The sequence below is a fragment of the Oncorhynchus nerka genome, linkage group LG11, assembly GCF_034236695.1.
Source record: "Oncorhynchus nerka isolate Pitt River linkage group LG11, Oner_Uvic_2.0, whole genome shotgun sequence".
Classification (NCBI taxonomy): Eukaryota; Metazoa; Chordata; class Actinopteri; order Salmoniformes; family Salmonidae; genus Oncorhynchus; species Oncorhynchus nerka.
Window position 1 is genome coordinate 28295265 of NC_088406.1, and position 288358 is coordinate 28583622.

The 288358-nt window shown below is 45.4% G+C and overlaps 4 protein-coding genes, 1 long non-coding RNA gene and 1 pseudogene across 6 annotated transcripts; 5 read left to right on the forward strand and 1 right to left on the reverse strand.

The window, feature by feature from the left end:
• Positions 1 to 6286: 6286 nt before the first annotated feature.
• Positions 6287 to 17066, reverse strand: LOC115116779 (uncharacterized). Its single transcript, XR_003861590.2, has 3 exons — positions 16595 to 17066; positions 16299 to 16493; positions 6287 to 6338 (listed from the first exon to the last, which is right to left on the reverse strand). It is a non-coding gene; the product is annotated as an uncharacterized LOC115116779 (long non-coding RNA).
• Positions 10513 to 172414, forward strand: LOC115137751 (seizure protein 6-like). Its single transcript, XM_065024381.1, has 16 exons — positions 10513 to 10796; positions 102877 to 103635; positions 105775 to 105908; positions 131408 to 131600; positions 149683 to 149868; positions 151524 to 151692; positions 158825 to 158991; positions 160714 to 160908; positions 160999 to 161137; positions 165618 to 165814; positions 166581 to 166775; positions 167767 to 167958; positions 170919 to 171113; positions 171244 to 171282; positions 171467 to 171575; positions 171950 to 172414. Exons 1-16 carry the CDS (start codon positions 10724 to 10726, stop codon positions 172128 to 172130), a joined length of 3123 nt encoding a protein of 1040 aa, XP_064880453.1. The 5' UTR covers positions 10513 to 10723; the 3' UTR covers positions 172131 to 172414.
• A 4042-nt stretch (positions 172415 to 176456) lies between these two features.
• On the forward strand, positions 176457 to 190285 carry LOC115136643 (PHD finger protein 12-like). 2 transcript variants are annotated; one of them, XM_029672232.2, is made up of 13 exons: positions 176457 to 177299; positions 177830 to 178011; positions 179944 to 180016; positions 180205 to 180815; positions 185505 to 185637; positions 186447 to 186608; positions 186866 to 187012; positions 187290 to 188151; positions 188423 to 188593; positions 188758 to 188853; positions 188947 to 189029; positions 189166 to 189304; positions 189510 to 190285. In XM_029672232.2, the coding sequence occupies exons 1-13, from the start codon at positions 177234 to 177236 to the stop codon at positions 189914 to 189916; spliced, it is 3132 nt and encodes a 1043-aa protein (XP_029528092.1). In that variant the 5' UTR covers positions 176457 to 177233; the 3' UTR covers positions 189917 to 190285. The 2 variants fall into 2 exon arrangements, with proteins under 2 accessions (XP_029528092.1, XP_029528093.1); XM_029672233.2 differs by lacking the exons at positions 189166 to 189304; positions 189510 to 190285 and having other exon boundaries at positions 188423 to 188666.
• A 573-nt stretch (positions 190286 to 190858) lies between these two features.
• Positions 190859 to 194091, forward strand: LOC115137752 (dehydrogenase/reductase SDR family member 13-like; annotated as a pseudogene).
• Positions 194092 to 196273: 2182 nt separating this feature from the next.
• On the forward strand, positions 196274 to 199407 carry LOC115136646 (dehydrogenase/reductase SDR family member 13-like). Its single transcript, XM_029672241.2, has 5 exons — positions 196274 to 196491; positions 197684 to 197802; positions 197954 to 198077; positions 198361 to 198687; positions 199065 to 199407. Exons 1-5 carry the CDS (start codon positions 196365 to 196367, stop codon positions 199322 to 199324), a joined length of 957 nt encoding a protein of 318 aa, XP_029528101.1. The 5' UTR covers positions 196274 to 196364; the 3' UTR covers positions 199325 to 199407.
• A 2151-nt stretch (positions 199408 to 201558) lies between these two features.
• On the forward strand, positions 201559 to 204977 carry dhrs13a.3 (dehydrogenase/reductase (SDR family) member 13a, duplicate 3). The gene is made up of 5 exons (XM_029672242.2): positions 201559 to 201822; positions 201941 to 202059; positions 202208 to 202331; positions 203879 to 204205; positions 204505 to 204977. Exons 1-5 carry the CDS (start codon positions 201696 to 201698, stop codon positions 204762 to 204764), a joined length of 957 nt encoding a protein of 318 aa, XP_029528102.1. The 5' UTR covers positions 201559 to 201695; the 3' UTR covers positions 204765 to 204977.
• Positions 204978 to 288358: the final 83381 nt, after the last annotated feature.

Consider the following 288358-nt stretch of genomic DNA (forward strand, 5'->3'; position numbering starts at 1 on the left):
GCAGTGTCTCTATGTGTAACGGTGGTTGGGGATGTGGGTGGAGGAGGGTGGAGGGCTGACCATAGCAGTGTCTCTGTGTGTAACGGGTGGTTGGGGATGTGGGTGGAGGAGGGTGGAGGGCTGACCATAGCAGTGTCTCTGTGTGTAACGGGTGGTTGGGGATGTGGGTGGAGGAGGGTGGAGGGCTGACCATAGCAGTGTCTCTGTGTGTAACGGGTGGTTGGGGATGTGGGTGGAGGAGGGTGGAGGGCTGACCATAGCAGTGTCTCTGTGTGTAACGGGTGGTTGGGGATGTGGGTGGAGGAGGGTGGAGGGCTGACCATAGCAGTGTCTCTGTGTGTAACGGGTGGTTGGGGATGTGGGTGGAGGAGGGTGGAGGGCTGACCATAGCAGTGTCTCTGTGTGTAACGGGTGGTTGGGGATGTGGGTGGAGGAGGGTGGAGGGTTGACCATAGCAGTGTCTCTGTGTGTAACGGGTGGTTGGGGATGTGGGTGGAGGAGGGTGGAGGATTGACCATAGCAGTGGCTCTGTGTGTAACGGGTGGTTGGGGATGTGGGTGGAGGAGGGTGGAGGATTGACCATAGCAGTGTCTCTGTGTGTAACGGGTGGTTGGGGATGTGGGTGGAGGAGGGTGGAGGGCTGACCATAGCAGTGTCTCTGTGTGTAACGGGTGGTTGGGGATGTGGGTGGAGGAGGGTGGAGGGTTGACCATAGCAGTGTCTCTGTGTGTAACAGGGTTATGGTCTGTGGCGTGGACAGCGGGCAGGACAGCAGGTTGAGCAGATGGGTCCTGTGGCACATCGGGCCTGCAGAGGGTCAGCTTGTCACATGCCCCACTGTTCTGCCCTGTCATGCACAGAGGAAATGTGAGCCTCCCAACAGATCTGGGCTGCCATATCACACTTCATTAACCTGGCAGAGAGCACATCCTTCCTCTTTAGGACTGTCACACCCACAGTGGATTGCTGCTAGACTGATAAAAATCGTTTATGTTTTCTGATGAGACTTGCTGACATTACAGTATATTTATACAGACTATATTAACCATCTGCATTTAACCCTATTTACACTATAATCATATTACCATATGGTCAATGTTCAAATGCTAGATTACCTGTGTCTCTGCTATTATTTACTGTTGAGGCCTGTGTATCCTGACCATGTGTACACCGCCTGCTCATCGTGGCATCGCTGATCGTCATGATTGTTCCCAGCCAGAGAGTAGCTAGACTGCTAAAGAGAAACAAACGAGACAGATTGTTGTTTACGACTGGAGAGCCTTGCTGGGACACTGAAATCACCATCTGCCCGGCAGTGAAAGTTTATTCCCTGTCGCTGAGACACCAGCGAAGCACAGCAGTCCTGCCTCTCCCCCTGCTGTAATATGATGAACAGCATATTACCACTTTACTTTGTAAAGTCTGCTCCTCTTGCTGCTCTGCCTGCAGCTAGCAGCATTTAAAATTGCAATGTCAGGACATTCTACTGATGTCTCAACATCAGGAACTGTTTGAATGGAGAAGGATGATGTTGGGAGCTACTCTATTACGTAAACTCTGTTCACATTTTCCATTTAGAACTTTCCAAAGAACATTTGCAGGTTGTCTTTTTGCGATCTTTACAATTTAGACAAAAAATATCAATGATTTCCAGACTTTTGGGGTTAGCTCTAAATGTTTAATGTATGGCTACTGTCATGCTTCTAGACTTCTCCCCATTTTTGCTATTTGGTCACCTGGATAGATTGTTGTCCAGAAAATGTTGGAAAACAAGATGTAGTACAGCTCCATATTGGAAAGGTCAAGCTTGAAAATAACATTCCGCACCAGTCAGAACCTCAAGTACCATTCTAGTGCTATTTACCTGGCATTTACTGCCAGCTATTTATTTCAAGTCATGTTTAAATATAAAGTACCTGGTGTATAAATTCATGATTGCCCAAGCCAACATTACAGGAGGAGGCTCAGGTCTGTCTAATGAATAACTGAAGAGCCATGAATAATAAGTAGCTTGTTCTTTACTCCCTCGCCTCACAGACTGAGTATCTTTCAGCTGGTAGCTGTGCCCGTAGAGGTAAGAGAATATAAGCACCAAACGGTGGTAGTTTGTTGTCTTATACCCTATGTGATGGTACACTATAATGTAGACAGAGCAATGTTTTAAAATGTCTCCCAGAATACATCTGTTCTGTTTGACCCAAATCATTCCCCCTTCCCCCTACTTTATGTCTCCATTGGGCTAATGATTCCACTGGAGTGCTCATCTCCTCTGCTCTGTACATGAATGGGTTGAGGATTAGATGGGGAAGGTTCCATCTCTCCATGGCCCTATTGCTGCCAATTGAATTTCTGCTCTTTGGTGCACAGATAGATTTGTGATCACTCAGGGAGAACGGGATTACCTTTGCTTCTGGAGTGTGCTCTTGGATAAGGGCTTTTGGCTGTAATATTTGTGTGTGTGTGTGTGTGTGTGTGTGTGTGTGTGTGTGTGTGTGTGTGTGTGTGTGTGTGTGTGTGTGTGTGTGTGTGTGTGTGTGTGTGTGTGTGTGTGTGTGTGTGTGTGTGTGTGTGTGTGTGTGTGTGTGTGTGTGTGTATAATATGTTGTTTGTCCGTTTGGAATATTTGTTAAGCCTGCATTCATGAAAAAAATTCTGGAATAATGTACACTCCATCATTAAATAGCATGTCTCTGGGTATCCTGGGTCTCAACGGGGGAGGTAGGGACAGATGTCGATATCTCTCCCTCTGGAGCTCCCAGACAAGCAGAGATTCACTAATGAAAAACACAAAGCCCAGAATCATCCTACAAAGGATAGTTTCATATTTAGTAACATACATAGGTCATTTCTATTGTTCAATGGAATTGTGTTGAAAATGTCAAGGCTATGTTCATGATACACATTGTGTTGAATTCCCTCTACTTTGAAACCCTTTATCACATAAAAAATAACCTAAAACACTTAATGGTTCATGTCTGTGATGCTGCTTCCTCATGCAGGCCTAAATCTCTAGTGATATAGTTGACTTGATTCGAGGTTCCAGGGGATCCACTTAAAAGGCTTCTTGAACATTGTTTTCTTCGAAACGAGTAAAAACTGTACTTCTGCTGTACCTTCTGCTTGCTGTGGTGGTTTTGCCCCCAGGCTGTGTCCAGGAAAGTACAGATGAACTTTGCCCTTTAGCTTTTATTTGGGGATGAGGAATGTCAGTGCAGATGAGATTTGCTGTAGGCTCTGCAGCACACTGTGAACATTAAACTGCTGATCTGAGAAAGCAGGAAGCTGTGAAGATGTAGGGCAATGAGTCTGTCAGGACTTTACCTGGTAGAATGCACTATGTCTTGACAAGATGCACAACAGTCTTTGAGATACTAAGGATACATCATATGAAGCCTGCATCATTTTAAGGAAGTAATATTAAATAATGTGTTACGCTATTTGAAACATCAGTCAGCTATACCTGAAATACAGGAGATTTTGTTCGATTTTTTTATCACATAATAATGATACTTTTTTGGCATCTGGGAAGCTTTCAGTTCAAGGAGATTACCGGCTCACCTGAAGAGACTGTCAAAACTGGTGTCCATACAAAATTAAACTCGAAAACGAAAGACAAAGTGTATTTATTTGAAACAAATTAGTTTTGAGCGCAGAAGTTGCAGGTTCAGTGGATTTCATCCTCTACCAACCAATTCACAATTTTCTTAAGTGTTTTGTTGTTGAACCAGTCAGCATACACAGAAGCACCATGTGAAACAATTATTCTTTGAGACAGGTGTCGCCATGGTGCAAGGCTCTCCATTCCCCCAAGCTAAATGGTTTCTGCTTCCCGTTGCATTTATCTGGGAGACCAAGCACACGGATGTCGGCAGAGAAAATATCTGGCCAGCGGAGATGTGTCCCGGGGAAGAAGGGTGGAGGTGGTGGAGATCAATGTGTCCCCAGGGAAGGAGGGTGGTTTAGTTTAGTTTATTAGGATCCCCATTAGCTACTGCACATGAAGTAGCATCTCTTCCTGGGGTTCACATAAAACGTACAAATACATGACAAAGTACAGAACAGTAATAAGACAAGAACAACATAACATATTACATTACATTCCAAAGAAAATAAATAAATAAGAGTTGGGGGTGGTGGAGATGAATGTGTCCCTGGGGAAGGAGGGTGGAGGTGTGGGTGGTGGAGATGAATGTGTCCCTGGGGAAGGAGGGTGGAGGTGTGGGTGGTGGAGATGAATGTGTCCCTGGGGAAGGAGGGTGGAGGTGTGGGTGGTGGAGATGAATGTGTCCCTGGGGAAGGAGGGTGGAGGTGTGGGTGGTGGAGATGAATGTGTCCCTGGGGAAGGAGGGTGGAGGTGTGGGTGGTGGAGATGAATGTGTCCCTGGGGAAGGAGGGTGGAGGTGTGGGTGGTGGAGATGAATGTGTCCCTGGGGAAGGAGGGTGGAGGTGTGGGTGGTGGAGATGAATGTGTCCCTGGGGAAGGAGGGTGGAGGTGTGGGTGGTGGAGATGAATGTGTCCCTGGGGAAGGAGGGTGGAGGTGTGGGTGGTGGAGATGAATGTGTCCCTGGGGAAGGAGGGTGGAGGTGTGGGTGGTGGAGATGAATGTGTCCCTGGGGAAGGAGGGTGGAGGTGTGGGTGGTGGAGATGAATGTGTCCCTGGGGAAGGAGGGTGGAGGTGTGGGTGGTGGAGATGAATGTGTCCCTGGGGAAGGAGGGTGGAGGTGTGGGTGGTGGAGATGAATGTGTCCCTGGGGAAGGAGGGTGGAGGTGTGGGTGGTGGAGATGAATGTGTCCCTGGGGAAGGAGGGTGGAGGTGTGGGTGGTGGAGATGAATGTGTCCCTGGGGAAGGAGGGTGGAGGTGTGGGTGGTGGAGATGAATGTGTCCCTGGGGAAGGAGGGTGGAGGTGTGGGTGGTGGAGATGAATGTGTCCCTGGGGAAGGAGGGTGGAGGTGTGGGTGGTGGAGATGAATGTGTCCCTGGGGAAGGAGGGTGGAGGTGGGGTGGTGGAGATGAATGTGTCCCTGGGGAAGGAGGGTGGAGGTGTGGGTGGTGGAGATGAATGTGTCCCTGGGGAAGGAGGGTGGAGGTGTGGGTGGTGGAGATGAATGTGTCCCTGGGGAAGGAGGGTGGAGGTGTGGGTGGTGGAGATGAATGTGTCCCTGGGGAAGGAGGGTGGAGGTATGGGTGGTGGAGATGAATGTGTCCCTGGGGAAGGAGGGTGGAGGTGTGGGTGGTGGAGATGAATGTGTCCCTGGGGAAGGAGGGTGGAGGTGTGGGTGGTGGAGATGAATGTGTCCCTGGGGAAGGAGGGTGGAGGTGTGGGTGGTGGAGATGAATGTGTCCCTGGGGAAGGAGGGTGGAGGTGGGGTGGTGGAGATGAATGTGTCCCTGGGGAAGGAGGGTGGAGGTGTGGGTGGTGGAGATGAATGTGTCCCTGGGGAAGGAGGGTGGAGGTGTGGGTGGTGGAGATGAATGTGTCCCTGGGGAAGGAGGGTGGAGGTGTGGGTGGTGGAGATGAATGTGTCCCTGGGGAAGGAGGGTGGAGGTATGGGTGGTGGAGATGAATGTGTCCCTGGGGAAGGAGGGTGGAGGTGTGGGTGGTGGAGATGAATGTGTCCCTGGGGAAGGAGGGTGGAGGTGTGGGTGGTGGAGATGAATGTGTCCCTGGGGAAAGAGGGTGGAGGTGTGGGTGGTGGAGATGAATGTGTCCTGGAGAAGGAGGGTGGAGGTGTGGGTGGTGGAGATGAATGTGTCCTGGAGAAGGAGGGTGGAGGTGTGGGTGGCGGAGATGAATGTGTCCTGGAGAAGGAGTGTGGAAGTGGGAGTGGTGGCAGGAAGAGAGCCAGATAATGAGGATCTGTGTCTGAGGCCTTGTGTCTTACCCTTCTCTTTCCACCTCTGAATCAGAGACAGGGGACTCCAGACAGTTCCTCTCTCTTGATTGATAGAAGTGTAACAACAGGGTTGGTGAGGGGAGTCTTGGTTATGCAGCTCACACCTAGTCAAGGTGCAGTCTGTCTGCCTCACACTGAGAGAGGGAAGAATTAGTAGAGCACTCTTCACTGAGCAGCGCGTAGTTGGAATGTTCAAACAACTACAATTTTTTGATGAATTGAAAACTAGTTGTGGATATAGCATACAAATTGTTAGAATACGTAACTTTAAAGTCTTTATTTTATAATCTATAGATGGATGAATGGATGAACAACATTAAAAAAAGAATTGGTACATGATATGCAGAAACATCAATATCTCAAAAACCCTACTGATTTTCACTGTCTCACCTTGATATGTTATGTACATACTTCGTATTCCACTTAGAAAGCCGGCCATGTCTGTATTAAGGCATAAAGAAAACTAGTTATTTATACCACATAGCATATCAAGCCGAATAAAACCTTGATTAGATAGTTTTTGTCTCTTTTTTCCTTATTCCCTTGTTGTGCCAGACAGACTGCACATCCAGAATACCTTCATCAGGAAGGAAGCGACTGGGATCTATCCTTGGGGCAGAATGAAAATGTATTCAGGGGATGGATGTCTAATAGAGCTGGCAAGGACACTTTTCCTTATTAAGACAAATAGGCCCCTGAAGGTGGAGAGATGCTTTAATGTAGGAGGAAGGGAAGAGGGGAGGGAAAGAGAAGTGGGGAGGGGAGGGGAGGAGTGGGTAGGGGTAGGGGAGGAGGAGGGGGAGGGAATGGAGGTGAGGAGTGGGTAGGGGTAGGGGAGAAGGAGGAGGGGGAGGGGGGAGGGGGAGGGGAGGAGTGGGTAGGGGTAGGGGAGGAGTAGGAGGGGGGAATGGAGGTGAGGAGTGGGTAGGGGTAGGGGAGAAGGAGGAGGGGGAGGAAGGGGGGTAATGGAGGGAGGGGAGGTATTTGGTGCCAGTATTACTCCCATTTTGCATTCAATAAAATAACATGAAGCCAATGGGGTGAGTTAATTAGTGTTACTTTCAGGATGAGTATAAGGATTTGATTTATTTATTGGACAAAATAACACAAGGCCTACTTTTGTAGTTGGTCACCCAGGTGTTAGTCAACCCTATGGTCTAAAAAGCAATTAAGTCCAAAACCTTGGATATTTACTGTGATAGTTTTCTGTCTCCTAGCATTCTGCAGCCTTTCACTAAAGCACACAATGAAGAGCTTTTGTATGTGATTTGATTTTCTGTTCCAATGGCCGCTGTCTACGCTGGGACAGTGAGTGACAGTGTGATTGGCAGACTTTGAGTGGAGAGCGTGGGATTTCAGCAGAACCAGAGCAGAGCAACATCAAAAGACAGCTAACTCCCTGAGCTCAGAGCTAAACCATGACTGGCACAATGCGATGTTGGGCTTATTAGATTCCTCAAGACATTACACAAATTGACAAAGAGAAAACTATTGTTGTGGAGGAATGAGCATACAGGAAAGGATTGTAGAAATGGCAGTATTTAAATGTATCAGATGGTATGAAATAAGATTTCACTCTTGCGCATCATTTGAATATAGTTTAAAAACATTTATTCATAGTGGCATCTTTTGATTATAATCCTATTGGTACTATTTGAGTATGTATGAGCATATTTGTTTATAGTGTGTGTGTGTTTGTGTGCGTGTGTGTGGCTACTTATAGCTGATTTTGTGGGCAAGGCCAGCATTGAGAATGTAAATCTAGTTTCTATGCCAGAGGCTAGTTTAAGACACGGCATAAATTTGTCTCAGTAAAAACACCATACCATACTCATTCTCATGGTGAGACAATCGATAGCTGAGGGTCGACACATAGAAACTAAGACAGTAGCTGCGTCTGAAATGGCCCTCATTTCCCTATAGCGCTATATAGTGAATAAGGTCCATTCAACTACAGCCAGTGAGATCAGTTACCCAGCTGCTCTGTGTCCGCACAGCATGACACTCTCGTTCAGAGCTACATTTAGCAGTACCTTCAGTTGAAATAAAGCAAGGCATACACATTTTACATGACATTTACGTGTTTTAGTAGACACTCTTATCCAAAACAACTAGGGTTAGCTGCCTTGTTGAAGGTCACAGCAACAGATGTGTTTCACCTAGTCAGCTTGTGGATTTGAACCAGTGACCTTTTAGTTACTGGCCCAATGCTCTTAACTGCTAGGCTACCTAACAGCATTGAGACCAAAGACTCTTTCGCAAAGGAGTCCTGCATACACACAATTTACAAAATACACTGAACAAAAATATAAACGCAACATGTAACAATTTCAAAGATGTTACTGAGTTACAGTTCATATAAGGATATCAGTCAATTGAAATACATTCAATAGGCCCTAATCTATGGATTTCAGATGAGTGGAAATAGAGATATGCATCTGTTAGTCACAGGTACCTTTAAAAAAATAGGTAGGGGTGTGGATCAGAAAAACAGTCAGTATCTGGTGTGACCAGCATTTGCCTCATGCAGTGCAACACATCTCCTTCACATAGAGTTGATCAGGCTGTTAATTGTGGCCTGTGGAATGTCTTTCCACTCCTCTTCATTGGCTGTGCGAAGTTGCTGAATATTAGGAGCAACTGGAACATACTGTCATGCACATCGATCCAGAGCATCGCACAAATGCTCAATGGGTGACATGTCTGGTGAGTCTGCAGGCCATGGAAGAACAAGGACATGTTCAGCTTCCAGGAATTGTGTACAGATATTTGCACCATGGGGTTGTGTATTATTATGCTGAAACATGAGGTGATGGCAGATGAATGGCACGACAATGGGTCTCAGAATCTCGGCACGGTATCTCTGTCCATTCAAATTGCCACCGATAAAATACAATTGTCCTCGTTGTCTGTAGCTTATGCCTGCCCATACCATAACCCCACCGCCACCATGGGATACTCTGTTCACAACGTTGACATCAGCAAACCACTCGCCCACACGACGCCATACAAGCTGTCTGCCATCTGCCCTGTATAGCTGACAACAGGATTCATCTGTGAAGAGCACACTTCTTCAGCGTACTAGTTGCCATTGAGCATTTGCCAAATGAAGTCAGTTATGATGCCGAATTGCAGTCAGGTCAAGACTCTGGTGTAGGACGACGATCACGCAAATGAGCTTCCCTGAGACGGTTTTCTTCGGTTGTGCAAACCCACCGTTTCATCAGCTATCCGGGTGGCTGGTCTCAGACGATCCCACAGGTGAAGAGGCCGGATCTGGCGGTCTTGGGCAGGCGTGGTTACACGTGGTCAGCGGTTGTGAGGCTGGTTGGACATATTGCCAAATTCCCTAAAACAACTATGCACTCCTTCAAAACTTGAGACATTTGTGGCATTGTGTTGTTTGACAAAACTGCACATTTCAGAGGCATTTTATTGGCCACAGCACAAGGTGCACCTGTGTAATGATCATGCGGTTCAATCAGCTTCTTGATATGGATTATCTTGATAAATGCTCACTAAAAGGGATTTAAATACATTTGTGCACAAAATTTGATGGACATAAAGCTTGTTGTGCATATGGAAAACTTCTGGTATCTTTTATTTCAGCTCATGAAACATGGGACCAACACTTTACGTATTGCGTTTTTGATCAGTATACAATACACACACGCACACACACACACACACACACACACACACACACACACACACACACACACACACACACACACACACACACACACACACACACACACACACACACACACACACACACACACACACACACACACAAAGCCTGGAAAAACAAATCCAACATGAGGCAAGATATACTTTTTTTAGCAAGAATCTACTACACACCATGAGCTTTAGAGATTGAGGTCTTCAAAAATGTCCTTCTATTTAGCCTAAATTGCTAGTTTCATTAACAGGCTTTGAATGATTATGAATCTGAGGCAGTGTACCCAGTGTGTGGTCCCACAGTAAACAGGTTTCAGGAGAAAGAAAGGACATTCCCCCTGAAATCGATACACTCCTAGATGAAACACACAGAAGAAAAGCAACCTGCATTACCATTCAATTAGTAATACCATTCCCAATACCTTAGCACTGGCAGCATCACTTAACAATTCTATATTATTTTCATAAACCCATCTCTCTCTCTCTCTCTCTCTCGCAGATGTATCTATTGCCAGAGTGCCACATACCAATGAGAAGATCATAACATAAACAACGTATTTACAGTTCTACAAATAGGAGCAACATGATGTTTTCATTGTAATGCTAGTGCTACATTGTGCCTGTTAACAAGACTGTTAGCGTTCACAGTAATTGTGAGTTTGTAATCGATTGAAAACGGGTGTAGTCGATGTGTCAATTGATACTGCAATCAAAGGTAATGAACTAAACACAGCCATTGTCGTATGGAGGTAATTGACTTGAGGGCAGTATTACATTATATGTATGGTAACGGTACAAACTTTCCATGGTTCTGAATTCAGTTGTTCCAGTTGCTGTCGCTAGGAGCTGTCCGCAGTGCTGAAACGACGGTGGTGCGCTGACTAGAAGAAAGAGAACGGCATACCCAACGATCTATCTATCTATCGATTTAGGGAACGTTGAAATTGAACAGTCTCTGTCTATCAGCTGATAACGACATGAGAACATAGCTCTCAGTGGAGCGCCAGTGCTGCGCAGTGTGCGATCCCGAGGTCACACAGCAAGTGGCTTTTGCTGTACGAGCAGTCTCTATTTCATTTTAAGAAAAAGTGTTGATCCCAAGGACATTCCTTTCTATTAGCAGAGGACCAATACTGAAAGCAAGCATGAGTGCGGCACGAGATTACATATTCGTTCTGATGGTTCTCTTTGCAATGATGACTGACATAGGCGCTAAAGGTAAGATTCTCAATAATATAACGGAAGGCTATTTGGTTGCTTATGCACATGTGTATTGCAATGTAATTCTGTTCCCGACCCGCCGGTGTTATGGTGCCACTGTATCCAATTATGTGTGAGCCTTTTTGTTGGTAGGTTATCTGGGAAACTACAGATGGAGATGTATTTGTGGTAGGTCAGTCGGCTATCAGTCGTGTTCTTCCTTTAATGAGGTTTAAATGGTCCCCTCCACCGTTATGGCAATTATTCTCAAATAATTAATGTGTAGGAGAGGATATAACGTATACATATCGTTCTTTTAAAGGCAGATGTTGTAGCCTATTTATTGCCTGCAATGAAGAATTCACAACAAGCCATACTAATTGCAATCGGCTATAAGGTTAGTTAAATACATTAATTTCCTTTAAAAAAGTTATACATTGACTAGTGATTGTAATTTAGCAGGTTCCAAATCCAAACTTTAAATAATTGTAAGTATTGTAATAACTGTTAAAGAAACGTAGACTAATAAAGTGTGGTAAACGTATCTTAATTAGTCTCAAATATCATCCTTTTGAAGTGTATTTTAGTCGGTATTTATTATAACCTACATGGATGGAAAATATCATTAATTCTTGCTTCACAGTGCGCCAATCATTTTGAATAATTAATGATTAATGTGTCAACTTCTATCTCATATTTATAAAAAAAATTCTGTTTAAAGGAGATCTAATCATGAAAGAATATGTATTAGTTCTAAGAACATTGGAATGACATGCACTGATTTGCATTGGTTTTACAGCTGGCTGCGCTATTCATGCTTTTGATTTGACGACATTCATTTATTAAAGTACTATCTTATCTTATTGAGAATCGTCGAGCTGCGCAGTGTACGGGTAGGGGGGTTGGGATAGTTTCAAGAGGAATAAATAAACCCATGAAGACTGCATCTGATCATTCTACCCACATAAATATTTATTAAAAGGTTTGGTCTAGACTTGCACCCATGATGTACTTCACACGAGTCTCTCATAAACATGCCTTTCACACAACGTCGATCATGACGGACCCATCAGACTTTTCTGTCCAATCTGTTGAATTTGTTTTATTCTGTTATTTTCCAATATTTTAGTGACCCTGTGCAGGGCTGGAAACTATTACATTTCCGTTCATGTCATATCAGAAATGATTGAAATTCAAATGAAAGAATGGTAAAATCCTCATTGAAAATAAATACTGTATAATATTTCAAAAATGGGTCATTCAATTGAATTGACTTTTGAGGAGATGTTTGATAGAATAGAACAGGAAATTAAGCAAAGGAAAAAAGGAGGTTATCTATGTTGTGGGATGAGATGTCAGACTTTGGAAGAATTATGCACATACAGTATTTACCTGATAAAGTAATACATCAACCTATTATAACACCAATTTACACAGTGTTTTACTAATAGGTATTCGATATTCCATAATACTAATAGCTATTACGGCTTCTTCATGCCTGCGGCTGGGAAAACCTGGCTCCAGAGAGAATGTTGCATCATATTCTGCATTGATCCCAAGTCATCAGCCTGACCTTATGATCTCAGAGGTCCGTGGGCCTCCCTGTCCTTATCAGTCACCTTCTACTGAACCTCTGAAGCTGCACTTTACTGCAGAGCAGAAGCACCTGTAAAAACACTCTAGCTAATGTGAGGCTCCATCAGTCCCGATTGAGCACTGAGCGAGAGGTTCAGTGAGCTAAAAGCAGGAGCCCATATTAAATTGATAGCATTGTGCTGTGTAAAAATGGGTGACAATTGATGAGGAATGGGTGAGTATAGGTTCACTTGGGTGAGTATAGGTAAACATAGGTTGACTTTAGGTTGGTCAATAATCCTCCATCTTTTTTGTTGTTGTGTCAATATCAATGAGTGTACAAAACACTAAGAACACCTGCACTTTCCATGACATAGACTGACCAGGTAAATCCAGGTGAAAGCTATCCCTTATTGATGTCACCAGGTAAATCCACTACAATCAGTATAGATGAAGGGGAGGAGACAGGTTAAATAAGTATTTGTAAGCCTTGAGACAATTGAGACATGGATTGTGTATGTGTGCCATTCAGAGGGTGAATGGGCAAGACAAAATATTTAAGTGCCTTTGAACGGGGGATGGTAGTAGGCGCCAGGCGCACTGGTTTGTGTTTGTCAAGAACTGCAACACTGTTGGGTTTTTCACGCTTAACAGTTTCCCGTGTGTATCAAGAAGGATCAAGAAGGGTCCACCACCCAAAGGACATCCAGCCAACATGGGCCAACATCAATGTGTAATGCTTACGACATGCTCCGACGAATTGAGGCTGTTCTGAGGGCAAAAGGGGGTGCAACTTAATATTAGGAAGGTGTTCCTAATGTTTTGTACACTGTGTGTGTATACAATCTGTCCATAGATATAATTGATCTCATAGGCTGCATTAATTGAGGGCGGGATGCATAAGCCTGCGTAGTTGTGTGTCATGGGCTCTAATGTCAACATGCTGTTTCAAAGTACATTGTGTTTTTCTACTGGTTTTATGTTGTGTTTGTGAGACTCATAAGGGAGGTGGACGTTTGTGTCTGCTCACAGCGAGAATGCATACCCCCTACTGCTCCTCTCTGATAATAATGAGAATAACAATACAATCTCAGAGCTATCATTGACACTGCAGAGTGCTGTGTCTGTATTGGCCGTTAGGGGGCGCATGAGGCCACTGATGCTGACGCTTTTGAGCATCCCCTCTTGGTAATGGTCCTCGGGGTGGACTGTAATAATAATGGGGACAGGAGAGAATCAGTTCCCTCTCCCAGGAACATCCTATTCCTCTCTGCCCCTTATAATGTCCGTGTGAGACGGCTTCCTGTGCTCGGACACCTCCCACAACTCTCTGGCACCACCATGACGTATGAGTGGGGGGACAGTGGACTGGAAAGGGGAGATTTGATCATGTCTGAGTTTTGGGGTCACGCTCTGTGTTTATTTTCTCCAGATTGATGCCCTGATTTAAAGAAAACTTGCCTGGCACTGAACTGGAGGGATGGAGGGCTGGGGGTCTGGAGGGCTGGGGGTTTGGAAGACTGGAAGGCTGGAGGGCTGGGGGTTTGGAAGACTGGAGGGCTGGAGGGCTGGGGGTTTGGAAGACTGGAGGGCTGGAGGGCTGGGGGTTTGGAAGACTGGAGGGCTGGAGGGCTGGGGGTTTGGAAGACTGGAGGGCTGGGGGTCTGGAGGGCTGGGGGTCTGGAGGACTGGATGTCTGGAGGGCTGGGGGTCTGGGGGTCTGCAGGACTGGGGGTCTGGAGGGCTGGGGGTCTGGACGGCTGGGGGTTTGGAGAACTGGAGGGCTGGGGGTCTGGAGGACTGGAGGGCTGGGGTCTGGAGGGCTGGGGGTCTGGAGGACTGGATGTCTGGAGTGCTGGGGGTCTGGAGGGTTGGAGGGCTGAAGGGCTAGGGTTCTAGAGGGCTGGAGGGCTGTGGGTCTGGAGGGCTGTGGGTCTGGATGGCTGGGGGTCTGGTGGTCTGAAGGGCTGGAGTGATGGGGGTCTGGGGGTCTGGTGGTCTGAAGGGCTGCAGGGCTGGGGGTCTGGAGGGCTGGGGGTCTGGAGGACTGGATGTCTGGAGGGCTGGGGGTCTGAGGGTCTGCAGGACTGGGGGTCTGGAGGGCTGGGGGTCTGGACGGCTGGGGGTTTGGAGAACTGGGGCTGGGGGTCTGGAGGACTGGAGGGCTGGGGGTCTGGAGGGCTGGGGGTCTGGAGGACTGGATGTCTGGAGTGCTGGGGGTCTGGAGGGTTGGAGGGCTGAAGGGCTAGGGTTCTAGAGGGCTGGAGGGCTGTGGGTCTGGAGGGCTGTGGGTCTGGATGGCTGGGGGTCTGGTGGTCTGAAGGGCTGGAGGGATGGGGGTCTGGGGGTCTGGTGGTCTGAAGGGCTGCAGGGCTGGGGGTCTGGAGGGTTGGAGGGCTGGAGGGCTAGGGTTCTAGGGGGCTGGAGAGCTGTGGGTCTGGAGGGCTGCGGGTCTGGAGGGCTGTGGGTCTGGAGGGCTGGGGGTCTGGTGGTCTGAAGGGCTGGAGGGATGGGGGTCTGGGGGACTGAAGGGCTGGGGTTCTTATGGCAACTCCCTGCATTGCCAAACGGCTGGTGCAGGAAAGACTGGCAACAGCTAGAACAACATCAAACACATGCACACACACATGGATGCACACCCTTGGAGTACACACACACACATGGAAACACACATGCATGTACATAGAAATTAATCCTCCTGTTTTAACTTATTGAATCGATTAGATCTGAACATAGGAAGTATCCATGTAATGTAGTGAATTGAACAAAAGCTCCCGCCTGTATTCCCTGTTCTGTGTGAGCTCAGAGCACAGCTTTTCATTTTGCAATGATAAATCACCCCAGCCACCCAGAAGTGGGATGAAGGGTAGGTTTGAGAACAAGCTTGTGTGTATGTGTGTGTAAAAGAAAGAAAATCAGTGTTAGAGATTATACATGTTTCAGATTTGAAGTCATTGTCAATCACTCTGTATTGGAATATCAGAACAAGCTACATCAATCTGTCTTTGATGTTTTAGTTTAGCTTTCCATGTCGGAACTCTGAGCTTGACCTGAATATGTCACAGTCAGTAATCTCTTCTAATCGTAGCGGTTGTTTTTCTCCCTATAACACGCAAACACTTTATCTGTCTGTGTGTGTGTATACACGCAAACACTTTATCTGTCTGTGTGTGTGTATGCACGCAAACACTTTATCTGTCGGTGTGTGTGTATACAGGCAAACACTTTATCTGTCTGTGTGTGTGTATGCACGCAAACACTTTATCTGTCTGTGTGTGTGTATACACGCAAACACTTTATCTGTCTGTGTGTGTGTATACACGCAAACACTTTATCTGTCTGTGTGTGTGTATGCACGCAAACACTTTATCTGTCTGTGTGTGTGTATACACGCAAACACTTTATCTGTCTGTGTGTGTGTATGCACGCAAACACTTTATCTGTCTGTGTGTGTGTATGCACGCTAACACTTTATCTGTCTGTGTGTGTGTATACACGCAAACACTTTATCTGTCTGTGTGTGTGTATGCATGCAAACACTTTATCTGTCTGTGTGTGTGTATACACGCAAACACTTTATCTGTCTGTGTGTGTGTGTGTATGCACGCAAACACTTTATCTGTCTGTGTGTGTGTATACACGCAAACACTTTATCTGTCTGTGTGTGTGTATGCACGCAAACACTTTATCTGTCTGTGTGTGTGTATACAGGCAAACACTTTATCTGTCTGTGTGTGTGTGTGTGTGTGTGTATGCACGCAAACACTTTATCTGTCACACACGCATGCAAAAATAAATCATAATCGAGTTCTACTCAGCTTTTTTAACTCCCCCCTAATTACTGGCTATTAAAAATCAGTGTGAACTGACAATGTGATCTCTGGCCGCAAGTGCTGCAGAAACCCCTTCTCAGCCATTCCACTGATATTCTCAGAATAAACTCACCATTATGGAGCCCCTGAGATAAGCGATAAACTTCCACCCAGCTTCCTTCCTCTCTCTCGCTCTCTCTCTGTCTCTCCCCTCCCTCTCCCTCCTCGTTCCTCTCTCCTTTTCCCTGCCTCAGATTAAAAGCTATTTGCTCTGGGTGTCAATGATCCGCCGGAATCAGCTTTGCTTCATGGTGTAGGAAAGAAAAAGCTGGAAAGAGGGAACATCTCTTTTAATTAAACACCATAGATGCTCTCGAGATCTGATGAAAATGATATAAATTGGGAGAATTGAAAATGTTCAACACATACTTTTCTATTACGGGCGAGTAACTTGTCCCAGCGAGCTCCTCCCTGTGCCATCAGAGGCTATTCAGACCGTGTATACCCTCCAAATTGTGGGGAGTTTCCCTTTTGACACACTCAATTGGAAATGAGTGTTATTGTAAAGCAGCCGTTGGTTCCCGTCTCCCGCGGAAGGAAGAGGACTTAGTCTGATCTTTTGACACGTCCCAGGCGGTGTGGTGAGGTAGTGAGAGGACGGTGGAACCACACACTCTTTCTCTTCTCCTCTGTCTTTTCCTCTCTGCATGATATATACCCCAGCTGCTGTCAGTCAAAGCAGGTTTTCTGAAGGCTGTGTTCACCTGGTTTACTATATCCCCATCTTTGAATGGAACATTATGTCCCGTTTGTGACAAAAGCCTTCGAGTTATACATCTGAGTAATTCTAAACTCTATCCATTTACGCTCCATTACCGTGAATGCAGCCCCCTGTCATCTTCAAACATCATTTCTGCTCTGGTGTATTTCGACATGGCTTGTACCATCACAAAAAAGTAGCAAAACTCTTCCTTTGTTGTCCTGCCTCTCTGTTACATAGTGCACAGTACCACCCTGTGTTTCTCCAGATCTTTCTTTTGTTCTACTTGAACAAAAGCTCTGCTTTCAGACCGTGGGTCTGGTCTGAAAGCAGAGCTATAGAACAGTAACACTATTCATGTGTGAATGACTGGTGATGTCACATAGCAGTCTTTGGTTTCTCTCCCGGCTAGCTGGCTGCTGAGAGGCTTGGGGACAGTTATTACAAATCAATGGCCAATCTAGTCTGCACTCTGGCCCATGTCCTCATGCATTACTCTCCAGGCTGTCTCCATAATGTAAATAAATCCTGCATCCCATTTGCATTACGTTGCTTGGGCAAATGACCTGACACACACAGTCAGTAAGAGACATAACATCATGGGACACACAGTCAGTAAGAGACATAACATCATGTGACACACAGTCAGTAAGAGACATAACATCATGTGACACACAGTCAGTAAGAGACATAACATCATATGACACACAGTCAGTAAGTCAGTAAGAGACATGTGACACACAGTCAGAGATAACATCATGTGACATAACATCATGTGACACACAGTCAGTAAGAGACATAACATCATGTGACACACAGTCAGTAAGAGACATAACATCATGTGACACACAGTCAGTAAGAGACATAACATCATGTGACACAGTCAGTAAGAGACATAACATCATGTGACACACAGTCAGTAAGAGACATAACATCATGTGACACACAGTCAGTAAGAGACATAACATCATGTGACACACAGTCAGTAAGAGACATAACATCATGTGACACACAGTCAGTAAGAGACATAACATCATGTGACACACAGTCAGTAAGAGACATAACATCATGTGACACCCAGTCAGTAAGAGACATAACATCATGTGACACACAGTCAGTAAGAGACATAACATCATGTGACACAGTCAGTAAGAGACATAACATCATGTGACACAGTCAGTAAGAAACATAACATCATGTGACACACAGTCAGTAAGAGACATAACATCATGTAACACAGTCAGTAAGAAACATAACATCATGTGACACACAGTCAGTAAGAGACATAACATCATGTGACACAGTCAGTAAGAAACATAACATCATGTGACACACAGTCAGTAAGAGACATAACATCATGTGACACACAGTCAGTAAGAGACATAACATCATGTGACACAGTCAGTCAGTGAAGTCAGAAGAGACATAACATCATGTGACACACAGTCATCATGTGAAGTCAGTAAGAGACATAACATCATGTGACACACAGTCAGTAAGAGACATAACATCATGTGACACAGTCAGTAAGAAACATAACATCATGTGACACACAGTCAGTAAGAGACATAACATCATGTGACACACAGTCAGTAAGAGACATAACATCATGTGACACAGTCAGTAAGAGACATAACATCATGTGACACACAGTCAGTAAGAAACATAACATCATGTGACACACAGTCAGTAAGAGACATAACATCATGTGACACACAGTCAGTAAGAGACATAACATCATGTGACACACAGTCAGTAAGAGACATAACATCATGTGACACAGTCAGTAAGAAACATAACATCATGTGACACAGTCAGTAAGAGACATAACATCATGCTTGAATTGAAATCCACTAGATACGTTTCTGGAGCTGGACTATTTTATTTTTTAAATGTTCTTATTAAGATGAAGTTTGTTGTTTATTTTTTTCACACACTCCTCAGCTGCTGTGCTATTCCCTCCTCCCTCGCTACCTCATCCTTCCTCACCATGAAACCCGGTCAGTTTCAGCCTCCCTATCTCAGACCCGTGGCTCTATCGATCTGACCACTGAGGAGGAGAGCAAACATTAGCGCAGGGAATCAGTACCAACCCATTCGCTCCCTCTCCTCTCCCTCTCCTCTCATGGATTGGCACACTGTGTACACCTGGCTAATTGGGGCTGGCGTGTGGTGAGCATGCAGAGCTGAGGACCTCTCTGGAACCATTAGGCCCTTGGACAGCTCTCTTCTTCTTCTCCACGTCTGGTTCACACTGCCAACTACTGTCTGGATGGCTCTTCATCAAGATGGGCAAACAAGGATCAGGCCAGACCAGACCTGGAGGATATCAGAGCTGGCTGTGTGCTCAGGCAGCAGGTCAACACTTACACAGGCAGCAGGTCAACACTTACACAGGCAGCAGGTCAACACTTACACAGGTAGCATTCAACACTTACACAGGCAGCAGGTCAACACTTACACAGGTAGCATTCAACACTTACACAGGCAGCAGGTCAACACTTCCACAGGCAGCAGGTCAACACTTACACAGGTAGCAGGTCAACACTTACACAGGCAGCAGGTCAACACTTACACAGGCAGCAGGTCAACACTTACACAGGCAGCAGGTCAACACTTACACAGGCAGCGGGTCAACACTTACACAGGTAGCAGGTCAACACTTACACAGGCAGCAGGTCAACACTTACACAGGCAGCGGGTCAACACTTACACAGGTAGCAGGTCAACATTTACACAGGTAGCAGGTCAACACTTACACAGGCAGCAGGTCAACACTTACACAGGCAGCAGGTCAACACTTACACAGGTAGCATTCAACACTTACACAGGCAGCGGGTCAACACTTACACAGGCAGCAGGTCAACACTTACACAGGCAGCGGGTCAACACTTACACAGGCAGCAGGTCAACACTTACACAGGCAGCGGGTCAACACTTACACAGGCAGCGGGTCAACACTTACACAGGTAGCAGGTCAACACTTACACAGGTAGCAGGTCAACGCTTCCACAGGCAGCAGGTCAACGCTTCCACAGGCAGCAGGTCAACGCTTCCACAGGTAGCATTCAACACTTGCCTAACACTTTGTTTCTTCTCATCAGACATGTTTTGGACCTTCATGTTTTATGCAGGAGGGGTCAAGTAGATAGGGGTGACAGTGCTGTTTGTTTCTTCTTAGTTGGTCAACTCCAGTCATTTTTTTATTTACTATGTTGACTGTCCCCAAACCTTTTGGTGGAATATGGGCCCTCTACCACTTCTACTGTAATTGTAATTTCCTACCATCACACCCACTTCAAACTTGTCTTTTACCATAAAGTCTCTCAGTCCCAATAAAGGTCTGATTGATGTGTTGCATTGCCTCCTCCGTTCAGTCGCTTTTGCTCGACTCCAAAGAGTCAGCGATGTTGATGATGGTCGGTCGGTAACCCCTACACCATAACCCTCGACATTTAAAACGGATGTGCAAGCAGAGGGCTTCAACTTTGGCCTATGACTCCTTTCCTGTCTGCAGATCCTGCTGGCTCTACCAGCACATCCTTCCTCTTCAGGACATGGAGACACTTCTTCAAAAGTTGTGGGTCCTTGGTCAGCCGATGGTAGTTTACCAAGGGATTTGTTTGGGAGAGAATTCATACAGCCTGGCGCTATACAGTTCATGTTTTAATTACTACTTGTTGTTGCCATTTTCATTGTCTGCACCTAACCTCACTCTCTTTGAGTCACTCTCCACGAGGAAACTCAATACCACAGACAATTTGCTGATACCTGCCAGTGACACACTGGCGTCAGTGATGACCATGGCAATTTAAAATGGCGCTGACCATAGCTTAAATAAACCTTGTCGGCGATCAAAACACTAAATATAGAGATGATTTTATGTTAAATGCACATGTTTAGAATTAGTAGATTGAATACATCTCTTTGCTTAGATTGACTTCCTAGTGTTTCCATTCCCCTTTAAGGCAGTCCTCAGTCCTACTCAGTACAACTCAGACATCCATGGCTTACGTGTAGGACATCACATTGTGACTAACAGTAGGCCGAAACGCTAAAAGATTGTTAGTTAAAGCTGCTACTAGATAACAAGAGACCTTCCTCCCTCTCCATTCTTTCTTCTCTGAATGAGCATTTTTAATGAGCGTTATTAGGCAGCTCTGTTCATGCCATAGTGGAGTTGCATACAGCTCTGACAGACTTCAAATATAGATGATGTGGAACAGTTTGTGTAAAGTTCCAGTAGTGTTCTGTTGAGGTTATTGTCAGTAGCCCTCTGTTCATTGTCACATATGTACGTACTTTGTAGTCATGCTGTTTCACAGCTTTTGCTTATTAACAGTTAGCCAAGCCATTATGCTCTCCTTGATGTTGGTATGAAAGCAGAGACTGTCAGGCAAGCTGCTGTGATGAGATGTTGCCATATAAATACGAATAGAGACTCTTTCTCTCCCCCTTTTCGGTTTGCAAATACTGTATGTACATCACAGTTATGAAACATGTTTTTATTGTACATGGTTGTAAATGGTTTAGTGAAAGAAATGGTGAGTTTAAATGCATGCTTTGCGCCTGTGAATTTGATCCTTCGCAACTGATTTAGGGAACATAACACTGAGGTTGTGAATGAATGTTGGCCCTGAACTTTTTAAAGGATATTATTTTAGGAGAAATCACTCTGGGCTTATCAAGATTGGCATTGGCAATGATATAAGTAGAAGAGGAGCATAAACGTCCATTCTCCCGTGCATGTAGAGCAGAACGGTCTGTCTGCCGTTAATGAACTGACCATGTGACGCGACCCTGTCAGGTATCCTTGGAGCCCTAGTCTGCGGTAATAAAGATGAATAATGTAAATCCTCGGAAACGGCGGCAGATCCCATCGGAATGTATCAGCATCATCGTTATTTACCTTGTTGTCAGGTTGGCTGCAGCGCAGCACAGAGAGGGAAACAGATGGAGATGCATAATTAAGAAAAATGCTGCAGCTCAGGGTTTAGGTGGTAATCTTACGGCATACACTCTCAGCTCAGGTTGTATACAGAATAGTGGGGGTTTATACAGAGGCATTCATAGAGACACCTGAGACTGGACTTTTAGCCTGTTCATTGTGCATAGCTTACTTCATTTAGGTAATGTGAGGTATATTTCAATGGGTAAAGGTTATTCCTTTTCAAAGTTTACACAGAAGCCGGCACTGCTAGTTAGGTTGGGAACACTGTGCTGTGATACATTCCACGTCAATAATAGTTGAATTTCAAACCAGTTGTTTTCATAGGCATTTCTGAAAGTCAATAAATAGGGATTATTTAGCCAGGGTGCAGGACAAATTAACTCTGCAGGGAAAATGCTATGTCTCGAGTGGCTAGAGGATGTGAGTAAGCCTCCCCCACCCCCACCCCCACACACACACAGAGAGAGAGAGAGAGAGAGAGAGAGAGAGAGAGAGAGAGAGAGAGAGAGAGAGAGAGAGAGAGAGAGACCTACTACAGGGACAGCCACCTGCATTGATCCACAGAGCACCGAGTTCTATTCCTATGTTGAAAAGCACAGGCTGTGTTCTCTCCGCATAGAGACTGAAGCAGCCTTTTCAATCAATCTTCCATTTTCTCTGCACCACCTAGACATAGATGGATGAGGAAGGCAAATGAAACACACTTAGTTCAACCCCAAAACACTTATTTATTTAGAAATGAGGGTATTTGGGGATATTTATATTGCTAAAGCAGCCAGGGAGGCCTGAGGGACTGTACATGGTTCTTGAGAAGATCTGCAGAGAAGAATGGGAGAAACTTCCCAAATACAGGTGTGCCAAGCTTGTAGCGTCATACCCAAGGAGACTCAAGGCTGTAATCGCTGCCAAAGGTGCTTCAAACAAAGTACTGAGTAAAGGGTCTGAATACTTATGTAATATTATGAAATATTATATAATATGTGATATTTCAGTTTGCAATTTGCAAAAATATATAAAAACCTGTTTTGGCTTTGTCATTATGGGATATTGTATGTAGATTGATGAGTTAAAAAAAATTAAATCCATTGAAGAATAAGGCTGTAACGTAACAAAATTTGGAAAGAGTCAAGGGGTCTGAATACTTTCGGAATGTACTGTACACATCCATCCCATAGGAGACAGCTACTGGCATACAATATGCGAGATAGATATTGATTATTTAGCACGGGACAAATTGCTGTGCCCCTGTTAACCTCAGATTTCTGGATGTCTCTGTGAAGCCTGTATTTCAGAAAACTGCTCACCCAAAAGAAGTGCTATATTTCCTCCAGCTCAGTCACCATCAATGTGAAAAAAACATTTCCTTTGATGTGACAAGCCATTTCAAAGCACACAAGTTGCTATTGGGGAATTCAGTGGCTTGCAAAAGTATTCACCCCCTTGGCATTTTTCCTATTTTGTTGCCTTACAACCTGGAATTCAAATATATATTTTTTTTGTGGGGTTTGTATCATTTGACTTACACAACATTACCACTTTGAAGATGCAAAATAATTTTTATTGTGAAACAAAAAAACGAAAACTTGAGCGTGCATAAATATTAACCCCACCCAAGTCAATACTTTGTTGTGCCACCTTTTGCAGAAATTACAGCTGCAAGTCTCTTGGGATATGTCTCTATAAGCCTGGCACATCTAGCGACTGGGATTTTTGCCCATTTTCAAGGAAAAACTGCTCCAATTCCTTCAAGTTGGATGGGTTCTGCTGGTGTACAGCAACCTTTAAGTCATACCACAGATTCTCAATTGGATTGAGGTCTGGGCTTTGACTAGGCCATTCCAAGACATTTCCGTGTTTCCCCTTAAATCACTCGAGTGTTGCTTTAGCAGTATGCTTAGGGTCATTGTCCTGCAGTCTCAAATCTCTGGAAGACTGAAACAGGTTTACCTCAAGAATTTCCCGGTATTTAGTGCCATCCATCATTCCTTCAATTCTGACCAGTTTCCCAGTCCCTGCTGATGGAAAAACATCTTTGGTGGGCGGCCCTCTCTTGGCAGATTTGTTGTGGTGCCATATTCTTTAAATTTTTTAATAATGGTTTTAATGGTGCTCTGTGGGATGTTCAAAGTTTCAGATTTTTTTTTATAACCCAACCCTGATCTGAACTTCTTCACAACTTTGTCCCTGATCTGTTTGGAGAGATCCTTGGTCTTCATGGTGCCGCTTGCTTGGTGGTTCCCCTTGCTTAGTGGTGTTGCAGACAATGGGGCCTTTCAGAACAGGTGTGTACATACTGAGATCATGTGACAGATCATGTGACACTTAGATTGCACACTTTATTTAACTAATTATGTGTCTTCTGAAGGTAAATGGTTGCACCAGATCTTTTTTAGGGGCTTTGAAAAAGATTTTTTTGACTATTTTGTGTATATCCATTGCATGAAATCCAAATAAAAATCAATTTAAATTAGGTTGTAATGCAACGAAATAGGAAAAACGCCAAGGGGGATGAATACTTTTTGCAAGGCACTGTATAATCATCAAAGCACACGACCATCCATTTGAGATAATATCTCTGAATAAAATACACAAATCAATCTGTGGTTAAAAGGCAAAGGCAGAAACTATCAGTGCTCTGGGTCTTTAGGACCAATGGAGCTTGCCACCCTTGATCAAAACATCTAACATGACTGTTAGATCTATTAGAATACACAGTTTGAAAATTAAATAAAAGCTAACAGAATCCTTCTTCCTCTTCTGATCCTGAACGTCTCTCATCTCCTCTCTGAGTGTAATCACGCCATTCAGTTGACCCAGGGATCTCCTCTGGAAACTCAGGGTCTGAACTGTACAGCTCCCAGGGAAATTGTCCAGCTGCTCACTGCAGCCCTGCAACCCTGCCCGCGGTGGAACCTCAATTAAACAACATGTCCATCCTCAACCCCCAGCATGCTCCATTGTGTCATGGCCACAATCTACTGCCACCGCAGCGAGTTGACCGTACTGCAACTGTCCCTAACCTCTGTCAGAAAAGATTGGAGGCGTGTACGAGGGCCTTCTGTACTCTGATTTAAAGGGTTCTTGAGTGGAAAAGGTGGAGAGCTTTGGATAGATCGGTCCTCTTGAGTCAAGGCCATGGTTATCGATCTTGACTAGGTCCACTGCATTCGTTGTGCAGAGTCATGGTTTAGCAAGTCACACAGTGAGTCAAGCATGCATGTGTGGCTGTCAGGAAACTCTCCTATCCAATCAGTCAACTTTTCTGTTAACTTTGATGCTGGTAATATCTTATTCAATGTTGGAATGCATTTCTTTTTACTCCCGTAGCTCATGGAAGTGGGTTGACCAGAACATTTAGATTTAGGTACTTGAAATTAGTGCTTGAAATGTTATTCTAGTGCACAGTCATTTCCCAATAGAATATGCAGCTTCATCTGTCAGTGTTTCATTTGTTTTGTGGTGATGGTGGCCCCCACCGTGCACCCTGTGATTAAAAGGCAATCTGATCCTCAAACTTACAACATCATCCAAACTTTATTGACAGGTTTAATTGCCAAATCTGATTGCTTGGACTTTAGTCCCCATGACAACACACCTGGGCACAATCGGGCACAGTTATCCTCCTTGGCAAATGAAGTTAAATCACTGTGGGTGGATACTATTGTTCAGAGGGATAGAAACACCTTCGAAATGACTGACAGGCACCCCAATGCCATGGAGAGAATGAAATAAGGGTGTTATTGCTCTAAGGACAAGTCCAATAAAATGATTTACATTTACATTTAAGTCATTTATTTATCCAGAGCACTTACAAATTGATTCATGACCTCCAGTGGAACAGTGTGCATCTAAATCTTTTCAGGGGAGGGGGTGAGAGGGATTAGGTATTCATTTTCAGGTGAAATTGACTTTCTTTGTTCCACCATAACCTTTTTGACCAACGTGGTAGGGAGGCGAGCAGGCCAGAGGTGGATAAACGCAGTGCCCTTGTTTGGGTGTAGGGCCTGATCAGAGCCTGATGATGATATTTGTCAATTGCACTGAATGCAACTGGTGTAGACATTAGTGAAATGCTTTCTACCTAACCTTTTCCAACGATGCAGTAAAATATATATATATATATATATATATATATATATATATATATACACACACAGTACTGTGCAAATGATTAGGCAGGTGTGAAAAAATGCTGTAAAGTAAGAATGCTTTCAAAAATAGAATGCGTTCAAAATGAATAGATTATATATATCAATTAACTAAATGAAGAGATTATATATATCAATTAACTAAATGAATAGATTATTTATATCAATTAACAAAATGAAAAGTGAGTGGACAGAAGAAAAATCTACATCAATTCAATATTTGGTATGACCACCCTTTGCCTTTGAAACAGCATCAATTCTTCTAGGTACATTTGCACACAGTTTTTGAAGGAACTCGGCAGGTAGGTTGGCCCAAACATCTTGGAGAACTAACCACAGTTCTTCTGTGGATTTAGGCAGCCTCAGGTGCTTCTCTCTCTTCATGTAATCCCAGACAGACTCGATATTGTTGAGATCAGGGCTCTGTGGGGGCCATACCATCACTTCCAGGACTCCTTGTTCTTCTTTACTCGTAAGATAGTACTTAAACACTTTCGCTGTATTTTTGGGGTTGTTGTGATGCTGCAGAATACATTTGGGGCCAATCAGATGCCTCCCTGATGGTATTGCATGAAGGATAAGTATCTGCCTGTACTTCTCAGCATTGAGGAGACCATTAATTCTGACCAAATCCCCAACTCCATTTGCAGACATGCAGCCCCATACTTGCAAGGAACCTCCACCATGCTTCATTGTTGAACCTCCACCATGCTTCACTGTTGAACCTCCACCATGCTTCACTGTTGAACCTCCACCATGCTTCACTGTTGAACATCCACCATGCATCTCTGTTGAACCTCCACCATGCTTCACTGTTGAACCTCCACCAAGCTTCACTGTTGAACCTCCACCATGCTTCACTGTTGAACATCCACCATGCATCTCTGTTGCCTGCAGACACTCATTCGTGTACCGCTCTCCAGCCCTTCGGTGAACAAACTGCCTTCTGCTACAGCCAAATATTTCAGATTTTGGCTCATCAGTCCAGAGCAACTGCTGCCATTTTTCTGCACCCCAGTTCCTGTGTTTTGGTGGTCCTGTTTGATCTTGTTTCCACGTCGGAGGTATGTTTTTTTGGCCTTAAGTCTTCCATGAAGGCCACTTCTGACCAGACTTCTCCGGACAGTAGATGACTGTACCAGGGTCCCACTGTTTTCTGCCAATTCTGAGCTGATGGCACTGCTGGACGTCTTCCGATTGCGAAGGGAAGTAAGCATGATGTGTCTCATCTGCTGCAGTAAGTTTCCTTGGCCGACCACTGCGTCTACGGTCCTCAACGTTGACCGTTTCTTTGTGTTTCTTCAAAAGAGCTTGGACATCTGGAAACCCCTGTCTGCCTTGACATGTCTGCCTGTTAGCTGAGTTTGGCTGTTTCTCACCCAGTTTTATTCCTTTATTATCTTTATGTTTGAAGCCTGAAATGTGGTAAAAGGTCGCAAAGTTCAAGGGGGCCGAATACTTTCGCAAGGCACTGTACATATTGAATTGATGATCATTAGCACCTGTTTGGTATAATTGTTTAACATACACCTGACTATATGTCTACAAATTCTTTTGACTTTGTGCAAGTGTACCTAGAAGAATTGATGCTGTTTTGAAGACAAAGGGGGGTCACACCAAATATGGATTTGATTTAGATGTTTCTTCTGTTCACTCACTTTGCATTTAATTCATTATTAATTCATAATCTATTAATGTCTATTTTTGAAAGTATTGTTTCTTTACAGCATTTTTTCACACCTGCCTAAAACATTTGCACAGTACTGTATATTTTTAATAGTAACTGACACGAGGAATAAAATAAAGAATGGAGCTATATACAGGCAGTAGCAGTACCAGATCAACTTTAGAACTGAAATGAAGATTAAACCTTTGTAGTTATCCACGTTTGCACTGGTCCGGCTGAATAGAGGACGTTTCAATGAAATGTGTTGTTGCCAAGTGACTCTGTGTCTCATCCGTCAGCCTTATTTAATTTAGTGTGGAATTAATAACAGTCTTGCTTTAAACCTGTGCATCAGCCCTTGGAAAAAGGCACATTTTCATTAATGAGCGAAGGGCTATAGCAATCTCCCTGTGAAGAATAAAGCAGGAGCCCTTTGTAAGGAAGGACAGGGGGAGAATCGAAAAGGAAAAAAAGAGAGTGGAATGTTTGAAGGAGAAGCGTTCCAGCCACTCTCCTCAGGAATTGCTACATTTCATCCATGTAATTGTCCTTGGTTCCGTTTGTTGTTGTGGGGATGGAGGACTGTGACACGCACGCACAGACAAGCGTTTAGATTTCAAAAACAGCCCTGCCTTTGACCTCCCTCCAACCCACTCTGGGAGCAGGCAGATTACATTGATAGTGTTGTATAGCTTTCCTTGATTTGCTTTAATTCACAATATGTCCCTCATCTGTGTTTTACTGGGCGCACTGAACGCTGTCTAGGGACTACAGTGGTGGACCAGGGTCCTCAGCAACAACACAGCCTGGCTTCAGCTCAATTACCCACAGTTAATTAACAGTCCTCCCACGCCAGTCAGAGCTGTCACTCTGCTGTTGGAACCACTGTGAACACAAATGACGAATACACTGTTTATGGTCTGTACTGGATGAATGTTTAGGACTTACTATGGATGTGGGATTTTTTAAAGCATAATATTTCTGGACTATTGAACATAATCGATTTGAGGCATTTGTGTGCATCAGTGTACATTAGGCTGTAAATTAAATTAGAAACTGTATGTCTGAGGCATACCTAGTTGGTGAGTTTAAGGTCTGTAGGTAATGTATTGATTTAAAAAGTAAGCATATAAAGCCATCCTTTTCCCCTTCATATTTTCCCTTCTTTCCTTTTCATGTGTGGTATCTGGCCCTCTCTCTCCTCTCATCTGCCTCTATTACATGACCTCCTCACCTCTCTCTCCTCTCATCTGCCTCTATTACATGACCTCCTCACCTCTCTCTCCTCTCATCTGCCTCTATTACATGACCTCCTCACCTCTCTCTCCTCTCATCTGCCTCTATTACATTACCTCCTCACCTCTCTCTTCTCCTCTCCTCTGCCTCCATTACATGACCTCCTCATCCCTCTCTCCTCTCATCTGCCTCCATTATATGACCTCATCACTTCTCTCTCCTCTCATCTGCCTCCATTACATGACCTCCTCACTTCTCTCTCCTCTCATCTGGCTCCATTACATGACCTCCTCATCCCTCTCGCCTCTTGTTTGGCTCCATTACATGACCTCCTCACCTCTCTCTCCTCTCCTCTGCCTCCATTACATGACCTCCTCACCTCTCTCTCCTCTCATCTGCCTCCATTACATGACCTCCTCACCACTCTCTCCTCTCCTCTTTTCTGTCTCCATTTCATGACCTCCTCATCCCTCTCTCCTCTTGTTTGGCTCCATTACATGACCTGCTCACCTCTCTCTCATCTGCCTCCATTACATGACCTTCTCACTTCTCTCTCCTCTGCCTCATTACATGATCTCCTCACCTCTCTCTCCTCTCCTCTGCCTCTATTACATAACCTCCTCACCTCTCTCACCTCTCCTCTGTCTTCATTACATGACCACCTCATCCCTCTCTCCTCTCCTCTGCCTCCATTACATAACCTCCTCACCACTCTCTCTTCTCCACTTCTCTGTCTCCATTACATGACCTCCTCATCCCTCTCTCCTCTTGTTTGGCTCCATTACATGACCTCCTCATCCCTCTCTCCTCTCATCTGCCTCCATTACATAACCTCTTCACCACTCTCTCTTCTCCTCTTCTCTGTCTCCATTACATGACCTCCTCATCCCTCTCTCTTCTCGTTTGGCTCCATTACATGACCTCCTCACCTCTCTCATCTGCCTCCATTACATGACCTCTCACCTCTCTCTCCAGCCTTGATAGAAGATAATCTAGAAGGAAAGGGAATTTGGAGCAGCATTAACTGTGGTTTGACCTCTGACCCTACTCCATGATGTTAAACATTCTACAGTAAAGTGCTGTTGCTGTCCAACACACACACACACACACACACACACACACACACACACACACACACACACACACACACACACACACACACACACACACACACACACACACACACACACACACACACACACACACACACACACACACACAAATAACCCTGGGAAGTTCTTCACCTGCAACTAACCCTGGGAAGTTCTTCACCTGCTGACCTCAAACAGAGACAGGGATTATCCCAGTCTGTGGGAGGAATGCCAGAGCAGAGAAACAAACTGCCCTTGCTGTAAAACTTTGTGATGGTGATGTGGAAATTCTCGGTATACATATACCGAAATAAATAAATAATCTCATTTCCAATAGATTTTTATAGAAAGTTATCTAAAATAGGTAAGATATTGCTACCATGGAAAGGTAAATACCTGTCTATTTGTGGAAAAATCCCCCTGATTATTAACTCTTTAGTCATATCAAAGTTGACCTATTTGCTTATGGTCTTGCCTACACCAAAATTAAACGGGCCTATTTATACAATGAATATGAATTCGGAGGGCAGAAATGATTAAATATTAAAGCATTAAACCTCTCACCTCTCACTTCAGTTATACAAAAGTTATATTTAAATCCGAACTGGTTCTCTAGCAAATTTGTCTCACTCTATGTTCAAGAAAGGCCTTTTCCCTTTATTCAGATTGCAACCGCTCACTTTCAGTTATTTGAAAGGGAAATCATCTCCCAAATATCGCTATTTTTAAAACAAGCCATAGAAAGTTGATTGTAATTTCAGTTTGATCCACCAGAAAAGACAGAAAAAATAATACAACAAATATTGTGGTTAAACTCAAACATAGTAAATTGATTAAAAAAAACATTATCCTTTTTAAAAATTATTATTAAAAAAGTCATCTTTGTAAATGATATCATAAATAGGACTGGTGGAGTTGTTACACATGCAGCTAACAAAAACATATGGAAGTGTCTGCTACCCAAAATTATAACCAACTAATTGCAGCATTACCGCAAAAATGGAAGAGGAAAGTGGAAGGGGGAAAAAGTAAAGAACTTTTCTGTCGGTCCTGCATTAAAGACATAATTGGTCAAAGAAAAGTATTAATTTAAGATTTTTGACGTACCGATTTCATTGCACATGACTTATGAACTCAAAACGACGCCGGATTCAGAATTTTTCAATATAAATGATTATACAACATTCTTGCAACCAATAGAATATTATTTATATGGGGGATACAACATTCACAGCTCTGCAGATTTAGTTGTGAAGAGACAGAATCATTAGATCATTTGTTTTGGTACTGTCCATGCGTAGCATGTTTTTGGTCGCAGGTTGAGGAATGGCTAAAGATTTGCATCATTTACCTGGAGTTAACTCTGCAGATAGCACTACTGGGCGATCTAAAAAGTCAGAGTCAATCGATCAAAAATATAATAATACATTTAGAAAAACATTTTATTTTCAATTTACAATCTGTAGAAACAATGAGAATAGAAAGGTTCAGAACTTTTGTGAAACATCACAGCAAAGTTGAAAAATATATGGCAAATAGAAATTCAATATGGATTTTGATTAGCGATTGATGGGAGGTGTTGAATGGAGCTGAATGTTGGGACTAAAAACAACTTAAAACAACAAGATAACCAATGTAAAACATACTGTGTCTGTAAAATGTATATAGGTTCGGAACTTTTGTGAAAGAGCACAGTGAAAGATATGGCTAATAGAAATCAAACCGGATGGACATCAGAAATAGAGGAAGGACATCAGAAATAGATGGGAGAGGTTGAGGGTAGAGGAAGGACATCAGAAAAAGATGAAGGTTGAGGGTAGGAATCAAACCAGATGGGAGAGGTTGAGGGTAGAGGAAGGACATCAGAAATAGATGGGAGAGGTTGAGGGTAGAGGAAGGACATCAGAAATAGATGGGAGAGGTTGAGGGTAGAGGAAGGACATCATAAATAGATGGGAGAGGTTGAGGGTAGAGGATGGACATCAGAAATAGATGAGAGAGGTTGAGGGTAGAGGAAGGACATCAGAAATAGATGGGAGAGGTTGAGGGTAGAGGATGGACATCAGAAATAGATGGGAGAGGTGGAGGTTAGAGGAAGGACATCAGAAATAGATGGGAGAGGTTGAGGGTAGAGGAAGGACATCAGAAATAGATGGCAGAGGTTGAGGGTAGAGGAAGGACATCAGAAAAAGATGGGAGAGGTTGAGGGTAGAGGAAGGACATCAGAAATAGATGGGAGAGGTTGAGGGTAGAGGAAGGACATCAGAAATAGATGGGAGAGGTTGAGGGTCGAGGAAGGACATCAGAAATAGATGGGAGAGGTTGAGGGTAGAGGAAGGACATCAGAAATAGATGGCAGAGGTTGAGGGTAGAGGAAGGACATCAGAAAAAGATGGGAGAGGTTGAGGGTAGAGGAAGGACATCAGAAATAGATGGGAGAGGTTGAGGGTAGAGGAAGGACATCAGAAATAGATGGGAGAGGTTGAGGGTATAGGAAGGACATCAGAAATAGATGGGAGAGGTTGAGGGTAGAGGAAGGACATCAGAAATAGATGGGAGAGGTTGAGGGTAGAGGAAGAACATCAGAAATAGATGGGAGAGGTTGAGGGTAGAGGAAGGACATCAGAAAGAGATGGGGGAGGTTGAGGGTAGAGGAAGGACATCAGAAATAGATGGGAGAGGTTGAGGGTAGAGGATGGACATCAGAAATAGATGGGAGAGGTTGAGGGTCGAGGAAGGACATCAGAAATAGATGGGAGAGGTTGAGGGTAGAGGATGGACATCAGAAATAGATGGGAGAGGTTGAGGGTAGAGGAAGGACATCAGAAATAGATGGGAGAGGTTGAGGGTAGAGGAAGGACATCAGAAATAGATGGGAGAGGTTGAGGGTAGAGGAAGGACATCAGAAATAGATGGGAGAGGTTGAGGGTAGAGGATGGACATCAGAAATAGATGGGAGAGGTTGAGGGTCGAGGAAGGACATCAGAAATAGATGGGAGAGGTTGAGGGTAGAGGAAGGACATCAGAAATAGATGGGAGAGGTTGAGGGTAGAGGAAGGACATCAGAAATAGATGGGAGAGGTTGAGGGTAGAGGATGGACATCAGAAATAGATGAGAGAGGTTGAGGATAGAGGAAGGACATCAGAAATAGATGGGAGAGGTTGAGGGTAGAGGATGGACATCAGAAATAGATGGGAGAGGTGGAGGTTAGAGGAAGGACATCAGAAATAGATGGGAGAGGTTGAGGGTAGAGGAAGGACATCAGAAATAGATGGGAGAGGTTGAGGGTAGAGGAAGGACATCAGAAAAAGATGGGAGAGGTTGAGGGTAGAGGAAGGACATCAGAAATAGATGGGAGAGGTTGAGGGTAGAGGAAGGACATCAGATATAGATGGGAGAGGTTGAGGGTAGAGGAAGGACATCAGAAATAGATGGGAGAGGTTGATGGTAGAGGAAGGACATCAGAAATAGATGGGAGAGGTTGAGGGTAGAGGAAGTACATCAGAAATAGATGGGAGAGGTTGAGGGTCGAGTAAGGACATCAGAAATAGATGGGAGAGGTTGAGGGTAGAGGAAGGACATCAGAAATAGATGGGAGAGGTTGAGGGTAGAGGAAGGATATCAGCAATAGATGGGAGAGGTTGAGGGTAGAGGAAGAACATCAGAAATAGATGGGAGAGGTTGAGGGTAGAGGAAGGACATCAGAAAGAGATGGGGGAGGTTGAGGGTAGAGGAAGGACATCAGAAATAGATGGGAGAGGTTGAGGGTAGAGGAAGGACATCAGAAATAGATGGGAGAGGTTGAGGGTAGAGGAAGGACATCAGAAATAGATGGGAGAGGTTGAGGGTAGAGGAAGGACATCAGAAATAGATGGGAGAGGTTGAGGGTAGAGGAAGGACATCAGAAATAGATGGGAGAGGTTGAGGGTCGAGGAAGGACATCAGAAATAGATGGGAGAGGTTGAGGGTAGAGGAAGGACATCAGAAATAGATGGGAGAGGTTGAGGGTAGAGGATGGACATTAGAAATAGATGGGAGAGGTTGAGGGTCGAGGAAGGACATCAGAAATAGATGGGAGAGGTTGAGGGTAGAGGATGGACATCAGAAATAGATGGGAGAGGTTGAGGGTAGAGGAAGAACATCAGAAATAGATGGGAGAGGTTGAGGGTCGAGGAAGGACATCAGAAATAGATGGGAGAGGTTGAGGGTAGAGGAAGAACATCAGAAATAGATGGGAGAGGTTGAGGGTAGAGGATGGACATCAGAAATAGATGGGAGAGGTTGAGGGTCGAGGAAGGACATCAGAAATAGATGGGAGAGGTTGAGGGTCGAGGAAGGACATCAGAAATAGATGGGAGAGGTTGAGGGTAGAGGAAGGACATCAGAAATAGATGGGAGAGGTTGAGGGTAGAGGAAGAACATCAGAAATAGATGGGAGAGGTTGAGGGTCGAGGAAGGACATCAGAAATAGATGGGAGAGGTTGAGGGTAGAGGATGGACATTAGAAATAGATGGGAGAGGTTGAGGGTCGAGGAAGGACATCAGAAATAGATGGGAGAGGTTGAGGGTAGAGGAAGGACATCAGAAATAGATGGGAGAGGTTGAGGGTAGAGGAAGAACATCAGAAATAGATGAGAGAGGTTGAGGATAGAGGAAGGACATCAGAAATAGATGGGAGAGGTTGAGGGTAGAGGATGGACATCAGAAATAGATGGGAGAGGTGGAGGTTAGAGGAAGGACATCAGAAATAGATGGGAGAGGTTGAGGGTAGAGGAAGGACATCAGAAATAGATGGGAGAGGTTGAGGGTAGAGGAAGGACATCAGAAAAAGATGGGAGAGGTTGAGGGTAGAGGAAGGACATCAGAAATAGATGGGAGAGGTTGAGGGTAGAGGAAGGACATCAGATATAGATGGGAGAGGTTGAGGGTAGAGGAAGGACATCAGAAATAGATGGGAGAGGTTGATGGTAGAGGAAGGACATCAGAAATAGATGGGAGAGGTTGAGGGTAGAGGAAGTACATCAGAAATAGATGGGAGAGGTTGAGTGTCGAGTAAGGACATCAGAAATAGATGGGAGAGGTTGAGGGTAGAGGATGGACATTAGAAATAGATGGGAGAGGTTGAGGGTCGAGGAAGGACATCAGAAATAGATGGGAGAGGTTGAGGGTAGAGGAAGGACATCAGAAATAGATGGGAGAGGTTGAGGGTAGAGGAAGGAACATCAGAAATAGATGGGAGAGAGGTTGAGGATAGAGGAAGGACATCAGAAATAGATGGGAGAGGTTGAGGGTAGAGGATGGACATCAGAAATAGATGGGAGAGATGTGGAGGTTGAGGGTAGAGGAAGGACATCAGAAATAGATGGGAGAGGTTGAGGGTAGAGGAAGGACATCAGAAATAGATGGGAGAGGTTGAGGGTAGAGGAAGGACATCAGAAATAGATGGGAGAGGTTGAGGGTAGAGGAAGGACATCAGAAATAGATGGGAGAGGTTGAGGGTAGAGGAAGGACATCAGAAATAGATGGGAGAGGTTGAGGGTAGAGGAAGGACATCAGAAATAGATGGGAGAGGTTGATGGTAGAGGAAGGACATCAGAAATAGATGGGAGAGGTTGAGGGTAGAGGAAGGACATCAGAAATAGATGGGAGAGGTTGAGGGTCAGAGATAAGGACATCAGAAATAGATGGGAGAGGTTGAGGGTAGAGGAAGGACATCAGAAATAGATGGGAGAGGTTGAGGGTAGAGGAAGGATATCAGCAATAGATGGGAGAGGTTGAGGGTAGAGGAAGAACATCAGAAATAGATGGGAGAGGTTGAGGGTAGAGGAAGGACATCAGAAAGAGATGGGGAGGTTGAGGGTAGGAGGAAGGACATCAGAAATAGATGGGAGAGGTTGAGGGTAGAGGAAGGACATCAGAAATAGATGGGAGAGGTTGAGGGTAGAGGAAGGACATCAGAAATAGATGGGAGAGGTTGAGGGTAGAGGAAGGACATCAGAAATAGATGGGAGAGGTTGAGGGTAGAGGAAGGACATCAGAAATAGATGGGAGGGTAGGTTGAGGGTTGAGAGGAAGGACATCAGAAATAGATGGGAGAGGTTGAGGGTAGAGGAAGGACATCAGAAATAGATGGGAGAGGTTGAGGGTAGAGGAAGGACATCAGAAATAGATGGGAGAGGTTGAGGGTCGAGGAAGGACATCAGAAATAGATGGGAGAGGTTGAGGGTAGAGGATGGACATCAGAAATAGATGGGAGAGGTTGAGGGTAGAGGAAGAACATCAGAAATAGATGGGAGAGGTTGAGGGTAGAGGATGGACATCAGAAATAGATGGGAGAGGTTGAGGGTCGAGGAAGGACATCAGAAATAGATGGGAGAGGTTGAGGGTCGAGGAAGGACATCAGAAATAGATGGGAGAGGTTGAGGGTAGAGGAAGGACATCAGAAATAGATGGGAGAGGTTGAGGGTAGAGGAAGAACATCAGAAATAGATGGGAGAGGTTGAGGGTCGAGGAAGGACATCAGAAATAGATGGGAGAGGTTGAGGGTAGAGGATGGACATTAGAAATAGATGGGAGAGGTTGAGGGTCGAGGAAGGACATCAGAAATAGATGGGAGAGGTTGAGGGTAGAGGAAGGACATCAGAAATAGATGGGAGAGGTTGAGGGTAGAGGAAGAACATCAGAAATAGATGGGAGAGGTTGAGGGTCGAGGAAGGACATCAGAAATAGATGGGAGAGGTTGAGGGTAGAGGAAGGACATCAGAAATAGATGGGAGAGGTTGAGGGTAGAGGATGGACATCAGAAATAGATGGGAGAGGTTGAGGGTCGAGGAAGGACATCAGAAATAGATGGGAGAGGTTGAGGGTAGAGGAAGGACATCAGAAATAGATGGGAGAGGTTGAGGGTAGAGGAAGAACATCAGAAATAGATGGGAGAGGTTGAGGGTCGAGGAAGGACATCAGAAATAGATGGGAGAGGTTGAGGGTAGAGGAAGGACATCAGAAATAGATGGGAGAGGTTGAGGGTAGAGGATGGACATCAGAAATAGATGAGAGAGGTTGAGGGTAGAGGAAGGACATCAGAAATAGATGGGAGAGGTTGAGGGTAGAGGATGGACATCAGAAATAGATGGGAGAGGTGGAGGTTAGAGGAAGGACATCAGAAATAGATGGGAGAGGTTGAGGGTAGAGGATGGACATCAGAAATAGATGGGAGAGGTTGAGGGGACATCAGAAATAGAGGAAGGACATCAGAAATAGATGGGAGAGGTTGAGGGTAGAGGAAGAACATCAGAAATAGATGGGAGAGGTTGAGGGAGGATGGACATAGAGGATGGACATCAGAAATAGATGGGAGAGGTTGAGGGTCGAGGAAGGACATCAGAAATAGATGGGAGAGGTTGAGGGTCGAGGAAGGACATCAGAAATAGATGGGAGAGGTTGAGGGTAGAGGAAGGACATCAGAAATAGATGGGAGAGGTTGAGGGTAGAGGAAGAACATCAGAAATAGATGGGAGAGGTTGAGGGTCGAGGAAGGACATCAGAAATAGATGGGAGAGGTTGAGGGTAGAGGATGGACATTAGAAATAGATGGGAGAGGTTGAGGGTCGAGGAAGGACATCAGAAATAGATGGGAGAGGTTGAGGGTAGAGGAAGGACATCAGAAATAGATGGGAGAGGTTGAGGGTAGAGGAAGAACATCAGAAATAGATGGGAGAGGTTGAGGGTCGAGGAAGGACATCAGAAATAGATGGGAGAGGTTGAGGGTAGAGGAAGGACATCAGAAATAGATGGGAGAGGTTGAGGGTAGAGGATGGACATCAGAAATAGATGGGAGAGGTTGAGGGTCGAGGAAGGACATCAGAAATAGATGGGAGAGGTTGAGGGTAGAGGAAGGACATCAGAAATAGATGGGAGAGGTTGAGGGTAGAGGAAGAACATCAGAAATAGATGGGAGAGGTTGAGGGTCGAGGAAGGACATCAGAAATAGATGGGAGAGGTTGAGGGTAGAGGAAGGACATCAGAAATAGATGGGAGAGGTTGAGGGTAGAGGATGGACATCAGAAATAGATGAGAGAGGTTGAGGGTAGAGGAAGGACATCAGAAATAGATGGGAGAGGTTGAGGGTAGAGGATGGACATCAGAAATAGATGGGAGAGGTGGAGGTTAGAGGAAGGACATCAGAAATAGATGGGAGAGGTTGAGGGTAGAGGATGGACATCAGAAATAGATGGGAGAGGTTGAGGGTAGAGGAAGGACATCAGAAATAGATGGCAGAGGTTGAGGGTAGAGGACGGACATCAGAAAAAGATGGGAGAGGTTGAGGGTAGAGGAAGGACATCAGAAATAGATTGGAGAGGTTGAGGGTAGAGGAAGGACATCAGAAATAGATGGGAGAGGTTGAGGGTAGAGGAAGGACATCAGAAATAGATGGCAGAGGTTGAGGGTAGAGGAAGGACATCAGAAAAAGATGGGAGAGGTTGAGGGTAGAGGAAGGACATCAGAAATAGATGGGAGAGGTTGAGGGTAGAGGATGGACATCAGAAATAGATGGGAGAGGTTGAGGGTCGAGGAAGGACATCAGAAATAGATGGGAGAGGTTGAGGGTAGAGGAAGGACATCAGAAATAGATGGGAGAGGTTGAGGGTAGAGGAAGAACATCAGAAATAGATGGGAGAGGTTGAGGGTCGAGGAAGGACATCAGAAATAGATGAGAGAGGTTGAGGGTAGAGGAAGGACATCAGAAATAGATGGGAGAGGTTGAGGGTAGAGGATGGACATCAGAAATAGATGGGAGAGGTTGAGGGTAGAGGAAGGACATCAGAAATAGATGGGAGAGGTTGAGGGTCGAGGAAGGACATCAGAAATAGATGGGAGAGGTTGAGGGTAGAGGAAGGACATCAGAAATAGATGGGAGAGGTGGAGGTTAGAGGAAGGACATCAGAAATAGATGGGAGAGGTTGAGGGTAGAGGAAGGACATCAGAAATAGATGGGAGAGGTTGAGGGTAGAGGAAGGACATCAGAAAAGCTGGGAGAGGTTGAGGGTAGAGGAAGGACATCAGAAATAGATGGGAGAGGTTGAGGGTAGAGGAAGGACATCAGAAATAGATGGGAGATGTTGAGGGTAGAGGAAGGACATCAGAAATAGATGGGAGAGGTTGATGGTAGAGGAAGGACATCAGAAATAGATGGGAGAGGTTGAGGGTAGAGGAAGGACATCAGAAATAGATGGGAGAGGTTGAGGGTCGAGTAAGGACATCAGAAATAGATGGGAGAGGTTGAGGGTAGAGGAAGGACATCAGAAATAGATGGGAGAGGTTGAGGGTAGAGGAAGGACATCAGCAATAGATGGGAGAGGTTGAGGGTAGAGGAAGAACATCAGAAATAGATGGAAGAACATCAGAAATAGATGGGAGAGGTTGAGGGTCGAGGAAGGACATCAGAAATAGATGGGAGAGCTTGAGGGTAGAGGAAGGACATCAGAAATAGATGGGAGAGGTTGAGGGTCGAGGAAGGACATCAGAAATAGATGGGAGAGGTTGAGGGAGGGTAGAGGAAGGACATCAGAAATAGATGGGAGAGGTTGAGGGTAGAGGAAGAACATCAGAAATAGATGGGAGAGGTTGAGGGTCGAGGAAGGACATCAGAAATAGATGGGAGAGGTTGAGGGTAGAGGATGGACATTAGAAATAGATGGGAGAGGTTGAGGGTCGAGGAAGGACATCAGAAATAGATGGGAGAGGTTGAGGGTAGAGGAAGGACATCAGAAATAGATGGGAGAGGTTGGAAGGAAATAGATGGGAGAGGAAGAACATCAGAAATAGATGGGAGAGGTTGAGGGTCGAGGAAGGACATCAGAAATAGATGGGAGAGGTTGAGGGTAGAGGAAGGACATCAGAAATAGATGGGAGAGGTTGAGGGTAGAGGAAGGACATCAGAAATAGATGGGAGAGGTTGAGGGTAGAGGATGGACATCAGAAATAGATGGGAGAGGTTGAGGGTAGAGGATGGACATCAGAAATAGATGAGAGAGGTTGAGGGTAGAGGAAGGACATCAGAAATAGATGGGAGAGGTTGAGGGTAGAGGATGGACATCAGAAATAGATGGGAGAGGTGGAGGTTAGAGGAAGGACATCAGAAATAGATGGGAGAGGTTGAGGGTAGAGGATGGACATCAGAAATAGATGGGAGAGGAGGAAGGACATTGAGGGTAGAGGGAAGGACATCAGAAATAGATGGCAGAGGTTGAGGGTTGAGGGTAGAGGAAGGACATCAGAAAAATGGGAGAGGTTGAGGGTAGAGATGGATGAGAGGTTGAGGGTAGAGGAAGGACATCAGAAATAGATTGGAGAGGTTGAGGGTAGAGGAAGGACATCAGAAATAGATGGGAGAGGTTGAGGGTAGAGGAAGGACATCAAATAAATATATGGCAGAGGTTGAGGGTAGAGGAAGGACATCAGAAAAGATGGGAGAGGTTGAGGGTAGGTAGAGAAGGACATCAGAAATAGATGGGAGAGGTTGAGGGTAGAGGATGGACATCAGAAATAGATGGGAGAGGTTGAGGGTAGAGGAAGGACATTGAGGGTCGAGGAAGGACATCAGAAATAGATGGGAGAGGTTGAGGGTAGAGGAAGGACATCAGAAATAGATGGGAGAGGTTGAGGGTAGAGGAAGAACATCAGAAATAGATGGGAGAGGTTGAGGGTCGAGGAAGGACATCAGAAATAGATGGGAGAGGTTGAGGGTAGAGGAAGGACATCAGAAATAGATGGGAGAGGTTGAGGGTAGAGGATGGACATCAGAAATAGATGAGAGAGGTTGAGGGTAGAGGAAGGACATCAGAAATAGATGGGAGAGGTTGAGGGTCGAGGAAGGACATCAGAAATAGATGGGAGAGCTTGAGGGTAGAGGAAGGACATCAGAAATAGATGGGAGAGGTTGAGGGTAGAGGATGGACATCAGAAATAGATGAGAGAGGTTGAGGGTAGAGGAAGGACATCAGAAATAGATGGGAGAGGTGGAGGTTAGAGGAAGGACATCAGAAATAGATGGGAGAGGTTGAGGGTAGAGGAAGGACATCAGAAATAGATGGGAGAGGTTGAGGGTAGAGGAAGGACATCAGAAAAAGATGGGAGAGGTTGAGGGTAGAGGAAGGACATCAGAAATAGATGGGAGAGGTTGAGGGTAGAGGAAGGACATCAGAAATAGATGGGAGAGGTTGAGGGTAGAGGATGGACATCAGAAATAGATGGGAGAGGTTGAGGGTAGAGGAAGGACATCAGAAATAGATGGCAGAGGTTGAGGGTAGAGGACGGACATCAGAAAAAGATGGGAGAGGTTGAGGGTAGAGGAAGGACATCAGAAATAGATTGGAGAGGTTGAGGGTAGAGGAAGGACATCAGAAATAGATGGGAGAGGTTGAGGGTAGAGGAAGGACATCAGAAATAGATGGCAGAGGTTGAGGGTAGAGGAAGGACATCAGAAGGACATCAGAAAAAGATGGGAGAGGTTGAGGGTAGAGGAAGGACATCAGAAATAGATGGGAGAGGTTGAGGGTAGAGGTGGACATCAGAAATAGATGGGAGAGGTTGAGGGTCGAGGAAGGACATCAGAAATAGATGGGAGAGGTTGAGGGTAGAGGAAGGACATCAGAAATAGATGGGAGAGGTTGAGGGTAGAGGAAGAACATCAGAAATAGATGGGAGAGGTTGAGGGTCGAGGGTCGAGGACATCAGAAATAGATGGGAGAGGTTGAGGGTAGAGGAAGGACATAGAGGAAGGACATCAGAAATAGATGGGAGAGGTTGAGGGTAGAGGATGGACATCAGAAATAGATGAGAGAGGTTGAGGGTAGAGGAAGGACATCAGAAATAGATGGGAGAGGTTGAGGGTCGAGGAAGGACAACAGAAATAGATGGGAGAGCTTGAGGGTAGAGGAAGGACATCAGAAATAGATGGGAGAGGTTGAGGGTAGAGGATGGACATCAGAAATAGATGAGAGAGGTTGAGGGTAGAGGAAGGACATCAGAAATAGATGGGAGAGGTGGAGGTTAGAGGAAGGACATCAGAAATAGATGGGAGAGGTTGAGGGTAGAGGAAGGACATCAGAAATAGATGGGAGAGGTTGAGGGTAGAGGAAGGACATCAGAAAAAGATGGGAGAGGTTGAGGGTAGAGGAAGGACATCAGAAATAGATGGGAGAGGTTGAGGGTAGAGGAAGGACATCAGAAATAGATGGGAGATGTTGAGGGTAGAGGAAGGACATCAGAAATAGATGGGAGAGGTTGATGGTAGAGGAAGGACATCAGAAATAGATGGGAGAGGTTGAGGGTAGAGGAAGGACATCAGAAATAGATGGGAGAGGTTGAGGGTCGAGTAAGGACATCAGAAATAGATGGGAGAGGTTGAGGGTAGAGGAAGGACATCAGCAATAGATGGGAGAGGTTGAGGGTAGAGGAAGAACATCAGAAATAGATGGGAGAGGTTGAGGGTAGAGGAAGGACATCAGAAAGAGATAGGGGAGGTTGAGGGTAGAGGAAGGACATCAGAAATAGATGGGAGAGGTTGAGGGTAGAGGAAGGACATCAGAAATAGATGGGAGAGGTTGAGGGTAGAGGAAGGACAGGAGTAAAAACAAACTAAATACAACTATTGTAAAATAGACTGTGTCCATAAAATGTATATAGTATGTATAAGCTGGAAGTAGAGGCCTAAGCGTTGTTGTTCACTAGTTTACTCAAATTAGGTGAGGGGTGGTAGGGTTAGAAAGTGTCACATGTGCTCCCTCTCCGGTCTCTAGGTCACCAGGCTACTCGTTATGGTGCACACCTGTCACCATAGTTACATGCACCTGCATGTCATCAGACTCACCTGGACTCCATCACCTCCCTGATTACCTTCCCTATATGGGTCACTCTCTTTGGTTCCTTCCAGGCATTCTTTTTTCTGTTTCTGTGCCATGTCTGTGTGTTGTTTTTGTTTCTTGTTTTGGATTATGTTGTGTTTATTTATTAAAACACTCACTTCCTGAACTTGCTTCTTGACTCTCAGCGCACATCGTTACAGAAAGTAATAAAGGAAAATATATATTTTAAAATATGTTTGTATATCTGTATGTATTTATATGTATACAGTACCAGTCAAACGTTTGGACACAACCCCTTGAATGAATAGGTTTCTTTATTTGGACTATTTTCCACATTGTAGAATAATAGTGAAGACATCACAACTATGAAATAACACATATGGAATCATGTAGTAACCACAAAAGTGTTAAACAAATCAAAATATATGTTATATATTTGCCTTGACAGCTTTGCACCCTCTTGGCATTCTCTCAATCGGCTTCACCTGGAATGCTTTTCCAACAGTCTTGCAGAAGTTCCCACATATGCCGAGCACTTGTTAGCTGCTTTTCCTTCACTCTGCAGTCCAACTCATCTCAAACCATCTCAATTGGGTTAAAGTCAGGTGATTGTGGAGGCTAAGTCATCTGATGCAAAACTCCATCACTTTCCTTCTTGGTCAAATAGCCCTTACACAGCCTGGAGGTGTGTCGGGACATTGTCCTCTTGAATAACAAATGATAGTCCCACTAAGTGCAATGCAGATGGGGTGAGGTATTGCTGCAGAATGCTATGGTAGCCTTGCTGTTTAAGTGTGCCTTGAATTCTAAATAAATCACCAACAGTGTTACCAGCAAAGCACCTCCACACAATCACACCTCCTCCATGCTTCACGGTGGGAACCACACATGCAGAGATCATCTGTTCACCTACTCTGCGTCTCACAAAGACATGGCGGTTGGAACCAAAAATCTCAAATTTGGACTCATCAGACCAAAGGAGAGATTTCCACTGGTCTAATGCCCATTGCTGGTGTTTCTTGGCCCAAGCAGAGGCAAGTGTTTTAACAGATGAAGTCCAAATGAAGTGCGCTGACAGGAACCTCAGTAATCTCTGGGTATTTCACTTTGTTATGAATTCCAACTGCTTTCACTGATGCTCAGCTATGTTTATTTTTCTTCCTCAGTTTCGATTTTGGCAACAAAATCTCAAGGATTCTGTAGTACTATTTCAAGGTTTGCTTCATTGCTGCTTTTCGCAACCAAATACAATCTTTGTCAGGGAATGCACTTAAGCCACTGAAAAGTGAGAAACGCTTATACCTCTAATTAAGTGCACTAGCCTCGGCCTCAAAATGTCTAGTTTATTATTAATGGCCTAGTGCTGAATTAAGGTAGAAATGTCAAGAAGAACCACCCATTGCTGGCTAGTTTGTGTGCAGGTCTGGAGCATGTTTTTTCCAGGGTGTTCTTTAGCTTGAAATAAAAGACTACCCGCTTGTTTCGGGCACCTGCTACCTATAAATAAACAAAGCTGTGCTTCTGAATGATTCACACCGTGCCGTGAGTCACAACATGGCGGTGCAAACACATACCGTCTATGATTACTCCTCATTAGTCTACACTTAGTGACTGACTTTCATTCATATCCTAACCTGCTCATCTTGTCCACTATCACTACGCCATAGTTTATCTCCTATCATAAGACATATAGCAGAGGCCCCAGTCAGCCCCGTGCTGAACAGAAGGCAATGTCCTGTTAAAATGACTCACACCCAAATCATATGAAGTAATGACTGTAATTAGCATGTTTCTCATGGCTCATTGACTCTGTGCTCACTCTGAGGTGGACTCCATTGAAATACGGACTGAGTCTACTGAGGCTTTTCTTCAACAGTCTCTATCAGTTCCCCATTAAAGTGTTATTAGGCCCAGGTCATGCTCACTGCACTGTCTCGGTCTCACCTGGTTCACTATGGCTGTTACCTTCTATACATCATAATGACAATGCCACAGAGACTACAGCCGTATGAGTAAACACTAGTCTTTGCCATGACATTTAATGACACTGCCAGTGCCAACACACTAGGGTTGTAGCCAACATCTGACTGACTTTTACACATCTTAGGCCTCCATATTTGACACTCAATCCCCTCTATTTGCCCGGAGTCCTGCGAAGCACATTATGTTGTTTCCTTGAAAAAGAGGTCTTTGACCTCAAGAGCACTACCTGGTATTGTAAGAAATCATATTTTTTTCCATGGAGATTTAGGGTGATGAAATGTAATGGAAAGCAATAGGGAGGTACAACATCAGACAGACTTCAATGGGAAATGAAGTTCTGACCCGTGATTTCAAAGTGATACTACTGATACAGGCTCAGGCTCTCTCTCTAGCTGTTGCATCTGGTGGTTTTCCAGCTAAATCATGCTCCTTGATCTCACTTTACAGAGAAGAGTAGAGGAGTGGGCTCCTAACAGGAGAGAGCCAGTTGGCTGGGAGATCAAAGGATGCTCCCCCTTAGACAGAGAGCTGAGGAGTCAGTGAGTAGGTAAGGCTGCTGTTTCTCTCTGGGGCTGGTCCAGCTGGTGGGCTGGGAGGGCAGGTGGGTTGGGGAGGTGGGGCTAGATAGGGAGGTGGGGCTAGCTAGGGAGGGTGGTATGTACATATTCATTACGGACACATCCAGTACTAAATGTTTTCTCACCAACTAGGAGCTGTTGGAATCACTATTGAGTCCAGGCCTACCAGCCTCCTTTCTATGAGGGAGACTCTGCCTTCTCTGCTCCTGCTAATTCAGTCCGCTTCAGTTGAATGGACCGTTCTCTCAGTACATAATCAGTTTCTCCAGCAGAACGAGGGAGGGATGAATGCTTTGCTAGGCTGATTTTACCATCCCCTTCTGGCATTACATGTTTTTACTGCTTTAATGGTGTGAATTAGATGTGCTCTGTTTCTGTGTATGTCAACCTTCTTAGGGGCTTTCACACCAAATTGTTTTGGACAGGTTTTTTCCAAAATCTGGTGTGTTTTCCCCCTCAGTGCGGTTCTATCTGCACTAAACAGCATACCGTGGTTCACTCAAAAAAGGTGGTGTTTTTGATTTGTTTTATTGTCACACACCGGATAGATGCAGTGTGTTATTTTACAGTGTCAGCCATAGTAGTATGGCACCTCTGGAGAAAATGTGGGTTTACGTGCCGATAAGGGCGGCAGATTTGACCCTTATCGGCTCAGGTATTCAAACCTTTCGGTATTGTACTCTAAACGCTAGGCTACCTGCTGCCCTACCAGAACTAGAGCCGTGCAGTATAAGGCCTATTGATTGTTTGACTGCCAGCATGTGATTAAATGCGTGCAGTACCATACCTTGATTTCTCTGAAACATTATGTGAGTAGCACGAGCAACACATTTATGAGTGCATCCGATGCAGATTAGGGGAGACAAGGGCTATACTGGGGAAATAGGCTACTGCCTATTGAATATATTATTGGAAGACCAACGTGAAAGGAATATGCCATTTGAGACACACAGGTTATGCTTCTTGACAATCAATCAATTAGCCTACCCTAGCCCCTGCATATGAAAGGGGGAGAGGAGATAAGTGAGAGGAAAGGAGTTGGGAAGGAAAGGAGTGAGGGGAGAGGGGAGGTAGGGGCGAGAGTATTCTGTAGAGGGGAGACAAGGTGCCTGCTGTGATAAAACAGGAAACATTCCTTCATTTGTCTAGACCATATCTATCTGAAATAGAAAACCCATGATGGAGGACAGAAAAGATCAAGCAGTTGTAATCCTCATCAACAGTTGGAACGCTACATAGTAGTCATTGAACACTGGTCACTTGAATAATATTTCATACTGTTTTACCCACTTCATGTATATACTATATTCTAGTCAAGGCTCATCCTATATAACTACTGCTGTACACATCTTTCTATTCATATACAGTCCATAATGTCTATACACACCGTTATTAATGTGTGGAAAATTCCAAATGGTTTGCATAGTCAATTTACACACAGCTCTGACACACACACACACTTACACCACCAGACATGCCACCAGGGGTCTTTTCACAGTCTCCATGCCAGAACAAATTCAAGAAAGCTTACAGTATTATATAGAGATATATTGCATGGAACTTCCATTTCATATTGCTCAAATGTACAGCAAACTTGGTGAAAGAAACTATTAAAACAACAACTCACGGCACAACACCCCTCCCCTGTTTGACCTAGATATTGTGTGTATGTATTGATATGTAGGCTACGTGTGCCTTTTTTAAATTGATGTAGTTCTGTCCTTTAGCTGTTCTTGTCTATTAATGTTCTGTATTATTTACATTTACATTTAAGTCATTTAGCAGACGCTCTTATCCAGAGCGACTTATGTCATATTTCACATTTTGTGGATCCCAGGAAGAGTAGCTGTTGCGAAAGCAACAGCTAAAGGGGATAGAATACCAAAACCAAATATACATATACAGTTGAAGTCAGACATTTACATACACTTAGGTTGGAGTCATTAAAATTTGTTTTTCAACAGCTCCACAAATTTCTTGTTAACAAACTATAGTTTTGGCAAGTCGGTTAGGACAAGTAATTATTTCAACGATTGTTTACTGACAGATTATTTTCACTTTTAATTCACTGTATCACAATTCCAGTGGGTCAGAAGTTTACATACACTAAGTTGACTGTGCCTTTAAACAGCTTGGAAAATACCAGAAAATAATGTCATGGCTTTAGAAGCTTCTGATAGGCTAAATGTGTCATGTTCTGACCTTAGTTCTGTTATTATATCTTTGTTTTAGTATGGTCAGGGCGTGAGTTGGTTGGGCAGTCTATGTTTGTTTTTGAGTTCGGCCTAGTATGGTTCTCAATCAGAGGCAGCTGTCAATTGTTGTCCCTGATTGAGAATCGTACTTAGGTAGCCTGGGTTTCACTTTTGGGTGGTGGGTGTTTGTCTTCCGTGTCAGTGTTTGTTCTCCACACGGGACTGTTTCGTTGATGCACGTTATTTTGTTTTGTTCCAGTGTTCTGTTGTTTTTATTAAACATTATGGAAACTTACCACGCTGCGTTTTGGTCCTCCGATCATTCTCGCTACTCCTCTTCAGAAGAGGAGGACGAGGTTTGTTACAAAATGACATCATTTGAGTCAATTGGAGGTGTACCTGTGGATGTATTTCAAGGCCTACCTTCAAACTCAGTGCCTCTGCTTGACATCATGGGAAAATCAAACAAAATCAGCTAAGACCTCAGAAAAAAAATTGTAGACCTCCACAAGTCTGGTTCATTCTTGGGAGCAATTTCCAAACGCCTGAAGGTACCACGCTCATCTGTACAAACAATAGTACGCAAGTATAAACACCATGGGACCACGCAGCCGTCATACCGCTCAGGAAGGAGATGCGTTCTCTCTCCTAGAGATTAACGTACTTTGGTGTGAAAAGTGCTAATCATTCCCAGAACAACAGCAAAGGACCTTGTGAAGATGCTGGAAGAAACAGGTACAAAAGTATCTATATCCACAGTAAAACGAGTCCTATATCGACATAAATTGAAAGGCCGCTCAGCAAGGAAGAAGCCACTGCTCCAAAACCGCCATAAAAAAACCAGACTATGGTTTGCAACTGCACATGAGGACAAAGATCGTAGTTTTTGGAGAAATGTCCTCTGGTCTGATGAAACAAAAATATAACTATTTGGCCATAATGACCATTGTTATGTTTGGAGGAAAAAGGGGGAGGCTTTAATCATGAAGATGATGAGAGCGAAAGATGAGTTTGCCCTCCAGTCTCTCTGTCTCTGTCAGGCTGGTATTAACATGAGAGCTTGTCTGTCCGTCTTGTCTGCTTGGTGTGGAATACATTGTTGATTACCTCCCTGACAGTGTCCAGATGCCCTTCATGTTAGATTAAGTCATTAGCACTGTTTTATTGAGGTTCTTTTGCATGTCTTGGAGGGAGCTTTGCTTATGGTACAAATAATGACACCAAAAAAAATAAAACATGTAAAACATGAGCTGGCGCACACCCAGAATAATAGTTTGTGTGGAGGTGCTGACTAACGACGAATAAACTATAAACTCAAAATAAAGGAAGTCACACAGTCCATGTTTAATCTCCCAGCAATTTAATGGGTATTTACCAATGTTTCGGCATCACTGACCCTGAGGAAGACACACTGACCCTGAGGAAGGCACAGTGACCCTGAGGAAGACACACTGATCCTGAGGAAGGCACAGTGACCCTGAGGAAGGCACACTGATCCTGAGGAAGGCACAGTGACCCTGAGGAAGACACACTGACCCTGAGGAAGGCACAGTGACCCTGAGGAAGGCACAGTGACCCTGAGGAAGACACACTGACCCTGAGGAAGGCACAGTGACCCTGAGGAAGGCACAGTGACCCTGAGGAAGGCACAGTGACCCTGAGGAAGACACACTGACCCTGAGGAAGGCACAGTGACCCTGAGGAAGGCACAGTAACCCTGAGGAAGACACACTGACCCCGAGGAAGGCACAGTGACCCTGAGGAAGACACACGGATCCTGAGGAAGACACACTGACCCTGAGGAAGACACACTGACCCTGAGGAAGGCACAGTGACCCTGAGGAAGACACACTGATTCTGAGGAAGACACACAGACCCTGAGGAAGACACAGTGACCCTGAGGAAGGCACAGTAACCCTGAGGAAGGCACACTGACCCTGAGGAAGACACACTGACCCTGAGGAAGGCACAGTGACCCCGAGGAAGGCATAGTGACCCTGAGGAAGGCACAGTGACCCTGAGGAAGACACACTGACCCTGAGGAAGACACACTGACCCTGAGGAAGGCACAGTGACCCTGAGGAAGGCACACTGACCCTGAGGAATACACACTGACCCTGAGGAAGGCACAGTGACCCTGAGGAAGGCATAGTGACCCTGAGGAAGGCACAGTGACCCTGAGGAAGACACACTGACCCTGAGGAAGACACACTGACCCTGAGGAAGGCACAGTGACCCTGAGGAAGACACAGTGACCCTGAGGAAGGCACAGTGACCCTGAGGATGGCACACTGACCCTGAGGAAGGCACAGTAACCCTGAGGAAGGCACACTGACCCTGAGGAATACACACTGACCCTGAGGAAGGCACAGTGACCCTGAGGAAGGCATAGTGACCCTGAGGAAGGCACAGTGACCCTGAGGAAGGCACAGTGACCCTGAGGAAGACACACTGACCCTGAGGAAGACACACTGACCCTGAGGAAGGCACAGTGACCCTGAGGAAGGCACAGTAACCCTGAGGAAGGCACACTGATCCTGAGGAAGGCACAGTGACCCCGAGGAAGACACACTGATCCTGAGGAAGGCACAGTGACCCTGAGGAAGGCACAGTGACCCTGAGGAAGACACACTGATTCTGAGGAAGGCACACTAACCCTGAGGAAGACACACTGACCCTGAGGAAGACACACTGACCCTGAGGAAGGCACAGTGACCCTGAGGAGGGCACACTGACCCTGAGGAAGGCACACTGACCCTGAGGAAGACACAGTGACCCCGAGGAAGGCACAGTGATGCCGAAACGTTGGTAAATACCCATTAAGAGTCTGGGAGATTATCCATGGAGTGTGTGACTTTCTTTATTTTGAAAACGAATAACGATACCAACACATCAGTATGCTGCTATGCCAGGACTGAAGCCACCTCAGTTCTCTACAATGAGCTCTGCTTTTGTCGGTCAGCCCACTCCCCTGCCACTACACTGTACTGTGAGTTGTTATAACAACTGTGCTCCATTTTAAGTTCCACCCAATCAGACTGGAGAAACACAATTAAAGCATCTGTCTTGTGTAGTTCAGAGCTTTCCACTAGAAGGTTGTTTAACATGCTGTCAGTGGTTTAGGCAGCACTGCTTTCACTCTGCACTTACGCTGAGGTATTTTTAGGGCATAGTAGACAACTTTTTTAGATTCGCTTCTATTGAAGAGTTGTTTGCATAGACATCTGGCGTTAGAGTAAGCATTCAGATCACAAAATATGTTTTTGTTCTGAACTTCTTGTGGTGTTTAGTTTATTTGTGTCTCAGATTGGGACAAGAGGGATGTAAGCCGTATGATCTCAAAGCTCCTGCTTCCCGCAGTAGCAGAATGTGGAGTTGGTGTACATGTCTACAGTTTCATGATCAGTTCCCTATGATGAGTCCTTGGTTGCGCTGTGGTGTTCTAAGCTCTATCTGTTTGACCAGTGAAGCAAATGTCGGGGAGGGAGGGTGATGCTTAGTGAGCCCTCTGCTAGGCAGCAGCCAATACAAAATGAACACTCACATCACAATATAAACACAAGAGGATCTATACCAAATTATTAAACACTATCACATTAACCCTAATAATCAGCTCTAATACAACTCTATTTTTTATATTTTTTTTATCAATGAAGTGTTGGTTGAATTTGGAATTCATATTCCCTTCAAAGAGCTAGATTAGAGAAAAGGCCTACAGTTTAGTCATCTCCAATCTGATTTAGACCACATTTTCTCCTACGTTTTGACTGGTGTCTAATGGCCTAAAGCAGATGACATAAATGGATTATTCCTGCAGATGTAAGGAGCTTCAGTATTAACACGAGGGAGGCAGGGAGGGAGACCTCTCTTTGCTCCAGGCAGTAGCACTCCCATCCACTCCCATTAATTGAACAGTCTCTCTTATAAGGTGCTCACATACTGTACAGTGCTATTGATTAGTCCAGTCAAGCACATTAGCAGTGACAGAGGATTGCTGTATCTTCGGTCTCTACCTGTCATTGGGAACCAACTCTGTGTCAGTCAGACAAACAGCCGAGGTGTCAGTCTGTAGGGACCAGACTTCTGTCAGACAGCAACTTTGACTCTAAGGACTAACATGGGCTCTTCTGTTAGTTAGGGAGCATTAAGTCCCTGAAGTAGGGAATCCTGCCCTGAAAACGAGCCAATGTGTAGGCCAAGTATACTGTGTGTGTGTGTGTGTGTGTGTGTGTGTGTGTGTGTGTGTGTGTGTGTGTGTGTGTGTGTGTGTGTGTGTGTGTGTGTGTGTGTGTGTGTGTGCCAAAGTTATTGACCATTTTCAAATGTCTTCCTGGTTTATGGGTACAGATGGGAGGCTCTTTGACGTTGAGCCATCGCTCACGCACCGTTCCTTGCAAAGCATTCCATGTAGTATGGTGGTGAAATCCCCTCTCTCCCCGGGCCTACACTCCCCTCCGCTGGCATGATAGTTCAATCTCCTCTCTCCCCGGGCCTACACTCCCCTCCGCTGGCATGATAGTTCAATCTCCTCTCTCCCCGGGCATACACTCCCCTCCGCTGGCATGATAGTTCAATCTCCTCTCTCCCCGGGCCTACACTCCCCTCCGCTGGCATGATAGTTAAATCTCCACTCTCCCCGGGCCTACACTCCCCTCCGCTGGCATGATAGTTCAATCTCCTCTCTCCCCGGGCCTACACTCCCCTCCGCTGGCATGATAGTTCAATCTCCTCTCTCCCCGGCCTACACTCCCCTCCGCTGGCATGATAGTTCAATCCCCTCTCTCCCCGGGCCTACACTCCCCTCCGCTGGCATGATAGTTCAATCTCCTCTCTCCCCGGGCCTACACTCCCTTCCGCTGGCATGATAGTTCAATCCCCTCTCTCCCCGGGCCTACACTCCCCTCCGCTGGCATGATAGTTCAATCCCCTCTCTCCCCGGGCCTACACTCCCCTCCGCTGGCATGATAGTTCAATCCCCTCTCTCCCCGAGCCTACACTCCCCTCCGCTGGCATGATAGTTAAATCTCCTCTCTCCCCGGGCCTACACTCCCCTCCGATGGCATGATAGTTCAATCTCCTCTCTCGCTCAAGGTTAGGCTGTTTCATTGGCCTCCCGAGAGCAGGCCTTGACAGCTGATCAGGAAGTGGATTGACACACAGGCACATAGGTTGGTTGAAAGAGAGAGCAGAGCAGAAGAGCAGGTGTCTATAGCTCCAGTACAGGCAGATCTGATCTGTAGTCTATTTCCTCCAGGGGTCATGTGCTTTATGGCTTTGACTACCTGTCCTCGTGTCTTCTTCTCCCACTCTTTCTAAATCACCTCGCTGGCTGCCTCTACATCTCTACATGTTGTGGCACTTCCTACTATATCTCCAACCCCAATTGGATTTCAGCATTACAAACAGAAGAGATGTTTCTCAGCATCTCCTGAGGATGCTCTCCACAGGACAATGCAGGAAGATCCTCCATTAAGACACTCAGATTCACCACTTCGCATGTGTCCTCATTGCATGTGCTAGACACAGAGATCTGTACGATGCTCTCACCCTCAAACACAGAGAGAGAAGAAATCTGTGAGAAAGGTTTGTACAAAGGTGATCTACAGGGGTAGAACTGAGGTCACAGGAGACTCTTTCTGCTGGACTATATATTTGAGGTTGAATATTTCCTTTGGGAATAGTGGCCTGGCTAAGCCCCACATGCCTTCAGGGAGCTGGTGGGATGGCTGGGCGGTATTAATGAGATTTAAAGGACTCCTTGGCTTTTGTCTCTGTCCCGGTGTGACTGGAACCCCCCTGGAGAGACCAATGCTACACGCTTGGGTCCACACACTCTTTCATTAAGGGAAATCATTGCACTGCAGACATATCTAGAGGGCTTTACTTAATGCCTTAAACACAGCTAGCCACTAGCTCTGCCGTATTTCACCTAAAGCTGTCTGTCTTTGGACGTGAAAAACCCTGTGTGCGTGTGTGCGTGTGTGCGTGTGTGCGTGTGTGTGTGTGTGTGTGTGTGTGTGTGTGTGTGCGCGCGCAGGTGGCTTAGGAAGAAAGAATGAAGAGTCTCTGGGAAACAGAAGAAAGAATGAAGAGTCTCTAGGAAACAGAAGAAAGACAGGTGCAAGAAAATAAAATGCATACTGGGTCTGTAAACTCCACCCCTCCACCCCTCCTGTCTGGGACATGATAAATAGTTGTGTGTGGAAAGGCCTTGGCGAGCGGCGTGGAGGCAGGGGGTGGAAAGGCCTTGGCAAATGGCGTGGAGACAGGGGGTGGAAAGGTCTTGGCGAGTGGCGTGGGCGTGGAAGCAGGGGGTGGAAAGGCCTTGTCGAGTGGCGAGAGGCGTGGAGGCAGGGGGTGGAAAGGCCTTGTCGAGTGGCGAGAAGCGTGGAGGCAGGGGGTGGAAAGGCCTTGTCGAGTGGCGAGAGGCGTGGAGGCAGGGGGTGGAAAGGCCTTGTCGAGAGGCGTGGAGGCAGGGAGGTGGAAAGGCCTTGTCGAGTGGCGAGAGGCGTGGAGGCAGGGAGGTGGAAAGACCTTGTCGAGTGGCGAGAGGCGTGGAGGCAGGGAGGTGGAAAGGCCTTGTCGAGTGGCGAGAGGCGTGGAGGCAGGGGGGTGGAAAGGCCTTGTCGAGTGGCGAGAGGCGTGGAGGCAGGGAGGTGGAAAGGCCTTGTCGAGTGGCGAGAGGCGTGGAGGCAGGGGGGTGAAAAGGCCTTGTCGAGTGGCGAGAGGCATGGAGGCAGGGGGTGGAAAGGCCTTGTCGAGTGGCGAGAGGCGTGGAGGCAGGGGGTGGAAAGGCCTTGGCGAATGACGCATGGCGTGGAGGCAGGGGGTGGAAAGGCCTTGTCGAGTGGCGAGAGGCGTGGAGGCAGGGGGTGGAAAGGCCTTGTCGAGTGGCAAGAGGCGTGGAGGCAGGGAGGTGGAAAGGCCTTGTCGAGTGGCGAGAGGCATGGAGGCAGGGGTGGAAAGGCCTTGTCGAGTGGCGAGAGGCGTGGAGGCAGGGGGTGGAAAGGCCTTGTCGAGTGGCGAGAGGCGTGGAGGCAGGGGGTGGAAAGGCCTTGGCGAATGACGCATGGCGTGGAGGCAGGGGGTGGAAAGACCTTGTCGAGTGGCGAGAGGCGTGGAGGCAGGGGGGTGGAAAGGCCTTGTCGAGTGGCGAGAGGCGTGGAGGCAGGGGGGTGGAAAGGCGTTGTCGAGTGGCGAGAGGCGTGGAGGCAGGGAGGTGGAAAGGCCTTGTCGAGTGGCGAGAGGCGTGGAGGCAGGGAGGTGGAAAGGCCTTGTCGAGTGGCGCAGGCGTGGAGGCAGGGGGTGGAAAGACCTTGGCGAGTGGCGCAGGCGTGGAGGCAGGGGGTGGAAAGACCTTGGCGAGTGGCGCAGGCGTGGAGGCAGGGGGTGGAAAGACCTTGGCGAGTGGCGCAGGCGTGGAGGGGGTGAAAACTGGAACAGCCTGTTGAAATGTCAGCAGTATAATGTGTTGGTGGCTGTGGAGCACAGATATCTCTTCAGGAGCAGTTTACTACCACTAATCTGACTGTGGTGAGGAAAGGTCAGCAACACAGGGAGGGATATCTGCTTCCTCCTCCTCCATCTCCCTGCTAACTCCTTCTGAGGAACACATCACTGGAATGATTACTGTAGGATTCACGCCATCTGAATACATATGAGTTCCAGTCCAAGGTTTGGTTTAAATTCATAAAATGCACCCCTATGAAAACATATGACTTCCAGGGTTTGGGTTGATGTGTATTCAGGCAGATCGGGGAAGATGCTTGGTGATTTCCAGGTATGTTAAGCAGACAGGTCCAGGGTGAGGAAGAGCGCTCTCAGAAGAGTATAATGAGATGATGATGCTCCACTGGAGAGGACACACTTAAACCAAGGAATGATTAGAATGGCCAAGCACAGCAGAGGCTCAATAACTTACTGCTCAGTGAAGCAAGCACAGGCTATTTCCAGGCTGGTCTTACTGCTGTGTACGGTACATAATGGACCAATTTACGAACTGTTTGCACCTGAACCATGTCTTCTGCTTTTTTCAGAGAGGACTGAAGAGAGAAAACAAAGAGAAAACATGACATTTCATTGACACTTTGTCCATAATTTTCTTTGCACCCTTTCCCTTTCATTTTCATCAGGCCCTCACTTTTTTGACTACCAGTCTCTCTTGGTCTTATAATAACGATTGGGGGCCTATACACAGTAGCATGATTCAGCTTTTCTTCTCTAGTTTGTATCATCCTGGTTTTTCGCTTGGACAGCTGCAGCTAGTGTCTTAAATGTAACTGGTCATTATCATTCAGGTCCTAACCATGGGGATGTGGAGGGGATTTGCAGTATCTCTCCCTGGAGGATAACGGTGAAATCCCATTATACCTCCTGTACTTCCTGAGGCAAAATACTCTCCTTCCTAAATGCTTTCCTTTCCCCCCGTTTGATATCAGCTTCCCAGAGCCTGCTGCTGCTGCTGCTGCTGCTGTGGAGAGATACTTTACTGTTGACATTCTACTCTATTTCCATGCTTTCTGGTCTTCAGTTTGAACAGTGTCATGGTAATGATCTGATGCAGCACAAACATCTGTCATCCAACGATGGATCTCAGGGACGGCATCTTCTGTCTGCAAAAAAGTCCCCAGAATCTTCTAAAAGAAGAGAAAATCCAACCCTGTTCTCTGATTTAAAGTTGTCTCTCCATAAATGTCACTTTAATGGGCAGTATTTGTCTCTTTCCTGCCTGACCACCACAGGGTTCATGCTGGCTAATGCTATAAATCCCATTATTGCTCAAGAGAGAGTAGATTGACTTTCTCCACTTTTAACCTCTCAGCTTGTTTTGTTTAGCAAACGTGTGGAGCACGTATAAATATTACAGATATATACACCAAATATTACAGATATATACACCATATACACCAAATATTACAGATATATACACCAAATATTACACATATATACACCAAATATTACAGATATATACACCAAATATTACAGATATATACACCAAATATTACAGATATGTACACCAAATATTACACATATATACACCAAATATTACAGATATATACACCATATACACCAAATATTACAGATATATACACCATATACACCAAATATTACACATATATACACCAAATATTACAGATATATACACCAAATATTACACATAAATACACCAAATATTACACATATATACACCAAATATTACACATATATACACCAAATATTACAGATATATACACCAAATATTACAGATATATACACCAAATATTACAGATATATACACGACTGCCACCCACCATCTTGAGTTAGTATTGAAATTCACTCCTCTTCTTAAGAGAAACACTTGCTCAGTTGTCAGCTGTTTTTCCCCAAGCTGTCCTCCAGTGTTTAATATGGTATTTGTATTTTATTAGGATCCCCATTAGCTGTTGTAAAAGCAGCAGCTACTCTTACTGGGGTCCACACAAAACATGAAACATGACATAATACAGGACATTAATAGACAATAATGAATATAATACGGCACAGTGTGGGAAGTGGGATTCTGATACGGTGAGTGCTACCCACAGCCACTTTTAAACAGCACAGATCACAGGCTTGAGGGAAGTTGTACAGTACATCAGCCTTCCCTCTAAGTTATAGCTCTGGCATATACTTTTGTCAGACAGCATCAGTTTTTCCGATAAATCCTTGCAATGTCCTGGATAAGCATCTGAAGAAAGGCAATGTAGTTCTAATTAGAATAGTGCAGTGAGCTTAAGGCTATTGGCAGACAGACATATTTCCTGCTCTCTTCTTCTGCGAGTTTCAAACCTAAAACAACAGCAGTTATCATGTCAGATACTGGCTGCAATACGCAGTTTGGTCTCCAACTAAAAGAGAGAAACGGCAAGTTATCTGAAAATGACACCTTCCTGTATCTGTGGTTCTACCATTAAGAATGTTTGTCAGAATTGTGAGAGCCACAACTCCAGATAGTGGATCTGCCAGTGTTTGGCTTCACATCTCTGTAGATAAAGCTAGTGTAGCTGTGGTACCCTCTCCCAATGATCTGATCCCACAGTAAATACAGCTACACACTACAGTGTACCAAATCTAACCTGATGTTAATCTGTCTGGCTCTGGAAGGCTCTGAGTTTTTTCTGCTCTGGAAAATAGTACTACCAGTAGTAGGCTACCTATGCCCAATTTTTGCCCTTCAAAAGTCATATTGCAAGGATGAAGTTGAAATCATATTTGATTAAGCTTTAAGTTGTTCTTCAAATCCATTCTTTGGAGCAGATATTCACGAGTATTAATGAATCATTTCCATAACTCCATGTCACTGTGGCTGTAGGCTGTAGACGGGGTTTCTGATAAACACACAGGCGTCTCTCTGTGCTTGTGGTAAACATTAGAGATTAGCTCTATCTTTTAAAGGTCAGTGTTTCTGTGAAGAGAGTAACAGGCTGCAGAGGCTGATTACAACCTGCCGGACAGTACTCTTAACTCTACAACACACACACTCCTCTTCCTTTCATCTCCTCCAGTCAGCACAGAAAGAACCCACTCACTCTACCCCACAGAAGAGCCGAGGCGAGAGGGAGAAAGTGGATGGATTGGGTGGCAAGAGGAGGGCCACGATAGATAGGCGAAAAGGAGCGAAGAAAGACATTTCATTGAAAAGGAATTGAAAGACAGGAATTGGACACTGTGAGCTTTGGAGGAGGGGCTGGGGTGGTGAATGCATCTGTGGCTAGTCTACAGTCTTGGCCAAGAGTTTTGAGAATGACACAAATATTAATTTTCACAAAGTCTGCTGCCTCAGTTTGTATGATGGCAATTTGCATATACTCCAGAATGTTATGAAGAGTGATCAGATGAATTGCAATTAATTGCAATAAGTCCCTCTTTGCCCTGCAAATGAACTGAATCCCCCAAAAACATGTCCACTTGTAAGGGTTTTCCTGTGGTGAAGGAGAAGCGGACCAAAATGCAGCGTGGTGGTTATTCATGTTCTTTAATAAAGGAACTAGACATGAAATAACTAACAAAACAATAAATGTGGAAAACCAAAAACAGTCCTATCTGGTGCAAACACAGAGACAGGAACAATCACCCACAAACACACTGAAACCCAGGCTACCTAAGTATGATTCTCAATCAGAGACAACTAATGACACCTGCCTCTGATTGAGAACCATACTAGGCCGAAACATAGAAATACCCCAAAACATAGAAAAACAAACATAGACTGCCCACCCAATTCACGCCCTGACCATACTAAATAATGACAAAACAAAGGAAATAAAGGTCAGAACGTGACACCACTGCATTTCAGCCCTGCCACAAAAGGACCAGCTGACATCATGTCAGTGATTCTCTCATTAACACAGGTGCGAGTGTTGACGATGACAAGGCTGGATATCACTCTGTCATGCTGATTGAGTTCCAATATCAGACTGGAAGCTTCAACAGGAGGGTGGTGCTTGGAATCATTGTTCTTTCTCTGTCAAACATTGTTACCTGCAAGGAAACACATGCCGTCATCATTGCTTTGCACAAAAAAGGGCTTCACAGGCAAGGACTGCCAGTAAGATTTCACCTAAATCAACCATTTATCGGATCATCAAGAACTTCAAGGAAATCGGTTCAATTGTTGTGAAGAAGGCAAGGTGAGCGCTACCATCAGTCCTGTGTCATGCCAACAGTAAAGCATTCTGAGTCCATTCATGTGTGGGGTTGCTACTCAGCCAAGGGAGTGGGCTCACTCACAATTTTGCCTAAGAACACAGCCATGAATAAAGAATGGTACCAACACATCCTCCGAGAGCAACTTCTCCCAACCATCCAGGAACAGATTGGTGACGAACAAGGCCTTTTCCAGCATGATGGAGCAGCTTGCCATAAGGCAAAAGTGATAACTAAGTGGCTCGGGGAACAAAACATCAATATTTTGGGTCCATGGCCAGGAAACTCCTCAGACCTTAATCCCATTGAGAACTTGTGGTCAATCCTCAAGAGGCAGGTGGACAAACAAAACCCCACAAATTCTGACAAACTCCAAGCATTGATTATGCAAGAATGGGCTGCCACCAGTCAGGATGTGGCCCAGAAGTTAATTGAAAGCAAGCCAGGGCGGATTGCAGAGGTCTTGAAAAAGAAGGATCAACATTGCAAATATTGACTCTTTGCATCAACTTCATGTAATTGTCAATAAAAGCCTTTGACACTTATGAAATGTCACGTTCTTTCAAAATCGAACCCAGAAGAGGACCAGGACAAGGAGAGTAGGAAGAAGGTGAGTATTTATTTACAAGTGAATGTGAATGGGTAGATATATCCAGGTGGCGTAGCGGGCAGCGGTGGTGAGTTGATGGGAGTAAATAGGTGGATCCAATGGGGTAGCGGAATCCTCCGACGACCAGGCGGGAATGGGGTAAATGATCCGGGTGAGTAATGTTCATGGCTAACGATCCGGCAGGGAATGGATGTCAGGTCCGGGCTTATGAAGAGGAGAGATGATGATCAGGACCAGGTGTGCAGATAGCTGATGGGATACAGGTGCGGGTAATCAGAACTCCCAACTGGCTATATTGCCCGGCAACCAGACAGGGTGCGTTCCAGGACGCCGGAAAAAACACTCCAGGACAGAACACGGGCAAAAAACAGACTCAGGAAACGGGATTCGTGACATGAAATGCTTGTAATTATACTCAGCTCTGAGAGGACCCTGTACGGACGTGAGGAGTACTCAGCTCTGAGAGGACCCTATACGGGCGAGAGGAGTACTCAGCTCTGAGAGGATCCTGTACGGACGTGAGGAGTACTAGCTCTGAGAGAACCCTGTGCGGATGTGAGGAGTACTCAGCTCTGAAAGGATCCTGTACGGACGTGAGGAGTACTCAGCTCTGAGAGGATCCTGTACGGACGTGAGGAGTACTCAGCTCTGAGAGGATCCTGTACGGACGTGAGGAGTACTCAGCTCTGAGAGAACCCTGGGACGTGAGGAGTACTCAGCTCTGAGAGGACCCTATCAGCTCAGCTCTGAGAGGATCCTGTACGGACGTGAGGAGTACTCAGCTCTGAGAGAACCCTGTACGGACGTGAGGAGTACTCAGCTGTGAGAGAACCCTTTATGGACGTGAGGAGTACTAGCTCTGAGAGGACCCTGTATGGGTGTTACGCACGCCTCTATGAAGAGGGAACGCAACACCCTGCTACAACTAAACTCTCCGTGAAGTGAAAAAGGTATGGACTGTAGGTGCGAGTAAGAATGACAACAGGCAGAATGTGGTACCGTTTACAAGGACTTTATTCCTTTACACGGTAATATGGGGAAAAGGGGCTGGACGGAACCAAAGCAAAGAAAGTAAATCTCAAAGCCCCCCCCTCTCCTATCTTACCTGCCTACCCACTACTTACTTAATTTAGCACCACCTGGTGCCCTAACCAAAATACAGGGGGTGGTCCGCCCAGGTCTTACCTAGTGTGCCTAGACAGCGAATATGCTACGGGTATATGTATGCCCGCGGGCTTCCTGCCTAAACACTCCCAAGGTGCCTTCCCCTTTCCCCCTGGGAACAAATGAAACAGAATATTAAACAATTTCACAAACAAACTAAGAAACAAAGGACATCAAATAAGCTCTATCTGAGCAACAAACTCACAAAACATACCAACTCTCAGCAATGAACTCCCAGCAAAATCAACCTCTATCAAAATATCTCTGCAATGACCTCCCAGAAAATCTCTCTAGCAAAATCTCTGCAATGACCTCCCAGCAAATCTCTCTACAAAAAGATCTCCCTGCTGAACAGAACACTGGCTTTTATATAGCGTCAGAAGGAATGGGTAATTGGAGACAGCTGAGTCTTGACGAGGGGGCGGGGTCAGCTCTCCAATTAGCCATGGAGTCGACCAATCAGCTGCTTGAGGGATTTCAGGAAGCCATTTCCTGAAATAAACACATGCAAATATACAAACTACAATACATAAACTGGGGAACGTAACACGCCCACCACAAAAATTGCAAACCTAGTTTTGCAATAACAAAAGCCAACGCATCCCCAGTTAGTAAACCCGTGATAGAGCGTCAGCAACCACATTCGCCGAGCCCTTCATATAAGCTATCTGTACATTATATCCTTGTACAATCAGAGCCCACCGCATAAGGCGGCGGTTCTGGTTGTACATTTGTTTCAAGAACACCAATGGATTATGGTCCAGAAAAACGTGCTGACAGATGAGCCAGGGATTGGCAACAAAACTAAAACTTGATCCCCTGGTGCAAATGAACGGCCAACAGCCTTTTTGTCATAATGCAACTTAATGCGTTTTTGAGACGAGGAGAGAGACTTTTGGGCTAACGCACATGCGGCGTGCAGTCTCTCCCGCATCTTACTGACATAATCCAACACATTTTTAGGGGCGCTACTGGGTGTAGGAGATAAGATATGCTCCTTCAAAACTTTCAGCGGACCCCGTGGGGTGTGTCCAAACACAAGGTCAGCAGGGCTGAACCCTAAGGACTCTTGTATCGTTTCCCTTATAGCAAATAGGACAAAGGGCACCCCCTCATCCCAATCAGTACTGGTATCCATACAATACTTGCGTAGCATTGCCTTCAGCGTCTGATGCCAGCGTTCGAGAGCCCCTTGACTCTCTGGATGATACGGACTGGAGACCTGATGGGAAATACACAATGTCTTTCACACATTTGAAAACAGTTTAGACATGAAGTTGGATCCCTGATCAGTTTGGATTACTTTAGGGAGTCCAAACGTAGAGAAGAACTTCACCAGTGCCTTCACCACAGTCTTAGCCGTTATAGTACGGAGAGGAATAGCCTCTGGGTATCGAGTAGCACTGCACATTATTGTTAGTAGGAACTGGTTACCTGACCTGGTTTTCGGCAATGGACCTACACAATCAATTATCACTCTTTCAAACGGTTCCCCTACCACAGGAATCGGGCAGAGTGGCGCTCGTGGAACTGTTTGATTCACTTTCCCAGTGAGTTGACATATGTGACATGTTTTACAAAATTGGACCACGTCAGACTTCAAACCTGGCCAGAAGAAATGACGAAGGACCCGGTTATAAGTCTTTGTGATCCCCAAGTGTCCAGACCACGCCTGGTCATGGGCGAGTGACAGCACCTGCTGTCGGAACGGTGTAGGAACAACCACTTGACATACTTCACTCCAGTCATTAATGGTGTCATGAGATGCCCATTTCCGCATCAAAACTCCTGCTTCCATAAAGTAGACGGTCTCTAGTTTTAGCTTCCTCAATGGAAATTACCGAAGCAAAACACTTGCGAAGACTGGTGTCTTCTTTTTGACATTCAATCACCTTCTCGGGGGTGACAGACAAAAGAATGTCATGTAATTGGGGCGCAATTTCATTTTCCCCTGCCTTAGTTTTTACGGGGGTAAAAACTGTCGGCATTGCAGAAGGCATACTCGGTGCATTGTCTTCTACTTCAACGTTCTCAAAAATGGAAGTAGCCAAATCCACCACATCTCCTAGCTTGCGAGATTGTGCCCTCGTTAACACACAAGCAGGAAAAACATGTGGAAATGCTTGAACCAATTTCTCATCTGTAGTTCTGATTTCTGGGTTGTCTACTACCTCTAACACAGGAGTGACATTACCACCAGCAATATCATTCCCTAGTAGCAATTTAACTCCTGATACTGGCAGTGTAGACACTACACCAACACGGAAACGTCCTGATACCAAGTCTGACACTAAGTGGACCCAGTGTAATGGTACAGGTACGGTTTTTGTCTCTATCCCCTGTAATATGACATGCGAGCCACAATACGTTTCAGGAGACCAGGGTAAAGCATCAGTAATGATTACTGACTGCGCCGCCCCGGTGTCTCGTAGGATTTGTATGGGCTTTTGATCAGCTTGTTCTCCTGTTAAGGAAACACAACCTGCAGAGATAAACGGAGCATAGACAGGATCCGGTTTCTCAAATGGTGAATCAATAACTCGATCCAATGGAAGAGCCAAAGACTTGACTAAACCCAAACTTTTCATTTTTGGGGACGGTGACAGGGACTGTTTCGGTTTATTTTTCAAAACTGGGCAGTCCGCAATCACGTGACCCTTTTGGTGACAGTAATAACATTCACGGATTTCATGAAAAGGCTTAGGGTTGTTAGAGAAAAAGCAACCTGAACGAGGAACTGATGACGTAATCGTCCGGCCTTCAAAACGTGGTGCATCAAAGACAGTCTTGTGTGTCAAAGCGTACTCATCTGACAACACTGCTGCTTGGGCCAATGTCACCACTTTCTGTTCATTTAAATGAACTACAATTCTATCTGGGAGGTTGCTTTTAAAGTCCTCCAACAGCATCAACTCCCGAATATCAGCAAAGGTGTTAGCTTTGCTGGCTGAACACCAGCGACTAAACAGAGACTCTTTGTCCCTAGCAAATTCAACAAATGTACGGTGAGAGGGTTTCTTGTGGTTCCTGAAGCGCTGTCTATAAGCTTCAGGCACCAACTCATAAGCCCGCAACACTGTAGTTTTAACCATATCGTAGTGTAAACTGTCTTCCAGGGAGAGAGCAGCTACTACTTCCTGGGCTTTCCCAGACAATTTACATTGTAACAGGAGCGGCCAAACCTCGAGTGGCCAATGCAGCGCAGCGGCCACACGCTCAAACGCAGAGAAATAAGAATCAACTTCCGACTCTCGGAATGGAGGGACTAAAGCTATGTTTTTACTCACGTCAAAGTGGGCTTGATGATGAGCAGCTTGTGGAGTCGCACTGGAGCCAGCATCTAGCTCCAGTTGTCGGATCCTCACCTCCTTGTCAGCTTCTATTTTCCTAATTTCAAGTTCAAAATTAATCTGTCTCTCTTTATCTTTTTGCTCCATTTCTAACCGAGCCAGCCTCACCTTCAGCCTAGCAGTCCCATCTGAACGACCCGAAGCAGAAGATAAAGGATCGAATCGGGGCAATGTAAAAGGGGTACGAGGAACCCTTTCCTCCGCCCTGTCCTCCGACTTGGCATCAGAAGGTTTACCCGTCTCCTCTCCTTGCAATGAGAAAATCCGTTCTCTCACTAAACCCTCCCTGACTAGCACCAAAAGCTCAGCCTTTAGGGCTTTCTCAGGGACAACAAATCCATAATGGTCAGCTATAGCTATAAGGTCTACTTTACGAAACCTACCCAAACAATCAATAGAGGGCGCTTCAAAAAACTTGGAGATCGCTAATGCAGCCATCTTATACAATGCAGTCACCTGAACACACTAACTAAACAAGTCATCCAAACTCACAACCTACCATCACACCTCAATCACTAACCACAGAGAGAGCTCAGAGCAGCAGGGTCCGGTGGGTTTAATGGAAAAATCCCGGATGAGCCCCCATTATGTTACGCACGCCTCTATGAAGAGGGAACGCAACACCCTGCTACAACTAAACTCTCCGTGAAGTGAAAAAGGTATGGACTGTAGGTGTGAGTAAGAATGACAACAGGCAGAATGTGGTACCGTTTACAAGGACTTTATTCCTTTACACGGTAATATGGGGAAAAGGGGCTGGATGGAACCAAAGCAAAGAAAGTAAATCTCAAAGCCCCCCCCTCTCCTATCTTACCTGCCTACCCACTACTTACCTAATTTAGCACCACCTGGTGCCCTAACCAAAATACAGGGGGTGGTCCGCCCAGGTCTTACCTAGTGTGCCTAGACAGCGAATATGCTACGGGTATATGTATGCCCGCGGGCCTCTTGCCTAAACACTCCCAAGGTGCCTTCCCCTTTCCCCGTGGGAACAAATGAAACAGAATATTAAACAATTTCACAAACAAACTAAGAAACAAAGGACATCAAATAAGCTCTATCTGAGCAACAAACTCACAAAACATACCAACTCTCAGCAATGAACTCCCAGCAAAATCAACCTCTATCAAAATATCTCTGCAATGACCTCCCAGAAAATCTCTCTAGCAAAATCTCTGCAATGACCTCCCAGCAAATCTCTCTACAAAAAGATCTCCCTCCTGAACAGAACACTGGCTTTTATATAGCGTCAGAAGGAATGGGTAATTGGAGACAGCTGAGTCTTGACGAGGGGGCGGGGTCAGCTCTCCAATTAGCCATGGAGTCGACCAATCAGCTGCTTGAGGGATTTCAGGAAGCCATTTCCTGAAATAAACACATGCAAATATACAAACTACAATACATAAACTGGGGAACGTAACAATGGGCGAGAGGAGTACTCCGCTCTGAGAGAAACCTGTATAGACGTGAGGAGTACTCAGCTGTGAGAGAACCCTTTACGGACGTGAGGAGTACTAGCTCTGAGAGGACCCTGTATGGGCGAGAGGAGTACTCAGCTCTGAGAGGATCCAGTACGGACGCGAGGAGTAGTCAGCTCTGAGAGGACCCTGTATGGGCGAGAGGAGTACTCAGCTCTGAGAGGACCCTGTACGGACGTGAGGAGTACTCAGCTCTGAGAGGACCCTGTACGGACGTGAGGAGTACTCAGCTCTGAGAGAACCCTGTACGGACGTGAGGAGTACTCAGCTCTGAGAGGATCCTGTACGGACGTGAGGAGTACTCAGCTCTGAGAGAACCCTGTACGGACGTGAGGAGTACTCAGCTCTGAGAGGATCCTGTACGGACGTGAGGAGCACTCAGCTCTGAGAGAAACCTGTACAGACATGAGGAGTACTCAGCTGTGAGAGAACCCTTTACGGACGTGATGAGTACTAGCTCTGAGAGGACCCTGTATGGGCGAGAGGAGTACTCAGCTCTGAGAGGATCCTGTACGGACGCGAGGAGTAGTCAGCTCTGAGAGAACCCTGTACGGACGTGATGAGTACTCAGCTCTGAGAGGATCCTGTACGGACGTGAGGAGTACTCAGCTCTGAGAGAACCCTGTACGGACGTGAGGAGTACTAGCTCTGAGAGGACCAGGTATGGGCGAGAGGAGTACTCAGCTCTGAGAGAACCCTGTACGGACGTGAGGAGTACTCAGCTCTGAGAGGATCCTGTATGGATGTGAGGAGTACTCAGCTCTGAGAGAACCCTGTACGGACGTGAGGAGTACTAGCTCTGAGAGGACCCTCTATGGGCGAGAGGAGTACTCAGCTCTGAGAGAAACCTGTATAGACGTGAGGAGTACTCAGCTGTGAGAGAACCCTTTACGGACGTGAGGAGTACTAGCTCTGAGAGGACCCTGTATGGGCGAGAGGAGTACTCAGCTCTGAGAGAACCCTGTACGGACGTGAGGAGTACTCAGCTCTGAGAGGATCCTGTATGGACGTGAGGAGTACTAGCTCTGAGAGGACCCTGTATGGGCGAGAGGAGTACTCAGCTCTGAGAGGACCCTGTATGGGCGAGAGGAGTCCTCAGCTCTGAGAGGATCCTGTACGGACGCGAGGAGTAGTCAGCTCTGAGAGAACCCTGTACGGACGTGAGGAGTACTCAGCTCTGAGAGAACCCTGTACGGACGTGAGGAGTACTCAGCTCTGAGAGGACACGGTACGGATGTGAGGAGTACTCAGCTCTGAGAGAACCCTGTACGGACGTGAGGAGTACTCAGCTCTGAGAGGACACGGTACGGATGTAAGGAGTACTCAGCTCTGAGAGCACCCTCTACGGACGTGAGGAGTACTCAGCTCTGAGAGCACCCTGTACGGACGTGAGGAGTACTTAGCTCTGAGAGGACCCTGTATGGATGTGAGGAGTACTCAGCTCTGAGAGGACCCTGTATGGATGTGAGGAGTACTCAGCTCTGAGAGGATCCTGTATGGATGTGAGGAGTACTCAGCTCTGAGAGAACCCTGTATGGATGTGAGGAGTACTCAGCTCTGAGAGGACCCTGTATGGATGTGAGGAGTACTCAGCTCTGAGAGGATCCTGTATGGATGTGAGGAGTACTCAGCTCTGAGAGGACCCTGTATGGATGTGAGGAGTACTCAGCTCTGAGAGGATCCTGTATGGATGTGAGGAGTACTCAGCTCTGAGAGGACCCTGTATGGATGTGAGGAGTACTCATCTCTGAGAGGATCCTGTATGGATGTGAGGAGTACTCAGCTCTGAGAGAACCCTGTATGGATGTGAGGAGTACTCAGCTCTGAGAGGACCCTGTACGGATGTGAGGAGTACTCAGCTCTGAGAGGACCCTGTACGGATGTAAGGAGTACTCAGCTCTGAAACTCTTGATCTGCCCTGTGTGTCTTTTTGTGTGTCTTTCATTGTTTTCTGTTTACTTAAAAGAGAGCACGTTACATAATAAGTTACATAAATGTTTTTTAAAAATTGTCATGAGAAGTCTTCCATTTTCTACATGTTGTTCAAGTTCACAGTTTGTAGTAAAGCACTGTATGTCTACTTTAACCAGCCTCTGTGTGATATTCTGTGGTTTACCAGGGTATGTTTGATCCTGTAGTGTTGGTGCTCTATTCCATCTGTATATCTGAAGCGTTACAGATTGCTCAATGGAAATGTAAAGGTAATTTTTGATTGAGCCGACATGCAGCGGTTGTCGTGAATGCAGTCTTCATTAATGCAGGCACATTGCCTTTAAATTTCAATCACAATGCAACTCTGAACTTCAGAGATACAGAATTAATAGAGCCCTGAATGCAGTGAGCTGTCCATAATGCGTTATATGTGGAGTTAGTCTCTGGCTGGACATCTGATCCTGTAATCCAGAGGACTGATTATCTGATACGTGGAGCACAGGGCAGCTAGCCTCTTTATATTGTTGTTCCGTTGGGCCACGTGGGGATGGAGAGACGTAAGGATGAGAGATGGTCCAGTTGTGCAGCAGGGCCTCCACAACCAGTTTGCCTGTTGGGGAGTGTCTACAACCCATGGATGTCGCTATTCTTAGCGATAGATAGGACACCAAGGGCCTCTATTTCAGACCCAGACTAAGCCTGAGCCAAGATTAAAATACATCTGATTTGAAAGTGCTTTTGAGTCCATTAGTAGGTTTCATCTGGGTCTGGGAAACCAGCCACCCAAAATGTTATTTTGTGTTGAAATTCAGTCAAGGTTTGAGCATGGTCAAATAAAGATGTTGGAGCTCACACTGGAAGTAATGGTAGTGATGATGGAGTGGATGGTGGGGCTCGTCACTCACAGGAACGCCTCCATTACCTCTTCAGGGGAGAGAACTACACAGAGAGAGAGAGAGAGAGAGAGAGAGACAGAGAGAGACAGAGAGAGAGAGAGGTAATGGTAGTGATGATGGAGTGGATGGTGGGGCCCATCACTCACAGGAATGCCTCCATTACCTTGTCAGGGGAGAGGACCAAGGCAGGGGGTGGCAGATGGAGAGGGGTGCTTCAAATAGACTGCTGATTTTGACTGACTTACCTTGGAGAGAATTACACTCAGAGAGAGACAGAAAGAAAGAAAGAAAGACAGAAAGAAGAAGAGAATAAAGAGAAAGAGAAAGAGAAAGAGAGAGAGAGCGAGAGAAAGACAGAGACAGAGAGAGAGAGACAATGGGAGAAACAGAGAGCACACAGACATCCCGTGTTGTGAAACAAATTAGCCTTGACAATTGCATTTAATGACATTCTTTCTGTGGGAACGGCTCCATTGGCAGGGACGCTGTAGTTCTGGAGCCTTACCAAATGTGAACAGTGCAGTGCATGGTTGGTCAGCAGAGCCATTTGGTTCACTGTAGCAGCCCTCTGCTCTGAGACTATAGGCCTACAGTAAACACCTGCCAGCAACATTTTAGTGTGTTTAGATCCCCAACAGATCAGTGTTGAAACCTTCCAATTGGTATTGAGGAGTTCTCTAGTCTACACACCCGCTGGGGAAGTCAACCTCAATATTTTGCCATGTCACAGCTTCAGTAGAAGCCACTGTTCTATTTCAGTCTCCCTCAGTCAGTCTGCCCTCATCAATGATGCCTGCTGTATCCACTGGCATAGCAATTCCAGCAGGGAAACTTTATTTTTTATAGTTGAAGAAATGTATTTTGTTGCATTCATTTAGTTTAAAATGAGCATTACGGGGAATATTGTAAGGAAAATATTTGCTTTTGTAATTTTCCAAATACTTTCAATATTATTCATTTCCATGTTGGATCTATGCCTGGAAATGCCCTTGTCCGAAGCAATGGATCCCAATGTCAAAACTCTCCAAAAAGGTGTTAACAAAAACATTTCACTGGTAATAATGGATATTAACTGAAAAATGATCTTATGTAGTTTCATGCAATGGCCCTCTGTGACTTGAAAGAATATCTATTTCAAAACTATGATTCCTAAAAGATGTGTCCGGATATTTGGTCAACTGTGAGATTGGTCTAAAATCCTAAATGAATCTGGAATGAACAGGGTCAGTTACACCATAAAGACCCCTTGTTCATGTCCTCATTACATGTAGTACCACAAGACCAGTTCTAAAGCTATTTCTAAAGTTCTCTCCTTTTTGTAGATTTAAACAAACAACATTGGAATCACCATGGTTACAAACATCAACTCCATCTGCCTGACAGATTACGATAGAATATAAACTTTGGTTCAAATATGTTACATTTAATTATGTTTTATAAAGCAACTGAGGAGAAACTACGTTGCTACTGTATATACCACTTGATTGAAGAAGTAAAAACATAAACTCAGTCAGAGTTGTGTCTAATGTCAACTCCTTCAGAGTGCTGAAAGATCTGATAGAATGGTTGTTTTTATTGGAATTTTCAAATTAAATATTTTCCATATGTTACAAATGTTGCTTTCGAACTTTTCTTTTTAGTGGCAAAAATATGTGTCAGGTCCTGACCATAGAAAGCATTTATTTTCTATGGTGGAGTAGATCAGGGCGTGACTGGGGGGGTGTTCTAGTTTATTATTTCTATGTGTAGTCTATGTTTTCTATTTCTTTGTTGGCCGGGTATGGTTCCCAATCAGAGGCAGCTGTCTATCGTTGTCTCTGATTGGGGATTATACTTAGGCAGCGTTTTCCACTTGTTGTTTGTGGGATCTCGTTTTTGTATTGTTGCTTTTGAGCCCTACAAGACTGTACGTTCGTTTGTTTGTAACGCTTTATTATTTTGTTGCTGGTTCACATTTAAAATAAATTATGATGAACCCAAACCATGCTGCGCTTCGGTCCACTCCTTATAACGATCGTGACAATATGTCTCTTTTGAGTATTTGTTGTCCACTCCGTCTTGTCAACTCTGTCACTGACTCTAATCCTCTTAAAATAGTTTTTGTCAATATTCATAGAAAATATTTTAATCACATTTCTGCAACATATGCTTATTAAATAACAAACTGCACTACACCACAGGCTATATCCTCGGTCTGCCCTCAAAAATGATGTCTGCCCTGTCTTCCCACTTGGGCTATAGGCAGCACTTATCAACATAATGGACCACTCCCTACTGTGGTGTCAGCTCTGCTCCCCGCAGACTTATTACCAACGCGTTCTCCCTGCAGACTTATTATCTGTGCGTTCTCTCCGCAGACTTATTACCTACGCGTTCTCCCTGCAGACTTATTACCTGCATGTTCTCCCTGCAGACTTATTACCTGCGTGTTCTCCCAGCAGACTTATTACCTGCGTGTTCTCCCCGCAGACTTATTACATGCGTGTTCTCCCAGCAGACTTATTACCTAGTATTACCTGCGCGTTCTCCCTGCAGACTTATTACCTACGCATTCTCCCTGCAGACTTATTACCTGTGCGTTCTCCCTGCAGACTTATTAGCTACGCATTCTCCCTGCAGACGTATTACCTGTGCGTTCTCCCTGCAGACTTATTACCTACGCGTTCTCCCTGCAGACTTATTACCTACGCGTTCTCCCTGCAGACTTATTACCTACGCGTTCTCCCTGCAGACTTATTACCTACGCGTTCTCCTTGCAGACTTATTACCTACGTGTTCTCCCTGCAGACTTATTACCTACGTGTTCTCCCTGCAGACTTATTACCTACGCGCTCTCCTTGCAGACTTATTACCTACGCGTTCTCCCTGCAGACTTATTACCTACGCGTTCTCCCTGCAGACTTATTACCTACGCGTTCTCCTTGCAGACTTATTACCTACGTGTTCTCCCTGCAGACTTATTACCTACGTGTTCTCCCTGCAGACTTATTACCTACGCGTTCTCCCTGCAGACGTATTACCTACGCGTTCTCCCTGCAGACTTATTACCTACGCGTTCTCCTTGCAGACTTATTACCTGTGCGTTCTCCCTGCAGACTTATTACCTACGCGTTCTCCCTGCAGACTTATTACCTACGTGTTCTCCCTGCAGACTTATTACCTACGCGTTCTCCTTGCAGACTTATTACCTACGTGTTCTCCCTGCAGACTTATTACCTGTGCGTTCTCCCTGCAGACTTATTACCTACGTGTTCTCCCTGCAGACGTATTACCTGTGCGTTCTCCCTGCAGACTTATTACCTACGCGTTCTCCCTGCAGACTTATTACCTACGCGTTCTCCCTGCAGACTTATTACCTGCACGTTCTCCCCGCAGACTTATTACCTGCACGTTCTCCCCGCAGACTTATTACCTACGCGTTCTCCCTGCAGACTTATTACCTACGTGTTATATTTTTTTTACCATAACTGCGGTCTTGTCACCAGGGTTATTATTCACTGTGCAGGCTTTTAAAAGTGCTGTCAAACTGTGAATTAGATTCAGTGCCGTAGTCAAAAGACCTCTCCTTAATATGAGTGTCAACCCTTTGTTTAAACCAGGCAGGTAGAGAGGCTTAAATGGCTGATGTGCAGTACTCAGATGTAGGCTGGATGGATATAGACAGGAGAAAAGAAAGGTGTTGGACTCTGTTTGACTTGAACTAATGTAAAAGCGTGACTCTGCTACAGAGACCTTGAACTGGATGTCAGTGACAGACTATAAAAGAGGAAATGGCGAGGATTCTACTTTTATATTCGCAAATATTGTCATCTTTTATTCTCATTCATTAGCGTATATGTTGGAGAGAATGTAGGAGCCCCTTTGGTGTACTACACAACCAGCCTGTCCTCATATCCAGCAGCAGAATGGGGTGTTCTTTCTCCATCTCCAGCTCAGAAAAATCCAATACATTTGTTATCAGTTTCACGTTACTCAAGGGCATCTCCCGGTCAGTCTATCTCACAAATCCATCAGTTTATCAGCCCACCTGCCTCCCATATCTCTTCTCCTTTAGGCTGGAGAAATGTGCAGGGATCTGCAGAGATATGCAGGGATCTGCAGAGATCTCTGCTCCACCTCAGAAATGATGTATGATCTTCATCACAAGTAGAGCTGCTCCCTATTTTTACACACGATTGATCTGCCCTTTATTTATACAGGTGATCCCATTGAAATTGCTTGTGTTCCAAATCAAATCAAATGCTATACATCACACGCTTTGTAAACAACAGGTGTATACTAACAGTGAAATACTTACTTACGGGCCCTTCCCAACAGTTCAGAGAGAAAGAAAATAGAGAAATAATAGAAAAGTAAGACAGGTAGTAATACAATTAATAATAAATACTCAATGAGTAATAATAACTTGGCTATATACACTGGGTACCAGTACCGAGTCGATTTGTGCAGGGGTACAAGATAATTGAGGTAGATATTTAGGAATAAAGTAACTAGGCAACATGATAGATAATAAACAGTAGCAACAGTGTTGTCACGTTCTGGCCTTAGTTCCTTTATTATGTCTTTGTGTTAGTTTGGTCAGGGCGTGAGTTGGGGTGGGTAGTTTATGTTCTTTTTTCTGTGTTGTGTTTATGTGTTTGGCCTGGTATGGTTCTCAATCAGAGGCAGGTGTTGTCTGTTGTCTCTGATTGAGAATCATACTTAGGTAGCCTGTTTTCCCCATTTTAGTTGTGGGTGATTATTTTACTGTTTAGTGATTTTTGTCACCTTACAGGACTGTTCGTTTGTCGTTTTTGTTCAGTGTTCAGTTGTTTTATTAAAAATATGAACACTTACGACGCTGCACTTTGGTCCTCCTCTCCTTCCACCAACAACAGCCGTTACAAGTGTACGTAAGTTTAAAACAAATGTATGCAAAAAAGGTCAATGCAGCTAATCTGTTTGGTTAACTATGTATCAGTCTTATGGCTTCGGGGTAGAATTTGTTCAGGGTCCTGTTGGTTCCAGACTTGGTGCATCGGTACTGCTCGCCGTGCAGTGGCAGAGAGAACAGTCCACAGTATGACTTGGGCTGCTGGAGTCTTTGATCATTTCTAGGGCCTTTCTCTGACACCGCCTGGTATAGAGGTCCTGAATGGCAGGGAGCTCAGCCCAAGTGATGTACTGGGCTGTGTGCATTACCCTCTGTAGCGCCTTACGGTTAGATGCCAAGCAGTTGCCATACCAAGCAGTGATGCAGCCAGTCAAGATGCTCTCAATGGTGCAGATGTTTTAACTTTTGAAGCATCTGAGGGCCCATGCCAAATATTTTCAGCCTCCTGAGGGGGAAGAGGTGTTGTCATGCTCTCTTTACTACTGTGTTGATGTGTGTGGACCATGATAGAGCCTTAGTGATGTTGACAGAGGAACAGGGTGTTAAAATGGGAGTATATCAGTTTAGGGGGTACAATATGTTGTGGTACTGTATGAAAAATAGGGAGCCTGATGGAACATCTGAGGATGTGCGCCACCTGCACCACATCTCTGAGGACATGCACCACCTGTACCTGCACAGCCATTGGCCAGATGCAAATCAACAGCTGCAAGCCACCGTCACCGCCATGCACAGATAGGCTTATTGAATTAAGGCTAAAAGCCGGATGGGCTGCAAGTTCCATAATTATAAGCCAAGAATAATCACAGGAGCATAATTGATGTAGTAATTGTATTTGCTTTCTTAGAGCCAGAAACTAAAGTCGGGTGGCTGAAGTGGTTGCTGTAGTCAAAACAAACCCACTGGGCAGAGACGTCAATTCAATGTCTAGTTTTATTTACTTTTGGTTGAGTTGTCAACTAACGTGAATTCAGGGTGAAATCAATAAAACATTTCATCATGTCATTGTATTTAGGATAAAAGTTGGCTGAAAAAAACAAGAAGTGCCCTTACGTTGATGACTTTTTGCAAATCCAATCAGTTTTCCACATTGATTCAACGTCATCAACATGCTAGTTCATTCAATAGCACAAGGCAACATTGGAGGAAAGTCCCCCCAGCATTTTCAGTTATGGTATACAGTCTATCCCCAACCCTTTAAGGTTGTGTGTCTGTCAGTGAAGGTGTGTGTGTGTGTTTTGGGAGATGAGGAGCTGGAGGGGGCAGGCAGGAGTGGTTGTGTGCCCATCTGTGATTGAATCAGTGTGTGTCTGTCTGGTCTCAGTTATCTAGATGTGTCAGACAGACAGCCAGGTGGTGCTGTGGCCTGTTTGTCTGGCAGGCTGCTCTGATAAGACTGCCATGTCTTTCTGCCACAGGATGCTATCACATCACATGCAGTTTGATCCCTTAGATACTGTATCAAATAAAATCAAATGTATTTATATAGCCCTTCGTACATCAGCTGATATCTCAAAGTGCTGTACAGAAACCCAGCCTAAAACTCCAAAAAGCAAGCAATGCAGGTGAAGAAGCACGGTGGCTAGGAAAAGCTGCCTAGAAAGGCCAAAACCTAGGAAGAAACCTAGAGAGGAACCAGGCTATGAGGGGTGGCCAGTCCTCTTCTGGCTGTGCCGGGTGGAGATTATAACAGAACATGGCCAAGATGTTCAAATGTTCATAAATGACCAGCATGGTCAAATAATAATAATCACAGTAGTTGTCGAGGGTGCAGCAAGTCAGCTACTCAGGAGTAAATGTCAGTTGGCTTTTCATAGCCGATCATTAAGAGTATCTCTACCACTCCTGCTATCTAGAGAGTTGAAAACAGCAGGTCTGGGACAGGTACCACGTCCGGTGAACAGGTCAGGATTCCATAGCCGCAGGCAGAACAGTTGAAACTGGAGCAGCAGCACGGCCAGGTGGACTGGGGACAGCAAGAAGTCATCATGCCAGGTAGTCCTGAGGCATGGTCCTAGGGCTCAGGTCCTCTGTGAGAGAGAAAGAAAGAGAGAAAGAGATACTTAGAGAGAGCATACTTAAATTCACACAGGACACCGGATAAGACAGGAGAAGTAATCCAGATATAACAGACTGACCCAAGCCCCCCGACACATAAACTGCTGCAGCATAAATACTGGAGGCTGAGACAGGAGGGGCCAGGAGACACTGTGGCCCCATCCGATGTTACCCTCGGACAGGGCCAAACAGGAAGGATATAACCCCACCCACTTTGCCGAAGCCCAGCCCCCACACCATTAGAGCGATATCTTCAACCACCAACTTACCATCCTGAGACAAGGCAGAGTATAGCCCACAAAGATCACCGCCACGGCACAACCCAAGGGGGGGCGCCAACCCAGATTTTGGGCGCCAATCCAGTAGCAGCCAAAATTTTGGAAACACGTACTCATTCAAGGCCTTTTCTTTATTTTGACTATTTTCTAAGTTGTAGAATAATAGTGAAGACATCAAAACTATGAAATAACACACATGGGATCATGTAGTAACCAAAACAGTGTGAAACAAATCCAAATATATTTTATATTTGAGATTCTTCAAAGTAGCGACCCTTTGCCTTGATGAGAGCTTTGCACACTCTTGGTATTCTCTCACCCAGCTTCATGAGGTAGTCACCTGGAAGACGTTTCAATTAACAGGTGTGCCTTGTTAAAAGTACATTTGTGGAATTTCTTTCCTTCTTAATGCATTTGAACCAATCAGTTGTGTTGTGACAAGGTAAGGGTGGTATACAGAAGATACTGTAGCCGTATTTGGTAAAAGACCAAGTCATATTATGGCAAAAACAGCTCAAATAAGCAAAGAGAAACGACAGTCCATCATTACTTTAAGACATGAAAGTCAGTCATTGCGTCAAATTAAAAGAACGCAAAAAAACATCAAGTGCTATGATGAAACTGTCTCTCATGAGGACCACCACAGGAAAGGGTGATACCTCTGCTGCAGAGGATAAGTACATTAGAGATACCAGCCTCAGAAATTGCAGCCCAAATAAATGCTTCACAGAGTTCAAGTAACAGACACATCTCAACATTAACTGTTCAGAGGAGATTGCGTGAATCAGGCCTTCATGGTGGAGTTGCTGAAAGAAACCACTACTAAAGGACACCAATAATAAGAAAATACTTGCTTGGGCCAAGAAACACCAGCAATGAACATTAGACCAGTGGAAATCTGTCCTTTGATCTGATGAGTCCAAATTTGAGATTTTTGGTTCCAACAGCCGTGTCTGTGAGACGCATAGTAGGTGAATGTATGATCTCTGCATGTGTATTTCCTACCGTGAAGCATGGAGGAGGTGTGATGGTGTGGGGGTGCTTTGCCAGTGACACTGTCTGTGATTGATTTAGAATTCAAGGCACACTTAACCAGCATGTCTACCACAGCATTCTGCAGTGATACACCATCTCATCTGGTTTACGTTTAGTGGCACTATAATTTGTTATTCAACAGGACAATGACCCAACACACCTCCAGGCTGTGTAAATGCTATTTGGATGACCTAGCCTCCACAGTCACCCGACCTCAACCCAATTTTGGACCGCAGAGTGAAGGAAAAGCAGCCAACAAGTACTCAGCATATGTGGGAACTCCTTCAAGACTGTTGGAAAAGCATTCCAGGTGAAGCTGGTTGAGATAATGCCAAAAGTGTGCTGTCATCAAGACAAAGGGTGGCTGCTTTAAAGAATCTCAAATATAAAATATATATATTTTGATTTGTTTAACACTTTGCTTACTACATCATTCCATATGTGTTATTTCATAGTTTGTATGTCTCCACTATTATTCTACGAGAGAGAGAGAGAGAGAGAGAGAGAGAGAGAGAGAGAGAGAGATATGATGGGGTGATAAATAAAAAAGAATACACATTAGACTAATCTGAATTATCTCTTTCAATATGACCCAGTGGTGAAATACAATTAAATTGAGTTGACCTGTGTCTTTAGTTGCAATATCTTATTTAACATAAGCCATGATTCATAATGTATATGATGACTTTCTGACCTTTGAACTTTCTGTTTGAACTGAATAAATATTGATATAAAACATATATAATGAAAACATGTTGTGGTATCTAGTATCGTACATAGCCCACGTTAATGCAAAACTGCTGAGTGCATTCAGGGTCAGCCTGAGAGTGTTCTGCTCTGCAGACCTGTCTGTAGCCCGGGGCTTTGTGAGTTCTGTGTCTACTGCCTTCCCTCCCTCTGTCCTTGTCCATTGAATCTCATTCGGCTCTTTATGCTAATATGCAGAGAACTTTGGTGGTGGAATTTTTAATCATTCTCAGTATGAAATATTTCCCTTTTTATTCAGCTCCAATTCAAACTTTTCTAATCGTGAAAACCCCCATAGGATATAGCGCACAGACAGACAGACTGCAATGTTTGTTTGTTTATCTAATGTTTTATCCCTTAAGTCAACTTTCCTCCCACACTGCTGTGATTACAACTTGCACTTGGGAAATCAAGAGAAAACCTGCACTCAGGCAAGTAAGACAAACCACAAGAAATAACACAAGAGACCTGATTGCCTATTTTCCTGTTGAGTGCTCTCACCGTGGACAGACACCATGTCTAGTTCATCGGTCACTCCTAGCCACAGTGTTTTGTCTAGGTCTGTCCCCTGTGCCAGACAGATCCTTGATGCTGATGTCTCCTCTATTCCACACCACTGAACACACACACACACACACACGTTTTCACACCTGCTCGCAGGGCCTGAACGTCTACCAGCACCACATCTCAGTAGGTCGCTCTGTGCTGTGTTTACTGGGCCATGGTCAAAGGTGAAATAGATTGTGACACGCTAGGCCCTCATTTTCTTAGCAATTTTACACACTGAGGGGTGGTTAACAGATTGGAAATATCACAGGAATCATTAATAATCATTAATTAGTTAATTTGATCACTCTGTTGTTCCAGGACAGGAAATGCAAACTTGTAGTGTATTCAAGGTTAAAAAAGGAAAATTAAGTTGTTAATTTCCACATTAAAATGTCAGACTTTATTTGCCCTGACAACAATTCTATCAACCCTTACAAAAATGTTCATTATAATCCATACTATAATTCACATTTCCTGTTGCTGCAGGATTATTTTCCTGCTCTGAGAAACTAGTCAAATTTAAGATCCTACACCTGTTATGTGTAAGGAGCATATCTTACAGACGACAGTAGAGCTAGTGTAGAGCGCCAGCTACAGGGTAAGTTAAGGCCATGTTAACTGTGTTTAAGGAGATTTAGCCTGCCAGATTGTAACTCATTAAAACCACATCTCTGTCTTTACTTCACTTCCCTTATTCTAATTTTCCCCTCTCACCATGCCTACTCTCGTCCACACTCTCTGCTCTCTCTCTTTCCCTTCTCTCCCTCACTCCTTTCTCCTCTCTGCTGTGATCTGAGACCTCTCTCAACCTATTGGAATAGAGAGGCCCATCTCTAGGCTTATCTTGCTGTGTCTGAAAGCAGGAAACTCTCAGTACACTGAAGACAGGCAGCCATGTGGAACACCCTTACACCAGTCACAGAGTAGAGAATCGAGAAGAGATTCGGCTCCAAGAGTTTTGAAGCAGCACGCTCCACACAGAGAACAACGTTATTACTGTTTACGCTATTCTGTCAAATTTATTTAGTGCTTATCCTGCGTGTTTTCTGTCTTGAAATGTGAGAAATTGATACGTACTCTACTGACGTGCAACCTGTTTAACCAATCTAGATGTTATTCTATGTTAATTTCCACATAGTTTATTTTTGTTGCAAGATGCTAAAACTAAATTCCACAATTATTATTTTGTATTATTTTTATTAATGTCACCACAAGCAGCATGGTGGTGACGTGTCTGGTTAGGGTGTGATCCTGTCTGTGGGTAGTGTGTAGAGTGGCTGTGGCGGTCTGGCAGGTGATCCATCAGGGGGCAGAGAGAGAGACAGAGCCAGCAGCAGCAGTGGTAAGCAGCAGCAGCAGGGTGGTGACGTGTCTGGTTAGGGTGTGATCCTGTCTGTGGGTAGTGTGTAGAGTGGCTGTGGCGGTCTGGCAGGTGATCCATCAGGGGGCAGAGAGAGAGACAGAGCCAGCAGCAGCAGTGGTAAGCAGCAGCAGCAGGGTGCTTGATCTTCCCTAACACAGCCAGCCACTGATGGGTCCCTGGTCCCACCGTGTCTCCATACACTGCTCTGCCCCCATACTTCACCATCTAATTACATTGCAGCCTGTCGGCAGCTCATTTGTATCTCAGACTCCCTCCGTCTCTCTCAGGCTCCTCTATGGCTCAGGGTTCCCTTTTTAATGGAAGCAGAACCTAGTGTAGTGAGCTATCTTTGAATTTCCATCCTATCTTTCGATCTCTATCCTTAAATATGCCCCTCTTTCTTTCCCTTTACATCATTATTTCTCTCCACCTCTCCCTCCTTCATTACCCTCTGCTTACTCTTGCTATCCTTTACTCTCCTCTTTCATTCTCCTCTGCTTCATGTTACTCACCCTCCTCCCTCCATCTCTCTGCCACTCTCCATCTCTGCCACTATCCATCTCTCTGCCACCCTCCATCTCTCTGCCACTCTCCATCTCTCTGCCACTCTCCATCTCTCTGCCACTCTCCATCATTCTCTGCCACCCTCCATCCCTCTGCCACTCTCCATCTCTCTGCCACTCTCCATCTCTCTGCCACCCTCCATCTCTCTGCCACCCTCCATCTCTCTGCCACTCTCCATCTCTCTGCCACCCTCCATCTCTCTGCCACTCTCCATCTCTCTGCCACTCTCCATCTCTCTGCCACCCTCCATCTCTCTGCCACTCTCCATCTCTCTGCCACTCTCCATCTAGCTGCCACCCTCCATCTCTCTGCCACCCTCCATCTCTCTGCCACTCTCCATCTCTCTGCCACTCTCCATCTCTCTGCCACTCTCCATCTCTCTGCCACTCTCCATCTCTCTGCCACTCTCCATCTCTCTGCCACCCTCCATCTCTCTGCCACTCTCCATCTCTCTGCCACTCTCCATCTCTCTGCCACTCTCCATCTCTCTGCCACCCTCCATCTCTCTGCCACTCTCCATCTCTCTGCCACCCTCCATCTCTCTGCCACTCTCCATCTCTCTGCCACTCTCCATCTCTCTGCCACTCTCCATCTCTCTGCCACTCTCCATCTCTCTGCCACCCTCCATCCCTCTGCCACTCTCCATCTCTCTGCCACTCTCCATCTCACTGTCCCCCTTCTATCCTCTTCTGCTTTCTTTCCACCCTTGCCACCCGCTTGATTTCAGAAAGTCTGTCATTGCTGAATGCCTCAGTATGTTATATGGGTTAAGATGGTGAAACCTGTGCTTGATGGGGACAGACAGAGAGACAGACAGATACAGGTGTAGAGACAGTACAGATACAGACAGACAGGTGCAGAAGCTTATATTACAATAAAGGGGTTAGGACAGGTGCATCTGCTACTGGCTCCAGATATCCCACTGCAGTGCACCTGATGGACAGGGCTTCAGAATGGTGAGACTGAATCTGATGGCAATATGAATAGTGAAGTTGGGTCACAGTCAGCCTCCGGGCTGGTGGCTCATGTAGTGATTTACTTAGGGGGTCAACTAGAGTATCTTGTGAAGGCTTACAGGTTCAATAAACTTGTCTGTCCAACTGTGTCTAAATAGGAACATAAGTATCTCAGTCTCTACAGCAGGGCTCTCCAACCCTGTTCCAGTACCACAGGGCTCTCCAACCCTGTTCCTGTAGGGCAGGGCTCTCCAACCCTGTTCCTGTAGGGCAGGGCTCTCCAACCCTGTTCCTGTACCACAGGGCTCTCCAACCCTGTTCCTGTAGCACAGGGCTCTCCAACCCTGTTCCTGTAGCACAGGGCTCTGCAACCCTGTTCCTGTACCACAGGGCTCTCTAACCCTGCTCCTGTAGGTTAGGGCTCTCCAACCCTGTTACTGTAGCACAGGGCTCTCCAACCCTGTTCCTGTAGCACAGGGCTCTCCAACCCTGTTCCTGTACCACAGGGCTCTCCAACCTGTTCCTGTAGCGCAGGGCTCTCCAACCCTGTTCCTGTAGCGCAGGGCTCTCCAACCCTGTTCCTGTAGCACAGGGCTCTCCAACCCTGTTCCTGTACCACAGGGCTCTCCAACCCTGTTCCTGTAGCACAGGGCTCTCCAAACCTGTTCCTGTAGCACAGGGCTCTCCAACCCTGTTCCTGTAGGGCAGGGCTCTTCAACCCTGTTCCTGTAGCGCAGGGCTCTCCAACCCTGTTCCTGTAGCGCAGGGCTCTCCAACTCTGTTCCTGTACCACAGGGCTCTTCAACCCTGTTCCTGTAGCGCAGGGCTTTCCAACCCTGTTCCTGTAGGGCAGGGCTCTCCAACCCTGTTCCTGTAGGGCAGGGCTCTCCAACCCTGTTCCTGTAGGGCAGGGCTCTCCAACCCTGTTCTTGTAGGGCAGGGATCTCCAACCCTGTTCCTGTAGCGCAGGGCTCTCCAACCCTGTTCCTGTAGGGCAGGGCTCTCCAACCCTGTTCCTGTAGCACAGGGCTCTCAAACCCTGTTCTTTTAGAGCTACCCTCCAGTAGGTTTACGCTCCAAACCTGTTCTTTTAGAGCTACCCACCAGTAGGTTTTCTCACCAATCCTGTTCCTGGAGTGCTACCCTCCTGTAGGTTTTCACTCCAACCCCAGTTGTAACAAACCTGATTCAGCTTATCAACCAGCTAATTATTAGAATCAGGTGCACTAGAATAGGGTGGGAGCGAAAACCTACAGGACGGTAGCTCTCCAGGAACAGAGTTGGAAAGTAAACCTACAGGACGGTAGCTCTCCAGGAACAGGGTTGAAGAGTAAACCTAAAGGATGGTAGCTCTCCAGGAACAGGGTTGAAGAGTAAACCTACAGGACTGTAGCTCTCCAGGAACAGGGTTGAAGAGTAAACCTAAAGGATGGTAGCTCTCCAGGAACAGGGTTGAAGAGTAAACCTAAAGGATGGTAGCTCTCCATGAACAGGGTTGAAGAGTAAACCTAAAGGATGGTAGCTCTCCAGGAACAGGGTTGAAGAGTAAACCTAAAGGATGGTAGCTCTCCAGGAACAGGGTTGAAGAGTAAACCTAAAGGATGGTAGCTCTCCAGGAACAGGGTTGAAGAGTAAACCTAAAGGATGGTAGCTCTCCAGGAACAGGGTTGAAGAGTAAACCTAAAGGATGGTAGCTCTCCAGGAACAGGGTTGAAGAGTAAACCTAAAGGATGGTAGCTCTCCAGGAACAGGGTTGAAGAGTAAACCTACAGGACTGTAGCTCTGGGTTGAAGAGTAAACCTAAAGGATGGTAGCTCTCCAGGAACAGGGTTGAAGAGTAAACCTAAAGGATGGTAGCTCTCCAGGAACAGGGTTGAAGAGTAAACCTAAAGGATGGTAGCTCTCCAGGAACAGGGTTGAAGAGTAAACCTAAAGGATGGTAGCTCTCCAGGAACAGAGTTGAAGAGTAAACCTAAAGGACTGTAGCTCTCCAGGAACAGGGTTGAAGAGTAAACCTAAAGGATGGTAGCTCTCCAGGAACAGGGTTGAAGAGTAAACCTAAAGGATGGTAGCTCTCCAGGAACAGGGTTGGAGAGTAAACCTAAAGGATGGTAGCTCTCCAGGAACAGGGTTGAAGAGTAAACCTAAAGGATGGTAGCTCTCCAGGAACAGGGTTGAAGAGTAAACCTACAGGACTGTAGCTCTCCAGGAACAGGGATGAAGAGTAAACCTAAAGGATGGTAGCTCTCCAGGAACAGGGTTGGAGAGTAAACCTAAAGGATGGTAGCTCTCCAGGAACAGGGTTGAAGAGTAAACCTACAGGACTGTAGCTCTCCAGGAACAGGGTTGAAGAGTAAACCTAAAGGATGGTAGCTCTCCAGGAACAGGGTTGGAGAGTAAACCTAAAGGATGGTAGCTCTCCAGGAACAGGGTTGAAGAGTAAACCTACAGGACTGTAGCTCTCCAGGAACAGGGTTGGAGAGTAAACCTAAAGGATGGTAGCTCTCCAGGAACAGGGTTGAAGAGTAAACCTAAAGGATAGTAGCTCTCCAGGAACAGGGTTGAAGAGTAAACCTAAAGGATGGTAGCTCTCCAGGAACAGGGTTGAAGAGTAAACCTAAAGGATGGTAGCTCTCCAGGAACAGAGTTGAAGAGTAAACCTAAAGGGCTGTAGCTCTCCAGGAACAGGGTTGAAGAGTAAACCTAAAGGATGGTAGCTCTCCAGGAACAGGGTTGAAGAGTAAACCTAAAGGATGGTAGCTCTCCAGGAACAGGGTTGGAGAGTAAACCTAAAGGATGGTAGCTCTCCAGGAACAGGGTTGAAGAGTAAACCTAAAGGATGGTAGCTCTCCAGGAACAGGGTTGGAGAGTAAACCTACAGGACTGTAGCTCTCCAGGAACAGGGTTGAAGAGTAAACCTAAAGCATGGTAGCTCTCCAGGAACAGGGTTGGAGAGTAAACCTACAGGACTGTAGCTCTCAAGGAACAGGGTTGGAGAGTAAACCTAAAGGATGGTAGCTCTCCAGGAACAGGGTTGGAGAGTAAACCTAAAGGATGGTAGCTCTCCAGGAACAGGGTTGAAGAGTAAACCTAAAGGATGGTAGCTCTCCAGGAACAGGGTTGAAGAGTAAACCTACAGGACTGTAGCTCTCCAGGAACAGGGTTGGAGAGTAAACCTAAAGGATGGTAGCTCTCCAGGAACAGGGTTGGAGAGTAAACCTACAGGACTGTAGCTCTCCAGGAACAGGGTTGAAGAGTAAACCTAAAGGATGGTAGCTCTCCAGGAACAGGGTTGGAGAGTAAACCTAAAGGATGGTAGCTCTCCAGGAACAGGGTTGAAGAGTAAACCTAAAGGATGGTAGCACTCCAGGAACAGGGTTGAAGAGTAAACCTACAGGACTGTAGCTCTCAAGGAACAGGGTTGGAGAGTAAACCTAAAGGATGGTAGCTCTCCAGGAACAGGGTTGAAGAGTAAACCTAAAGGATGGTAGCTCTCCAGGAACAGAGTTGGAGAGTAAACCTAAAGGATGGTAGCTCTCCAGGAACAGGGTTGAAGAGTAAACCTAAAGGATGGTAGCTCTCCAGGAACAGGGTTGGAGAGTAAACCTAAAGGATGGTAGCTCTCCAGGAACAGGGTTGAAGAGTAAACCTACAGGACTGTAGCTCTCCAGGAACAGGGTTGGAGAGTAAACCTAAAGGATGGTAGCTCTCCAGGAACAGGGTTGGAGAGTAAACCTAAAGGATGGTAGCTCTCCAGGAACAGGGTTGGAGAGTAAACCTAAAGGATGGTAGCTCTCCAGGAACAGGGTTGAAGAGTAAACCTACAGGACTGTAGCTCTCCAGGAACAGGGTTGGAGAGTAAACCTAAAGGATGGTAGCTCTCCAGGAACAGGGTTGAAGAGTAAACCTAAAGGATGGTAGCTCTCCAGGAACAGGGTTGGAGAGTAAACCTAAAGGATGGTAGCTCTCCAGGAACAGGGTTGGAGAGTAAACCTAAAGGATGGTAGCTCTCCAGGAACAGGGTTGGAGAGTAAACCTACAGGACTGTAGCTCTCCAGGAACAGGGTTGAAGAGTAAACCTAAAGGATGGTAGCTCTCCAGGAACAGGGTTGGAGAGTAAACCTAAAGGATGGTAGCTCTCCAGGAACAGGGTTGAAGAGTAAACCTAAAGGATGGTAGCTCTCCAGGAACAGGGTTGAAGAGTAAACCTACAGGACTGTAGCTCTCCAGGAACAGGGTTGGAGAGTAAACCTAAAGGATGGTAGCTCTCCAGGAACAGGGTTGGAGAGTAAACCTAAAGGATGGTAGCTCTCCCGGAACAGGGTTGGAGAGTAAACCTAAAGGATGGTAGCTCTCCAGGAACAGGGTTGAAGAGTAAACCTAAAGGATGGTAGCTCTCCAGGAACAGGGTTGAAGAGTAAACCTAAAGGATGGTAGCTCTCCAGGAACAGGGTTGAAGAGTAAACCTAAAGGATGGTAGCTCTCCAGGAACAGGGTTGAAGAGTAAACCTACAGGACTGTAGCTCTCCAGGAACAGGGTTGAAGAGTAAACCTAAAGGATGGTAGCTCTCCAGGAACAGGGTTGAAGAGTAAACCTAAAGGATGGTAGCTCTCCAGGAACAGGGTTGGAGAGTAAACCTAAAGGATGGTAGCTCTCCAGGAACAGGGTTGAAGAGTAAACCTAAAGGATGGTAGCTCTCCAGGAACAGGGTTGAAGAGTAAACCTACAGGACTGTAGCTCTCCAGGAACATGGTTGAAGAGTAAACCTAAAGGATGGTAGCTCTCCAGGAACAGGGTTGAATAGTAAACCTACAGGACTGTAGCTCTGCAGGAACAGGATTGAAGAGTAAACCTAAAGGATGGTAGCTCTCCAGGAACAGGGTTGAAGAGTAAACCTACAGGACTGTAGCTCTCCAGGAACAGGATTGAAGAGTAAACCTAAAGGATGGTAGCTCTCCAGGAACAGGGTTGAAGAGTAAACCTAAAGGATGGTAGCTCTCCAGGAACAGGGTTGAAGAGTAAACCTACAGGACTGTAGCTCTCCAGGAACAGGATTGAAGAGTAAACCTAAAGGATGGTAGCTCTCCAGGAACAGGGTTGAAGAGTAAACCTAAAGGATGGTAGCTCTCCAGGAACAGGGTTGAAGAGTAAACCTAAAGGATGGTAGCTCTCCAGGAACAGGGTTGAAGAGTAAACCTAAAGGATGGTAGCTCTCCAGGAACAGGGTTGAAGAGTAAACCTACAGGACTGTAGCTCTCCAGGAACAGGGTTGAAGAGTAAACCTAAAGGATGGTAGCTCTCCAGGAACAGGGTTGGAGAGTAAACCTAAAGGATGGTAGCTCTCCAGGAACAGGGTTGGAGAGTAAACCTAAAGGATGGTAGCTCTCCAGGAACAGGGTTGAAGAGTAAACCTAAAGGATGGTAGCTCTCCAGGAACAGGGTTGAAGAGTAAACCTACAGGACTGTAGCTCTCCAGGAACAGGGTTGAAGAGTAAACCTAAAGGATGGTAGCTCTCCAGGAACAGGGTTGAAGAGTAAACCTAAAGGATGGTAGCTCTCCAGGAACAGGGTTGGAGAGTAAACCTAAAGGATGGTAGCTCTCCAGGAACAGGGTTGGAGAGTAAACCTAAAGGATGGTAGCTCTCCAGGAACAGGGTTGAAGAGTAAACCTAAAGGATGGTAGCTCTCCAGGAACAGGGTTGAAGAGTAAACCTACAGGACTGTAGCTCTCCAGGAACAGGGTTGAAGAGTAAACCTAAAGGATGGTAGCTCTCCAGGAACAGGGTTGAAGAGTAAACCTACAGGACTGTAGCTCTCCAGGAACAGGGTTGAAGAGTAAACCTAAAGGATGGTAGCTCTCCAGGAACAGGGTTGAAGAGTAAACCTACAGGACTGTAGCTCTCCAGGAACAGGGTTGAAGAGTAAACCTAAAGGATGGTAGCTCTCCAGGAACAGGGTTGGAGAGCCCTGCTGCACAATATGTATTGTGCAGAACCAGACAACAACCATGACTGTGCTGATGAGATGTTGGATGTTAGTTCTTCCATTACTTGCCAGGCAATCAATGTCTCAAGCCAATGTTTAAAATAGACATGCAAGTGATGAAGCCAGAAGCGGCAGCTATTCCTAGTGGCGACAGCACCATTCAGACTCTCAACAGCTACAATAATCATCAGTACAATTTCCTTCTCAAATGCCAGACATTGGCTTTATAGTCATTGCTATCCGGGTTCCTTGGGACGTCCCTACCCAAGGTCCCTACCCTCCCTACCCCCCAAAGACACCTTTGGCACATCTGTCTTTATTACCAGTTCTGTAGTTGGCTGTGTTGTGTGTTTAGCGAGAGGGGCCTTTGTAGTGTGATGTGGGGGATACGTGGAGCTGTATTGACAGACAGCTGCATTATGGTGTTGTTACACTAAATCATTCTGTTCCTACACTGACACTCTCCATCTGTTGGCTGCTTGGCTTTCTTTCAGCTCCACACAAACAGGTTCATCAGCAGATGTGGCTACCAAGCTCATTTTTACCTGTGGTCCCTCATCTGGGTTTTGAGAGTAAAGCACCCTGTTTGTGCATGCCTGTGTGTGTGCATGTATGTGTGTGTGCATGCCTGTGTGTGTGCATGTATGTGTGTGTGCATGTCTGTGTGTGTGTGTGAGCGTGTGTTTGTATCTGCACTGAGACACTGCTGACATTGCCTTGCCATAACTCCACTCTGATCCCAGCCCTGGATGGATGAATCACTCTACTCCACAGCCCTGTTTCCTGAACCAGCCTGTCAGGCCATTGGCATCAGGATGACTGCAGTGACGGACTAAGTGGTTTTTATGAGCCACAAAATCCCATCTGAGCTAATTGCCTAATTGACCACATAATGGTTTGGACCACTTCTATGGTTTTCAACACCAGCTAATCAGCATTGACTTTGAATCAGACGTTAATTGATCGGGTGGCTATAATTGTTTAAATTACATATATAATTATATATATATGTGTATGTATGTGTATATATATGTATATATATATATATATACACACATAATATATATTATATATGTACAGCATATACACTACCGTTCAAAAGTGTGGGGTCACTTAGAAATTTCCTTGTTTTTGTACATTTTAAAATACATCAAATTGATCAGAAATAGAGTGTAGACATTGTTAATGTTGTAAATGACTATTGTAGCTGGAAACTGCAGATTTTTTTATAGAATATCTACATAGGCGTGCAGAGGCCCATTATCAGCAACCATCACTCCTGTGTTCCAATGGCACATTGAGTTAGCTAATCCAAGTTTATCATTTTAAAAGGCTAAATGATCATTAGAAAACCTTTTTCAATTATGTTAGCACAGCGGAACACTGAAAACTGCTGATTAAAGAAGCAATCCAACTGGTCTTCTTTATTAAATTATTTGAGTATCTTGAGCACCAGCATTTGTGGGTTCAATTACGGGCTCAAAATGGCCAGAAACAAAGAACCTTCTTCTGAAACTCACCCGTCTATTCTTGTTCTGAGAAATGAAGGCTATTCCATGTGAGAAATTGCCAAGAAACGGACGATCTCGTACAACGCTGTGTACTACTCCCTTCACAGAACAGCGCAAACTCGATCTAACCAGAATAGAAAGAGGAGTGGGAGGCCCTGGTGCACAACGGAGCAATAGGACAAGGACATTAGAGTGTCTAGTTTGAGAAACAGACGCCTCACAAGTCCTCAACTGGCAGCTTCATTAAATAGTATTCGCAAAACACCAGTCTAAACGTCAACAGTAAAGAGGCAACTCCGGGATGCTGGCCTTCTAGGCAGAGTTGCAAAGAAAAAGACATATTTCAGACTGGCCAATAAAAAGTAAAGATTAAGATGGGCAAAAGAACACGGACACTGGACAGAGGAACTCTGCCTAGAAGGCCAGCATCCCGGAGTCTTCTCTTCACTGCTGACGTTAAGACTGGTGTTTTGCGGGTATTATTTCATGAAGCTGCAAGCTTACAACATTAACATTGTCTACAATATTTTTTATATATTTATATATTTAAAAAAAAATTTTTTACCCCCTTTTCGTGGTATCCAATTGTTTGTAGTTACTATCTTGTCTCATCGTTACAACTCCTGTACGGGCTCGGGAGAGACGAAGGTCGAAAGCCATGCGTCCTCCCAACCAAGCCGCACTGCTTCTTAACACAGCGCGCATCCAACCCGGAAGCCAGCCGCATCAATGTGTCGGAGGAAACACAGTGTACCTGGCGACCTGGTTAGCGTGCACTGCGCCCGGCCCGCCACAGGTGTCACTAGTGAGAGATGAGACAAGGATATCCCTACCGGCCAAACCCTCCCTAACCCGGACGACGCTAGGCCAATTGTGCATCGCCTCACGGACCTCGCAGTCGCGGCCGGGTGAGACAGCGCCTGGGCGCTAACCCAGAGTCTCTGGTGGCACAGCTAGCGCTGCGATACAGTGCCCTAGACCACTGCGCCACCCGGGAGGCCCCCTGTGTACACTATTTCTGATCAACTTGGTGTTATTTTAATGGACACAAAAATGAGTTTTTCTTTCAAAAACAAGGACATTTCTAAGTGACCCCAAAATGTGAACGGTAGTATATATACAGAACCAGTCAAAAGTTTGGACACATCTACTCATTCAAGGGATTTTCTTCCTTTTGACTATTTTCTACATTGTAGAATAACAGTGATGACATCAAAACTATGAAATAACACGTGGTAATCATGTGGTAACTAAAAAAGTGTTAAAGAAATTAAAATATGAGATTCTTCAAAGTATCCACCCTTCGCCTTGATGACAGATTTGCATACTCTTGGCATTCTCTCCACCAGCTTCACGAGGTAGTCACCTGGAATACATTTCAATTAACAGGTGTGCCTTGTTAAAAGTTAATATGTGACATTTCCTTCCGTAATGCGTTTGAGCCAATCAGTTGGGTTGTGACAAGGTAGGGGTGCTATACAGAAGATAGCCCTATTTGGTAAAAGACCAAGTCCATATTATGGCAAGAACAGCTCAAATAAGCAAAGAGAAACGACAGTCCATCATTACTTTAAGATATGAAGGTCCTGTCAATCAGGAAAATGTTAAGTGCAGTCACAAAAACCATCAAGCGCTATGATGAAACTAGCTCTCGCGAGGACCTCAACAGGAGGTCAACCTCAACCAGCCTCAGAAATTGCAGCACAAATAAATGCTTCACAGAGTTCAAGTAACAGACACATCTCAACATCAACTGTTCAGAGGAGATTGCGTGAATCAGGCCTTCATTGTTGAATTGCTGCCAATAAACCACTAAAGGACACCAATAAGAAGAGACTTGCTTGGGCCAAGAAACACGAGCAATGGACATTAGACCGGTGGAAATCTATCCTTTGGTCTGATGAGTCCAAATCTGAGATTTTTGATTCCAACCGCCATGTCTTTGTGAGACGCAGAGTAGGTGAACGGATGATCTCTGCATGTGTGGTTCCCACAGTGAAGCATGGAGGTGTGATGGTGTGGGGATGCTTTGCTGGTAACACTGATTTATTTAGAATCCGATGCACCCTTAACCTGCATGGCTACCACAGCATTCGGCAGCAATATGCCATACCATCTTGTTTGCGCTTAGTGGCGCCTATCGCCTATCATTTGTTATTCAACAGGACAATGACCCAACACACCTCCAGGCTGTATAAGGGCTATTTGACCAAGAAGGAGAGTGATGAGTGCTGCATCGGATGACCTGGTCTCCATAATCATCTGACCTCAACCCAATTGAGATGGGTTGGACCGCAGAGTGTAGGAAAAGCAGCCAACAAGGGCTCAGCATATTTGGGAACTCCTTCAAGACTGTAGGAAAAGCATTCCAGGTGAAACTGGTTGAGAAAATGCCAAGAGAGTGCAAAGATGTCAAGGGTGGCTACTTTGAAGAATCTCATAAAATACATTTTTATTTGATGAACACTTTTTTTTAGTTACATGATTCCTTGTGATATTTCATAGATCTGATGTCTTCACTATTATTCTACAATGTAGAAAATAAAATAAAAACCCTTGAATCAGTAGGTGTGTCATGTTTAATGATAAGAGAGAGATTTTATTTCTGTACCCAAGAGTACGTTATAAATGTAATAAATGACGGGGAAGAATCCCCCCACACACACACTCTCGCACGCACACGCACACCACAGGGCTGTAACCCAAAGAAAGTGTGAGGTGTAAATCTCTAATAAACACGGGACAAGACCCGTAATAACACTACACGGGACGAGACCAGTAATAACAAGTGCACACTAACACGGTAACCGATACAGCAGAGCCCAGCTACTCACAAGACCAACGTACATGGAACAATAATCAACAAGGACAATGGGGAACAGAGGACACATAGTATATACACATACTAATCAGGGGGAATAGGAACCAGGTGTGCGTAATGAGACAAGACAGTCCGGGGTTGGTGGTAATGATCCAGTTCAGTGACGCCTAGAAGGCCGGTGACATAGATCTCCAGAGCTGGTGAATGGAATGAGCAGCAGTACCGGGGACAAACAAACCTCATTCAACTCATCGAGGGCTTGATGATTAATATGCAAGTTGAATCAGCTGTCCTGTACAAATGTGTACTGTGTGTGGGGGGTACTCAGGGTTGGGAAACACTGGGATAGACTGAGGAATCACCAATCGCCAAACTCCTGAGGGAAGTTTTGAGCTCCAGTGGCAGGCAGACAATTGACTGTGCATGTTCGTCTGCCTGGCTGGCTGTAGAAGTGACAGAGCAGAGTTTAGTCTCTGAATACTCCCAGATGATTGCTACACTTTGAGAGCTAGCCTAGCTGTCTCTCTCAGTGCTTTGGCACAGCCAGCCAGCGAGAGAAATGAAATAAAATTAAATGAAAGCGTGTCTGGATTAGAGCTTGTTAAGGGAGAGAAGAGCCTTTAATTGCCCTGGCTTTGTGCAGCTTCACATAGAACCAACATCGCTAATCTGCAGCTCAGGGGTGAATGTTTGCAGCAAACCAAACAAAGACGTACACTAGACAGGCCTATCTAGTAGAATAAAAATAACATTTCCTGGAAGACGATTTAGAAGGAATTGGCATAAAACTGCATGATTCCAATTAGAGAAGCAGCTGATAGCAGAAAAACATTTGAAGTATTGCAGGAGGGTGTTCGCATGATATTAAAGCACCTGTTTTTTGAGGAGTGGAAATGTGTTTGACATTTCTAGAACAGGTTGCTTTAATGTCTTCGTTTTTGGTTTTTGGACGTAACATATTTGTCTTTCTCTGCAGTATTTTCTTAGTGTACAGTATACTGGTAATCTGAATCTGAGAAGATTTTACACTGCATTATTACTTTAGTGCCATAGCGATCGCAGATGTTTCAGATAGCCTATTTGTTCAAGCCTCTCCAGTTGTGATGTGGTGGTCTGGTCATCCAGAACAGTAATCTGTCTTGTCATGCACCGGTGGTATCTCTGCTCTGTCTGCACGCCTGGAAAGAAAAGCAATTGCTCAACTTTCCAACTTCAAACCAAGCTGAGCAAATCAGTCTTACACATTTTAAGGAAAAAGGATAGGGTGGCAGAAACTGTAGAGAAAAGCACTTGTTGAAGAGGAAGCATTTGACCAATGTGTCCACTTTATAACATAGAGACCTGGCTGCCACAAGAGATCAATTTGATGCCTTCCTGATTTACATTACATTACTGTGCCGGTCTTCTCAGTCAATAGGATTATATTTTTTGGCACATTCTTCCTGATAGAGATGTTTCAGTATAGTTTACATCTATCCAATCTTGAAATATACGTATTCTTCTCGATATCTCCGGATTCCTACCGCAAGCTCTGAACCTATTATTAAAAAAACAAAAAATTTTATTATATTTTTTTACATATTTTTTTCCACCTGGAATTATAGCAGCTAACAACCCCTGAATGCACAGCCGCTAATCTGCGGGCTGCTAGCTATTTTAAGCACATTGGACTGCTGGTTTAAGAGGCCCTTCGGACATATTTCTTCGGCCACTATACATATTTTGCCAATTGGCCTGGTTTACCACACGGAGCCGTGCTGATCCGTCCGCTGATGTAACTGCACGAGGGACAGACTTTCCTCCGTCGCGTCATCCCTCTAAGGCCTTTCTGTTAGCCTGCTAGCCCCGTGCCGCTAGCTGCCTGAAGCCATGCACTGGACTTGTATGATCACCCGGCTACGCATGCCTTTCCCTAACGTCGCCATGACATGTAGATTGCTGTACTGGTTTGTAACTATTGTTTGATTTCACTGTAGAGCCTCTAGCACTGCTCAACACGCCTCGGCTAACAATTTAGTTCCACCCCCCACACACGCAGTGACATCACCTGGTTTAAATGCTATTTCTAGAGACAATATCTCTTTCATTATCACTATATGCACAGGTTTACCCCCACTGTATTCACATCCTACTATACCTTTGTCTGTACATTAAGCCTTGAATATATTCTACCGTGCCCAGAAATCTGCTCCTTTTACTCTCTGTTCTGAACGTACTAGCCGTCCAGTTCTGTTAGCCTTTAGCCGTACCCCTATCCTCCTCTGTTCCTCCGGTGATGTAGAGGTTAATCCAGGCCCTGCAGTGTCTACCTCCACTCCCATCCCCCAAGCTCTCTCATTTGTTGACTTCTGCAACCGTAAAAGCCTTGGTTTCATGCATGTTAACATTAGAAGCCTCCTCCCTAAGTTTGTTTTATTCACTGCCCTAGCACACTCCACCAATCCAGATGTCCTAGCCGTGTCTGAATCCTGGCTTAGGAAGACCACCAAAAACCTTGAAATTTCCATTCCTAACAATAACATTTTCCGACAAGATAGAACTGCCAAAGGGGGCGGTGTTGCAATTTACTGCAAAGATAACCTGCAGAGTTCTGTCTTACTATCCAGGTCTGTACCCAAACAATTTGAGCTTCTACTTTTAAAAATCAACCTTTCCAGAAACAAGTCTCTCACTGTTGCCGCTTGCTATAGACCACCCTCTGTCCCCAGCTGGGCCCTGGACACCATATGTGATTTGATTGCCCCCCATCTATCTTCTGAGCTCGTGTTGCTAGGTGACCTAAACTGGGACATGCTTAACACCCTGGCCATCCTACAATCTAAGCTTGATGCCCTCAATCTCACACAATTTATCAATGAACCTACCAGATATAACCCCAAATCCGTAAACACGGGCACCCTCATAGACATCATCCTAATCTAGAATTGGCTTACTATTTCGCAACAGAGCTTCCTTCACTCATGCTGCCAAACATACCCTCGTAAAACTGACCATCCTACTGATCCTTGACTTCAGCGATGTCATCTATCATATAGCCTCCAACACTCTACAAAGCAAACTGGATGTAGTCTATCACAGTGCCATCCGTTTTGTCACCAAAGCCCCATATACTACCCACCACTGCGACCTGTACGCTCTCGTTGGCTGGCCCTCGCTTCATACTCGTCGCCAAACCCACTGGTTACAGGTTATCTACAAGTCTCTGCTAGGTAAAGCCCCGCCTTATCTCAGCTCGCTGGTCACCATAGCAGCACCTACTCGTAGCACACGCTCCAGCAAGTATATCTCACTGGTCACCCCCAAAGCCAATTCCTCCTTTGGTCGCCTTTCCTTCCAGTTCTCTGCTGCGACTGACTGGAACGAACTGCAAAAATCACTGAAGCTGGAGATTCCCATCTCCCTCACTAGCTTTAAGAACCATGTGTCAGAGCAGCTCACAGATCACTGCATCTGTTCATAGCCCATCTGCATACAGCCCATCTATCTACCTCATTCCCATACTGTATTTATTTACTTTTGCTCCTTTTGCACCACGGTATCTCTACTTCCACATCCATCTTTTGCACATGTACCATTCCAGTGTTTAATTGCCATATTGTAATTACTTCGCCACCATGGCCTTTTTATTGCCTTAACTCCCTTATTTGACCTTATTTGCACTCACTGTATATAGACTTTGTTTTCTTTTCTATCTACTGTATTATTGACTGTATGTTTTGTTCATTCCATGTGTAACTCTGTGTTGTTGTATGTGTCGAACTGCTATGCTTTATCTTGGCCAGGTCGCAGTTGCAAATGAGAACTTGCTCTCAACTAGCTTACCTGGTTAAATAAAGGTGAAAAAAATACATAAATACATGGGTTGAACCTCAATCAATAGTCTTACCTTGTTTCCCTGTGTCCTCCTCTCACCACCATCCTTCACTGGCTCTCTACTCAGAACATCAGAAGGAAGCAAAGAATATTGCTGCATTGTTAGAGCTAGAAACAAAAGCATGCACCTGCAATAACATCTGCAAAACTGTGTATGTGACCATAAAACTGATTTGATGATTTGAGATAGAAACATTAAAACAAGGCTGCAACAAGGACTCGTAAGAAAGGCGCATGTCCTTGTCCAAGACTGTGTTGCACTTTGTTGCAAGGGAGATAGATATCTGGTATTGGTCCTGTGCTGCTCTCTGCTCCCTCTCCTCTCCCTCCTGGGTAAAGTAGCAGGCTCAGTTCACCTCAGCAGAGTTCATCAGTGCTCTCCTCTCAGATCCACAGATCAGTACAGCTCCACTGATTGCAGGTGTCCTTGCATTGATCTAACTGGCTTGGGCTTTGTCCCTAGTCATTGGTGAGATGAGAGGATGACCTTTTCCAAAGGTGCCTAGCTGGGTGTGATTGGGTAAGTGTAAAGGACATGGTTTTACAGGACAAGAGGGGAAATGGGCTCTTTGTGAATGTGTTTCTGGCCTCAGCCTCTATTATCCCCTATTAGGAAGTGTTCTACCATAACCAATCAATATGAGCTATCACCCAGCCCTATATTGTCTGACTTTTGTGAAGTCAATATTACATTTCAGACATGCTACTGTCCTGGCAGAGAACTGTGTAATTGATTGTTCATACGGTATTATCTACCTACTCCTCATATTCTGAGGGAGGGAAGCAGAGTCTGTTCAGACAGGACAAGGGAACTCCAAAGATTGAGAGAAATCAAATCAAACTGTCTTATTGTGCATGTTGCCATGCAGAACACACTATTTTGACATCTGATATTTTTTTCACACACCACTTGATTGATTTGCTCAAGGCTTGGAAGCGTCCCATCATTCTCTTCTCACTTCCTGTTGGCATGTTGAAGCAGTGTCTCGTGCAGCTGCTGTAAATGACCTTTTGTTGTATGTGATAAATTGTGTAAGATGTCAAATATATTCTATGTGCTTCAAAGAAAAACTGCTTATCATATTTTTACAGAATAAGGTTGGAGAGAGAATTTCTGCTATTTTGAAATACGTATAAACATTTATTTGAAATATCACGTCGCTAAACTGCAGTACACCCCTGTTGTGCTTGTGTGAGTCAAGAGCCCTGTATTGCATGCTGTCTGTAGCTCTGCGCTGTGTGGAAATCTTGGTCTGTGTAATGTAAAGGATAACTGGGCTAAAGCACAGTGTCTCTCTTGATTTCGCTGCCCACGTAATTAGTCTGCTAGCAGCATATGGCCAGAGTGTTGCCATCTCAATAGATTCATTATCAGGCCCTGTGTGTGTTATACTTAAGTGGGCGAAACAATCTAGCAAGTAGGACAACAAATCAAAGACATTACATTTGAGACACAGTCAGAGTTTTCCCTTTTCCTCTTCATTCTTACTGGTTTTATATCTCTAGTCCACTTTTAATATGTCCTCCATAATATGAATGTCATTGGTCAAGATGCTCCTCACAATAAGTGTGTGTGTGACTGTGGGGGACGGGGTAGATGTTAAGGAGGAGAACTGCGCTGTTCAGGAGAGGGTACGAGAGAGAAACCACTGCCTGATCCAAGGGTTGCTACCAAAATTATGTTCCAATAGTTTCTTCTGAACAGAGGCATTATTCTTTTCGTTCCATTCCACTGTTCTGACCAGCAAAATAAAAGTCTGAACAAGTTAGAATTTAAAAAAAGTATCGGTTTATATCTTTCCTTTCTAAACCTCTGAAATCATGTTTTTTTTAAACAATTAGCTCAACATTAAATTACTTCACAAATCACGCAGTGCGACTAGAGAAGCTTGCAATGTGATAACTATAGTATCCCCAACTAGCATTGAAAAGGTTAATCCATTCTCTCCCTATCTTCTGAATCACGCTTGTAACGTCAGGCTACAGCTATGCTTCGGAGGGTAGGCTACACACACACACATTAGCAAAGATTTTCAGCTGGAAGGAAAACACTGGAAGACGTTTCTGATCGACAGAGGGAGGGCTTTGCATAGGAGCTTTCTCATGTTTTTTTGTGGGACTGGAACAAAAATAATCAGAACGTAAAAGAATGTTATTAAATGGTTCTCATGCTTTTAAAATAACAGTTCTATTCCAGAACAGTAGATATCACTTTCATTCCAGGTTCTGATTCTGTTGCTGGAAAAATGTAGTTTATTTTCCGGTTTTCGGTTCTGTTCCCTAGACTGGTTCCAACCAGTTGATTTATGGCACACTGTGTACTAGTGTTGATTCAAGAGCGAGAGCTTTAAGATCCTCACCCAGGCCCTGACTCAAGGGAGACCCAGGCTACTCAGATGAAAAAGACACCAACTTAGTGTGTGTGTGTGTGTGTGTGTGTGTGTGTACCCATGTGTGCGTGTAATGTTTCAATATAAAATGCAATCTACTGAATTTCTTTAAACTGAATTGACCGTGCTTCCACAAGAAGGGGTTTTGCTTCCATGTTTTGAAGCCTTGAGCCCAGACCTCACAGAACAGCGCGAACTGGCTCTAACCAGAATAGAAAGAGGAGTGGGAGGTCCCGGTGCACAACTGAGCAAGAGGAAAAGTACATTAGAGTGTCTAGTCTGAGAAACAGACGCCTCAACTGGCAGCTTCATGAAATAGTACCTGCAAAACACCAGTATCAACGTCAGCAGTGAAGAGGCAACTCCGGGATGCTGGCCTTCTAGGCAGAGTTCCTCTGTCCAGTGTCTGTGTTCTTTTTCCCATCTTAATCTTTTCTTTTTATTGGCCAGTCTGAAATATAGCTTTTTCTTTGCAACTCCGCCTAGAAGGCCAGCATCCCGGAGTTGCCTCTTCACTGTTGACGTTGAGACTGGTGTTTTGAGGGTACTATTTAATGAAGCTGCCAGTTGAGAACTTGTGAGGCGTCTGTTTCTCAAACTAGACACCCTAATGTACTTGTCCTCTTGCTCTCTTGTGCACTCCTCTTTCTATTCTGGTTAGATCCCGTTTTTGCTGTTCTGTGAAGGGAGTAGTACACAGCGTTGTACGAGATCTTCAGTTATTGGCAATTTCTCACATGGAATAGCCTTCAGTTCTCAGAACAAGAATAGACTGACAAGTTTTTGAGCCTGTAATCGAACCCACAAATGCTGATGCTCAAGAGACTCAACTAGCCTAAAGAAGGACAGTTGTATTGCTGCTTTAATCAGACAACAGTTTTCAGCCGTGCTAACATAATTGCAAAAGGGTTTTCTTATGATCAATTAGCCTTTTAAAATGATAAACTCAGATGAATTAACACAACGTGCCATTGGAACACAGGAGTGACAGTTGCTGATAATGGGCCTCTGTACAAGCAGAGGACCATAGTCCCTATGCCCAAGAACACGAAGGCAACCTGCCTAAATGACTACAGACCCGTAGTACTCACGTCCATAGCCATGAAGTGCTTTGAAAGGCTGGTAATGGCTCACATCAACACCATTATCCAAGAAACCATAGACCCACTCCGATTTGCATACCACCCAAGCAGACGCACAGATGATGCAACCTCTATTGCACTCCACACTCCCTCCTGGACAAAAGGAACACCTATGTGAGAATGCTATTCATTGACTACAGCTTAGCGTTCAACACCATAGTACCCTCTAAGCTCAGGATCCTGGGACTAAACACCTCCCTTGGAGGAGCCCCTCAGGGGTGCGTGCTCAGTCCCCTCCTGTACTCCCTGTTCACCCATGCCTATAGGGAGGAGGTCAGAGACCTGGCTGGGTGGTGCCAGAATAACAACCTCTCCCTCAACGTAACCAAGACTAAGGAGATGATTGTGGGCAACAGGAAAAGGAGGACTGAGCACGCCCCCATTCTCATCGACAGGGCTGTAGTGGAGCAGGTTGAGAGCTTCAAGTTCCTTGTTGTCCACATCACCAACAAACTATCATGGTCCAAACACACCAGGACAGTCGTGAAGAGGGCACGACAACACCTATTCCCCCTCAGGAAACTAAAAAGATTTGGCATGGGTCCTCAGATCCTCAAAAGGTTCTACAGCTGCAACATCGAGAGCACTGGTTACATCACATCAATTTCTCAGGCCTACGACCGCAACGCACTACAGAGGGTAGTGCGTACTGCCCAGTACATCACTGAGCCTGTGCTGCCTGCCATGCAGGACCTCTACACTAGGCGGTGTCAGAGGAAGGCCCTAAAAATTCTCCAAGACCCCAGCTACCCCAGTCATAGACTGTTCTTTCTACTATCGCATGGCAAGCGGTACCGGAGTGCCAAGTCTAGGACAAAAAGGCTTCTCAACAGTTTTTACCCCCAAGCCAACAGGTAATCAAATGGCTACCCGGACAATTTACATTGTGTGCCCCCACCCAACCCCTCCTTTACGCTGCTGCTACTCTCTGTTTATCATATATGCATAGACACTTTAACTATACATTCATGTACATACTACCTCAATTGGCCCGACAAACCAGTGCCCCCGCACATTGGCTAACCAGGCTATCTGCATTGTGTCCCACCACTCACCAACCTCTCTTTTACTCTACTGCTACTCTCTGTTTATCATATATCCATAGTCACTTTAACCATATCTACATGTACATACTACCTCAATCAGCCCGACTAACTGGTGCCTGTATGTAGCCTGGCTACTGTAATAGCCTCGCTACTGTATATAGCCTCACTACTGTCTTTTTACTGTTGTTTTTATTTCTTTACTTACCTATTGTTCACCTAATACCTTTTTTTGCACTGTTGGTTAGAGCCTGTAAGTAAGCATATCACTGTAAGGTCTGTTGTATTCGGAGCACGTGGCAAATAAACTTTTATTTGATTTGCATGCCTATATAGATATTCCTTTAAAAATCTGCCATTTCCAGCTACAATAGTCATTTACAACATTAACAATGTCTACACTGTATTTCGGATCAATTTTATGTTTTTTTAATAGACAAAAAATGTGCTTTTCTTTCAAAAACAAGGACATTTCTAAGTGACCCCAAACTTTTGAACGATACACTGCTCAAAAAAATAAAGGGAACACTTAAACAACACAATGTAACTCCAAGTCAATCACACTTCTGTGAAATCAAACTGTCCACTTAGGAAGCAACACTGATTGACAATACATTTCACATGCTGTTGTGCAAATGGAATAGACAACAGGTGGAAATTATAGGCAATTAGCAAGACACCCCCAATAAAGGAGTGGTTCTGCAGGTGGTGACCACAGACCACTTCTCAGTTCCTATGCTTCCTGGCTGATGTTTTGGTCACTTTTGAATGAGTCTACAACCCACACAAGTAGCTCAGGTAGTGCAGCTCATCCAGGAAGGCACATCAATGCGAGCTGTGGCAAGAAGGTTTGCTGTGTCTGTCAGCGTAGTGTCCAGAGCATGGAGGCGCTACCAGGAGACAGGCCAGTACATCAGGAGACGTGGAGGAGGCCGTAGGAGGGCAACAACTCAGCAGCAGGACCGCTACCTCCGCCTTTGTGCAAGGAGAAATTAGTGCCAAAGTGATTGTAAAAAACTGTAATTTCCCATCCAACTCTCCTGAACTGACCATTCTAGCTAATTAATGATTCACCTGATGGCCTAACACCCCCCCCCCCCCCGCCCTCCAAACCATCTACACCCCATCCTCATGAGCCCTGCAAAATGACATCCAGCAGGCCACAAATGTGCATGTGTCCGCTCAAACGGTCAGAAACAGACTCCATGAGGGTGGTATGAAGGCCCGACGTCCACAGGTGGGGGTTGTGCTTACAGCCCAACACCGTGCAGGACGTTTGGCATTTGCCAGAGAACACCAAGATTGGCAAATTCGCCACTGGTGTCCTGTGCTCTTCACAGATGAAAGCAGGTTCACACTGAGCACATGTGACAGACGGGACAGAGTCTGGAGACGCCGTGGAGAACGTTCTGCTGCCTGCAACATCCTCCAGCATGACCGGTTTGGCGGTGGGTCAGTCATGGTGTGGGGTGGCATTTCTTTGGGGGCTGCACAGCCCTCCATGTGCTCGCCAGAGGTAGCCTGACTGCCATTAGGTACCGAGATGAGATCCTCAGACCCCTTGTGAGACCATAAGCTGGTGCGGTTGGCCCTGGGTTCCTCCTATTGCAAGACAATGCTAGACCTCATGTGGCTGGAGTGTGTCAGCAGTTCCTGCAAGAGGAAGGCATTGATGCTATGGACTGGCCCGCCCGTTCCCCAGACCTGAATCCAATTGAGCACATCTGGGACATCATGTCTCGCTCCATCCACCAATGCCACGTTGCACCACAGACTGTCCAGGAGTTGGCGGATGCTTTAGTCCAGGTCTGGGAGGAGATCCCTCAGGAGAGCATCCGTCACCTCATCAGGAGCATGCCCAGGCGTTGTAGGGAGGTCATACAGGCACTACTGAGCCTAATTTTGACTTGTTTTAAGGACATTACATCAAAGCTGGATCAGCCTGTAGTGTGGTTTTCCACTTTAATTTTGAGTGTGACTCCAAATCCAGACCTCCATGCGTTGATAAATTTGAAAAAAGTATTTAATAAGAATATTTCATTCATTCAGATCTAGGATGTGTTATTTTAGTGTTCCCTTTATTTTTTTGAGCAGTGTATATATACTAGCATTGTGAAGAGAGGAACCATTCCAGGCTCCTGGTAGGCTGCTGTAGGATGACAAAATCCTGGTAGCCTGCTGTAGGATGACAGGCTTCTGGTAGGCTGCAGTAGGATGACAGGCTCCCGGTAGGCTGCTGTAGGATGACAGGCTCCTGGTAGGCTGATGTAGGATGACAGGCTCCTGGTAGGCTGCTGTAGAATGACAGGCTCCTGGTAGGCTGCTGTAGGATGACAGGCTCCTGGTAGGCTGCTGTAGGATGACAGGCTCCTGGTAGACTGCTGTAGGATGACAGGCTCCTGGTAGGCTGCTGTAGGATGACAGGCTCCTGGTAGGCTGCTGTAGGATGACAGGCTCCTAGTAGATTGCTGTAGGATGACAGGCTCCTGGAAGGCTGCTGTAGGATGACAGGCTCCTGGTAGGCTGCTGTAGGATGACAGGCTCCTGGTAGGCTGCTGTAGGATGACAGGCTCCTGGTAGGCTGCTGTAGGATGACAGGCTCCTTGAAGGCTGCTGTAGGATGACAGGCTCCTGAAGTGCTCTAGATTACATCTGAAGGTGCATAAGGTGGAGCGGGAGATCCATTTAATTTCCCACATTTGACAGGCCATCATATCCTTAAAGCTAAATTATTAATATTTACTCATTGATGAGGAGGAGTAGAAACCATTGAAATAAGCAATCACAGAGAATCTCTTTGGGCTTCACTGCCCTTTGTTTTCAGAAGGGACTCTTATCAAAACCTACAGCATGTTACAGCGCTACGCTTCACTGCTTTAAACAGTTTGGGGATATTATTTTGTGTGACACAAAATGTACCTGGTATGTATGTGCTCTGTGTGTGTTGTTCCAGGCTCCTATTCTGAGGATGGGACGTCCGTCACACAGAGGGGACAGTCTGAGAGTGGTGGCCCCAGCCTGTACCCCACCAAATGGGACACAGACAGAGAGGTCCCCCTGGTGACAACCGCCCCGACCCTGAATGTCCCCAACCACCACCCTCTCTACAAGGGCTTCCTCTTACAGGAGTCCCTCCAAGGACAGGGGCATTTCTTTGAGGACAGTGGGGGTGTGGAGACCCACCCCGCTATGCCACCCTCAGGTCCCCACTTTGCCAGGGACCCCTCCTCCACTCACACGGTACCACACAAGGACGCGCTAATTTTCTCCGATGTTGCCTCAACCACCACCACTGTGGCAACAGCCACGTCACCGTTGGCAACAAAGGGCAGCGTTGCTCCAGAGGGGCGTGTCTCTGTGAATCAGAGAGTAGCGTTGACCAATGGCAGGGGAGGGAGGACAGAGGAGGAAGCTGATGCCATGGATACCCTGACCACTCCTGTCATGCACACCTCCGCTCCCTCTCCCCTCTCAAACACCCCCAACCTGGCTGCTCCTATGGGTGATAGGTACTCTGAGGTCCCCACTGCATCCACCATGACTCCCCCAGCCTTGACCACTTTGGTGGAGAAGGTTGCAGGGAAGTCAGAAGAACACAACATGAGCCACGCCAGTGATGGGATAGAGATTGGGACATCAGCAGTATCTGGTGCTGTGGATGAGGAGACCACTATAACCACAACTACCATCATCACCACCATGCACCACCCAGGTAATGTAACACAGACAGGCTACACACTTGTAATGATCACCTACTCTTACCCAGAGGCATACAGATACAATATCCTGCAATACATCTAACACCAGTTTCCGTGATTCTGTCTTCATTGTGAAGGTATAATGAACAGCAAGCTCAGATTCTCATTATGCAGTCCTAGAGATAATCCTGGGCCTTGGTGGGTTGTAAAGTGCCTGTGTTTCACCATCTCCAACAGAGCAGCCCCGTGTCTGTCTGTTTGTCTGAGACACCAGTGTGCTCGCTCTCTCAATCCTCTTTGTTTGCAGCTCACATATCTAAACAACCAATGGGCTTAAATGAATTATAACATCAGTATTCCTCCTCCTCTCACACTCAATCAAGTGCTCCTGAAATGGAATGGAAACCAGATTGCAAACATGAGATACGGAGACACATTTGTGTTATGGTGGGAGAGAAGAAGGAGAACTTTCAGCCTGGTCTCATAGACTAGACATAACATAGTAAATGTAAATACAGGACACTCAAATTATTATGTTAGGTTTGGTATGGTTACATAAGACAGAAGGTTGCTTAAGGCAAAAAAAACACAAAAAAACAAGAGGGTGATTGGTTGGGACGGATGGGTTGACATTTGAACGTCTAGCAACCCAAAGGTTGTGCGTTAGCGTTAGCCACCTAGCTAACATTAGCGTTAGCCACCTAGCCACCTAGCTAACATTAGCGTTAGCCACCTAGCTAACATTAGCGTTAGCCATCTAGCTAACATTAGCCACACACACATCACACCACATCACCACACACCACACACCACACACCACCACCACACACCACACACCACCCCACACACACCACACCACCACACACCACGGGGCGGCAGGGTAGCCTAGTGGTTAGAGCATTGGACTAGTAATCGGAAGGTTACAAGTTCAAATCCCCGAGCTGACAAGGTACAAATCTGTCATTCTGCCCCTGAACAGGCAGTTTAACCCACTGTTCCTAGGCCGTCATTGAAAATAAGAATTTGTTCTTAACTGACTTGCCTAGTAAAATAAAGGTAAAAAATAAATAAACACCATACCACCAAACACTACACCACACTCATACACCACACACACATGTTTATATTTATTTATTTTATTGAACCTTTATTTAATTAGACAAGTCAGTTAAGAACAAACTCTTATTCACAATGAAGACCTACCAAAAGGCAAATGGCCTCCTGCGGGGACGGGGGCTGGGATTAAAAATAAAAAAGTTAATAGAAATATAGGACAAAACATACATTACGACAAGAGAGACAACACTACACAAAGAGAGACCTAAGACGACAACATAGCAAGGCATCAACACATGACAACACAGCATGGTAGCAACACAACATGACAACAACATGGTAGCAACACAACATGGTAGCAGCACAAAACGTGGTACAAACGTTTTTGGACACAGACAACAGCACAAAGGGAAAGAAGGTAGAGACAACAATACATCACACGAAGCAGCCACAACTGTCAGTAAGAGTGTTCATGATTGAGTCTTTGAATGAAGAGATTGAGATAAAACTGTCTAGTTTGAGTGTTTGTGCAGCTCGTTCTGGTCGCTAGCTGCAGTGAACTGAAAAGACGAGCGACCCAGGGATGTGTGTGCTTTGGGGACCTTTAACAGAATGTGACTGGCAGAAGGGGTGTTGTATGCGGAGGATGAGGGCTGCATATGAAGCACACACTCAAGCACACAGTAGCGTCCTGTGTCATCCCTCTCTCTGGAGGAAACTCAAAGATAGAAATAAAACAAGGCAGTCGAACAGAAAGACCCCAAGGCAACCAGAAAACCGTCTGTGGTCATTCCCTCCACCTGATCTGTCCCTCGAGCACACAATCAAAGAGGAGAGAGAGACGGCCCCACACTATTAAAGTGGGGGGTGCTGGTGTGAGTGAGAGAGAGAATGGGACCAGGGAGGGTCCTTTTGGAGTGAGGGGGTGTCTTACTTACTTGGGCCCATCGCTCCTTTAGAGCATAGACCATCGACAAAACCTATCCAACGCACTCTGCTCTGGGCAGTCTTCTCCAGATCGTTCCCCCCATGCCGGGTTAGTTAGGGGGTGTAACTGGTCCTCAATGTTTTGCTCTCTGTATTTTTTGTCCTTGCAGCTCCCTGCATCTTCAACTTGACATCACCAGAGGGCTACATAGAGACGCCCCAGCCGTCCAGCTCTCATTACTACTCTTCTGTGGACTGCACCTACACCGTCACGGTCTACACGGGCTATGGAGTAGAGATACAGGTCAGACCACCACTATTGTTGCCAGAAGAGTATTCATTGTGTCCATCAAAAGCAGTGATTGTCTATAAAAAGATGGTAGATTAAACATGGAAACACACAAGACTGGCACATCCTGTCGAGAAATTACATTAGATATCCAAATATAACATCCAAAATGGGCAATTGGGTCGTTGGCAATAGCACACTAGTTCTTCAAAATGATGATGGCCACTCAGTCACCAAGGTCTTTACTGTCATTCTGCAGCGACTGACCTTTGGAAGCTGACACAGTGATTTGAACAGGGAATCTGCCTCCACCTGAACCGACTCATTCACATGACTAACTCTCCAGCTAAACTTCCTGCTCTCATAAAATATACAATAGCCATTAACCCTCTGACCGTCCAGATGTTTGGCCTAATATATTTTGGATGAAAATGGATATGTACCACAAGTCATTCTCAATGATGCATCCCAGCTGCTTCCTGTCTTCAGCGAAAGAGGAGAAAATGAGGAGGAGGGTGGAGAGAGGTGAACATTCCTCCTCTCCTCTGTTCCTCCTCTCATTGCCTGTCTGTGCTTTCTACCACCCGGGACAGCAGCACATGTATATATCCATCTTCTCTCTCATTGCCTTTAATTATTCTAAGTGATTTAGATTTAGAGCTTCCTCTCTTCATCAATTACTTATGGATTATGTTGGTCTACGGGACTCTTTTAATACCATCCTGCTAAAATGTCTCCACAGAAGCTCTTAACTTGATTAAAGAGGCCTTACCCTCGGGGTTGATTGACTAAATAGTATGGGATTTAGACAAAATCACCCTCTATACTCCTTTACACCCTCTATACTCCTCTACACCTAGTCTACACCCCTCTACATCCCTGTACATCCCGCTACACCCTTCTACACCCATCTACACCATACAGCCCCTCTACACCTAGTCTGCACCCCTCTTTTATTTATTTTATTTTTTAAAATTTATTTCACCTTTATTTAACCAGGTAGGCTAGTTGAGAACAAGTTCTCATTTGCAACTGCGACCTGGCCAAGATAAAGCATAGCAGTGTGAACAGACAACACAGAGTTACACTTGGAGTAAACAATTAACAAGTCAATAACACAGTAGAAAAAAAAGGGGCAGTCTATATACAATGTGTGCAAAAGGCATGAGGAGGTAGGCGAATAATTACAATTTTGCAGATTAACACTGGAGTGATAAATGATCAGATGGTCATGTACAGGTAGAGATATTGGTGTGCAAAAGAGCAGAAAAGTAAATAAACAGTATAAAAACAGTATGGGAATGAGGTAGGTGAAAATGGGTGGGCTATTTACCAATAGACTATGTACAGCTGCAGCGATTGGTTAGCTGCTCTACACCCCTGTACATCCCGCTACACCCTTCTACACCCATCTACACAATACAGCCCCTCTACACCTAGTCTACACCCATCTACACAATACAGCCCCTCTACACCTAGTCTACACCCATCTACACAATACAGCCCCTCTACACCCTTCTACACCCATCTATACAATACAGCCCCTCTACACCTAGTCTACACCCATCTACACAATACAGCCCCTCTACACCACACTATAGCTCACCACACTGAATCTACATCATCCTATACCCTTCTACATGCAATCTACACCCCTCTACAGCCATCTACACCTCTCTTCACCCAGTCTACACCCCTCTGAACCCATCTACATGCCTCTAATCCATTCTACACCGCTCTACACCCATCTCCTTCTCTCTACACCTCCCTACAGCCTACTACACCTGCAGCCCTCTACACCCGTCTACACTCATCTACACCCGTCTACACTCATCTACACCCGTCTACACTCGTCTACACCCCCTCTATACCATTCTACACCCCTTTAAACCCAGTCTACACCCCTTACAGCCTTCTAAACCCCCATACACCCGAGCCCTCTACAACCCTCTACACCCCTCGACACCACTCTATATCCATCTACACCCCTTTACACCCCTCTACGGCTTTCTACACCTCCCTAAACCCATTACACCCCCAGCGCTCTACACCTCTCTACAGCCGTCTACACCTAGTATACACACCTCTACACCTCTCTACACACCTCTACACCCCTCTACACCCCTGTACACCTCTCTACACCACTATACAGCCCTCTAAACCCCCCTACACCCCTGTACACCTCTCTACACCACTCTACAGCCCTCTAAACCACCCTACACATCTCTACACTCCCCTACAGCCCTATACACCTCTCTACACCACTCTACAGCTCTCTAAACCACCATACACCTCTCAACACCCCTGTACACCTCTCTACACCACTATACAGCCCTCTAAACCACCCTACACCTCTCTACCCCCCTACACCCCTGTACACCTCTCTACACCACTCTACAGCCCTCTAAACCACCCTACACCTATCTACCCCCTACACCCCTGTACACCTCTCTACACCACTCTCCAGCCCTCTAAACCACCCTACACCTCTCTACCCCCCTACACCCCTGTACACCTCTCTACACCACTCTACAGCCCTCTAAACCACCCTACACCTCTCTACCCCCTACACCCCTGTACACCTCTCTACACCACAATACAGCCCTCTAAACCACCCTACACCCTGTACACCTCTCTCTACGCCACTCTACAGCCCTCTAAACCACCCTACACCTCTCTAGCCCCCTACACCCCTGTACACCTCTCTACACCACTATACAGCCCTCTAAACCACCCTACACCTCTCTACCCCCTACACCCCTGTACACCTCTCTACACCACTCTACAGCCCTCTAAACCACCCTACACCCCTGTACACCTCTCTACACCACTATACAGCCCTCTAAACCACCCTACACCTCTCTACCCCCTACACCCCTGTACACCTCTCTACACCACTCTCCAGCCCTCTAAACCACCCTACACCCCTCTACCCCCTACACCCCTGTACACCTCTCTACACCACTATACAGCCCTCTAAACCACCCTACACCCCTGTACACCTCTCTACACCACTCTACAGCCCTCTAAACCACCCTACACCTCTCTAGCCCCCTACACCCCTGTACACCTCTCTACACCACTATACAGCCCTCTAAACCACCCTACACCTCTCTACCCCCTACACCCCTGTACACCTCTCTACACCACTCTACAGCCCTCTAAACCACCCTACACCCCTGTACACCTCTCTACACCACTATACAGCCCTCTAAACCACCCTACACCTCTCTACCCCCTACACCCCTGTACACCTCTCTACACCACTATACAGCCCTCTAAACCACCCTACACCTCTCTACCACCCTACACCCCTGTACACCTCTCTACACCACTATACAGCCCTCTAAACCACCCTACACCTCTCTACCCCCTACACCCCTGTACACCTCTCTACACCACTCTACAGCCCTCTAAACCACCCTACACCTCTCTACCCCCTACACCCCTGTACACCTCTCTACACCACCATACAGCCCTCTAAACCACCCTACACCCCTGTACACCTCTCTACGCCACTCTACAGCCCTCTAAACCACCCTACACCTCTCTAGCCCCCTACACCCCTGTACACCTCTCTACACCACTATACAGCCCTCTAAACCACCCTACACCTCTCTACCCCCCTACACCCCTGTACACCTCTCTACACCACTCTACAGCCCTCTAAACCACCCTACACCCCTGTACACCTCTCTACACCACTATACAGCTCTCTAAACCACCATACACCTCTCAACACCCCTGTACACCTCTCTACACCACTATACAGCCCTCTAAACCACCCTACACCTCTCTACCCCCCTACACCCCTGTACACCTCTCTACACCACTCTACAGCCCTCTAAACCACCCTACACCTCTCTACCCCCCTACACCCCTGTACACCTCTCTACACCACTCTCCAGCCCTCTAAACCACCCTACACCTCTCTACCCCCTACACCCCTGTACACCTCTCTACACCACTCTACAGCCCTCTAAACCACCCTACACCTCTCTACCCCCCTACACCCCTGTACACCTCTCTACACCACAATACAGCCCTCTAAACCACCCTACAACCCTGTACACCTCTCTACGCCACTCTACAGCCCTCTAAACCACCCTACACCTCTCTAGCCCCCTACACCCCTGTACACCTCTCTACACCACTATACAGCCCTCTAAACCACCCTACACCTCTCTACCCCCCTACACCCCTGTACACCTCTCTACACCACTCTACAGCCCTCTAAACCACCCTACACCCCTGTACACCTCTCTACACCACTATACAGCCCTCTAAACCACCCTACACCTCTCTACCCCCCTACACCCCTGTAAACCTCTCTACACCACTCTCCAGCCCTCTAAACCACCCTACACCTCTCTACCCCCCTACACCCCTGTACACCTCTCTACACCACTATACAGCCCTCTAAACCACCCTACACCCCTGTACACCTCTCTACACCACTCTACAGCCCTCTAAACCACCCTACACCTCTCTAGCCCCCTACACCCCTGTACACCTCTCTACACCACTATACAGCCCTCTAAACCACCCTACACCTCTCTACCCCCCTACACCCCTGTACACCTCTCTACACCACTCTACAGCCCTCTAAACCACCCTACACCCCTGTACACCTCTCTACACCACTATACAGCCCTCTAAACCACCCTACACCTCTCTACCCCCCTACACCCCTGTACACCTCTCTACACCACTATACAGCCCTCTAAACCACCCTACACCTCTCTACCACCCTACACCCCTGTACACCTCTCTACACCACTATACAGCCCTCTAAACCACCCTACACCTCTCTACCCCCTACACCCTGTACACCTCTCTACACCACTCTACAGCCCTCTAAACCACCCTACACCTCTCTACCCCCCTACACCCCTGTACACCTCTCTACACCACCATACAGCCCTCTAAACCACCCTACACCCCTGTACACCTCTCTACGCCACTCTACAGCCCTCTAAACCACCCTACACCTCTCTAGCCCCTACACCCCTGTACACCTCTCTACACCACTATACAGCCCTCTAAACCACCCTACACCTCTCTACCCCCTACACCCCTGTACACCTCTCTACACCACTCTACAGCCCTCTAAACCACCCTACACCCCTGTACACCTCTCTACACCACTATACAGCCCTCTAAACCACCCTACACCTCTCTACCCCCTACACCCCTGTACACCTCTCTACACCACTATACAGCCCTCTAAACCACCCTACACCTCTCTAGCCCCCTACACCCCTGTACACCTCTCTACACCACTATACAGCCCTCTAAACCACCCTACACCTCTCTACCCCCTACACCCCTGTACACCTCTCTACACCACTCTACAGCCCTCTAAACCACCCTACACCCCTGTACACCTCTCTACACCACTATACAGCCCTCTAAACCACCCTACACCTATCTACCCCCCTACACCCCTGTACACCTCTCTACACCACTCTCCAGCCCTCTAAACCACCCTACACCTCTCTACCCCCTACACCCCTGTACACCTCTCTACACCACTATACAGCCCTCTAAACCACCCTACACCCCTGTACACCTCTCTACACCACTCTACAGCCCTCTAAACCACCCTACACCTCTCTAGCCCCCTACACCCCTGTACACCTCTCTACACCACTATACAGCCCTCTAAACCACCCTACACCTCTCTACCCCCTACACCCCTGTACACCTCTCTACACCACTCTACAGCCCTCTAAACCACCCTACACCCCTGTACACCTCTCTACACCACTATACAGCCCTCTAAACCACCCTACACCTCTCTACCCCCTACACCCCTGTACACCTCTCTACACCACTATACAGCCCTCTAAACCACCCTACACCTCTCTACCCCCCTACACCCCTGTACACCTCTCTACACCACTCTACAGCCCTGTAAACCACCCTACAACTCTCTACACCCCCTACACCCCTGTACACCTCTCTACACCACTATACAGCCCTCTAAACCACCCTACACCCCTGTACACCTCTCTACACCACTATACAGCCCTCTAAACCACCCTACACCTCTCAACACCCCTGTACACCTCTCTACACCACTCTACAGCCCTCTAAACCACCCTACACCCCTGTACACCTCTCTACACCACTATACAGCCCTCTAAACCACCCTACACCCCTGTACACCTCTCTACACCACCCTACAGCCCTGTAAACCACCCTACCACTCTCTACACACCCTACACCCATGTACACCTCTCTACACCACTCTACAGCCCTCTAAACCACCCTACACCTCTCAACACCTTTGTACACCTCTCTACACCCCCTACACCCTACCCAACCCAGTCTACATCCCTCTACACCCATCTGCACTCGTCTACACCCCTCTAAACCATTCTACACCCCTCTAAACCCAGTCTACACCCATCTACACCCCTCTACACCTCCAGCCCTCTACACCCCTCTACACCTCCCTACACCTCCAGCCCTCTACACCTGTCTACACACCCTTACAACCCCCTACATTCTACCTAACCCCCCAACCCTCTACAACCGTACATCTCTTTACACCCATCTACACCAGTCTACACCCCTCTGCACACACCCCTACACCCCACTACACCCACCAGCCCTCTAAACCCTTCTACACCCATCTACACCAAGTCTACACCCCTCGACACCCCCCTACACCCTACATCTCTCTACACCCCTTACAGCCATCTACTCCCCACTACACCCCTCTACATGCTTCTTCACCCAGTCTACACTCCTCTACAACATTCTACATCTACTCCCCACTACTCCCCACTACACCCCACTACACCCCTCTACATGCCTCTTCACCCAGTCTACACTCCTCTACAGCATTCTACATCTACTCCCCACTACTCCCCACTACACCCCTCTACATGCCTCTTCACCCAGTCTACACTCCTCTACAGCATTCTACATCTACTCCCCACTACACCCCACTACACCCCTCTACATGCCTCTTCACCCAGTCTACACTCCTCTACAGCATTCTACATCTACTCCCCACTACTCCCCACTACACCCTCTACATGCCTCTTCACCCAGTCTACACTCCTCTACAGCATTCTACACCCATCTACACCCCACTACACCCCTCTACATGCCTCTTCACCCAGTCTACACTCCTCTACAACATTCTACACCCATCTACACCCCACTACACCCCTCTACATGCCTCTTCACCCAGTCTACACTCCTCTACAGCATTCTACACCCATCTACACCCCACTACACCCCTCTACATGCCTCTTCACCCAGTCTACACTCCTCTACAGCATTCTACATCTACTCCCCACTACTCCCCACTACACCCCTCTACATGCCTCTTCACCCAGTCTACACTCCTCTACAGCATTCTACATCTACTCCCCACTACTCCCCACTACACCCCTCTACATGCCTCTTCACCCAGTCTACACTCCTCTACAGCATTCTACATCTACTCCCCACTACACCCCACTACACCCCTCTACATGCCTCTTCACCCAGTCTACACTCCTCTACAGCATTCTACACCCATCTACACCCCACTACACCCCTCTACATGCCTCTTCACCCAGTCTACACTCCTCTACAGCATTCTACACCCATCTACACCCCACTACACCCCTCTACATGCCTCTTCACCCAGTCTACACTCCTCTACAGCATTCTACATCTACTCCCCACTACTCCCCACTACACCCCTCTACATGCCTCTTCACCCAGTCTACACTCCTCTACAGCATTCTACATCTACTCCCCACTACACCCCACTACACCCCTCTACATGCCTCTTCACCCAGTCTACACTCCTCTACAGCATTCTACACCCATCTACTCCCCACTACACCCCACTTGACGGCGGAGAGGAATGTATGTTTTAAGTGCATTTCCTGCTATTTTTTCTGCCTTAGGGTGGAGAGATTTTTTTTCTAGTTTTACCATTTTACCCCCCTACATCAAGTCTACACCCCGCTACACCCCATTAAATCCAGTATAAACCTCTCTACACCCCACTTCAACCCTCTACACCCAGTCTACACTTATATACACCCCCTACCCACCCATCTACACCCCTCTACACCCAGTCTACTCCCCTCTACACACACCACATCCCCATACACCATATAGCCCTCTACACCCCTTTACAACCCCCTACACCCCTCTTCACCCCACTACACCTCCTCTATACCCCTCTACACCCCTGACCCTACACCCCACTACACCCAATCTATACCCCTCTATACCCCCTACATCCCTCTACACCCCTACACCCATTTACAAACCCTTACACCCCTCTTCACCCCCTCTACACCTCAATACACCCCCTGACCCTACACCTCACTACACCCAGTCTAAACCCCTACATCCCTCTACACCCTTCTACACCCTCCACACTCCACATCCCTCTACCTTATACACCCCTCTACATCATAAACCCCTCTACATCACTATACACCGAGTCTATACCCCTCTACACACAGTTTACCCCCCTTTACACCATCTACAAACCTCTACACCTGTCTACACCCTCTACATCCAGTGTACACCCCTCTACAGCCCTCCACACGCTCTACACTTTTGGGGGTACAAAGCGAGATTTGTTTGGGGGCCCCTCCCAAACCTTGTGGGCAAAGTCTTTTAGTGAACCCCCCCCCCAATCATGACGGTGGAGAGAAATGCATGTTTTAGAGTACATTCTTTTCCAATTTTACAGCTAATTTCCTGCAGTTCTACAAATTTTGCCATGACTTATGCCATGTTAATGATATCTGAGTGAGAGGGACTAACAAAATCAATAGGGGCCCCCTTGAGGTCAGGGCCCCTGGACACTTGCCCTGCGTGACTGGTTGGTATTCGGCCATGATTACTACAAGTTTAGACAGCTGATGAGACTAATTTACCAATCACATTCTTTTTATCTGACATGGCATATTGAGTGACTGTCAGTGACTGACATAAGAAAATAAAAATTGCTGATGCATAACCAAATGTCCAACTTGCACCTTATATATTCTACTTTTCTAACTCTCTTTTTTTGTTGTTGGGTTGGAGGCCCCTTAGCAGCCTGGGACCCTAATCAACCACTTATGTCGCTTATGCCTGGAGCTGGCACAACCCTCTATAGCCCCATGCACCCCTCTATAGCCCCATACACCCCTCTATAGCCCCATGCACCCCTCTATAGCCCCATACACCCCTCTATAGCCCCATGCACCCTCTATAGCCCCATGCACCCTCTATAGCCCCATGCACCCTCTATAGATCCCATACACCCTCTATAGCCCCATGCACCCCTCTATAGCCCCATGCACCCCTATAGCCCCATGCGCCCCTCTATAGCCCCATGCACCCCTATAGCCCCATGCACCCTCTATAGCCCCATGCACCCCTCTATAGCCCCATACACCCTCTATAGCCCCATACACCCTCTATAGCCCCATACACCCTCTATAGCCCCATACACCCCTCTATAGCCCCACACACCCCTCTATAGCCCCACGCACCCCTCTATAGCCCCACGCACCCCTCTATAGCCCCATGCACCCCTCTATAGCCCCATGCACCCCTCTATAGCCCCATACACCCCTCTATAGCCCCATGCACCCCTCTATAGCCCCATGCACCCCTCTATAGCCCCATGCACCCCTCTATAGCCCCATACACCCCGCTATAGCCCCATACACCCCTCTATAGCCCTATACACCCCTCTATACCCCTCTGCACTTCAGCTGGTATCAAGTCTACTCCCGCTCCTCCTCTCTGGCGCTCGTTGTCACCAGTTTACTCATTATTACACACACCTGCCACCATCGTTACGCACTCCTGCGCCTTATGAGACTCACCTGGACTCCATCACCTTCCTGGTTTACCTCCCCCATATCTGTCACTCCCCTTGGTTCTTTCCTCGGGCGTTATTGACTCTGTTTCTATTTCATGTCAGTACATTTTTGTGTTTCTTGTTTTGTACTATGTTCTGTACTATGTTCTGTTAATTTTGCGCTCCCTGTACTTGCTTCCCGACTTCCAGCGTACACATTACAGGTAGCTTAATGGTCAGATAGTCGATTTGTGTCATCCCCTTTCTTAAAGACTGGGTTGATTATTCCTCTTATCTGGAAATCTTTTGGATTAATCTACTTCAAAGGACTTCTCTAGGCCAGGGGGCTTTATAGAATGTGGGTCTGAACAACTCCAGTTTATCCTCCACTTTAGAGTAAGGATTTAAACGTTTGCCTTCATGTAGGCCTTAGAAGATTAAGACTGATGTGGATTAACCACCCAACAGTGGTAGTTGTCATGTGAAGGTAGGATAGTCCGCAGTGATTAACTTTACGCTGTAGGCCCAAGTATGTGGGAGTTCATAGATTAGTGCACTGCAGACCCAACTAAAATATGCTCATTTCCTAACCAAGGACTGCATTTGATATGAGAGTCCAGACCAGTAGTTCTGTTCACTCCAGCAGTGTGTAGGTGGTGGGACAGGATCTTTAAGCAGCTCACTGAAGCCATGGTGGGTAGTACTGTAGAGTATCGACTGATGGGTCAATATTCACAACTACTCTGGCTTAAGTGGACCTCGGCACAGTTCAATAAAGTACAGTTCTATTTGCAGTCTCTGTCTGGGTTGATGACAGAGATTGATTAGGATGTATCTGTCACTGCTTTAATAAAGGGTAGCGCAATCTGTCAGTTCAATATCCGGTGAGTTTCACCCTGATACTTTTTGGAGGGCTGAGGAAGAGTGCTTCACTAAAGGCTGTCTGGAATGATAGTTCATATCTAAATATATGGAAATATTGACTACTAGGCTCCAACAAAATTGCTAGAAAATATATATATGTTCAAACACAGTCGTTTGTCCATTTTCTTTCTGTGTGAGTCGAGGATATGTTTCTCTCATATGTAAATCATTCTCCACTGTGCACACGCTTCGTAGTGAAATGACATACAGTTTGTGCGCCACAGACTGCAGAAGATTACATAAACCTGGGAGCAGAGGGTAATGGATTTATCAACCTCAGCCATGAGCCACCCACAGCTGGAACATGTAGGCTACATTATGCCTATAAATCATTATTACCATAAACATGATGTTTGTCCTGAACCTTTGACTAATGTATTAGGTTACTGTGTGCCAGAGGGAGGAGGCATGCAGCATTCAGTCACCTGGATGACGCCGACAGAGATGGTCGCCTCGCTTCGCGTTCTTAGGAAACTATGCAGTATTTTTTAAAATTTTTTTATGTATTATTTCTTACATTGTTACCGCAGGAAATCTTGCGTCTTATTACATACAGCTGGGAAGAACTATTGGATATAAGAGCAAAGTCAACTTACCAACATTATGGCCTGGTCAAAATGGAATTAAATGTATTTTCTATTTTCTATTTTTCTTCCTGGGGGAGGACTGTGGGAGGGGTCTTGAATGGTTGAGGGACAGCGATTTGGGAACTGTGGGGGGGGGGGGGGATCTTGGAGGGTTCGGCTTCACTTTTTTTGGACTGGTGGTAGATTGGTCAACATGCCCTTGAGCAGGGCAATGGCCCTGGATGCTTCTATGTGTCGCTCTGAATGTGAATCTGTTGGATGACTGATATTGTATGTTTAGAAAATTCGATAAATAAAATAATAAATACAAATTTTAAAACATTATGACCAGGAATACGACTTTCCCGAAGCGGATCCTCTGTTTGGACCACCACCCAGGACAATGGATCGGATCCCAGTAGGCAACCCAAAACAACGCCGCCGAGAAGGGGCAGACGGAGCGGTCTTCTGATCAGGCTCCGTAGACGGGCACATCGCTCACCGCTCCCGAGTATACTACTCGCCAAATTCCAGTCTCCTGACAACAAGGTAGACAAAATTCGAGCCTTATAGAGAGACATCAGAGACCCCCCCCCCCCCCAAGCAGACACCTCGACGGCCCTGAAAGAAATTCATTGGACTCTATGTAAACTGGAAACCACATATCCGGAGGCTGCATTTATTGTAGCTGGGGATTTTAACAAGGCTAATCTGAAAACAAGGCTCCCTAAATTATATCAGCATATCGAATGCACGACCCGGGCTGGCAAAATTCTGGATCATTGCTACTCTAACTTCCGTGACGCATACGAAGCCCTCCCTTCCCCTCCTTTCAGCAAATCTGACCACGACTCCATTTTGTTGCTCTCAGCCTATAGACAGAAACTAAAACAGGAAACGCCCATGCTAAGGACTGTTCAACGCTGGTCCGACCAATCTGATTCCACGCTTCCAAGATTGCTTTGATCACGTGGACTGGGATATGTTCCGGATAGCCTCAAACAACAACAGTGATATATATGCTGATTCTGTGAGTGAGTTTATTGACAAGTGCATCGGTGATGTTGTACCCAGGGTGACTATTAAATCCTTCCCCAACCAGAAACCGTGGATTGATGACAGCATTTTGGCAAAACTGAAAGCTCGAACCACTGCTTTTAATCATGACAAGGCAACCGGAAACATGACCGAATACAAACTGTGTAGCTATTCCCTCCGCAAGGCAATCAAACAAGCTAAGCGTCAGTATAGAGACAAAGTAGAGTCACAATTCAATGGCTCAGATACGATACATATGTGGCAGGGTCTACAGTCAATCACGGATTACAAAAAGAAAACCAGCCCCATTGCAGACACCGACGTCTTGCTCCCAGACAAACTAAACAACTTCTTTGCTCGCTTTGAAGATATTACAGTTCCACTGACACGGTCCGCTACCAAAACCTGCGGGCTCTCCTTTACCGCAGCCAACGTGAGTAAAACATTTAAACGTGTTAACCCTCGCAAGGCTGCCGGCCCAGACGGCGTCCCTAGCCGAGTCCTCAGATCATGCGCAGACCAGCTGGCTGGTGTGTTTACGGACATATTCAATCAATCCCTATCCCAGTCTGCTGTTCCCACACGCTTCAAGAGGGCCACTATTGTTTCTGTTCCCAAGAAAGCAAAGGTAACTGAGCTAAATGACTATTGCCCCATAGCACTCACTTCCGTCATCATGAAGTGCATTGAGAGACTAGTCAAGGATCATATCACATCCACCCTACCTGACACCCTAGACCCACTCCAATTTGCTTACCGCCCGAATAGGTCCACAGACGACGCAATCGCAATCACACTGCACACGCCCTAACGCATCTGGACAAGAGGAATACCTATATAAGAATGCTGTTCATCGATTACAGCTCAGCATTTAACACCTTAGTACACTCCAAACTCGTCATCAAGCTCGAGACCCTGGGTCTCGACCCAGCCCTGTGCATCTGGGTCCTGGACTTTCTGACGGGCCACCCCCAGGTGGTGAGGGTAGGAAACAACATCTCCACCCCGCTGACCATCAACACTGGGGCCCCACAAGGGTGTGTTCTCAGCCCTCTCCTGTACTCCCTGTTCACCCATGACTGCGTGGCCATGCACGCCTCCAACTCAATCATCAAGTTTGCAGACGACACTACAGTGGTGGGCTTGATTACCAACAACGACGAGACTGCCTACGGGGAGGAGGTGAGGTTCCTCGGAGTGTGGTGTCAGGAAAATAACCTCTCAGTCAACATCAACAAAACAAAGGAGATGATCGTGGACTTCAGGAAACAGCAGAGGGTGCACCCCCCTATCCACATCAACGGGACAGTAATGGAGAAGGTGGAAAGTGTTTTAAGTTCCTCGGTGTACAGATTTGTCTTGTCACCAAAAACACAAACTTTTACAGATGCACAATCAAGAGCATTCTGCCCACAAGCGTAAGGCTCTCCAGAGGGTAGTGAGGTCTGCACAATGCATCACCAGAGGCAAACTACCTGCCCTCCAGAACACCTACACCACCCGATGTCACCGGAAGGCCAAAAAGATCATCAAGGACAACAACCACCCGAGCCACTGCCTGTTCACCCCGTTATCATGCAGAAGGCGAGGTCAGTACAGGTGCATCAAAGCTAGGACCGAGAGACTGAAAAACATCTTCTAATTCAAGGCCATCAGAATGTTAAACAGCCATCACTAACATTGAGTGGCTGCTGCCAACACACTGACTCAAATCTTTAGCCACTTTAATAATATTTCACTAGTCACTTTAAACAATGCCACTTTATATAATGTTTACATACCCTACAATACTCATCTCATATGTATATGCTGTGCTCTATACCATCCACTGCACCCTCCTATGCCGTTCGGCCATCGTTCATCCATATATTTATGTGTACGTATTCTTATTCATTCCTTTACACTTGTGTGTATAAGGTAGTTGTTGTGAAATTGTCAGATTACTTGTTAGATATTACTGCACGGTCAGAACTAGAAGCACATGCATTTTGCTACACTCACATTAACATCTGCTAACCATGTGTATGTGGCCAATAAAAATGGATTTGATTTGACCTGCAACATGTTAATAGCACAGTGGCTCCCTCCCTGACTGAACCCTGATAGAGTTCAAGTTTACATTTACATTTAAGTCATGTAGCCCACAGGGCTTTAGCTGTGCTTAGCCAGTCTCACTGACTCCCAGTACACTAAAGCACACGGCTCAGACCTTTTACTGAATCAATACCCTGGCCCACTCCACTCTGATCTCCTGATAGATAGTCCCCAACTCAATCATAACTAGGCAGCTGGAGGCAAGTGAAAACAAGGGCCTGTTGATGACCTGTCCTCATCTGTGGGAGAGAGTGCTCTCGCACATTGGCTAACCGGGCTGTCTGCATTGTGTCCAACCCACCACCCGCCAACCGCCTCTTCTACACTACTGCTACTCTCTGTTCATCATATATGCAAAGTCACTTCAACCATATCTACATGTACATTCTACCTCAATCAGCCTGACTAAGCGGTGTCTGTATGTAGCCTCGCTACTATTATAGCATCGCTATAAGCCTGTCTTTTTACTGTTGTTTTATGTCTTTACCTACCTATTGTGCACCTAATACCTTTTTTGCACTATTGGTTAGAGCCTGTAAGTAAGCATTTCACTGTAAGGTTGTATTCGGCGCACGTGACAAATAAACTTTGATTTGATTTGAGTGTAACCAACTTCATATAGCAACCCAGAAGAAAGGCACACGGACACGCCCACTTCAGTTTGACTTGGTTTTTATCTGCAGTAAAATATATAAAACAGTGATTGACAGGACGATCACAGTCACACGTTCACTACCCTCAGAATATCTCTCTCTGACTGAAGAGCAGGCAGACCAACTTTCCAAATAGGGGAGAAGCACTTAAAACCCACTAGTTGTTCTTTCAAGGAAAATAATACAAAAATGTTACGTCTGAAGACCTCTCGTATTGCCAACCTTATTACAATGGCATCAAATATTCTTACATGACAACACATAATGAAAGGAAACTTTATTTATATCACACCTTTTTATTGAAGTGAATGGTTTCACCCACTACTCTGCCCGTGAACTGTGGTGTTATTTGATATCTACATTGCACGCAGTGCGAGCGAGGTTGAAGGAAACTACATTTTCGCTTTGTCACAAGAGCAGTATCTTCAGCAATGAGAGCTCACCAGTAATATGTACTATACATTAACCTAGTAGCATGTGTGTATCAAACGTGTATCTATATCTCTGAAATAAGATGACTTTGCACTCCCAAATGGCTCTGATGTTTCAGCTCAGGCAGAAGAAGCTGTCAAACAGCTACCTCCACATCCTATAAAATGTAATTTTATAGCATCTTTTCTCTGATCCTCTCTCCTCCTTCACAATCACCAGCTCTCTCTGTACCAGGCCTCTCCTCCTCTCTCTTCTCCTCTACCCTCCTCTCTCTGGACCAGGCCTCTCCTCTCCTCTCCTCTCCTCTCCTCTCCTCTCCTCTCCTCTCCTCTCCTCTCCTCTCCTCTCCTCTCCTCTCATTTAACATTTACATTTAAGTCATTTAGCAGACGCTCTTATCCAGAGATTAGGACCTGCGCCGCTTCCTGTGTGAGGCAGGGTCGTACTCTGCGGATGTTGTAGAGCATGAACCTACAGGAACGGGCCACCGCCTTGATGTTAGTTGAGAACGACAGGGTGTTGTCCAGGATCACGCCAAGGTTCTTAGCGCTCTGGGAGGAGGACACAGTGGAGTTGTCAACCGTGATGGCGAGATCATGGAACGGGCAGTCCTTCCCCGGGAGGAAGAGCAGCTCCGTCTTGCCGAGGTTCAGCTTGAGGTGGTGATCCGTCATCCACACTGATATGTCTGCCAGACATGCAGAGATGCGATTCGCCACCTGGTCATCAGAAGGGGGAAAGGAGAAGATTAATTGTGTGTCGTCTGCATAGCAATGATAGGAGAGACCATGTGAGGTTATGACAGAGCCAAGTGACTTGGTGTATAGCGAGAATAGGAGAGGGCCTAGAACAGAGCCCTGGGGGACACCAGAGGTGAGAGCACGTGGTGAGGAGACGGATTCTCGCCACGCCACCTGGTAGGAGCGACCTGTCAGGTAGGACGCAATCCAAGCGTGGGCCGCGCCGGAGATGCCCAAGTCGGAGAGGGTGGAGAGGAGGATCTGATGGTTCACAGTATCGAAGGCAGCCGATAGGTCTAGAAGGATGAGAGCAGAGGAGAGAGAGTTAGCTTTAGCAGTGCGGAGCGCCTCCGTGATACAGAGAAGAGCAGTCTCAGTTGAATGACTAGTCTTGAAACCTGACTGATTTGGATCAAGAAGGTCATTCTGAGAGAGATAGCGGGAGAGCTGGCCAAGGACGGCACGTTCAAGAGTTTTGGAGAGAAAAGAAAGAAGGGATACTGGTCTGTAGTTGATAACATCGGAGGGATCGAGTGTAGGTTTTTTTCAGAAGGGGTGCAACTCTCGCTCTCTTGAAGACGGAAGGGACGTAGCCAGTGGTCAGGGATGAGTTGATGAGGTGAGGTAAGGGAGAAGGTCTCCGGAAATGGTCTGGAGAAGAGAGGAGGGGATAGGGTCAAGCGGGCAGGTTGTTGGGCGGCCGGCCGTCACAAGACGCGAGATTTCATCTGGAGAGAGAGGGGAGAAAGAGGTCAGAGCACAGGGTAGGGCAGTGTGAGCAGAACCAGCGGTGTCGTTTGACTTAGCAAACGAGGATCGGATGTCGTCGACCTTCTTTTCAAAATGGTTGACGAAGTCATCTGCAGAGATGGACCAGGCCTCTCCTCCTCTCTCCTCTCCCCTCCTCTCTCTGGACCATACCTCTCCTCCTCTCTCCCCTCCCCTCCCCTCCTCTCTCTGGACCAGACCTCTCCTCTTCTCTCCTCTCCCCTCCTCTCTCTGGACCAGGCCTCTCCTCCTCTCTCCCCTCCCCTTCTCTCTCTGGACCAGACCTCTCCTCTTCTCTCCTCTCCTCTCCTCTCTCTGGACCAGGCCTCTCCTCCTATCTCCCCTCCCCTCCTCTCTCTGGACCAGACCTTTCCTCTCCTCTCTTCTCTCTGGACCTACTCCTCTCTCCTCTCCCCTCCTCTCTCTGGACCAGGCCTCTCCTCCTCTCTCCTCTCCCCTCCTCTCACTGGATCAGACCCTTGTGTTTTTCTTTCCTCACAGTGAATGTTGTCCTGTTGTCAGTTGCACTGATGCCTGTTAGGAACCATGCAGGGGCCATGGAGGAGCTGGGAGAAGCGCAATTAGCAGGTTCCACATGGGCTCTGTGAACACAACACTGGGGGAAAGAGAAGCAAGGAGATGCACTTAGTGGCAGTGAGAGAGCACAGCTCTCTCTAATCTCACTGTACTTGTTTGTCTTGTCAGCACTACTGAGCACCGGTACTGTGCACCACCTGGGTGACAGTGTAAATAACTTGCCATGACAACGTCGACTGTTGTTTTCTCACTGATCTTCCCTCACTGAGACGAGAGGGTTGAACACCACAATCTGGAGTCTGTTTCAGCCCAACGGCATCACAGCACTAGGGCTCCCGAGTGGCGCAGCGGTCTAAGGCACTGAATTTCAGTGCTAGAGGCGTCACTACAGACCCTGGTTTGATTCCAGGCTGTATCACAACAGGCTGTGATTGGGAGTCCCATAGGGCGGCGCACAATTGTCCCAGCATTGTCCGGGTTAGGGTTTGGCCGGGGTAGGCCAAATTAAAAAGTCTCCGGGACACCAGGTTTGTGAACTTGAGCTTTCTGGCTAAGACAACAAAGGTCCTTACAAGACCGTAATGTCCTCTGACTCAGAGTGAAGTCCTAGTTATTTTCAGTGTTATTCATTTCTATCCCTAACACTGAACTCAGCAGGACAAGTGGCAGGAATGGCAGCCATGTTAGTTCACATCCTGAGTTTCCTCTCATTTCATGATGTGCACCTGCTGTCTCCAGTCAGACACTGACAGGATCAGGCAGTAGATGAGACTGCTGACCTCTATCTGGGAAAGCTCTCACATGGTGACCCTCACAACACCACAGCCACTCTCTGGAAGTGGCTACAGTCACACCTGCTGCCACACAGGCAGATCTCCAGTGCCTTGGCTGATAGTCAGAGAGTCATAGAGGGAGTGTGAAAGGAAAGAAAGAAGAGAGGGAGGGAGAGAGAGAAAGTCCATTACTCATCTCCCCTTCTGACTTGTACTCGGTTTGCCTCTTTTGTACCTTGCTATTGTTGGGAGAGGATTTGAAGTTCACCAATGTGGCGGTGGCAGGGTTTTTAGATGTGGAGAGTGCAGCACTTTAGAATCCTTTCTGGTGGGGTTTTTAAAGATGCATTTTGTCCAGGTCAAGGTGGGTCAGCTACAGTATCAGCGATCAGCAGCCTGCTCATCTGTCTTGGATTCAGTCTGTAAGGCTGTAGGCTGGAAGACAGCTCCCCTTACTGTCCTCTCCCTACCCCTGCCTCTCCCATGTCACCTTGTTGTAAACTTCACAGACTATTTTATGAGAGGAAATAACAAGGAAGGGACAGAGAGTTGAGGAATTAAGAGATCAGAAAGGGTTTCAATAGGTCTTCTGAGATTTAGAGACAGAACAAGGAGGACAGAGAGAGAGAAAGCAAAGAATGGAGGGAGAGAGAGAGATGGAGAATTGGATGAATGAGAATCGGATAGAAAAGTTCCAGAGTGTTTCAGTTGGAAGACTAACATGATCAGTATAACACAATGTTAATAAACATTATGCAGGCTCCTCCTCTTAGGAGTTGTTATATTGTTCAATCAGTGTTAATGTTAATAAACATTATGTCGGCTCCTCCTCTTAGGAGATGTTATATTGTTCAATCAGTGTTAATGTTAATAAACATTATGTAGGCTCCTCCTCTTAGGAGATGTTATATTGTTCAATCAGTGTTAATGTTAATAAACATTATGCAGGCTCCTCCTTTTAGGAGATGTTATATTGTTCAATAAGTGTTAATGTTAATAAACATTATGTAGGCTCCTCCTCTTAGGAGATGTTATATTGTTCAATCAGTGTTAATGTTAATAAACATTATGTCGGCTCCTCCTTTTAGGAGATGTTATATTGTTCAATCAGTGTTAATGTTAATAAACATTATCTAGGCTCCTCCTCTTAGGAGATGTTATATTGTTCAATCAGTGTTAATGTTAATACACATTATGTAGGCTCCTCCTCTTAGGAGATGTTATATTGTTCAATCAGTGTTAATGTTAATAAACATTATGTAGGCTCCTCCTCTTAGGAGATGTTATATTGTTCAATCAGTGTTAATGTTAATAAACATTATGTAGGCTCCTCCTCTTAGGAGATGTTATATTGTTCAATCAGTGTTAATGTTAATAAACATTATGCAGGCTCCTCCTCTTAGGAGATGTTATATTGTTCAATCAGTGTTAATGTTAATAAACATTATGTCGGCTCCTCCTCTTAGGAGATGTTATATTGTTCAATCAGTGTTAATGTTAATAAACATTATGTAGGCTCCTCCTCTTAGGAGATGTTATATTGTTCAATCAGTGTTAATGTTAATAAACATTATGTCGGCTCCTCCTCTTAGGAGCTGTTATATTGTTCAATCAGTGTTAATGTTAATTCAGCTCATCTAGACAATGAGATTTAGAATCAGCAGCTATTAACCTCAGTAAAACAGGTCAGAAATGAGAATAAGTGGACAGAATAAAGACATTACTAATATAATTGTATGTATATATACAGTGTTGTAAAGATGTACAAATGGTTACTCTCTGCCCTCTAAATAATAGTGTAGAGGAGATGCAGCTTTAGCACTACTTACACTTTATACAACTGGATCCTGGACTTCCTGACGGGCAGCCCCCACGCTTATCCTCAACACTGGGACCCCTCAGGGGTGTGTACTTAGTCCCCTCCTGTACTCCCTTCTGTACTCCCAAACATGACTCCAACACCATCATTAAGTTTGTTGACGATACAACAGTGGTAGGTAGGCCTGATCACTAACAACGCAACGATGAGACAGCCTATAGGGAGGAGGTCAGAGAACTGGCCGTGTGGTGCCAGGACAACAACCTCTCCCTCAATGTGAGCAAGACAAAGGAGCTGATCGTGGACTACAGGAAAAGGAGGGCCGAACAGGCCCCCACAAACATCGACCCGGCTGAAGTGGAGCCAGTCGAGTTTCATGTTCCTTGGTGTCCACATCACCAACAAACTATCATGGTCCAAACACACCAAGACCGTCGTGAAGAGGGCACGACAAAACCTTTTCCCCCTCAGGAGACTGGAGAGATTTGGCATGGTTCCCCAGATCCTCAAAAGGTTCTACAGCTGCACCATCGAGAACATCGTGACCGGTTGCATCACCGACTGGTATGGCAACTGCTCGGACTCTGACTGTAAGGCGCTACAGAGGGTAGTGCGTACGGCCCAGTACACCACTGGGGCCAAGCTTCCTGCCATCCAGGGCCTATATAATAATCAGTTATCAGAGGAAAGCCCATAAAATGGTCTGAGACTCCGGTCACCCAGGTCATAAACTGTTTTCTCTGCTTCAGTATGGGAAGCGGTACCAGAGCGCCAAGTCTAGGACCAAACGGCTCCTTAACAACTTCTACCCCCAAGCCATAAGACTGCTGAACAATTGATCAAATGGCCATTGGACTATTACATTGACCCCCCCCCCCATTTATTTTGTACACTGCTGCTACTCCCTGCTGCTACTTTATCTATGCATAGTCACTTCACCCCTACCTACATGTACAAATGACCTCTAGCCTCTATCCCCACACACTGACTCAGTACCGGTATCCCCTGTATATAGCCTCGTTATTGTTATGTTATTGTGTTACTTTTTATAATTCTTTACTTTAGTTGACTTGGTAAATATTTTCTTAACTCTTCTTGAACTGCACTGTTGGTTAAGGACTAGCAAGTAAGCATTTCATGGTTAGGTCTACACTTGTTGTATTCGGCGCATGTGACAAGTAAAGTTTGATTTGATAAAGCAACTTTCAATGCCAATTTTCAGTGTTGAAGCAGAGGTGGGTTGCTAGACATCGATTACATTAAATAACATTTGCCACTGAAGTGCTGTCACACTGAATATAAAGTATTCCATGTTCCTGATAGAGTGAGCTCCAAAAGCATTGGGATAGTGACAACATGTTTTGTTGTGTCACTGTCCCAATGCTTTTGGAGCTCACTGTATATAATTAATAGGCATCTCACAGTATGTCTTTCATTTCCCTCCATATAACCTTACTCTTGTTTCCATGTTGTTACTGGCTTTTCCTTGCCCTACAGTTTTTTTTCTCCCTTCTCTACCTTTTCCCTGCTTTATTCAGGTGAGCTGCATAAACCAATTTTCTGACAGGTGCATAGGGATTGTGGCGATAATGAAATGGAAATGGCTGAGGTGAATGTTAAATGAGAAGTGCAGGTGGGGAAAGCATGTGAATGTTCCATCTCTTACGAGTGAAGCTTAGCCTGTGTTTTTCTTTACCCTCATTGCTCTTAACCGGATCTGTGGGATCGGAAAGGCAAGCTGATAGGATACATTCAGTATGTTTTTAGCATGTTCTACAAGTGTTGAGCATGGACCTGAGTCTTTCGAGGCCAATTGATTTTTTCTCCACATTTTCTCTTTTGTCCTCAGTACATAGTCTGGTGCCTGCTGTCCAGCTTGGTTGCACATACTGTAATCTCTTCTCTCTGTAGACAACTACTCAGCTCTTCACCTTCAGCCAACCTTGGCTCAGCAGGAACAACCTCCACAGATCTGCATTCAACCGGCCCCTCAAGCCAGGATTACTCAGGTGTTCAAGTAGAAACAGGCTTTCAGGAAGAAAGACTCAGCTCAGGGTGACACTGTCCAATTTCCTCCGGAAGAACTTAACTAGTTTTACTGCTTCTCTCTTACCATTCAGTGGCCTCAGGTGTCATGTAATAGCAGCTTTTATTTGTGCCTGACTTGCCAGAACCTTTCAAGGACAGGCATATCAATGCACACAGGAAACCACACGAAGTCTCCCTTTTCAGTGTGTGTGCCAGGATTTGTACCTGTGTGATCTACACAAATGTGTGTTTTTTATGTATGGTATTATGTGTGTTATATATATGGTATGTAAATTGTCTATCAGTGTGTTTTGTGTCTGCAGTGTCGGCCCAGGTGTCACTGTGTCAGGTGGCCCAGACAGACAGACCTCTCAGCCTCCCTCAGTATTAAACAGTAGAACCAAGACTCTCCATGTACGGCCCTGGGGCCCTCACTGTGGGGGCCAGGGGACGACTGTCTCTTTATCTCTCCTCTCTCCTCTCCTCCTCATGGCCCAGTTCTCCTGTCTGGAACAGATGTTTGTGCTGGTGCTCTATCCCTTCCCTACCCCCAACTGAATCATTCTCTATAATTAGCTAGCAGCCCACATACTGTAGTACCCTCACAGACACTCACACAACGTACACCTAATTAGTGGAGATTTCTCCTTTATTCTCTCTCTTTTATGTCTCCCTCCTCCCCCTATCCCTTCATACCTCTGTAGAGGTAGAAGGGGAATCTCTGGAGAGGAGGACTGGTTTGCTGCAGGGAGAGATATAGAAAGCTCACTGTCGACTGCATACGTCTCCTCCCCCACACGCGTTCCAATAGCTGTTGTTTATTTTATGAGGAAGTGTCACATGAATGATTTAGTTTTCATGTGTTGCTTTTACATACAATAGTTAGCAGCACAGTCAGTTTTGATTGGGACGTATTTTATTATTCTGGTGGAGGAGCTGAATTCATATTGTAGCAATTCCCTTGAAGGGATTATGATGCTTTTAACCTTAATGTGCTGATGACCTCCTGTTTGCATATTAACGAAACAAACCACGTCCGTATCGTCAGACAGACGTGTGTTGATCCAGGATTAGATCAGTGTGAGGTAGACAGTCGGGACTAATGCCAACACAAATTGGATTATCCCAACAGTATTCTAGAAGTATTTCATTGTCATGGGGATTTCAGTATAATGTGATTAGGTCGTGATGCCCTTTGTTGAATGGGACTATTATCCAATGCTTTAGCTATGAGTTCATTCATTCATAACACTACATTAACTTGTTGTTGTGCATTATATATGTCTTTAAGTTGACAGCTGTTGCTAGGGTAGCACTGTCCTCATATGTCACACCCTGACCTTAGTATTCTTAGTTTTCCTTGTTCTTTTGGTTAGGTCAGGGTGTGACATGAGTGATGTATGTGTTTTTGTCTTGTCTAGGGGTTTTGTATGTTTATGGGGCTGTTTCCTTTCTAAGTAAATTGTATGTCTATTGTTGCCTAGATTGGTTCTCAATTAGAGGCAGCTGTCTATCGTTGTCTCTGATTGGGAACCATATTTAGGCAGCCATATTCTGTCGGGACTTTGTGGGTGATTATCTATGTCTATGTTAGTTGCTTGTATCAGCACAGTTTTCTTATTATAGCTTCACGGTCGTGAGAGTGCCCCTTGCACCCACACAGTGCCCCTTGCACCCACACAGTGCCCCTTGCACCCACACAGTGCCCCTTGCACCCACAGAGTGCCCCTTGCACCCACACAGTGCTCCTTGCACCCACAGAGTGCCCCTTGCACCCACACAGTGCCCCTTGCACCCACACAGTGCCCCTTGCACCCACACAGTGCCCCTTGCACCCACACAGTGCCCCTTGCACCCACACAGTGCCCCTTGCACCCACAGAGTGCCCCTTGCACCCACACAGTGCCCCTTGCACCCACACAGTGCCCCTTGCACCCACAGAGTGCCCCTTGCACCCACACAGTGCCCCTTGCACCCACACAGTGCCCCTTGCACCCACACAGTGCCCCTTGCACCCACACAGTGCCCCTTGCACCCACACAGTGCCCCTTGCACCCACACAGTGCCCCTTGCACCCACAGAGTGCCCCTTGCACCCACACAGTGCCCCTTGCACCCACACAGTGCCCCTTGCACCCACAGAGTGCCCCTTGCACCCACACAGTGCCCCTTGCACCCACACAGTGCCCCTGCCCCTGCACCCACACAGTGCCCCTTGCACCCACACAGTGCCCCTTGCACCCACACAGTGCTCCTTGCACCCACACAGTGCCCCTTGCACCCACAGAGTGCCCCTTGCACCCACACAGTGCCCCTTGCACCCACACAGTGCCCCTTGCACCCACACAGTGCTCCTTGCACCCACACAGTGCCCCTTGCACCCACAGAGTGCCCCTTGCACCCACACAGTGCCCCTTGCACCCACAGAGTGCCCCTTGCACCCACACAGTGCCCCTTGCACCCACAGAGTGCCTCTTGCACCCACAGAGTGCCCCTTGCACCCACAGAGTGCTCCTTGCACCCACACAGTGCCCCTTGCACCCACACAGTGCCCCTTGCACCCACAGAGTGCCCCTTGCACCCACACAGTGCCCCTTGCACCCACAGAGTGCCCCTTGCACCCACAGAGTGCCCCTTGCACCCACACAGTGCCCCTTGCACCCACAGAGTGCCCCTTGCACCCACACAGTGCACCTTTCACCTTTAACCCTTTCTCTTTTATGTGGTCTCTCATTCACATCAGGGCAGTTTGGTGTTTTCTGTTCTTCTGTTTTTCATTTTTCTCATCCTTCTATCTGACATGTCTATTGCCCCTGTGGTACAGAGCTTTCACAGGTCAGGCCTGGAACCATCTTCTCTGTCCACACGTTCTCCAATCATACACTGGAAATCCAGCTGATGGATTCTGCCCAACATGTTCATTATCTGTTATTTAATATGTTTCCATCCACACTTTCTCTGAGGTGGACTGCCTGAAATAATTACTTTTTTTCCCTTCCTGGGGGGAGGTACTGTAGTTGATATGATTTCATATGGAGTGACATGGAGGCATATCTCTTAAGTGTTTTTATATGAGAGTAAACTCAGTGAAGTGACATTGAGACATATCTCTGGGTTTTATATGAGAATAAACTCTGCTGAGTGACATGGAGGCATATCTCTTAGGTGCCATCGTACGATGGTAAAAACTCAGTGAAGGAGGCAGGCGGCTTCATCTCACCACGTTTCTCTGTCACACTGTTTACAAGTCTATGTACCTGTATGTATTGATGTGTGTCCTTTACTGAACTGGTCTCCTCTGTGTGTGTTTGTCCATGCAGGTGATGAACGTGAGCCTGTGGGAGGGGGAGCGGGTGACGTTTGAGGATATGGGGGGCGGGGAGCCCTCTGTTCTGGCCAACGAGTCTATACTGTTGAAGGGCCTGGTAGTACGCAGCTGGAGCAACCACATAACCATCCAATTCCACAGCCAGAGACAGACCCAGCCTGGGTCCTTCCTGCTCAGATACCAAGGTAAGACCCGAGGGCAACCGGACACCACAGCACTAGCACAGTCACCAACCAAGCACCACAGCACTAGCACAGCCACCAACCAAACAACACAGCACATCGACCTAATCAAATACTGCACAACATCTAACCAAGTTTCAGAATGTGAGTTGCAACCCATATGAAGTGATCATATAGACAGGGCCTGAGAGGTTGAATTCTCCTCTCCTCTCCTCTCCTCTCCTCTCCTCTCCTCTCCTCTCCTCTCCTCTCCTCTCCTCTCCTCTCCTCTCCTCTCCTCTCCTCTCCTCTCCTCTCCTCTCCTCTCCTCTCCTCTCCTCTCCTCTCCACCTCCACTCCTCTCCTCTCCTCTCCTCTCCTCTCCTCCATTAGCCTCCTCCATTAGCCTCCTCCAGTACACTGGTGCTCACCCTCCCATTATACCGTGTCAACATATTGTGCTCATGTTAGCCACAAAATGACAACAGCTGTCAATTGGCAGCATAATCAGGTGGGGAAATTGCTGTGATGATGCTCTTCTAATTGTCATTTATCAGAGATTGCAGAAGGAAACTGCATGCAGTTATGAGCCGTGTTGCTTAGACATGGTGGTAAAATAGAAAAGCCACAAATATTTTTTCCCAGATTCTTTCGTTTTTGTGAGCTAATGAACTGTGGCAGGTTTGCAAATGGGGTAGTGCCATTCTGAACAATGCCTAGATTACAGGTTGAATAAGAATTGCATTTCCCACTCACCCATCCCTCTCTGAATCATGCTATGACCCCCCTCTCGCACGCCCACTCCCTCACTCTCTCCTTTGTAAGGTGTGTGGGTGGTGTTCACCACCCAGTGAGGGGGACCTTCAGGGCTTTCTGTGGCAGGCTTCTGCTGCTCTATTAAATAACATGGCAATCATACGGCAGGGCACGGAACAGCACCACTGATAATAACTTTCCGCTTCTTTACAAAACTTCCAACTTACCTCACACAGTGGTGTGTGTGTGTGTGTGTGTGTGTGTGTGTGTGTGTGTGTGTGTGTGTGTGTGTGTGTGTGTGTGTGTGTGTGTGTGTGTGTGTGTGTCCGCTCCACCTGTTTGATATTCTCTGAGCAGCGCGTCATGCTGATCTGTGCTGGCAATGAGGGTGGCCTATAACTTTGATTATATTTTCCCCTGTCTCTGACGTACAGTATGTTGCATTCTGTAGCGGACAGCGACAGTGGAAATAAATAACCTAGGGGAGAGTAGTTTGACGAAATCTGGCATGTTCATAGACGGAATCTCTCTTTCTTTTGTTTTTTCTCCCTCTCTCTCTCTTTCTCTCTCTCACTCCCTCCCTCCGTCTCTCTAGCAATGTTAATAACTGTTAATAAAAAAAATATGGTTCTGGGGGCATGCTGAATAATTTGCATATCTATTGGTCACCTTAATCACAAGTGCATTAAATCTCAATGAAACACTGCCTGGAAACAAATTGAGATCCCATTAGGATACATCAAATGTAAGTTATGAATCCAGCAATCAACGAGTCAGCCATCTTTCTGCATACCTGTGGCAGAACAAGAGTTATCCTACTCCACCAAGACAGTGCTTGGTTAGAGGAATTGTTTGCTCAAAATACATATATTAATGATTTCCCACATACTTTGGCCATTTCGTTTTTTAAATTTTGGTACAGGCTACCTATAGGCAACCTGTACAAGCTCTGTTTGTGAAGCATTGCTCTTCTAATTACTTCGGAGTCACTTTGAGGACATCTTCATGCTTTTAAGGGCTTCCTACAATGTTCCCTTTTGGCTTCCATACATTTCTGGTCCAAGGACGCAAAAATAATCTATCTGGTATCTTCTGCTCTTTTGATGTGTTCAGAAAGATCTGTCATTTGATATTTTAACACCAAAACATTGATGTCTATGTTAATAAAAATGTTAAAGTAAGCTAAGAGTCTGATTGTCTACCAGGTGACATAAGCTGGAGATGGAGAGTGGTAACATTTTCATTTATACCCCATGACAGTTTTACGTGTATTGAGATGATTGCTCTGATATTACAATCGTTTTGCTCTGCAAGATCACCTTGTCCCGTAATGAGGTGTGGAGAATGTGATCAGACAAGCAGTGAGCAGGAGACTGATTTGTTTTAAAGATGGACGCCGGGCAATCGGAAAGTGTCTGTCATTAAATCCTGCATAATCATCTCCTCTGGCTGAGGTGGCCGGTAATGAAATCAACACTGTCTTCATAGATTATTCCTGGGCGCAGATTGATCAAACAGTGAATTTGAGGGAACTAAAGAGCAAATTGTGTTGATCTTTGCGGGTGATATAAACATTTGCTCAGTATTTATGAAGCAAACATCTATAAATGAGTTCTGAATTGGCATTTTACATTTAAATCGATAACCCTAGGAGAATTGGAATGCGTGCTCTCCTGCCTTGTCTTATCTATTTGTACCTTAAATACCTCTCTCGCTCTCCCTCTCTTTCTTTCTCAGGTACAATCAGTGGTGCTGTGTTTCTCTTCATGTACAGAACCAGTTAAAAGTCTGGACACACCTACTCAGTCAAGGATTTTTCTTTCTTTTGACTATTTTCTACATTGTAGAATAATAGTGACGACATCAAAACTATGCAATAACACACATGGAATCATGTAGTAACCAAAAAAGTGTTAAACTAATCAAAATATATGTTATATTTGAGATTCTTCAAGGTAGGCACCCTTTGCCTTGACAACAGCTTTGCACACTCTTGGCATTCTCTCAACCAGATTCACCAGGAATGCTTTTCAAACAGTCTTGAAGGAGTTTCCACATATTCTGAGCACTTATTGGCTGCTTTTTTATTTTAATTTAATTTAATTTCACCTTTATTTAACCAGGTTGGCCAGTTGAGAACAAGTTCTCATTTACAACTGTGACCTGGCCAAGGTAAGCAAAGCTTTGCGACACAAACAACAACACAGAGTTACACATGGAATAAACAAACGTACAGTCAATAACTCAATAGAAAAATATATATTTATAGTGTGTGCAAATGGCGTGAGGAGGTAAGGCAATAAATAGGCCATAGTACCAAAGTAATTACAATTTTGCAAATTAACACTGTAGTGATAGATGTGCAGATGATGATGTGCAAGTAGAAATACTGGTGTGCAAAAAAGTAAATAAATACAATATGGAGATGAGGTAGGTAGATTGGATGGGCTATTTACAGATGGGCTGTGTAGAGCTGCAGCGATTGGTTAGCTGCTCAGATAGCTGATGTATAAAGTTAGTGAGGGAAATATAAGTCTCCAACTTCAGCTATTTTTGCAATTCGTTCCAGTCATTGGCAGCAGAGAACTGGAAGCAAAGGTGGCCAAAGTAGGTGTTGGCTTTGGGGATTACCAGTGAGATATAACTTCTGGGGCGCGTGCTACGGGTGGGTGTTAACGTGACCAGTGAGCTGAGATAAGGCAGAGCTTTACCTAGCATAGACTTATAGATGACCTGGAGCCAGTGGGTCTGGTGACGAATATGTAGTGAGGGCAAGCTGACAAGAGCATACAGGTCGCAGTGGTGGGTGGTATATGTGGCTTTGGTGACAAAACGGATGGCATTGTGATAGACTGCATCCAGTTTGCTGAGCAGAGTGTTGGAGGCTATTTTGTAAATGACATCGCTGAAGTCGAGGATCGGTAGGATTGTCCGTTTTACGAGGGTACGTTTGGCGGCGTGAGTGAAGGAGGCTTTGTTGTGAATTAGGAAGCTGATTCTAGATTTAATTTTGGATTGGGAATGTTTAATATGAGTCTGGAAGGAGAGTTTACAGTCTAGCCAGACACCTAGGTATTTGTAGTTGTCAGAACCGTCCAGAGTAGTGATGCTAGTCGGGCGGGCGGATGCGGGCAGCGATCAGATGAAACGCATGAATTTAGTTTTACTGGCGTTTAAGAACAGTTGGAGGAAGGAGTGTTGTATAGCAATGAAGGTCATTTGGAGGTTTGTTAACACAGTGTCAAAAGAAGGGCCAGATGTATACAGAATGGTGTCGTCTGAGTCGAGGTTGATAAGGGAATCACCCGCAGCAAGAGCGAATTCATTGATATATACAGAGAAAAGAGTCGGCTCGAGAATTGAACCCTGTGGTACCCCCATAGAGACTGCCAGAGGTCCAGACAACAAGCCCTCCGATTTGACACACTGAACTCTATCTGAGAAGTAGTTGGTGAACCAGGCGAGGCAGTCAATTGAGAAACCAAGGCTGTTGAGTCTGCCGATAAGAATACGGTGATTGACAGAGTCAAAAGCCTTGGCCAGGTCGATGAAGACGGCTGCACAGTACTGTCTTTTATCGATGGCGGTTATGATACCGTTTAGTACCTTAATATCATTTAGCATGGCTGAGATGCACCTGTGACTGGCTCGGAAACCGGATTGCACAGTGGAGAAGGTACGGTGGGATTCGAAATGGTCGGTGATCTGTTTGTTCACTTGGCTTTTGAAGACTTTAGAAAGGCAGAGCAGGATGGATATAGGTCTATAACAGTTTGGGTCTAGAGTGTCACCCCCTTTGAAGAGGGGGATAACCACGGCAGCTTTCCAATCTTTAGGGATCTCGGATGATACGAAAGACAGGTTGAACAGACTGGTAATAGGGGTTGCAACAATGGAGGCGGATAATTTTAGAAAGAGAGGATTCAGATTGTCTAGCCCAGCTGATTTGTACGGGTCCAGGTTTTGCAGCTCTTTCAGAACATCTGTTATCTGGATTTGGTTGAAGGAGAAGCTGGGAGGCTCGTGCAAGCAGCTGCGGGGGGTATGGAGCTGTTGGCTGGGGTTGGGGTAGCCAGGAGGAGAGCATGGCCAGCTGTAGAGAAATGCTTATTGAAATTCTCGATTATCGTAGATTTATCGGTGGTGACAGTGTTTCCTAGCCTCTGTGCAGTAGGCAGCTGGGAGGAGGGGCTCTTATTCTCCATGGACTTTACAGTGTCCCAAAACGTTTTGGAGTTAGAGATGTTCCTCCTCCTTCATGTTTCACATTGGGAACCACACATGCAGAGATCATCTGTTAAACCTACTACGCGTCTCACAAAGACACAGTGTTTGGAACCAAAAATCTCAAATTTGGACTCATCAGACCAAAGGATAGATTTCCACCGGTCTAATGTCCATTTCTCATATTTCTTGTCTCAAGCAAGTCTCTTCTTATTATTGGTGTCCTTTCGTAGTGGCGTCTTTGCATCAATTCGACATGAAGGCCTGATTCACGCAGTCTCCTCTATAAACAGTTGATGTTGAGATCTGTTACTTGAACTCTGTGAAACATTTATTTGGGCTGCAATTTCTGAGGCTGGTAATGCTAATGTACTTATCCTCTGCGGTAAAGGTAACTCTGGGTCATCCTTTCCTGTGGCGGTCCTCATAAGAGCCAGTTTCATCAGAGCGCTTGATGCTTTTTGTGACGGCACTTTTGCAACTGCACTTTTAAAGTTCTTGAAATGTTTCTGATTGACTGACCATGTCTTAAAGTTATGAACATTTATTTGGATTTCTTTAACAATTGTTTGGTTATTACATGATTCCATATGTGTTATTTCATAGTTTTCACTATTATTCTACACTGTAAAAAATATTTAAAAAAGAAAGAAAAACTTGAATGAGAAGGTGTGTCCAAACTTTTGACTGGTACTGTAGTTTTCTCTACTTCATCATACACCATGAGAACTGTATGTTAGTCATCTTGTGTAGCAGGCCAGTTCTGAGAGTCTATTTCTGGCACAGTGTACTGTAGCTCTATTGGCATGGAAACACTGACGGATATCAAAGCTTCATCTACCATCTCCCCTTTCGCCAGCAGTCATAAGAGCAGTAACTGCGTGCAGATAGATTTCAAGCAGCAGGTAATGACATGGTAATATCATCGTCATCTATCAGTGAAGAGAGCCTTTATTTACCAGCTGCTCTGGGAGAAAGATCAATGAAACAAGAGCAAAACAAGAATCAAATGGAGGAAAACAATTTCCACACAAATTTTGGATAACGTTGATCAGTGATCGTGATCAAGACCTTGTTCCAACACCTCCCCTTGGCAGCTGTTTAGTAACAACCTTTCACAGACTTGCGAGACAATGTGATGCTCAGCACGAAACTTACCGAAACACTTGTTTCCTTTCCTTGTCTCCTTTTCTTTATAACCATTATCTGAGAGTATTGGGGCTTCATCATTATTATCATCAAGTGATTTGCCAGGTGGTTAGTAGAAGTTAGACACCTAAGAGAGGTAGAGAGATGAAGATGGAGGAGAGTGAGAATGAGAGACAGAAATAGGTAGAGGGACTGTGTGCATGAGCGAGTGCCATGCGTGTATACACAAGTTAGAGTAGAGGGCAGTCGACAGAAACATGTCCTTCCCCAGGCTCCCCTCACCCTTGGTGACGTCTCACTACTGACAGCCACATCTGTCTGTGTCGTCCCCTCGTCTCAGAGCTCCACAGGCTGCCCCCTGGGGTACCACTCCAGCTCCATATCACTCTCTGTCTTTCACACACTTGTTTATCAGCCCCTCCATCGCTTCCCCACTGAGACAGTGCCTCTGATGGTGCAGAGACTGGGCCAGATCAGGGCCAACCCCAGAACCATCCACACACATACTACATATGCAGTGCATTCGGAAAATATTCAGACCCCTTGACTTTTTCCCCCTCATCAATCTACACACAATATCCCATAATGACAAAGAAAAAAAGTTTTTAGAATTTTTGAAAATGTATTAAAAATAAAATCTGAAACATCACTTTTATTCAGTACTTTGTTGAAGCACCTTTGGCAGTGATTACAGCCTCAAGTCTTGGGTATGACGCTACAAGCTTGGCACACCTGTATTTGGGGAGTTTCTCCCATTCTTCTCTGCAGATGCTCTCAAGCTCTGTCAGGTTGGATGGGGAGCGTCGCTGCACAGCTATTTTCAGGTCTCTCCAGAGATGTTCAATTGGGTTCAAGTCCGGGCTCTGGCTGGGCCACTCAAGGACATTCAAAGACTTGTCCTGAAGCCACTCCTGCGTTGTCTTGGCTGTGTGCTTAGGGTTGTTGTCCTGTTGGAAGGTGAACCTTCGCCCCAGTCTGAGGTCCTGAGTGCTCTGGATCAGGTTTTCATTAAAGATCTCTGTACTTTGCTCTCTGTACACACATCTCATTTTCTGCCCAGGCAGATCAGATCAGTATTACCAGTATAACTTGTGTGGAAAACAATATTTGTTTCACCCTTCACTCTCCCATACATCACATTCCCCCCGTGTTTCCTAGTCTCTTGCCAAATACTGCTGTTAGTCTGCCTGCCTGGCATTAGGTCTCTGATGCATCTCCTTTCAACAAATACATCTAAATGATTCCACATATGAAATATGGATAAGGGCGGAGTGCTTGCCAAAACGGTCAATAGTGACTTAACTCAGCTTAGAAATTTAGGCCCAATTTCAGCGACACAGCGGTTATAGTTTTGACACGCCCTCTAAGGGCATGTAAGATTAGACGACACGGTTTTCATAAATACTGTAATAAGTTTGAACCCGCTATCTCTGCTAACAGATCAATGTAAAAAAAAAACGCTGTAATTCAGAACAAACCATGAAGCTTCCAACAATTGACAAGATGCTCACAGCAATCTTCTATAGAAAATGTGGGCCCTGAGACAAACCAGTTGAGAACCTCTCTAGAAGATGAAAGGTTAAAAATGGACCCTTTTCAATAAGTACAAGGCCTTCAGGTCCAGACTCCATTGCTATTGAACCCTGAATAGCAGTGGCGATGCAGAACCATAATGATTGTGTTGATGATTACTTGTGGTGGAGTAGGGAATCCATTGTAGTGTATATGATTAGAACTGTAGAGTATTGTATGAACAGGAGAGCATTTTAGATTGACATGAGTCAGTAGCAGACACAATAGTGTGGCTGATGTGTGAGTGGTGACAGAGAGAGCAGTGGGATTGAATTGGAGTGTATCTCTGTCAAACTCCTTTGTCCCTTGTGGCCGTCTTCAGACACACTTCACATCACAGCCACCGTTAGACAAGTGTGATTTAATGTGCAGTACGTTAGACAAGCGTCCCCCGACACCCTGTCAGACAAACACGTCAGAAATGCTGCCACTGAATGACGCAAGATTAAGACCCACTGACCCTCAACACTACTCCTCATCCTCCTCCCCCTCTTCTCATCTGTGTACTCTTGTCTAGTCAGCCTTCTCTCTCTCTCTCTCTCTCTCTCTCTCTCTCTCTCTCTCTCTCTCTCTCTCTCTTCTTCCTCTCTACTTTTCCACTGTCTGGTAACCTACCAGTCTGGTTGATAATCATTCTCTTGTAGAAAGAACCCCATGTTTCACTTAATCCTTTTTTAATGAAAACCATTAAAGTGGTGGCAAATTGATTTCAAACTTCCACTGATATAATGATCTTTTTAAAATTCACTTTGTCCTCGCCCAGTTAACAGTGATCCATCTCCTTATTATTCAACAATCAGTGAGAAGTAATTACAGCCAGAGGATTTCATTTCAACTTAATTGTAGAACAGAATAGATTCTTACTAAATTCAGTTACCAGCACATTAGTATTTAATAAGAAGGGAAATGGAATGCAATGGTAGCAAACAGAATGAAGTACTTCAAAGAGCAGGTCAAGCATAAACAAGGACTGATAAGAACCAAACCCTGCTTAACAGCAATAAACTGGGCTTGTCTGTGAATAAACAGCAGTGTAATTATGAATGAACTACCGTTAGGATTATTAAAGTCATTTTGTTTTGTAAGGTAAAGGTTAAAAAAATGCACCAAATTCCAAAGTACTATCAAACTGCTAACTCTATAGCTCTAATGTGTAAGGTACCTATAAAATATAACAAAAAATAAGCAAAAGAGTCACAGAGAAAAGTTCATGGGAATGTTTGTCATTGCAGTTCCCTATCAGGGTTGATTAACAGGTCATGTGTATCCTGATTCTGGTCTACATATTTCCACAGCAGAGCAGAAGTGAAGACATTAACATGTCCGCCGCGCATTATTATGCCTAGCATAATCACCACCCCACTCAGAGAGGTAGCATGACAGATTCTCCTCTACTGCCTTTCATGTGTTTGCATCCTAATGATTCTGTCCCCACAGATTAGTCTGTGATGATGGGATGTTATAAGTCTGTTAGTGATAGTGAACCATCCAGGCCACCTCAGAATAACCCAAACCTACGGCTAATCATCCAGCTAATCTTAAAATAAACGACATTTAGGGCTAATTTGGTTACTTTTTCTGTGTAAGACTTTGGTAGATGCTCAGTGAGCATGGAATAAACCTCAATCAAACCCCAACATTTCATAGAACCACACCATCCATGTGTCCAGTCAGTCCGTATTTCAGTCATTCCAAGTGAACCTCCTGAAGTTTTGCTGTACTTGGGCCTTTCCCTCTCTCTCTTCGGGCCTTTTCTTTGTAGACCCCACATCACAATCTCTTAGCAAAGCCATATAAAAACTGAGGACCGTGGGTTTTTAACTGCATTGGCAACCAATAGTCTATTAACTTTTAATGAAGTTATTATATTTGCTGGCAGTTAGCTCCTATAGCAGCTCCATGGTGCTCTGCTGTAGTGAGACATTTCATGGACTCATATTATTACACCATTCGCCCGTTATCGAGAGAGCATCACAGCATGCTGTAAATTTAATGAAGCAAGAGCCTTTTATTGCCTTTGTGCTTTAGGCACCTGAGGTTTGAGTGGGAATAAGAGGTGTGTGGGTTGCTACTGTAGTATTTCCATGGGAACGTGGTAGACTTGTGTCTCTATGAAGTCTCTGTTTCTCTGTTTTCATGTCTGAATGACAAACTAGGCTACAACCTGGAACCAAAACCCAACACCGAACTCAAACCGGCTGAGCGCGTGCGCCATTGCGTGTGAGCGCCATCGTGTATTTTGTCCGCCCACACCAAACGTGATCACGACACGCAGGTTAAAATATCAAAACAAACTCTGAACCAATTATATTAATTTGCGGACAGGTCAAAAAGCATTAAACATTTATGGAAATTTAGTTAGCTAGCTTGCACTTGCTCGTTAATTTGTCTTATTTAGCTAGCTAATTTGTCCTGGGAATTAAACATTGAGTTGTTATTTTACCTGAAATGCACAAGGTCCTCTACTCCGCCAATTAATCCACACATAAAAAGGTAAACCGACTCCTTTCTAGTCATCTCTCTTCCTTCCAGGCTTTTTCTTCTCTTGACTTTATATTGCGATTGGCAACTTTCATAAATTAGTTGCATTACCGGCACTGACCTCGTTCGTCTATCAGTCACCCAAGTGGATATAACCAATGAGGAGATGGCACGTGGGTACCTGCTTCTATAAACCAATGAGGAGATGGGAGAGGCAGGACTTGCAGCGCGATCTGCGTCAGAATAGAACTGACTTTTATTTTAGCCCTTGGCAATGCAGATGCTCATTGGCGCAGTGTGGGTGCAATAATTGAATAACATGTATGTCTACATTTATTTTGCAACACCCGTGCATGCGATGCCAGCAGTGTAGTCAGCCTGTTAAACGTAAGAGTATGAAGCTATGAAATAAAAATAAAAATAGATAAAAATAGATTTCTGTTGGTGCCTAAAACTTTCTGTCTGCTCTTAACATGAATTTAAGTGTACATAAATATGGTACACTATTTCCCAAAATGGGAATATGGCATAGAAATGCATGCCATTTGCCAGGTAAATTAAATGTCATTTTCGCAGGTGTTTTCTCCTTTCCATGATGGACAGAAGGATGCCCCTTCCACACCACCTCATCTTGCATATCCCATAGGGGCCTTCAGACACACAGTCACAGGTCTGAAAGGTCATTGTATCCTTCCTTTGCTCTCCCTGCTCTGTGGGGTTAATGTGAGGCAGCGTTTAATCCAATCTAAACACTGAAACAGATTTCCCATATGCCCCTGTCCTCTCTCCTCAGTGACCCTGTCACACACGGTTATTCTCAATGAGACCTGATGAGCCTGGCTGCAAATGAATCCCCTCTGTGTTTCATAATTAATGCCCGTGGATGGTGTGGAGGAGGGTGCATCTTCCATTAGGTCATGTAAAATACAGTTTTAATAGACCATTAGTCTCTGTTAGCGAGTTAGTGCTTCAGCATTATAAAATGTTCTTATATTTATACTTGAACTTAGTCGTAAGATCATTCCCGACAGTGTGCTTACGTTGGATTCATAAAAGATACTGAGCATAAAAAAACGTGCTTACGCAGGTTCTAAGAGGCCCATTTGTAACTTACACAGCTGTGATCTATAAATCTAAAATTAACTTCAAATTGATGGCACCTGAACGTGCCTTAAAATCAGCGATTTCCCCTTATAGAATACTAGCACAAATGAGGGTTTATTCAGGAATAACCATGGACCAAAAGAGAAAATCAAACTTTTTGGAAGACGAGATCACTTGTGGCAGGATGCGGCTGAATGATGTCTGTGATATACCCGACCTGTCACTCATTCCCTCTGGGATATCCCAGTAGCGAGGAATCCCAGAGTGGACAGTACTTGGACATACACGGGTACGGCATGATTACAGCGTGTCTTCCTTTCCAGATTAGGGGCTAAATCTGCTCACAAATCTAACAGAACATTTATTGGGAGACGATAGCGACTTATAAACAATGGATCATCATGCTCAAAAGTCATTTGAAGAAAGTCTCTGAAAACTCTCTCCCTTCTACAAGCACGGTTTCAATGTCTTCCAATAAACGCAAGAACAGCCATGGTTACTTTTTTCTAATTTGACACAGTATTTATAGAACATCACATCCTGTTTTTAATTCAGAACACCTTGCGTCTGGCAATTAATTCCTCACCCCTTTAATTGATCATTCCTAACTGCAATACATAATACATAACCAGCAGGAAAATCACTTACATCAAGTCTAGACTTTGCGTAGAGAGAAGATTATTTCCGCGTCAAAGGTTTTATAAATAACTATTTATATGTGTCCGTTTTAAAAATGAGGCCCCAGGCCTCTGTCTGATTGCAGGCAGAGCGAAATGGCTAGGGGACTGCGGTGACCTCTGTGATGGCAAACTGCCACCCGTTCTGCATTTCTTCTGTGCTACGAAACAAGAGTGTGTTTGGAATCAGTAACAAGACTGGGTGCTTAGCAGTGTCTTCAACGTTTGGTTTGGTAGGGTGACCACGGATTGTGAACATGTTTAAGTTCTGGCAGAGCAGGAACCTGAGGAGAGAAAACTAGCCTGAGAATTCTGCTAACACTTCATTACAACTAGGTTGTGAGAAGGTTGGTAATGTCTTTACCTAGTCACTAGCTTACTAATTCACTAGCCTTGTAGTTAGAGTGTCTGCCCTGGCATTGGAAGGTCATGAGTTCAGAACCTGGCTGAGTCATACCAAAGACTGTAAAATAATGGGACCTGATGCATCTTGACTTTGGCACTCAGCATTAAGGAGATACTGTTGATTGGGGGTAAGGCCCTGTGATAGACTAGCATCCTGTACAGCAGGGGTACTTGTACATCATGCTGCCTCGCGCTACAGAAACAGGAGCTAGGTGCCTGCACTATTAGCTGTTCTGGCTTGTACAAGCCTGGGACTATAAGGTTCTATCTGCCTTTTTTAAAATCAAAACTGAGTTAATGACATACCCTTGTTCTGTTCAAGGTATAGTATATAGTACTCTAAATACCCCAATTCATGTCGTTAAGTTCAAAAGAATACAAGATAAACATTTCTGACACCATTCAAAACAATGAGTTCAGAACTTTAAATCCAATTATGTCAGAATCATATTTTTGCAGATAGAACCTTATAGTCCAAAGCTCTCGTAGTGACAAAGTTTTACAGACAACACTGTAAAGTCATAATTTTGGTAAAAACATGGTGACGTATTTTGGCTAGATTTGGTTCCTCTGTCCCTGTGTGGTGTCCTAAATGTGGACTGAGCTCTACAGCCCAGTGTGCACTCTATCATATCTCTCCAGGGGGAGTGGAGGGCCTCTCAGAATATAAACATGGCCATTGAATCTGCTAGTGCTACTTAGCCGTCAGCTAATCTCCCAAGCCAGTTGTTCCAACAGCATCGTTACCAGTCTGAACCCATCTAATTTTATGGCCTCTATAACACAGTAGGAGGGGAAGACTGTGTAGACAGTGAAGAGGAGGAGGCTGGCTTCCAGTGTGATTTAGTACCTGGAGGATCAGCTCCACATTAGTCCAGCCTCCAGTGCACCCTCTTTATTAGTCTAATTGAAACAGAAACGGTGGGGTGATAATGCTATAACAACACCCCCATGCCTTCGCCCCTGAGCCAGAACCCGCTGCGCTGATACGCCCGCCGCAGCCTGCAATAAACCATAAATAAAATGGATAGCAGAGGGGACTGGGCCATGCTCATTGGCTCATTGACTCCGAGGAGCACTTTAACTTTCAAATCGCATGCACTAGAAAGATTAGACAGCAGCCAGCAGCAGGCCTCTTCTCTATGTCTGCATGGCCCACTCCTTCTGGCCTTTTCTCGCCATTGGTTTTTAAGTGTGGGAAGACCCAGCCAGTAAGGCCCAAGACGATAGACCTGGACCCAAGTTTTACACTCAGAGGAGTTCCTGTGAAACGCAGTGTGACTTAAACTGAACTGTACAGTATGTGTCATCATCTCCTCTATGGTACCCTGTTACAGGCATCATCTCATCTATGGGTACCCTGTTACAAGCATCATCTCCTCTATGGTACCCTGTTACAGGCATCATCTCCTCTATGGTACCCTGTTACAGGCATCACCTCCTCTATGGGTACCCTGTTACAGGCATCATCTCCTCTATGTGTACCCTGTTACAGGCATCATCTCCTCTATGGTACACTGTTACAGGCATCATCTCCTCTATGGGTACCCTGTTACAGGCATCATCTCCTCTATGGGTACCCTGTTACAGGAGTCATCTCCTCTATGGGTACCCTGTTACAGGCATCCTCTCCTCTATGTGTACCCTGTTACAGGCATCATCTCCTCTATGGGTACCCTGTTACAGGCATCACCTCCTCTATGGGTACCCTGTTACAGGCAACATCTCCTCTATGGGTACACTGTTACAGGCATCCTCTCTTCTATGTGTACCCTGTTACAGCCATCATCTCCTCTATGTGTACACTGTTATAGGCATCACCTCCTCTATGTGTACCCTGTTACAGGCATCATCTCCTCTATGGTACCCTGTTACAGGCATCACCTCCTCTATGGTACCCTGTTACAGGCATCACCTCCTCTATGGTACCCTGTTACAGGCATCACCTCCTCTATGTGTACCCTGTTACAGGCATCACCTCCTCTATGGTACCCTGTTACAGGCATCACCTCCTCTATGGGTACCCTGTTACAGGCATCATCTCCTCTATGTGTACCCTGTTACAGGCATCACCTCCTCTATGGGTACCCTGTTACAGGCATCATCTCCTCTATGTGTACCCTGTTACAGGCATCATCTCCTCTATGTGTACCCTGTTACAGGCATCATCTCCTCTATGGGTACACTGTTACAGGCATCCTCTCCTCTATGGTACCCTGTTACAGGCATCACCTCCTCTATGGGTACCCTGTTACAGGCATCATCTCCTCTATGTGTACCCTGTTACAGGCATCATCTCCTCTATGTGTACCCTGTTACAGGCATCACCTCCTCTATGGGTACCCTGTTACAGGCATCCTCTCCTCTATGGTACCCTGTTACAGGCATCACCTCCTCTATGGGTACCCTGTTACAGGCATCATCTCCTCTATGTGTACCCTGTTACAAGCATCATCTCCTCTATGGTACCCTGTTACAGGCATCACCTCCTCTATATGTACCCTGTTACAGGCATCACCTCCTCTATAGGTACCCTGTTACAGGAGTCATCTCTTCTATGGGTACCCTAATACAGGCATCACCTCCTCTATGGCAGGTAGCCCAGCGGTTAAGAGAGTTAGGCCAGAAACTGAAAGGTTGCTGGTTCTAATCCCAGAGCCGACCAGGTGAAAAACATCTGTCAATGTGCCCTTGAGCAAGGCTGTTAACCATAATTGCTCCTATAAGTCGCTCTAGATAAGAGCGTTTGCTAAATTACAAAGATGTACCTTGTTATTGGCTTATTAGTGTCACCTGCTAAAACCACTACCTATATCAACATCTCTCCACTTCGTGAAAACACTTATCTCCTGGTTGTTCGGAGACACACCTCCCCCTTGGACACAGAAACATGTCAGACAGAGAAATTCCCCTAGAGAAATCCTTTACCCAGCTCACCACAACACCACAGGGTTTTCATTTCTAGGAGGAAGTATTTGGGGTTGGACAACAACATAAGAGTTGGTTAAGTTAAAAGCTATCTCGCTTTGGTTAAAGTAAGAAAATGATTTCATATTGTATTTTGAGACAGGAAAAAGAGCCATAAAAATAACAATTTTGCAGTTGCAAGGCTATTTGTCTTTGAGAAAAGCCCATAATAACGCTGCTCTGATGACACTTCTATCTTGTATTTAAAACTGAAGTTCACAGAGTAGATGAGAGCCCGGTAAGCCTTGATATTTACTGCTGAGACTGACGCTCATAACACCTAGCTGGGTGAATGATGATAGAAGATGGTTTCGGAAGTCACCACTGGTGACTAGATAAATACTAGTCTGAATACTGCTCTAATAGGAAACACAGTCAGATGCCTGCCTGTTCTCTTCTCTCTATGTGTGCTTGAGGAATCACAGAGCGAAGCAAACATCTTCCTGACTGTGTGTTTGGTTGACAGGGCTGAGCCAGGTCAATGGATATGATTTATCACCCTATTTAAGCACTGTACATCAGTGAAAGCTGGTGGCATGAGCCTGTCCTCTTCTAGCTCCTCCGACCAGCCTCCACTGCTGTAATAGTTTCTCTACTGAGGAGAGGCAACGTCTCCTTGAGACAGAATCAATGGTGGAGTGCTGCACTGCCTTCCAACAGGCTAACAAAGAAGCTGCAACAATTACAGTCAGACACACAGCCTGGAACGAAGTCCACACATATCTCTGTAAATAGCTGGGGATGAGGGGAAAAACACTAACTAGTTGTTTGTTAAAGATCCACTTGTGGGTCATTCTTGGTATACAGACAGGACAGTACTCCTGGTCCCTATTACATGTTCACAGATTGAAAAAAACAACACAAAAACAGTACCGTTATTGATCTAGGTCCCTCAGTGGGTATTCAGCCAAGCAATGCATTCTGTTGAGCATGATAAGCATTAGGAAGCCATACTGTATGTGTGTGTAGTGTGTCATGAATGTACCTGTATGAAGAGGCAGAGGGGAGGGCAGATAGGCCTGTTTTATGGCCTCCATTAGGCATATGATGTATTTGATGACTTCTGTAACCGTAAAAGCATTGGTTTCATGCAATCAATTCTTGGGCCGACACTCTTCTCTGTATATATCAATGATGTCGCTCTTGCTGCTGGTGAGTCTCTGATTCACCTCTACGCAGACGACACCATTCTGTATACTTCTGGCCCTTCTTTGGACACTGTGTTAACAACCTTCCAGATGAGCTTCAATGCCATGCAACTCTCCTTCAGTGGCCTCCAACTGCTCTTAAATACAAATACAACTAAATGCATGCTCTTCAACCGATCGCTACCTGCACCTTTCCCGCCCATCCAGCATCACTACTCTGGATGGTTCTGACTTAGAATATGTGGACAACTACAAATACCTTGGTGTCTGGTTAGACTGTAAACTCTCCTTCCAGACTCTATATATAAAACATCTCCAATCCAAAGTTAAATCTAGAATTGGCTTCCTATTTCACAACAAAGCCTCCTTCACTCATGCTGCCAAACATACCCTCGTAAAACTGACCATCTTACCGATCCTCGACTTTGGCGATGTCATTTACAAAATAGCCTCCAACCCCCTACTCAACAAACTGGGATGCAGTCTATCACAGTTCCATATGTTTTGTCACCAAAGCCCCATATACTACCCACCACTGAGACCTGTACACTCTTGTTGGCTGGCCCTCGCTTCATACTCGTCACCAAACCCACTGGCTCCAGGTCATCTACAAGACCCTGCTAGTTAAAGTCTCGCCTTATCTCTGCTCGCTGGTCACCATATCTGCGCCCACATGTAGCACGCTTTACAGCAGGTATATTTCACTTGTCACCCCCAAAGCCAATTCCTCCCTCCTTTCTCCTTCCAATTCTCTGCTGCCAATGACTGGAATGAACTACTGGAAACACTTATCTCCCTCAGTAGCTTTAAGCACCAGCTGTCAGAGCAGCTCACAGATTACTGCATCTGTACATAGCCCATCCATAAATAGCCCAAACAACTACCTCTTCCCCTGCTGTATTTATTTATTTATTTTGCTCCTTTGCACCCCGGTATTTCTACTTTGCACACTCATCTACTGTCAAATCTACCATTACAGTGTTTTAACTGCTATATTGCATTTACTTCGCCACCATGGCCTATTTATTGCCTTTACCTCCCTTATCTCACCTCATTTGCTCACATTGTATATAGACTTATTTTTCTACTGTATTATTGACTGTATGTTTGTTTTACTCCATGTGTAACTCTGTGTTGTTATATGTGTCGAACTGCTTTCCTTTATCTTGGCCAGGCAGTTGTAAATGATAACTTGTTCTCAACTTGCCTACCTGGTTAAATAAAGGTGAAAATAATAAAATAAAATAAAATATGACCAGACCAATCCATCATGCTGAGACACTAAGGTTATGCTCTGGAATAACACAGGTCCTATAGACATGTACTCTGGTAGGATAGGGTCTAGGACCTGTCAGTGTTCATCCTCACACCTCTCTCTAAATATACTTTAGGTTTGGTTCCCCTCCCTCTAAAAGTCTTTATGATGAACAAGAAAGTGTTTTCTGTACTTACACTTTTATTTTGAGTCAGCGTGGATGCTGTTAGTCGCAGTTTGTGTCCAACTCTCATTCTCTCTCTCTCTCATCCTCCCTCTCCCCCTCCCTGTCTCTCTCTTCTCCTCCCCTCCTTCACTCTCTCTCTCTCTTCTCCACCCTTCCCCCCTCCCTTTCTCTTGTCCCACAGCCTTTGTGTTGAGCTGTACCTTTCCCCAGCGGCCGGTCGGTGGGGATGTGTCTGTGAGCAGCCTCCACTCTGGTGGAGAGGCCTACTTTTACTGTCTGACTGGGTACCAGCTGCAGGGAACCAACACACTGACCTGCCTCAACGCCAGCACCCCCTACTGGAGCGGCACGGAACCGCAGTGCCACGGTGAGGGCTGGGGGCAGCTAGCTATACACCTCTCACCCCCAAATACCACAATGGGACCAGTAGACCTTGCTATGCACACATACTTTCTCCACAGTTATTGAACATATTAATAGACACAAACACTTTTCTCTTCTCAATCCTTATCACATAGCCTTTCAAAAACAAATTCACATGTGATTTGTCCTGTAACTATTCCTACCAGAGCATCAACACAGTTCTTCCCTCTGCAACAAGTGAGACGTGTAACCACATGAATACGTTGTCCTCGCTGGAGCAGTGAGACCACTTGAATGATCTCACATGCACTCAGCTTGGTGTTGCTCAAAAGTTAATTGGGGTTTAATCATTGCGAGCTGCAGTGTCTGTTGCACTGGGGTGGTGAATGTTAAACAGCCAGCCCTTTTCAGTCAGGCCTCGCCTCTAAGAAGTGAAGCACTAAACAATACAAGACACGTTTTTGTTGTTGTTCTCAGCCGAATCAAGGACTGCGTCATATTTTCTCTTCCAAGAAGTTCACCTCTTGATTCTGCTCGTATTCGTCTTGCATAACAAGCACAGATTCAGACAGGGTTCAATCCCTGGTGGAGGACCGTTTAGAAACAGACAGTTTAGATGCAGGATCTCATTTTGGTGCTCAGATGAGCACCAGTGATGAATAGTGAGTGAATGTTTTAGTCCTGGGTTGGAACAATGGGTCTCTACATTGTTTTAACACTGAATGGAGAGCAGGGAGGCTCCCTCCTTGCGTTGGGCATCGTCAAGGCATAGTTTAGAAAATGTGTGGAGAGACTATAAGGATTATCTCTCTTCATACAGTGTGTGTGTGTGTGGGTGTGCCTGCGTGCCAGACAGTGGTCCCAGAGCCCACAGCACGGTGTCTGGCAGGGTATGATTACTGATGGCAGGCCAGAGTGTCACAGAGCAGGTTAAGGCTGAGGCTGCTCTGCTTTAATTAAGCCTTGTGTCTACCTAGCTTACCTTCACCTCGTCTGTTGTGATACACTGTTACCAATACCAGACCCACCCTCTCTTTTATTTATTTACACAAGCTCAAATCTTGCTCTTACTCACCACCTCGACTCATTGTGTTCTCCGGATGTATCTCTAGTCATGGTTTCCCAAGGTACAGTATTCTCTGTCGTGACACATTCTGTTTGACTGAGATTTAAGCAAATGTTTCTCCCAGACTAAAATATGTCTCTCTCTCCCTCCTCCTCCCATCCCACCATTCTTCTTTCCTCTCCTCTCATCCCACCCTTCTTCTCTTCTGTCCTCTCCTCCCATCCCACGCATCTTCTCTTCTGTCCTCTCCTCCCATCCCACGCATCTTCTCTTCTGTCCTCTCCTCCCATCCCACGCATCTTCTCTTCTGTCCTCTCCTCCCATCCCACGCATCTTCTCTTCTGTCCTCTCTTCCCACCCCATCCTTCTTCTCTCCCTCCTCCTCCCATTCCATCATTCTCTCCTCTCCTCTCCTCTCCTCTCCTCTCCTCTCCTCTCCTCTCCTCTCCTCTCCTCTCCTCTCCTCTCCTCTCCTCTCCTCTCCTCTCCTCTCCTCCCATCCCACCCTTCTTCTCTCCTCTCATCCCATTTTTCTTCTCTCATCTATCTCATCTTCCTTCTCTCCTCCCATTCCTACTTCATGGGCATCCCAGCTGCCTGTGGTGGCATTGTCCGGAATGCCACGGTCAGCCGCATTGTGTCACCCGGTTTCCCTGGCAACTACAGCAACAACCTGACGTGCCATTGGCTTCTGGAGGCCCCAGAGGGACAGCGAGTGCATGTCCACTTTGAGAAGGTGGCCCTGGCAGAGGACGATGACAGGTGGGATGTTGGTCATGGGGTTCAATTCACTACAGTGTTCAGTCAGACCTGGGTTCAAATAGTATTCATTTTGTTCCAAGTATTTTGAGCTTTGATTAAGTGTGTCCAGCTCCGCTAAAGGATGGGACTAAAAACAAACAAAGGATAGGCAAATTGACATCATTTAAGTCAATTGGAGGTGTACCTGTGGATGTATTTCAAGGCCTACCTTCAAACTCAGTGCCTCTTTGCTTGACATCATGGGAAAATATAAATAAATCAGCCAAGACCTCAGAGAAAAAAATTGTAGACAAGTCTGATTCATCCTTGGGACCAATTCCCAAACTCCTGAAGGTACCACGTTCCAAAGCCAACACCTCATTTGGCCGCCTTTCGTTCCAGTTCTCTGCTGCCTGTGACTGGAATGAATTGCAAAAATCGCTGAAGTTGGAGACTTTTATCTCCCTCACCAACTTTAAACATCTGCTATCTGAGCAGCTAACCGATCGCTGCAGTTGTACATAATCTATAATAGCCCACCCAATTTGACCTAACTCTCTGTTGTCTGTTCACACTGCTATGCTTTATCTTGGCCAGGTCGCAGTTGCAAATGAGAACTTGTTCTCAACTAGCCTACCTGGTTAAATAAAGGTGAAATAAAAAAATAAATAAAAAATCTGTACAAAATAGTACGCAAGTATAAACTCCATGGGACCACGCAGCCGTCATACCCCCCAGGAAGGAGATGCATTTTGTCTCCTAAATATGAACGTACTTTGGTGTGAAAAGTGCAAATCAATCCCAGAACAATAGCAAAGGAACTTGTGAAGATGCTGGAGGAAACAGGTACAACAGTTTCTATATCCACAGTAAAACGAGTCCTATATCGACATAACCTGAAAAGCCACTGCTCCAAAACCGGCATAAAAAAAAGCCAGACTACGGTTTGCAACTGCACATGGGAACAAAGGGAGTACTTTTTGGAGAAATGTCCTCCGGTCTGATGAAACAGAAATAGAACTGTTTGGCCGTAAGGACCATCGTTATGTTTTGAGGAAAAAGGGGGAGAGCTTGCAAGCCGAAGAACACCATCCCATCCTTGAAGCACGGGGGTGGCAGCATCATGTTGTGGGGCTGCTTTGCTGCAGGAGGGACTGGTGCACTTCACAAAATAGATGGCATCATGAGGAGGAAAATTACGTGGATATATTGAAGCAACATCTCAAGACATCAGTCAGGAAGTTAAAGCTTGGTCGCAAATGGGTCTTCCAAATGGACAATGATCCCAAGCATACCTCCAAAGTTGTGGCAAATTGGCTTAAGGACAACAAAGTCAAGGTATTGGAGTGGCCATCACAAAGCCCTGACTTCAATCCCATTGAACATTTGTGGGCAGAACTACACTAAAAAGTGTGTGCGAGCAAGGAGTCCTACAATCCTGACTCAGTTACACCAGCTCTGTCAAGAGGAATGGGCCAAAATTCACCCAACCTATTGTGGGAGGCTTGTGGAAGGCTACCTGAACTGTTTGACCCAAGGCAATGCTACCAAATACTAATTGAGTGTATGTAAACTTCTGACCCACTGGGAATGTGATGAAAGAAATAAAAGCTGAAATAAATCATTCTCTCTACTATTATTCTGAGATTTCACATTCTTATTAAAATAAAGTGGTGATCCTAAATGACCCAAGACAGGGAATCTTTACTAGAATTAAATGTCAGGAATTGTGAAAAACTGAGTTGAAATGTATTTGGCTAAGGTGTATGTAAACTTCCGACTTCAACTATATATTGAATATATATTGAATATATATATATATATATATATATATATATATATATATATATATATATAAAACATACCAGTCGAAGGTATGCACACACCTACTCATTTTATAGTTTTTCTTTATTTTTACTATTTTCTACATTGTAGAATAATAGTGAAGACATCAAAACTATGAAATAACACATATGGAATCATGTAGTAACTAGAAAAGTGTTAAACACATCCAAATATATTTGGGTTTCTTCAAAGTAGCCACCCTTTGCCTTGATGACAGCTTTTCACACTCTTGGCATTCTCTCAACCAGCTTCATGGGGTAGACACCTGGAATGCATTTCAATGAACAGGTGTGCCTTGTTCAAATTGAATTTGTGGAATTTCTTTCCTTAATGCGTTTGAGCCAATCAGTTGTGTTGTGACAAGGTAGGGGTGGTATACACAAGATAGCCCTATTTGGTAAAAGACCAAGTCCATATTATGGCAAGAACAGCTCAAGTAACCAAAGAGAAACGACAGTCTATCATTACTTTAAGACATGAAGGTCTGTCATGTCAAGCGCCATGATTAAACTGGCTCTCTTGAAGACTGCCACAGGAAAGGAAGACTCAGAGATACCGCTGTTGCAGAGGATAAGTTCAATAGAGTTAACTGCACCTCAGATTGCAGCCCAAATAAATGCTTCATGGAGTTCAAGTAACAGACACATCATAGCATCAACTGTTCAGAGGAGATTGTGTGAATTAGGCCTTCATGGTCGAATTGCTGCCAATAAACCACTAAAGGACACCAATAACAGAGACTTTCTTGGGCCAAGAAACACGAGCAATGGACTTTAGACAGGTGGAAATCTGTCCTTCGGTCTGATGAGTCCTAATTTACGGTTTTTGGTTCCAACCACCGTGTCTTTGTGAGACGTAGAGTAGGTAAAGGGATGATCTCTGCATGTGTTTTTCCCACGAGAAGCATGGAGGAGGAGGTGTGATGGTGTGGGAGTGCTTTGCTGGTGACACTGTCTGTGATTTATTTAAATTTCGATGCACACTTAACCAGCATAGCTACCACAGCATTCTGCAGCGATAAGCCATCCCATCTGGCTTGTGCTTAGTGGGACTATCATTTGTTTTTTCAACAGGACAATGACCCACAACACACCTCCCGGCTTTGAAGAATCTTTGAAAAATGTAAAATCTCAAATATATCTCATGTAGTATCCAAATATTTTTGGTTACTACATGATTCCATATGTGTTATTTCATAGTTTTGATGTCTTCACTATTATTCTACAATGTCAAAAACACTTGAATGAATAGGTGCACTATTAGGTTTCACTATTGGAAAGCTGCTGCGGTCATCCTGCTACAGACCTAAACTGCTACAGACCTATATCTATCCTACCCTGTCTTTCTAAGGCCTTCGAAAGCCAAGTTAACAAACAGATTACTGACCATTTCGAATCCCACCATACCTTCTCCGCTATGCAATCTGGTTTCAGAGCTGGTCATGGGTGCACCTCAGCCACGCTCAAGGTTCTAAACGACACCATAACCGCCATCGATAACAGACATTACTGTGCAGCCGTGTTCATCGACCTGGCCAAGGCTTTCGACTCTGTCAATCACAACATTCTTATTGAAAGACTTGACAGCCTTGGTTTCTTAAATGATTGCCTCGCCTGGTTTACCAACTACTTCTCTGATAGAGTTCAGTGTGTCAAATCGGAGGGCCTATTGTCTGGACCTCTGACAGTCTCTATGGGTGTGCCACAGGGTTCAATTCTCGGGCCGACTCTCTTTTCTGTATACATCAATGATGTTGCTCTTGCTGCTGGTGATTCTCTGATCCACCTCTACGCAGACGACACCATTCTGTATACTTCTGGCCCTTCTTTGGACACTGTGTTAACAACCCTCCAGACGAGCTTCAATGGCATATAACTCTCCTTCCGTGGCCTCCAACTGCTCTTAAATGCAAGTAAAACTAAATGCATGCTTTTCAATCGATCGCTGCCCACACCTGCTCGCCCGTCCAGCATCACTACTCTGGACAGCTCTGACTTAGAATACGTGGACAACTACAAATACCCGAGTGTCTGGTTAGACTGTAAACTCTCCTTCCAGACTCACATTAAGCATCTCCAATCCAAAATTAAATCTAGAATCGGCAACAAAGCATCCTTCACTCATGCTGCCAAACATACCCTCGTAAAACTGACCATCCTACCGATCCTCGACTTCGGTGATGTCATCTATAAAATAGCCTCCAACACTCTACTCAACAAACTGGATGCAGTCTATCACAGTGCCATCCGTTTTGTCACCAAAGCCCCATACACTATCCACCATTGCGACCTGTACGCTCTCGTTGGTTGGCCCTCGCTTCATACTCGTCGCCAAACCCACTGGCTACAGGTCATCTACAAGTCTCAGTGAGGTATATCTCACTGGTCACCCCCAAAGCCAATTCCTCCTTTGGTTGTTTTTCCTTCCAGTTCTCTGCTGCCCATGACTGGAACGAATTGCAAATATCTCTGAAGCTGGAGACTCACATCTCCCTCACTAGCTTTAAGAGCCAGCTGTCAGAGCAGCTTACAGATCATTGCACCTGTACATAGCCCATCTGTAAACAGCCCATCTATCTACCTACCTCATCCCCATACTGATATTTATTTATTTATTTTGCTCCTTTGCACCCCAGTATCTTTACCGGCACATTCATCTTCTGCCGATCTACCATTCCAGTGTTTAATTGCTATATTGTAATTACTTCGCCACTATGGCCTATTTATTTCCTTAACTTACCTCATTTGCACTCACTGTATATAGACTTTTTGTTTTCTTGACTGTATGTTTTTTTTTTCTTGACTGTATGTTTTGTTTGTTCCATGTGTAACTCTGTGTTGTTGTATGTGTCGAATTGCTACGCTTTATCTTGGCCAGGTCGCAGTTGCAAATGAGAACTTGTTCTCAACTAGCCTACCTGGTTAAATAAAGGTGAAATAAAAAAAATATTTAAAAAACTCACAGGGCTATTCCATTTTTTATATTGCACCAGGCCAACTCAATAAAGTAGAAAACTTTAAAAGAAAGCAAGTACTATCTGGACCCAGGTCTGCTAAAGTGTTCTGGCCTTATTGTTCTACTCCAGTACACTATCCAGGTCTAAATGCTCACTTGAGTACATTAGTGATTCAACATGCAGTCAACAGCCCATCAGAGTCCTACTGCTGTCTCTGTGACAGTTGGACCTGATTCTCACCGCAGGCTCATGGTTCTGTTGTCACACACGTCATTACAAGTCCATTCCTCTGATACACTTCCAGGCATTGTCTCGTCATCTGAGGTAGAGATTCAATGGAACATCTGTGTCTCTGTGTCAGAATGGAAATCCAATTTTGAGAAAATAGTTTAAGAGGAAGGTAGAAAGAGAGAGAGAGAAAGAAATACTGAAATAATTGGAAACATTTCACTTGAATCCCCTTCTTACTTTATTTTTTGACTGTCATTGTGAAACTATACAGAACAATAATATATACGCAACATGTAAAGTGTTTGTCCCATGTTTCATGAGCTGAAATAAAATATCCCAGAAATGTTAAAAGCTTATTTCGCTCAGATTTTGTGCCAAAATAGTGAGGATTTCTTCTTTGCCAAGATAATCCATCCACCTGACAGGTGTGGCATATCAAGAAGCTGATTAAACAGCATGATCATTACACAGGTCGGTCTTGTGCCGAAAGGCCACTCTAAATTGTGCAGTTATGTTACACACCACAATGCCACAGATGTCTCAAGTTTTGAGTGTGCATGCAATTGCCATGCTGACTGCAGGAATGTCCACCACAGCTGTTGCCTGATCATTTTATTATAATTTCTCTACCATAAGCCGCATCCAATGTTGTTTTAGAGAATTTGGCAGTACGTCCAACCGTCCGCAGACCACCTGTATGGCGTTGTGTGGGCGAGTGGTTTGCTGATGTCAGCGTTGTGAACAGAGTATCCCATGGTGGCGGTGGGGTTATGGTATACAGAGTGCCCCATGGTGGCGGTGAGGTTATGGTATACAGAGTGCCCCATGGTGGCGGTGGGGTTATGGTATACAGAGTGCCCCATGGTGGCGGTGGGGTTATGGTATACAGAGTGCCCCATGGTGGCGGTGGGGTTATGGTATACAGAGTGCCCCATGGTGGCGGTGGGGTTATGGTATACAGAGTGCCCCATGGTGGCGGTGGGGTTATGGTATACAGAGTGCCCCATGGTGGCGGTGGGGTTATGGTATACAGAGTGCCCCATGGTGGCGGTGGGGTTATGGTATACAGAGTGCCCCATGGTGGCGGTGGGGTTATGGTATACAGAGTGCCCCATGGTGGCGGTGGGGTTATGGTATACAGAGTGCCCCATGGTGGCGGTGGGGTTATGGTATACAGAGTGCCCCATGGTGGCGGTGGGGTTATGGTATACAGAGTGCCCCATGGTGGCGGTGGGGTTATGGTATACAGAGTGCCCCATGGTGGCGGTGGGGTTTTGGTATGGACAGGCATAAACTACAGACAATGAACACAATTGCATTTTATCAATGGCAATTTGAATGCACAGAGATACCGTGACGAGATCCTGAGGCCCTTTGTCATGCCACCTCATGTTTCAGCATGATAATGCACAGCCTCATGTCACAAGGATCTTATACACAATTCCTGGAAGCTGAAAATGTCCCAGTTCTTCCATGGCCTGAATACTCACCATACATGTCAGCCATTGAGAATGTTTGGGATGCTCTGGATCGAAGTGTACGACAGCATGTATCAGTTCCTGCCAATATCCAGCAACTTCGCACAGGCATTGAAGAGGAGTGGGACGACATTCCACAGGCCAGAATCAACAGCCTGATCAACTGAATATATTTCAATTTACTGATTTCCTTATATGAACTGTAACTCAGTATAATCTTTGAAAATGTTAGCATTTATATTTATTTTCCTTATTGGAATCATAATGCTATGTGACTGCATCTATAAGCTGTTGTGAATGTTTGTAAGGCAATATAACACTTCACAAGAGGGGGCTTCAAATGAATTCATTGAATTGACTAGGACATGCTTATTTGAGTTGAGATAATGTTGTTTTTATGAGTGGTAGCCGCTGTGTCTGGAGACAATAACAAATGGACTTTTAATGAGGTAAGTAGGCTAGCTCCTCAGCTGTACTGAAATATATCATTGGTCTTATATGCAGAACAGTCAAGCCCGATGCTGTACGACCGTATCACACTCCTTCCTGTTGCTTCATCTCATTAGGAACGTGCCCACTACGCATATTACGAGGTCTTAGAAATCCAACCAGGTACTGATGTGTTTTCATTTCTCTCTTTCAGGCTTCTGATAAAAAATGGGAACAACATTGATTCTCCTCCACTGTATGACTCATATGAGGTGGAGTACCTGCCCAACGAGGGCCTGGTGAGCACCTCCAGATCCCTCTTCATAGAGCTCACCACTGACGGTGCAGGCACCTCCACCGGCATCGCCATCAGATACCAAGGTAGACACATTGTCACGCCCTGACCTTAGAGATCCTTGTTATTCTCTATGTTTGGTTAGGTTTGGTTAGGAGCCTATCGTTGTCTCTGACTGGGGATCATACTTAGGTAGCCCTTTTCCCCACTTTCAGTTGTGGGATCTTATTTTCTGTTTAGTGTCTGTGCCTGACGGAATTGTTCGCTTTCGTGTTTTGTCGTTGTTATTTTGTTTTTTGGTGTCATCACTAAAAACACGATGTACGCCTACCACGCTGCGCCTTGGTCTCCTTCTCCCAACGAGAGCCGAAACACACATCCCCAAGGGAGCTAACGCAAGTCTTCAGGTCTCGGTTACCCCTAGCCCCCCCTTTGACCTTCTCCATCTCACAGAGACCCATCCAGGTCATGGCACCAATGTTACTAACTGGCGTAGAAGGCAGGTTCCCCGTGTGCCACACGACTAGGCATGGGTATCTAACGCAAGTCTTCAGGTCTCGGTTACCCCTAGCCCCCCCTTTGACCTTCTCCATCTCACAGAGACCCATCCAGGTCATGGCACCAATGTTACTAACTGGCGTAGAAGTGCCACACGACTAGGCATGGGTATCTAACACAAGTATTCAGGTCTCTGGAAAGGGTACATGACATTTACTCCTGAGGTAATGACCTGTTGCACCCTCTACAACAACTGTAATTATTACTTGACCCTGCTGGTCATCTATGAATGTTTGAACATCTTGAAGAACAATCTAGCCTAAATGGGCATGTATTCTTATCATCTCCACCTACCACAGCCAGAAGAGGACTGGCCAGCCCTCAGAGCTTGGTTCCTCTCTAGGTTTCTTCCTAGGTTCCTGCGTTTCTAGGGAGTTTTTCCTAGCCACCGTGCTTCTACATCTGCATTGCTTGCTGTTTGGAGTTTTAAGCTGGGTTTCTGTATAGCACTTTGTGACATCTGCTGATGTAAAAAGGGCTTTATAAATACATGTAATTGATTTGATTGATACTCAAGGATACTCAAACTTCCCTCACATACAGTCCAGCAGTGTAAAATTAGTGGATATAAAAACTGTTGTTTAAGAAATGCATCACGCAGACTCCTCCAGGCACCGGTGTGGAAAAAAGACACTGCCTCAGGCCCTCTCCTCTTCTTTCCCTCCTATAAATAATTGGAATGGAAATAAGTGAAACATAACATAACAATTGAAGTCCTCTGCTCTGACCAGTTGGGCTTCAAACTTTTAAATGTTACATTTTTCTCTACACTCATCCCCAGTCATCCTCTCTACTTATGTGGCAATTCATACATGGATTTTCAAAGGACTATTCAGAGCTTGGAGTCAGAGCCACATCACAGGTCCTGGAGTCATTATCCAATCAGATCAATTTAATCTGTATTGGGCTTCAATTTACTGTAGCAAATGTAAGAGAGCAGCGCTGCTTATCCTAATGGACCGTGTGTGGGTTGTCTTTAACAGCATTACCCTGTTCAATCTGACACCGTGTATAACTGCTTTAATAGTGCTCCTCTCATCCTGAAACCATTACATGTCAGTCAGTGGGTTGAAGCAGCAGACCACCAATTAAATGTACCTCTGGGTCTGCTCCGTCTCTGATAGGCAGCGAACTAGCGAGCGGCTCGCTGTCTGCAAAGTCAATGGCCCGCTGCCTATGGCAGACATGGGGCTCAGTGACACAGTCTGGCCTTTTTTCTGTGGTTGATCCACATATTCTCTCCTTCACAGCGTTTGCAGTGGGCCACTGCTATGAGACGTTTGTCAAGTACGGTAACTTCACCAGTAATGACAGCACGTGGGCAGTGGGGACGGTGGTAGAGTTCACCTGTGACCCTGGCTACACCCTGGAGCAGGGCTCTGTCATCATTGAGTGCATGGACCACAACAACCCCCAGTGGAACGAGACTGAGCCCGCCTGCAGAGGTATGCTGTGTGTTTTGGTTCTGTGTAGGAAAAGAGCCATATGATATTGTTGCACAGAGTATTTTTGCTTACTGTGTGTGTGTGTTACAGCTGTTTGCAGTGGAGAGATGACTGACTCTGCTGGAGTGGTCCTGTCTCCTAACTGGCCGGAGGCCTACGATAGCGGCCAGGACTGCATCTGGGGGATTCACGTGGAGGAAGATAGGAGGATCATGCTAGACATCCAAGTGTACGTATCTTAATTATCTCTTACGTTCTACACTACAGATTATCCTGAACATTAGATATAACATTTTATGTAGACGCAGAAAAAGGATGTTAGCTATGGGAACCCTTTAAAACAACGTCCTGACTGCACATCCCCTTCCCATAGCAGTTCAAGTGGAGGACGCTCCACCACAGAATAGCTCTAACCTTTGTAAGAATATTGACCCTCACACGAGCTCTACAGCAGATCTCTACACTCAGATCATTAGGAGAAGCTTTACTGCTGATGTACAAACACGGCCCTGACTTCAAACAGAAACTGCCAGTGCAAAAAACTACCCCACTGTGACTGGTTAAACAAATCAAAAGAGAAAAGGGCTGAAGATAAAATAATATGTTGCTCTTGGATGGGAAACATAAGTAGCAGCAGACAAAGGTTAATTACCAACTGGAAAGGAAACTAATTATTTCACAGGGGTTCGGACAGAGGTGGTGTGTGTGTGTTCTGCTGAATCAGATAGGTTGAGTTGAGCAGAGCAGGGGAGAGGAGTGAGAGTTTTCCTTGATAGTGATGTCAGGTGAAGGCTGGGAACAGAAGACCCTGCTGTGTCAGACCCTGATAGATTAACCATGCGTACAATCATTTGGCTTCCTTAATTAAGAACTGGCTCATTTGCATATGTTGTCTCTCTTGCTCTTTTCTCTTCCCTCTCTCTTCGGAACGCCTCAACTGTGGTTGTACATTCTGAAGCATTGTAATAAATGGCATCCTCCATGTTTGGTACAAGAAGCTGTCAAAATAATGAATTTCCTATTCATTTAGAGGGGACGCGATTTGGGCAGATATGACTTTCAGGGACACTGGTGAAGAGCGTTCAGCTCAACCTTGGAGCGTTGATGAGAATTCAGCCTGAGTGTGCATGTGGGTGAGACAGAGAGAAGGCTATCTAAGGATAATCTACAGGATTTCCTCCCTGTTTCCTCCAGTTTTGATGTGAACATCAATACCAGCACACACTGAAAGGTGAACAAGGGGAAATATGAGAACCTAACATCTGCAATCTCAGTTTAACGACATCACTCAAACCACTGTTATCCTTCAGTATATCCTCAAAGAAAGCATTCAGTCTCTGATCATAGTGATGAAACCAGGGTTGCACAAAGCGTGATTGTGCTTGGAGCACAGTCACTGATAATCTGAACACACAGACTCTCGTGCCATGAACCTGCATATACCATGTCTGATGCCTCCCTCTTGGCCCACTAGTCACGCCAGCATTCTGAAACACCATTGCACAGTGTGCCTTTCCTAAAGCTCATTACCAGGGTTTAGGAACACTTTACCACGATAATGAGAACAATCTCATTCCTCTATAGTCATTCATCACCGCCCAGCGTCCTGTTCACCGCTCCCACAATCACACAGGACCAGGGGCCCTAATGACGGCTGGGACACTCATTCAGGGGAACTACCAATGACGGCTGGGACACTCATTCAGGGGAACTACCAATGACGACTGGGACACTCATTCAGGGGAACTACCAATGACGGCTGGGACACTCATTCAGGGGAACTACCAATGACGGCTGGGACACTCATTCAGGGGCCCTAATGACGGCTGGGACACTCATTCAGGGGAACTACCAATGACGGCTGGGACACTCATTCAGGGGAACTACCAATGACGGCTGGGACACTCATTCAGGGGCCCTAATGACGGCTGGGACACTCATTCAGGGGAACTACCAATGACGACTGGTAAATCCCGACCAACTAGGAGTACTAGCTAGGCGCTCGTTAAGAGCATGCAGGTGTGGAGGATGGTACACCTGGGGTGTAGTTCAGCAGCCTAAGTTCAGACGCTCCAGATGTTGACGGAGGGGTCCAACACCTAAATAGTGTTTAGGAGTGTATGGGAATGAGAATAGGCTGTGCCTCTGCCTTGATGAACTTTGATTATCACAAATACACATTCTGAATAAACACCTGCACACAAACACGCATGCATGTGACCTTCGGCAGTTCTAGTTAATGTGCATGCATACATTCACATACACACACATACTGAAATAGTTTGCAAGTTAAATAGGATTTGAAAGATAGACAGTGATTCTGGTAGTTCCATATTGGCTTCCATTAAAGTGTGCTTTGCCTTTGGTGAGAATTTAGTGAAAAGAGCGACAGGATATTTTATGCATCGATGCATCAAATATTAGTTATAGCACTTATCTTGATTATGTTTGTCTCCCAGGGCTGGAAGTTGGCAGGAGAACTCATTGGCTTATTCCATCACAAGTATTGCTGATAAGTGTGTTGACTGAGCCTGCTAGTCTGGATACTTTATGTTAGCCTAGCACTGAGAGTTGAGTCGGAGTGAAGGGCAGTGCATCTGGATCCCCGTCCAGCCAAGATCTCACAAGCCAGAGAGGAGAGAACTAGAAACAGGATATTCCATCAGAACGTTCATTCAGGTTTGGGAACTAAGAGGTGCAGGGGTGAGATAAAAGGAGAATGGTCATTGGGGAGCCATCATGACACCCAAATGACTGTGTTTAGTCTAATTGTGATTTGTATTGAGGGGTATTAATTTTGCTCAAACTAGTTTGAAACTTGTACTGGACATAAATGTCAAGTTCTCTCAGTGGTGGAGAAAAGCAAATGTGGGTACAGATGAGGAGTTGTCTGAGATAATGCATTGTGAAGGAACATGGTGGCAGGCATGTGGGCCTGTGAGCCGAGTCAATCTGAGCCTGTGTTTGAATTACACTAAATCAAATCACTGCCACACAATAGAAAGCATGATTGATTTTCTCTGCAGATATGGCAGCACAGCTATGCAAAGGCTTGTTTAACTCGATCACAACTAATTTTATGCAAGCTGATACAATTTCTCAATCTGTCCCGCTCTGTTGAGGTGAGATGCATTTTCAATAGTCAATGAATTACTGCAGATGTAGCTTTTTCTAGAGTTGCAATACAGATGCATCGGCAGAAAATATCCACTGGGCACACAGAAAATATCCACTGGGCACACAGAAAAACAGAAAATATCCACTGGGCACACAGAAAATATCCACTAGGCACACAGAAAATATCCACTGGGCACACAGAAAATATCCACTGGGCACACAGAAAATATCCACTGGGCACACAGAAAATATCCACTAGGCACACAGAAAATATCCACTGGGCACACAGAAAATATCCACTGGGCACACAGAAAATATCCACTGGGCACACAGAAAATATCCACTGGGCACACAGAAAATATCCACTAGGCACACAGAAAATATCCACTGGGCACACAGAAAATATCCACTGGGCACACAGAAAATATCCACTAGGCACACAGAAAATATCCACTGGGCACACAGAAAATATCCACTAGGCACACAGAAAATATCCACTAGGCACACAGAAAATATCCACTAGGCACACAGAAAATATCCACTGGGCACACAGAAAATATCCACTGGGCACACAGAAAATATCCACTAGGCACACAGAAAATATCCACTGGGCACACAGAAAATATCCACTAGGCACACAGAAAATATCCACTAGGCACACAGAAAATATCCACTAGGCACACAGAAAATATCAACTGGGCACACAGAAAATATCCACTAGGCACACAGAAAATATCCACTGGGCACACAGAAAATATCCACTGGGCACACAGAAAATATCCACTAGGCACACAGAAAATATCCACTAGGCACACACTGGTTGAATCAACATAGTTTCCACATCATTTCAATGAAATTGAACCAAAGTGGAATAGTTGTTGAATTGATGTCTGGGCCCAGTGGGTAGGCTAAGCTGTGCGGATATTTCATTAGTCTGAAACACCTGATCTTTGCCAAGACGTGTGTGCATCATATCTTTAATGTCTTGAAACTGAACTCCGTTCACAGAGTGTAAACAAGTTGACAAGACAGACATTTTTACACTCTGTTATTCATGTCATACAATACACTACTGACACATTACAGCACCAACTGTCTTTATTGCCAAATTTTTCTGGATTTTTTTTCTGTTAAACTCCAAAGTGATTAATAGTACAATTGCTTGCCTTGTAATGAGTTTTATCTGGAACCATTTGTGATTAATTAGAGACAGGAAAGAGTAACTTGTCACTTCCCTATTCTGGCGGAGAGTCATTTCCTCCCTACTTCGCATCCCGTCCTGGTGCTTAAGGAGAGGGCTCTGTCTCAGGTGACACATTTAAAACAATAGTAAAAAAAATTAAGCGACAAATTACCACATAGCTCTACTTTCTTGTCAGTAGAGCTATGGCGCTCCAAAGTAAATGGAAGAGTGAAACAGAACGTCTCAAAGCAAGAAAAGTATTTTAGTGAGGGTGCATTCAAGTTTTTAAAACAGATACAGGAAACAGTGACAAAGAAACTATAGGACAAATGAGCTAGTAATGTGAGAGTGTGCGTGAAGGCCAATTCATTGTGCACGGTGAAATACATTTTCCTTCTTGGTGCTCCAGCCTCAATATAGGGAAGAACGACCTGCTGACATTCTATGATGGAGATGACCTGACTGCTACGGTGCTGGGCCAGTACGGTGGCTCACGGCCACACTTCAAAATCTATACCTCCATGGCCGACGTCACCATCCAGTTCCAGTCTGACCCGGCAACCAACATCTACGGCTACGGCAACGGCTTTGTGGTGCACTTCTTTGGTAAGACCCCGGAGTGAGTTACGAGAGTGTGTGAACAGAGAGTTGAAGAGATAGACGGCCAGTGAAGAGGGGAGATGAGTAAGGAGGAGGAGAGTTCTAGAGGGTTCAGGAGGAGGAGACACTCTTCCATGGTCAGAGGGGCCCCTTCCATCAGCACGGTCATCACGAAACCAGAGCGGAGCCAACCCATAAAGCAGACATCTGATAAGATGCAGCGAGAGAGAGAGAAGAGTGAGTGAAAGAGAGAAGAGGAAGGGAGAGAGAGAGAGGGGAGGGGGAGGAGAGAGAGGGCGGTGGGGAGAGAGAGAGAAACGTGAGAGAGAGAGAGAGAGAGAGAGAGAGAGAGAGAGAGGCAGGGAGAGAGAGAGAGAGAGGTGGTTTTGTAGTCTGTTCATGCCTCTAACTGAGAGGGAAAGCAAGGCCCAGCCAAGTGGTGCAGCTGTCTGGTATTGTGCCCGTCAGAGGCCCAAACACAATTACTGCGTGTGTTTGTCTACATTAGCCTCATCTGCAGGGTGCCCTGCCCTCTCTGGCTTCTGCTGTGGCTAGAACAGGGACAACCATGCTGCCTGGCAGATAGAGTTCCCCATGCGTGATACTTTTCACACTAGATTGAAATTCCAACAAAATGGATGTCCTCTATTGAGTTTGTCCAGAGGTTCATTCATTTGAATGCAAAACCACACCACTCCAGCTCTGTGCGCTCTGTAAAGTAGTTGCCTTTTTTCTCTCGCTCTCTTTCTCTGTCCCTCCTTCATGGATACAGAGGTACCTCGTAACGACACGTGTCCGGAGCTCCCAGAGATCACCAACGGATGGAAGAGCACCTCCCACCCTGAGCTGGTCCATGGCACAGTGGTCACCTACCAGTGCTACCCAGGCTTCCAGCTGGTGGGCACAGAGCTGCTCATGTGCCAGTGGGACCTGACCTGGAGCGGAGACCTGCCCAGCTGTGAGAGAGGTGAATACCACACACACACACCTGCATACAAAAGGTGCATTGTAGGTGTGAGAGGCAGTTTCAGTTAAGGACAGGCTAAAGCAGAGGCTGATGGGTAACAACATTCACTGCTTTCCTGAAAACACAACCCTTTTTCTCTATAAACCGATGTATCAGTGAGTTGAATAGGGTCTGTGTTCTAGCTCCTCCACACATTACTCCTGTTTTATCCAGATAACCTGGATGCTGTGGAGTAGAGACAGGATAGTGTGACAGAGTGTCCTTGGTCCTGATCCCGTCCCACACAGTGACAGGCACGGCATCACTGACCGGTAACAGGACACAGGGGTTTGGAGCCTCATTTGGACGTCTGTCACATAAACATTATTACCACACTGACCCCTATCCTACTGGGCCTAGGATTGGGTTTGTGGTTTGCTGCTGTGAGAGACTGAGACACAGAGATGATCTCTTTATTCTCCAGCTCGGTGGGTTTATGTGTCTGAAGGCACCACTCTGGCCGCATCGGATAACCACAAATAAGCAGTGACAAATACTAATAATATAATAAAATAAAATTGTATTCACTGCACATGAGTAACCTCTGTTTTTTCTGTCTGTCTGTCTGTCTGTCTGTCTGTCTGTCTGTCTGTCTGTCTGTCTGTCTGTCTGTCTGTCTGTCTGTCTGTCTGTCTGTCTGTCTGTCTGTCTGTCTGTCTGTCTGTCTGTCTGTCTGCCTGCCTGCCTGCCTGTCTGTCTGTCTGTCTGTCTGTCTGTCTGTCTGTCTGTCTGTCTGTGTGTCTGCCTGCCTGCCTGCCTGCCTGCCTGTCTGTCTGTCTGTCTGTCTGTCTGTCTGTCTGTCTGTCTGTCTGTCTGCCTGCCTGCCTGCCTGCCTGTCTGTCTGTCTGTCTGTCTGTCTGTCTGTCTGTCTGTCTGTCTGTCTGTCTGCCTGCCTGCCTGCCTGCCTGCCTGCCTGTCTGTCTGTCTGTGTGTCTGTGTGTCTGTGTGCCAGTGCTGTTGTGTGCCGACCCAGGTACTGTGGAGCACAGTCGCAGGGTGATGTCCGGCCCGCGTTTCACTGTAGGCTCCACAGTCCAGTACATCTGCAACAAGGGCTACACCCTCTCTGGAAACAGCCTGCTCTCCTGCTACAACCACGGCTCCTCCGGACCTAAGTGGAGTGAGAGGCTACCCAAATGTGTCTGTATGTACCCCCTGGACTTAAGCCTGATAACACGTCTCCATCATACACACTTCTCAGCTAGCACATGGTTCCTTGTGCGTTGTGGGAACATATATTTTTGGTTTCCCATTGGTTCTGGGAATGACGTTGGTAAAACTGAACGTTTTTTAAACGTTCTGAGAATGGAAGTGGAAATTTTGCCCGTTCTGGGAACATACATTTTAGGTTGCAGGGAGATTCTGAGAACATTTTGCTATGGTTCCCTAAAAGTTTTCCTGGGAGGTTTTATTATCTTATTTGCAGTTTTATAAACGGTTCTTCATCCTGTAAGCATTACATGTCAACGCAGGAATTTTGATATTGGACATTTTGATGGGCTCCCGAGTGGCGCAGTGATCTAAGGCACTGCATCTCAGTGCTAGAGGCTTCACTACAGATCCTGGTTTGATTCCAGGCTGTATCACAACCGTCCGTGATTGGGAGTCCAATAGGGCGGCGAACAATTGGCCCAGCGTCGTCCGGGTTTGGCCGGGGTAGGCCGTCATTGTAAATAAGAATTTGTGTTTAACTGACTTGTCTAGTTAAATAAAGTTTAAATAAATAAAAAGAAAACAGGGCTGCGGGCTAGAAGGTTGAGGGTTCGCAGGATACAAGTATTTCCCTAAAAGTTGTCTGGGTTTAAACATCTACTATTGTACAGAAAGTTAATAGCTTAATCAGTTGATAGTGACAGAATTAGATTACTTCCCAAGCAAAGTTTGCCATTATCTATATTAAATAAAAAGGTAGGCCTATGGCATACCCTCTCATACCCCCTCAATTTGAGTCTTTGTTTTAACTTAGCCTACCCCCGTGTCAGTGAAGGGCTGTTATTTAAAGAGTGTATGGTGGGTGGAGGAATTGACTGACAAATCTATGGATATAGCAGCCTATTCAGTTTGAGCCTAATGTCGTCTGTCAAACAGGTAGGCCTACCTCTTATTTCTTAACTAGGAAGAAATAGGCTCCAACACAAAGCCCACTTGTTGTTAGTAAAGTCTAATTAAAATGAAGACTGTTTAAATGAATTATGCCTACTCAAATTTGCCTACTTTCAGCACCATGAGCTGTCCATTTCCAATGATTTACCTTTATTTAAGTCATTTCAATGAAGGCCTGGGAACAGTGGGATAACTGCCTGTTCAGGGGCAGAATGACAGATTTGTACCTTGTCAGCTCGGGGGTTTGAACTCGCAACCTTCCGGTTCTAACCACTAGGCTACCCTGCCGCCCCAATTGATTGTGCTGCTGCTGCTTCAAGTTTCAGCACCACAATGTAAGTTACTTGAATCTGGCTTATTGTGAAGTCAATACCTCTCATAAATACATCTTGGGCAAGAAACATTGTTTTTATTCAAATCAATTATGGTAGTAGGAAGCTATCAAAGTTGACCTCCGGCCTTCGCGCTCTCCTTCTCAAACTGAACAGAACATAGGCTATAGGCTAGTCTGTGCGCAAGCTGTGCAGCAATCTTACAAATACGGCTTTGCTCTGTGCTTCTCTGAGCATGCACTTCATAGCCTATAGGCTATGGATCATTTGATTGAGACCACACTAAATAGCCTATAGGCATAATTGATATTGCGCGCCCAGCAGAGAATCAGAGATGAGGGGCAGCATCGAGCACACATCCATATGTAGCCTAATAAGCAACTCATTCTAAAACACTGAGAAATATTGAAATTTCATCAATTACAAAGTACATGATCGTCCCCTGGACTAGATAAAAAAAAATACTGAAATTGAAAAAACATGACCCTCCCCCATTTTCCTCCAGATAACCATTCTGTACATTTCTATCAGTCATTCTAAATAAATACAAAGCTGTTAATTTTAGTCTATTCAAACAGACCCCATTTCAAAGGAAACAAGTACTTCATTAAAAGTGCAATATGCAGGAATTGCAGCGCCATTTACTGGTTGCTAAAATTCGAATAATTTGCCTAATTTCAGTTTATGTGACAAAACAAGCCCTCAGAGTGTAGAGAATCATTGTACCAACTGTATTTGCAGTTGTTTGAAGCTGGTGTACAAAACCTAAAGTAAATGCAAAAATGAAAAGTTAAAAACAGGTTAAATACGAAAATGTAAAAGCATAGAAATAGCGCACATAGAACTGATCTACCGCTTTTAGACATACTTCCAATGAGAATGACAGATCTATAACTCACATTTCTATATACATTTGGTCAGGTCGCCCCCAAAAATTTACATTGTTTTTGCATATTTTACTTTCGATTTTGTACACCTGCTTCAAACAACTGAAAATACAGTATTTTTTGTAATTGAAAATATATTTCACAGCTGTTTAGATGGTACGATGATTCTCTACACGATACATTGCTTGTTTTGTCACAAAAACTGAAATTATGCAAAATATTAGAATTTTAACAACCAGGAATTGGCCGTGCAATTTCTGGATATTGCACCTTTAACATTCTCTGAACGTTCTGAGAACATTACTTTAAATAGAACCATGAGGAAACCTGTAGAAAATGTTGTGCTGAAGTACTGAAATTCCCACAGAAGAAAGTTTTTCTTAACGTTCTGAGAACATTACTTTAAATAGAACCATGAGGAAACCTGTAGAAAATGTTGTGCTGAAGTACTGAAATTCCCACAGAAGAAAGTTGTTTCTTAACGTTCTGAGAACATTACTTTAAATAGAACCATGAGGAAAAGCTATGCTGAAATACAGAAATTTCCACCTGGTTTTCAGAACGTTATGTGCAAGCTGGGTATCCTGCACCATTCCCAGAATATTGTGGGAAGGTTGTAGGACAACCACGCTCTCACCAAGCTCTAAGAAACACATGGTTCTCAGAACGTTATATACTACTCAGAACGTTATATACTACCTAGATTGGCAGTTTTACTAGATGATATGATGCCTGTGTGTGTGTGTGTGTGTGTGTGTGTGTCCTGTCCTCTCCTTTCTCAGCAGTGAACTATGAGCCTTGCAGGAACCCTGGCACCCCATCATACAGCACCCAGATCTCAGAGAAGCCTCTCTATCAGGCCGGGGAGACGCTGCGCTTCTCCTGCCTCAGAGGCCATGAGTTGCTAGGGGAGCCTGTCCTCCGCTGTGTCCCTGGACACCCTTCACAGTGGAGCAGCCTGCCCCCTGTCTGTAGAGGTAGGAACTGCTGACATGTACTCTCCTTTGTGTAGTTCACACAGACTTAGTTCACAGTAATTCATGATGAACAATATATATGTCTGTATGTTTTAACATCTGTGTTCTGATGTTTTTCATTTATTTACAGCCTCCTCAATGGAGTTTATAAATGAACGCAGGTTAGACAGTAAGTGTCATCATATTTGCACAGTAAATGTTAGATCATCATTCAAATTAATACATAAAATCAAGACCTAATAATAAAATGAAATACAATACTTCACAGCAAATTCAAGTGTGCTACATTGAAGAATGCATCTTTAGGTTATCATAGCAGTTGAGTGTGTCCCTGTTGATTCCTCTACCACCAGTTGCCAGTGCCGACTACAGCATGGAGGGAGCCAACATAGCTCTAACAGTCTTTATACCAGTGGCCCTCATCATGGTCTTCATCTTCGGAATCTACCTTTACTTCTCTAAGTAGGTCTAGTATGCATACTTTATATAGATAATCAAAATACTTTGAAAGTATGAAAGCTATCATCATCCATAGTACTTACTGTAGTAGTCTAACCAGTGCTTGACTTGGACTGAAATAGGTTCTGGTACTCATTTTGGGTGCCGGTACTGTTTATATTTAGGTGTAGGAGCTCCACAATGCTTTTTAACTAATATTCTATAAGAAGAACAGAAGCTCAAGCAGTAGAACATTTCAGGTGCCGGTACTCCGCACCGGTGAACTTTTGCCCAAGTCAAGCACTGAGTCTAACCAATAGCTATAGACCGAACAGGCTCTGTAATAATGTTGTAAGTATACTATGCTGCCCTTATGACACTATGTCTGTGTTCTCTAGGGTTCAGGGGAAGCCTATGTGTCTTCCCATGTCCACCTCCTTACCATATGACCACATCCCAGGAGAGTCCACCTTCGACAACTCCCTCTACGAAACAGAGACTACAGTACGTTATGTTATAGAGATATTCACTGGTTCTTTAAGATGCCTGTTGGAATTAATAAGCCCCCAAAAAGGTTGAATTCAGGCACTGTCATTTGTGTATGAGATGATGCACTTAAAGCACCATCTGGTTTGTCATATTGCAGGTTCATTCACCAAATTGAATTCCCCGTTAAGTGATGTTATAGAAATAGGATGAGGGGTGTAAAGCTATACTCCATTCACCTTCAGTCATTGATAAAGGCTATTTCATTACACCTGATACAGACAAAAGGTTACCTAGTTAATTTGACATTATTTGACAGAGTGCTATGACATGCTTTTCAGACATGGGTTCAAATAGTATTTGAAAGATGTCAAATATTGTCAAATACCCAGGTCTGATGCTTTCATGCTATAAATAATGATTGTTTGTCTGTCTGTCTCTTTCTCTGTACTTCCTTGACTGCACTCCTGAAGAACAACGAGGTGAGCCCAAGCGCTACGCTACAACCTGCTTATTAAGCCTCCAGTGTGTCTGTCAGTCAGTCTTCATCAATTCCACACTGATTCTGCAGCCTGAACCTATTACACAGTGCGAGCTTATTAACCTAAAGCCCACAGTAGGTTGAGTACATTTAAAAATGGGTCAGGAGGAGAGGGGCAAACCTCTCAAATCAACTAAAAAATATAATCAAAGTTTATTGGTCGCATACACAGTTTTACAGATGTTATCGCAGGTGCAGCGAAATGCTTATGTTTCTAGCTCCAACAATATCTAGCAATAAAATACAATACACACACAATCTAAAAGTGAAAACAAATACTAGAACGAACAAGAAATGAAGACATATCAGAATGAGCAATGTCAGAGTCTGGAATATAAATACATATATACTGGATGTATGTGAATGGTGTGTATAGACCATTCAAAGTCATTGTCTCCTCTCAGGAGAAAATGGAAAAGCCTCACAGTTTGGGCTGACCACCTCCACACACAAATTGTATCTCTGTGATGTCCCTATCATAGTCTACAAACAGATGTCTGTTATCACATGGCTCGTTCACAAAAAGAGGAATGGCGTTTGTGATCATAGTAGAAAAAATGGTCTACTGTACTTCTCAGTCTCCCTATACCTTCGTGTGTACAAGCTTGTTCCTAATTCAGAACTCTGTCCTCATTTCACAGGACACAAGAGAGTATGAGGTTTCCATCTAGAGGCACGACTATGTGTTTCAGCATTGAGAGGTCTGGTCTCAAGCCGGTTTGCCTAGTGGAATTTTGTCTACACTCCACTGTCCGATAACACACACCACTCTTTACTTGCCTCCACCTTTTCCTCTGTCTGCTGAACATATCTCTGCCCAGCCCACAGTGGAAATTGGCCATCACTGCAAAGACTTGAAAACATGATTATTTTTGTAGAGCTTCAACAGCAATGGCCTAACAGCAGTGTTTGTACAGTTTGTATCCTGATATGACCAAACCCTAAAGACGTCAGTCCAATGTGGAACCTCACAAATGGGAAATGCTGTATCTAGTCCGAAAAATGTATGTAGTCCGAAAAATACAATGTGTAAATACAACAGGATATGTTTTTCACACAGCTTGTAGGTTATTTGTAGGTTATTTTTATTTTGAGAGAAGGCAAATCACAATAGAGCTAGATTATTCAAGTGATGATTGGAGGGATATTCAAATACACTGGACAATTGAAACATATTTTCATTTTTTTGTACAGTATCTCCAAATTGCAAAGATGACCCTCTCAAAAACATGTGTAAACACACCTCTTTTTTTAATGCAACCTCATATGATTTAAAACATCAGAATGTGCCTTAAATTAAAGGCCCTTTTTAAGCTATGTTCATAACATGTGTATTTCTGATACGTCATTGGTTCAGTTTAGATTATTACATTGTTGATTTCATATGGATCATAAAATAGAGATATAGTAATGCAAAGAAAATGTTTCTTCTCATTCACGTTTTTGTTCACAATTGTATGTATGTCTTCAAAATGCTGATTAAAAGGTATTCATTAATGATATTGGATTGGGAAACATCTGAAAAGTCTGTGGCAAAGTGTATGTAAGTTCTAGTGCCATTTGTTTTGTGATGAAAACCTGGGAAGGTTAAGCTTAAGAAGTCGGTTTTGTGGATTGGGGAATTCTCAAAAACTGATGCAATGTATTTGCCAAAAATAATGTAGCTGATTCTGTAGGAGAATGCATCACCATTCAAACTATTTTTATCATTGTCACATTTTAATATTTATTCATACAAACAGGTATGATGACAATATTATAATTCTATAATCTAGTTTTGATGCTTTCTATATATACTGATTAACCAACTTCATGAACAAAACACATCCTCAATAAAGTTACTATTCAGAATGTTTTTTGACACAATCTTATTCATTCATTTATTAAGGATTACTGGTTCACTTCAAGATGCAGTTTACCGTTTTTCCCTCTGAGTCGTTCATCTGAATTGCCCTGATAAGTATACATGAATAAAGCAGAGCTGAAAGAAGCAATAACTTCCTTGAAAGAAGTGGAGAAAACTGCATAACACGAGAAAGAAGTTGAGAAAGCAGCATAACAGAGCACACTGGAGGAAGTTTTTGTCAGATGACCTATGCTCCTTAATGAGTCAAAGTAAGTAAAGTATACATGAATGGAGCTTCCTCTGACAGTGTAGAGCAGGGCTGCCCAACCCTCTTCCTGGAAATCTACTGTCCTGTTGGTTTTCAGTCCAACCCTAATTGAACACACCTGATTATACTAATTAGCTAATTAGGGTTGGACTGAACCTACAGGACAGTAGATCTCCAGGAAGAGGGTTGGGCAGCCCTGGTGTAGAGGGTTTGGGGTTGGAGCTGTAGCAGACTCGTGTCCGGTGTAGGGTGTAGTGTACTAGTGTGTAGTTCAGAGTGTAACAGACTTACGCCTGGTGTAGTGTACTAGTGTGTAGTTCAGAGTGTAACACACTTACGCCCAGTGTAGTGGTGAAGGGGTGGTCTTCCCGTATAGGCTACATAAATGTACACTGTTCCCTATACATTATATTTGCCCCTATAGGCCCTTATACCAACCCTGGGTAAGATTACCAGTGTAGACAAGACCATCAACATGCACTGTGGTCTGGTACCATCTAGCCAGGTAATTTATGTATGAACAATAGTCTAACATTTTCTGATATCAGCAGACATTTGTAATAGACAGCGATTGGGAATAACTGGCACAGCTATATTAATAACTGCTGGGGAAACTGTGACTCGCTGTATACTTGTGGCTCACACTATTGTCTTGTCATGTCCACCAGCACCATTTACTGGTCAGCAAAAATATTGCAACCAGGGAGCGGTTTAACTTGAAAGATTGAGAATGAGTCAAGTCTAGAAAATGTTGTGGACTCTGTTCGTAACAAATTATTTTGGAGGGCACATAAACCTGTATTGCTATTAGTGGTTTCCTGATCTGTGAGAAAATAAGCAGAATGTTGATCCAGTTTTGTCTTGTCCCACCGTTTTCCTCTGCCACTGAACTGCCACTTCTAACCAAATATAGTTAGGCGAGGAAGCATCGATATAGATAAAACATTTGACAAAAGAGCAGACAAGACACACTGGCACCCGGTTTACTAAAATGGGGTGGGACTGGACAAAAAATGCTTATGGTAAAATATCATGACAAATACTCCCCAAAAAAGACAACATTATGTACAGTACTATCTGTCCTCATTCAAACTGAAATGTTGTAGCCTAATAGCAAATGGCGGCGTTAACGAAATAAAATGAATAATACTGCTGTCAGACGGCAGGTTGGGCAAAACTTTGATCTAACTGTCCAACTAGATGGAGGGCACCATAGCGTAGGATACATCGAAATGAGGAGCGTAGTTTTGCTCGCTATCTATCAAAAAACGGAATGAAACCCGCAACCAAAGATTGTCTTTGAGGGCTTCTCTAGCTTTTTTAAAAACATTTTTTATTTATTTTTATTAACAACAAATCAATACATAAAGCACATGAGGGAACACAAGCACACATAGATTACAAACAGTAGACAATCGAGCTAGGGGGCTTCTCTAGCAGCATAACGTTTGTATTCCTTTCTGACGTCGTCGTCTCAAGTTACCACAGTCACAAGGTTGTAATTATGGCTAAACCCCGCCATTTTCTAAAATGTATCTTCTTAAAATGTCAATTTATACATAACCTTAACCACACTGCTAACCTTATGCCTAACCGTACAATTAAATTAAGACCAAAAATGACATTTTATTTTTCATGAATTTTTACGATATAACCAATGCAGATTTTGTGGCTGTGTTGACTAGTGACAAGCGTTTCTCTGCTGTGGCGGCCATGGTTTTCAACAATCTTGAAATGCGCATGCTCAAACGTAATTTCGTTCGCGGTTGCGCCAACTCGGATAGGATGTTGCCACTAGCAGCATTGATGCATAGGCTTTTTCAGAACAAAAATATATTTCTTGAGGATCCGGCACTGTTGGACGAATAACAACAACAACAACAACGCATTTTGCAACCCTTGATTGGAAGGAACACAACGTTGCGAGAATTTTACATTTTGTGTATTCTGACTGTTGACAATGCAAAGTGGAAGCGAGCGGGTTTGCAGAATTTTCAAGCGTCTTCTAATTTCAGCTAGTAGGAGCAGTAGGAGCAAAAACAAGAACCATGGCTAGGCCTCGCAGATACATTCAGTCGTTCAGCAACCTGACAACAAGACAGTTTAGAATAGGCACAAAGTTGAGGTTTGTGAGAAACTCGTAACATTCGTCATTCTTGCCAGCAGTTAGCAAGCAAACATTGCTTAATGGATGGTGTTGCTAATTAACGTTAGCTAGCTACAGTTGACTAAATAGGTAACTAACTATCAGTCTAGTGTGTGTGCCTGTATCACATTCAGATAAAGCAGCTAGCTATCGGTTGCCAACTTGCAAACGAGGTCGCTACGTACGGCTAGTTAACTGTTAACCTGGGTTGATTCCGTTATTCCCTCTCCAATATACAGTAATAGGCAGAGAAAGGCAATTTTTAGTAAAACGTGCGTGTGTGGGGGGGGTCGCCTGTCACTGCCAGTGGGACTGGGCGTGGAACAACACTACTAGCTAGCTACAGTAGCTGGTTCCATAGGATTATTTGCAAGAAGTCGTCGACTGCTGGGTGAATGTGGGACAAAATGGAGACGCCAACGATTGTGTACGATTTGGATACCTCTGGGGGTTTAATGGAGGTGAGGCATGTCACCACACAACGTTACTTATGTCCGTTAAAGTGCAGCCATTGTTAGATATCTAACTAGCCAGATAAATTGACATGTTAGCAGATACTGAGGCAAGATTGAAGCAAGTAACGTTAGCTATCTAGTTTGAGGCAGTCATTTTGTCCTAACGCCGCGTTGGCTAGGATGAATTTGAAGACAAAACAACCATGTTTGCAATGTGTAGCTAGCTAGTTTATGGCAAACACTGTGCTATTACTCTAGTTATAGCGTAACTAACATTTAAAGCCATATTTGAGTTGCCAGCAGTTATCACTGCTGCAGACTAAACGTTACAGTAAAGGCCCTAGCTTCCAGCTGGGGGCGATTTATAGTTTACTGCCCTTAACTAGCTAGTATAAAAAATATGTTACTGACATGATATTGAATCATAAAATGTTTTTAGCTTTATTCGTTTGATGTGCTAGCAACCAAGTAAACAAGCCTAAATTGGGAGTGAAGAAAGTTCGATCCAGATTTCTGACATGTTCAACTTGTTACAGCAAATTCAAACACTGCTCGCACCACCCAAGTCAGAGGATGGCGAAAAAAGGAGTCGGAGGAGTGAAAGGGACGTTCGGAGAAAGAGCAGGGCCACCAACCACGATACCTGTGATAGTTGTCATGAGGGAGGGGACCTTCTGTGTTGTGACCATTGTCCAGCCGCCTTCCATCTACAATGCTGGTATGTGTGAAAAGTATCCCACTAACGTTAGCTTGGGAAGGATCATACATGGTTTACTGGATTCAGAATGACTGCGGCTCTCCTGTCTAGACAGTCCATCATCTTTACAGAACCATGCCGCTGTGCAAAATGTCACACATGAGATTCGTTACGGGGGGGGGGTTGTTTTTTCCAACCATACTGGGAAGATGATTGTGACACAGCAACTAGGACTTGGTTAAAATTTGCCGCCGAATGGTTGCAACCGCCCCCGCCTCGGTCTGCATGTCTCCAGGCATCTGAGAGTCGAGGCTGCTCTTCGCTCGTGTGCCTCTGTTTACAATATGGCGACCTCCCTTGAAAAAAAAAACGTTTTATTTCAGCGGCGCCATTTTACGGACATTTCTCGGGGCTTTAACAGGAATATAATTATGATAATACAGGTGATGAAACGCGGTTATAACACGATTTGAGATTAACATAGTATTCTTTGTATTTCGGGGACTCATCCATTCAGGTATTTACACCACACAGCTGTGCAACATCTGACTAACAATCATGTTGGTTGGTAGCTACAGTGCAAGACTGTCCACCTACAAGACGGATAAGCTGTCTTTGCCAATTGAACATTTGCATATCCCCTTGGGTAGTCATTGACTGTGAAATTTGACACGTGATTTAAGTTACATACTACAATCACCTTGACAACTGCCAAAGTAGTAGCTGCATATTTGAATATTTTCTAGATTAGAAACATCTGAAAGCATTCCAACAATTCATTATGATGGCAGCCTGTATTAACTGGGTGATATAATGTAGGTTATGAGCATCACAGCCAGGTGTTGTTTGAGACCACCTAAAGCGAGACTAATTGAAGGCCATGATTGTAATTGTATGAAATCGCCAAGATGATAACAGTTCAAAATGTTCTTTGTTAAAATTTAAAGAACATATTGATTCAGAATGGTGAAAATACAAAGTATAGATAAAAATACAAAGTATGTTACAACTTCCCCGGTTTCCCCTTACTAACAGTAAGCATGCCACTTTCAAATCATTTCCCTCACTCTTCACCCCTAAGGAAATTCTGACGAGCGCGACAAAGTTGAAAATAAAGGACACAAATGTTACCAGTAAAGTAAGAAGCCCAGGTTTCAATAGGCAATAAGACATGATGTGAAAGGAGTGTCGGTTTTTGGCCTGGTGAAGTGGCTTTATGCGTTGACTGAATGGGAGTTGGTCATTATTATTTTTTACTCTACTGGTCTCGGGAAGAAATTGCGTCCTCATTGTCAGAGACTGATTAAAAATGTATCTGACACCGGTCTCGAATACATCATGGTTGTGGGCCATGTTAGTAGTGCTTACTTTCCCAGGCATTAGTGATTTAAATCTTAAAGTAAAAACTGTGTTCAATATGGACTAAGTCTTCTCTTGTTTGGTCATGCCAGGCACATTAATCCCACTAGATGGAGACAGGCATTTGGAAAAGAAGACATTCTAACAGTAAACACTCAAGCCTGAAAGTAGGGTTTGGCATTCAGTGTTAAAATGTGTATTTTGGTGTGCTTTACACATTGTTGTGGTATTTCAATACAGACCTATTCCAGCACAGGTCAATTACATCATCACTCCCCTACACCCCTATTATAGCCTATGCCTCAAAAGTGCATATTCTGTATTTATTTAACTAGGCGAGTTGGTTAAGAAAAAAATATTATTTAGAATGACGGCCAAACCCGGACGACGCTGAGCCAATTGTGCGTCACCCTATGGGACTCCCAATCACGGCCGGTTGTGATACACGTTTGGTCAGAGCATCCAGGCTGTATTGTGAGTTTGGCATTAGGCCTTATAAAGCTTACATGGCAATTGATCCACAGTTGACCTATAAATGAAATGACTGTAGCATGAATGTCCCTTTTTATTGCTGTTTCTTTGTGGTTCCCACAGTAACCCACCATTGAGTGAAGAAATGCTGCCCCCTGGTGACTGGATGTGTCATCGCTGCAATGTTCGTAGAAAGGTGAGTGTTCAAGAATATGTGAGGATGCTCACAACAGAGAGATGTTTTTATGCTTCAAATGTATTAACCTGTTAACACCTGTTTTCAATGTATCAATACGAGTCCAACTATTTAAACAACCCTGGTGGTGGGGAATACGGTCTGATCCTTGCTGGTCCCTGACTCTGCTATTTGACTCTCATCCCCAGAAGCGGGAGCAGAAGGCTGAGAGGACAAATGGCCTGCTGGAGAGGGAGAGGCTCTTCTCCAAGCGCTCCTCCCCTGCAGCTGAACTGGAGCGGGGCACCACCACTATTACCACCACCATGCTGCGTCTGGACAGGCTGCCCCCCGGGGTCGGAGCAGCTGGACCCGGCCTGCGGGTGGCTGCCGTGCATCTCGAGCGTCTGGATCGCCTTGAGCGGCGGGCCAGCAGCCGCCCTGGCACGCCCACTTCCAACACCTCTTCCACGGACACGGACACCCCCTCGGAGGAGCAGAACGAGGTAGGCAAGGAGATGGCCAAGGCAGAGGAGGTGGAGGTCCGGGGCTCAGAATCTGAGCAAGCCACCACCACCCCTACTTCCACACCACTGCTCCTCAAGAGGCCCTTCCAGCTGCTCATCGCCGCCGCCATGGAGCAGAACCCCTCGCAGTTCCAGCTGCCCAACGAACTCGCCTGCACCACCGCACTGCCAGGCAGCAGTAAACAGAGGAGGAAAGAGGAGCTGATCATGAAGACTTTCAGAAGGCCACAGCATGAGATGGACCCCAACGGCCTCGTTCCTCTGCCAGTCAGGGTGTGCTTCTCCTGCACCAGGTATGACCTATCCTACCAATAATTAGTCAATCAAACCCACAATTTTGTCATTCCACATTATATCAACTAGGGCTGTTATGGTGACTGTATTACTGCCACACCGGAGGTCACGAGTCATAACGGCAGTCAAATTCCACATTACCGTTTAGTCACGATAATTGGGCATCTCCAAGCTCCAATGCTGCTCATGGTCATTAGTAACCTACCAAACTTGCTAACTGCCTTGTACTCAGCACTCTATTTTCTCTCTAATCACTCATCAATGCAAATGTTTAAAAAAAATTGAATCAAACACTTTGTGATAGCTCATGTTACACAACATTTCTATAGGCTATGCAATTGTGATGAGAAAACACAGTGATGGCCTCTATTAAAAAGAGCTTTCTGCTTTCTATTATTTAATATATGTAAAGAAAATATTAAATCAAGAATAGTGTCATGTTTGACCATTAGCCTATCACTTGTGAATGATGCCCAGCTTGTGTGCAGTAAGGCAAGAAAGCCAAGAAACATTGCAGGCCTTTTTTTGTGCAACTTTTTCAAATCCTATTCGCACACCTCATGTAGCCTAGCTCATAGGCCTATATGTTTTAATAAGGTTTGTATCACACCTCATGTAGCCTAGCCCATAGGCCTATATGTTTTGATAAGGTTTGTATCACACCTCATGTAGCCTAGCTCATAGGCCTATATGTTTTAATAAGGTTTGTATCACACCTCATGTAGTCTAGCTCATAGGCCTATATGTTTTAATAAGGTTTGTATCACACCTCATGTAGCCTAGCTCATAGGCCTATATGTTTTAATAAGGTTTGTATCACACCTCATGTAGCCTAGCTCATAGGCCTATATGTTTTAATAAGGTTTGTATCACACCTCATGTAGCCTAGCTCATAGGCCTATATGTTTTAATAAGGTTTGTATCACACCTCATGTAGCCTAGCCCATAGGCCTATATGTTTTAATAAGGTTTGTATCACAACTAAAGTGGCCAAATAACTCAAATTTAAGCACATTAATCCGCTTTACAATGGGTGAAGATCCTAACTGGCATACATATGCAGCGTGTGTGTTTTGAGTTTAGGAAAGATAATTTTGACCATAAATGCCTATTTATAATAAAAGCATTACATGTATAATCGCATTTCTGGTCACTTTTGCTAATGGTGTTTTCCCGCTAATGGAATATTTGCACTTACTGCAGTGCGCGTATTGCTGCGTGTATCTGGAGAAATAGCCTAATAGTGTATCAACATTTTAAGCTAAATGTTCTGATCTGTTGCATCAGCCTCTTTGGGTAAAAAAAATGTTTTTTGTAATAATTTTGGCTCTATCCCATCCCACAACTGTCCCAGACTAAGTTTGGAATATTTATTTCTTGCATAGAATACAATACCTTGCAAAAGTATTCATTCCCCTTGGCATTTTTCCTATTTTGTTGTCTTACAACCTGTAATTTAAATGGATTTTTATTTGGATTTCATGTAATGGACATAGGGCTGGGCGACATGGCCAAACTCTCATATCCCGATAACGATACATATCACGATATAGCACATTTTCTGTAAATTCAATGAATAAATAGTTTATATAAAATTACCACATGTAAAGGCCTATTTCTTATTACATATTAATGGTACTTACTCATTTGATCATTTATTTGATTAATTACCTTTAGAAGTCGCATAATTAGATTGCACACAGGTGGACTTTATTTAACTAAGTGTCACATGATCTCAGTTTATATACACCTGTTCTGAAAGGCCCCAGAGTCTGCAACACCACTAAGCAAGCAGAGAGGCACCGCCAAGCAAGCAGAGAGGCACCGCCAAGCAAGCAGAGAGGCACCGCCAAGCAAGCAGAGAGGCACCGCCAAGCAAGCAGAGAGGCACCGCCAAGCAAGCAGAGAGGCACCGCCAAGCAAGCAGAGAGGCACCGCCAAGCAAGCAGAGAGGCACCGCCAAGCAAGCAGAGAGGCACCGCCAAGCAAGCAGAGAGGCACCGCCAAGCAAGCAGAGAGGCACCGCCAAGCAAGCAGAGAGGCACCGCCAAGCAAGCAGAGAGGCACCGCCAAGCAAGCAGAGAGGCACCGCCAAGCAAGCAGAGAGGCACCGCCAAGCAAGCAGAGAGGCACCTTGAAGACCAAGGAGCTCTCCAAACAGGTCAGGGACAAACTTGTGGAGAAGTACAGATCAGGGTTGGGTTAGAAAAAAACTGAACACCCCACAGAGCACCATTTAAATCCATTATTAAAAAATGAAAAGAATATCTCACCACAACCTGCCAAGAGAGGGCTGCCCACCAAAACTCACGGACCAGGCAAGGAGGGCATTAATCAGAGAGGCAACAAAGATACCAAAGATAACCCTGAAGGAGCTACAAAGCTCCACAGCGGAGATTGGAGTATCTATCCATAGGACCACTTTAAGCCGTACACTCCAGAGAGTTGGGCTTTACGGAGGAGTGGCCAGAAAGAAATAAGCAAACACGTTTGGTGTTCGTCAAAAGGCATGTGGGAGACTCCAAACATATGGGAGAAGGTACTCTGGTCAGATGAGTGTAAAATGGAGCTTTTTGGCCATCTTGGAAAACGCTATGTCTGGCACAAACCCAACACCTCTCATCCCCACAGTGGAGCATGGTGGCGGCAGCATCATGCTGTGGGGATGTTTTCCGTCAGCAGGGACTGGGATACTGGTCAGATTTAAAGGAATGATGGATGGCGCAAAAAACAGGGAAATTCTTGAGGGAAACCTGTTTCAGTCTTCCAGAGATTTGAGACTGGGATGGAGGTTCACCTTCCAGTAGGACAATGACCCAAAGCATACTGTTAAAGCAACACGAGTGGTTTAAGGGGAAACATTTAATTGTCTTGAAATGGCCTAGTCAATGCCCAGACCTCAATCCAATTGAGAATTGGTGGTATGACTTAAAGATTGCTGTACACCAGTAGAACCCATCCATCTTGAAGGAGCTGGAGCAGTTTTGCCTTGAAGAATGGGTAAAAATCCCAGAAGCTAAATCCCAGTGCCAAGCTTATAGAGACATACCCCAAGAGACTTTCAGCTGTAATTGCAGCAAAAGGTGTCTCTACAAAGTATTGACTTTGGGGGGGTGAATAGTTATGCATGCTCAAGTTCTGTTTCTTTGTCTTATTTCTTGTTTGTTTCACTATAAAAAATCAAAATAAATGCATCTTCAAAGTAGTAGGCATGTTATGTAAATCAAATGATACAACCCCCCCAAAAATCTATTTTAATTCCAGGTTGTAAGGCAACAAAATAGGAAAAATGCCAAGGGGGTGAATACTTTTGCAAGCCACTCTACAATAGGTCAACTTTTGTACTATGGGGATAGTAGATTGCCGTAGTCTAGTGCTTTTGCTTTATGTTGGTGGAGGAAAGTAAATATGGACAGTTCTTCCAATATTTGATTTATTTCACTTTTATTTAACCAGGTAGGCAAGTTGAGAACAAGTTCTCATTTACAATTGCGACCTGGCCAAGATAAAGCAAAGCAGTTCGACACATACAACAACAGAGTTACACATGGAGTAAAATAAACCTATACAGAAGAAAAATAAGTCTATATACAATGTGAGCAAATGAGGTGAGAAGGGAGGTAAAGGCAACAAAAAGGCCATGGTAAATACAATATAGCAAGTAAAACACTGGAATGGTAGATTTGCAGTGGAAGAATGTGCAAGGTAATGTCTTCAATATGCACCTCGGAATTGGATGACACGCGCAGTTTCATCCTCAATGTGTCTGTCTTCACTTGTAGTCTATGAGAAATACCCAATCACGTGGCGGAGAGCCATATGAGGTTCTTCAGAACTCCCAGCCGGGAGAAGGGAATTCTAATTATGTTCAGCCCAAGGACAAATCGGCCACTGGCCGCAAAGGCGTGGATTGTTGTGTTAGGAGGGGTGTTACGGCCACTCAAAGGGATCCTGCCGGCCTTGTCAAATTGTGAATGAGAGACTGAAGTGTGTACAAAAAAACTAAGCAGAGCTCAGGCCTTTCCTGCAACGTTTTTTCAAATCATCATTAGTCGCATCATGCAGCCTTAGAATGTATTAACAATCTAAACGTAGCCCAACATTTGTTTTCGCAACAAAAGTTACATAAATAACTCTAAATTAAGTACATGGGAGTACCTGTTTCTTTAACTGCTAAACTGAGAATAGCCGCATGTGCGTACTCCCTCAAATTGTTTGGAGAAAATATATATATTTTTAAATATTCACGTTCATTTGTAGTCTTCATACAATAAAATAATGCCACATAATTGTAAGCAAATCTTGTCTGCTAAATGGACAACGCACGATGCTATTCTGTTCTTCTGAAATTGACTACATTCTCTTCATATCATGTTTCTTTAGACCTATCTAAAATAATAATGGATTTATTCCATTTGTTTAAAAGTAATGTTCCAAAAGTCTGCATCAGTGGATGGTAGGCTGTGCGTGGAAGCCAGGAGATGCTAAATGTGTTTTTGTTCATTAACGCTGAATTACGGTGAGGTCCTCAGTTATTTGCTTGACAATCGCGGCTGACAATTTCATGACCGCCACAGCCCTAATATCAACACACCTTTGGGAATCTAGTTGGTTGGCTGACTTTGCTAGTCCAAGCTCACTGCCTCCTCTTTGTCCTCCTCTCTATCGTCCTCCTGTCTATTCTATAGGAGCTGCAGAATGGCGCCCCTGGTTCAGTGTGACTATTGCCCCCTGCTCTTCCACATGGACTGCCTGGACCCCCCACTTACTGCCATGCCCACAGGCAGGTGGATGTGCCCCAACCATATGGAGCACTTGGTGGTAAGAGGATCAGCTCCCCCCCTGCATCCTTATGCATGGAACTGTGTTTGTGTTTCGGCAGGCCTAAACAATAAGGATATGGTGATATTTAGACAGGAATGGCTCTGTCAATGGAACTGTGTTTGTGTTTCGGGAGGCCTAAACGATAAGGATATGGTGATATTTAGACAGGAATGGCTCTGTCAATGGAACTGTGTTTGTGTTTCGGCAGGCCTAAACAATAAGGATATGGTGATATTTAGACAGGAATGGCTCTGTCAATGGAACTGTGTTTGTGTTTCGGGAGGCCTAAACAATAAGGATATGGTGATATTTAGACAGGAATGGCTCTGTCAATGGAACTGTGTTTGTGTTTCGGGAGGCCTAAACAATAAGGATATGGTGATATTTAGACAGGAATGGCTCTGTCAATGGAACTGTGTTTGTGTTTCGGGAGGCCTAAACAATAAGGATATGGTGATATTTAGACAGGAATGGCTCTGTCAATGGAACTGTGTTTGTGTTTCGGGAGGCCTAAACAATAAGGATATGGTGATATTTAGACAGGAATGGCTCTGTCAATGGAATAGGGTTTGTAGTTCTTTGGGCGATATCAAGCTTCACCGATGATATATATTGACCGATGTGCTATATTGTGATATCTCTCAACCCTGGTATGTAGAAGTTGTTCCATTACTGACATAACCTGTTATCCAGCTGAGCTTTAGGGTCTGTAGACTTGTTACAATTGCATAGGGTGTCAAGCTAGCGGTTGATTCAGGGCTATACGTCGCTTTGTTCTTGACATGGCCTCCTGTCCTGTTCTCCAGCTGAACCAGAGGAGCCTGTCCCTTACCAGCCGCTGCCAGCTCTTAGACCAGTTCCAGGATAGGATATCCCAGCATGCTGTCAAGGTGGGCTTCCTGCGACGGGTCCACCGACAGAATCCCCCTGTCCGCAGTGGTGTCCACCACAAGACGAAGGTGCTCAAGGTAGCTTATGCCCTCTGTCCCAGAGTAAAATATGTTACGAAATCGGTTTTTGCTAGTCTTCACTTTGAAATGGTGATGAAAAGACAGATTTTCAACAAAGTGTTGGTTTGTCAACTAAGCTACTTCAGCTTCACCATATATATATATATATATATATATGGTAATAAAGGAAAAAATATATCCAAATATTTTTCCTCTTCAGAATTAGGAACCACAGTGGGAGTTCACTGCTCCTGTAAATGTGTTTGTCCCTCCAGGTGCCCGACGCTATTAAGTCCCAGTACAAGAACCCCCCTGCCATGTTGGCTCCTGCAGGGGTGCGTAACGGGGAGCTGATCTGTAATGGTGTCCCATCCCAGGACTGCTCCCCTCAGCATTTTACCAGCCAAGCGGAGCAACAGGAGGTAAGCATGGCAGAAACACACACACACACAAGTATCTGTCTACTACTCTGGGATTCAGTGGTTCCTTTGGGCTGTGCCTGAGAAACATCTAAAGTGCTTAAATAATAAACAAATCAATGGGATCTGGCCCAGCGAGGAGACAATGGTCCAGACATGATGGGGATTAACTGCCAATTATTTCATGTGTAATAACTGTAAATGTATTTATTTGAGTTACTGGACTGGTGAAGGTGCTTTTTCTTTTCACCAAACTGTTTTTTTCCCCTTTGTCATTCAGTGGCTTCGAGATGTCATCTCGCTGCAGTGCAGTATCATGCGACATTTATCTGGCAAGCAGAAGTCCTCGTCAGACTGGCACTCTGAACAGACAAACAGGGAACAGAAAGACATTAAGCTCCGTGTGGCCCTAGAGGAGAACAGCTCTCTGCCCCTTGCAGAAAGGACAGCTTCAGCCCTGCCTGCCCCCTGCTCTAAGCCCTGCAGTACATCTGATGGCCCCCAGGGGGCCCAGGTATTGAAGGGTCTCTCGCAAGGCCAGGAGAGCTGCAGCTGCCCGGTGAGGCCATGTCAGAACTGTCTGAAGTGCAGGAAACCCAACGGGCCCCTGACTGAGCAGCCTGTGCAAGCCAACGGACCAGTAGTGTGTAACGCTGCCTCTGACGCCTGCAAACAGACAGAGCTCCAGCTGCACAGACTCACCTCCCCAGCCCCACTCCCAACCTCTGCTCTGGGGATGCCAAACCACCTGAGAGGAGGGGTGGAGGTTAAAACTGAGAAGGGCAGCCACCTAGAGTCTTGCACCCAGAAAGGTTGTCCACCTTCTTTGATGTGTGCAGCCACAGGGCAGGACATAAAGAGCCAGGCCCACGGGACTCCTTCAGGCATGGCAGGGACTCAGGCTAACCCTCTGAGCTGCTGCAGTGAGCTGAAGCTCTGCCCCAGCCCCACCCCAGGTGTCCATGTCTTCACCCCACCCAGAGCCGTCAAAGACTCCAGCACAGCAAGACAGCCGACCACCACACCTCCCGGTTTCTCCCCAGGGACAGATCTTAAGGGCAGCTCCATGTTCCCCAGCTCTCTCTTCCCCTTAATAGCAGACCTGTCTGGTGGCATGAAGGCTGTGATGGAAGCGGATGGAGGTAAGTAGCTACCTCAACACCATTCTACCGGTACCACTGTTCATAATTAGGCCTCGGTGATGAGCACCTCTCTCTGTCCAGTTTAAAAATGGGTACTTTATTCAACAACAATAAAGTTAAAATATTGCATTATTGTTTTGGCCATGTTGATCTTCAAAAATAGTGATGATTAAATGGCCTGTAATGCTGCTGACAGATGATGGCTGTGATACAGGATTGCTTCACGTGAAGTCTATTATGATGTTGAAACATGCTGATGTTGTTCATACAGAGATCGAACTGAGTAAACTGGATGAGGAGTTGGTGAAACTCCTGGCCTGGCAGAGGATACAGCAGCTGTTCCCCCACAAAGCACCCCCAGTCCCCCAAGGCAGCGGTCTAGCTGCTTCCTCTCCTCCCACCGTCTCCCTCAAACCTCAATCTCCCGCGCCGTGCACAGAGGGTAAGCCCCCAGTCCCCCAAGGCAGCGGTCTTAACTGCTTCCCCCCCTCCCACTCCCGCGCCGTGCACAGAGGGTAAGCCCCCAGAACCGGACGTGCGGCAGTTTAATTTGTGCCATAGGAATGTTATAAAATGTCATTCCTCCATATTCTGTCCCCATCACAGAAGAACAGAAGGTGCAGGCGAGAGCAACGTTCTATCCACTCATGGGGAAGGGAGGAGCCATCAACATGTCTTATAGGACCCTGTACATAGGAGCTGGTAAGGACTGCCCATGCTGTTACAAAAGACTGATCTTTACTCAACATGGAACAAAGTCTCATCAGTCTTTCTCTCTCTGACAACCCACTGTAGGTGCTGACATGGACGTGTGCCTTACAAACTATGGTCATTGTAATTATGTATCTGGAAAACACGCCTGCATCTTTTACGACGGGGTAGGTCGTCTGTCCTGTTCGAGACACAAAGCTTGACAAAAACATATTTTTCCCATTGCTATGACCTGATCTGTGAGTACTATTTGAAATAACGGTAGCACTACAGACATGACTGTTGGTTTGTACCTGTGTGTAGAACACCAAACACTACGAGCTGCTCAACTACAGTGAGCATGGGACCACGGTGGACAACGTGCTCTACTCCTGTGACTTCTCTGAGAAGACTTTGCCTAGCCCGGCCAGTGGCCTGGTGTCCAAGGTGCAGGGCATTGTCCGTAAGTAACACACACACCTCATCATATGTACACACACACTAGCAATTTAGCTGATTTTGAACCCCCCCATACCTCCTTTGCGCAACATGTGGGTGGGTGTACGCCCCATCACCTTCACCCTGTAGAGGCTTGGTGTGTGTGTGTGTGGTTTGACCAGCCCTGTGTGTCTATAGGAGACTTGAGTGATGGTGCCCTCTTTCTTCAGGCCGCTGTAAGATGAGGCAGCAGCAGCAGGAGGAGGGGACCGAGGCTGGGCACAGGACTGTTATGATGCCATTGGAGGGAATGATGAGCTGCCAGCCCCAGGGAGGACCCAGGCTCTCCTGCAACTGCAAAGCCAGCAGTTCCAGCCTGATCGGTGGCAGCGGGGCTGGCTGGGAGGGCACAGCGCTGCTCCACCATGGCAGCTACATCAAACTGGGCTGCATGCAGTTTGTCTTCAGCATTGTTGAGTTCGCCAGTAAGCAGCCTAAAGAAGAGGGATCCACTGGCACTGCCAATACCACCCCCAACCAAGAGGGGGCAGACAAACAGACTATCAAACTCCACCAATTGCAACTCTGTGCCAAAGCCCAAACTCTCCCTTTCTCATCTATTTCTAGTCAAACCTAAGGGGAGCAGGTTGTTACACAGGAAAAATATATATTTTAATTTATTTTGTTTATACTTTTGCATGAAATTAAGTATCTCAAATCTGTTTATTTAGATTGACTTACTGAAGAGTATTTGTCACTTATGTTTGCCAGTCTAGTTCTACATGTATGTACAGTACCAGTTAAAAGTTTGGACACCTCATTACAGGGTTTTTCTTTATTTGTACTATTTTCTACATTGTAAAGTAATAGTGAAGACATCAAAACTATGAAATAACACATGGAATCATGTAGTAACCAAAACAAATTCTTCAAAGCCATCCTTTGCCTTGATGACAGCTTTGCACACTCTTGGCATTCTTAATTAAAAATTAAGTTGTAAAATTTCTTTCCATCTCAATGCGTTTGAGCCAATCAGTTGTGTTGTAACAGGGTAAAGGGGGTATACAGAAGATAGCCCTATTTGGTAAAAGACCAAGTCCATATTATGGCAAAAACAGCTGAAATAAGCAAAGAGAAACGACAGTCCATCATTATTTTAAGACATGAAGGTCAGTCAATCCTGAACATTTCAAGAACTGGCTCTCTAGAGGATCGCCACAGGAAAGGAAGACCCAGAGTTACCTCTGCTGCAGAGGGTAAGTTCATTAGAGTTACCAGCCTCAGAAATTGCAGCCCAATTAAATGCTTTGGAGTTCAAGTAACAGACTCATCTCAACATCAACTGTTCAGAGGAGATTGCGTGAATCAGGCTTTTGTGGTTGAATTGCTGTGAAGAAACCACTACTGAAGGACACCAATAAGGAGACTTGCTTGGGCCAAGAAACATTGCCATTAGACATTAGATCTGTTCTTTGGCCTGAGTTCAAATTTAAGATTTTTGGTTCCAACCGCTGTGTCTTTATGAGAAGCAGAGCAGGTGAACGGATGAACTCTGCATGTGTGGTTTCCACCGAGAAGCATGGAAGTGGTGTGGTGCTTTGCTGGTGACACTGTCAGTGATTTATTTAGAATTCAAGGCACACTTAACCAGCATGGCTACCACAGCATTCGACAGCAATACGCCATCCCATCTGATTTGCGCTTAGTGGGACCATTTGTTTTTCAACAGGACAATGACCAACACACCTCCAGGCTGTGTAAGGGCTATTTGACCAAGGAGAGTGATGGAGTGCTGCATGAGATGACCTAGCCTCCACAATCACCCAACCTCAACCCAATTGAGATGAGTTGGCGCGCAGAGTGAAGGAAAAGCAGCCAACAAGGGCTCAGCATATGTTGGACCTCCAGAACTGTTGTTTCTCCATGAAGCTGGTTGAGAGAATGCCAAGAGCATGCAAAGCTGTCATCAAGACCAATGGTGGCTACTTTTTGAAGAATCTAAAACATTTTTATTTGTTTAACAATTATTTTGGTTACTACTTGATTACATATGTGTCACTTCATAGTTTTGATGTCTTCACTATTCTAAAATGTAGAAAATAGAAAAACAATTAAAAACCCTTGAATGAATAGGTGTGTCTAAACCTATGACTGGTACACTAACATTTTCTTATTTTTCAGACAGCTCATGTAGCCCAAACATTTTATTTTGTGATATTGAAGTTGTAGTACTCACACTATTTGTTGTTGCTACGTTTGCTCCACAGGTAGCTAGCACACTTACATGCTTATACACACATTTGTATGTACAGTATATTAATGTAAATAGGAGTGTGGTTTACATATGTTTGTTTACCGTTCCATTGATTCCATTCTAGCCATTATAATGATCCCGTCCTCCTATAGCTCCTCCCACCAGCCTACATTGATGGACATAAACCTATAGCTCCTCCCACCAGCCTACACTGATGGACATAAACCTATAGCTCCTCCCACCAGCCTACACTGATGGACATAAACCATTGTGGTTGGTTTGTATAGTGTACAGTACCTCCCATGGACTCGTTTTGTGATATTTTGTAGTTTTGCAGAAACGTTTGTTACACACCTGAGTCCTGTGTCTTCCATGCTGAATGGTGTAAATGGTGTCAGATCCTTTAACATTCTTGTACGCTGTAAATAAGCCTTGTTTGTTCCTGTCTGTTAAAACAATGTAAATACAGAAAGATTTTTTTTAAAGAACAAACTTAAAAATGCCTCCTTGTGCTGTTATTTTTGATTACTTTGAGACCTGGGGTCAATGATCTAAAATGCTTTTCTTTCAGTAATGTGTTGTGAGTGAACTATCCAGAAGGTGGTGGTCGTGTACAGCTCTGTCAAAGGTAACAGTTGCAATTTATGTAGGTCTAATGGTAAAACAATCTCGTATTAGACTATTTTGAACTGTTCCATGGCCCCTTGCCCTGAGAGAGTAGAGACTGGTTTATCCAGTTGCACAATCACTACAGAAACTCAAACCATCTTGTAGCTGATAAGAGGGGTGGGATATTTTCACAGGGGCTCTCCCATGAGTACAAATTAGTTTGCACACACTCTTGAAAGCAAAGGTGTTTTCACACGGGAGACAAGGATGGCTGCCTTTTTGCTTGTTGTCTGTAGTCGGGATTGCATTTATTTTTGATCTTCTGCATACATTAAAGACTAATATCATAAACTTATATTATTCACCCTTACATGTCCTTTCTTTAATTGTTTATGCCCACTTACTCCAGGAAGTAACACAGGCATAGGGAAGATGACTGCACTAGATCTGGCCAGGAGAGGTGCTAGAGTCATCCTGGCCTGCCGCAGCAAACAGCTGAGGCTGCGCTCACTGACATCAAGAGGGTGGGAGGAGAATGAACACTCTTTGACCATAAAATAATAATGACCAGTAGTTTATGGCTAGTAATTTTTGTTTTTTCTACAGCGGTTTTAGGATGTATTAATTATGATTTGTGTGTATGAAAATAATAAAGTAACATGTGTGTCCTGTAGGAGAGTGGGAGCAATGAGGTGGTGCTCATGCATCTGGATCTGGGCAGTCTGAAGTCTGTTTGCTTCCTTTGCTGAAACCTTCCTAAAGACTGAGCGCAGATTGGACCTGCTCATCAACAATGCAGGTGTGGCTTGTACTGGTTGTTTGCAGCAACGCTACGACCAGCTTTCAATACACTTGATCTTATACAACACTACCATGACATTGCTTTTAGTCATGTACAGACAGCCTTTTCCGGAGGGACTTGAAGTTAGTGCTAAATGAAGTTTCACAAGAGCCTGTGTACAGAGACTGAACATGCAGCCATGGTGTTGTAGGCTACACATTATGCTCCAGCCAAAAGAGCTTGCTGGACTGCTTTCTCAACTGCCCAAGCCTGCCAACCATGGCACCTGTCCAATATTACTCATGTAATATCCCAATTCTGACACCAGTGTAACATTTTTGGAAGTGAGGCAGCTGGTATCATTTTTGTTAACATTTTCCTCCCTGTTGTCTCAGGTATTTACATGCCAGGCACCACAGAGGATGGCTTGGGGATGATGTTTGGTGTCAACCACATTGGTCACTTCCTGTTGACCAACCTGCTTCTGGACCATTTGAATAAGTGCGGTCAGAGTCGAGTGGTCAACGTGGCGTCCGTGGGTCATAACTTCGGCACCATTGACTTCAACTGTTTGAACACTCACAAGGAGGTGGGGGTTGGTGATTCGTTCATGGATGTCTTCACCACATACTGCAACAGCAAACTGTGTAATGTTCTCTTCAACCATGAGCCAAGAGATTACACGGCACAAACGTTACCTGCTACACCCTCCACCCAGGTCAGTACACTACACCTCCGTATATATGAAAGATTGCCCAAGTATAGATTAGAATGACTTGTCCTGTATTGATCTGTTGAAATGCAGTATTTGTTTTTGCATCCCCAGGTGGCTGAATAATAAATGTATTGGCATGCAAAGTTTTAACCTACAGGGACATGTTTATTTAGTTTTTCAGGAGCCATCAACTCTGAGCTGACTCGCGGCATCAACAAGGTGGCCATGATGCTGATGAAGCCTTTTTTCATGTTCTTTTTCAAGAACTCTGTGGCGGGGTCTCAGAGCACCCTGAGTCTGAGTGAGAGTCTGAGTGGGCTATCATCTTAAGAAACTCACTCTAACTCAGCAGTTTTAACTGGACTGCAAAGCTACTAACCAATATCCTGTGTTTTTTCCAAACTACTTTTTTGGGTTATCCTTTATAAAATGTACATACATAGAAGTGCATTCGGAAAGTATTCAGGCCACTTGATTTGATTCCAAATTTTGTTACGTTACATCCTAATATGTTTTAAATGTTTTTTTTCCCCCTCAATCCCTCAATCTACACACAATATCCCAAAATGACAAAGCAAAAACAAGTTTGCAGATTTTTTTGCAAATGTATTAAAAATAAAAAACATTAAATATCACATTTACATAAGTATTGAGACCCTTTACTCAGTACTTAGTTGAAGCACATTTGGCAGTGATTATAGCCTCAAGTCTTCTTGGGTATGACGGTACAAGCTTGGCACAACTGTATTTGGGAAGTTTCTCTCATTCTTCGCTGCAGATCCTCTCAAGCTCTGTCAGGTTGGATGGGGAGTGTCGCCAGAGCTATTTTCAGGTCTCCAGGGATGTTTAATCATGTTCAAGTCTGGGTTCTGGCTGGGCCACTCAAGGACATACATAGACTTGTCCCGAAGCCACTCCTGCGTTGTTTTGACCTTGTGCTGAGGGTCATTGTCCTGTTGGACAATTGTCCTGTTGTACACTGGTGTCAACCTTTGCCCTGTCTGAGGTCCTGAGTGCTCTGGAGCAGGATTTCATCAAGGATCTCTCTAGTTTGAGGCGTTCATCTTTCCCTCGATCCTGACTAGTCTCCCAGTCCCTGCCGCTGAAAAACATCCCCACAGCATGATGCTGACACCGCCATGCTTCTCTGCAGGGATGGTGCCAACTTCTGGAAAGTTCTCCCATCACTACAGAGGAACTCTGGAGCACTGTCAGAGTGACCATCGGGTTCTTGGTCACCTCCCTGACCAATGCCCTTCTCCCCCTGATTTGCTCAGTTTGGCTGGGCTGCCAGCTCTAGGAATAGCGTTGGTGGTCCCAAACTTCTTCCATTTAAGAATGATTCGGTCCACTGTCTTTGGGGCCCTTCAAAGCTGTAGAAATGTGTTGGTCCCTTCTCCAGATCTGTGCCTCGACATAATCGTGCCTTGGAGCTCTACGGACAATTCCTTCGACATCATGGCTTGGTTTTTGCTCTGACAATGCACTGTCAACTGTGGGGCTGTCTGAAATTTTTACACAGAGACACTCAAAGTCAATCTAAATGAATCGTCTTTTATTTGTCAGCTCGCTGGAGAGCTTCTAACCAACTCAATGCACCATAGTACACATCTCCATCAGGATCTCTGCTTAGGCAGTTGTCTTATATACGGAATTCACAGACAAGTTATATTTGCATGATTTAGGATAATCAATGAATCATTAGCGTTTTGTTTCATTCATGTGACCGACCAATACCTCAAGGCTTCTTCTCTCTAAGCTGAGACCTTGAAATGGAGATCTCTTTCATCCTCAAAACAAGGTCTGGGCCTACTGCAAAATTGAAGCCACTGATAGTGAGGATTCGTTCAGTCAGCCACTTGCATGAACACAGAAATTGATTTGTAGAATAGCACATGAATAGAACACAAGAGTTTTGTTATAAGAAAAGCACAGACATTAAAATGTCCATTACAGGAACTTGTTATATAGACGTGTGCCTTTCCAAATCATGTCCAATCAATTGAATTTATCACAGGTGGATTCCAATCAAGTTGTAGAAACATCTCAAGGATAATCAATGGAAACAGGATCAATTTTGAGTCTCATAGCAAAGGGTCTGACTACTTATGTAAATAAGGTATTTATGTTTTTAATGTTTAATAAATTTGCTAAAATAAAAAAAGTTTTGCTTTGTCATTATGGGGATGCTGTGTGTAGATTAATGAGGAAATGTAGGAAAAGTCAAGGCGTCTGATGCTTTCTGAATGCACCATATATGAATGAACCTAGCATTGATTTATGGGACATTTAATTTATTGACATGTTTATATTCATATTTCTTACAAAACGGTAAGTAAACCTAAACTGTTAAGAATGTTTACTCTTGATTGTTTTATGATGGCTCAAACTGTACAATTCGTAGCTTCTGCCTAAGTATCCTCCTAACAATTTGTCAGCCTAAATTAGAATTTAAAGGCAGCACTTATGCCTGCCCAGCAGAAATAGAGAGATTTGAGCATGAAAGCTTCAGTAGAATAATCTAAACAAAGCAAAGGGAAAAAAAACTCAAATGTGCCTGTGCAGTCCAAAGGGGTGTGGTTTAGGCTTTCTTGGAACTCAACAGGAAGTTTGAGCTCTTTGCGCAATAGAGTAACCATGAGAATAAGTGTGCAGTAAGAAATTCTGGAGTGAGCAGTGTGTTCTATTAATTCTCTTTACTGAGTGTTGCACAGGATCTGAGCTCAATGGCTGTGTTTCTTCTTTTGGCTGGAATGGTAGTGGTGGGCTATATGATTTTTCATAATATCTTTGTCAAAGGGGCAGTTTGCAAGAGCAATGTGAAACTGCACGGGAAAACTGTAATTGTAACAGGTGAGCCTGTTTTTGTCTGCTTTCTGTGTTTCCCTTCATTGACACCGGAGGAAAGTTAATGGCACTGTAATGTAATAATGTTGAGTAGATGTAATGTTCTTTGCCTGTACATCATTTAATATATATAGTGTTGTTAAATTCATTTAACTTTGTTTATTATTATTTATTTATTTTTAAACATTTTCCCTGGTTATAGAACTCAACAAATTACTCTTTCTGCGGCAAGCTGTAGGGGAGACTGGGGGCAATTGTAACACCTTGAATTTCTCCAAACAGAAACAAACGAGTGATGAAACTCTCAGTAAATGCCCATTTAGGTTCTCTCCCTGCTTGAAGAGTTTCAGGCAAATATCTCAATATTTGTTAGGGGTAAAGTGTGTTTTTTCCCACCAACTGTATTTTTCTTGTACTGTCCTGGGCGTTAATGTTTAAGTATTCAGACTAGCATAGTGATGAAAATGATCTGTTACATAAATATTGACATGATTGATGTGTCACAATTGTCTCTTGCTAGGCACATGAGGTGTTGTGTCATGGTTGGGGGCAATTGTAACTCAGTGTTAAAATGAACATGATCCAAACAGCCAAATGATGATCGGGGGGGGGGGGGGGGGATTTAAATTATTCAAAACTAACATTAAATCACCTTGGCGTCCTGTAGAGTGGTAAATATGTTGTAAACAGGTATCATTTGGACACAATCAGACTATTCAGATGTTTTGAGAGGAACCGAATGGCCATCCACAAATAGGGGTGTTACTGTAAATATTGGTTATGTACTTAGAAATAATTGTTTGTTGCAAAATCATTAGATACTATATGTATATAATATAATCATTCATAAACAAACAATGTATTTGAAGTTAATGGAGTTTATTTGGTTTATTTTTTTGGTGTTACATTTCACCCTAGCTACTGTTACAATTGCTCCTGGCACGGTGGCAAATGTAACATCCCGATTTTAAAGATTAAAATCAAGATTGTAATCTGACCGTTTTATGTACAGACCTATAAATGGTATGAATGTTTAGGAGACTGATGTAAGTTCTTATATCAAAAAATGACTTCCGTAGTTCAAGTGGTCTCTGAGCAATAGAGTAAAATATGTTTATTTTTTATAAATATATATTTTTTTACTATTCCTCCCGGTCTCCCCTACATTGCATTAATCCTAATAATATTAATTCTACAGGAAGTAACACAGGCATAGGGAAGATGACTGCACTAGATCTGGCCAGGAGAGGTGCCAGGGTCATCCTGGCCTGCCGCAACAAACAGAGAGCTGAGGCTGCGCTCGCTGACATCAAGAGGGTGAGGAGAGATTCAACAATCTCTGACCTACTTTACATTAGCAGATTTTGTTATTTCATCACAACCTTCATGTGGTGGCTGTGAAAAGAGGAAATTTGGAAAATGTCCAATGAAATTTGGACCAAGTAACAAATAAATGTGTGTCCTGTAGGAGAGTGGGAGCAATGAGGTGGTGTTCATGCATCTGGATCTGGGCAGTCTGAAGTCTGTTCGCTCCTTTGCTGAAACCTTCCTAAAGACTGAGCGCAGATTGGACCTGCTCATCAACAATGCAGGTAAAGGAGGCTTGAGGAGGTGTTGTTGGACCTCTCTCTCTCTCTGGGTGTATCTCAATGGTCCTAAACGGCTTCCTTTCCCTCTACTCTATCCTTTATTTGCACTGGCATGACAGGTGAAAGCAATACACCTGTCCTGTTCCTTTGCATCAATGCAGGATGAAGGAAAGGCTGTGATGAGATGAGGCTACTAAAGACTATTAAGATGCACCCTGAACTCCCATCAACCTCCCATAGAAGTGATTATGGATGAATAATGGCTCGTTTCCATGTTTCCTCTCAGGTATTTACATGCAGGGCAGCACAGAAGACGGCTTGGGGATGATGTTTGGTGTCAACTACATCGGTCACTTCCTGTTGACCAACCTGCTTCTGGACCGTCTGAAGGAGTGCGGTCCGAGTCGAGTGGTCAACGTGGCGTCCTTGGGCCATAATTTTGGCAAAATTGATTTCAACTGCTTGAGCACTCACAAGGAGTTAGGTGTTGGCGAGTCTGCCACGGACGTCTTTAACATCTATTGCAACAGCAAGCTGTGTAACGTTGTCTTCACCCATGAGCTGGCCAAGAGACTGAAGGACACAAATGTTACCTGCTACAGCCTCCACCCTGGTCAGTGCTGCTAAGTCAGGCGTCCAATTTCATTTGACCATGTATAAAACTTTTGAATGTAATGGTATCTGCAGTTTTCAACTTAGTTCTTGGTTGAATTTAAAGTAGAATAAGATGACTAATGTTCCAGTCCAAGCTCTTCTCTGTCCTGGCACCCCAATGGTGGAACAACCCTCCCCCTAATGTCAGGACAGCGGACTCCCTGGCCATCTTCCGACAAAGTCTTAAAACCTGTCTCTTTTAAGCGATTATTATTGTCTCACCTAGCTATCTTAAGATGAATGCACTAATGTAAGTTGCTAATTGACTAAAATATATATATATATATATATTTTTATGAATACCTTAACTCTAGTGCTTGTGTCTTTTTCTCCTAGGTATAATCGAAACTGAGCTGGGCCGTTACGCCAACTCTGCATTTTTAATGCTGTTGAAGCCCATCTCAATGTTGTTCTTCAAGAACTCTGTGGCGGGGTCTCAGACCACCCTGCACTGTGCCCTGCAGGAGGGCCTGGAGCCCCTGTCTGGATGCTACTTCTCTAACTGTACAGTCAGGAACGTCTATCCTAAGGCCAGAGATGATGCGGTGGCCAAGAAGCTATGGGAAGTCAGTGAGAGTCTGTGTGGACTCCTGTGAAAGCCTCCCACTGTGACTCAAGCTCTCCTCAGTGTGCAAGATGATTTTTGACATTTGAGTGGACTTGCCCTTTAAGTCATTCAACCATGTCAAAGAAATTCTAAAAGTGCTTACTCCGTGTGATTAGTATATAGGACTGATCTTGTGCATTAACTTCTAAGTTCTTACCATAGGTTCCTTAGGGTGTTCCACTCCGCCCTAGTAGATATATCTGGAACATAATTAAATGACCCACCCAAAACTGTGCATGCTGGAATGAATTCAACCATGAAGTGGCAAAAAGGATGAAGAAGCATAGGCCTACTGGGCAATTCAAGACTTATGGAAATAAAGTATGTGTTCCTCAATGAGGCTGTTGTATATTCATTGGTTGTATAATAATTGTGCCAGCACTGAACAGTGCATCCATTCATATTTTAGATAATGTAACCCCGTGGTTAAAGATCATGTGCACATGGCCGAGGAGCTGATGCTGTTTGTTGCCTTGCTCATGTGCATTTGAATTAAAAACCAGGGGTGAAAAGAGTACAGATATATCTCACTCAAGTAGAAGTACTGTTACTTTAGTACAATTTCTACTGAAGTTGAAGTCAAACGAATGGTGTAAAAAAACGACTTCAAGTCAAACTCCCTCTTTCACTCACTCCCTCACCCAAACTCACTGCACAAACTCCCTCTTTCACTCACTCCCTCACCCAAACTCCCTCTTTCACTCACTCCCTCACCCAAACTCACTGCACAAACTCCAACTTTCACTCACTCCCTCACCCAAACGCACTGCACAAACTCCCTCTTTCACTCACTCCCTCACCCAAACGCACTGCACAAACTCCCTCTTTCACTCACTCCCTCACCCAAACTCACTGCACAAACTCCCTCTTTCACTCACTCCCTCACCCAAACTCACTGCACAAACTCCCTCTTTCACTCACTCCCTCACCCAAACTCACTGCACAAACTCCCTCTTTCACTCACTCCCTCACCCAAACTCACTGCACAAACTCCCTCTTTCACTCATTTGTCATCAGTGGTGGAAAGAGTACTGAAATATCCTACTCGAGTAAATGTACAGTTTAATACAATTTTACTCAAGTAGAGGTAAAATTACTAACTTTTAAAACTACTTTAAAAAGTACAAGTACTCAGAACAACTGCTCAATTACAGTAACGAGAGTAGTTGCAATGAATTACTTTACACCTTTAAAAAACATAGGCTTGCAAAATATGTAATGTATGAATCATTTGTGATTGAGAGGCCTAAAGAGGAAGTAAACTACTAGTGCCAATAAATGGTTTAGATTAGATTTACAGTGGTCACCAAACCATTCCTAATCGATCACCAAACATTTCTTATGAAAAAGGCTTGCGCCGGGAAGGCAAAATGTCCCCATGTTGAACCATTTCATGTTTCTCAAGATATAACTCCGTTTACCCGGCAGGCCCAGAGAGCATATCAAGTGTACCTATTATCTACCGCTCGCCAAACATAGTTCAGATCACCGTGTCTGCACTTTTCTTGTGCCATTGACTAGAGACTAAACGAATAGAGCAAATACAGTTTTTAATGAGTAAATTCATGTTTAAATTGGTAGCACTGTCAAGACTTTGTTCAACAGTTTTATAAGCCATAAAATGTGCGTTTCGATATGCTTTCGGGGTTATTTGTCTTTTTTAATATCGAGGAATAGTACAATTTCTCTGGTCATAGGAGTAACAACATTAATTGCTGCATGAGGCAAAATGTATGCAGTGTGAGTTGAGTCCTCAGCTGGAATTGGAAGACTGTCCGATTTCCTCAGTCGAGGGAGGAAGAGAGGAAGGACGGTGAGTCGGGTGAGGTGCAGCTTCACGGCTGCTCCCTCCTTCCCCCCAGACTGACCATCAGATGCTGGCCATCTGTATAGTAAAAAAACGATTTATTATGCTCACTCGGCTCACAAGCAATACCACATATTATATATTACTAGTGTGATCATATAGGCCTACCTACATTTTTTAAATTTAAAAATGGCCTGAGAAGAACAACATTGGCAGGGCAATTGAAGCGTAGTTAATATGTAGTGATCATGTATTGGCATGGTTTTTAAATTAATGTTTTATTTTATTTTTTAAATCTGAGATGTTGATCTCGGATTCCATTTTCACTCTGAAAGTGATCTATGCCCTCAATATGGAGCCGATTTTCATGCAGATTACAAAAACGACATCTGGTGGAATACTTCCATACTGCAGGTATAAATGAAACCCGGAAGCTGTTGAGGGCGTAATAAAAACAAAAACAACACATGCCGTATGTTAGCCAGCTGAACTTTGATAGCTTTCAAACTAAATTACATTCCCGAATTCGGAAACAACGCTCGGTACTGTAATAATGTCGGTTTTGCTATCTATTCTGGCAGCAGGGATTGCGTTGTATTTGATACTTTACTACAATGTGATCAGAGGATCAAGATGCACGAGCTCTGTGACACTTAAAGGAAAGACTGCTATTGTAACAGGTTAGTTAGGCACATTTTGTTGCCTTACTGTGTGATGGGGACTGATTTAGTGTGCGCACGTTTTAAGTGCGTTCATGTGGAAGACCTTTACATTAACATGTGTTTTGTTGTTCCCTAGGGAGTAACACTGGTATTGGAAAGGCTACTGCTTTGGATTTGGCCAAGAGAGGTGCTAGGGTCATCCTTGCCTGCCGCAGCAAACAGAAAGCTGAGGCTGCTGTCTATGATATCAGAAGGGTTAGAGGAGCCTTATTGATAACATAATAATCTAAATATTATATTGTGGCATAGCCATCTCAATACATACTGATCAGGGATTTGTTTGCCCTGTGTGAAAATGTATGGTGTTGGAAATCCACTGTTTGATTCCTCCTCTGTTCTATAGGAGAGTGGGAGCAATGAGGTGGTGTTCATGCATCTGGATCTGGGCAGTCTGAAGTCTGTTCGCTCCTTTGCTGAAACCTTCCTGAAGACTGAACTCAGACTGGACCTGCTCATCAACAATGCAGGTATGGCAGAGAAAGAGGGAATGTAAACATTCATTCCCAATACATGAAACATACTTTCTCTATTCAGTGAACCCTATTGAATAATACAAAATTATACACACATTTTAAGACAAATATAGAAATACTTATGTGGACATTATGTGTAGCCTTACTCCCTGTCTCTGGTCTCACTGTCTGTCACCTTGAATGACCTCAACTACCTCATACCCCTGCACATTGACTCAGTACTGGTACTCCTTTTAAATAGCCTCCACATTGACTCAGTATTGGTACTCCTTTTAAATAGCCTGCACATTGACTCAGTACTGGTACTCCTTTTAAATAGCCTCCACATTGACTCAGTACTGGTACTCCTTTTAAATAGCCTGCACATTGACTCAGTACAGGTACTCCTTTTAAATAGCCTCCACATTGACTCAGTACTGGTACTCCTTTTAAATAGCCTCCACATTGACTCAGTACTGGTACTCCTTTTAAATAGTCTGCACATTGACTCAGTACTGGTACTCCTTTTAAATAGCCTCCACATTGACTCAGTACTGGTACTCCCTTTAAATAGCCTCCACATTGACTCAGTACTGGTACTCCTTTTAAATAGCCTCCACATTGACTCCGTACTGGTACTCCTTTTAAATAGCCTCCACATTGACTCAGTACTGGTACTTCCTTTAAATAGCCTCCACATTGACTCAGTACTGGTACTCCTTTTAAATAGCCTCCACATTGACTCAGTACTGGTACTCCTTTTAAATAGCCTCCACATTGACTTAGTACTGGTACTCCTTTTAAATAGCCTGCACATTGACTCAGTACTGGTACTCCTTTTAAATAGCCTCCACATTGACTCAGTACTGGTACTCCTTTTAAATAGCCTCCACATTGACTCAGTACTGGTACTCCTTTTAAATAGCCTGCACATTGACTCAGTACTGGTACTCCTTTTAAATAGCCTCCACATTGACTCAGTACTGGTACTCCTTTTAAATAGCCTGCACATTGACTCAGTACTGGTACTCCTTTTAAATAGCCTCCACATTGACTCAGTACTGGTACTCCTTTTAAATAGCCTCCACATTGACTCAGTACTGGTACTTCCTTTAAATAGCCTCCACATTGACTCAGTACTGGTACTCCTTTTAAATAGCCTCCACATTGACTCAGTACTGGTACTCCTTTTAAATAGCCTCCACATTGACTCAGTACTGGTACTCCTTTTAAATAGCCTCCACATTGACTCAGTACTGGTACTCCTTTTAAATAGTCTGCACATTGACTCAGTACTGGTACTCCTTTTAAATAGCCTCCACATTGACTCAGTACTGGTACTCCTTTTAAATAGCCTCCACATTGACTCAGTACTGGTACTCCTTTTAAATAGCCTCGTTATTGTTATTTTGTGTTACTATTTCCTTTTTTTATTTAGCAAATATTTTTCTTACTTTTTAGCTCTACATTGTTGGGAATGGGCTCATAAGTAAGCATTTCAAGGTACTCTCTATACCTGTTGTATTCGGCTAATGTGACCAATAAAATGTGATTTGTTTCAGGAATGCTGGGGCCTGGCTACACTGAGGATGGGTTCGGCATGGTGTTTGGGGTAAACCACTTAGGCCACTTCCTGTTGACCTGCTTGCTGCTGGACCGGCTGAAGGAGTGTGGCCCTAGTCGTGTTGTCAACGTGTCGGCTCTCCTACACCGACTAGGCTCTGTCGACTTTGCCCTGCTGGGTACCCACAAGGACCTGGTGTCAGGCCAGTCCACCTGGCATAACTTCAGGGCCTACTGCCACAGCAAGCTGTGCAACGTGCTCTTCACCCGGGAGCTGGCCAACCGCCTGGAGGGGACCAGCGTTACCACCTACAGCCTCCACCCAGGTCAGTAGTTCTCCACCTACAGCCTCCACCCAGGTCAGTAGCTCTCCACCTACAGCCTCCACCCAGGTCAGTTGCTCTGCCTTGGAGAACCTAGGAGGGATCCTTCTTACTTGGTTTTACATTTGAGCTTTTCTGTAATCTATATGCAGACTGTTTGATGTTTCAGATGGCTAGTATGTGTCAAGTGTGTATTGTATAGTGTGTTTTTACACAGCAGTACTGCGTTTGCAAAACATTGCAGACAATGTGGTTTATTCTATTCCATCCTATCCCATACTAAATTACCATTTGTCATTTAGGGGTCATTCACACTGAGTTTGGTCGCAACCTGAAACTATGGCAGAGGCTCTTTCTGGAGCCCATCTCTAAGCTTTTCTTCATGGATGCTGAGAGGGGAGCCCAGACCACCCTACACTGTGCCCTCCAAGAGGGGATCGAGCCGCTGAGTGGACGCTACTTCTCTTCATGTGCTCTACAGGAAGTAGGCGCCAAGGGGCGGGACGATGCTTTGGCTAGGAAGCTGTGGGAGGTGAGTGAGAGGCTATCCAACCTACCCTGAGAGACTGGGATTCTAGCCATGGCAAAGATTTTGGAATATACTGACAAGATATTGAACTCTCCACTCTAACAATGGTAAATAATGTCCGTGAAAGACTCTCTCTCTCTCTGACTAATGCCTTGTTATCACCAATGATGCCTTGTAACTTATGATTTTGCTTTGTATATTGGAATTCATTTCATTCACAATGTTATTAAATACTTCCGTTCCATTTCTAATGACCATTTCTTGATCTTAGTCAGCAATGTCAGTTAATAGACTTTGTTAATAAACAAATGATTCCAGGTGATTAATATAATGTCCTCCTACACCACTACTTCACAATTGTATTTTTGCACGGATGGAAGGAGTCCTCGCTCTCACTTTGCCTATTTGGGTCCAGTGGCCTTTAACAGCACAGAGGGATAACACTTCCAGTGAACAAACACCTTTAACAGCACAGAGGGATAACACTTCCAGTGAACAAACACATTTAACAGCACAGAGGGATAACACTTCCAGTGAACTAACAGCACAGAGGGATAACACTTCCAGTGAACAAACACCTTTAACAGCACAGAGGGATAACACTTCCAGTGAACAAACACCTTTAACAGCACAGAGGGATAACACTTCCAGTGAACTAACAGCACAGAGGGATAACACTTCCAGTGAACAAACACCTTTAACAGCACAGAGGGATAACACTTCCAGTGAACAAACACCTTTAACAGCACAGAGGGATAACACTTCCAGTGAACAAACACCTTTAACAGCACAGAGGGATAACACTTCCAGTGAACAAACACCTTTAACAGCACAGAGGGATAACACTTCCAGTGAACAAACACCTTTAACAGCACAGAGGGATAACACTTCCAGTGAACTAACACCTTTAACAGCACAGAGGGATAACACTTCCAGTGAACAAACACATTTAACAGCACAGAGGGATAACACTTCCAGTGAACAAACACCTTTAACAGCACAGAGGGATAACACTTCCAGTGAACAAATACCTTTAACAGCACAGAGGGATAACACTTCCAGTGAACAAACACCTTTAACAGCACAGAGGGATAACACTTCCAGTGAACTAACACCTTTAACAGCACAGAGGGATAACACTGCCAGTGAACTAACACCTTTAACAGCACAGATGGATAACACTTCCAGTGAACAAACACCTTTAACAGCACAGAGGGATAACACTTCCAGTGAACAAACACCTTTAACAGCACAGAGGGATAACACTTCCAGTGAACAAACACCTTTAACAGCACAGAGAATAACACTTCCAGTGAACTAACACCTTTAACAGCACAGAGGGATAACACTTCCAGTGAACTAACACCTTTAACAGCACAGAGGGATAACACTTCCAGTGAACTGACAGCACAGAGGGATAACACTTCCAGTGAACTAACAGCACAGAGGGATAACACTTCCAGTGAAAAAAGTCACTTTCCGATGACTGATGTGCCTTTTTGAAGGAGGCCTTAATACAGGTCCAAAGATGGACTTATACCATGTGCTTGTCTCACAATATTCAGTGGAGGAATGTTTTCTGAAGAAGAAAGTGCTGTACTGATATATGTTTATACTTGTGTGCTTTTAAAGAGAAAGATTTACACTGGTTTTGTGGCACAATGTCATAGATTAGGGATTGATGACTAATGATTGAACTTTCCCACAGTTGTCAGTCAGGTCATTCATAACATTCACTGTGACTGGGTAGCTACACTTACATACTCACCATGAACTGGCAGAAACTGAAGGAGCTGCCAGTCATTCTGCTCGGTCATTATGACACGCCATGTGTTCAGCACAGGCTAAGCAAAAGATAGGAGTACTACTTGGGTTGGGTTCCATACAGATTATAAGGATGGACTTTCTTTGGAGTTTACTTATTAAACAAACACAAGTGTTATGTATACATTTCTGTTGAAACACACAACTTTTACAGGCTTTATCTAATCTTTAGTTTTCCATTAACTATGTGAATTGTGAAGATACAGTATGTTACACATTTCTTTTTTGAAATACTTTTTGTTTTTAGATCACAACAGAATATATTACACATTTCAATCTATCAATGATATACATACAAAAATGATAATCTACCAACAATTTTATAGAATGGCAAATAGTCTTTCTGCTTCTGAATGAAAACATAGTATGTGTGTATGTCTGTGTGTACAATGAACAGGTAGGTAGGTGTTCATGCCCCTGTGTGGCTGTCATGTTTTCCTTGTACACCAGGGGGCAGTAGAATATCACTGCTCTTGTAGAAACTGCCATTTACCATGCCGTTCCTTCCTTGCAGTTGTTGCTTGGAGCAAGGTTATCGAGGACCTTGACCTATGGATTATGTTCATTATGAACACTGATTATTAACACTGGTACACTTGAAAGGGAGGTTTTGTATGTTAAGAGCATCGCTCATGTAATTACTCAGGAGGACAGTCTCTGGTGCAGGCTTCAACTTTCACCTCTGTTATGTGTGGGGAGACATGCACCTACTATCGATTTCGCTCGCTCGCTCACTGTCCTTCTCCTTTCTCAGGTGAATAGAGTGGGGGACGACAGACTGGCACAGTGGTGAACTTCCTGTCCTGTTCTGTTCACCTCAGATCCAATAGTTATCAAGCCCCTCTCTACAGTCTCTGTACTATACTATCTCAGTCCACAGAAGAATTAACACAAGTAGGCAGTTCCTGAACACATTTCTATTTTTTATAGGCCTAATTTCTAGTGATGTCGTGCTCTCGGTCCCATTCAGTGGCATTCTTTTTCAATTGCAATTATGTGAATCAGGTATTTAAGTGCCAAGCTGTAACAAACACCTGCCTGCCCAGTAGCTCTCCAGGACTGAAGCAGGAGACCCCTGTCCTACACTCTGCTCTCCTCTAACAGAGTGGTAATATTATTCCTCCTAGTCTCAGATCTGCAGCTAGTTGATAGGTATTCTGTAGTTGATAGGTATTCTGTAGTTGATAGGTATTCTAGAGTTGATAGGTATTCTAGAGTTGATAGGTATTCTGTCACCCTCTCCCCTCCATGGGTTAAGAAACGAGGCATTGATGACCTGCTCTGTTCTTGCTGTTTACTGTGGACATACTCCCAAGCAGAGGCCAGGAGGCAGTACAGTACTTAGTGACTGGATTAGTGCTTCAATTAGCTAGCTATCAATTAACATAGAGGGCCCTGATTGATTTACATACTACAGGCCTGATTTACTGAGTGCATCTGTTATTTTCAGAAGACAATACAATATAAAATGCATTACAAAAAAGATGACAATGGTGGAGAGAAGACAACTTTATGTTTTGGTGTAAAAAAACATGTATTTTTTCTCTTGCTCTTGTCTTTTGAAAATAACTGGTGGAAACCTTGCACAGGGTGCTCAGCAAATCTATAAACACAAAGACAGAAGGTACTGTTATATCTGGGCAGTGGTGGATGTGTGGTGTGGTCTGTTCTATGGCAGAGCATTCAGGACAGAAGGAAGGAGTAGGATGAGGAAGAGTAGTGGACGGCCCCTGGATCACTGAACCGTGGCATCCACATCACTCTGTATGTGCGCCGTGGCAACGCAGAGCAGCGGTTTCCTCGGCAACTGCAGGGGCCACGTTGAAGTGACAAAAGACTGAGTTCTTGACATGCATGCGTGCTACTGTCTGCCTTTTATAAGTTCCTCAGATCTACCATGGATGGATGCCTTATGCTGAGGCAATGTGTTACTCTGGCTGTTGTTCTGCCGAATATGCTTTATATTTATCACACCTCAGAGCCTAGACGTCCAATTGTTTATGTTAAGAGATGATGCTAGCATCATGCCATGTCAGGGACGCTTATTAGACCCAACTGAACCCATTGAACCTTTATGATCGCCTTCTTTGGGCATTATGCATACTATAAAATGTATAGAGAGAGTACAATATTGGTTTGTGTGAGTATGTAACATTTTGTGTGTGCATGTCTGGTTTATCAATGTTTTTAAGCTTTTTAGTTATTTTTAAGACGTGTGATCGAGGGAGAGATGTTGTGATGTAATATTAATGGGAGTGTATGGTACTAGGAGCAGGGGGTGTGGACTTGGTACTGCTGGTAACTGTCAGGTAGGAGAGTAGCTCTGGTGATGGTGCCTGGCCTCGGTTGGGGGTTTGGAGCAACACTGGATTGTGGGTGGGTGGCAACAAAAGAGTGTTGGTTTATTCAAATTCAGACCTCTCTTCCTCAGGCAATGTGCATCCCTTCACACACACTTCCAGCCCAGCCCTTATCCGTAACAGAGGAAGTCGATAAATAGAATCATCCTCTGGGTCTTGTTATTTTGTAATCTGCTAATCTGTGATTAACAATGTTTACAAATATGATGCGCCGCAAAGTGGCAGAATCGTGGCTCACACCTTTCTCTGTCATATATACCCCCCCCCCCCATTTCTCTGAGGAGGTCTACTGCTGTACACCACGTCACATCGTTCCACTGAGAGTTTATAATCACCAATGGTGGGAAATAAAGTAGGGATTCCTTTGACTAGTAATTGAAATGGAGACATTAGCAGTAATACGAATAGAGATCACAGAGGTCTGATTATTTGTGAAGTTGATAAGTAAAGTTGACATCACACCAAGATCCCTAATGTGTTTTTAATAGTCACCAGTATTTTGAGATTGTACTTTAGCTAGACTTGATCTGAGTTTGTATATCGTGTAAAAGGTTTCCCTGTTCTGTTCACGTTGTAATTAGCATAGTGGTTTCCCACTGTGTCTGGAAATCAACGAGAAACAGACATGGCGAGAAGAAATGTTGCTTTCATAAAAGCTTCATAAACATACATTCAATCACACCACTTAGGTAGATGAACCCATTTCCCATTTTCTGCAATTTGCAGTAATCTAATGAGGTAAAATGTGGCTTGCTGCGAGGGACTGCCAGGGTAAAGGCAGCCTACCAGGAAGGTTATTGCTGTAAAAGCTATCAATTAGGCAAAAACTATAGCATTTTGCAATTGGGTTACTAATTGGCAATTAGATACTCTGAAATAAGTGCATTGTCTTGTTTTACTTGTGTGATTTACTATGAGTTATTGAGGGTATTTACTGAAGGTGAACAGTCAATCCCATTGCAGGGCTGATAGTCCTTCAATGTGGTGTTCTGTTGCTTTTCAAATGGAAAAGGTACAACTGGAATCCCTGTTCTACACTAAGGCTAGCCTATTTAGTTGGCTTACTAAAGAAGAGAGGGCAGAGATACCTCAGTCATCAGGGCATACTACATATGATGGAGGACAGCATTAAGAAGCTGAATCACCTTGTGTTCTGGGTCTGTGTGTGCAAATCGGAGACAAATTCCAATATCTCTCTAACATGGACACTAAAAGCTTTTGGATTGAACTGGGTTTAATTGTATAATGATATCTGTCTGCATTTCTTGCCGACAGGCAGGTTGAGTTGTATATCTGTATCTCTTTCTTGCCGACAGGCAGGTTGAGTTGTATATCTGTATCTCTTTCTTGCCGACAGGCAGGTTGAGTTGTATATCTGTATCTCTTTCTTGCCGACAGGCAGGTTGAGTTGTATATCTGTATCTCTTTCTTGCCGGCAGGCAGGTATGAGTTGTATATCTGTATCTCTTTCTTGCCGACAGGCAGGTTGAGTTGTATATCTGTATCTCTTTCTTGCAGGCAGGTTGAGTTGTATATCTGTATCTCTTTCTTGCCGACAGGCAGGTTGAGTTGTATATCTGTATCTCTTTCCTGCCGACAGGCAGGTTGAGTTGTATATCTGTAGCTCTTTCTTGCCGACAGGCAGGTTGAGTTGTATATCTGTATCTCTTTCTTGCCGACAGGCAGGTTGAGTTGTATATCTGTATCTCTTTCTTGCCGACAGGCAGGTTGAGTTGTATATCTGTATCTCTTTCTTGCCGACAGGCAGGTTGAGTTGTATATCTGTATCTCTTTCCTGCCGACAGGCAGGTTGAGTTGTATATCTGTATCTCTTTCCTGCCGACAGGCAGGTTGAGTTGTATATCTGTATCTCTTTCTTGCCGACAGGCAGGTTGAGTTGTATATCTGTATCTCTTTCCTGCCGACAGGCAGGTTGAGTTGTATATCTGTATCTCTTTCCTGCCGACAGGCAGGTTGAGTTGTATATCTGTATCTCTCTCTTGCCGACAGGCAGGTTGAGTTGTATATCTGTATCTCTTTCTTGCCGACAGGCAGGTTGAGTTGTATATCTGTATCTCTTTCCTGCCGACAGGCAGGTTGAGTTGTATATCTGTATCTCTTTCCTGCCGACAGGCAGGTTGAGTTGTATATCTGTATCTCTTTCCTGCCGACAGGCAGGTTGAGTTGTATATCTGTATCTCTTTCCTGCCGACAGGCAGGTTGAGTTGTATATCTGTATCTCTTTCTTGCCGGCAGGCAGGTTGAGTTGTATATCTGTATCTCTTTCCTGCCGACAGGCAGGTTGAGTTGTATATCTGTATCTCTTTCCTGCCGACAGGCAGGTTGAGTTGTATATCTGTATCTCTTTCCTGCCGACAGGCAGGTTGAGTTGTATATCTGTATCTCTTTCTTGCCGGCAGGCAGGTTGAGTTGTATATCTGTATCTCTTTCTTGCCGGCAGGCAGGTTGAGTTGTATATCTGTATCTCTTTCTTGCCGACAGGCAGGTTGAGTTGTATATCTGTATCTCTTTCTTGCCGGCAGGCAGGTTGAGTTGTATATCTGTATCTCTTTCTTGCCGGCAGGCAGGTATGAGTTGTATATCTGTATCTCTTTCTTGCCGGCAGGCAGGTTGAGTTGTATATCTGTATCTCTTTCTTGCTGGCAGTCAGGTTGAGCTGTATATCTGTACAGTGGGGCAAAAAAGTATTTAGTCAGCCACCAATTGTGCAAGTTCTCCCACTTAAAAATATGTGAGGCCTGTAATTTTCATCATAGGTACACTTCAACTATGACAGACAAAATGAGAAAAAAAATCCAGAAAATCACATTGTAGGATTTTTAATGAATTTATTTGCAAATTATGGTGGAAAATAAGTATTTGGTCACCTACAAACAAGCAAGATTTCTGGCTCTCACAGACCTGTAACTTCTTCTTTAAGAGGCTCCTCTGTCCTCCACTCATTACCTGTATTAATGGCACCTGTTTGAACTTGTTATCAGTATAAAAGACACCTGTGCACAACCTCAAACAGTCACACTCCAAACTCCACTATGGCGAAGACCAAAGAGCTGTCAAAGGGCACCAGAAATAAAATTGTAGACCTGCACCAGGCTGGGAAGACTGAATCTGCAATAGGTAAGCAGCTTGGTTTGAAGAAATCAACTGTGGGAACAATTATTAGGAAATGGAAGACATACAAGACCACTGATAATCTCCCTCGATCTGGGGCTCCACGCAAGCTCTCACCCCGTGGGGTCAAAATGATCACAAGAACGGTGAGCAAAAATCCCAGAACCACATGGGGGGACCTAGTGAATGATCTGCAGAGAGCTGGGACCAAAGTAACAAAGCATACCATCAGTAACACACTACGCCGCCAGGGACTCAAATCCTGCAGTGCCAGACGTGTCCCCCTGCTTAAGCCAGTACATGTCCAGGCCCGTCTGAAGTTTGCTAGAGAGCATTTGAATGATCCAGAAGAAGATTGGGAGAATGTCATATGGTCAGATGAAACCAAAATATAACTTTTTGGTAAAAACCAACTCGTCGTGTTTGGAGGACAAAGAATGCTGAGTTGCATCCAAAGAACACCATACCTACTGTGCATGGGGGTGGAAACATCATGCTTTGGGGCTGTTTTTCTGCAAAGGGACCAGGACGACTGATCCGTGTAAAGGAAAGAATGAATGGGGCCATGTATCATGAGATTTTAAGTGAAAACCTCCTTCCATCAGCAAGGGCATTGAAGATGAAATGTGGCTGGGTCTTTCAGCATGACAATGATCCCAAACACACCGCCCGGGCAACGAAGGAGTGGCTTCATAAGAAGCATTTCAAGGTCCTGGAGTGGCCTAGCCAGTCTCCAGATCTCAACCCAATAGAAAATCTTTGGGGGGAGTTGAAAGTCTGTGTTGCCCAGCAACAGCCCCAAAACATCACTGCTCTAGAGGAGATCTGCATGGAGGAATGGGCCAAAATACCAGCAACAGTGTGTGAAAACCCTGTGAAGACTTACAGAAAACGTTTGACCTCCGTCATTACCAACAAAGGGTATATAACAAAGTATTGAGATAAACTTTTGACCAAATACTTATTTTCCACCATAACTTGCAAATACATTCATTAAAAGTCCTACAATGTGATTTTCTGGATTTTTTTTTGTTCTCATTTTGTCTGTCATAGTTAAGTGTACCTATGATGAAAATGACAGGCCTCTCTCATCTTTTTAAGTGGGGGAACTTGCACAATTGGTGGCTGACTAAATACTTTTTTGCCCCACTGTATTTCTTTCTTGCCGGCAGGCAGGTTGAGTTGTATATCTGTATGTCTTTCTTGCTGTCAGGCCGGATGAATTGTTATTTTACTGCAGTCACTCTGTATTGTTCCCTACTCATCCACTTGGCATACAACACAATAGTATAGATATACATTGCATTCGGACAGTATTCAGACCTTGCCTTTTCCCACATTTTGTTATGTTACAGCCTTATTCTAAAATGGACTCAATAAAAGCATTTCCCCATCATTCTATACACGATACCCCACAATGACAAATAGAAAACAGGTTTTTAGATTTTGTATTCAAAATAGAAATCAGAACTACCTTATTTACATAAGTATTCAGACCCTTTGTTATGAGACTCAATTGAGCTCAGGTGCATCCTGTTTCCATTGATCATCCTTGTGATGTTTCTACAACTTGATTGGCATCCACTTGAGGTAAATTCAATTGATTGGACTTGATTTGGAAAGGCACACATCTGAATGTACAGTTGAAGTCGGAGTTTACATACACTTAGGTTGGAGTCATTAAAACTTGTTTTTCAACCACAACACACATTTCTTGTTAACAAACTATAGTTTTGGCAAGTCGGTTAGGACATCTACTTTGTGCAGGACACAAGTCATTTTTTTCCAACAATTGTTCACAGACAGATTATTTCCTTTATAATTCACTGTATCACAATTCCAGTGGGTCAGAAGTTTACATACACTAAGTTGACTGTGCCTTTAAACAGCTTGGAAAAGTCCAGAAAAAATATGTCATGGCTTTAAAGGCTTCTGATAGGCTAATTGACATACTTTGAATCAATTGGAGGTGTACCTGTTGATGTATTTCAATGCCTACCTTCAAACTCAGTGCCTCTTTGCTTGACATCATGGGAAAATCAAAAGAAATCAGCCAAGACCTCAGAAAAAAATTCTAGACTTCCACAAATCTGGTTAATCCTTTGGAGCAATTTCCAAACGCCTGAAGGTACCACGTTCATCTGTACAAACAATAGTACGCAAGTATAAACACCATGGGACCACGCAGCCGTTCTACCGCTCAGGAAGGAGAGGCGTTCTGTCTCCTAGAGATTAACGTACTTTGGTGAGAAAAGTGCAAGTCAATCCCAGAACAACAGCAAAGGACCTTGTGAAGATGCTGGAGGAAACAGGTTTAAAAGTATCTATATCCACGTAAAACGAGTCCTATATCGACATAACCTGAAAGGCCGCTCAGCAAGGAAGAAGCCACTGCTCCAAAACCACCATTAAAAAAGCCAGACTACGGTTTGCAACTGCACATGGGGACAAAAATGGTACTTTTTGGAGAAATGTCCTCTGGTCTGATGAAACAGAAATAGAACTGTTTGGCCATAATGACCATCATTATGTTTGGAGGAAAAAGGGGGAGGCTTGCAAGCTGAAGAACACATTTACATTTACATACACCATCCCATCCGTGAAGCATGGGGTGGCAGCATCATGTTGTGGGGGTGCTTTGCTGTAGGAGGGACTGGTGCACTTCACAAAATAGATGGCATCATGAGGTAGGAACATAGTGGATATATTGAAGCAACATCTCAAGACATCAGTCAGGAAGTTAATGCTTGGTCAAAAATGGGTCTTCCAAATGGACAATGACCCAAAGCATACTTCCAAAGTTGTGCCAAAATAGCTTAAGGACAACGAAGTCAAGGTATTGGAGTGGCCATCACAAAGCCCTGACCTCAATCCCATAGAAAATATGTGGGCAGAACTGAAAAAGCATGTGCGAGCAAGGAGGCCTTACAAACCTGACTCAGTTACACCAGCACTGTATGGAGGAATTGGCCAAAATTCACCCAACTTATTGTGGGAAGCTTTTGGAAGGTTATCCAAAACATTTGACTCAAGTTAAACCATTTAAAGACAATGCAACCAAATACTAATTGAGTGGATGTAAACTTCTGAACCACTGGGAATGTGATGAAAGAAATAAAAGCTGAAATAATTAATTCTCTCTACTATTATTCTGACATTTCACATTCTTAAAATAAAGTGGTGCTTGTAACTGACCTAAAACAGGTATTTTTACTAGGATTAAATGTCAGGAATTGTGAAAAACTGAGTTTAAATGTATTTGGCTAAGGTGTATATAAACTTCCGACTTCAACTGTATATACGTCCCACAATTGACAGTGCATGTCTGAGCAAAAATCAAGCCATGAGGTCGAAGGAATTGTCCGTGGAATGCCGAGACAGGATTGTGTCGAGGCACAGATCTGTTGTGGAAGTGTACCAAAAAATCTGCAGCATTGAAGGTTCCCAAAAACCCAATGGCCTCATTTACTAAGAATTTGTTGTTAACTGACTTGCCTAGTTAAAAAGAGGTTAAATAAAAAAAAATGAAAATCATTCTTAAATGGAAGAAGTTTGGAACCACCAAGACGCTTCTTAGAGCTGGCCTAACGGCCAAACAGCAATGGGGGAAACGGGCCTTGTTCAGGGAGGTGACCACGAACCCGATGGTCACTTTAACAGAACTCCAGAGTTCTTCTGTGGAGATAGAAGGATAACCTTCTCTGCAGCACTCCACCAATCCGGCCTTTATGGTAGAGTGGCCAGACAGAAGCCACTAATCATTAAAAGGCTCATGACAGCCTGCTTGGAGTTGGCCAAAAGGCACCTAAAGGACTCTGACCATGAGAAACAAGATCTCTGATCTCCTCTGGTCTGATGAAACCACTCTTTTACCTGATTGCAAAGCATCAAATCTGGAGGAAACCTGGCACCATCCCTATGGTGAAGCATGGTGTTGGAAGCATCATGCTGTGGGGATGTTCTTCAGCAGCAAGGACTGGAAGACTAGTCAGGATCGAGGGAAAAATGCACGAAGCGTAATACAGAGAGACCCTCAATGAAAATCTGCTCCAGAGCCTCAGGACCTCAGACGGGGAGGAAGGTTCACCTTACAACAGGACAATGGCCCTAAGCACACAGCCAAGACAACACAGGAGTGGCTTCAGGATAAGTCTCTGAGTGGCCCAGACAGAACCCAGACATGAACCCAATTGAACATCTCTGGAGAGACCTGAAAATATCTTTGCAGCGACGCTCCCCATCCAACCTGACAGAGCTTGAGAGTATCTGCAGAGAAGAATGGGAGAAACTCCCCAAGTACAGGTGTGCCAAGCTTGTAGCTGTCAGGGTTTTCTGGTGAAAGAGAGGCGGACCAAAACGCAGCGTGGTGGTTATTCATGTTTCTTTAATTTAAGACACTATACATGAATAAACGAAAACAATAAATGTGAGAACTCAAAACAGCCCTATCTGGTGCAAAACACAAAGACAGGAACAATCACCCACAAACACACAGTGAAACCCAGGCTACCTAAATATGGTTCCCAATCAGAGACAATGACTAACACCTGCCTCTGATTGAGAACCATATCAGGCCAAACACAGAAACAGGCCAACTAGACACACAACATAGAATGCCCACTCAGATCACACCCTGACCAAACAAACATAGAAACATACAAAGCAAACTATGGTCAGGGTGTGACAGTAGCGTCATACCCAAGAAGACTCAAGGCTGTAATCGTTGCCGAAGGTGCTTCACAAAGTACTGAGTAAAAGGTCTGAATACTTATATAAAATGTGCTATTTAATTATTATTTTTAAACATGTTCATGCAAGTTTCTAAAAACCAGTTTTTGCTTTGTCATTATGGGGTATTGTGTGTAGATTGATATCTATTCAATCCGTTTTAGAATAAGGCTGTAACTTAATTAACAAAATGTGGAAAAGGTCAAGGGATCTGAATACTTTCTGAATGCACTGTATGTAGTACTACACACTGTGGCTGGACCACACAACACCAAGAGTTAGAGTGAGTCATAATAATATAGGCACATGATCCCCACTTAGGCCACAGTAGAAGTTGACCTCTTGCCATGGACGAAAGCCACTCTGCATTGAATATGTGTTTGTGTCCGTCTAAAAGCACAGCCTACATTGCTAGAAGGGTTTTCTTTTTTTTCCCGGAGTTGTTTTAGTTTGGTGAAAAGGTTTAAATATGAATAGACAGACTTGAGATACTTTTTCTCTGAGTCCTTTATGCACCAACACCATGTATATGTGTAATGTTCAGCAGTGTTGTGTTGTTTTGTGAAATGGTCCACTTAAGTCGCTTCTACAGACTTTCTACTGAAAGACAAAAAAAAAATCAATTACGTGACGTAAACAAGTTCGCCTGGAGTGGGGTGAGTGAACGGGCCTCTTTTGACAGCTCAAGGCTGCTGTGTTTGTGTGTATTCCATTGGAAATTGATAGAGAAATTCTGAAGGAAGCATCGGTATCGATCAGGCTCTAATTGCACCTCTCGCTGGCTCGCTGAAGAAAAGCCTCCATCCTGGCAGGCCAGCACGGCTCAAAGCCAACCGTCATCTGTGCAATTAACACCGAGCTGTGTTCACAATGCACTGAATGAACGTCTCGGCAGCAGCCGCTTGTGTGTGTTTACCGCAGCAGCGCAGGAATCTGGGAAATCTCAGTAACGCATGTTTGTTTGCAGAAGGTCATTGTTAGTTATTTTGTGAAAAAGAGGGTCGTTGTTGGGGGGAGGGGATACGCAGAGAGATGTCTAAAAACCACACAACCTCCAAAGAAGACCTTAAACATTAGCTGAGTGTTGCCTTTAAAACACATCCTGACAGCTCAAGGTTTTTCCAGGGGGTGTTCAGACATTTAATTACCGACAACGGTTAACTAACTCTCCTTGGCTCGGAGAGACTGAGACAGCCAAGGCAAACGTTTACCAACCCATGTGTGGAGCAGTCAAATGTAAAAATAAATCCATCAAAAAACGGTCCCTCTTCGAAAACGCACAATAAGTAATGTCTCTTAAACCTTTTCATTTGCAGCTAATTGGCTGTAATTGCTGCAGCTGCTGTGGTCTCACTGGCTGGATCACCGCACCGTTGCTGCTGCCCCTTAGTTTATCCACAAGTGCTTTTCTGTGGAGATTCATTCACCGGCGGAACACTGCTATGCCTGTCTCTTACATTTGTCAGGCCTATCTCGTTAGGAGGAACGTCCTCGACCATATGTGACGAGGGGGCTGGAGCGAAGGGTGGAGGGGGGTTAAGAGGGGGACTGCAGCTGACTGGCCTGACGTCCATGATGTCTGTTTGGGGGTCTAGAGTGCCCCTCAGGTGGGGTTTTGTAAATCTGATTAACTCTGAGACCTGTTTACAGAAACAACTATATAGGAGTAGTATGAGACTGGCGACCACAGCAGCTGATGCATCGAGTCTCTACGCCCACTCTCACCTGCTGCCCCAGAGACACAGCAATGCTCTTCATGTCTTATTGGAAAATACATCTGGTTCATCCCTGAAATAAAAGATCAGGTGGTTTGAAATGATTAGATCTGCATTCTTTGTGGCTTGATTAAAGTGTGTGAGAGGGAGGACGTGGCCAACTTTGTGTCTACGCTCATGTCCTTTACTGAACATCTGTGTGTCTGTTGGGCTGTACTCAACAAGTGAGGGGGAGGAAGGTGCACTCCCGCACCCACTACCTCCCTCTCACGCCAATCCTGTGCTGCTGGCTGCTGGGAAGGGAACAGACAGCAGACAGGACAGAGTGATCAATATCGGTCACTGGCTATCGATCGGGTCCTTATCGATCAGGATGGGCAGCGGGAGGCCAGGGGAAGGGAAGTCTGCTGATCCTCGTCCCAGCAATTGTTTAGGGTCACTGACAAATTCAATTGCCTATCAGGGACCGATCATGGGAACAAACGTCTGCTGTCGATACATGGGCTGTTCCCTGTGGTAGCTGTCACTCAGTATCACCCCCGTTTTGAGCATGGGGGCTTGGTCAGTAGGCCAGGGTGGGTGTTAGGGGGGGACAAACTCATGTCCAGAAGTGATCCAGTCAGATTTTGATAATGTACAGTTCCTTCAGAAAGTATTCGTACCCCTTGACTTATTCCACATTTTGTTGTGTTACAGCCTGAATTCTAAATTAATTAAATAGATTTGTTTATAATGACAAAGTGAAAACATGTTATTAGACAATTTGGCAAATGTATTGAATATTAAATACAGAAATATCTTATTTACATAAGTATTTACACCATTGAGTCATGTTAGAATCACCTATGGCAGTCTTTTTGGGTAAGTCTCTAAGAGCTTTGCACCCCTGGATTGTACAATATTTGCCCATTATTCTTTTCAAAATTCTTCAAGCTCTGTCAAATTGGTCGTTGATCATTGCTAGACAACCGTTTTTAAATCTTGCCATAGATTTAAGTCAAAACTGTAACTCGGTCACTCAGGAACATCCACTCAGGAACATCCAATGTCTTCTTAGTAAGCAACTCCATTGTAGATTTGGCCTTATGTTTTAGGTTATTGTCCTGCTGAAAGGTGAATTCATCTCCCAGTGTCTCGTAGAAAGCAGACGGAACCAGCTTTTCCTCTATGATTTTGCCTGTACTTTTACCCTGAAAAACTCCCCAGTCCTTAATGATTACCAGCATACCCATAACATGATGCAGCCACCACCACTGCTTGAAAATATGGAGAGTGGTACTCAGTAATGTGTTGTATTGGATTAAACATAACACTTTGTATTCAGGACAAACAGTTAATTGGTTTGCCACATTTTTTCAGTATTACAGTATTACTTTAGTGCCTTGTTGCAAACAGAAACTTATTCTGTGACTTATTAAGCTGAACTTATTTAGGCTTTCCATGACAAAGTGGTTGAGTACTTATTAACTCGAGACATTTTATTTTTAATTTTTTAAAATTAATTTGTAAAAATATCTAAAAACATAATTTCACTTTGATCTTATGTGTGTGTGTGTGTGTGTGTGTGTGTGTGTGTGTGTGTGTGTGTGTGTGTGTGTGTGTGTGTGTGTGTGTGTAGGCCAGTGATACAAAATCTGAATTCAATCTATTTTAAATTCAGGCTTGTAACACAAAAAAAATGTGGAAAAAGTCCAAGGGTGTGAATATTGTACTTTCTGAAGGCACTGTAGGCTACAGCTGTGTGCAGACTGGAAAACATGAAGGGGTCAAACCTCTTGCTCGTAAACTCAGGGATTTAGATTTTGTTGGTTGAAGCACAAGTTGTACAGTAATATCAGCGGTGACTTCCCTGAGCTGTAGCATAACATCTCCTGGGTCCAAACAGGGCAGGTAATCACACGCAGTTACAGCGTTTAAAACCCCCACCAGACCTCTCAACTCATCATGCACCTCTTTCTCCACCAAACCTCCTACATGTAATACTCTGTACATCACTGACCTTTTTTTTTCAATTCTGTGATTATCAGAATGGGAAGGACTGTTTTGTATTGCAAACTGCTCAAGCTTCTAGTAAGGATTCTGCAATAGAAAGCACAGGACTCAGCAGCGCAACCACTCATGTGCAGTCAGTTTTATTTGAGGTCATATTGATGATTAGTTGGTCTACTTTGTGGTCACTTGATGGGTCTACTGTCACGTGACTGGCATACGTCTGACTGTTGCCGCTGATGTTTGTCCAACCTAGTGTATGGATCTCACACATACTGGACACTTCTACATTGCACATCTATGTTTACACAGTGTCTGTGTCCCAAATGGAACCCTATGGGCTCTTGTCAAAAAGGCTGTGTTTACACAGGCTGCCCAATTCTGATCTTTTGCCCAATTATTAGCAAAAAAGCTGATCTGATTGGTTAAAAGACCAATTAGTTGAAAAAGGTCAGAATTAGGCTGCCTGTGTAAACACAACCATGGTATTATATGTCATCAGGGACACAGTGACGTTTATGACTTCTACGTCTCGTCCCCAGCTGGGCTGACTGTCCTGTATCCTCTGCCAGCGGAGAGCGGCAGGCAGACAAACGGATAGTAACGTCGTGGCTCGGAATTAAGTGTGACTCGGGGCACTTCGTTAACTAATTACTGAAAACAGAAGCCCTCGTTTTTTGCCCCTCCCCCCACCCCCTTTCTCACACAACCAAACATCCCATCAACATCCCCTCCCTCCCCTCCCGCCTTGTGCTTTTGATAAGGCTTGCACCCTTGTCAACAAACGCGTATTTAATTAGTGTTGATTGTTGTTAGCGTGTTCAATAGTTATTAATTAGGCCGGGAGGGGCCCCAGCTCATCTTGATTGCATGCCTGGAGCTGTGTGACACGTTGTGCCATTTCACACTCCACAGTGACACAGACATACGCTACCAACGCTGTGAAAATAGAAAAGAGAGGGAAAGGGGAGAAAAAGAGAGGGGGTCATTTTCAAGGATTAGTGTGCTTAGTCTAGCACCTAGCTATGTAAACCAGGGGAGTTAAAGAAGGACAGGTTCATTGTAATGGCTGGAATGAAATAAATGCGACAATATCAAACATATGGAAATCACATGTCTGATTGTAAAGAGAAGGAATGTTGCATTACAGAGAACAAGGGTATGATGCTGGAACATAAATGAATCCCAGTTATTTGTAGAGGATGGACCCGCCACCATCTACAACCTAGGCTCCACAATCTACAGTCACATTTCATTTATCTGGCTATTTTGGCAAGTTTATCTCTCGAAATATCAACTTCTATAAAAAAGTAATAAACTACTACGAATCCATTTATGTGTAACAATTAAGAAAAATACATTTCTAAAGTATTTTTTATATTTTTAGGATTGTCTGTGATTGGTCCTAATTGGAGGGGCCTAATGGGAGGGATATGTAACCTGAACACTTGCAGTTATTGGCAGAGAATTTTGAAACTCTCTTTCTTATTGGTCTTTTAACTTACACTGCCATGTGATGTCGCCACCCTTGCAAAACGAGCAGAAATTTCAGTCTGCCTTTTCAAACAGCTCTTACACTGAAAGGGTATTATCATAATTTTCACATTTTACAGTATTATTGCAACCTCATAGTGTGGAAATATACACTGAGTGTACAAAACATTAAGAACACCTGCTCTTTCTATGACATATACTGACCAGGTGAATCCAGGTTAAAGCTATGATCCCTTATTGATGTCACTTGTTAAATCCACTCCAATCAGTGTAGATGAAGGGGAGGAGACAGGTTAAAGAAGGATTTGTAATCCTTGAGACCATTGAGACATGTATGTCTGCCATATGTCTTGAATGTCTTGAATGGACAAGACAAGCGATTTAAGTGCCTTTGAACAGAGTAGGGTAGTAGGTGTCAGGCACCGGTTTGTGTTAAGAACTGCAACGCTGCTGAGTTTTTCACACTCAACAGTTTCTCGTGTGTATCAAGAATGGTCCACCACCTAAAGGACATTCAGTCAACTTGACACAACTGTGGGAAGCATTGGAGTCAACATGGCCCAGCATCCGTGTGGAACGCTTTCGACACCCTGTAGAGTCCATGCCCTGAGGCTGTTCTAAGGGCAAAAGGGGGAGTCCCAGCCCCCTACCAGGCTGGGTCAAAAATAATTCTAAGCAATCTAATCTTCACATAAGGTGGCACTGCTCTACATAACATTCCATTTCTCTCTGGATGTTTGTTTATGAACACATGCATCTATATGTATAAGATGAGGTTGCTCCACAGATATCATGTGTGTTTATGTATATGATGAGGTAGCTCCACAGATGTCATGTGTGTTTATGTATATGATGAGGTTGCTCCACAGATATCATAGGTGTTTATGTATATGATGAGGTAGCTCCACAGATGTCATGTGTGTTTATGTATATGATGAGGTTGCTCCACAGATATCATGTGTGTTTATGTATATGATGAGGTTGCTCCACAGATATCATGTGTGTTTATGTATATGATGAGGTTGCTCCACAGATATCATAGGTGTCTATGTATATGATGAGGTAGCTCCACAGATGTCATGTGTGTTTATGTATATGATGAGGTAGCTCCACAGATATCATAGGTGTTTATGTATATGATGAGGTTGCTCCACAGATGTCATGTGTGTTTATGTATATGATGAGGTTGCTCCACAGATATCATAGGTGTTTATGTATATGATGAGGTAGCTCCACAGATGTCATGTGTGTTTATGTATATGATGAGGTTGCTCCACAGATATCATGTGTGTTTATGTATATGATGAGGTTGCTCCACAGATATCATAGGTGTCTATGTATATGATGAGGTAGCTCCACAGATGTCATGTGTGTTTATGTATATGATGAGGTAGCTCCACAGATATCATAGGTGTCTATGTATATGATGAGGTAGCTCCACAGATATCATAGGTGTTTATGTATATGATGAGGTAGCTCCACAGATATCATAGGTGTCTATGTATATGATGAGGTAGCTCCACAGATGTCATGTGTGTTTATGTATATGATGAGGTAGCTCCACAGATATCATAGGTGTCTATGTATATGATGAGGTAGCTCCACAGATGTCATGTGTGTTTATGTATATGATGAGGTTGCTCCACAGATGTCATGTGTGTTTATGTATATGATGAGGTTGCTCCACAGATGTCATAGATGTTTATGTATATGATGAGGTAGCTCCACAGATATCATAGGTGTTTATGTATATGATGAGGTTGCTCCACAGATATCATAGGTGTTTATGTATATGATGAGGTTGCTCCACAGATGTCATGTGTGTTTATGTATATGATGAGGTAGCTCCACAGATATCATGTGTGTTTATGTATATGATGAGGTAGCTCCACAGATATCATATGTGTTTATGTATATGATGAGGTAGCTCCACAGATATCATAGGTGTTTATGTATATGATGAGGTAGCTCCACAGATGTCATGTGTGTTTATGTATATGATGAGGTAGCTCCACAGATATCATAGGTGTTTATGTATATGATGAGGTTGCTCCACAGATGTCATGTGTGTTTATGTATATGATGAGGTTGCTCCACAGATATCATAGGTGTTTATGTATATGATGAGGTTGCTCCACAGATATCATAGGTGTTTATGTACATGATGAGGTAGCTCCACAGATGTCATGTGTGTTTATGTATATGATGAGGTTGCTCCACAGATATCATGTGTGTTTATGTATATGATGAGGTTGCTCCACAGATATCATATGTGTTTATGTATATGATGAGGTTGCTCCACAGATATCATGTGTGTTTATGTATATGATGAGGTTGCTCCACAGATATCATGTGTGTTTATGTATATGATGAGGTTGCTCCACAGATGTCATGTGTGTTTATGTATATGATGAGGTAGCTCCACAGATATCATATGTGTTTATGTATATGATGAGGTTGCTCCACAGATATCATGTGTGTTTATGTATATGATGAGGTTGCTCCACAGATATCATATGTGTTTATGTATATGATGAGGTAGCTCCACAGATATCATGTGTGTTTATGTATATGATGAGGTTGCTCCACAGATGTCATGTGTGTTTATGTATATGATGAGGTAGCTCCACAGATATCATATGTGTTTATGTATATGATGAGGTAGCTCCACAGATATCATAGGTGTTTATGTATATGATGAGGTAGCTCCACAGATATCATAGGTGTCTATGTATATGATGAGGTAGCTCCACAGATGTCATGTGTGTTTATGTATATGATGAGGTAGCTCCACAGATATCATAGGTGTCTATGTATATGATGAGGTAGCTCCACAGATATCATAGGTGTTTATGTATATGATGAGGTAGCTCCACAGATATCATAGGTGTCTATGTATATGATGAGGTAGCTCCACAGATGTCATGTGTGTTTATGTATATGATGAGGTAGCTCCACAGATATCATAGGTGTCTATGTATATGATGAGGTAGCTCCACAGATGTCATGTGTGTTTATGTATATGATGAGGTTGCTCCACAGATGTCATGTGTGTTTATGTATATGATGAGGTTGCTCCACAGATGTCATAGATGTTTATGTATATGATGAGGTAGCTCCACAGATATCATAGGTGTTTATGTATATGATGAGGTTGCTCCACAGATATCATAGGTGTCTATGTATATGATGAGGTAGCTCCACAGATGTCATGTGTGTTTATGTATATGATGAGGTAGCTCCACAGATATCATAGGTGTCTATGTATATGATGAGGTAGCTCCACAGATGTCATGTGTGTTTATGTATATGATGAGGTTGCTCCACAGATGTCATGTGTGTTTATGTATATGATGAGGTTGCTCCACAGATGTCATAGATGTTTATGTATATGATGAGGTAGCTCCACAGATATCATAGGTGTTTATGTATATGATGAGGTTGCTCCACAGATATCATAGGTGTTTATGTATATGATGAGGTTGCTCCACAGATGTCATGTGTGTTTATGTATATGATGAGGTAGCTCCACAGATATCATGTGTGTTTATGTATATGATGAGGTAGCTCCACAGATATCATATGTGTTTATGTATATGATGAGGTAGCTCCACAGATATCATAGGTGTTTATGTATATGATGAGGTAGCTCCACAGATGTCATGTGTGTTTATGTATATGATGAGGTAGCTCCACAGATATCATAGGTGTTTATGTATATGATGAGGTTGCTCCACAGATGTCATGTGTGTTTATGTATATGATGAGGTTGCTCCACAGATATCATAGGTGTTTATGTATATGATGAGGTTGCTCCACAGATATCATAGGTGTTTATGTACATGATGAGGTAGCTCCACAGATGTCATGTGTGTTTATGTATATGATGAGGTTGCTCCACAGATATCATGTGTGTTTATGTATATGATGAGGTTGCTCCACAGATATCATATGTGTTTATGTATATGATTAGGTTGCTCCACAGATATCATGTGTGTTTATGTATATGATGAGGTTGCTCCACAGATATCATGTGTGTTTATGTATATGATGAGGTTGCTCCACAGATGTCATGTGTGTTTATGTATATGATGAGGTAGCTCCACAGATATCATATGTGTTTATGTATATGATGAGGTTGCTCCACAGATATCATGTGTGTTTATGTATATGATGAGGTTGCTCCACAGATATCATATGTGTTTATGTATATGATGAGGTAGCTCCACAGATATCATGTGTGTTTATGTATATGATGAGGTTGCTCCACAGATGTCATGTGTGTTTATGTATATGATGAGGTAGCTCCACAGATATCATATGTGTTTATGTATATGATGAGGTAGCTCCACAGATATCATAGGTGTTTATGTATATGATGAGGTAGCTCCACAGATATCATAGGTGTCTATGTATATGATGAGGTAGCTCCACAGATGTCATGTGTGTTTATGTATATGATGAGGTAGCTCCACAGATATCATAGGTGTCTATGTATATGATGAGGTAGCTCCACAGATATCATAGGTGTTTATGTATATGATGAGGTAGCTCCACAGATATCATAGGTGTCTATGTATATGATGAGGTAGCTCCACAGATGTCATGTGTGTTTATGTATATGATGAGGTAGCTCCACAGATATCATAGGTGTCTATGTATATGATGAGGTAGCTCCACAGATGTCATGTGTGTTTATGTATATGATGAGGTTGCTCCACAGATGTCATGTGTGTTTATGTATATGATGAGGTTGCTCCACAGATGTCATAGATGTTTATGTATATGATGAGGTAGCTCCACAGATATCATAGGTGTTTATGTATATGATGAGGTTGCTCCACAGATATCATAGGTGTTTATGTATATGATGAGGTAGCTCCACAGATGTCATGTGTGTTTATGTATATGATGAGGTAGCTCCACAGATATCATAGGTGTTTATGTATATGATGAGGTTGCTCCACAGATGTCATGTGTGTTTATGTATATGATGAGGTTGCTCCACAGATATCATATGTGTTTATGTATATGATGAGGTTGCTCCACAGATATCATGTATGTTTATGTATATGATGAGGTTGCTCCACAGATGTCATGTGTGTTTATGTATATGATGAGGTAGCTCCACAGATATCATATGTGTTTATGTATATGATGAGGTTGCTCCACAGATATCATGTGTGTTTATGTATATGATGAGGTTGCTCCACAGATATCATATGTGTTTATGTATATGATGAGGTAGCTCCACAGATATCATGTGTGTTTATGTATATGATGAGGTTGCTCCACAGATGTCATGTGTGTTTATGTATATGATGAGGTAGCTCCACAGATATCATATGTGTTTATGTATATGATGAGGTTGCTCCACAGATATCATAGGTGTTTATGTATATGATGAGGTAGCTCCACAGATATCATAGGTGTCTATGTATATGATGAGGTAGCTCCACAGATGTCACGTGTGTTTATATATATGATGAGGTAGCTCCACAGATATCATAGGTGTCTATGTATATGATGAGGTAGCTCCACAGATATCATAGGTGTTTATGTATATGATGAGGTAGCTCCACAGATATCATAGGTGTCTATGTATATGATGAGGTAGCTCCACAGATGTCATGTGTGTTTATGTATATGATGAGGTAGCTCCACAGATATCATAGGTGTCTATGTATATGATGAGGTAGCTCCACAGATGTCATGTGTGTTTATGTATATGATGAGGTTGCTCCACAGATGTCATGTGTGTTTATGTATATGATGAGGTTGCTCCACAGATGTCATAGATGTTTACGTATATGATGAGGTAGCTCCACAGATATCATAGGTATTTATGTATATGATGAGGTTGCTCCACAGATATCATAGGTGTTTATGTATATGATGAGGTTGCTCCACAGATGTCATGTGTGTTTATGTATATGATGAGGTAGCTCCACAGATATCATGTGTGTTTATGTATATGATGAGGTAGCTCCACAGATATCATGTGTGTTTATGTATATGATGAGGTTGCTCCACAGATATCATATGTGTTTATGTATATGATGAGGTAGCTCCACAGATATCATAGGTGTTTATGTATATGATGAGGTAGCTCCACAGATATCATAGGTGTTTATGTATATGATGAGGTAGCTCCACAGATGTCATGTGTGTTTATGTATATGATAAGGTAGCTCCACAGATGTCATGTGTGTTTATGTATATGATGAGGTAGCTCCACAGATATCATGTTTGTTTATGTATACGATGAGGTAGCTCCACAGATGTCATGTGTGTTTATGTATAAGATGAGGTAGCTCCACAGATGTCATGTGTGTTTGTGTATACGATGTGGTAACTCCACAGATGTCATGTGTGTTTGTGTATACGATGTGGTAGCTCCACAGATATCATGTGTGTTTGTGTATACGATGAGGTAACTCCACAGATGTCATGTGTGTTTGTGTATACAATGAGGTAACTCCACAGATATCATGTGTGTTTGTGTATACGATGTGGTAGCTCCACAGATATCATGTGTGTTTGTGTATACGATGAGGTAACTCCACAGATGTCATGTGTGTTTGTGTATATGATGAGGTAACTCCACAGATGTCATGTGTGTTTGTGCATACGATGTGGTAGCTCCACAGATATCATGTGTGTTTGTGTATATGATGAGGTAACTCCACAGATGTCATGTGTGTTTGTGTATATGTTGTGGTAGCTCCACAGATATCATGTGTGTTTGTGTATACGATGAGGTAACTCCACAGATGTCATGTGTGTTTGTGTATACGATGTGGTAGCTCCACAGATATCATGTGTGTTTGTGTATACGATAAGGTAACTCCACAGATGTCATGTGTGTTTGTGCATACGATGTGGTAGCTCCACAGATATCATGTGTGTTTGTGTATATGATGAGGTAACTCCACAGATGTCATGTGTGCTTGTGTATACGATGTGGTAGCTCCACAGATATCATGTGTGTTTGTGTATACGATGAGGTAACTCCACAGATGTCATGTGTGTTTGTGTATACGATGTGGTAGCTCCACAGATGTCATGTGTGTTTGTGTATACGATGTGGTAGCTCCACAGATATCATGTGTGTTTGTGTATACGATGTGGTAGCTCCACAGATATCATGTGTGTTTGTGTATACGATGTGGTAGCTCCACAGATATCATGTGTTTGTGTATATGATGAGGTAACTCCACAGATGTCATATGTGTTTGTGTATACGATGTGGTAGCTCCACAGATAGACGACTGGGCAAAAAATATAATTTCCCTTCTGTGTGCCTCAGGATTTGTCTCTGGGTTCATTCTAAACTTCTGCAGTAGGGTGCATTTCCTGCTGTTCAGCTGAGCATATACCCTCATTCGGAGGCGGTGAGCAGCTCTGCCTATTAAAATGTAAATTCCCTCTCGGTGCAGTGGTGGCAGCAGCAGCAGGCCCAGACTGTGGAACTCAGTGGGGGAGGAGGGGAGACCTGGGTGGGGGTGTGATGGGGGTACATGCATGATCTATATTTCACTCTTCTGCTCTACTCTTCAGATAGGCAGGTTGACTGTTGAATGTAAAGCTGCCATAGCCAGTGTTCATTACAACATGGCTGATAGACAGGTGACTCTTTATAGTGCATTCGGAAAGTATTCAGGACCCTTGACTCTTTCCACATTCTGTTACGTTACAGACTTATTCTAAAATGGATTAAATAAACATGTTTTTTTTCCCATCAATCTTCACTCAATACTCCATAAAGCGAAAACAGATTTTTAGAAATACCTTATTTACTTAAGTTTTCAAACCCTTTTATATGACTGAAAATGTAGCCCAGGTGCATCCTGTTTCCATTGATCATCCTTGAGATGTTTCTACAACTTGATTGGAGTTCACCTGTGGTAAATTCAATTGATTGGACATGATTTGGAAAGGGACACACCTGTCTATATAAGTTCCCACAGTTTACAGTGCATCTCAGAGCAAAAACCAATCCATGAGGTCGAATGAATTGTCCGTAGAGCTCCAAAACAGGAACCTGCCAGTGTGTTGTGATTATTGGAATAGATTTTTGTATTTTCAAATGTTATTACATGTTTTGTGCTTCAGGAAGTTTTCCATACATTCGGGAAATAGTATGATGCTTCATACCAGTCACTAGATGGAGCTGTGAACCTATAGGACCCCGTAGATACATTTTGCATTGGCTCTGTTATTTTCAGAGCTGGGATCTCTATGCCCCTATAGACAAGAAGAAAATACATTATAGCGCTTTTATACACATAGAAAAATAGTTAAAAATAATACTTTAGGCTGTTTCTGGACATATGATTGCATTTATTTCTGTGATGACAAAACACATTGTGTCGCCAACACAACTTTTTTCGACATACATGACTCATTTAAGAATATGAAAAACCTTTCAAAATGACTGTTATATTATCAATTTTTTATATGATGTAGTGTACATGGTGTAATGCTGCTTTATTTTTTATATGATGTAGTGTACATGGTGTAATGCTGCTTTATTTTTTATATGATGTAGTGTACATGGTGTAATGCTGCTTTATTTTTTATATGATGTAGTGTACATGGTGTAATGCTGCTTTATTTTTTATATGATGTAGTGTACATGGTGTAATGCTGCTTTATTTTTTATATGTGTCAGTGGTTCTCCACAGTGTCTCAGTGGTTCTCCTCCAGTGTCTGTGGTTCTCCACAGTGTGTTAGTGGTTCTCCTCCACAGTGTGTCAGTGGTTCTCCTCCACAGTGTCTCAGTGGTTCTCCTCCAGTGTCTCAGTGGTTGTCCTCCAGTGTCTCAGTGGTTCTCCTCCACAGTGTCTGTGGTTCTCCTCCACAGTGTCTCTGTGGTTCTCCTCCACAGTCTCTCAGTGGTTCTCCTCCAGTGTCTGTGGTTCTCCACAGTGTGTTAGTGGTTCTCCTCCACAGTGTGTCAGTGGTTCTCCTCCACAGTGTGTCAGTGGTTCTCCTCCACAGTGTCTGTGGTTCTCCTCCACAGTGTCTGTGGTTCTCCTCCACAGTGTCTCAGTGGCTCTCCTCCAGTGTCTCAGTGGTTCTCCTCCAGTGTCTCAGTGGTTCTCCTCCAGTGTCTCAGTGGTTCTCCTCCAGTGTCTCAGTGGTTCTCCTCCAGTGTCTCAGTGGCTCTCCTCCAGTGTCTCAGTGGTTCTCCTCCAGTGTCTCAGTGGTTCTCCTCCAGTGTCTCAGTGGTTCTCCTCCAGTGTCTCAGTGGTTCTCCTCCAGTGTCTCAGTGATTCTCCTCCACAGTGTCTCAGTGGTTCTCCTCCACAGTGTCTCAGTGGTTCTCTTCCACAGTGTCTCAGTGGTTCTCCTTCACAGTGTCTCAGTGGTTCTCCTCCACAGTGTCTCAGTGGTTCTCCTCCACAGTGTCTGTGGTTCTCCTCCACAGTATCTCAGTGGTTCTCCTCCATAGTGTCTCCGTGGTTCTCATCCACAGTGTCTCAGTGGTTCTCCTCCACAGTGTCTCCGTGGTTCTCCTCCACAGTGTCGCGTACACAGATTTGCAGATGTTATTGCAGGTGCAGCAAAATGCTTGTGTTTCTAGCTCCAACAGTGCAGTAATACCTAGCAATACAAATACAAAAAATACCAAAAAAACAATGCACACATAATCAAGAAAAATTGTGAAATATCAGAATGAGACATATCAGAGACCAGAATATATACAGTACCAGTCAAAAGTTTGGACACACTTATTCATTCAAGGGTTTTTCTTATTTTTTAAAACTATTTTCTACATTGTAGAATAATAGTGGAGACAACTATGAAATAACATTAAAACAAAGTGTTAAACAAATCAAAATATATTAGCCACCCTTTGCTTTGATGACACTGTTATTCTACAAAATCAAGAAAAACCTCTTCTTGGGTATAACGCTACAAGCTTGGCACACCTGTATTTGGGGAGTTTCTCCCATTCTTCTCTGCAGATCCTCTCAAGCTCTGTCAGGTTGGATCGGGAGTGTTGCTGCACAGCCATTTTCAGGTCTCTCCAGACATGTTTGATCGGTTCAAGTCCAGGCTCTGGCTGTACCACTCAAGGACATTCAGAGACTTGTCCTGAAGCCACTCCTGCTTTGTCTTGGCTGTGTGCTTAGGGTTGTTGTCCTGTTTGAAGGTGAACCTTCACTCAAGTCTGTGGTCCTGAGTGCTCTGGAGCAGGTTGATGCTGCCACCACCATGCTTCACCGTAGGAATGGTGCCAGGTTTCCTCCAGATGTGACGTTTGGCGTTCAGGCCAAAGAGTTAAATGTTGGTTTTATCAGACCATAGAGTCTTGTTTTTCATGGTCTGATAGTCTTTAGATTCTTTTTGGCAATCTCCAATTGGGCAGTCATGTGCCTTTTTTACTTAAGAGTGGCTTCCGTTTTGCTACTCTACCATAAAGGCCTGATTGGTGGAGTGCTGAAGAGATTGTTGTCCTTCTGGAAGGTTCTCCTATCTCCACAGAGGAATTCTAGAGCTCTGTCAGATTGACCATCAGCTTTTTGGTCACCTCCATGACCAAGGCCCATCCTCCCTGATTGCTCAGTTTGGCCGGGCGACCAGCTCTAGGAAGCATCTTGGTGGTTTCAAAGTTCTTCCATTTAAGAATGATGTAGGCCATTGTATTCTTGGGGACCTTCAATGCTGCAGAATTATTTTCTTACACTTCCCCAGATCTGTGTCTCGACGCAATCCTGTCTCAGAGCTCTACGGACAATTCCTGTGACCTCATGGCTTGGTTTTTACTCGGTTTTTGCACTGTCAACTGTGGAAGCTTTTATATAGACAGGCTAGTGCCTTTCCAAATCATGTCCAATCAATTGAATTTACCGCAAGTGGACTCCAATCAAGTTGTAGAAACAATTCAGGGATGATCAATGGAAACAGGATGCACCTGAGCTCAATTTCGAGTCGCATAGCAAAGGGTCTGAATACTTATGTAAATAAGGTATTTCTGTTTTTTATTTTTAATACATTTGCAAAAAAAAAATCGAACAACCCGTTTTCTTTTTGTCATTATGGGATATTGTGTGTAGATTGCTAAGGAAATGTGGTATTTAATACATTTTAGAACAAGGCTGTATAAACACAGTGGCATCCACATTTTGTTAAAGAAATTATTTCAGCTGTTCTTACCCTAATATGGACTTGGTCTTTTACCAAATATGGCTGTCTTCTGTATACCACCTCTACCTTGTCACAATACAAGTGGCTGGGTCAAAAGCATTAAGAAGGACTGAAATGCAACAAATGTACTTTTAGCAAGGCACACCTGTTAATTTGAATGCATTCCAGGTGACTACCTCATGAAGCTGGTTGAGAGAATGCCAAGAGTGTGCAAAGCTGTCATCAAGGTAAAGGGTGGCTACTTTGAAGAATCTCAAATATAAAATATATTTCAAAATCAAATCAAATCAAATCAAATGTATTTATATAGCCCTTCGTACATCAGCTGATATCTCAAAGTGCTGTACAGAAACCCAGCCTAAAACCCCAAACAGCAAGCAATGCAGGTGTAAAAGCACGGTGGCTAGGAAAAACTCCCTAGAAAGGCCAAAACCTAGGAAGAAACCTAGAGAGGAACCAGGCTATGTGGGGTGGACAGTCCTCTTCTGGCTGTGCCGGGTAGAGATTATAACAGAACATGGCCAAGATGTTCAAATGTTTATAAATGACCAGCATGGTCGAATAATAATAAGGCAGAACAGTTGAAACTGGAGCAGCAGCACAGTCAGGTGGACTGGGGACAGCAAGGAGTCATCATGTCAGGTAGTCCTGGGGCACGGTCCTAGGGCTCAGGTCCTCCGAGAGAGAGAAAGAAAGAGAGAATTAGAGAGAGCATATGTGGGGTGGCCAGTCCTCTTCTGGCTGTGCCGGGTGGAGATTATAACAGAACGTGGCCAAGATGTTCAAATGTTCATAAATGACCAGCATGGTCGAATAATAGTAAGGCAGAACAGTTGAAACTGGAGCAGCAGCATGGCCAGGTGGACTGGGGACAGCAAGGAGTCATCATGTCAGGTAGTCCTGGGACATGGTCCTAGGGCCCAGGCCAGTTGAAACTGGAGCAGCAGCATGGCCAGGTGGACTGGGGATTTTGGTTTGTTTAACATGTTTTGGGTACTACATGATTCCATATATGTTATTTCATAGTTTTGATGTCTTCACTATTATTCTACAATGTAGAAAATATTAAAATAAGGGAAAACCCTTGAATGAGTAGGTGTGTCCAAACTTTAGACTGGTACTGTACCTTTTTAATAGTGTGTTTTGTATATAAACATTGTTGAAGTGTTCAATGACTAGAATACTGTACATATAAAGTGGGTAAAACCATTTGTAAACATTATTAAAGTCACCATTGTTCAATGTACGTAGGTCAGCAGTCTGTAAGGTGCAGGATAGAGCATCGGGTGGTGGCCGGCTAGGACAGTGACTAACGCTAGTGGTGTCTTTTTAACAGTCTGATGGCCTGGAGGTAAAAGCTGTTTCTCAGTCTCTCGGTCCTGGCTTTAATGTACCTGTACTGTCTCCTCCTTCTAGATGGTAGGGGGTGAACAGGCTGTGGCTCGGGTGGCTGAGGTCCTTGATGACAGCAAGCATGTCAGGGTTTAGTAATATGCTGAAATGGGCAGTGTGTGTTAGGGGATCGGTGGCTATGGTATTCACTTGGCATGCTCTGCTGTCCATTGTTTTACAATAAGTAGCATTGATTTAGCAGTTTATGCATGGCAAAGGCAAAGGACAATGTAATGTCTCTTATGCCTCCTGCTCTTTGAGTGCTGCTGAACGTGACAGTCCTCACTGTGACATTGGCTTCTTTGTTAAGGACATCCTCTTACCATTTTAACCAATGCATACCCCAAAGCCTGATGATGTCTTGGGAATATCACTAATCCAACCAACATGCCTATTTTCAGAATATTTTCTGTTAAATTAACATTCATACATTCACATTCTATACAGTTTTGAAACTAAAACTGCCCCTTTGTGTGGTCTTAGTCATCATTAACTGTTTATTTAAACTCACCATAATGTGGAAAGATTTGTGTGAGAATAGCTTTTTCAATAGGGATTAGTCTACAACTGACCGGCCATACGGTCTCCTATAGCAGCCATGCTGTACTGGAGAGGGATGCTTGGTCTGATTCGTGAACATGTTTTCTTATGGTTGTTCAGTGTGGGCATTCAATAAGCAGATAAATTACTCTGGTCAGTCAAATTCTTATAATTTCTGTGCACTGCAGATGTAGTATCAGAGACACAGCAGTTGTAGACAATAGACATAACTGCTTCTTGGAGTGAGTTTTGAAACGCCAAAGCCCCATCACCAGAGGTAAGTGCCCCACAAAATGCTGTGCATCCCTCTCAAAATGAAATGGTTTATGCCCTTTCAGGGAGACGGAGGAGTTCAAAATTGTTTGCCTGTCTTCTCCGGCAAAAATAATTCAGGGTCCAGCCAATTGACAGACCCATTGCAATTTAAAAGACGCCTCGAAACATCTTTTAAGTAATAAGAAGTAGTTTTAGAAATGGCAGTTAGACTAGGCCTATTTCGAAAGGGCCTCTATTCTGTGTGAAATGGTCCATTCAGCAGACAGGCGAACATACCGACCAAAAAAAAGAGAGGCTGAATGATTCTCAGGCCTTTTGAACCTGGAGTTCAAATATCATTGTGAGAGCGTCTCTCCGAGTGGTAGTCACCAAATACTGCTGTTATTGCTGATTGAAAAACCACAAGGACCCTCATAAAAGCACTGCTAGTGCCCTAGAAAAATGATATAAAATACTCCTCTGTCCTTTCTGTCAAAATGTTGTGTTTCACATTTGCAGTTCACTGCACCCAGACTCACAACACAATTATTTCATATAAAAAAGAGAACTGGGATTTTATGGACAAAGCCATTTGATTTAAAATGACAGATACTAAGGCACCATCTATACACTCCTGAAGGACCTTGAATCATATTTTTGTACGATGAACCTTTTCGACCACCTTTTGGTCAACATTCTTTTGTTGGTGTAGTAATTTGTGTGTTGTCATTTATGGGTCATCTAGTATATTGATTGTGTTGTCTGGTATGGGACAGGTTTTTCATGGACTGCTACCATTATGTTAAAGTGCCCCTCCACACCCCTGATGTTGATCAGAATGTTTTGTACAGATTTGTGCAGTGTCTCCCAGTTCAGCACTTTGTTGAGGACACTTTTCTGGCCAATCATTTTATCAAATTGAAATTGAAATGTCATATTTCAGAAAAATAGCCCTAATCCTTGCATGCAAATCACAGTTAAGAGAACCCAGGAGTATCGCTAACAATGTTCAACTGTTCCCAGTGTAGTTGGAGAAGTGTTTTTGGTTGAAGTTGTTTTGAAGTGGACGCAGAATAAGCCTTGCCTCCCATTATGAGCTTATCCTCGACCTGTTCCCTTAATAATGCTGTGTGTGGGGTGGGATACTGTCAATAATCCCCCCACCCCTCCTCCACACACACACACACACACACACACACACACACACACACACACACACACACACACACACACACACACACACACACACACACACACACACACACACACACACGCTCCTTCCCGAGTGGCGCAGCGGTCTAAGGCACTGCATCTCAGTGCTACAGGCCCTGGTTCGATTCCAGGCTCTATTACAACCAGCTGTGATTGGGAGTCCCATACGGCGGCGCACAATTGGCCCAGCATCGTCCGGGTTGTGTTTGGCCGGGGTAGGCCGTCATTGTAAGTAAGAATTTGTTCTTAACTGACTTCCCTAGTTAAATGAAGGTTAAAAAAAAAGTTTAAAAATAAATAAATCCCTACCCTCACCCCATTCCTCCAGAATGAGGCAAGACTCCTGGTCGCTCTGCGCAGTTAAACACCTTGTGATTTATTGTGCTTTAATTTGGACGCCCCCTCCATTGTTTTGCGGCACGCCGTGCAGGGCTGCCCCGCTGACAGTCATTTCTGTCGGTCGGTGTTGATTCTGCCTGAGCTAATGGCACTCTCTTTCTACTCCCCTGTTTAGCCTGAATACGACAACCAATGATGTGTGTGTGTGTGTGTGTGTGTGTAAGTAGGAAATAAACAGCAGTTCCTATTTACCCTGCCAATTTCACTTGACGGCGCTCAGCGAGGCGTATTGAAATGAACCGGGCCCCTGTCTAATATGTGTGAAAGGCTGGGGGCCGGCGGTGGCAGAGATAGATTGTAGCAGGCAATTACGCCGGTCCGGCTTCTGATTAGAGAGCGGCCAACTCGCCGTCCTCTCCCCCAGCCAGCCTTACTGCTGCCTCTTATCGTGATGAGGGCGCAGATTGGGCCAGACATTGTTTGATTGCTTTCAGACATGTTTTCTAAATCCAACCGCCACACAGCAGCGACGGCTAGCCAGGCCATCTCCTCACACACTGCCTGCCTACTTGGCTGGCTCACCGTCATGTAACCCACCCACATTGTTCTACTCCTCCTGACCACTCTGTTTATTCTGGTTCTCTGTTCTCCTCTTTGTCTTTCTCTTTGACTGCCTATAGTCTCGCTCTTTCTCTCTCGCTCGCTCGCTCTCAATTCAATGCAATTCAAGGGGCTTTACTGGCATGGGAAACATATGTTAACATTGCCTAAGCAAGTGAAGTAGATAATTTACAAAAGTGAATTAAACAATAAAAATGAACAGTAAACATTATACTCAGAAGTTAAAAAAGAATGAAGACATTACACATGTCATATGTGTATATACAGTGTTGTAACAATGTGCAAATGGTTAAAGTACAAAAGGGAACATAAATAAACATAAATATGTGTTGTAAAAGGGCAACCAGTGTTTGTTCTTCACTGGTTGCCCTTTTCTTGTGGCAACAGGTCACAAATCTTGCTGCTGTGATGGCACACTGTGGTATTTCATCCAGTAGATATGGGAGTTTATCAAAATCGGGTTTGTTTTCAAATTTTTTGTGGTTCTGTGTAATCTGAGGAAAATATGTGTCTCTAATATGGTAATATATTTGGCAGGAGGTTAGCAAGTGCAGCTCAGCTTCCACCTCATTTTTTAGGCAGTGAGCACAGCCTGTCTTCTCTTGAGAGCCAGGTCTGCCTGTGGCGATCTTTCTCAATAGCAAGGCCGTGCTCACTGAGTGTCCAGGTGGAATTTGTATTTGTGGTCCTGGCGACTGGACCTTTTTTGGAACACCATTATTTTGGTCTTACTGAGATTTACTGTCAGGGCTCCGGTCTGGCAGAATCTGTGTAGAAGATCTGGTTGGTGACAGAAGCACCAGGCTAGTTTTTAGCTTTAACTCCAAAAAGTTTTGGGACACTGTAAAGTTCATGGAGAATAAGAGCACCTCCTCCCAGCTGCCCACTGCTCCGAGGCTAGGAAACACTGTCACCACCGATAAATCCACGATAATCGAGAATTTCAATAAGCATTTTTCTAAGGCTGGCCGTGCTTTCCACCTGGCTACCCCTACCCCGGCCAACAGCTCCTGTTATACAGCTCCTGTTATACCCCCTGCAGCAACTTGCCCAAGCCCCCCCACTTCACCCAAATCCAGACAGCTGATGTTCTGAAAGAGCTGCAAAACCTGGACCCTTACAAATCAGCTGGGCAAGACAATCTGGACCCTCTCTTTCTAAAATTATCCACCGTCATTGTTGCAACCCCTATTACCAGTCTGTTCAACCTCTTTCGAATCGTCCGAGATCCCTAAAGATTGGAAAGCTGCCGTGGTTATCCCCCTCTTCAAAGGGGGTGACACTTTAGACCCAAACTGTTATAGACCTATATCCATCCTGCCCTGCCTTTCTAAAGTCTTCAAAAGCCAAGTTAATAAACAGATCACTGACCACTTCGAATCCCACCGTACCTTCTCTGCTGTGCAATCCGGTTTCCGAGCTGGTCACGTGTGCACCTCAGCCACGCTCAAGGTAACCTCCAAATGAGCTTCAATGCCATACAACACTCCTTCCGTGGCTTCCAACTGCTCTTAAACACCAGTAAAACCAAATGCATGGTCTTCAACCCTTTGCTGCAAGCACCCATCCGCCGGAATAGCATCACTACTCTGGACGGTTCTGACTTAGAGTATGTGGATAACTACAAATACCTAGGTGTCTGGCTAGACTGTAAACTCTCCTTCCAGACTCATATTAAACATCTCCAATCCAAAATTAAATCTAGAATCGGCTTCCTATTTCGCAACAAAGCCTCCATCACTCACGCCGCCAAACATACCCTCGTAAAAATGACAATCTTACCGATCCTCGACTTCGGCAATGTCATTTACAAAATAGCTTTCAATACTCTACTGCAAACTGGATGCAGTCTATCACAGTGCCATCCGTTTTGTCACCAAAGCCTCTTATACCACCAACCATTGCGACCTGTATGCTCTAGGTGGCTGGCCCTTGCTACATATTCGTTGCCAGACCCACTGGCTCCAGGTCATCTATAAGTCTATGCTAGGTATAGCTCCGCCGTATCTCAGCTCACTGGTCACGATAATAACACCTTCCCGTAGCACGTGCTTCAGCAGGTATATCTCACTGGTCATCCCCAAAGCCAACACCTCCTTTCCTTCCAGTTCTCTGCTGATAATGACTGGAACGAATTGAAAAAAATCGCTGAAGCTGGAGACTTATATTTCCCTCACTAACTTTAAACATCAGCTATCTATGCAGCTAACCGATCGCTGCAGCTGTACATAGCCCATCTGTAAATAGCCCACCCATTCTACCTACCTCATCCCCATATTGTTTTTATTTACTTTTCTGCTCTTTTGCACACCAGTATTTCTACTTCATCATCTGCTCATCTATCACTCCAGTGTTAATTTGCTAAATTGTAATTACTCCACTACTATGGCCTATTTATTGCCTTACCTCCTCACGCCACTTGCACACACTGTTTATAGATTTTCTTTTTTTTCTATTGTGTTATTGACTGTACACTTGTTTATTCCATGTGTAACTCTGTGTTGTTGTTTGTGTCGCACTGCTTTGCTTTATCTTGGCCAGGTCGCAGTTGTAAATGAGAACTTGTTCTCAACTAGCCTACCTGGTGAAATAAAGGTGATTTTTATTATATTTTAAAAGGTCATCAGCAAACATTTGACTTAAGATTCTCGTAGAGTGAGGCCAGGTGCTGCAGACTGTTCTAGTGCCCTCGCAAATTCATTGATATATCTATGTTGAAGAGGGTGGGGCTAAAGCTGCATCCCTGTCTCACCCCACTGTGAGAAATGTGGAGAGAAATGTGTTTTTTTGTGCCTATTTTACACTTGTTGTTTGTGTACATGAATTTTATAATGTCGAATGTTTTTCCCCCAACACCATTTTCCATCAATTTGTATAGCAGACCCTCATGCCAAATTTAGTCTAAGGCTTTTTTTTAAATCAACCAATGAGAAGACTCTGCCTTTGTTTTGGTTTGTTTGTTTGTCAAATTAGGGTGTGCAAGGTGAATTCGTGGTCTGTCGTACGATAATTTGGTACAAAGACACTTTGACATTTGCTCAGTACATTGTTTTCACTGAGGAAATGTACGAGTCTGCTGTTAATGATAATCCAGAGCATTTTCCCAAGGTTGCTGTTGACACATATCAAATTTGTCTAACCCTAACCCTTTTGTGGATTGGGGTGATCAGTCCTTGGTTACAAATATTGGGGAAGATGCCAGAGCTAAGGATGATGTTAAAGAGTTTTAGTATAGCCAATTGGAATTTGTTGTCTGTATATTTTATCATTTCAGTGAGGATGCCATCAGCACCACAGGCCTTTTTGGGTTGGAGGGCTTTTATTTTGTCCTGTAGTTCATTCAAGGTAATTTGAGAATCCAGTGGGTTCTGGTGGTTTTTAATAGTTGATTCTAAGATTTGTATTTGATCATGTACAGTATATCACAAAAATGAGTACACCCCTCACATTTTTGTAAATATTTGAATATATCTTTTCATGTGACAACACGGAAGAAAGGACACTTTGCTACAATGTAAAGTAGTGAGTGTACAGCTTGTATAACAGTGTAAATTTGCTGTCCCGTCAAAATGTCCCCTCAAAATAACACAGCCATTAATGTCTAAACCGCTGGCAACAAAAGTGAGTACACCCCTAAGTGAAAATGTCCAAATTGGGCCCAAAATGTCAATATTTTGTGTGGCTACCATCTTTTTCCAGCACTGCCTTAACCCTCTTGGGCATGGAGTTTACCAGAGCTTCACATGTTGCCACTGGAGTCCTCTTCCACTCCTCCATGACGACATCACGGAGCTGGTGGATGTTTGAGACCTTGCACTCCTCCACCTTCCGTTTGAGGATGCCCCACAGATGCTCAATAGGGTTTAGGTCTGGAAACATACTTGGCCAGTCCATCACCTTTACCCTCAGCTTCTTTAGCAAGGCAGTGGTCGTCTTGGAGGTGTGTTTGGGGTCGTTATCATGTTGGAATAGTGCCCCGCGGCCCAGTCTCCGAAGGGAGGGGATCATGCTCTGCTTCAGTATGTCACAGTACATGTTGGCATTCATGGTTCCCTCAATGAACTGTAGCTCCCCAGTGGCGGCAGCACTCGTGCAGCCCCAGACAATGACACTTCCACCACCATGCTTGACTGCAGGCAAGACACACTTGTCTTTGTACTCCTCAGCTGGTTGCCGCCACACACGCTTGACACCATCTGAACCAAATAAGTTTATCTTGGTCTCATCAGGACATAGTTCCAGTAATCCATGTCCTTAGTCAGCTTGTCTTCAGCAAACTGTTTGCGGGCTTTCTTGTGCATCATCTTTAGAAGAGGCTTCCTTCTGGGACGACAGCCATGCAGACCAATTTGATGCAGTGTACGGCGTATGGTCTGAGCACTGACAGGCTGACCCCCCACCCCTTCAACCTCTGCAGCAATGCTGGCAGCACTCATACGTCTATTTCCCAAAGACAACCTCTGGATATGACGCTGAGCACGTGCACTCGACTTCTTTGGTCGACCATGGTGAGGCCTGTTCTGAGTGGAACCTGTCCAGTTAAACCGCTGTATGGTCTTGGCCACCGTGCTGCAGCTCCGTTTCAGGGTCTTGGCAATCTTCTTATAGCCCAGGCCATCTTTATGTAGAGCAACAATTATTTTTTTCAGATCCTCAGAGAGTTCTTTGCCATGAGGTGACATGTTGAACTTCCAGTGACCAGTCAGTATGAGGGAGTGTGAGAGCAATGACACCAAATTTAACACACCTGCTCCCCATTCACACCTGAGACCTTGTAACACTAACGAGTCACATGACACTGGGGAGGGAAAATGGCTAATTGGGCCCAATTTGGACATTTTCACTTAGGGGGGTACTCACTTTTGTTGCCAGCGGTTTAGAAATCAATGGCTGTGTGTTGAGTTATTTTGAGGGGACAGCAAATGTACACTGTTATACAAGCTGTACACTCACTACTTTACACTGTAGCAAAGTGTCATTTCTTCAGTGTTGTCACATGAAAGATATACTCAAATATTTACAAAAATGTGAGGGGTGTACTCACTTTTGTGATATACTGTATATGTTTTTTGCTGTTTGTTCTTTGTTATAAAGCCAAAAAGATTGGAGACGTGGTTTACCCATGCATCTCCCTTTTGGATAGATAGGTCTTCGTGTTGCTGTTTGTTTAGTGTTTTCAGATTCTTCCATTACATTGAGTTGTTTTCTGACACGCTGTTCCTTCTTTTTCCGTAGTGTATTTCTGTGTTGTGTATTTCTGTGTTGTTTTAGTGATTCACCATAGTGAAGGCGTAGACTCAGGTTTTCTGGGTCTCCTATATTTTTGGTTGGACATGTTTCTCAATTTCTTTCTTAGGTTTTTGCATTCTTCATCAAACCATTTGTCATTGTTGTCCATCTTCTTCAGTTTTCTGTTAGACATTTTTAGATTTGATAAGGATGCCTTGAGGTCAAATATACTGTTAAGATTTTCTACTGCCAGGTTTACACCTTTGCTATTCCAGTGGAACGTTTTATCCAGGAAGTTATCTAAAAGGGATTGAATTTGTTGTTGCCTAATTGTTTTTTGGTATGTTCTCTCGCTGTCTCTCTCTCTCTTTCTCTCGCTGTCTCTCTCTCTCTTTCTCGCTGTCTCTCTCTCTCTTTCTCGCTGTCTCTCTCTCTCTTTCTCTCGCTGTCTCTCTCTCTCTTTCTCGCTGTCTCTCTCTCTCTCTCGCTGTCTCTCTCTCTCTTTCTCTCGCTGTCTCTCTCTCTCTCTTTCTCGCTGTCTCTCTCTCTCTTTCTCGCTGTCTCTCTCTCTCTTTCTCGCTGTCTCTCTCTCTCTTTCTCGCTGTCTCTCGCTCTCTTTCTCTCGCTGTCTCTCTCTCTCTTTCTCTCGCTGTCTCGCTCTCTTTCTCTGGCTGTCTCTCTCTCTTTCTCTCGCTGTCTCTCTCTCTCTTTCTCGCTGTCTCTCTCTCTCTTTCTCGCTGTCTCTCTCTTTCTCTCGCTGTCTCTCTCTCTCTTTCTCTCGCTGTCTCTCTCTCTCTTTCTCGCTGTCTCTCTCTCTCTTTCTCGCTGTCTCTCTCTTTCTCTCGCTGTCTCTGTCCTTCTTTCTCGCTGTCTCTCTCTCTCTTTCTCGCTGTCTCTCTCTTTCTCTCGCTGTCTCTCTCTCTCTTTCTCTCGCTGTCTCTCTCTCTCTTTCTCGCTGTCTCTCGCTCTCTTTCTCTCGCTGTCTCTCTCTCTCTTTCTCTCGCTGTCTCGCTCTCTTTCTCTCGCTGTCTCTCTCTCTCTTTCTCTCGCTGTCTCTCTCTCTCTTTCTCGCTGTCTCTCTCTCTCTTTCTCGCTGTCTCTCTCTTTCTCTCGCTGTCTCTCTCTCTCTTTCTCTCGCTGTCTCTCTCTCTCTTTCTCGCTGTCTCTCTCTCTCTTTCTCGCTGTCTCTCTCTTTCTCTCGCTGTCTCTGTCTCTCTTTCTCGCTGTCTCTCTCTCTCTTTCTCGCTGTCTCTCTCTTTCTCTCGCTGTCTCTCTCTCTCTTTCTCTCGCTGTCTCTCTCTCTCTTTCTCGCTGTCTCTCTCTCTCTTTCTCGCTGTCTCTCTCTCTCTCTTTCTCGCTGTCTCTCGCTCTCTTTCTCTCGCTGTCTCTCTCTCTCTTTCTCTCGCTGTCTCTCTCTCTTTCACTCGCTGTCTCTCTCTCTCTTTCTCTCGCTGTCTCTCTCTCTCTTTCTCGCTGTCTCTCTCTCTCTTTCTCGATGTCTCTCTCTTTTTCCCGCTGTCTCTCTCTCTCTTTCTCTCGCTGTCTCTCTCTCTCTTTCTCGCTGTCTCTCTCTCTCTTTCTCGCTGTCTCTCTTTCTCTTTCTCGCTGTCTCTCTTTCTCGCTGTCTCTCTCTCTCTTTCTCGCTGTCTCTCTCTCTCTTTCTCGCTGTCTCTCGCTGTCTTTTTCTCGCTGTCTCTCTCTCTCTTTCTCTCGCTGTCTCGCTCTCTTTCTCTCGCTGTCTCTCTCTCTTTCTCTCGCTGTCTCTCTCTCTCTTTCTCGCTGTCTCTCTCTCTTTCTCGCTGTCTCTCTCTTTCTCGCTGTCTCTCTCTCTCTTTCTCGCTGTCTCTCTCTTTCTCTCGCTGTCTCTCTTTCTCTCGCTGTCTCTCTCTCTTTTTTTCTTGCTGTCTCTCTCTCTCTCTTTCTCGCTGTCTCTCTCTTTCTCGCTGTCTCTCGCTCTCTTTCTCTCACTGTCTCTCTCTCTCTTTCTCTCGCTGTTCTCTCTTTTCTTTCTTCTTTTTCTTTCTTCATCAAACTCTTTTTCTTGTCTCTCTCATCTTCTCTCGCTGTTTCTGTTAGACTTTTTCTCTCTTGATAAGTCTCTCCTTGCTGTCTCAAATATCTGTTCTCGATTTTCTCTCTTTCTCAGGTTTACTCTCTCTTGCTTTCTCAGCTGTCTCTCTCTCTTTTCTCGCTGTCTCTCTCTTTTTTTTGGTATGTTCTTTCTCTCGCTGTCTCTCTCTCTCTTTCTCTTCTCTCTCTCTCTTTTCTCGCTGTCTCTCTCTCTCTTTCTTTCTCTCTCTTTCTCTCGCTGTCTCTCTCTCTTTCTCTCGCTGTCTCTCTCTCTCTTTCTCTCGCTGTCTCTCTCTCTCTTTCTCTCTCTCTCTCTTCCTAGCTGTCTCTCTCTTTCTGTCTGTCTCTCTCTTTCTCTCGCTGTCTCTCTCTCTCTTTCTCTCGCTGTCTCTCTCTCTCTTTCTCGCTGTCTCTCTCTCTCTTTCTTGTCTCTCTTTCTCTCTCTCTCTCTCTTTTCTCTCTCGCTGTCTCTCTCTCTCTCTTGTCTCTCTCTCTCTTTCTCGCTGTCTCTCTCTCTTTCTCTCTGTCTCTCTCTCTCTTTCTCTCTGTCTCTCTCTCTTTCTCTCGCTGTCTCTCTCTCTCTTTCTCTCGCTGTCTCTCTCTCTCTTTCTCGCTGTCTCTCTCTCTTTCTTCTTTCTCGCTGTCTCTCTCTCTCTTTCTCGCTGTCTCTCTCTCTCTTTCTCGCTGTCTCTCTCTTTCTTTCTCGCTGTCTCTCTCTCTCTTTCTCTCGCTGTCTCTCTCTCTCTTTCTCGCTGTCTCTCTCTCTCTTTCTCGCTGTCTCTCTCTTTCTCTCGCTGTCTCTCTCTCTCTTTCTCTGTCTCTCTTCTCTCTCTTTCTCGCTGTCTCTCTCTTTCTCTCTCGCTGTCTCTCTCTCTCTTTCTCTCTCTTTTCTTGCTGTCTCTCTTCTCTCTCGCTGTCTCTCTCTCTCTTTCTCGCTGTCTCTCTCTCTCTTTCTCGCTGTCTCTCTCTCTTTTTCTCGCTGTCTCTCTCTCTCTTTCTCTCGCTGTCTCTCTCTCTCTTTCTCGCTGTCTCTCTCTCTCTTTCTCTCTTTCTCGCTGTCTCTCTCTCTCTTTCTCGCTGTCTCTCTCTTCTCTTTCTCGCTGTCTCTCTCTCTCTTTCTCTCGCTGTCTCTCTCTCTCTTTCTCTCGCTGTCTCTCTCTCTCTCTTTCTCGCTGTCTCTCTCTCTCTTTCTCGCTGTCTCTCTCTTCTTGTCTCTGTCTCTCTTTCTCTGTCTCTCTCTCTCTTTCTCTCGCTGTCTCTCTCTCTTTTCTCGCTGTCTCTCTCTTTTCTCTCGCTGTCTCTCTCTCTCTTTCTCTCACTGTCTCTCTCTCTTTCTCGCTGTCTCTCTCTTTTTCTCGCTGTCTCTCTCTCTCTTTCTCGCTGTCTCTCTCTTTTTCTCGCTGTCTCTCTCTTTTTCTCGCTGTCTCTCTCTCTTTCTCTCGCTGTCTCTCTCTTCTTTCTCTCGCTGTCTCTCTCTTTCTCGCTGTCTCTCTCTCTTTTTTCTCTCGCTGTCTCTCTCTCTCTCTTTCTCGCTGTCTCTCTCTCTCTTTCTCGCTGTCTCTCTCTCTTTCTCTCACTGTCTCTCTCTCTCTTTCTCTCGCTGTCTCTCTCTTTCTTTCTCGCTGTCTCTCTCTCTCTTTCTCTCGCTGTCTCTCTCTCTCTTTCTCGCTGTCTCTCTCTTTCTCTTTCTCTCGCTGTCTCTCTCTCTTTCTCTCGCTGTCTCTCTCTCTCTTTCTCGCTGTCTCTCTCTCTCTTTCTCTCGCTGTCTCTCTCTCTTTCTCTCGCTGTCTCTCTCTCTCTCTTTCTCGCTGTCTCTCTCTCTCTTTCTCGCTGTCTCTCTCTCTCTTTCTCTCGCTGTCTCTCTCTCTCTTTCTCGCTGTCTCTCGCTCTCTTTCTCTCGCTGTCTCTCTCTCTCTTTCTCTCGCTGTCTCGCTCTCTTTCTCTCGCTGTCTCTCTCTCTCTTTTTCTCGCTGTCTCTCTCTCTCTTTCTCGCTGTCTCTCTCTCTCTTTCTCGCTGTCTCTCTCTTTCTCTCGCTGTCTCTCTCTCTCTTTCTCTGCTGTCTCTCTCTCTCTTTCTCTGTCTCTCTCTCTCTTTCTCTCGCTGTCTCTCTCTCTTTCTTTCTCGCTGTCTCTCTCTCTCTTTCTCTCGCTGTCTCTCTCTCTCTTTCTCTCGCTGTCTCTCTCTCTCTTTCTCGCTGTCTCTCTCTCGCTCTCTGTCTCTCTCTCTTTCTCTCGCTGTCTCTCTTCTCTTTCGCTGTCTCTCTCTCTTTTCTCTCGCTGTCTCTCTCTCTCTTTCTCGCTGTCTCTCTCTTTTTCTCGCTGTCTCTCTCTCTCTTTCTCTCGCTGTCTCTCTCTCTCTTTCTCGCTGTCTCTCTCTCTCTTTCTCGCTGTCTCTCTCTTCTCTTCTCTCGCTGTCTCTCTTCTCTCTCGCTGTCTCTCTCTCTCTTTCTCGCTGTCTCTCTCTCTCTCTCGCTGTCTCTCGCTCTCTTTCTCTCGCTGTCTCTCTCTTCTTTCTCTCGCTGTCTCTCTCTTTTCTCGCTGTCTCTCTTCTCTCGCTGTCTCTCTCTCTCTTTCTCTCGCTGTCTCTCTCTCTTTCTCGCTGTCTCTCTCTCTCTTTCTTTCTCTGTCTCTCTCTCTCTTTCTCTGTCTCTCTCTCTTTCTCGCTGTCTCTCTTTCTCTCGCTGTCTCTCTCTCTTTTTCGCTGTCTCTCTCTCTCTCTTTCTCGCTGTCTCTCTCTCTCTTTCTCGCTGTCTCTCGCTCTCTTTCTCTCGCTGTCTCTCTCTCTCTTTCTCTCGCTGTCTCGCTCTCTTTCTCTCGCTGTCTCTCTCTCTCTTTCTCTCGCTGTCTCTCTCTCTCTCTTTCTCGCTGTCTCTCTCTTTCTCTCGCTGTCTCTCTCTTTCTCTGTCTCTCTCTTCTTTCTCGCTGTCTCTCTCTTTCTCTCTGTCTCTCTCTCTCTTTCTCTCGCTGTCTCTCTCTCTCTTCTCTCGCTGTCTCTCTCTCTCTTTCTCGCTGTCTCTCTCTCTCTTTCTCGCTGTCTCTCTCTCTCTTTCTCGCTGTCTCTCTCTCTTTCTCTCGCTGTCTCTCTCTCTCTTTCTCTCGCTGTCTCTCTTCTTTCTCGCTGTCTCTCTCTCTTTTCTCTCGCTGTCTCTCTCTCTCTTTCTTGTCTCTCTCTCTCTTTCTCTCGCTGTCTCTCTCTTTCTCTCGCTGTCTCTCTCTCTCTTTCTCTCGCTGTCTCTCTCTCTCTTTCTCGCTGTCTCTCTCTTTCTCTCGCTGTCTCTCTCTCTCTTTCTCTCGCTGTCTCTCTCTCTCTTTCTCGCTGTCTCTCTCTCTCTTTCTCTCTGTCTCTCTCTCGCTGTCTCTCTCTCTTTCTCTCGCTGTCTCTCTCTCTCTTTCTCTCTGTCTCTCTCTCTCTTTCTCGCTGTCTCTCTCTCTCTTTCTCGCTGTCTCTCTCTCTTTTCTCGCTGTCTCTCTCTTTTCTCTTGTCTCTCTCTCTCTCTTCTCTCGCTGTCTCTCTCTCTCTTTCTCGCTGTCTCTCTCTCTTCTCTCGCTGTCTCTCTCTCTCTTTCTCTCGCTGTCTCTCTCTCTTTCTCTTTCTCTCGCTGTCTCTCTCTTTTCTCGCTGTCTCTCTCTCTCTTTCTCTCTCTTTCTCTTTCTCGCTGTCTCTCTCTCTTTTCTCGCTGTCTCTCTCTCTCTTTTTCGCTGTCTCTCTCTCTCTTTCTCGCTGTCTCTCTCTCTCTTTCTCTCGCTGTCTCTCTCTCTCTTTCTCTCGCTGTCTCTCTCTCTCTTTCTCGCTGTCTCTCTCTCTCTTTCTCTTGTCTCTCTCTCTTTCTCTCGCTGTCTCTCTCTCTCTCTTTCTCTCTGTCTCTCTCTCTCTTCTCTCGCTGTCTCTCTCTCTCTTTCTCTCGCTGTCTCTCTCTCTCTTTCTCTCGCTGTCTCTTTCTCGCTCTCTTTCTCTCGCTGTCTCTCTCTCTCTTTCTCTCGCTGTCTCTCTCTCTCTTTCTCGCTGTCTCTCTCTCTTTTCTCGCTGTCTCTCTCTCTCTTTCTCGCTGTCTCTCTCTCTCTTTCTCGCTGTCTCTCTCTCTCTTTCTCTTCTCTCTTCTTTCTCGCTGTCTCTCTCTCTCTTTCTCGCTGTCTCTCTCTCTCTTTCTCTCGCTGTCTCTCTCTCTCTTTCTCTGTCTCTTTCTTTCTCGCTGTCTCTCTCTCTCTCGCTGTCTCTCGCTCTCTTTCTCTCGTGTCTCTCTCTCTCTTTCTCTGTCTCTCTCTCTCTTTCTCGCTGTCTCTCTCTCTCTTTCTCGCTGTCTCTCTCTCTCTTTCTCTCGCTGTCTCTCTCTCTCTTTCTCTCGCTGTCTCTCTCTCTCTTTCTCGCTGTCTCTCTCTCTCTTTTCTCGCTGTCTCTCTCTCTCTCTGTCTCTCTCTCTCTTTCTCGCTGTGTCTCTCTCTTTCTCTCGCTGTCTCTCTCTCTCTTTCTCGCTGTCTCTCTCTCTCTTTCTCGCTGTCTCTCTCTCTCTTTCTCGCTGTCTCTCTCTCTCTTTCTCGCTGTCTCTCTCTCTCTTTCTCGCTGTCTCTCTCTCTCTTTCTCGCTGTCTCTCTCTCTTTCTCTTGTCTCTCTCTCTCTTTCTCTCGCTGTCTCTCTCTTTCTCTCGCTGTCTCTCTCTCTCTCTCTTTCTCTCTCGCTGTCTCTCTCTCTCTTTCTCTCGCTGTCTCTCTCTCTTTTCTCTGTTCTCTCTCTTTCTCTCGCTGTCTCTCTCTCTCTTTCTCGCTGTCTCTCTCTCTTTCTCTTTCTCTCTTTCTCTCGCTGTCTCTCTCTCTCTTTCTCGCTGTCTCTCTCTCTCTCTTTCTCGCTGTCTCTCTCTCTCTTTCTCGCTGTCTCTCGCTCTCTTTCTCTCGCTGTCTCTCTCTCTCTTTCTCTCGCTGTCTCGCTGTCTCTTTCTCGCTGTCTCTCTCTCTCTTTCTCTCGCTGTCTCTCTCTCTCTTTCTCTCGCTGTCTCTCTCTCTCTTTTCTCGCTGTCTCTCTCTCTCTTTCTCTGTCTCTCTCTCTCTTTCTCACTGTCTCTCTCTCTTTTCTCGCTGTCTCTCTCTCTCTTTCTCTCGCTGTCTCTCTCTCTCTTTCTCTCGCTGTCTCGCTCTCTTTCTCTCGCTGTCTCTCTCTCTCTTTCTCTCGCTGTCTCTCTCTCTCTTTCTCGCTGTCTCTCTCTCTCTTTCTCGCTGTCTCTCTCTTCTTTCTCGCTGTCTCTCTCTCTCTTTCTCTCGCTGTCTCTCTCTCTCTTTCTCTCGCTGTCTCTCTCTCTCTTTCTTCTCGCTGTCTCTCTCTTTCTCTCGCTGTCTCTCTCTCTCTTTCTCGCTGTCTCTCTCTCTCTTTCTCTCGCTGTCTGTCTCTCTCTCTTTCTCTCGCTGTCTCTCTCTCTCTTTCTCTCGCTGTCTCTCTCTCTTTCTCGCTGTCTCTCTCTTCTTTTCTCGCTGTCTGTCTCTCTCTCTCTTTCTCGCTGTCTCTCTCTCTCTTTCTCGCTGTCTCTCGCTCTCTTTCTCTCGCTGTCTCTCTCTCTCTTTCTCTCGCTGTCTTGCTCTCTTTCTCTCGCTGTCTCTCTCTCTCTTTCTCTCTCTCTGTTTCTCGCTGTCTCTCTCTCTTTTCTCTCGCTGTCTCTCTCTCTCTTTCTCTCGCTGTCTCTCTCTCTCTTTCTCTCTGTCTTTTCTCTCTCTTCTCTCTTTCTCGCTGTCTCTCTCTCTCTTTCTCGCTGTCTCTCTCTCTCTTTTCTCTCTGTCTCTCTCTTTCTCTCTCTCTCTTTCTCTTTCTCTCGCTGTCTCTCTCTCTCTTTCTCGCTGTCTCTCTCTTTTCTCTCGCTGTCTCTCTCTCTCTTTCTCGCTGTCTCTCTCTCTCTTTCTCGCTGTCTCTCTCTCTTCTCTCGCTGTCTCTCTCTCTTTTCTCGCTGTCTCTCTCTCTCTTTCTCGCTGTCTCTCTCTCTCTTTCTACTCTCTCTCTCTCTCTTTCTCTTTTCTCTCGCTGTCTCTCTCTCTCTTTCTCTCTCTCTTTCTCTGTCTCTCTCTCTCTTTCTCTCGCTGTCTCTCTCTCTCTTTTTCTCTCGCTGTCTCTCTCTCTTTCTCTCGCTGTCTCTCTCTCTCTTTCTCTCGCTGTCTCTCTCTCTTTCTCTCTGTTCTCTCTCTCTTTCTCTCGCTGTCTCTCTCTCTCTTTCTCGCTGTCTCTCTCTCTCTCTCTCTGTCTCTCTCTCTCTCTCTTCTCTCGCTGTCTCTCTCTCTCTTTCTCTCGCTGTCTCTCTCTCTCTTTCTCGCTGTCTCTCTCTCTTTTCTCTCTCGCTGTCTCTCTCTCTTTCTCTCGCTGTCTCTCTCTCTCTTTTCTCGCTGTCTCTCTCTTCTTTCTCTCGCTGTCTCTCTCTCTCTCTTTTTTCTCGTCTCTCTCTCTCTCTCTCTCGCTGTCTCTCTCTTTCTCTCTCTGTCTCTCTCTCTCTCTTCTCTCTCGCTGTCTCTCTCTCTCTTTCTCTCTCTCTCTTTCTCTCTGTCTCTCTCTTTTCTCGCTGTCTCTCTCTCTCTTTCTCTCGCTGTCTCTCTCTCTCTTTCTCTCTCTGTCTCTCTCTCTTTCTCGCTGTCTCTCTCTCTCTTTCTGTCTCTCTCTCTTTTCTGCTGTCTCTCTCTCTCTTTCTTTCTCTCTCTTTTTCTCTCGCTGTCTCTCTCTCTCTTTCTCGCTGTCTCTCTCTCTCTTTTCTCGCTGTCTCTCTCTCTCTTTCTCGCTGTCTCTCTCTCTCTTCTCTCGCTGTCTCTCTCTTTCTCTGTCTCTCTCTCTCTTTTTTCTCGCTGTCTCTCTCTCTCTTTCGCTGTCTCTCTCTCTCTTTCTCGCTGTCTCTCTCTCTCTTTCTCTCGCTGTCTCTCTCTCTCTTTCTCTCTTTCTCTCGCTGTCTCTCTCTCTCTTTCTCGCTGTCTCTCTCTCTCTTTCTCTCGCTGTCTCTCTCTCTCTTTCTCGCTGTCTCTCTCTCTTTCTCACTCTCTTCTCTCTTTCTCGCTGTCTCTCTCTCTCTTTCTCTCGCTGTCTCTCTTTCTCTCGCTCTCTCTTTCTCTCTCTGTCTCTCTCTCTCTCTCTTTGTCTCTCTCTCTCTCTGTCTCTCTCTCTCTTTCTCGCTGTCTCTCTTTCTCTTCTCTCGCTGTCTCTCTCTCTCTTTCTCTCGCTGTCTCTCTCTCTTTCTCTCGCTGTCTCTCTCTCTCTTTTCTCGCTGTCTCTCTTCTCTTTCTGTCTCTCTCTCTCTTTTCTCGCTGTCTCTCTCTCTCTTTCTCGCTGTCTCTCTGTCTCTCTCTCTTTCTCGCTGTCTCTCTCTCTCTTTCTCTCGCTGTCTCTCTCTCTCTTTCTCTCTGCTCTCTCTCTCTCTCTTTCTCTGTCTCTCTCTTTCTCTCGCTGTCTCTCTCTCTCTTTCTCTCGCTGTCTCTCTCTCTCTTTCTCTGTCTCTCTCTCTCTTTCTCGCTGTCTCTCTCTCTCTTTCTCTCTGTCTCTCTCTCTTTCTTTGTCTCTCTCTCTTTCTTCGCTGTCTCTCTCTCTTTCTCTCGCTGTCTCTCTCTCTTTCTCTCGCTGTCTCTCTCTCTTTCTCTCTTTCTCGCTGTCTCTCTCTCTCTTCTCTCTCTCTCTCTCTCTCTCTCTCTCTCTTTCTCTCGCTGTCTCTCTCTCTCTTTCTCTCGCTGTCTCTCTCTTCTTTCTCTCGCTGTCTCTCTCTCTCTTTCTCGCTGTCTCTCTCTCTTTCTCTCGCTGTCTCTCTCTCTTTCTCGCTGTCTCTCGCTGTCTCTCTCTCTCTTTCTCTTTCTGCTGTCTCTCTCTCTCTCTTCTCTCGCTGTCTCTCTCTCTCTTTCTCTCGCTGTCTCTCTCTCTTTCTCTCTCGCTGTCTCTCTCTTTCTCTCGCTGTCTCTCTCTCTCTTTCTCTGCTGTCTCTCTCTCTCTTTCTCTCTCTGCTGTCTCTCTCTCTCTTTCTCTCGCTGTCTCTCTCTCTCTTTCTCTCGCTGTCTCTCTCTCTCTTTCTTCTCGCTGTCTCTCTCTCTCTCTCTCTCTCTGTCTCTCTCTCTCTTTCTCGCTGTCTCTCTCTCTCTTTCTCTCGCTGTCTCTCTCTCTCTTTCTCGCTGTCTCTCTCTCTTTTCTCTTGCTGTCTCTCTCTCTTCTCTCTCTCTCGCTGTCTCTCTCTCTTTTCTTGCTGTCTCTCTCTCTCTCTTTCTTTCTCGCTGTCTCTCTCTCTCTTTTCTCGCTGTCTCTCTCTCTCTTTCTCTCGCTGTCTCTCTCTCTCTCTTTCTCGCTGTCTCTCTCTCTCTTTCTCTCGCTGTCTCTCTCTCTCTTTCTCTCGCTGTCTCTCTTCTCTCGCTGTCTCTCTCTCTCTTTCTCTCTGTCTCTCTCTCTCTTTCTCTGTCTCTCTCTCTCTTTCTCGCTGTCTCTCTCTCTCTCTTTCTCTCGCTGTCTCTCTCTCTCTTTCTCGCTGTCTCTCTCTCTTTCTCTCGCTGTCTCTCTCTCTCTCTCTTTCTCTCTCTGTCTCTCTCTCTCTTTCTTCTCGCTGTCTCTCTCTCTCTTTCTCGCTGTCTCTCTCTCTTTCTCTCGCTTCTCTCTCTCTCTCTTTCTCTCGCTGTCTCTCTCTCTCTCTTCTCTGTCTCTCTTTCTCGCTGTCTCTCTCTCTCTTTCTCTTGTCTCTCTCTCTTCTCTCGCTGTCTCTCTCTCTTTCTCTCGCTGTCTCTCTCTCTCTTTCTCTCGCTGTCTCTCTCTCTCTTTCTCGCTGTCTCTCTCTCTCTCTTTCTCGCTGTCTCTCTCTCTCTTTCTCTCTGTCTCTCTCTCTCTTTCTTTCTCGCTGTCTCTCTCTCTCTCGCTTCTCTCTCTCTCTCTTTCTCTCTCTCTTCTCTTTCTCGCTGTCTCTCTCTCTCTTTCTCTCGCTGTCTCTCTCTCTTTTCTCTCGCTGTCTCTCTCTCTCTTTCTCGCTGTCTCTCTCTCTCTTTCTCTCGCTGTCTCTCTCTCTCTTTCTCTCGCTGTCTCTCTCTCTCTTCTCTCTCGCTGTCTCTCTCTCTCTTTCTTTCTCTCTCTCTCTTTCTCGCTGTCTCTCTCTCTCTTTCTCGCTGTCTCTCTCTCTCTTTCTCTCTGTCTCTCGCTCTCTTTCTCTCTCTCTTTCTCGCTGTCTCTCTCTCTCTTTCTCGCTGTCTCTCTCTCTTTCTTTCTCTCTCTCTCTTTCTCTCTCTCTCTCTTTCTCTCGCTGTCTCTCTCTCTCTTTCATCTCTCTCTCTCTCTTTCTCGCTGTCTCTCTCTCTCTTTCTCGCTGTCTCTCTCTCTCTTTCTCGCTGTCTCTCTCTCTTTCTCTTGCTGTCTCTCTCTCTCTTTCTCTCGCTGTCTCTCTCTCTCTTTCTCGCTGTCTCTCTCTCTCTTGTCTCTCTCTCTTTTCTCGCTGTCTCTCTCTCTCTTTTCTCGCTGTCTCTCTCTCTCTTTCTCTCGCTGTCTCTCTCTCTCTTTCTCTCGCTGTCTCTCTCTCTCTTTCTCGCTGTCTCTCTCTCTCTTTCTCTCGCTGTCTCTCTCTCTCTTTCTCTCGCTGTCTCTCTCTCTCTTTCTCGCTGTCTCTCTCTCTCTTTCTCTCGCTGTCTCTCTCTCTCTTTCTCTCGCTGTCTCTCTCTCTCTTTCTCGCTGTCTCTCTCTCTTTCTCTCGCTGTCTCTCTCTCTTTCTCGCTGTCTCTCTCTCTCTTTCTCTCGCTGTCTCTCTCTCTCTTTCTCTCGCTGTCTCTCTCTCTCTTTCTCGCTGTCTCTCTCTCTCTTTCTCTCGCTGTCTCTCTCTCTCTTTCTCTCGCTGTCTCTCTCTTTCTCTGTCTCTCTCTCTCTTTCTTTCTCGCTGTCTCTCTCTCTCTTTCTCTCTGTCTGTCTCTCTCTCTCTTTCTCGCTGTCTCTCTCTCTCTTTCTCGCTGTCTCTCTCTCTCTTTCTCTCTGCTGTCTCTCTCTCTCTTTCTTTCTCTCGCTGTCTCTCTCTCTCTCTTTCTCTTGTCTCTCTCTCTCTTTTCTCTCTGTCTCTCTCTCTTTTCTCTCGCTGTCTCTCTCTCTCTTTCTCTCGCTGTCTCTCTCTCTCTTTCTCTCTGTCTCTCTCTCTCTTTCTCTCGCTGTCTCTCTCTCTTTTCTCTCGCTGTCTCTCTCTCTCTTTCTCTGTCTCTCTCTCTCTCTCGCTGTCTCTCTCTCTCTTTCTCGCTGTCTCTCTCTTTCTCTTTCTCGCTGTCTCTCTCTCTCTTTCTCGCTGTCTCTCTCTCTCTTTCTCGCTGTCTCTCTCTTTCTCTCGCTGTCTCTCTCTCTCTTTCTCTCGCTGTCTCTCTCTCTCTTTCTCGCTGTCTCTCTCTCTCTCTTTCTCGCTGTCTCTCTCTCTCTCTTTCTCGCTGTCTCTCTCTCTCTTTCTCGCTGTCTCTCGCTCTCTTTCTCTCGCTGTCTCTCTCTCTCTTTCTCTCGCTGTCTTGCTCTCTTTCACTCGCTGTCTCTCTCTCTCTTTCTCTCGCTGTCTCTCTCTCTGTTTCTCGCTGTCTCTCTCTCTCTTTCTCGATGTCTCTCTCTTTCTCTCGCTGTCTCTCTCTCTCTTTCTCTCGCTGTCTCTCTCTCTCTTTCTCGCTGTCTCTCTCTCTCTTTCTCGCTGTCTCTCTCTTTCTCTCACTGTCTCTCTCTCTTTCTCGCTGTCTCTCTCTCTCTTTCTCTCGCTGTCTCTCTCTCTCTTTCTCGCTGTCTCTCTCTCTCTTTCTCGCTGTCTCTCTCTTTCTCTCGCTGTCTCTCTCTCTCTTTCTCTCGCTGTCTCTCTTTCTCTTTCTCTCGCTGTCTCTCTCTCTCTTTCTCGCTGTCTCTCTCTCTTTCTCTCGCTGTCTCTCTCTCTCTTTCTCTCGCTGTCTCTCTCTCTCTTTCTTGCTGTCTCTCTCTCTCTCTTTCTCGCTGTCTCTCTCTCTCTTTCTCGCTGTCTCTCGCTCTCTTTCTCTCGCTGTCTCTCTCTCTTTCTCTCGCTGTCTCGCTCTCTTTCTCTCGCTGTCTCTCTCTCTCTTTCTCGCTGTCTCTCTCTCTCTTTCTCGCTGTCTCTCTCTCTCTTTCTCGCTGTCTCTCTCTTTCTCTCGCTGTCTCGCTCTCTCTTTCTCTCGCTGTCTCTCTCTCTCTTTCTCGCCGTCTCTCTCTCTCTTTCTCGCTGTCTCTCTCTCTCTTTCTCTCGCCGTCTCTCTCTCTCTTTCTCGCTGTCTCTCTCTCTCTCTTTCTCGCTCTCTCTCTTTCTCTCGCTGTCTCTCTCTCTCTTTCTCGCTGTCTCTCTCTCTTTCTCGCTGTCTCTCTCTTTCTCTCGCTGTCTCTCTCTCTCTTTCTCTCGCTGTCTCTCTCTCTCTTTCTCGCTGTCTCTCTCTCTCTCTTTCTCGCTGTCTCTCTTTCTCGCTGTCTCTCTCTCTCTTTCTCGCTGTCTCTCTCTCTCTTTCTCGCTGTCTCTCGCTCTCTTTCTCTCGCTGTCTCTCTCTCTCTTTCTCGCTGTCTCTCTCTCTTTCTCGCTGTCTCTCTCTTTCTCGCTGTCTCTCTCTCTCTTTCTCGCTGTCTCTCTCTTTCTCTCGCTGTCTCTCTCTCTCTTTCTCTCGCTGTCTCTCTCTCTCTTTCTCTCGCTGTCTCTCTCTCTCTTTCTCGCTGTCTCTCTCTCTCTTTCTCGCTGTCTCTCTCTCTCTTTCTCTCGCTGTCTCTCTCTCTCTTTCTCTCGCTGTCTCTCTCTCTCTTTCTTGCTGTCTCTCTCTCTCTCTCTTTCTCGCTGTCTCTCTCTCTTTCTCGCTGTCTCTCGCTCTCTTTCTCTCGCTGTCTCTGTCTCTCTTTCTCGCTGTCTCTCTCTTTCTCTCGCTGTCTCTCTCTTTCTCTCGCTGTCTCTCTCTCTCTTTCTCTCACTGTCTCTCTCTCTCTTTCTCGCTGTCTCTCTCTCTCTCTTTCTCGCTGTCTCTCTCTCTCTTTGTCGCTGTCTCTCACTCTCTTTCTCTCGCTGTCTCTCTCTTTCTCTCGCTGTCTCGCTCTCTTTCACTCGCTGTCTCTCTCTCTCTTTCTCGCTGTCTCTCTCTCTCTTTCTCGATGTCTCTCTCTTTCTCTCGCTGTCTCTCTCTCTCTTTCTCTCGCTGTCTCTCTCTCTCTTTCTCGCTGTCTCTCTCTCTCTTTCTCTCGCTGTCTCTCTCTCTCTTTCTCGCTGTCTCTCTCTCTCTTTCTCGCTGTCTCTCTCTTTCTCTCGCTGTCTCTCCCTCTCTTTCTCTCTCTTTCTCGCCGTCTCTCTCTCTCTTTCTCTCGCTGTCTCTCTCTCTCTTTCTCGCTGTCTCTCTCTCTTTCTCTTGCTGTCTCTCTCTCTCTTTCTCTCGCTGTCTCTCTCTCTCTTTCTTGCTGTCTCTCTCTCTCTCTTTCTCGCTGTCTCTCTCTCTCTTTCTCGCTGTCTCTCGCTCTCTTTCTCTCGCTGTCTCTCTCTCTCTCTCTCTCGCTGTCTCGCTCTCTCTTTCTCGCTGTCTCTCGCTCTCTTTCTCTCGCTGTCTCTCTCTCTCTCTCTCTCGCTGTCTCGCTCTCTCTTTCTCGCTGTCTCTCTCTCTCTTTCTCGCTGTCTCTCTCTCTCTTTCTCGCTGTCTCTCGCTCTCTTTCTCTCGCTGTCTCTCTCTCTCTTTCTCTCGCTGTCTCGCTCCCTTTCTCTCGCTGTCTCTCTTTCTCTTTCTCGCTGTCTCTCTCTCTTTCTCTCGCTGTCTCTCTCTCTTTCTCTCGCTGTCTCTCTCTCTCTTTCTTGCTGTCTCTCTCTCTCTCTTTCTCGCTGTCTCTCTCTCTCTTTCTCGCTGTCTCTCGCTCTCTTTCTCTCGCTGTCTCTCTCTCTCTTTCTCTCGCTGTCTCTCTCTCTCTTTCTCTCGCTGTCTCTCTCTCTCTCTTTCTTGCTGTCTCTCTCTCTCTTTCTCGCTGACTCTCTCTCTCTTTTCTCGCTGTCTCTCTCTCTCTTTCTCGCTGTCTCTCTCTCTTTCTCTCGCTGTCTCTCTCTCTCTTTCTCTCGCTGTCTCTCTCTCTTTCTCTCGCTGTCTCTCTCTCTCTCTCTTTCTCTCTCTTTCTCGCTGTCTCTCTCTCTCTTTCTCGCTGTCTCTCTCTCTCTTTCTCTCGCTGTCTCTCTCTTTTCTCTCGCTGTCTCTCTCTCTTTCTCTCGCTGTCTCTCTCTCTCTTTCTCTCGCTGTCTCTCTCTCTCTTTTCTCGCTGTCTCTCTCTCTCTTTCTCGCTGTCTCTCTCTTTCTTTCTCTCGCTGTCTCTCTCTCTCTTTTCTCGCTGTCTCTCTCTCTCTCTTTCTCGCTGTCTCTCTCTCTCTTTCTCGCTGTCTCTCGCTCTCTTTCTCTCGCTGTCTCTCTCTCTCTTTCTCTCGCTGTCTCTCTCTCTTTCTCTCGCTGTCTCTCTCTCTCTTTCTCTCGCTGTCTCGCTCTCTTTCTCTCTGTCTCTCTCTCTCTTTCTCTCGCTGTCTCTCTCTCTTTCTCTCGCTGTCTCTCTCTCTCTTTCTCTCGCTGTCTCGCTCTCTTTCTCTCGCTGTCTCTCTCTCTCTTTCTCTCGCTGTCTCTCTCTCTCTTTCTCGCTGTCTCTCTCTCTCTTTCTCGCTGTCTCTCTCTCTCTTTCTCGCTGTCTCTCTCTCTCTTTCTCGCTGTCTCTCGCTCTCTTTCTCTCGCTGTCTCTCTCTCTCTTTCTCTCGCTGTCTCTCTCTCTCTTTCTCGCTGTCTCTCTCTCTCTTTCTCTCGCTGTCTCTCTCTCTCTTTCTCGCTGTCTCTCTCTCTCTTTCTCGCTGTCTCTCTCTTTCTCTCGCTGTCTCTCTCTCTCTTTTTCTCGCTGTCTCTCTCTCTCTCTTTCTCGCTGTCTCTCTCTCTCTTTCTCGCTGTCTCTCGCTCTCTTTCTCTCGCTGTCTCTCTCTCTCTTTCTCTCGCTGTCTCGCTCTCTTTCTCTCGCTGTCTCTCTCTCTCTTTCTCTCGCTGTCTCTCTCTCTTTCTCTCGCTGTCTCTCTCTCTCTTTCTCGCTGTCTCTCTCTCCCTTTCTCTCGCTGTCTCTCTCTCTCTTTCTCTCGCTGTCTCTCTCTCTCTCTTTCTTGCTGTCTCTCTCTCTCTTTCTCGCTGACTCTCTCTCTCTTTCTCGCTGTCTCTCTCTCTCTTTCTCGCTGTCTCTCGCTCTCTTTCTCTCGCTGTCTCTCTCTCTCTTTCTCTCGCTGTCTCGCTCTCTTTCTCTCGCTGTCTCTCTCTCTCTTTCTCTCGCTGTCTCTCTCTCTCTTTCTCGCTGTCTCTCTCTCTCTTTCTCGCTGTCTCTCTCTTTCTCTCGCTGTCTCTCTCTCTCTTTCTCTCGCTGTCTCTCTCTCTCTTTCTCGCTGTCTCTCTCTCTCTTTCTCGCTGTCTCTCTCTCTCTTTCTCGCTGTCTCTCTCTCTCTTTCTCGCTGTCTCTCGCTCTCTTTCTCTCGCTGTCTCTCTCTCTTTCTCTCGCTGTCTCGCTCTCTTTCTCTCGCTGTCTCTCTCTCTCTTTCTCTCGCTGTCTCTCTCTCTCTTTCTCGCTGTCTCTCTCTCTCTTTCTCGCTGTCTCTCTCTTTCTCTCGCTGTCTCTCTCTCTCTTTTTCTCGCTGTCTCTCTCTCTCGCTTTCTCGCTGTCTCTCTCTCTCTTTCTCGCTGTCTCTCGCTCTCTTTCTCTCGCTGTCTCTCTCTCTCTTTCTCTCGCTGTCTCGCTCTCTTTCTCTCGCTGTCTCTCTCTCTCTTTCTCTCGCTGTCTCTCTCTCTTTCTCTCGCTGTCTCTCTCTCTCTTTCTCGCTGTCTCTCTCTCCCTTTCTCTCGCTGTCTCTCTCTCTCTTTCTCTCGCTGTCTCTCTCTCTCATTCTCTCGCTGTCTCTCTCTCTCTCTTTCTCGCTGTCTCTCTCTCTCTTTCTCGCTGTCTCTCTCTTTCTCTCGCTGTCTCTCTCTCTTTCTCTCGCTGTCTCTCTCTCTCTTTCTCTCGCTGTCTCTCTCTCTCTTTCTCGCTGTCTCTCTCTCTCTCTCTTTCTCGCTGTCTCTCTCTCTCTCTTTCTCGCTGTCTCTCTCTCTCTTTCTCGCTGTCTCTCGCTCTCTTTCTCTCGCTGTCTCTCTTTCTCTCGCTGTCTCGCTCTCTTTCTCTCGCTGTCTCGCTCTCTTTCTCTCGCTGTCTCTCTCTCTCTTTCTCTCACTGTCTCTCTCTCTCTTTCTCGCTGTCTCTCTCTCTTTCTCGCTGTCTCTCTCTTTCTCTCGCTGTCTCTCTCTCTCTTTCTCTCGCTGTCTCTCTCTCTCTTTCTCGCTGTCTCTCTCTCTCTTTCTCGCTGTCTCTCTCTCTCTTTCTCGCTGTCTCTCTCTTTCTCTCGCTGTCTCTCTCTCTCTTTCTCTCGCTGTCTCTCTCTCTCTTTCTCGCTGTCTCTCTCTCTCTCTCTTTCTCTCGCTGTCTCTCTCTTTCTTTCTCGCTGTCTCTCTCTCTCTTTCTCGCTGTCTCTCTCTCTCTTTCTCGCTGTCTCTCTCTTTCTCTCGCTGTCTCGCTCTCTTTCTCTCTTGCTCTATCCCTCTCTCTTTCTCTCGCTGTCTCGCTCTCTTTCTCTCTTGCTCTATCCCTCCTTCTCTCCGCTCTTTCCTTCTCTCTCTCTGCTCTCTCCTCTCTTTTTCTCTCTCTCTCGCTCTCGCTCTCTGTCTCTCTCTCACTTCCCCTCCCTCTCCCTTTCACACCTGATTTGAAATATCAATAGGACATTGAATGACCAATGATGCAGAGCATTGCAGTGTCTTTTTATAGACAAAGACTTCAGTAAACACTCCCTGTCATCACTATATGCCCTGAGTGATGCACATAACATAGTAGTCTATGTGCTGTAGAATGAAACGGGACTCATGTAGCAGTGCTTTCTTATATCTGTGAATTCTACCTTGTGTGTGTGTGTGTGGTGTGTGTGGTGTGTGTGGTGTGTGTGTGTGTGTGGTGTGTGTGGTGTGTGTGTGTGGTGTGTGTGTGTGTGTGGTGTGTGTGTGGTGTGTGTGGTGTGTGTGTGTGGTGTGTGTGTGGTGTGTGTGTGTGTGTGTGTGTGTGTGTGTGTGTAACCAATGCAAAGTTTATTTGAATGTGACCTTTGCAAGTGTTAGTAATGCGGCGGGGTCTGTGGAACCGTGCTTTCTTGGTGGTTCTTGAGCCTGTCCACCACTTTATCTCTCGCCTCGGGGGAGCCAACTGCCGATGTCTTCAGTGTCCTATTACATCATAAAAAAGCGTCAGTTATTAAGAGCGTTAGAATAACATTCAGGGGAAAATGACTTTGAAATGGGAAACTTTATTTTTTCCTCCCCACACCACCTATTTGATTTACCCCTCAATAGTATTTCACTTTGATATCGTTTTCCACATAAAACAAACCTTTTTGCTGGAAGCAAGCTGCTGTCTGCTGAAGTGTGTCGGCTATAAGAGAGACCATATCACTGTGGCTCTGGAGCCTTTCCTACAGAAATTGATACGCTGTCATCAGCATTAAGGAAACGGCCAGATGATAAGTCTAGTATTTTGTTTGTGTGTATGTGTGTGTGTGTGTGCCCCTGTATTTGTTTGTGTGTGTATTTTGTGTATGTGTGCATTCAGCTGAAGAGGCCATTGATAGCTCGTCTGGTTCTGTAGATTGGTACTCAAAGCCCAGTGTCTACTCCAGCAGTTCTGCAGCACTGTCAGCTGGCAGATGTGCAACTCTAGGCTGAAGGCAGCAACAACCGTCAATCAAAGTGGGCCTGGTGTCAGGATGTTTAAGAGCTGGCATGGTTCATTAATTCCATTACTCCTCACTGGACACAGAGAGACACTGTGGAGGACAACCACAGAGAACCACAGACACTGTGGAGGAGAACCACAGACATAATGTGGAGAAGAACCACAGAACCACAGACACTGGAGGAGAACCACTGACACACTGGAGGAGAACCATTGACACACTGTGGAGGAGAACCACTGACACACTGTGGAGGAGAACCACTGACACACTGTGGAGGAGAACCACTGACACACTGCGGAGGAGAACCACTGACACACTGAGGAGGAATACCACTGAGACACTGGAGGAGAACCATTGAGACACTGGTGGAGAACCATTGAGACACTGGAGGAGAACCACTGACACACTGTGGAGGAGAACCACTGAGACACTGGAGGAGAACCACTGACATACTGTGGAGGAGAACCACTGAGACACTGGAGGAGAACCATTGAGACACTGGAGGAGAACCACTGACACACGGTGGAGGAGAACCACGGAGAACCACAGACACACGGAGGAGAACCACAGAGAACCACAGACACACTGTGGAGGAGAACCACAGAGAACCACAGACACACTGTGGAGGATAACCACTGGCAACCACATACACTATGGAGGAGAACTACATCACTATGGAGGAGAACCACAGAGAACCACAGCCACTGGAGGAGAACCACAGAGAACCACAGACACACTGGAGGAGAACCACAGAGAACCACAGACACACTGGAGGAGAACCACAGAGAACCACAGACACTATGGAGGAGAACCACAGAGAACCACATACGCACTGTGGAGGAGAACCACATATGCACTATGCAGGAGAACCACATACACTATGGAGGAGAACAACAGAGAACAACATACACTATGGAGGAGAACAACAGAGAACCACAGACGCACTGTGGAGGAAAACCGCATACACTATGGAGGAGAACCACAGACACTATGGAGGAGAACCACAGAGAACAACATACACTATGGAGGAGAACAACAGAGAACCACAGACACACTGTGGAGTAGAACCACATGCACTATGGAGGAGAACCACAGAGAACCACAGACACACTGTGGAGGAGAACCACACACACTATGGAGGAGAACCACACACACTGTGAAGGAGAACCACAGAGAACAACATACACTATGGAGGAGAACCACAGACGCACTGTGCAGGAGAACCACAGAGAACCACAGAGAACCACAGACGTACTGTGGAGGAGAACCACATAAACTATGGAGGAAAACCACAGAGAATCACAGACACACTGTGGAGGAGAACCACAGAGAACAACATACACCATGGAGGAGAACCACAGATAACCACAGACGCACTGTGGAGGAGAACCACAGACACACCACAGAGGAGAACCACAGAGAACCACAGACACTATGGAGGAGAACCACACTGTGGAGGAGAACCACAGAGAACCACCTACAATACGGAGGAGAACCACAGACACACTGTGGAGGAGAACCACCGACACACTGTGGAGGAGAACCACATACAGTGGGGAGAACAAGTATTTGATACACTGCTGATTTGACAGGTTTTCCAACTTACCTTTAAAGCATGAAGAGGTCTGTAATTTTTATTATAGGGACACTTCATCTGTGAGAGACGGAATCTATAACAAAAATCCAGAAAATCACATTGTAAATTACATATTTAAGTAATTAATTAATTTGCATTTTATTGCATGACATAACTATTTGATACATCAGAAAAGCAGAACTTAATATTTGGTACAGAAACATTTGTTTGCAATTACAGAGATCATACGTTTCCTGTAGTTCTTGACCAGGTTTGCACACACTGCAGCAGGGATTTTGGCCCACTCCTCCATACAGACCTTCTCCAGATCCTTCAGGTTGCGGGGCTGTCGCTGGGCAATACGGACTTTCAGCTCCCTCCAAAGATTTTCTATTGGATTCAGGTCTGGAGACTGGCTAGGCCACTCCAAGACCTTGAGATGATTCTTACGGAGCCACTCCTTAGTTGCCCTGGCTGTGTGTTTTGGGTGGTTGTCATGCTGGAAGACCCAGCCACGACCCATCTTCAATGCTCTTACTGAGGTAAGGAGGTTGTTGGCCAAGATCTTGCGATACATGGCCCCATCCATCCTCCCCTCAATACGGTGCAGTCGTCCTGTCCCCTTTTGCAAAAAAGCATCCCCAAAGAATTATGTTTCCACCTCCATGCTTCACGGTTGGGATGGTGTTCTTGGGGTTGTACTCATCCTTCTTCTTCCTCCAAACATGGCGAGTGGAGTTTAGACTAAAAAGCTCTATTTTTGTCTCATCAGACCACATGACCTTCTCCCATTCCTCCTCTGGATCATCCAGATGGTCATTGGCAAACTTCAGACGGGCCTGGACATGCGCTGGTTTGAGCAGGGGGACCTTGCGTGCGCTGCAGGATTTTAATCCATGACAGCATAGTGTGTTACTAATGGTTTTCTTTGAGACTGTGGTCCCAACTCTCTTCAGGTCATTGACCAGGTCCTGCCGTGTAGTTCTGGGCTGATCCCTCACCTTCCTCATGATCATTGATGCCCCACGAGGTGAGATCTTGCATGGAGCCCCAGACTGAGGATGATTGACCGTCAACTTGAACGTCTTCCATTTTCTAATAATTGCACCAACAGTTGTTGCCTTCTCACCAAGCTGCTTGCCTATTGTCCTGTGGCTACAGGCATCCCAGCCTTGTGTAGGTCTACAATTTTATCCCTGATGTCCTTACACAGCTCTGGTCTTGGCCATTGTGGAGAGGTTGGAGTCTGTTTGAGTGTCTTGACAGGTGTCTTTTATACAGGTAACGAGTTCAAACAGGTGCAGTTAATACAGGTAATGAGTGGAGAACAGGAGGGGTTCTTAAAGAAAGACTAACAGGTCTGTGAGAGCCGAGAATTCTTACTGGTTGGTAGGTGATCAAATACTTATCTCATGCAATAAAATGCAAATTAATTACTTAAAAGTCATACAATGTGATTTTCTGGATTTTTGTTTTAGATTCCTTCTCTCACAGTTGAAGTGTACAATATGATATGATAAATACGACAGACCTCTACATGCTTTGTAAGTAGGAAAACCTGCAAAATCAGAGAACCACAGACACTCTTTGGAGGAGAACCACAGACACACTGTGGAGGAGAACCACATACACCATGGAGGAGACCCACAGAGAACCACAGACACACTGGAGGAGAAGAACCACAGAGAACAACATACACTATGGAGGAGAACCACAGAGAACCACCGACACTATGGAGGAGAACCACAGATGCACTGTGGAGGAGAACCATATACACTATGGAGGAAAACCACAGAGAACCACAGAGAACAACATACACTATGGAGGAGAACCACAGAGAACCACCAATACTATGGAGGAGAACCACAGACGCACTGTGGAGGAGAACCATATACACTATGGAGGAAAACCACAGAGAACCACATACGCTGTGGAGGAGAACCTCTAGTGGTGCACTGATGTGTTAGTGTTGCGCTACAACAAAAATGTATTGTATTTTTGGACAGAAGTGGAGTTGGTAGAAAAGCCCCTGTACTTTTACTCCACACTGTGTTATACTGTAGTTATTTACACAAATCACAATGTGTTATAGTGTAGTTATTTACACAAATCACAATGTGTTATACTGTAGTTATTTACACAAATCACAATGTGTTATAGTGTAGTTATTTACACAAATCACAATGTGTTATAGTGTAGTTATTTACACAAATCACAATGTGTTATACTGTAGTTATTTACACAAATCACAATGTGTTATAGTGTAGTTATTTACACAAATCACAATGTGTTATACTGTAGTTATTTACACAAATCACAATGTGTTATAGTGTAGTTATTTACACAAATCACAATGTGTTATACTGTAGTTACCTACACAAATCACAATGTGTTATACTGTAGTTATCTACACAAATCACAATGTGTTATACTGTAGTTATCTACACATCACACTGTTATACTGTAGTTATCTACACAAATCACAATGTGTTATACTGTAGTTATCTACACATCACACTGTTATACTGTAGTTATCTACACAAATCATACTGTAGTTATTTACACATCACACTGCGATCCTGTGTGCTTGGGGAGGATAGCACGCTTCACAGCTAAAGAGGGAGAGTCAAATCCTATATCGCTTTGTAAGTTGTATGTTATCATTTTCTAAATGCCATTTCAAGTTGCACCATCGACTTTGGCTTGGGGAAAATATAACACTTCAATGGGGCAGCCCAGCCTTTAATAAAAGCGTGGTAAACCCAGTATTTAAGGAGCACCACCTCTGAGGAAGCTGTATTCACTGATCCCAGCTGTGTGTTCACAGGCCCCACAAATTAATCCCAAGCAATTTTTATGCACCACTTGTGCCACTGATAAAGAAAGCCGGAGCATTCAAATGGGATGGTCCCCGACGGCATGAGGTTCTCAGTGATTGGGCTGCAGTCAGGCCTGCACTGTGGAGGGACTGGGACCCACTCTCTACCCCACAACACCCACCCACTCCCCCTATCCCTCTGATACAGCCTAAAATACAGCACAGGCAGATTCCCCAGACTGCCTGGCTACTGTTTATCATGACAAAGTGGAATGTTCATGGGTAACTAACTCCCTGTGATGTAGCCTAGTTAGTTAAACTCACACCTGTGCTAAAGTCATTAGCCTTGAGTTAATTCAAGTGGTCATAATCGGCTGCTTAGGGCTTTTTTGGAATCTAGTCCCCTTTTTCAATTTCACAGCTTGGTTCACCGATTTGAAGGGCACTTAATTCGTTCGACGTGGAAGTTGTGTCATTCCCAATTTTGAATTGAAGAAGAAGACAGAGGGGTTGAAGGGTTACAGTGTAAATCTAAAATGAAATCGAGCTGGCCTAGCACATGCCTCAGGTTGATAGTTCCCCTGTTCTATAGATGGGCCAATATAGGGACCTGCCTGGGAATTCATAGACTTCTTTATATTTACCTATTTTACCAGAGGACGGGGTATTCAGAATCACCAGATGGTTTGGGAGAGTCAGGCAAGCAGTTTGGTTCAAGGCAAAGCTTTTAAGAGCACATAGAATAGTAGCTATCACAGGCACCTACTGCAACAATCAGCCATGGAGGGGTGACGAACGGAGCAGTGTGGCGTGGTGCAACCAGACAGAAACAGTATAACATCACTTCAGCAGTGTGGCGTGGTGCAACCAGACAGAAACAGTATAACATCACTTCAGCAGTGTGGCGTGGTGCAACCAGACAGAAACAGTATAACATCACTTCAGCAGGCCCCATTAATACCCCCAGTAATAAACACCAATAGTCTGATAGTGCCTTTCCTCCCACTACCGAGACATAAAAGTCACCAATGAGTGTCTCCGCCAGCCACTGCAGGAAATATGTGTCCGTTCCCTCTCTTTTAAAAATAAATGGGCCTCCTTTTTCTAATGCGCCTAGAATCTTCAACTCTTGTTGGGTTGGATGAGACTGAGTTTTCTCTTGCTTTTGTTTTCTGAAATGAAGGCTCCCAGCTTTCTCCATTTCACTATAATACTCTGTCCTTGATCTGTTGCTGATAGCAGATTCTGTCCATTGATGACAGCTTTTTTAAAATATTACCATTGCAACACTACTTCTGTCAATGCCCTGTCTTGGTGACTCATGTCCATGGACAGGGTCTTCAAGCTCAATATTTTTTATTTTATATGAAGGATTGTGTTGCCTTGAAGGATGGAACTGAATTAATCTGTTGAGTAAACAGCGACACAGATTACAACTAGAAGACCTAGCCTTGGTTTCAATGAAATTCAATTAGCAGGAGACATAGGGTTTCTTGTGGTGGCCATTGATTGGCATTTTCTGAGGGTCACTGGTTCATGTATTTAAGCTACTGTAGCTCCCGTCTCACTAGCCCTGTAATTAACACACTGCAAACAATCAAACACTGCATCACATTCAATTCACATTGAGGGGATTTCTTAACATTTTTGAAGGTAGGGACATCTGGCACCACCAATGTTAAAAGTCAACCTTGGCTATAAGTTACATGTATTTAAGAAGCCATTAATTTCTCCTTATTGTATTTGTGCTCATAGTAGAAAATATATATACATAAATAATTAGTGGGTAAGAGCAAACATTATACACCTTATTGTGATGCAGTCTAGTGCGTTCATCTAGTGACTGCGCCAGATAGAGTCCTTGACGCTTTCTGTTCCGAATGCATGCCCAACCACCATGGCTTCATGATTACGTATGAATGACCAACTCTGTTGTATTGTGGATGACTGCCATGGGGTGGATGAGAGGGTGACCCAGGCATGCCTCCTCCCTGGCCCCTCATGCATCCCCTCGAATGGGGCTAGGGTAGCTGAAGGTGGTGGGTGTCACTCCCAGACACCTGGGTTGGCATGTTGGGAGGCCAGGCGGCCCCTAATGGCCTGTTTTAGAGGCAACACTGATAGGCCACTTAAAGGGAAATGAGCCAGCTCTTTTAAAAGATAATGGGAATAGCACATCGATTGATGCTTGGGCTATACGCGTCACAGTGATTATCTGAAGCCGGAGTAACGCGCTCTGTTGTTGGTCTCGTTTGACAACACACCCCTAATTATACTCCCCCACGTCTTACCTCTGTCACCTGTCTGTTCAGAGCAGGCACAGAAAAACACAGATATTCACACTATTCACGCTCACACAAATTCATTCAGTGTCACACAACAAAACTCCTAATATTTTTAGACTGGAATCAACATCCATTTTGCCTCTCATAGGCTGCACCTATTGTCAAAACAACTACGGTAGTATTATATGACCGTGAACATATTTGTATCATTCATGCACATTTTGACTGAACATACAATATGTTTGCATATTGCATGAGGAAATCCCTGACCAGTCAGCAGCAGCCCAGCAGACCACAGCAGACCACAGCAGACCACAGCAGCCCAGCAGACCACAGCAGCCCAGCAGACCACAGCAGACCACAGCAGCCCAGCAGACCACAGCAGACCACAGCAGCCCAGCAGACCACAGCAGACCACAGCAGACCACAGCAGACCACAGAAGCCCAGCAGACCACAGCAGACCACAGCAGCCCAGCAGACCACAGCAGCCCAGCAGACCACAGCAGACCACAGCAGCCCAGCAGACCACAGCAGACCACAGCAGCCCAGCAGACCACAGCAGACCACAGCAGACCACAGCAGACCACAGAAGCCCAGCAGACCACAGCAGACCACAGCAGCCCAGCAGACCACAGCAGCCCAGCAGACCACAGCAGACCACAGCAGCCCAGCAGCCCACAGCAGACCACAGCAGCCCAGCAGACCACAGCAGACCACAGCAGACCAGCAGACCACAGCAGCCCAGCAGCCCACAGCAGCCCAGCAGACCACAGCAGACCACAGCAGCCCAGTCCTTCAGAAGGAGGGAGACCTGGCATCTGTTTTAGAATAATCTGCATGACTAAAGGTTGCTGTGCTTTTCTTTTTTCTAGCCTCATTCCCTCCACCCTCACTCCCTCCACCCTCACTCCCTGCTGGCTGGCGTGGTTTTGACAGAGGACCCCACCTGAATGACATTTACAAATTACCCAGTCGAGAGTGCTCCATCCTCTGACCCGTGGGCCTCTATTCAGCACCCAGAGAGATTCGCCAGCATTTTGTCATATAATTACTGCAAATCCCCTGAAAGTACCCAGTCCCTCCCTTTTCCACACGCGCGCACACAGCCGAATGTTAATGTGTGATGAGCTTCAGTCCAAATGACTGTCACCTCGACAGGATGGTGGGATGCAGAGCAGCATCAGTCACAGAGAGAAGGAATCACATCGAAGTGTGAGAGAGGGGACTGGTGTGTGAGAGAGGAGACGTGTGTGTGTGTGTGTGTGTGACTGTCAGCATGAGCGCCCTGGACTTGATTGTTACTTTTTAACAGAGACACATACATTATGAGTTGCATTAGTAATTGGTTGTTTACAAATAAATATAATAATTTCCCCATATTCCCTCAATTGGAATATCATTTCTGTTTTCTAAACAAGTTTTCTTGTTATTAAATTTATTCATCCTTCATCGTAAGACAACATTTTTCCACATGAAGGCTTTCTGTGTCCAGGTCTGGAAGCTGTCTCCTGAAGCTGCTGCAACGATTGGTTACAATTTCTCTCCCTCCCCTCCCTCACCCTCACTGTGTGTGCTTGGCAGCATATGCACCAGCGTGTTTGGTTGTTGGTGGTGTGTCTGTCCCTTGATTGCACACTAGAAGAAAGAAATGAAAAGGATCATCTAATTGAACAACTTTAAAGCATACTGGCTGTTTCATGTAGTTCTTTGGAACGGACGTAATTTGAGCTCTGTTAACCACCCAAGCGTGTCTGTGCTGAAGGTCAGCCGTCTGCCATCAGGAACATGCAGAAAATGTCAAATGAGTCTCTCTGCCTCTCCTCTCCTTCCCTCTCTGCCTTCCTCGCTCCCACTCTGACTCCCTCTCTCCCGCTCTCCAACTCTGCCTCCCTCTCTGCATCCCTCTCTGCCTTCCTCTCTGCATCCCTCTCGGCCTCCACTCCCTCTCTGCCTTCCTCTCTGCCTCCTCTCTCCCTCTCTGCCTTCCTCTCTGCCTCTGTGCATCCCTCTCTCCCTCTATGCCTCCCTCTCTGCCTCCTCTCTCCCTCTCTGCATCCCTCTCTCCCCCTCTGCATCCCTCACCCCCTCTCTGCCTCCTCTCTCCCTCTCTGCCTCCCTCTCTGCCTCCTCTCTCCCTCTCTGCATCCCTCTCCCTCTCTGCATCCCTCTCTGCCTTCCTCTCCCTCTCTGCCTTCCTCTCTCCCTCTCTGCCTTCCTCTCTCCCTCTCTGCCTCCCTCTCTCCCGCTCTGCCTCCTTCTCTCCCACTCTCCAACTCTGCCTCCCTCTCTCCCTCCCTCTCTGCATCCCTCTCTCCCTCTCTGCCTCCCTCTTTGCCTCCCTCTCTGCATCCCTCTCTCCCTCTCTGCTTTCCTCTCTGCCTCCCTCTCTCCCTCTCTGCATCCCTCTTGGCCTCATCTCTCCCTCTCTGCCTTCCCCTCTGCCTCTCTGTCTTCCTCTTTGCCTCCTCTCTCCCTCTCTGCCTTCCTCTCTGCCTCTCTGCATCCCTCTCTCCCTCTCTGCCTCCCTCTCTCCCTCTCTGCCTCCCTCTCTGCCTCATCTCTCCCTCTCTGCATCCCTCACTCCCTCTCTGCCTCCCTCTCTGCCTCCTCTCTCCCTCTCTGCATCCCTCTCTCCCTCTCTGCCTCCCCCTCTGCCTTCCTCTCTCCCTCTCTGCCTTCCTCTCTCCCTCTCTGCCTTCCTCTCTCCCACTCTGCCTCCCTCTCTCCCGCTCTCCAACTCTGCCTCCCTCTCGGCATCCCTCTCTCCCTCTCTGCCTTCCTCTCTGCCTCCCTCTCTCCCTCTCCGCATCCCTCTCGGCCTCCTCTCTCCCTCTCTGCCTTCCCCTCTGCCTCTCTGCCTCCCTCTCTCCCTCTCTGCCTCCCTCTCTGCCTCCTCTCTCCCTCTCTGCCTACCTCTCTGCCTCCTCTCTCCCTCTCTGCCTGCCTCTCTGCATCCCTCTCTCCCTCTCTGCCTCCCTCTCTGCCTCCTCTCTCCCTCTCTGCATCCCTCTCTCCCTCTATGCATCCCTCACTCCCTCTCTGCCCCCTCTCTCCCTCTCTGCCTTCCTCTCTCCCTCTCTGCCTTCCTCTCTCCCTCTCTGCCTTCCTCTCTCCCTCTATGCCTTCCTCTCTCCCACTCTGCTTCCCTCTCTTCATCCCTCTCTCCCTCTCTGCCTTCCTCTCTGCCTCCCTCTCTCCCTCTCTGCATCCCTCTCGGCCTCCTCTCTCCCTCTCTGCCTTCCCCTCTGCCTCTCTCTCTCCCTCTCTCCCTCTCTGCCTCCTTTCTCCCTCTCTGCCTTCCTCTCTGCCTCCTCTCTCCCTCTCTGCCTTCCTCTCTGCCTCTCTGCATCCCTCTCTCCCTCTCTGCCTCCCTCTCTGCCTCCTCTCTCCCTCTCTGCATCTCTCTCTCCCTCTCTGCCTCCCTCTCTGCCTTCCTCTCTCCCTCTCTGCCTCCCTCTCTGCCTTACTCTCTCCCTCTCTGCCTCCCTCTCTGCCTTCTTTTTTCCCTCTTTGCCTTCCTCTCTCCCTCTCTGCCTCCCTCTCTCCCGCTCTGCCTCCCGCTCTCCCACTCTCCAACTCTGCCTCCCCCTCTACCTCCCTCTCTGCCTCCCTCTCTCCCTCCCTCTCTGCATCCCTCTCTCCCTCTCTGCCTCCCTCTCTGCCTCCCTCTCTGCATCCCTCTCTCCCTCTCTGCCTTCCTCTCTGCCTCCCTCTCTCCCTCTCTGCATCCCTCTCGGCCTCCTCTCTCCCTCTCTGCCTTCCTCTCTCCCACTCTGCCTCCCTCTCTCCCGCTCTCCGACTCTGCCTCCCTCTCTGCATCCCTCTCTCCCTCTCTGCCTTCCTCTCTGCCTCCCTCTCTCTCTGCATCCCTCTCGGCCTCCTCTCTCCCTCTCTGCCTTCCCCTCTGCCTCTCTGCCTCCCTTTCTCCCTCTCTGCCTCCCTCTCTGCCTCCTCTCTCCCTCTCTGCCTTCCTCTCTGCCTCCTCTCTCCCTCTCTGCCTTCCTCTCTGCCTCTCTGCATCCCTCTCTCCCTCTCTGCCTCCCTCCCTGCCTCCTCTCTCCCTCTCTGCATCCCTCTCTCCCTCTCTGCCTCCCTCTCTGCCTTCCGCTCTCCCCCTCTGCCTCCCTCTCTGCCTTCCTCTCTCCCTCTCTGCCTTCCTCTCTCTCTCTCTGCATCCCTCTCTCCCGCTCTGCCTCCCTCTCTCCCACTCTCCAACTCTGCCTCCCTCTCTACCTCTCTCTCTCCCTCCCTCTCTGCATCCCTCTCCCTCTCTGCCTCTCTCTCTGCATCCCTCTCTCCCTCTCTGCCTCCTTTCTCCCTCTCTGCATCCCTCTCTCCCTCTATGCATCCCTCACTCCCTCTCTGCCCCCTCTCTCCCTCTCTGCCTCCCTCTCTGCCTTCCTCTCTCCCTCTCTGCCTTCCTCTCTCCCTCTCTGCCTTCCTCTCTCCCTCTCTGCCTTCCTCTCTCCCTCTATGCCTTCCTCTCTCCCACTCTGCCTCCCTCTCTTCATCCCTCTCTCCCTCTCTGCCTTCCTCTCTGCCTCCCTCTCTCCCTCTCTGCATCCCTCTCGGCCTCCTCTCTCCCTCTCTGCCTTCCTCTCTGCCTCTCTGCCTCTCTCTCTCCCTCTCTCCCTCTCTGCCTCCTTTCTCCCTCTCTGCCTTCCTCTCTGCCTCCTCTCTCCCTCTCTGCCTTCCTCTCTGCCTCTCTGCATCCCTCTCTCCCTCTCTGCCTCCCTCTCTGCCTCCTCTCTCCCTCTCTGCATCTCTCTCTCCCTCTCTGCCTCCCTCTCTGCCTTCCTCTCTCCCTCTCTGCCTCCCTCTCTGCCTTACTCTCTCCCTCTCTGCCTTCCTCTCTCCCTCTCTGCCTTCCTCTCTCCCTCTATGCCTTCCTCTCTCCCTCTCTGCATCCCTCTCGGCCTCCTCTCTCCCCCTCTGCCCCTCTCTCCCTCTCTGCCTTTCTCTCTCCCTCTCTGCGTTCCTCTCTCCCTCTCTGCCTTCCTCTCTCCCTCTCTGCCTTCCTCTCTCCCTCTATGCCTCCCTCTCTCCCTCTCTGCATCCCTCTCGGCCTCCTCTCTCCCTCTCTGCCTTCCCCTCTGCCTCTCTGCCTCTCTGCCCCCTCTCTCCCTCTCTGCCTCCCTCTCTGCCTTTCTCTCTCCCTCTCTGCCTTTCTCTCTCCCTCTCTGCCTTTCTCTCTCCCTCTCTGACTTCCTCTCCTCCTCTCTGCCTTCCTCTCTCCCTCTATGCCTTCCTCTCTCCCACTCTGCCTCCCTCTCTCCCGCTCTCCGACTCTGCCTCCCTATCTGCATCCCTCTCTCCCTCTCTGCCTTCCTCTCTGCCTCCCTCTCTCCCTCTCTGCATCCCTCTCGGCCTCCTCTCTCCCTCTCTGCCTTCCCCTATGCCTCTCTGCCTCTCTGCCTCCCTCTCTCCCTCTCTCCCTCTCTGCCTCCCTCTCTGCCTCCTGTCTCCCTCTCTCCCTCCCTCTCTGCCTCCTCTCTCCCTCTCTGCATCCCTCTCTCCCTCTCTGCCTCCCTCTCTGCCTCCCTCTCTCCCCTCTCTGCCTCCCTCTCTGCCTTCCTCTCCCCTCTCTGCCTCCCTCTCTCCCGCTCTGCCTCCCTCTCTCCCACTCTCCAACTCTGCCTCCCTCTCTACCTCCCTCTCTGCCTCCCTCTCTCCCTCCCTCTCTGCATCCCTCTCTCCCTCTCTGCCTCCCTCTCTGCCTCCCTCTCTGCATCCCTCTCTCCCTCTGCCTTCCTCTCTGCCCCCCTCTCGGTGTCCCTCTCTGTCTCCCTCTCTGTGTCCCTCTCTCTCTCCCTCTCTGCATTCCTCTCTGCGTCCCTCTCTGCATTCCTCTCTCCCTCTGCCGCCCTCTTTCCCTCTCTGCCGCCCTCTCTCCCTCTCTGCCCCCCTCTCTGCCTCCTCTCTCCTTCCTCTCTCACTCTGCCTTCCTCTCTCCCTCTCTCCTTCTCTGCCTCCTCTCTCCCTATCTGCCTCCCTTTCTGCCCCCAGGTCTCTCCTTCTCTGCCTTTCTCTCTCCATCTCTCCCTCCCTCTCGGCCTCCTTCCCTCTCTCCCTCCTCTCTGCCTCTCTCTGCCTCCCTCTCTACCTCTCTGCAACCCTCTCTGCCTCCATCTCTGCCTTCCTCTCTCCCTCTCTGCCTTCTTCTCTGCCTCCTTTTCTGCCATCCTCTCTCCCTCTCTGCCTTCCTCTCTCTTTTTCTCTGCCTTCCTCTCTGCATCCCTCTCTGCCTCCCTCTCTGCCTTCTCTCCCTCTCTGCCTCCCTCTCTCCCTCTCTGCCTTCTCTCCCTCTCTGCCTCCTCTCTGCCTCCTCTCCCTCTCTGCCTCATTTTCTGCCTTCCTCTCTCCCTCTCTGCCTTCCTTACTCCCTCTCTCCTTCCCTCTCTGCCTCCCTCTCTCCCTATCTATCCTCCTCTCTCCTTACCACTCCATGCTCACCATCCAAGCGCAAACAGATATTTACACATTCACAGGCTCAAATATCTTAGCAGTCTTATTTTTCCTCGTATCCCTTGAATTTATTAGAAGCAAGCAATGTTTGGAGTTTGAAAGACCTCTAGTGTATTGGATGTACCCAACGGGATATGGCGCCCTCCAAGGAACACAATACTGTATTGATGCTATATGGCACCTTAAGACGACTTGATATAATGTAGTGCATTCTATGGGCTGGGAGAGAGAGATTATTCATCTCTGCAGAGCCAGACCTACAGAAGGGGAAGTGAAGCCTCAGTGTTTGTTCAACGTGAAGGCATTGAGAATAGGACAGAGAGCGGGTGATTCCCTGCCCTTGATATGCGGGGTGAGTCATGGGTGTTTACTGGAGCAATGCATCACCTTAGTTCTCTCCCTTTCTATTTATCTCTCTCTTACTCTCTTTGATTCTTTCTCCCTTTCTCTTTGGGCTGCAAGTCCATCCAGCGTCCCTCTAAATGAGATTGTCCCCCAAACAGAGTAAACGAGGTCTGCCAGTGAGACAGGTATTCAGAATGGAGGGTTTTCGTCTCAGCTTGGACCTCCTCCCAGATAATCAAACTCTCCTCTCTCCTCCATAAGCATCTAGTCCATCTCAGAGAGATAGAAAGGGAAGGAGGGAGCTAGGAGGAAGAGAGAGAGGTGGCCTGCTTCAGAATTGACCCCCCCCCCCCACCACCACTTGGCTGCTGATGGAGTCAGAGTGTCAGGGTCGCCTTCTTCATGCCTGTTTCATTTCATTATCTCCTCAGCATATACATGGTTTAGAGGAGTGCAGGGAGAAAGTAGCAGTTCGTTGGCTCTCATGTCTTTCTCAGACAGTCTGTATTTAGAAGTTTTTGCACTTTTGAAGTGAAAAACCTTAGATCATGGATTCGCTGTACGATGTTTCGGGCTTGGTTGCAAATTCACAGAACAGCTCACAATCTCATAAGAGCCTGTGAACTCCTTTTTATCTCCAACTTTAATTTGGCAATATTGTTTGAATGTGTTTTTTTCCCCAACTCAGATTTATGAGTAACTCTTTGATCTATTTATGTTATGCTAAAACATGCTCTCTTTCTTATAGATGAATTACTTGAAATCTGCAATGCTAAGGAACGCCATTATTTGTCTTTACTTCAAAAGTTTCATTGATTATTCCGAGAGAGAGAGAGAGAGAGAGAGAGAGAGAGAGAGAGAGAGAGATGTGGAGGGCATGCTAGTTAAGGCCCAGGAGGGGGAAGGAGGGATGAAAAGGGGAGGAACATCTAATATGAAAATGTAAATGGGGTGTGTGGAGGGGGTAACGGGGGTGTAGAGCAGCGAGTAGTTTCTCCAGCTGGCCTAATCTTGCCTCCGCGCGGCGGGACCCAGATAGCGATTGCTAACAGGAGGCTGGCGCTGGGGATCCTTTGAAATGCAGAGCAGTGCGATGTGTAAATTGGAGGCACGGCGATGGAGCCGCCAGATGACACGTGGAGCCGCGACCCTCGCGCCTGATCAGGGCCAAGCGCGCCAAAGGTAAATGTTGCACATCAGACAATTTCATTTTCAGCACAGAGGGGATGAAGCCACACTGACGGGATCTTTTCAAATGATAATGCCCCCTTTTGAGACATATCATCACTTAGATTTGTTCTTTCTGTCTCTCGTCTCAACATGGAAACGCATGCCTGAAGAACGATTTGTTTCCTTATATCCCAAACTCTTCCCTCAGCTCTAACTAGTTTAGGTGGTTTGAAAATAATCTGTAATATAATTTCTCTTTACATATTTCCTTGGTTTAAATACAGATTAATCCATAACTGTGCATACTTTGTTTGCATCCCACAATACTTTGTTCCACTAGGAAGCCACGCTCACTGTGGCCCCGGTGTCCACAGTGTATTTCCTGAAACCACTCTCTAAGTCAGTCTATTTCATGGCACCTCATGTTCTAACATGTGTTCCCAGAGTGCACAGCGTTTCATTGTATTTCACACTGGCTTACGTCCTCCTCACACGTCTGACAGTAACAGTCATGAAACTGCCTCATATTGAGCAGGCCATGAAATATTATCCTGTGATTTTCCCCCGGTTTATGTAATTCACTCGTCTGGAATCTGAAGACCCCGTGATGGACACTCAAATCTATTGCTATGAATGACTGAATGAATCCTTTCATAGTGGGGATGGTTTTGGGTACCGCAGCTCAACTGCTCTGATTGGACGGTGGGGCCTCACAAAAGAGCAAAAGCCCCTGCTTCTCCTCCTCACAAGTCCCCACTGCAAAATGTGCATTGAAATGAAAGCCCAAGACTAACTGGCATCAAATGGTAACCTTATTGTAGTTGGTGAAACAGAAAAATGACTTTCTGGAGCAAAGAGAAAGCATGCAAGTTAGTCTTTGCTGTCCTGCAAAAACTTGAGCCAAATGTGTGTGTGTGTGTGTGTGTTGTCAGGGGAGCCCTGGCTTTGACCTGTGCAGCACCACAGCTAAGCTAACCCAACTCTCACCCTCAGACCCCTTCATTCCACCACCAACCCATCCAGCCACAGTCGCATATTGATGGTAAGTGACACTGTGATTGTGTGGGGCTCGGCCATGCTCAGATCAGGGTGTCACTTCTGCCTAGTCTGATTGCCACTTTCTCGGCGCGGCGCGGAGGAGTTATATTGAGGGAGAAAAGGTCAGAAGCCATTGGTCATCTGCTCCCCTCTCTCCCAAATTACTTGTCCTCTCAGAGGGGAATGAAAACGGACAGGGCCGGCCGGGCAGCCCGAGCGGGCTGTGTTCCAGGACCCAGCCCAGGAGAGGAATGCAAAGAAGGAATGGAAGGAAGGAGGGGGAGGTAGGAGAGGAGAGGGAGGGCAGCTCAGAGGGTAAGGGATGGCAGGGGGGCTTGAGTTGTGTGTGGATGGGGAGAGAGCATAGAGCTCTGGGGTGGAGCAGTAGAAGGCATCCATATGAAGGTCAAGATGGCAGAGACAGACCCCAGGACAGGTGGTATAGAAATATTAGAAGATTCAGAGCCACTTGTTTTGATCAAACAGTGTGGCTAAGATTCCTTAGGCTGCATCTATCTTCAGTACTGGAGAACTCACACTTCCTTTAGACCAAGGGGGTTTGTCTTGACGTGTGTGAGGAGTACAGCCATTTTACATCTCCCTCCTTTCGGTGGCGCTGTGTGTCAGCGCTCTCACCCGAGCACACAACGCGCTCAACCACCCGTCATCACATACAGTCAGTGAGACCCCTACCTGCCTGCATGCCACTGTGCTGCCCCTGGGACTGGCTGTCCGCCTGCCTACCTGCCTGCATGTCACTGTGCTGCCCCTGGGACTGGCTGTCCGCCTGCCTACCTGCCTGCATGCCACTGTGCTGCCCCTGGGACTGGCTGTCCGCCTGCCTACCTGCCTGCATGTCACTGTGCTGCCCCTGGGACTGGCTGCCCCCCTGCCTGCATGTCACTGTGCTGCCCCTGGGACTGGCTGTCCGCCTGCCTACCTGCCTGCATGTCACTGTGCTGCCCCTGGGACTGGCTGTCCGCCTGCCTACCTGCCTGCATGTCACTGTGCTGCCCCTGGGACTGGCTGTCCGCCTGCCTACCTGCCTGCATGCCACTGTGCTGCCCCTGGGACTGGCTGGCTGCCCCCCTGCCTACCTGCCTGCATGCCACTGTGCTGCCCCTGGGACTGGCTGGCTGCCCCCCTGCCTACCTGCCTGCATGCCCCTGTGCTGCCCCTTGGACTGGCTGCCCCCCTGCCTACCTGCCTGCATGCCACTGTGCTGCCCCTGGGACTGGCTGCCCCCCTGCCTACCTGCCTGCATGCCACTGTGCAGCCCCTGGGACTGGCTGCCCCCCTGCCTACCTGCCTGCATGCCACTGTGCTGCCCCTGGGACAGGCTGTCCGCCTGCCTACCTGCCTGCATGCCACTGTGCAGCCCCTGGGACTGGCTGCCCCCTGCCTACCTGCCTGCATGCCACTGTGCTGCCCCTGGGACTGACTGGCTGCCCCCCTGCCTATCTGCCTGCATGCCACTGTGCAGCCCCTTGGGACTGGCTGCCCCCCTGCCTACCTGCCTGCATGCCACTGTGCAGCCCCTGGGACTGGCTGCCCCACTGCCTACCTTCCTGCATGCCACTGTGCTGCCCCTGGGACTGACTGGCTGCCCCCCTGCCTACCTGCCTGCATGCCCCTGTGCTGCCCCTGGGACTGACTGGCTGCCCCCCTGCCTACCTGCCTGCATGCCACTGTGCTGCCCTTGAGACTGACTGGCTGTCCGCCTGCCTACCTGCCTGCATGTCACTGTGCTGCCCCTGGAACTGACTGGCTGTCCGCCTGCCTACCTGCCTGCATGTCACTGTGCTGCCCCTGGGACTGGCTGTCCGCCTGCCTACCTGCCTGCATGTCACTGTGCTGCCCCTGGGACTGGCTGTCCGCCTGCCTACCTGCCTGCATGTCACTCTGCTGCCCCTGGGACTGGCTGTCCGCCTGCCTACCTGCCTGCATGTCACTGTGCTGCCCCTGGGACTGGCTGTCCGCCTGCCTACCTGCCTGCATGTCACTGTGCTGCCCCTGGGACTGGCTGTCCGCCTGCCTACCTGCCTGCATGTCACTGTGCTGCCCCTGGAACTGACTGGCTGTCCGCCTGCCTACCTGCCTGCATGTCACTGTGCTGCCCCTGGAACTGACTGGCTGTCCGCCTGCCTACCTGCCTGCATGTCACTGTGCTGCCCCTGGGACTGGTTGTCCGCCTGCCTACCTGCCTGCATGTCACTGTGCTGCCCCTGGGACTGACTGGCTGCCCGCCTGCCTACCTGCCTGCATGTCTCTGTGCTGCCCTTGAGACTGACTGGCTGGTTGCCTGCCTGCGAACCTGCATGCCTCTGTGCTGCCCTTGAGACTGACTGACTCGCTGACCGCCTGCGAACCTGCCTGCCTCTGTGCTGCCTGTCAGTCTGCCTGTGTGCCTGGCTGGCGCAGAACAGAACAGTACATGGTTACAGAATGTGACGATTTACAATTAAACTAAAACGGGCTCCTCTTTCTGCGACCCAGCCAGTCTCTGCTCCAGGGCAATTAACCTGCTTATACACTGGGCTACTGCCCCCCTCTCTCCCCACCGCCGCCCCTCTCCTCTCTCTGAGCTCATAGCCTCAGGACATGGGACAGCCATGGATTAGAGGATATTAGCCAGGATAGTTTAACGTAATGAACCATCAGATGACGACCATTAAAAATGATTTGCGACATCCGCACTCACAGAGTGAGATCAGTACTGTACCTGCGTTTTGCCTCTGTTTGATTTCTGTCCCATTTTGCTAACACTATTCTATTGTCTAGTTTCAGATCTGTTTTGTTGAAGATAAAACAATGAGATGAATGCTGAAAGATGGCAGGTTTTTATGGCTCCCAATGGTGATTTGTTGAAATGGGTTGAGTTTATGATATATCGTTCCTTCCTCCCAGAGAATAATTTACTTCATCTGCCACCCGCTTCTTTGCATCGTTGCCCCAATGGTCCCCTACACACACACACACACACACACACACACACACACACACACACACACACACACACACACACACACACACACACACACACACACACACACACACACACACACACACACACACACACACACACACACACACACACACACACACACACACACACACACACACACACACACACACACACACACACACTGCCTGCTCTTTGGCTGTCCTTAGGTGGGCTTTGTCTTCGGCCTTTGTCTCTCTCTCTCTCTCTCTCTCTCTCTCTCTCTCTGTCTGCGAGTGTCATGCCTGTGAATCTAAAGACAGGAGTGAAGTCTCTCGGGTCTCTGTAGAGCTCACTCAATCTCCCAGTATCTCGCCCAGAAACAGACTGCTGCACCAGATTGAATTTTCTCTCCAATCTCACAGGATGAGACGAGACTTCACTAGGGGACGCTCCACTCCTCCTACACCAACCAGGCGCATGCCGGTCCACAGATCCACTCCTCCTACACCAACCAGGCGCATGCCGGTCCACAGATCCACTCCTCCTACACCAACCAGGCGCATGCCGGTCCACAGATCCACTCCTCCTACACCAACCAGGCGCATGCCGGTCCACAGATCCACTCCTCCTACACCAACCAGGCGCATGCCGGTCCACAGATCCACTCCTCCTACACCAACCAGGCGCATGCCGGTCCACAGATCCACTCCTCCTACACCAACCAGGCGCATGCTGGTCCACAGATCCACTCCTCCTACACCAACCAGGCGCATGCCGGTCCACAGATCCACTCCTCCTACACCAACCAGGCGCATGCCGGTCCACAGATCCATTCCTCTGATATGTATTCCTTCACATCAGAAAAGAGAGGATGGAAGAATGCGGGGAGGCACTCTGGATTTGTTTTGAATGTACATTGAATCAACAGAGGGAGCTGTCTAGTAATAAACAAAGGAAAGGCATGCGATGCAAAAGAATGCATCTGGAACACAAGGAACATGTAGCTTATGGTTTAACCAAGTAAGCTATAAAATGCAGCCTCTCCTGGTGTAACGGAAGGTTCATTGTGTTCTTGTTGTTACAGTATGTACTTGTGCGTTTTCCTCCTTGTCATTCTGGTCACCACAGTAGCAGCTCGGTTTATGAATGTGTGGGCGTGAGCGTACATCTGTGTGTGTCCGTGTGTGTATGTTCAGTAAGCAGGATAGGAGAATAAATATTTACCATCTGTGTTTTTCCATCCATCCGTACCTCCCACCCCCTTTCTCTCCATGCAAGATTCCAGCTCGTTTTATCAGTGCTGGAGTTCAGCCATGAGCTTTTTTCATTTTCTGCTTTTGTGTTTTTATCCGAGATTGACAGGCCGCTCCCTCCCTGGAGCATTGTTCTATTCATCTGTTTAATATGCTACAGAAACACTCGAGTGCTGGAACAGGCAGCCTGCTAATGGAATCGCAGCAGGTAAAGCAGGAGGGTAACCGGCCGTGTTACCGGGACTCTGTGTGGCACGGCGGCACCGGTCAGCCTGTCGTAGTGGGTGTCGCCAATTGTTGTGACATGTGGAGACACAGACGGACGGACAGATGGACAAACCCCCCCCCCCATCCCTGCTCCCACCTCCTGTGTGGTCCCGTGTTGTGAAAAAGCCACCCATGTCCTTCCATCGCATATTGTTTTGCCTTGGAGTCTTACGCAAGCTGTGTGCATTGTGTTGTTAGTCTTTGTCATGCATAGCCCATTGTACAGTAATACTCCAGTTTCAGCAGATTTGTATGGTGGTTTTAAGATGGTCTTTCTGTCATTAGTATTAGACAGAGCTCCTATAAGTGGCCATCAAAGGAAAGCCTTTGTGTGATCAAATTGCTTCTCCAAAATACAGTAACGCTGTTTGAAAGGCTGCTCTTTTTATGAATCAAATCAATTTTTATTTGCCACATGCACCGAATACAACAGCTGTAGACTTTACTGTGAAATGCTAACTTACAAGCCCTTTGCCAATAATGTAGGGTTAAAAAGTAACAAAAATGTGCAAAATAAATGAAAAAGGAAATAGGAACACTATACAATAACAATAACAAGACTATATACAAGTGGTACCGATGCCGAGTCAATGTACAAGGTAGCTGAGGTGATTGAGGTAATATGTACATGTAGGTAGGGGTAAAAGTGACTTGGCAATCAGGATAGATAATGAACAGAGTAGCAGCTGTGTGTGTGTGTGTGTGTGTGTGTGTGTGTGTGTGTGTGTGTGTGTGTGTGTGTGTGTGTGTGGAGTGTCAATGTGGTATGTGTGGGTAGAGTCTAGTGAGTGTTCATCGAACCAGTGCAATAAAAAGGGGGTCAATGCAAATAGACTGGCTTGTCATTTGATTAACTGTTCAGCAAGTCTGTGTTTGTGTCTGTCTGTCTGCAGAGTGTGTGTGTATTGGGTTACCAGTGTGGTAGAGTTGTTGTAAATGGCAGGCTCAGGCCCCCTGGTGAGAGAACGGGTTGTGTTTTAATTAACACTGAGCTGTCGCAGGTTGAAAACGATGCTCTGGAAATGCTGTCCTGTCACAGAGAGATAACGTGGACCTCTTCTCCGTCCGTCCGACCGGCAAGCCTTTCCGACATCCCCCTCCTGCTCCCTGTTGTAACTAGGCTGGAGACAGAAGAACACTGGACTCATTTGAACCCTACTTGCTTCTATCCTGAAGAATAGACTTGTGGGTAATAACATGCAAAGAGCTTCATTGTGACTCCCAGGAGATAATGCTGGCCTCCTGGGAATGTCTTCCTCAATACAGTATAGTGGTGTTATAGACTAACCTCTGTCTGTTCCCTTCATGGGACTTAGTCACTGGATTAATGCAGTCATCCAGTTATCCAGGTGGGCAATGAATAGGGGAAGGCCTTTTCCTGTTTCAGCATGACAATACCTCCGTGCACAAAGCAAGGTCGGTGTGGAAGAACTTGACTAGCCTGCACAGAGCCCTGACCTCAACCCCATCAAACACATTTGGGATGAATTGGAACGCCGACTGCTCACCAGGCCTAATCGCCCAACATCAGTGCCCGACCTCACTAATACACTTGTGGTTGAATGGAAACTAGTCCCCAGAGCAATGTTCCAACATCCAGTTGAAAGCCTTCCCAGAAGAGTGGAGGCTGTTATAGCAGCAAACCTCATATTAATGCCCATGATTTTGGAGTGAGATGTTCGACAAGCAGTTGTCCACATACTTTTGATCATGTAGTGTATATGCTGGATGGTTGAGGATACCTCAGTAAGAGCAGAGATACTTTGGTAGGGGATTTGTCCTTTTCACTTTTCCCCAGCTCTCTGACATAGAGGCCTTAGTTTGCCTCTGAATGAACAAAGAGCCGTTAAAAAGATTTCCCGGCTCATCCCCTGCCATCCCCTGCTTTGAGACATCTCCTGCAGCATGTCCAGTGTGCTATACAGTACGTGTTAACGCTGTGATTGATTTGGGAGGCGCAAAATTACAGAAGCACTTAACATCAGCCGGCGTAGACAACGAAAGCTTCCTTAACCCTCCACTCCAACTTTTAATGGGGTAATCTTGACTCGGACGCCAGAGCTAATCCGTTTCCAACCCCCTCCTCCCCCAGCAGCTCACCTCTGGTTTCCCCCAAGCCCCTACGGACAGTGTTTTGGAGCCGCCCAGCACATATCCGACCGACGTGGGAAAACATCATGGCAGCGCTCCGACAGCGTTCACCTCACCCCCACCTTTTTGTTTTTACCAGCTAGCGCTATCATACACAACCTACCTCTTTACATCTCCCTCCCTGCCTCCTCCATAACGGAAGCTGTATCCCTGAAAATAAGTAGCATGCCAAAAACGAAAAGACGAGGCTCCTTAATGAAATGAGATCCCAGGGAAGCTGGAGACAGTGTATAGTGAGGAGCAAGACTCGGATCAAAGCGAGCCACCGGTAATTAGAATACATGCTGAAGAGGAGCTCGCGAGAAGAGAAATCAGCATTTTGCAGGGAAAGAATTACCTGTTGAGCCGTTAAATAAATTAGAGACGTCTTGGGGAGGAGACGGTTCGAGCTTTGCGAAATCATACTGAGTCAGTCGCTCGGCTCTCCCAAGGCAAAAAAAACATCTTTAATATTTTCGATTTTGGCTCTTTATCTTATCGCCTCTAGGACAACTATCTCTGTTTTCAGTGTCCCACCTTTTCAATATATATTTTTTTGCATAGGAGCACACCAGCGGCGGTTGGTGCCGCTGAAGATGAGGGAGGATGATAAAAAATAAAAAAACGAGAATGGCTTTATTTCTTTTACAGCATATTGAATGAATGTCTTTCATATTCCATTCACCTAGTTCAATGTAACAACGGTTTAGTCTACTACATTGACACATGGACAGACAGTGACACATTCAATACCGCCTTGCACACTCTTGCCTGCATCTAGCTGATCTAGGGTGTAATCATTAGTCCAACAGTTGCAAACAAGAGTTTCTATTGGACAAATTCAGGTATGTTTGTCCCAATTTCGTTATGTTTCCTTCTGTTTAAGAAGAATTGGCGGAATGAATACACCCCTGATCACACCTAAACACAGTTCATTTTCTGAACAGCCACGTTGTATTCCTTCTCTTATCTATGCGCTCTCCTCCTCTCACCTTTTCCATTCATTTGTGGACTAAAAAACGTTCATTGTTGTCACCATATTAGCTAAAGTAACGTCATAGTCAACATAGTTAATAGAACTAATGCGTCAGTGAACCTCCTTTAATCATGCAGTACAGTCAGTAAGCAGTTTAGCAGTTACACCAACGGGCACAGGTGACAATAAATGAGTCAAACCAAAAGCTTACCTTGACTTGGAAAAGTTCCAGGGTTGTGTTGGATAGTTATAGCCAGCTAACTAACATAGCATCCCTCTGTTCGAGTCAGGTGTTTGAGTATGCTAAACTATCTAGCTGCATTTGCTAGCTTAGAAAGTGAAAGTGAGAGAAAAATGACAAAATATAGTGATCTCCCCCTCTGCTTCTTCATTTTTTAATAAATTAATTTGTTCTAAACTGTTCAACTATTGTCTTTCTCTCTCTTTGAGTCAACTACCTATCCCATTTCACGCACTGCAGTGCTAGCTAGCTGTAGCTGATTCCTTCAGTACTACATTCATTTTAATGATACTTTGATTGGGTGGACAAGCTGTCAGTTCATTCTGCAAGAACTCTGATAGGTTGGAGGACGTCGTCCCATGGAAGTTATCATAATAACTGTGTAAGTCTATGGAAGGGGGTGAGAACCATGAGCCTCCTAGGTTTTGTATTGAAATCAATGTACCCAGATGAGGACGGAAGCAAGCTGTCCTCTGGCTACACCATGGTGCTACTCTACAGAGTGCTGTTGAGGCTACTGTAGACCTTCATTGCAAAACAGTGTGTTTTATTAAATTATTTGGTGACGTGAATATATATTTAGTATAGTTTTATCTAAAATTGATTTTTTTTTTTCATTTAAAAAAAATGAAATTCACTGAGGAGGATAATCCTCCCCTTCCTCCTCCGAGGAGCCTCCTCTGGAGCATAAGTGTATCTTCAGTTTCTGTATCACACACACACACACACACACACACACACACACACACACACACACACACACACACACACACACACACACAGTATTTTGTTCTTGTAAGGGGATATGAAGGTAATATGACGACCATTGCAGTTGCTGTTGTGAATTGACTTGTGCATGTCTCCTGGGCGGTGTGCTGCTGTCTGCAATGCTACCCATCATCATACGCTTGTGCGACAGCTGCCCTTGTAATGGGGAAAGTGCCAATGTAGCAAATACAACCTTTGATTTAGACACTAAAAGTAGCGAACAGCAAAAGCATTGAAGCATGAAGGTAAATTCCTATAATTCACCGCTGAAAGGTTAGCCGACCACCTCCTCTCCAGTGTTCGTTAACAACAAATGTCACCTGATTGAAATAAGCACAGCTGTGTGTGTGTGTGTGTGTGTGTGTGTGTGTGTGTGTGAGAGAGAGAGAGACAGTGTGTGTGTGTGTGTGTGTGTGTGTGTGTGTGTGTGTGTGTGTGTGTGTGTGTGTGTGTGTGTGTGTGCCGTTGTGCCTTTTGCTTTGAAACTGATATATACTGTGTTTTTTCAGTGGATCTAATAGCAGTGTAAATCTACAGGGCATCTCATTGCTACAAGAGCTGGTCTTCATCAGGCCAACATGGGCCCACCCTGCCTCTTTCTCATACATCTCCATGGTAGATATAGCTGTAGTTGCAATTGTAGTTATGTGAAATGACACCCATTAATTACACATATTAATAACACTGTACATTGTTTAGTGTGTAGTAGGTCCCACACCAGTGGTAATATTATACTGTATAGTAATCGATAGGAACAGCCTTTTGTCAATGTCCTATTCACTCCCTCACACACAATTGGATTTACAACATACATTTTAACATGACAGCACTTTGGTTCATTACGGTTCATGAGTTATTCGCTAATTTGCTCCAATACGGTCAGGGGAGGATCCGGTCCGTGGATGGGATGTGGTGATATCCCTGTTCCTTTGCCGCACTTAGAATAGAGTCATAAAACCATACATGCAGCTGTGTAAACAGAGAAAGAGAGATGGAGAGCGAGAATGTGAGAGAGTGTGTTGAAGAAGGAGATGGCAGCTTATAGTTGATGTACTGTTCCTCATGTTCATGCTGGGGCCTTTCTTCTTTTCTCTGCCTGATGAATCGGAGGCAGAGAGACTATCACTTCTCTCCTGCTACTGTCTCAGGCCACAAACCAACACACTCTGTTTCACTGCTCTGTTCTCTTTCCTGGCTTTTTAGTTAACCAGGCAAGTCAGTTAAGAACACATTCTTATTTACAATGACAGCCTAGGAACAGTGGGTTAACTGCCTTGTTCAGGGGCAGAACATCAAATGGCTAAAAAGTTCTGGTTACTGAGCCCTAATGATTTTTTGGCTACTTGTTCTTATCGTATTCATTATTGTTGTTTCTTCATGTGAGCTGGAAGATGTAATGTACTATACAAAATAAAAAATGCATCAGTTGGTGACCCTGTTTGTGTATGTGTGTGTTTGTCCAGTATTCACACAGTACCTCTCCCAACAAGGGAGCAGCTTAGTGCCCACAGAAGGTCAGTGAGGTGAGTGGTTCAGACCCTGATTGGATGTTTGCTCCACAGCAGAGCTACCGTAGCTGTAGCCACGGCAAGGCAAAATCCTGCAGCCTAACAGGAAATTACAGCAGGGACCTGGAACCAGCCACACAGTCTCAATTTAATTCACTTTTTTGCTCTCTCTCGCTCTCTCTCTCTCTCTCTCTCTCTCTCTCTCTCTCTCTCTCTCTCTCTCTCTCTACAGACACACACACACACACACACACACACACACACACACACACAAACACACACACACAGAGACTTGTGCATAAAGGCTCACACTGCGCACGCAGGCACGATTGCACACGCACACACACACATTCTGCACACTGTCACTGAACCACACTTCCACAGTCTCTACACACACGGCCTCAATGGACAGTCTCTACACACACGGCATCAATGCACCGTCTCTACACACACGGCCTTAATGCACAGTCTCTACACACACAGTCTCAATGGACAGTCTCTACACACACGGCCTCAATGGACAGTCTCTACACACACGGCCTTAATGCACAGTCTCTACACACACAGTCTCAATGGACAGTCTCTACACACACGGCCTCAATGGACAGTCTCTACACACACAGTCGCAATGTACCATATCTACACACACAGCCTCAATGGACAGTCTCTACACACACGGCCTCAATGGACAGTCTCTACACACACTGCCTCAATGGACAGTCTCTACACACACGGCCTCAATGCACCGTCTCTACACACACGGCCTTAATGCACAGTCTCTACACACACAGTCTCAATGGACAGTCTCTACACACACGGCCTCAATGCACCGTGTCTACACACACGGCCTTAATGCACAGTCTCTACACACACAGTCTCAATGGACAGTCTCTACACACACGGCCTCAATGGACAGTCTCTACACACACTGCCTCAATGGACAGTCTCTACACACACGGCCTCAATGCACCGTCTCTACACACACAGCCTTAATGCACAGTCTCTACACACACAGTCTCAATGGACAGTCTCTACACACACGGCCTCAATGCACCGTCTCTACACACACGGCCTTAATGCACAGTCTCTACACA

Coding starts and splice junctions, on each gene's coding strand:
- LOC115137751 (XM_065024381.1), top strand. CDS start 10,724: ATGAGTGCGGCACGAGATTACATATTCGTTCTGATGGTTCTCTTTGCA. Junction 131,601..149,682: donor CTTCCTGCTCAGATACCAAG/GTAAGACCCGAG, acceptor CTTGTCCCACAG/CCTTTGTGTTGAGCTGTACC. Junction 158,992..160,713: donor CATCGCCATCAGATACCAAG/GTAGACACATTG, acceptor TCTCCTTCACAG/CGTTTGCAGTGGGCCACTGC.
- LOC115136643 (XM_029672232.2), top strand. CDS start 177,234: ATGTGGGACAAAATGGAGACGCCAACGATTGTGTACGATTTGGATACC. Junction 180,816..185,504: donor GTGTGCTTCTCCTGCACCAG/GTATGACCTATC, acceptor TCTATTCTATAG/GAGCTGCAGAATGGCGCCCC. Junction 188,152..188,422: donor TGTGATGGAAGCGGATGGAG/GTAAGTAGCTAC, acceptor TTGTTCATACAG/AGATCGAACTGAGTAAACTG.
- LOC115136646 (XM_029672241.2), top strand. CDS start 196,365: ATGGCTGTGTTTCTTCTTTTGGCTGGAATGGTAGTGGTGGGCTATATG. Junction 196,492..197,683: donor GAAAACTGTAATTGTAACAG/GTGAGCCTGTTT, acceptor TTAATTCTACAG/GAAGTAACACAGGCATAGGG. Junction 198,688..199,064: donor CTGCTACAGCCTCCACCCTG/GTCAGTGCTGCT, acceptor TTTTTCTCCTAG/GTATAATCGAAACTGAGCTG.
- dhrs13a.3 (XM_029672242.2), top strand. CDS start 201,696: ATGTCGGTTTTGCTATCTATTCTGGCAGCAGGGATTGCGTTGTATTTG. Junction 201,823..201,940: donor AAAGACTGCTATTGTAACAG/GTTAGTTAGGCA, acceptor GTTGTTCCCTAG/GGAGTAACACTGGTATTGGA. Junction 202,332..203,878: donor CCTGCTCATCAACAATGCAG/GTATGGCAGAGA, acceptor GATTTGTTTCAG/GAATGCTGGGGCCTGGCTAC.